Raw genomic sequence first — 288,358 nt, 5'->3', positions numbered from 1 at the left:
TGTCTGTTGACTCGGCTGGAGGAAAATCACACACTTCTCCATCCCTAATCAAGCCTCCCAGATACTAGAATCTTTTCCTTTTTTTTTATTTTTTAAGTTTATTTATTTATTTTGAGAGAGAGATTAAGAGTTCAAGCAGGGAAGGGGCAGAGAGAGATAGAGGGAGAGAGAGAATCCCAGGAAGTCTCTGGACTGTCAGCAAGGAGCCCAGCACCGGGCTTGATCCCATGAACCTGAGCTGAAATCAAGAGTCAGATGCTTAACGTACTGAGCCACACAGGCACCCCTATAATCTTCTCCTTCTTCCTCACAAGGCTCTGTATGCTTTTCAAGACACCTCAGGTCTCACGGACCTACCTCTTCAGGATTGGGACCCCGATGCTCTGCCCTTCAGCTGTTTTGACTACTGTCCCTCCGACACCACATTCCCTCTCCTGCTTCTGTGTCTTTCCCCGGGCCAAACTCCCACCTACAACACTTTTCCCTAAGTTCTGTTGCTGCTTCCTCCTCATCCATCAGGTCTCTTTTTCCACATTCTCCCAGGAGCCAATTAGAAGCCTCTCCTATGTCCACCAAACTTGCCCTTAATAAACTATTTACTGTATTAAACAAAATAACTGCATTAGTGTACTACCAGCAGTTACAAACCAAGTGTTCCCTGGTTCTCCTTCTTACCTCCCCAACTGCCGTTCTCCTCTCTACCCTTTTGTGTCAATACCGCCCTCTATTTCAAATATTCTTTTATACATGTCTGTCCACTAGATCATGAGCTGTTGGAATGATGCCGAAATCTGAAGCTATCAATACATCCTTGTCAAATCGCACTGACCTGAAATAATGGCTCCAAAACAGTACATTATTTACATGGCTATTTTTTACTATCATTTACTTAGCCATTCTCTTACTTTTAGACATTTGGGGTTTTATTGTTGTCTACTGTTTGCATTACTGAATAATGCTGCGATGACAATCATTGTTATTAAAGCTTACTTCTGTTGTTTCAGACTATTTACACAGGTTTGAGTTCTAAGAGTAGAGTTATTCAGGCCCAAGGTATGATAATTTTAAAGACATCAACATGCATCTTCAAGTTGTTTTCCAAAATTGCTGATTAGAATCCCCATTTTTGTGACTGTTTTACAGATTGTATTTTAAACCTTTCTGTAGCATGAATACACATCTAAAAACATCACCGCATTGGAAAATTGCTAGTTCTAGCTGCACCAATATTTACCTTCTCTAAGAACATGGCCTAAGTGTGGAGGTCTTGAGGAGCTGGGATCTTGCAGGCCTTAAAAAGAAAATAAAAGAAAGGACATGTTCAAAAGGCCCCGTACAGATAGTGCAATCTACCAGGTAGGCAGTTTAAAAGGGCCAGGTACAAGGGCTAGGGATTTTTGAATTTTAGTCTCTCATCATTTCCTTCTCAGCTAGCTCAACATGTAATAGTGATTGCTAATAATGGATGTTAAAGGCTATGATGCAATGTATAGACAAAGCAGAAAGACTTCTTTTGTCACTAGAGTGACAGTGTTCTCAGACCAATTATAAAAAGCCAATATCTCTTTGTTGAGTCATTTGTTATGAGTTACAATAGCCCTTGTCACTTGTAGTGTTAGAATGTTGAGAGACATAAAGGCATAATATTGATGTGGAGAGAAATACACGGGTCCCCCAAGTTTGTGACTATTGATTTGGTTCTCCTTTTTCAATTGGGATGTCTCTTCTGAGTAACGATTCAGCTGATCCAACAGCTAGTTATTTTCCCTGCATGCCCTGACTCAGCTAGGCCCCACAGGCCCTTCTGCAGACTAAATGTCTCATTGGCTTGTTTCTGGGTTCCAGCCTCATAGTCTGTAGGAAGAGAGGAGGATGGAGATGGTCAAATAGACAGGATGGAGGCTGGTGGGGAGGGGACAGTAGGTAGAAGGGGTTATTTAAACAGAAATAATAACTAGAGAGTAGAAAATGGAGATGGTCAAGATGAGTGTCATTCTCCTCTGGCTCTGAACTCTGTCAGTGACAACAAGGTTAGAAAGAGAAGGTCTGTCATGGAACCATCTGAACATGGTTTACGTCTGCACCAGGCCAATTGTTTTGAAATAAAATCAATTCAGTTCAATAAATATTTTTTCTTTAAAAATTTTTTTTTAACATTTATTTATTATTGAGAGACAGAGAGAGACAGAGCATGAGTGTGGGAGGGGCAGAGAGAAGAGGAGACACAGAATTTGAAGCAGGCTCCAGGCTCTGAACTGTTAGCACAGAGCCCGAAGCGGGGCTCGAACTCACAAACCATGAGATCATGACCCGAGTCAAGGTCAGACGCTCAACTGAGTAAGCCACCCAAGCGCCCCTCAATAAACGTTTTTTCTGAGTGTCAAGACTGTGCTAAGAGTATGATGGGAATGCAACCCTGCTTTCAGAGAGCTCACAGTTTCCTAAGGGAGATAGGTTATAAGCCAATCTAAATAGAAAGCATTAACAACATAAGCAATGCATTAATGACATAGGTAACCCGAAGGGGGGAATGTTCACCTGTCACTGAGGGTCAGAGAAGCCAAGTTTTCTCAATAGTTATTTTCTAGGTCATCAAATAAAGAAGTGGGGAAAAGGAGCTTTTGCAAAGACATAGTGGAATGATACACCAAGAGGTATTAGGGAACTACAGCAGTATGACATTACTGAGGAGGAAAATGCACTGTGGATTATTAAGATATGAGTAGGGTAGGAGGCTGGGGAAGTTTCCCCAGATGGGATGATAAAGGGCCTTGTAAGCCTTACAGAAAGACACTTTTACCTGCAGGAAATAAGGAACTGGAGAAGGGCCGTAAGCAATGGAAATGCAGCTGGCAGTAGCTGGGAGTGCAGGCCCTGATCAAACAGATGGCACTGATATCCTGGGACTGTCAGGTATCCTCTTGGAGTTTTGGGCAAATTCCTTAGCCTGTCAAATGCTGTTTTCTCAGTTTTATAGAACAATGTAATAAGTGTATCTGCTTCATCAATTCATTATGAGAATTAAATGAGAAAATGCCTAAAAAATACTGTGTATCATCATCACCATCATCTTCATCATCACCATCACCATCATCACCATCACTGTCATCACCATCACCATCATCATCACCATCACCATCACCACCATTATCATCATCATTACCATCATCACCATCACCATCATCACCATCACCATCACCATCAGCATCACCATCACCATCACCATCACCAGCATCACCATCACCATCATCACCATTATCATTATCATCATCATCATCATCATCATCATCATCACCATTATCATTATCATCATCATCATCATCACCATCATCCTTACTATCATCAACATCATCATAATTTTTCTATTACCACTTTGGTTTCAAGACAGAGAATGATTTTTAAAGGGAGAAGGGAAAATAAGAAAGATAACCAGTTGTGAATCTATTGCAATGTTCCAGATGCGAAGTGATAAAACCCTGAACAGAGAGCATGGTAGGAGCAGGCTGATCTGAGAAATGTGTAGGAAGTCAAATCAACTGTTGTTAATGAATATAAAGAGAGGAGTAGAGGGTGGCCTATACATTTCTGGTTTAGAAGACCAGGGAAGAGCAACATCACCATGGTTAAGTAAAGCAGAATGAAGAAAAATTAAATGTGTTTTTAAATCCCTTGTCTAAATTGATGATAACAATAACAATAGCTAACATTTTACATAGACTTTACCATGTGCCATATACTGTGCTAAGTACTTCACATATAAGTAATTTATTGTACCTCACAACCAATCAGAATAGGTAATAACATTATTATTATTCCAATTTCCCAGATGGGGAAACTGAGGCCCAGAGAGGTTAAATAATTTGCCTAATGTTCCACAGCCAGGCACCCAGCAAAGTGACATTTGGAACACAGGCCTAATCCCTGCTCTTTATCTCTTCACCACACAGCCTCCTGGGGGGTGCTCCAGGAGGAGATTTCCAGCTCTTGGCTATGTGGGTTGCAGCAGAAAAGCGTGGCCTCATTATATATCTATCTCCATATGCTGTCAGTCAGCACACTGATTGGAGCAAAACTATGGAAGTAGATGGAGGTACTGACTAGGAAGACCAAGGAACTAAGAAGGATCAGCACAGAGGGATGGGCAAAAGGAGTAGATTCAAGGACAAGATTGCTGCAGGAGAGGTGGAAGTGAGACAGGAAATGTGGGACAGAATGAATGTGTTAAGGATACCAGCCTAGGGGACAATTTCAAGATGAAGCATCTTGTCAGCATGTCCCTACACCACAGATGCCAGAATGGATTATTTCAGAGAGAGGGAGGGAGACAGGAAGAGAGGGAGAGGAGGAGGGAGAGGAGGGAAGGACGGGGAGAGAGAGAAAGAGGGAGAGAGAGAGAGGCTCAGAAACACGTCTTGTTGAAAGTTTAATGGTGCGATGACTTTGGCCAAAAAACTCTTCAGTCTGGTGGTGGTGCGAGCCAGACTCTAGAGGGCTAGAGGTCCCTAGTGGGGCGGGAATAAGTGCTATCTCACAAATAGACATTTGTGAGAAATTACTGATGAGCCGAATAGAGTATGGGGAGTTAGCTCATCATTATTGTCTCTGATACTGTCTCTAACAAGCAGGTTTTGGGAATTATGCTTGTATTTTTTTTTAATTTTTTTTAATGTTTTATTTATTTTTGACAGAGAGAGCGCGCGCGCGCATGAGTGGGGGAGGGGCAGAGAGAGAGGGAGACACAGAATCTGAAGCAGGCTCCAGGCTCTGAGCTGTCAGCACAAAGCCCGACGTGGGGCTCGAACACACAGACCACGAGATCATGACCTGAGCTGAATTCAGATGCTCAACCGACTGAGCCACCCAGGTGCCCCGAATTATGCTTGTATTAAATAGTTTTATTATTTATCATTTAAGTTTGCTAAATCCATTTATTAGTCCCCTATCAGAGATATATTGAAGATATAAACTATTAAGATAGCATAGTCTCCTTGTTTTATTTCTGCTTCACTTAGGGGTCATGAAAGGCAATGAGGAAATATTGTGGGTTTTTATGGGTCTTGATATATAATAGTTTATATAATAAGATATATAATATTTAATATAACAAAATATATAATAATATAATAAGATATATATATATACGTTTATATAATAAGAAAATCCTAGAGGTATGATTGACATGAAGTAGCATGTCTAGCATCTAGTGCCTTCCACATTTGTTTGTTGAATGAAAGCAGGAACCTAGTCCAACCATCTGTTTTCCAACAGGAAGGCACAAAGAACACGGGAATAAAATTCTAAATCCAGGCCTGTGGATTTGAAAGCCTATTTTAATGCTTAATATCCTGAACCAATAGGAAGTTCCTCTGTAAATTTCACTTCTCATTGGGTTTACAAACTATTTTCTCTAGACCGGCCTTCAGGAGAGGGCCAGACGTGAGTCTTGTGCCTGGGGAATAGGTGCCAAGCCATTCCTGATCACTGTTTCTGGATTCCCAGATTTCAACCCACCCCGGCACCTGCCCAGTCTCTCCTCCAGGCCTCACTTGTGCAGAGTGAATGGGCTCTCCTCTCTGCAGTAGCCACTTTTATGAGGATAGCCTCCTCTCCTTTGCTAAATCAGTCTCCAAGTCTTCATTTTTCGTCTGCATTTCCAAAAACCATTTTACCCCCTTGATGTTATCTGTCCTATTCTTTGCTTTTGCTGGCTAGATTTCTGCAGTTTTCCCCTTTAATTGTAGTAGGTTCTTGGGAGGGAAAGATGAACACCTTCAACCTGCCATTTTGTCTCTCAACTCCTTATAAACAAAATTTGCTTCCGGTCTTTGGGGGTCACGGAAAGGTTATAAATGATCCTAAGTTCTACAGAGTCTTCATAGCTTTGGATATACTTAGCCTTGGGGATCTTCCTGTACCAGTTGGCTGGGCAGAGGGTATCTTTCCAAAGGGGACCACACCAGCAGATCTGGTGGAGGTGGACGGGGGAAGAAAGACCAGAGTGAAGCCTACCCTTCCCTCTGTGCCTGGGGGGTGTCTTCAGACTAGGAGGGTTTTACCTCTCAGCCCTCAGGTCCCATCCCTGTGCACTTATTCACTAGTGACCTACTCAAGGAGTAAAAAGCACGCACACCTTCCACTGCCTGTCAGTTTTCCACCACCCCAGATACCCAGCAGCTGGCTTTGCATCTTTTTTGCTGAAGAAACCCACACTCACTGACTTGAGTAGGAAAAGAAAAGGACAAATCATCTCCACGGACATAACAGCTTGAACAACTCGATGACACAGATCCTATTGAGGCAGAATTAATGGAAAAACAGACCAGAGAGTTAACAAAAATGTAATGAGAAGTCGTAAGGAGATAAGAGAATGTAAAAGATTTCTGGAAACTTTTTAATTAATTAATTAATTAATTAAAATTTTAAATGTCTTTTATTTATTTTTGAGACAGAGAGAGACAGAGCATGAGTAGGGGAGGGGCAGAGAGAGAGGGAGACACAGAATCTGAAGCAGGCTCCATGCTGAGCTGTCAGCACAGAGCCTGATGCGGGGCTCGAGCTCACAGACTATGAGATCATGACCTGAGCTGAAGTCAGACACTTAACCAACTGAGCCACCCAGGTGCCCCTGGAAACTTTTTAAAAAGCTCCCCACCAATGTCCACATTGAAAGTTAGGAGGTGAATATCATCACAATCAAATTGATCACCTCACCTAAAATATGGAGTGCAGGAACAGTCGGCAATACAGATCAAAAATACAAAGAAATGAAAAGCATAGGTGAAAAGGGTGAAAAGACAAAAGACACAGAAGATGCAGATAATCTGAGTTATAGGGAAAGGGAAGAGGAATATATAAAAGATAAATACAGATTAAATAACAATAGATAAACCTCCCTGTGCCAAACAAAATCTTGCTTTTTCAGATTGAAAGGGGTTCGATTAACACCAGGAAGTATTTCTAATAATGACATATTAGATCTATCCAACTGAATCTTCTGAAATCCAAAAAGAAAAAGAAGGCTGCTGTTGCATCAAGAGAATTAGACTATCATCCAGACTTGTTATTCATAGCATAGGAAGTTAGAAAACAGTAAAGATCACTTACAGGAGTTTGAAGGAAATGGAGACACAGTATTATATTTGTTTTGATCCTACATGTGAAAATTCCAAATATTTAAATTGGATTCTGCTTACTGTATATGTTACTAAATTTTCCTAGACTTACTCTTCTACTGAAAACAGAGTCTTCTCTCTCTCTCTCTCTCTCTCTCTATATATATATATATATATATATATATATGTGTGTGTGTGTGTGTGTGTGTGTGTGTATTATATACATATGTACATATATATGACAGTAACAAAAGAAGTCCTATCCCTGTTATGGACTAAATGTGTTCTCCCTGAAATTCCTATATTGAAGCTCTAAGCCCCCTTGTGAGGGTGTTTAGAGAAGAGGACTTAAGGAGGCAACTAAAGCTACATTAGAACGTAAGAATGGGACTGTCATGATGGAATGAGTGGCCTTACAAGAAGAGGAAGAGAGAGATGTCTCTGTCCTCATGCAGCCAAGCTGAGGAAAGGCCATGTGATGACAAAGTGAGAAACAGGCTATCTGCAACTTAGGAGGAGAGCTCTTACTAGGAACTACATTGGTTGGCACCTTGGTCTTGGATTTTCCAGCCTCCAGAGCTGTGAGAAAATAGATTTCTGTTGTTGAAACCACTCAGTCTATAGTTTTTGTATGGTGGCCTGGGCCAACAATGACAGTACCTGATACACGATGATAGTAATAAGGGGTGAATGCCCAATGTATGTTGGGCTAATTACGACCTTCATAATATCCTCCTAAGTGGGGTGGAAAAACTAGAACAATAAATACTAGGGTCATAGAAGTTAAATGATTTGCCTGAAATCAATAGGAAAAGGCAATTTAGAATGCCTTTATTTCCAGTGAATTTCTCACAGTGTACCTTATTTGCTTATTTGATATGTGAAGAAATAATATATTTCTTTTTTATTTAAAAGTATCTATTAAAATATCTCAAACACCTAGACAGAAGGTTGAATGGTTTGCCCGAGTTCTCTCACTGGATTCGGGAACCAGGGTATTGCCAGCGCCCAAATCTAATTATTAATCATCGAATTGAAAGGGTCAGTAGGATTGGTCTCCTAGAAGTCCCACATGACAGGTTTTAATTCGGAGGGAAATTTCAGTGGTAAGGAGAATTGAGATTACTCAATTAATCAGGAAGCATTTAATTAATCAGATTAGAAGAGCTTGCAAAGGGTTTGCTGTGCTCTGTTATGTTTAGTTTGCACAACAGTGGATATGGTAATGATGATCTCCATATCACAGAAGAGGAAACTGAGGTTCAAAGAAGTTAAGTGATTTTTTCAAGCTCACCTAGCTGCTCTATGACAGAATCCAAACATCATTCCAAAGCCTTTCATGATAAAACTCATGATCTTTCTGCAGAGCTTAGGAACAACAGGAAGAGATGGGCTCCCTCATAGGTACAGTTGTCTGTCATGGCTGATCTCATTATTTCCTGACCCTTGACTCAATGCCAGACCACTGATAGTGACTGAGAACCAAGACTCTCTGATTCATGAACACCATGCTCATATAGTCACTGAGTGCTTAATAAGCCTGAGTTGATAATGACGGCCACACCAATAAGACAGCTACATGCATAACACACAGTTGGAAAAGGCTTAGAATGGGGCCACCAACCTCAGGACATATAGGATATAAAAATCAGAGAGAAGAACCTGTTATCTGATCAAACGATTGACTGCCATTGACCTTTGAGGAACTGGAGTAAAACGAAAAGAGTAAGAAACTCAAATAGACTAATCCAAGCTGCAACAGAAAAATGAGGTGAGCTTAATGAGAAATGCAATGTCAAGCTCAGCTGACTTAAAGGAACCAGGGTTGCAGGAGAATAGTTTGTGCCAAAAAAATGAAAGCTGTAATTGAAGCCATAGTTGTCATTTAAAATACCATGAAGCCATTAGAAGTGAATCAAAAATTAATTGATTTCACCTGAAAATTTGTTGAACCCTAATGAGAGGGTTGGTCCATGAGTGAATGCCATGAATCCACACAATAAAGATTCGATTAAAGGGTAAATCCGTAGAACATAAGCCAAAGTTGTAGAAATCAAGGCAAGGCAGGGGTGGTGCTGTTAAAATAACTCAGGTAAGGAAATAGAATAAAAAGATGATACTTTGGGGGCACCTGGATGGCTCAGTCAGTTGAGTGTCTGTCTCTTGATTTCGGCTCAGGTCATGATCCCAGAGTTGAGGTTGAGCCCTGTGTTGGACTTCAGCACTGAGTGTGGATCCTGCTTGGGATTCCCTCTCTCTTCCTCTCTCTTTTTCTCTCCCTCTACTCCTGTTTCCCTTAGGCTCTCAAGCAGCCTCCAAGCTCTCAACTCCAAATCCAACTCATGGCTTAAACTCAGGAACTATGAGATTGTGACCTGAGCCAAGATCAAGAGTCAGATGCTTAATCGACTGAGCCACCCAGGGGCTTTGTAGGGGCTACATTGTATGTATCTGTTGTTTTCAAGTTCCTGTGGTTGTCATCAAGCTGTGGGCTAAGCACTACTTCTTGGAAGCCTGTGTCTTCTTGGTATAGAGGCTTTTAGCATCTTCTCATGGTTATTCAGTCTTCATTTTGCTCTCCAGAGTGGATTCCTTTATGTTCATCCCGCTTCCTATTTATAGTTGGATGGATGTGCTCGGCTATCTCTCTCTTCAAATATCGTTTCTACCTGATTGTTTCTCTCTCTCCTTCTGGCACCTCAGACCTGTGTTAGTCTTTCTCGTTCTGTCTACCATGACCCTCTCTTTCATGTTTCCCACTTCTTTACTTCTCTACGTTTCATTCGGTGCACTGTGTTGGCTCTACCTTCCAATTTGCAATTGTCCCTTAGGCCATATTTTACCTTCTGTTTCTGGGAATGAAGGTAGTTCTTTCAGACCAGAACTATATTTGGTTCTACCAGGGAAGTGGCACTGCTGCCATTCTGGAATCACTTTAAACTACATTTTTGACTTGATATATTTTGGACAACATCAGGTTGTGTGAATTAGGGTTCCAAACTAGCATGTGCTCACAAACTTTTAGGGGAGATTTTTCCCTTCTACTGAGTGACAAGGCTCCAGACAGTGCACATCCTCACTGTCTGGGGAGAGGGGTGGAGTGAGTTTATGTCCAGAGAAAACCTTTAGAGATGGCCTTTGGGGTCCCGAGTTGACGAAGGGGTTTCCTGCTAAATCACATCTTGAAAAGACCCTGGTCCTTACCTTCTCTTTTCTAAACCTTTCAAGACCTTGAACCCCAAGGCTTAAGTTCATGGGAAATATGCTCAACACAAAAGTTGACTGCTTTTGTTTCTGGCTGCTTGTCATTGTTAATTTTTTAAATCTGAGGATTCCTTAAGTTTTTTGCCAGTTTGTAGATGTAGTTAAGATAATTTTCCGCTTGTTTTTATTTTATCCATCATTTCTAGTTTTAAATGGAAACTAGTTACGCTGGATATCTAAATCTATTGTTATTTCTTCAAATCCACAGGACATGGGGCTGCTGCTGTGGGGAATTCTAGAAATCCACAAGAGTAGGCAATGGATGGGACTAAGGCACAGCCAACCTGTCTCTCAGGATGACAGCTGTTGCTAGGGAACCACAATTACCAAACAAAGGCCCTGGGGGGAATCCATCAACAGGTTATGAAAAAATGAGCACTTCCTTTATGATTGACAGGTGTTTATAATATCTGCTTCTAAGTGACTAGTTCATTATTTTGTTCAGCAATCATTTAGCAAGTATCCACAGCATTTCCAGCTTTGGACACTTAGTGAATATTCAATGAATTTTCTGAATTAGCAGAACTATGGGAAAAAACAGCCAATACACAGCCTTGGTTAATTACCCATGTCATGGATTCCAAGTTTTTTTAAATGCAATAAAATTTGACACAATTTAAATCACTTCTCGATATGTAAGAGAGACTAAATTTGTTACAAGACTTCATGTATTCTCTTGATTTCTTTTTCCAAAATATGGGATATTTTCACCATCCCTACAACTGAGAGATAATACTGATCCCATTTCCTCTCTGCTTTAGACATAAGCAATATTACAAACTCCCCCCACCCCGTGGATGTCACTCTATTATTTTTAGCAATGTTAATTGAATATTTTTGCCCAGATTCAATGTGTTCTTGTGTCCAGATGATCACAGAAGTGAAACTCCTAGTTTTGATGGTGAGCTCAGGAAATACTGCGAATCATCTGTATGCTGTTGAGAGTTTCTCAACTGAATGTTGGATCCTAAATTCAGTTATAGAGTGACTCAGACTTTGGTGATTTCTAGGTGAAACTTGGCTGGCCTGTGGGCACTGACATCTTTCTGTTCTGATATCTCCATATGTGACATTTCCTCATGCCGTCTATCTTGGGATTTTCTTTTCAAAAGCAATCACAGTGGTTGAACTCTTAAGGCCCTCCCAAATGCTTCCTCCAAATTCCAGCAGCTTTTGAATTTATACCAGGGTTTGTGTGTGTGTATGTGTTCCTTCTTTTGCTTCTCTCTCTCCCACTCTTTCCTGCTCTCTTTTCCACCCTTTCTTCTCCCTTTCTTCTTGCTCCCCTTTCCTTCTTCTTTCTTGTCCTTTGTTTCTTGTTACTATTTAAAAGCTAATGACTTGGGGACACCTGGGTGGCTCAGTCAGTTGAGCATTTGACTTCGGCTCAGGTCATGATTTCATGGTTCGTGAGTTCGAGCCCCATGTCAGGCTCTGTGCTGACAACTCGGAGCCTGGAGCCTGCTTCGGACTCTGTGTCTCCCTCTCTCTGCCTCTCCACCACTTGTGCTCACTCTCTCTCTCTCAAAAATAAATAAAACATTAAAAAAATTAAAAAATAATAAAGCTAATGACTTCTTTGGGTTATTCTTAGAGACTTCTATCTTCTTCTTTTCCTCTGCTGAATTTTTATCTTATGCCCTCACCTCTTTAAATCCTTTATTTTTTGTACATGAGAAGGATTCTTTCTATCTAAGTTTCTCTTTTAATCCAGTAAGCCTGCAGCCATTGAGTTTCCAAGATCAACTGTTTGGGCTCATTTGATTAGTGATTATAGACAGTCAGTCTTTTTAAAATTATTATTCACTTAGCTCAGTTGGCTAGTTCCTTTATACTGGGTACACATGATCATAGAGAGAGTGGAAAGATAATTATCATCAACTTTGTTGCTTAGTCTACCCAAACCATTGTTTTCTGTTAATTTTTACTAGATTTGATTTGAATACATTTTTGCTTTGTTTCATTTTGAGTCCTTCCCCCTTCTAGTCTCTCTTTACCATGCTATTTAGACTCTAGATCTGTGCTAATTTAAATTGAATTTAAATTGGGGCATCTGGGTGGCTCCATCAGTTAAGCATCTGACTTCAGCCCAGGTCATGATCTCCCAGTTTGTGAGTTGGAGCCCCGTGTCAGGCTCTCTGCTGACAGCTCAAAGCCTGGAACCTGCTTCGGATTCCTTGTCTCCCTCTCTCTCTGCCCCTCCTCTGCTCATACTCTTTCTCCTTTAAAAATAAACATTAGGGGCGCCTGGGTGGCGCAGTCGGTTGGGCGTCCGACTTCAGCCAGGTCACGATCTTGCGGTCCGTGAGTTCGAGCCCCGCGTCGGGCTCTGGGCTGATGGCTCGGAGCCTGGAGCCTGTTTCCAATTCTGTGTCTCCCTCTCTCTCTGCCCCTCCCCCGTTCATGCTCTGTCTCTCTCTGTCCCAAAAATAAATAAACGTTGAAAAAAAAAAAAAATTAAAAAAAAAAAAATAAAAAAAAATAAAAAAAAATAAACATTAAAAAAATAAAATCATAATAATAAATTGAGTTTAAATTAATTACATTTGAAATTCAGGTTATGGGTCACACCAGCCACATTTCATGTGCTCAGTAGCTACTTGTGGCTCATGGCTCTCATACTGGATGGAGCAGATTATTGATGCAGAAAATCCTAGTGAAAAGCCCAGTTCTGTATTCTTCTAGGTTCTTCCTTGAACCACTCGTGAGGAGTAAACCTTTCCTGTGTGTCCACTCTATATTTTCTTCTCAGATCCCAGGTGTAATGTTCCATCCTGTTTCAGTCTGTCTCAGCTTCATGGCAGCCTGCTGAACTTGTGACACACATAGTACCCCACACACTGTATTTCCGTGCAAAAAAAGCAAGGAGTCACAACATGACTTAGAAGGTCTAAGAAAGAATTTCCATTTGCAAATCAGATCACTGGTGAGCAGAGAACTGATTAAGTAGTCACAATACGAAGCCTCACTGTGAGGAGTGTTGTGAAAGGTGCTGTATTCCTTGCTGCCCACAGGCTCAACACCTTCCATATGATCTGTGCTTTTTGCCTACAGACCCTGGTGGAATTTCAAGTATGGGGACTGTTCCGCAAAGGTGTTTTTCCGGAAGCCTCTCCTGTCGTCAGATTTATCATTCTGGAGCTTATCCCTATGAATTATGAGTTCATTTTCCCATAAAAGAAATCTATTGGAAGTGTGTTCCCGTAGATAAAGAATCTCTTGGTTAGTCAAAACAGCATTCAAGTCCTTTAATATTAATAGATTAGAAATAGAAGGGGAAATGTAAAGAGAAAAGAAATCAACCATGTGTACTTCTTTTTGCAATGTCATGGCTAATGGCCATCTTAAAAAAAAAAAAAAAAGCTCTCAACTGTTGGGCTAGTTTTCTTTAAAGGGAGTTGACACTCATAGACCAGAATAGACTTGTTTACAATAGGTACTCCACATCTCTTCCCACATTCCACTCTGGGTTAAGAGGATCCTGTAGAAGGTGATAAGCAGCCTGATTGGATTTCTCCTGAATGAAACAGAAACACCACAGCTGTTGTCTTATTCAAAGTCACAGTCAACCTTTAAAAGCTGAGCTGATCAGAACTTGACCCCAGTGAAGGAGAATTTATAATTTTAATATTCCCCTTCAGTAAGATTTGCTTTGAATTGATCTCTGGCTTGACAGGAGCACCTTCTACTAACATGTCAGCCTTGGGTAAACCCTAGTTTAGATGGTCAGGGCAGGTCTGAGCTATGGTAAAAGCATGAGAATCTTGGTCTCCATGGAACCCAGGAGATTAAAGGGAATTGCCCTCTGAGGCCTGTGTTATGGTGGGAGTCATGGAGGTAAAGCAGAACCTCTCAGGGAGGGATCATCCACAGGACACAGAGTCAGGCTACACATCCTGTCCTCTCTCCCCACTCAGAGATTTTATCACCAGAGTCAAAATTGGCTTTCCCAAAGGCATGCTTGACATCCTGATGGATAAGCCTTTGAGAGAAAGTTTTTAGTGGGCAAGTGGGATTGAAAGTCACAAACTTTGTGGTATGAGAAGTGAAAGAATGAGAAGTCAATTTGTTTGGGAAGGAAGAAAAATAGTTACTAAAAACCTGGGTTTCAGATTAAATGAATCACCTTCATGCTCTGGCTCTATCTGTGATGGGGCATTTTGTGTCAAATGGTGAAATGATAGCATCTACTTAGTTAAAAAGCATTCAGGCAATTGGGTTATGAGCTTGTGTCAAAATTTTATGAAAACCTTGCAACAAGTGGGGGGGGGGGATCCTCTTACAGGCCAAGGAGGATTCACTTTTGGTAAAGATATTTTACAGGAAAAGACAATAAGTAGATTATCCTTGTTTGGCTGATTATTGAAAGAAAAAGAAGCTATTAGAAATGGCCACCAGACTCTGTCTGATTAGTCAGCTGTGTGGTGGGTGAGGATTTCCCCAAGCAAGGCTTAATCCCATTAAAGTGAATCAGAAAACTGTTCAAACATTTGATCAATATAATCCCAATATCTTTTTGGAAGGAGGCTATGAATTACATCACACAGACCAGGTTGGGGACAATTTTTTGCTATTATAACCTCATAGAGTTGTTGTGGAGACCAAACGAGATATTACAGGAAAGATGCCTTAGTCCAGTGCCCAATCCATAGGAAGCTCTTGATTCACATTCATTGTCAGGTTGTTGTTTCCAGAACAACACTCCTCTCCACTCCCAACTTTGAATGGGCCCTGATGGGTCTGGTCAGGAGCACTGCCTAAGAATCTGATGCTCATTCACTTGATTATTTGTTGGTTGCTACAGAAAGAAATCCTAGAAACAAGGTCCTTTGTGAAGCAGGGTCTCCTCAATACAATTGTTGACATTTTTTGGATGTTTAAAGGTAAGTCTAAAGCCTAATTTGAGGGGTTAGAAAATTTAACATAACAAAGGAATTGGAATTGGATGATTGAAGATTGGTAGTTGGAAAATGGAAGAGGAGGTGATGAAAGAACAAGAGAGGCAGGCAGATGACAGTGGGCTCAGACCTAAGGGTTTATGTGGCCAGTTTCCTATTTGGGGAAATGGCTACTTAATTCTTAGTACAACGATGTCAAATATTGCATTTAAGACTTTTGCTGGTCCTATGATTTTCTTGGGCAACAATCCCTTTTGGTAACTACAAAACTTACTTAACCAGCTTCCTCATTTACCCCAAAGGATGACTACATTGGGCTGTGGAGTGTAGCTTCCTGAACTCGTTAATTTGGTTGTGTTTGGCTTCAGAGAGGCCACCCTGTGGAATGAAGAGTACTCACTAATGGAAGCACTAAGAAACATGCTTGTAGGCACGTCTAATTTGGGAAGTGGGTGTTGTGGGCTCCTGGAACATACTCCCTTTAGTGCTGAGCTTGAATGAACCACAATTTTCCAAGATCCAGTATGGGAGAATTATGGATCCTTTTTGTTTTTGAAATAAAAGAATTCTTTTTAGAATAAAGTCAAGCAGAGAAGAAATAACTACATGTTATTCTGAAAATCCCTAATCTTCTCATTATCCCCAATTCTATTTCCTAGGGGAAATTGATGGGCATCCCTTCAAATATTTTTTAAGCCTCTACAAACATATTCCTATTATACATAATTCATGTATACTTTTATATACAAATGAAAGGATTTTCATACTCTTGTAGTGAGTTTTTTGGCATTATCTCATTGACACAAATGCAGCATATTATCAGCATACAATCTGGACATTTATTTTCCTTTGCTTTACTGGTTAATACAAGAACATGCATTTTTGTGCTTACCTTTCTTGGTTAACTCTAAGAGTGAAAAACAAACTTACATTGGTAGGCAACCAAACTCAATACAATGGAAATAAAAGCATGAACTGAGCATTTAAAACTTCCTAGAGAGTGGGCCCAGGGTCAGGGCTCAAGGATGAGTTAGCATTCCTCAAGCAGCATAAAACTGGAAGGGAGAGACTTCTAGAAAAGAAAGCAGTGGGAACAAAGCCTTGGAGGCACACGGATATGGATCCGAACCTGGAAATGAAATCATGGAGGTTCTACAACCTGCATCATTCTGAATAGAATTCACAGCATTCATTCTCGGGAGATATTTCCTAGGTGATCTAATGACATCCTCATGCAATGGAAGGCTTATTTAAGGTTTTGCTGAACAGAGTTACATTTTCTTGTTAAATTTTCTCTATTCCTCAACTCTGTCTTCAGTATGTATTATGGCGAAGGGACCACGCTTAGAAAAAATGGACTCAGGGAAAATGTCAGGGAAGATATTTTTAATTTTTGTCAAGAACTCTAGGACAAATTTTCTGATAAGGAAAACCCTAAAGGGATACGTATAGGAAGTTGTAAATTGAATTAAGTTGCAATGCCCTCCTTTACTTCCAAAACAGGTGTTGGGCTTCCACTGACCCAACCACTTTTCTCTGGAATCTTGCCTTAGGCTGAAAAGTCACAGGAGATTCTACACCAGGCAATCTCCTGTAAGAACTGTATCTGCTCTTTAAAACATGCCCTCACCTGTCCCACTGCTAAACAAATCACTTCCCACTTGCTTGTATTCATGGTTAATTTTTCTTTCTTTCAGTGTTACTTTATTTGGGGCTATACTTCTTCTACAGTGAGATACTTAAGGGTACCTATTGTGAAATATGTTGGAATTTCATGTGACTACTGATAATCAACCATTTTTTTTTTACCTACAAAAATGGTAGTTTCACATTATGTAATCCAAATCTTTAACTATATTATTTCTTGTTATTAAGACTGGGATTCTTCAGTACTTTCTTTCTTACTGATTTTCTCACTTTTAACTCTAGGGTTAGTCAAAATGAATTTTTATAAACTTCCAAATATCTTCATTGCCATTCTTTCATTTGACTGTTACTATATAAGTTAGAACCCCCATCCATTACCTTGACTATTTGAAGTGTCTTCCTACCAGGCTTCCAGTCTCCTGAAAAATTTGCCAGTTTTTGCCAGTTTCTTGTTGTCAGCGTTACCTTCCATAAGCACGGTTCTTGATGGCCTATCAGGTTAAGACCAGAAACGGGAGGTTCACAAGACAAGCCAGCTACCTCTTCTCCCTTCTCTCCCTTTTCCTTTGACCACGGCTTGTATCTTGAGTTACCTCTGAGTTCATTTTTTGGTTACTTACTTCCATTTTGCTACTGAGCTCACTTTCCTGGGTATCATAGTTGCTTCTGTAGCAATCTTTTCCTGCCCCGGACCACAAGCTCTTTGAAGGCAGCCAGAGCCCTTCTCGGACTTTGAAACACCTGCAGCGTCTGCCATGATGGTCACGTGTATGGCCATGCAAGCTTTGGACAGCACGGTGCGGGGGTGGCTGTTCTGAGAGACCGTGGTGAATGGCTCCCCAGGAGTCACGTAAAGAGACGGCCATGTGTAGCACAGTCACACACAGAGCCCATTCTCCATCGGTAACTCACAGAGTTCAATTGAGTCTAAATTGAGATTCAGCCGTGAAAAGGGCTGCAGAAGCATTAAAGTCTCCCACCTTCTAGCCTGGAGTTACACTCTGATCTTAAACTGAAGCAGACAACCCTGGGGATCAGATGCTGAGGACAGCATCTCCACATAGTTCAGCAAGCCCTGGAGCTGCAGCAGGGTCTGTTGACAGTCTCTCCAAGGTTTGAAAATATTCCCAGCCTTTGGCCCCTCCTAGCAAAGGGCTTCCCTGCTGCTGTAGGGTGTACTGGCTCTCTGTTCTGCAGATATTCGGCACCATTTTCTGACTCGCAGGACGGCTTATGATGACGAAGTGAAGCTAAGAATTTCAGCAGAGAGTTTTCACGGGCTTATTCTGATGGCAGACAGGCAAGATATGAACTAGTTGGTTATACTTTCTGACTGGTGCACTCTCCCTTCAAAATGAAGAGTCACCTCTGTGAAATGACCCCCTGGAATGTTCTAACTGGAACCTTGTTCTGTCGGCATCAACCACTTCTGGTTTATCTTCATTGAGTCCCCACTTCCTGTTGCTGTGGTGCCTCATGTGTAACTAGAAGACAAAATCTGGTGCACAGTTACTGGCTTGGAGAGTTGGTGGGGCTTGTGTTACATGGCCAGCCCCATGAGGAGCCCTTAACACTGCAGTGAAGAGAAAATGATGAGTTTGAACCTAGGAAAGATGAAAAAATAATGGGTTCCAATTGGCTTTTGGAGATGCGTCCTATGTATGAAGAGGAGTCCTGAACAAGGCAATAGCGAAGATTTACCAAGCAAATAAGAAAACTGGTCTTACACTGGTCTCACACTGCTATGAGGTGTCAGATTAGGAGAAATGTCCCTAATGAGCAGCCCAGGGATTTCCTAAAGAGGGAAACGTGGGGGGCAAATGATCAATTTAGGAATGCACACTAACTGTAAAGTTTCCTGTGGGAAAAATAAGCAAATATTTAAAACATCAGAAAGAAAATGCCCTGGGGAATTTCAGCCTCTCTTAAATGCAGTATGTCTTGGCGTAGATACAAGAAGAGGGTTGGGGTTACTACTCTCCGGAACAGGGCAAATGCAGCCCAAATGGTCAACTCAGGCAGAGGGTGGCATCCAAACTCTTTCATGAGGAGAATTAAAAAGGTGATTTTGTTGCTTTATATCTTTAAAAAAAAATCTTAAGGGCAATTTTAGTTAGCTGGAATTCAAATGTGGAGTGAGGATAAGGAGATGTGGTGAAGGCACAAGGCTGGAGATAAAAAGATTCTTTTTCTGCCTCCAGCGTGGGAAAGGGCAACAATCCATAGGAAAACAATTGGGCCCACAATGCATATTTGGAGGGCTCTGAAGGGTGCTCTGTGGGACCAGCTGAGCTGAAGGAACCCCGAGTGCAGAGGCTGCAGGAAATCCTGAACTTTATTCGTGTTAACTCTGGACTGTGTCCCAGGCCTGGGAAACCCTAGTTCCCACCCCATGCTGCAGAGACTTGCTGGCTCCCAGGCAAATGGGGGAGGGGTAGAAGAGGCCTATCCACTTAAGGCTCTAGGAACCAAATCTTCAACCAGTCCCCTACAGAGCTGTGGTAGCCAGTTATCCTCAGTCCTGCTGAGAAGTTGCCCCTCTGGACCATCATGGGAGCTTTGTAGACCTTCTCTAATCTTACCTCCACCCTGCGGTTCACAGACCCCTGGGGTTCTTGGATTGGAGGGTGGGTCACACAGCTGCTTTGCACACTCTGAGATGTGTGAAGGCTTTGTTTCAACCAGCACTGAAGGCCCTCTCATTGATCAGGGCAAGAGAGATAGTGGCTAGATGTTCATGCTAAGCTCTCATCTCGGTACAATGCTCCTGGAGTGGTTTTGTGAATGATTCAAGCTGGTTGGCCAAACCAGTGAAGTTTTCCAGGAGGTCATTTGCCATGGTTTTCAGTGTGTTCAGGGCATGCTTCAGATCAAGCCCTGCCCCCAGGGCCTGCTTTCTTACAGAGCATAGCACTGCTGGGTAGGCCTTGGCAAGTGCAAAGGAGGATTTTCATAGGTGACCACTGAGCCCTCTGATCAGAATTTCTGAAGCACTGCGTCCTTCCATCCATTTGGAAAATGCCCAGGAAGTGAAGGGAGTATGAGAGAATAGTTCCCTGGCTCACCCACATGTCCGGGCCCTATGAGTAAATGTCTACATCAGTTTGGAAAGCCTGTTGCCAAGTTGCCTGCATCAATCAACCTTTGTGTTCTGTTTCTGGACTTTCTGGGTGGACCAAGGTACCACCTCACTTGGCCCTATGGGTTACAGCAAAGGTGCAGACAAGAAGCTCAAGGCAGGGGATGAATTGCCACTGTTCCAGTGCTAAGAGTTTCAAGCCTCAGCACAGGTGAATTTTCCATAAATGACTTCTTTTCCTTTCATCCCTGAGGTGAGGATCAGATAGCCAACGACCTTTCTAGTACAATGATGGTGGTGTTTCTTCTGATAATGCTGAATGTTAAGGAAAGAGCTCATTAACCTACCACCATGACGTGAATAGGGAGACTGTATTCCAGATTATCAATAGATATTTCAAATACATCAAGGGATATGCTACTTGAAGTTTCCCCCCTTCTCAGCCTAGCGCTCTCTCTCATCCTTTCTTGCTTTATTTTTCTCTGTAAAACTTATCACTATCTGGCATACTCTATGTTTACTCAATGTAACCAAAAACTTTTTAAAAGATATTTAGTTATTTTTGAGAGAGAGAAGAGTGGGAGCAAGTGAGTGGCAGGAAGAGAGGGAGAAAGAGAGAATCCTAAGCAGGCTCCTCACTGTCAGCACAGAGCCCAACACGGGGCTCGAACTCATGAACTGTGAGATCATGACCTGAGCCAAAATCAAGAGTTGCATGCTTAACTGACGGAGCCACTCAGGCACCCGGAAATAAATTTGCCTCTCTTCCTCTCTTACACACACACACACACACACACACACACGCACGTGCACACACACACACACACACATACATGTACACACACATAACCAGAATGTTTATGAGGGCAAGAATTTTATTTTATTTTTGCCTGTTTTGTTTGCTGCCACATCTCCTATACCTAAATGAATGCTCAGCATCGAATAGCCACTTAATAAACAATTGTTGAATGAATGAATGCCTTGGAAGATACCATTTTCTCTGAAGTGAATATTTTTACTTTCGTTCTCAGCCCACACACTTGGAAGTCAGGTCACTTGACTTGCATGAAGTCTCACCCTTCACACAGCAAAGTCTGAGAAAAACCTGGCAATAGCTCAGGGACACAGTGAAGCTTGAGGGTTAGAAGCACTCAGAGACCTTTGGGCAAGTCTGGGGTCAGTCTTCATCTACCAAATCAATATTCCAGACACGATTCAGGAAACAGATGCAGAGAAGACTGATGTGAAATTCCATGTAGTCCAGGTACAATTGCCAAGTGCCTCTTTCCTTCTTTTCCTCAACCAGCTCAAATCAGGATTTTTCAAATAGCATGAAGAAGAAAGATAACAAAATCCCAAACAAAGCCAGTTATGGACAAATGCTACACAATTCCATAGCAAGTAAATGCTTTGTGTCTCTTTAAGGGGAAATTTCTTTGGAGGATGAGGGCTTTGCATCTAAGTCCTTCCCTAAGCGCATATATGCTCAGCAGACATTCACTGGGCACCCATTCTGTCCTAAGCCCTGTGTTGTGAAGCAGATGCAGCTGTGAACAAGAGAACGTGACAGATGTATTTGCTGCCTTTTCCAAGTTTGAGTCAGGTAGTAGATACCAATTGACAATCACAGTCATGAGGTTACCATATATCACATTCCACTGTAAAAACCAAATCTAATTAAGGTGCCAGCCAACTTTATTGTAAAGGGACAGATAGTGAGTAGACATTTTGGCTTTGTCAGCAATATGGTACCTGTCTCAACTACTCAACTCTGCTGTTGTAGCATGAAAGCAGACAGTCCGTTAATGAATGACCATGGCAGCATCCCAATAAATCTTTATTTACAAATAAAGATGCAGGCTGGATGTGACCCTTCAGCTGTTGTTGGCTGGGTTCTGCTCATTGCCTTGTTGCATTATAGTCAGATTCTAGAGATGTGATTCTGATAAAACTACTGTTTTGGTTTCAAATTCCCGTCTAATTTATATCCAAAGATTTAGGAAAGTACTAAATGGATGGATAGGATAGGATAAGATGGATAAGTTTTGGGGATCTACTGTACCGCATGGTGATTATAGTTAATAACACTGCAGTATGTACTTGGAAGTTGCTAGGAGAATAGGTCTAAAAAGTGTCCTCACCACAAAAGATAAATGGTAGCTATGTGAGTTGTCAGAGGTGTTAGCTAAGGCTATGGTGGTAATCGTTTTGCAATATGTAAATATATCAAATCAACTTGTTGCACACCTTAAACTCACACGATGTTATATGTCAATTATATTGCAATGAAGCTGAAATAAAATAATTTGTTTTCAGGATTCATGGTTGTTGTCTGTGAGAAGGTTAGTCTAAATAAAAGTTACTAAAATATTTTTTTAAAAAAAGAAAAGTACAGGTTTACAAAAGTACTTACTATTCATTTACAGCTTTTCAGCAAGCATTTCTATCAGGCTGAAGGATACAGGTTATACCACAACTTTGCCTCTGTGATTGTAATTGTCAAATCTGTGTGGTTTTCCCTGGGTCCCAGTGGACGTGGCTTTGTTCTGTCCCCAGATATTTCCTACACATCATTTAGTGCAATAACTAGGGAACAAAATGACCCAGTGACCCCAGCCAAAGGTTTTATTGATACCTTGAGATTGCATGGCTATTGTACCACTCTCAGCTTGCTGTGATTATGGCTGTGATTATGGAACAAGGCTAATTTGTCATGGCTCTTTGTTCATGGGTTGTTGTGCTGATGTCCCCATCTCCCATGCTGAATCTCTTTCCCACTGGTGTGAGCTCTACCTCAGCTTTGGTCTAATAGTAGTCTAGTTGACCCCTGTGTTGGATATTTGTCTCCAAATACCCCTCTCCAAATCCACTCTCCCTCTTCTCCCACTGTTCTCTGCCCTGAAAACCTGACTTTTATGGACTACATCAAAGGAATCTTAACATTTCTTGCTCCCTTTTGGCAGCCAAAAAGGATTCCTAACAAGAGATCTAGGATAATAAAAAGAGTGAGGATGGAGCATTATTCCCCAATTCTCTTCCTGGAAGGTCACCTTGGGAAGGTCCCACTTCTTGATTGAAGATGGGTGCTCCTCTCAAAGCAATCCAGAGCCTTGAGTCTTCTTGATGCTGTGGTCATTCCTTCTTCCCTCCGTCCCAGGTCTTGGGGTCTGCTAGGGCTACTGCTGCTAGCTCAGGTGTCTGAGCTTCCCCTACACCTCACCCACACCTTTGTACCTTTGTCACTTTATAAATAAATTTTCCTGGGTCATCCTCATTTGGTGGTACCATCGGTTCCTGTGTAGACACTGATCGTTGAAACCGATGTAGACTGTTGGCTGTGCCATTACTGTGCCCTCTCACAGAGAGCCCAATGGCTATGGAGAGACTTCAAAAAGCTTCCTAAAAAGGCTCCCTCCAATACAGCATTTCTAATTGTTAAGTCATCCAAACCTTGAGTCCTCCTGAATACAGTGTTCTCCCGCCAAGAGTAGGCAAGCACAAGCCTCAAACTACATGTCATGTTGATCTGCAGGGTGTGACACTCAGTAGCCAGTCTACAGGTCCATGAGTATGACCAGAAACCAAAAGTTCCAGGAGCTCCTACTCATGAGACAGAGATCAGGTGCCTTAGCAACTCAGCACCACTGACTCTCAAGCCAAACACAGTTCTCAAGCCTCTTTGTAGACCCCAAAGGAGAAGGTAGACCCTAGAACACTTTCTAGAAACAACTTGCAGAGTTTAGCTGAAAGATGTTATCATCAGGGCCCCTTAAAGAGGTTGGTTGTGTGGTGATTCAGGACAGATTCTGGATCCAGGTGTGTGCCATCCCAGCATTGTGTGATGTGACCTTCAGAACGCACCAGTGATATGACCTTAAGCAAAATGGCTTAACCATTGTCAGTCTGTTTCCTCATTTCTAAAATAATATTGGTAAAATATTTAGAACAGTACCTGATACATAGGAAGTACTGTAGGCATTAACAATTACTATTATTTAAGGAGAAACTTTCCTTACCATCTTTTGTGTTGAAATCTGCTTGTTTATGCTTGGAAGACCTCTCATTCCCAGATGCACCCCTTTTTAAAAAAATCTTTAATGTTTATTTATTTTGAGAGAGCACAAATGGGGGAGGGGCAGAGAGAGAGACACACACAGAAGCCCAAGCAGACTCCAGGCTCTGAGCTGTCAGCACAGAGCCCGACATGGGGCTGGAACTCAGGAACCACAAGATCATGGCCTGAGCTGATGTCGGATGCTCAACTGACTGAGCCACTCAGGTGCCCCAGCACCCCCCCTTTTTTTTTTTAAATTAAAGGACCCATTATAAGGCACAATGACATGGTCTGCTCTTCAGAAGTTTTTATATTGGGCCACAATTTCCTGGTTTAGTTCAACTCTCAGTCCGCGAGGGAAGAATGTGCCCATCCTATGTGTCTCATCACACTAGAGAAGGCAGCTGTGAATAAGAAAAGCCCAGTGCCAACCTTTAAGAAAGTGGAAAAACACAACTCAGGCTGGGAGTCAAATGTCTTCACAACTACATTTAATTTAAAATCAAGCCACTTGAGAAAATTCAGCTGGTAAGCTTGGCCTTCTGTCATCTCCCTAACACAGGGCAGCTAGCTGCAATCAAGCTGCGACTTACTCAGACTTTTCCCATCAAGACCCTTATGTTCTTTCTGTAGATTCCCTTGATATGAGAGTAAATAGAAGATCACAGGTCCTTAGCACCTCTACTTGGGAGTCTTCTAGCAGCATGAATGGATTTTCAGTTTTAAGTACTTAGAATCAGGAGAAAAAGGCTTTTGATTACTTTTTCTATAATGAACATGTACTGTTTTCCTTTTGAGAACTAAAGATTTTTCAATTAAAAAAAGATCGCCTTGCAATATCCTTCTTAAAGTCTCATGAAGCACATTATAAGTAAGACACACCACAAGTTGACACTAATCGCACTCAAATGATGTGTCTAAGACCAAGTGGGAAAATTCTTAAGTGTGCATGATTTCTTTTTCAACTTTGAGAACTGAGAGCCCCAGGATGAAGGGTAGACTGTTGAAGGTCATTCAGGCAGGTACACGTAAGAAGTAAGAACATCTACAAGGAAGATGACGACGTCAACAAAAATACTTTTGTCCATAAATCAAACCATAAGATCTGCAGAAAATGCAGTTAAAACTGTACAACAGTTTTTCATTGGCTTGGTTTGGGAACAGCTTGTAGAATGTTGAAGTCAACACTTAAAATCTAAATATCTTGATCCATTCCATTTCCACCCTCGTTCTCTAACAGAAGAAAAAGTTCCTGCTTCTAGCAAAAGGATCACTGGACGGTAATGCCTGATTTACCTGGATCTCCTGGATCAGCCTTTTTTCTCTTGTCCAAGGTTTGGAAAGCAGAGTCTGTATTCTACTTAATCTTTATGTCCAGAGAGCCAATCATAGTGTCTTTACATAGTCAATGCCGAGTAAACTGTAATGGACAAATGGGTAGGTGGATGGATGGATGGATGGATGAATGAAGATGATAAAGGCTGGGATGAAGAAGACACAAACTTCCAGTTACAAAACAAAGAAGTCACAGAGGTGAAAAGTACAGCATAGAGAATATAGTCACTAATATTATAATAATGTTGTGAGGTGACTACACTTACCACGGTGAGCACTGAGTAAAGTAGAGAATTGTCAAATCACCGTATCGAGCATCTGAAACTAATATAACATTGTATGTCAACTATACTTCAATAATTAAAAAAAAATCTGGAAGCCAAGAATGTATGCGAAGTGTTACATGAATTCAGAGAGAAATCTCAAAATGTCTTTCAATCTTCTCTTAAAAAGTTTGGGATTAAGGAAAGGAGTTAAGATAACTAAGAGAATGCTTCTACTATTATTTGCAATAAAAGGTGTAAGAAAAGGCACACATTTTCTGTACTAAAGTGAGTTCTATTTGGGACATGAAACATTTGTGGTTCTGTGGCATGTCTATGAGTCTAAAGCAATTATACAATTCTGGGCTCATGGATAAACCGAGGGTTTGGACAAGGTGATCTCCAGGTTACTTTCCAGTTCTATGATACTAATTATAATGATTAAAGATGAAGCAGACTAGAATTTACCAAGGTCTAATAATGGTTTAAAATGTGAGAATGCTCAGTCATCGGCGAGAAGGCAACTGGGCGTTGACATATTAAAATATTTGGTTTTCTGATGCCTTCTTCCACTCTACAAAACAATGTGTACCATTTGTGCTTAAATTAAAGTGAATTCAAATTAATTTATCTTTAGCAGACAGTTCCTGAGATACTTGTCCAACATGTTGCAAAACTTAGCTGGACATTATTCTTTTAATATCTGTAGCCGGATTCTAAGAGAGGTTGGGAATGGTTTCCAACACATTTTTCAACTAGGGCAGGCCTGGTGGGTTGATTACCCCGTTTACCGCTAACAGATAAACAAGATCTCTCAAATCTCTTTCAGCTCTTGGATTCTTTGGTTTTAGTCTCCACCTTCTACCTTTGAGCCAATGTTTCCATTGTCCAGGCCCAACACTTTGCAAACTCTACAGCTCTCTCTGCCAAAACCAAACGCTATCTTTTTCCTCCCCCTGGACGATTAACTCGCACAATCTTGGACCAAAATATACATCTACATGCCAGCAGTCAATGTTTTAGCTCCTCTTCTATCAATATTGTCCCTCTGCCCAGGGCTAAGAAAAGTCAGAAAGATCAGTGCCAAATAATACTGTGTTTTTCATATTGATCCCCCTTCTTAATATTAATTTCTTTACAGACTTCTGAATATTTTATTTGTATTGTCTTTTTCTTCTTCTTCTTCTTGAGTTCTCTAACTACTTTCTACTTTTCCAGCACGTTGTAAAGACAACGGGTGTGGATTTAAGATTTGGTCTGCTCTTGTCCTACTTATTTGCCCAAGCCTTGGAGATTTCTGACTTTTCTAAAGGTCAGTGTGTAGATTTACAACACAAATAACCCAAATAAAAATGCCACAGTATTTGATTTTTATTCAGTTTTTAAGGTAACTGTCTAAAACAGAGTCATTTAAAATATCTGAGTCCTCTATGTATATCTACATGGTCACTAAGCTCAGGAAAATCTGCTTCAGTTTATTTCTGATCCAATACAGGAGATTCCCAAAGTATTGTAATGTATTGCTATTTTTTCAATAGCTGTAATTATAACATTTGTTGTCACAAACTCTTATTCACAAAGGACACAGAAAGCCATAAAATGAAAACAACCGGGCTTTCATTTACCGTTTAATGTCAGTGATGTTTAATGGACAACCTGAGGCACCGTGAGTGTAAGATCTTGAGCTAACATTTGAGTCTATAGAGATTCAGATACAATCTGTGATTCACAATCTAAGATTATGTTCAGAGCATTTTCAGATGAGGTATATTTTATTAAAAGATGTTAGTTATTTGGGGATGTATAAGCTGTCTTTGGTATTTGTGGTCATGTTGGTGAATCAGAATATTCAATTTACCAGAAAATTTGATTTCTGACTCTCCCTGGTAGGAAGGAGGAATGTGGTGTGGTAGGGTGGGGCAGGAAAACCCCAAGGAAGCCAAACTAGTAAGTCTAGCTTCAAACACACCCTCTGGTCTGTTATTCCAATTTTCGCTGTCATAAATGCAGTTTGTTTTTTTTCCTGTGCTGCTGTAAGAGTGTATTTTATCTTCTGAATACAACACATCTTTAAATTGCACATTGTTTTCTATCTTTCTATTTCAAATTTTGTCTCCTAAATTTAGTTCTTTGGGGGTGCAAAACCTGGATTTTCTAGTCCTAGCCACAGGTATGTCAGGAATTATTCAAAACAAGTCTTACAATTGTCCTCATTGTTTAGTTGAGATAACTGAGGTTGGTAGAGGCGAAATGATTTGAGTAAAGTCAAGATATACAGTGAGCAAGTGAGTAAACTGGAATTTTCGCCCCGATTTGGCATATCTCAAGGGCCAGGCTGGGTTCCTCAATGGTATAGGAAATTATTGTATGCAGGTACTGTCTAATTTTCATTTTATAGAATTTTCATTAACAAGAGCCCAGATAACTGTGACTCACAACATTTTTTTAATTGAATTTCTTTTCTAAGAGAAAAAGAAAACTTTTAGGAATGGTAACTTTATTAGTAGCAATTAAAACAAACATGTATATATATACAATTTCAGGGAATAGTCTGTCATTAACCTAAAACATATTAAGTCTAACATCCTATTCTTTAATATTATAAATATAATAGAATGATTAATATTTTCAGAGATAACCTCAAGGCTTTTAAATAACTCAAATCAATTGAGTTAATCAATGAACTCAACATTAATTACACTGGTTAAACAATACTAACATAGAGAAGTAGTCTTATATATTTTATTTCATTTAAAAATGTTTAGATCTTATACTTTTCTTTAAATTCTTGATTTACAGCAGCCTAATTGTTTTCAGATATGTTACTTAAAGTAACATGTATTTTCAGGGTGCCCAGGTGGCTCAGTCGGTTAGGCGTCCAGCTCTTGATTTCAGTTCAGGTCATGATCTCATCATTCGTGAGTTTGAGCCCCGCACATCAGGCTCTGTGCCTATGACGCAGAGCCTGCTTGGGATTCTCTCTCTGCTCCTTCCCTGATCACATGTGCACTCTCTCTCAAAATAAATAAATAAACTTAAAAAAAATAAATGGCATAACTTCTATTGTAAACAATAATCACTTACTGTAGAATATTAAGAAAACAGCAAAAGAGAAATTCAACAAGCCAGAGATACTATATTATCTGGCTTATTGTATTATTTCTTCCTGTCATAAACAGATACAGGTATCTACATGATTTTAATTTATAAAATTGAGATTATGCCCTATATACATTCTTTATTTTACTGTGATCATTGTACTGTGTCATTTATCATTCTTATTTGCATAAATATAGATAGCCTAAAAATTCTCATATGGGTCTATTTTACTTAACAGTTTCTTTTTTGAACATCTGAGTTTTGTAAATTACACAGCAATGAATATATTTACTCCTATCTATTTTTTTTTCTGGGTTAGATTCCTAGAAACAGAATTATTGAATCAAAGGTAAAAATTTTTTTTGTTTTTAATTTTAGAGAGAGAAAGAGAGCAAGGGGGGAGAGAGGCAGAAGGAGAGAGAGAGAGAGAGAGAGAGAGAGAGAGAGAGAGAGAGAATCCCAGCAGACCCCAGGTTCAGTGAGGAGCCCCACGTGGGGCTCAATCCCACAACCCTGGGATCATGACCCGAGCCAAAATCAAGAGTCAGATGCTCTGAGCCACCCAGGTACCCCTAAAAGTAGAAATATTTTTGAGGATCCTTATAGATATTTTTAAATTAGTCTCCAGGGGCGCCTGGGTGGCGCAGTCGGTTAAGCGTCCGACTTTAGCCAGGTCAGGATCTCGCGGTCCGTGAGTTCGAGCCCCGTGTCAGGCTCTGGGCTGATGGCTTGGAGCCTGGAGCCTGTTTCCGATTCTGTGTCTCCCTCTCTCTCTGCCCCTCCCCCGTTCATGCTCTGTCTCTCTCTGTCCCAAAAAATTAAAAACAAAAAACAAAAAACAAAAAAACGTTTAAAATAAATAAATAAATAAATAAATTAGTCTCCAGTAATTTTGCACCATTTTTCCCTCTAGGATCTACCTCACCACCCCATTACCCGCCATGGGTATTATTGTAACCTGTAAAGATTCACAGTGTGGCTTCAATGTCAATTATTACCAGGTTTGAAAAGTGATTCTCTTTTGGTTTATGAAATGGGTTTCCCTAAAGGTTCTGTTGTCTAATGTAATCACAGTGAAAATGTGGCAGTGATTGTACTAAGAGAGAAAATAATCTCTTAATTCTAACCAGCCATTACACACACACACACACACACACACACACACACACACGTATATATTCCAAAATGGAAACAAAATTGTCTCAGAAAAGCTTAGTCACTTGCCCAAAGATAACCCAGCTAGGAGCTGGTATAATTTCAACCAGGTCTGACTTCAAAATATATAAAATGTGATTTATTTATCATCAAACACTTTAAGATCAGGCACCCAAGATTTGTTCCCCCTCGACATTTCTCTACGTTATTAAAAGGTTTTGATCTCTTCCTTTCCCTTTATTTTCCAGATGAACTATGGAATCATTTTATCATTCCCCCAATTGGCATTTTGACCGATGTTGCATTATGAGTGTACATTAAATGTAAGAAAAATGAAATCTTAACAGTGTTGGATTTTTCAGCAACATCATGTCAAGACGTCTCTCAGGAACCTCATTTCATTTTATGGTTTCCTTCTTGCGTGGCTTTGTGTCTCCTGTTTAGGTGTTTTAGTTTGCTTGCTTTTTTCCCCTGCAATGATGAGTGGGATCTTTTCTTTATTATATTTTGATTGACGATAGTTAACACTGAATTGTGTGTATTTATTTGTGTTCCTTTTTATTAGCTACAATCGCTTTCTGATTGATTTTCTAAGGTTTTCCAAATAGACGATGGTGTACCTCTGATATTGTTGTCTCCTAATTTCTTCTATTTCTTATCTATCTTTTTCTTGTTTCATTGAATTGGGTAAAACTTGTAGAACAGTGTTAAATATTGACGATATGGTAATTATAAGAAATTGCTCTCTTCTTTTTTTCCTTTACTGTACTGGGATTACTTCTGGTATTTTGCCTTTAAGTTAACGAGGGTGTGTGTGTGTGTGTGTGTGTGTGTGTGTGTGTGTGTTAAACCGTGGTAAAATATAGAAATATAGGGATAATGCAGTTAGTAGAAATCCCACCTTGATTTTGGCACTTTTGTTTTGTTTTTGTTTGTTTTTTTAAAATTTTATTTATTTATTTATTTTGACGTTGGCGCTTTATCAGTTTTTAGTTTTCAGTATTTTCATGGGCAATTTAATGAGGAATTAGAAAAAGCGATATGGACCCAAAACCTTGCTACTATTATAACTCTGAAATTGAACACATAAATTTTAGAAAGATTTTCAACAAATGGTGCAATATATTATTGCCTAATTAACTTTAAAATTCAATTCACTTCCCTAAGCATCTCAGTCTTCTGAGGTAAAATTATAATTGGCTTTTCCTAATTAAATTTATACCACACTCCATTATTTTTCATTATACATGCTATTTCCACCTCCCACTAGGATGTATAGTTTTGCAGACTGGGAGTAGAGAAAGTCAAACTTGGAGTTAATCAGGAAAAAGCTCTTGAACTGAAAGCCCACCATTCACCTCATTCTAGTGCCCTAGAACCCATGGATTTCTGCTGTAGAAATGGAGGACTTGGCTCTGGCTGTTCTCAAATCCTGAGCTCTTGATGACATCATGGTCAAGTCTGGCCATAGGACTATAAGGAACTGTGATTTTCTGAAGTTAAAAATATATAGATAGCCTTGTCCATCAATGGGATGAATGGATAAAGAAAATGTGATGTATATAGGGGCAGCTGGGTGGCTCAGTCAGTCGAGCGTCCAACTCTTGATTTTGGCTCAGGTCATAATCTCATGGTTGTGAGATCAAGCCTTGTGATGGGCTCTGCGCTGAGTGTGGAGACTGCGTGGGATTCTCTCGGTCTCCCTCTCTTTCTCTGCCCCTCCCCCGCTCATTCTCTCTTTCTTTCTCTCTCAAAATAAATAAATAAACATTAAAAAAATGTGATATATGTATATGTGTGTGTGTATATATAATAAAATTTTATTCAGCCATAAAAAGAATGAAATCTTGCCTTTTGTGACAACATGGATGGACCTTGAAAGTTGCTAAGAGAGGAGATTTTAAATTCATAAGAAAGATTCATAAGAAGATTCATAAGAAAAAATTTTGTAGCTATGTTTGGTGATGAATGTTAATTATTGTGATGGTCATTTTGCAATATATGCAAATATTAGATTATTATATTACACATCTGAAACTAACATAATGTTATATGTCAATTATACTTCAATTTAAAACAAATATAGTCTTATAGTGTTGGATACACGGCATTATACATTTGCCAAAACCCACGGAATGTACAAGATCAAGGGTGAACCCTATTATAAACTATGGACCCTAGGTGATAACGACGTGTGAACACAGGTTCACTGATTGTAACAAATATACCGCTCTGCTGTGGGAAGCTAATAGTGGGGGGTGTGCATGTGGGGCAGTGGGGAGTATATGGGACATTTCTATAGCTCTATCCACTTTTTCTGTGAACCTAAAACTGCTTTAAAAAATTAAGTCTCTTAAAAAATGTATGAAACATACAATGTTATAGGTCAGTTATACCTAATTAATAAAAAGAGAAAAGAGAACACACACACATAGTCCATATGCGCTTACTACCCCCCAAACATTACCCCGATGCCGTGCCCAGAGAGCCCACAGACTCCAGCACTGCTTCCGTTGAATGTCTAGCATCTTCTCAAAGGACATCCTCTGGGTCATGGTGGAGGACTCTGAATCCAACAGGGCTAACTTCTCAGGACAGCTCTCTGCTCCGTTTCTGTCTTGCTGCCTCTCTCTCCCTCTGTTTCTTCTATTCCTGCACTTTCCGTGCACACCATTCTCATAATGAAGGATCTGAGGAGGGTCTTTCTGTCAAATAATCTGACCCCTAAATTCTGAGCTACCTCACGAAGGTCCTTTCCTCATTCCCTTCAAAAAGTTCACTTACCACTGATTAGTTATCGCGTGGTGCCTGAAAGTAACAAAAGTCCTCATCTTCCTGGAATACTCTAAATAGGACATTTCAAAACTCACCCCTTTGCTGAAAATCCAGAAAATCATTGTATAAACATTAAGCACTGAAAAGGATAGATGAGTGGCGGGAATCACTAGACTAACAACAGAACAGGCCCCACTATGTAGTTGATGGTACCATTTGCTACATCATACAGCGTGCCCTTTATGGGGATCCACAGAAATATCTAAAACAAATCTCCAGCATTGGTTATTTTTAACCCAAGGACATTTCAGATCCCATAGTTTTGTTTTCCTCTTGACTTTGGCTGCCAGGGAACTCAGAATCAAGTATGAAGGGCTCAGCTTTCAGAAATATAGGACCATCCAGCATGCATTGTGGATAACTGTACCCCTGGGGTTTTTTTCCCCCAAGTTTTTTTCTTTATATTCCCTTTGCTCTTATTTCCTAGTCAATTTATATGGTATGAATTCTTGCAAGTCCCCCCAAGATATTGAAAGGAAAGAATAATACTTTTTAAAATGACAGCTCAATGTCTCTGCCTTCGCAAATTTGTTTGGCCAGTTATATACTGTCTTCCCTCTGTTGTTTGGTACATACCTGCATCATATATGCTCACAGAATGCAACACCATTGCAATGTTAGTTTAACTCAAACGTAATTAGGAGTCAAAGTTTTCAGAAAAGCATGTCACACAGTGAATTCCAGAAGCAAGTGAAAATGACTTTGGTATTTACTGTGTTGTTACTTAACACTATTATTACCCGTGCTGTTTTTTCTTTTTCTGAGTGGTACATACTTTCTGGAAGAGAACTTCGTAACACAGTACATGAATCAGTCATATTGTTGCTACATTCATCCTGTTTTTATTGTTTTTGTTTCAATGTGACCATGGAAACGTGGAGAGCAGCTAATAAATCCTTGATGATACTCGAAATGTGTTTGATTTTACTGTCCTCCCATATCTGCTGTTAATGTTGGGTTAATTGCAGCACATAATTTACCAGATGGCAACAGTAGGTCCGTGTCATATCATTTTTTATTCCTATCTGCAGCAGTGTCTCGTATATACTAGATACTTCAGATTTGTTGAATGAATGATTCGGAGAATAAAGGAATGAATAACTGATGAGTGGAAGTAACGAGGCTGAAGCTTAAACACAAGCGTTGGCAAGGCTGTTGAAGGGAAGGGGATTCCACTGTGGGCAACTCAGAATCCATGTTGGAAAACACCTGTTCAAAAGAGAATCCAACTTTCTCTTAATGTTGGAGGTGTTGGGACACAGTTTGGGCTTCAAGCATTCCTGTGAACAGATGTACTCAAAACTGAATCCCTGATGAGGGTCTCTGAGGAGACAGCCTAAAGGTTTGCAGGCACCTGAATTTTACTTTGTGTGCCAACTTCTCTCCCTCACTCTCTAAGGACTATAGGAGAGGAGGCTGGAAATGAACCAATCGCAAGGGAACGGAAATAACCCAATATCCAAGCTCCATCTCCTATATGCAGGACTGGCTACATATTTGAGAAGCCTAATGCATAAGTGGGGAGTCCCTTGTTCAAAAGTATTAAGAATTGCAAGATTGTGGCAACAGAGCATTAAACCCAGCCCAGGGTCCTGAGGTCCTACTTAAGTGCAAGTCCCTTTATGACTACTCAGATTGCAAGCTCACGAAACTACCCTCGCATATGTGTTCGTGGTCTCTTACTGTTTCTGAGCAAAGAAAACTGAATAGGGCTGATACAAATGATGGTTACTGTAATGTAGGGTCGTTGGATAGAACTTCCTGCTATGATGGAAGTGGTCTGTAACTATACTGTCTAGAACACAGCCATTAACTACCTATGACTATTGAGCACTTAAAATGTGTCCAGCGTGGCTTGAAATTCAAGTAGTTCTACCGAAGATTTGTACTGTATTTAATTTTAATTAACATAGATGTAAATAGCTACATGAGGATGTGGTTAATGGCTGCCATATTGGACATAGAAGTTGAAGGAATCAACCCACCTATTCACCATAAAGAAACTAGTTCCATATAGGAAGAATTTGTAACCATGAAATTTGTAACAATGAAAAGCTAACAATGCCTTTTATAATTAACTGTTTTGTGCAACTAACAACAGCTAAGTTTGCATGTTATCCCAGTGGAAATTTGCAGCATAGCTTTGAAACTTCTAAATAGAACAAAAAATTTCTTTAAGATACACAACTGTGAAACTTGGAGCAGATCCCTGCCTCCAAAATTTCCCAAGGAGAGAGTTTCCATGGCAACGGAGGATCTATCCAAATGTAATTAAAAGTGAGTGACTAGGGTATCTATATTGTTCAGTTCTAGTACATTTTACCTTTAATTATATTTTTCTAAGCCACTGATGTGCTAAAATGTCAGATGGTATTTGTTCAGGACTGAGGCTTGATAAGTCATTGTAGGAAGAAAGAAAAGAGGACACAATCATTTTGAAGGCACATTAGGAATTCTGCAGGGACAATTAAACAAAAAGAAAAGATGTATTCTTTTCCTACTCTTTGGAACTCCTTCAAGTAGTGATGAGAAGGCTGGCCATTACTTTAGGGTTTTCCGTTTCTTAGTATCACATTTCTCTGTCGAGAACTCCTGCCAGGCCTTAGCCTCCAAAGACCATCCCTTGAGTCCCTAGAAAGACCTGCTTGTGCTTGGCAAGTTCCAGCATCCCAGCCAAACCTGCCTGTGGGCCGTGGGCTTCTTTCTGCCCTCCCACACTCCCCCCCCCCCACCGCCCGCTGCAGACCATGGCAGCTTTGCAAGACTCTGACAGAGTCCCCACAGACACTAGGACAAACATTAACCATCACTGTCATCCGGTTTAAAGTTAATGCCGAGAAATCCTTTTGGTTGTCTATGATATTTGCAACAACAACCAAAAAAACTTTGTCATTTAAAAAAATTATACAAGGAAATACTTGTACGAGTGAATGAAAAGAGTGTAGAAAAATTTTAGTGTGTTTTGCTATAGTTGTAAATCACATGTCCCTGAGTGGTGAATGAAAATGCCAGGAGTTGCTAAAGTGAACTAATTTATTACTAGAGAAAACAACCAGAGTGGCTACTAGACCAAAATCCTTCTCAAAAGGAAATACTGTTAATGACTTAAATAGCAATTGTCTGGATTTAGGATGTGGAGCTAATCCAGCTCTGCGGGTCCATAGACAATATTGGTGGTAAATGAGATGGAAAGAAGGAAGGAAGGAAGGAAGGAAGGAAGGAGGGAAGGAAGGAAGGAAGGAAGGAAGGAAAGAAGGAAGGAAGGAAGGAAGGAAGGAAAGAAGGAAGGAAGGAAGGAAGGAAGGAAGGAAGGAAGGAAAAAGAGGGAGGGAGGGAGGGAGGAAGGAAGGAAGGAAGGAAAAAAGGGAGGGAGGGAGGGAGGGAGAAAGGAAGGAAGGGAGGGAGGGAGGCAGGAAGGGAGGGAGGCAGGAAGGGAGAAAGGGAGGAAGGAAGGGAGAGAGCGGGAAGGAAGGAAGGAAGGAAAGGAGGGAGGGAGGAAAGAAGGGAGGGAGGAAGGAAGGAAGGAAAGGAGGGAGGGAGGAAAGAAGGGAGGGAGGAAAGAAGGGAGGGAGGAAGGAAGGAAGGAAGGAAGGAAGGGAGGAAAGGAGGGAGGGAGAAAGGAAGGAAGGAAGGGAGAAAGGGAAGAAGGAAGGGAAGGAGGGAGAGAGGGAGGAAAGAAAGAAGGGAGGAAGGAAGGGAGGAAGAAAGGGAGGGAGGAAGGGATGGGATAATGAAACTTTGAGTTGGTTTAAGGGAATAATTGATGTCTATCTTAAGTCTTTCATTAGGGTTCACAGGGTAGATTCCAAAATTACTTAGTTGCTTTCTTACTTACCACAGGGCAGCAGTACCCTGGGCCATCTTTAGTTTGTATTATTCAGCCATAAGGGTGGCAAAAGTTGGACCATTTGGATACTGAGTTGGGGCACCTGGGTGGCTAAGTTGGTTAAGTGCCAACTTCGGCTCAGGTCATGATCTCACGGTTCGTGGGTTTGAGCCCCACGTAGGGCTCTGTGCTGACAGCTCAGCCTGGAGCCTGCTTCAGATTCTGTGTCTCCCTCTCTTTCTGTCCATCCCCCGCTCATGCTCTGTCTCTCTCTGTCCCTCAAAAATAAATAAATGTTTAAAAAAATTTTTTTTTAATTTGGGTAGCGAGTGTTATGGGCATCATGTATGTTAAAGGAAAAGTCCTGACTTATTTTGGTGATTCTCAGCAAGAAAGGGGTGGAGTACAAAGTTCAGGGGAAGGAGGTTTCTGAATTTCCACATCAGGAGAAATACTGGCTTTTTCTATGCGTATCCACATGCAGATTTTGATGCATTCCCTTGGGGGTGGAGACCCATATTCCTTTTCTTTGAGACTTTGTATGTGCAGTAAATTTTTGCTAATGGAACCACATTGTACCTGCAAAGGACAGGAGGCAGGGGAAATGTTGAGGCATTGTTTCCATTCTTTTCTTCTTAAACATCTACCTTAAATATAGAGCAGCATCCCATCCCCACTCCACTATTTTTGTCTTTTGAGACAAATGTTTTTGAAGCATCCAAACCTATTCTTGTGGAATGCCTCACAATGAGGATTTGTCTGATTGCTTTCCTATGCTTAGGGTCAGAACGTTTCTGGCAAGAACACCACATAAGTGACATGGGCCGCTTCCTATCACATCACAGCAGGGACTATAATGGGTTTCATCCCATTGTGGGTGGTGCTAAGTTGGATCCTCTGGTTTAGTTAGTGTCAACCAGGTCTTTCCACCGAAAAGCTAACTGTTTCTCTTCACAATGAAGAAGTATTTTGTGTAATGATATATTGAGACCATGTGAAGGTCCCATTTCCTCATAACAATTTGACCCAATGTTCTTAGCATTCATTGTTGATCCTTGCCTGATTCTACTTTTATGTGAAAAATTGCAAAATGATGATTTCCTGGTTCTATCAGTCTTTCTATATTTATTAACTAGTATCCTCCTATTTAAAAAAAAATGGCTGGGGCACCTTGGCGGCTCAGTTCATTGAGTGTCTGACTCTTGATTTTGGCTCAGGTCACAATCCCAGGATTGTGGGATCGAGCCCTGTGTCAGGCTCCATGCTGACAGTGCAGAGCCTGCCTGGGATTCTCTTTCTCCCTCTACCCCTCTCCTCCCCTGCTTGTGCATACACTCTCTCTTAAAAAAAAAAAAAAAAGACTAACCCCTTCTTATTCTTAGTGAAATTTTAATATATCACTATGGATTCTTGGATTTAGTTTTGTTTTTTTTTTTACCTCTTTTTTTTTGTCAGATATCATACCCCTTGCCTTATATTTACTAAACTCGTGACCTGTGAAACACTAGTCCTATGAAATGTTCTGAGAAAAAAAAAAGGTTTCTATGGTCAAATAATTTAGAGACAGGATGCATCTATCATGTCTCTTGAAGTTGCATAATGTAGATTAAAATGTTGAAGATTCCAAGGAGTTCTACAGTAGAAAACATGCTTAATTTTGTTTAACCAGGTGTTTTTCAAATTTATTTGATCATGAAATTCTTTTTCCTATTTAACACAGACTTAGTACTTGGTAAAATGCATTTGGGGATCCACTGACCAAGAGCCAAACTTCCCAGTTAAATGTTTCAATAAATCATCAATAATATGAAACAAAGACTAATTAATGATGGCAGTTTCATGTTTATTTGTGCAACAAACTCTATGATTAAAGGAATTATTCTACAGTTATTCTATGCATAAGGCCAACTCAGCAACCTATTGAGGAAAAAGAGGTCAAGAACATCCCTGAAGTAAGAAAGATTTCTTTAAAAGAATAAAAATAACTATAAAAGAAAAGATTGGCACATTGACTACTTTCCTTGTGTCAAGAGACTCGAACAAGCGTGTGAAAAGGCAAGTGTCAGACTAGGATGGTATATCTACAAATACATATCCAGAAAATATAAAGAACTTCAAATATAAAGGAAAAGACAAACAACACATTTAAACAATGGGCAAAAGACCTGAACAGGTACTTCACAAAAAAGGATCACCAATGGCCAATAAGCATGTGACTGTTATCGGCCTTAGAGAAAAGCAAGGTAGAACGCACAATGACATACAACTACACACCCACCACAAGGACTCAGATGAAAAACACTGACGGCGTTAGGTATGTGTGTGGGTGCGTGGAGCTGATAGACACCGTGAGGCACTGCCTGGATCTCGTTTCAATACAGTGATTGTTGCCCCAGCTGCTGGCAGTGCTGACAACCTCCTTCTCCAATCCTTTAGAGACTGTCTGGGCTGCATCTCATCCAAGGTCACAGTGACTGATGGCTGGAGGGCGTAAAGGATTAGCCAACTTGACCCAACTGGGGACAATTCTGAGGGGCCATTCTAATTCCCCACCCCTCTCCCAGATTGCTGTCAGCCCCACACTGTATCTCACCTTCTCCCTCTGTCCAATCTTACTTTATCCCCCAGAAGTTGGTCCCAGTGGCACTTCATTACAAAAATCCTGCACACTAAGCTCTGTCGCAGAACCTGCGTCCCAGGGAGCCCGGTGTATGACATGTGCAATCGAAGTTGTCGCACATTGCTTGTTATTGTATAAACTGGTCCAACCACTTGAGAAAATAAATGGTCTACCGAAGGCAAACAGCAAGCACACCTGTGATTCAGAGGCTCCACTCCTGGATATCTATCTGGGAGAAATGAGCACGGTGCCCGTCCACGGAAGTTATGTATGAGAATGTTCACAGCAGCTTTATTCACAACGGACCCCAACTGGGAAAAACACAAACGTCCTTTAACCGTAGATTGTATAAACAAAGTTATGTTCGTAAGCAAGAACACTATATACAATGATAAGAAAGAACAAACTACAGCCATAGGAGCAGCAAGAGTGGATCTCACAGACATAGTGCTGAGCAGAAGATTCTAGACACACAAGAGTACACACTATACGATTTAATTTATGTGGAGTTCAAGAAGGCAAAAATAATGTATGGTGAAAGAAGTCAGAACAGTAGTTACCGCTGGGGTGCAGGTAATGACTGAGAAGGAGCCCTCTGGAGTGACAGGGATGTTCTGTGTCTTGATGTGGCTGGTGGTTACATCCGTAAAAGTCCATTGAGGTATGCAGACAAATTTGGGGCATTTTACTGTAGGTATGTTTATGGGTCTGTAAAAAAAAACAAACAGACCTCAAACTACAGTAAATTCTTTATTAGCTCGTTGCAGAAACTGTTTTATAGACTATTTGTTTTGGTTAAGGTACTACAGTGACCTATGATATTGTCATCGCCTGGGAATAGTGGGGTTGGGAGTAGGGTTGGTAATTAGTACTGATTACTGCAGTGACTAGCTTCTCTGTAGCAGAGAAAAAAAAAAAAAAAACAGAACAAACTTTGGGGCCCGTGGTCTAGTGGGGAAAGAGAGGGACCCTCCATGTTTCATGCTCCTAATTTAATCAGAACAGCTCCTCCCACTCAGAGATCTACCCACCAGATCTCATCAGCTCCTCCTTAATTACCAAGGCCCTCTGAGAGACAATCTCTGTGGGGAGGAAGATCCTCTCATTTCATGGGCCTGCTAGAATAGTCCATAAACCAAGCCAGTTAATTCGCAACCAGGTAAATGCAGTAAACTGATAGTAAATCAACTGTCACCAGAGGCTCAACCTGCTTTGTTACTGACAATTATGAAAAAACTTCACAAAGAAAAAAGAAACCAAATCAGATATTCACTATTTTTTAAATTAATTTATTAATTTGTTGTAATCAGCCTTGACTAAGAGAAGTTAAAGAGGTAGCAAGACTCAACCGTCCCATCCCCTGACTGCAGATGGCAGAATAGCTTCTAGAATCTACCCATGGAAGAATACTCTGTCAGATTGCTGGTTTTTCATTTAATGAAGGCCAATCAATTTCCTCTGAAAACTGTACTGGTATGGCACATTTGGGAAATGTATTTGGGAATTGATTTGGGAATACAGTTTGGGAAATATTCCGTCTGGGTATTTGGGAAATTATTTTGGTTTAATCAGAAAAACTAAATTTAACTTATGCCTATGTAATATTCAATACTGAAACATAATTAGTTCCTGCCCTTCCAGTTAGTATCATAGTAGGTAAGGACTTCTGGCCTGTCTGTGGTGCCCTGGACATTTTTTCTAGATATAGTGGTACACATGATGGTAGGGGAGGAATTAAAATCAAGATAAATGGGAAAAAAATGGCATACACTGAAATCCTTAGATTGGGATCATAATTCTCTAAGTAGGGAGATAGTATGGGATAAAATTTATAATAACATGTGGTAGGCAGCTTTCTAAGGTGGCACCCGATGATCTTTGCCTCCTGGCATTCTCACCTCTATTAGCTGAATCTTTCCAAAGAAATAGACCAACAGGATGTATGTGTGTATGTTTGTATGCATGTATCGTCTATTTATATAGAGAGAGATTTGTTACGTGGAATTGGCTCATGAGATTACAGAGGCTGGCAAGTCCCGAGACTTGCGGGTGAGTCAGCAAGCTGAAGACCCAGAAAAGTCAATAATGCAGTGCCAGTCTGAGCCGGAGGGCTGAGAACCAGGAGAGCCAATGGTATGATCCCAGTCTGAAGGCTGGCAGACTAAAGGCCTAGGAAGAGCCAATGTTTCAGTTTGAGTTTGAGTGCAGGGAAAAGCCAATATTCTAGTTCAAAGTGCTGTTAGGCAGGAAGAATTCACTGTTATTTGGAGAAAGGTCAGCCTATTTGTATTATTTAAGTCTTCGATGGATTGGAAGGAGACCACCCCCAACAGGGAGGGCAATCTTGCTTTACTCAGTCTGCCAATTTAATCTCCTCCAAAGATGCCCTCACAGAAACACCCAGAATCATGTTTGACCAAATATCTAGGCACCCCATGGCCCTGTCACATTGACACATAAAATGAACCATCCGGAGACTCTGGTGTGATCTCTGGAGTGTGGGCTGAACCCAGTGTCTTGTTTTTAACGAAGCAAACAGGGAAAAATGGTGAGGTTTCACTTCTGAGATAAAAACAGAAGACTGTGACTCAATTTTGCTGGTACTCCTCTCTTGCTCTCACTTGCCAGCTAGGATGAAGCCAGCTGCCACATTGCGAGCTGCCCTGTGGTGAAGCCCATATGGTCAGGCCTCCGGCTGACAGCCAACAAGGGAGTAAGGGCCTCACTGCAACAGCCCTAGAGAAACCGAATCCTGCCAACAACCACTGAAGGAGCTTAGCGGTAGATGGACCTCGAGTGAAGCCTTCAGATGACTGAAAGCCCAGCCCACAGCTTGACTGCAGACTTGGGAGTGACCAGAGCCATGGCTAGACTCTTGCCCCACAGAAACTGTGAGGTAATAAATGTTTGTTGTTTTAAGCTTCTAAGCTTTGGGGTCATTTGTTACACAGCAATAGATAATGAATACAGACTGTGTAAATGAACCAAAACATAGTGAATAGTGAAGCAAACAAAATAAATCAAGGGAAAACATTCAAACTTTGCTTCCAAGAAAGGTGTTTTCGGCTCTGGTGGAGAAAAAGCCACCCTCTAACCTGTACTGGTTTTCACTTTCGTCTCTGTTTCGCTCCCAAAAGGAGGAGGGCTGCTGGACAGCAGTTGGATTAAAGGCCCCTTCAGCCACGTGCAGGCTGCCCAGGTGGCCCTTCCAGGATGAAGGCCAGGGCCTCTTGATCCTTCCCTCTCCTCCCTTGTGAAGTGAGAGGAGAAGTCTGGAGGCAGCTCCCCCAGGAGCGTCCTCCTCCTGAGAGCCTCCTCCTCCTCCCCGCAGTCAGGCCCTGGGAGTACGGCCCAGGGGAACGCTGTGATGGGCACTAGATCAAACTCACTTCTCCTCTTTCGGTTCTTCTTGCTAGCGGAGGCAACCTTCAGGATTCGGATTCAGGCTTCAGGCTAGATGTAGACAGAGGACTTTGGTTCGCTTCTCCTTCTAGCTCCTCGAGCAGACCTCAATCTGTTGGGGTTCAGGCAGTGCACCAGAGCTCTGTACTGCCGCTTGAAAATGAAAGCTCCTGGGGGGCCTGGGTGGCTCAGTCAGCTAAGCATCTGACTTCAGCTCAGGTCATGATCTCAAGGTTCAAGTTCAAGCATTGCCTCGGGCTCTGGGCTGACAGCTCAGAGCCCGGAGCCTGCTTTGGATTTTGTCTCCCTTTCTCTACCCTCCCTCACTTGCACTCTGTCTCTCTCTCTCTCTCTCTCAAAAGTAAATAAACGTTAAAAAAATTAAAAATTAAAAAAAAAATAAATTGGAACTCCAGGGGTGCTTGGGTGGCTCAGTCGGTTGAGGGTCTGAGCTGTCAGCACAGAGCCCAATGCAGGGCTTGAAGTCACAAACTGTGAGATCGTGACCGGAGCCGATGTCAGACGCTTGACCGCTGAGCCAGCCAGGTGCCTCGAGTGTCTGACTCTTGATTTCGGCTCAGGCCATGATCCCAGGGTTGTGGGATTAAGCCCTGAGTTTGGCTCCAGGCTGAGCCTGCTTAAGATATTCTCTCTCTCTCTCTCTCTCTCTCTCTCTCTCTGCCCTGCCCCACTCATGCTCTAAAATAAAAATAAATTAAAAAATAAAAATAAAATCTCCAGCAAGTAATTGCCATTCCCTTACCCCGGTGTTTTAGGGTGTGTGTGTGTGTGCATATGTGTGTGCATTTGTGCACATATCATTGTGTGAGGCTGCTTTCACAACGAGCTTACACCTCCCTCAAGGATAGGATCCAGGGATTCCTGGATATTTTGGACAATGTTCTCTCAGTGCCACTGCTAACTCACCATTTCCTGATATGGGCCGAGGTCAAGGATACTGGGGAGTCAGAGTTTATTGTTCAAGGGAGTATCTGCAATACAGCTCCCTGCCCCTCTCAGCTTTGCTGGTGTCCCCAAACTAGCACAGTGCCTCCAATGCCTACCCCCCAGGCCAGCCCCTGGCAGATTCTATTGTTAGCCTGAGTGTTTCCTGAGGAAGCAGACACACCCTGTAAATAGCACAGCCCTGGAGCCCTGCTGTACTGTCATCCACTCCCATCCATCACAGACTCCTCAAAGTCCCCAGCATGGACTCATTCGGGCTGGTCACACCTGCCTTGGGAAGAAAGGAGTCAGCGACAGCCCTATGGGCTGCGCCCAGGACTTTGGCTTGGCCCGGGTTACTGGGATTCTGGTATGTACAAGTAGGGAAAAAATTATGTTATTACCAGGGGGCTAATTTGTATTTGCCTTGACTTAAAGGAAAAGGCGAGATGAAAGACTGGTACTATAGACTGAATGTGTGCATCCCTTCAAAATTCAGATGTTGAAACTAAACCCCAGGAGGCCCCTAGGAGGGGATGAGGTCATGGGTTAGTGCCCTCACGGAAGACACCTGAGCGCCGCCTTCTCCCTTCTGCCATGGGAGGGCACAGTGGACAGTCAGCGCAGCTGGAAGTGGACCCTTGTTAGGCACCAAATCTGCCGGTCTTGATCCTGATCTCCGAGCCACCAGAACCGTAAGGAATACACATTTGTTCGTTAGCTACCCGGTTTATGCTTGCGTTAGAGCAGCCTGAATGGGGTAAGACAGCAAAGAGGTCTTTGGGATCGGGGATTATGTGTGGATGCCTGTTTGTTGCCACACCAGGCCTGATGTGACAGTCACCTTCCCATGAGCGATAGCTGACCAGAGGTCACCATTCAGTGGTGGACACCATTCAGGAAGAATTAACAGGGTGCCCGGGTGGCGCAGTCAAACGTCCCACTTCGGCTCAGGTCATGATCTCACGGTTCGGGAGTTCGAGCCCTGTGTCTGGCTCTGTGCTGACAGCTCGGAGCCTGGAACCTGCTTTGGATTCTGTGTTTCCTCCTCTCTCTGCCCCTCTCATGCTCTGTCTCTCAATAATAAATAAACGTTTAAAAAAAATTAAAAGAAAATTTTTTTTTTATTTTTGAGAAAGTGCAGGGACAGAATGCAAGTGGAGGAGGGGCAGAGAGAGGAGGAGACACAGAATCCAAAGCAGGCTCCAGGCTCTGAGCCGTCAGTGCAGAGCCAACGTGGGGCTTGAACTCACGAACCGTGAGATCATGACCTGAGCCGAAGTGGGACGCTTGACCGACTGAGCCACCCAGGTGCCCTGATACCTGATATTTTAAAAGATAAAAATGTAAATCATACCCCAAATACTGTCAATGTAAAATTGTAATCATATGATAAAACAATGAAATCTTTGATACTTCTGAGTCTTTGAAATGGGAAGATTTTGTAAAAAATTCCCATAAACTAAACCAAGTATCATTCCTACAGTTTCTTTTTTCCTAGTTCGTGTGTACTAAATAGGTCTTTGTATTTAATCTTCCAAGTTGATAGTCAGTCTTCTTTTTCTTCACTAATAGATCTTAGAGAAATCCTAGAAGGTAACATGAAGACTACTGTTCTAAGAAAGTATCAAAAGATATACTACATCATCTTACCTGGAAAAGCAGCAGATCTTTTAAAAAATCTAATACCTTGGGGCGCCTGGGTGGCTCAGTCGGTTAAGCATCTGACTTTGGCTCAGGTCATGATCTCGCAGTTTGTGAGCTCGTGTCCTACATCGGGTGAACCCTGCTTCTCTCCCTCTCCCTCTCTCTCTCCCCCTCGTTCACTGTGCCCTCTCTCTCTCTGAACCCCCCCACCCCCCAAAAAACCCCCAATACCTCAAAGAGAAAACAAAACCAGAGAAGCTAATACTAAAAAATGTGAAACCAGTTTATCCATTTGACAAATGAGTGCTACTATGGTTTATTAGTACTTACATGTAACATATATTTTGAAAATTAAGAAACAAATAGGTGAGCAGCTTTTTTAGGGAACTTGTGACCATTTTGTCTGCTTCACAGGTTCCAGGGGTCAGATGGGTTCCAAACTGGGCGGCACTTTACTCCTCCAGCTCCCGAGATTTCCATTCACGGCCCTCCAGCAATCAGTAAATAGTACAACTTGGGAGAATTTCAAAATACTGCTCTTTGGCCATAAAGAAATTCTCCCAATTGAAATTATAATTTGATAGGTTTAATTACTTTATAAAAGCTTCAAGTGAGACCATGAGGCTAACTCATATCAGATACTGATTTATTATACTAAAATATAGGCACGTTTTCCTTTAAATATTTGAGATCCTATCTACAGTGCCTCCGTTATATTCATTCAGATTATTCTTATATTCTAAAACAATGAAGCCTCTAAACTGGTGGAATGTTGCCAGAGGATTTCAACAGAGTCTGAAGGCAACATAACCAAAAGGCATAGTTTAAATTGGCTTAGGGAATGAATGGGCTCCTTATCAGGGCAGCTGAAGGCTGTACATAATTAACAGCCTCTGTCAACATTCACTGGGCCCCATATAGAACAGGCAGGCCCTACGGCCCTACCGAGCAGCAACCTCCAGCTTCTGGCACCTTAAAATCCACAAGACCTCAACAAAAAGACAGCCCCAACCCCTCACTAGAAGGATACATTTTTGTTACACTAGCAGGACCACAGAGCAACTGCTAATTAATGTTAATTACCTGGAATGATTGTGTTCACACTAGCATTGAGACTTCCAATTAGCTAGCTGTCCTCAAAAATATAAAACACTATTTATGGAGACAAGTTTGTATTTGTAATTACTGATTTTATTTTATTTTTTAAAATTTTATTTATTTTGAGAGAGAGAGAGAGAGAGAGTGCACGGAAGGGGCAGAGAGACAGAGAGAGAATCCCAAGCAGGCTCTGCACTGTCAGCACAGAGCCCGACTCGGGGCTCGAACACACAAACCATGAGATCATGACCCGAGCCGAAATCAAGAGTCAGTCACTTAACCGACTGTGCCACCCAGTAAAATCAGTAATTACCCCTGTAATTACTAATTTTAAAGTCTTTCTTGTGTTATTATTTATGAAGGGTATGAAAATGATCTATTAACCTTCCTTTTTTTATGACGCATTGTCCATTTAATTCAGCTTGGATATTTCTGTATCAAGAGTATTAAATTCATTCTACGGCAATTCTTAGTTGTTTTCGTATATATTGAACCCGTTTCCCTCACGAACATGTACAAAAACCGAACCAAACCAATCCAGAGGAAGTTTCATTAAATAAATTTATTTGTTAAAATAATTTAACTCCAAATACAACTGTTGAATTTGCATTGAGTTATAACTACAATCCATGTTTTAATCGAAATGTCAAGGTTTAACAACTGACATTGTTACAAAACAATAAACTGTTGTTCAATTTTAAATGGTCAGTTGTATTAGAGCTCAACAATGAACTGTGAACTATATCTCTGGGAAACCCCAAATCAATAATGATAAGTCTGTTTCCAAAACCCACTGCGGTCATTCTTGAAACCCTGATCAAGATTTAATAGATGCACAATGACACGTTAATTAAAAAAAAAAAAAAAAAAAAAAAAGACCCCCATAGTCTCAAACGTTTGATTGGCCAAGGAGACAGGTAAAGCTTACCAGCGTGAACACAAGGCTAGTGAGAAGAACAACTAAAAACCAAAACAAACCAGCGGAAAACCAACAGCAACAAACAAAATAAGCACTTTCACATTCAGACATACACGGACAACATTCCCATCGGAAAACTCCTGAAAATACACAGCAGACATCCTTAGGCAACATTTCTTCACAAAGAAAAGCATAAAATATCAGTAGTTTTTCCACAGAAGAGTGACGGCAATTCTAGCACTTAGTCAAAAATTCAGTTCTAGTTCTACGAACCAAAGAAAAAGATCACGGAGCACCTTTCGATAGTTTAAGGAAGATTTTACGTAACGCTTTTGATCCGATGCTGGCGTGTATGTTGTAAATTGAACAAAATGAAAGGCATCCGTTACCATCACTATCACAGCTTGAAAAAGAACCCCCCCCCAAAAAGCTACAACATAAAAGGGGGAAAAAAAAAGAACTTAAAAAACGCTGCCTGTGTTGAAAGTAAAACAACACAAAAGGAAAACAAAGGAAAAAGCTTATCACAAATAGCTAAAGAAAAAGTGGGTCTTTGGATCAAACCATAACATTTTTAAGGCATGTTAGAAAAACTTTCACTTATCTAGGTGCTAGTCTGATCAGGGCATAAAATAAATAGCGACACAAGGTCACCAACTTTTCTCTGTAGCCACGATGATTTGTGTGCCAACAAATTTAATCCTCCCGTTCTTAAGCTTGTTATTAACATCTCAACAAACACATTCATTCAAACCGAGTTATATTCATACCAGATGAAATACCAACAGTTAAGAGCACAAGAGGGTTCCCATGTTTCTGGATATCTTTGATGCTTTGTCACTAAATATGAAGGGCTGTGTGCAGAACGCTGATCAGGCAGCCAAATCAGTTCTTATCAACATCTTTACAGTGAAAACCCACCTTACTGTCTGACGCAAACACGGGGGACGAAAATCCGGATTTTTAGTTAATCTTTCCACCTTACATTTTGCCATACTTTTCATATTTGACTTCTTTTTCTTGTCTGCATGGCAATCCATAGTGTAAAACTGTAGAGTCTTTACAGATGTTTTTAATATGTGCTCTTAGTTGTCTGTTAAATATGGAATTCTAAAAAAACAATCATTCTGAGAAGTTAGACGCTTCAAGTCTCAACCGATTCACTAACAAATATTTCTATTTTTCAGTAGATAAATCGTACTTCTTGAATCTCTGGTTTCTCTAAAGGTTTGAGTCAAATCAACTGTTACATACTGAAATCTGTTTCAGTAAAATGGGTTAGAACTTTCCATCCTGTAAACAAGGTGCTTCACAATTGGGGGTTATAAAAGAAACAAAAGCAAAAACAAAAACCGATATTGAAGAATGCAAATATTCACAATTCAAAGATTTTTAACAATCACAGCCTGGTTGGATCCACATATCTCTGTTTTCTCACCTATGAAAAGTACTATCCACCTTTCTGCTATCCGCTAAGCTTAATGCCAGCTCACTAAACACTTGGGGGTTACCAAGGATTTCAGAAAGTGTCAAAAACACGCAAATAATTTAAAAAATGTTTTTGATACACTATATTCTGCAGTCGGGATGCTCAGTGTAGGCAATGATCTCTGACTTGTGCCAAATTCTCAGGAACAATAAACACACATGCACACGCAAACACACACTCCTCTCTCAGGTACCCACAGAAGACCAGCGGTTACTTGCCCAAGTGTGTGAAAGCAACAGAGTGTGGGGCAGGATGCAGATCGCAGGCTCAGCGCTATTGCAGTTCTGAAGGCCAAATCTATCTCCAGAGGATTCGCTCAGGATACTCTCTTCAGCATTTACAGCTCTGAAGTTTGCTCAAAACCCTTCTGCACTTGATTGTAAAACCTACGAATAGGTTTTTCCTGTGCCACTAGTCATGCAAATGATAAATACTTCACGGCTATGAAAACCCAAAATGTCAGAGCTTGAGCACCTTTTCAAAAGAAAATATTCTCTCTAGCTTTATTTGCCACTTCAGTAATCAGGGCAAAATTGTTATAAGGAAATCTTTATATAATTCCCCAGGAAAATTAAAGATAAAAGGGTTGGTGTTTTTTTGGTTTTGGTTTTTTTTTTGTCCCTTACCTTCCACTCTATAATTTATGTTCTACTTTTAAGCCCAAATTATTTCACATGGTTATTCAATTTTTAGATGCCTGCAATAAAGCTCTGCTATAGCCAACGTGATTTCGAAAGCAGGTTAGCCAAGAATCACACCACAACCAGAGCCCTTAAAGGCAAGAAGGTCTGCTGCTTTAACGAACGTAAAAAATGCAAGATGTGTGTACTGTCCTGTGAGGTTTCTGCAAACGGGAACACGTGGATGCAACATGGCTTCATTTTCCTTACACGATGGTACTAGTTAATCTACCAGAACGCTTCTTGTGAGTAAGGCGAGGCAATCTTCCCATCACATCGCTTTCTTCTTGTCAATTAAGACCATGCCCGCTTTGTTAACAGAGGGTGGGCTTGGGGGTTGAATTCGGATCAAACCCTTGTGAGAGCCTCCATTTTGGGTGGCAAAGCAGGTGATTTAACACATTCGAAAGCCAGATCGTATTCGTACACAACCTGTTCTGATTTTTTTTGCTTTAGCAAGGATCGATGCACGAGTTAGTTCTGCGTCACACGTTAGGATAACATCTACAGTTAAGCATCAATTTTGAGGAACAGAAATGCGTCAGCTGAGGAAAGAATCTCTCCCTGTAATGCCGTTGGCAGGTCAGCTGTTACTGACTTGACAGAATACATTGGTTAGAAGCACTATCTCAAGTCCTGAAATTTCAGTACTCTCCGTAGGAAAATATTTCTCCTTTACTTATTTTTTTTTTTTTCAAAGAAGACAAAATATCTTAACCGCAAGTGGTCATAGGGATTCTTCCGGTTTCTCTCTCATGATTATTTTGAATTTATACAATAGTTGCTTCTGTCAACTCGGTGACAATGCCACCACAGCTTCCGAAGGAGATCACCCTGTAGACTGGCTATGCCTTCAAGTTGCAGGTGAGTCCAGGAGGCCGAGGACAACGGTGAAGACTGTAGCTACTGACCCCAAGTGGTACTCAGGGACCTCAACTGACAATCACTGCTCGACGCCGAACGAGGGCGGCCGTTGCACTGCAGAGTCACCCCCCACACCCTGCGGACTCCGCAGTCGCGCGGACGAGGTGCGCCCTCGCCTGCGGTAGCGGGCAAGGCCCGACCGGGGCGGCCGCATCGGACGCTATTGGATGTTACAGGCGGAACAGCACGGGTCGTCTTTGTCAGGCTGCGCGGCGTAGTTCATCTGCCTCACGATTTCGGCAAAGAGTTCGTCCACCATCGTTTTGCTCTTCGCAGAAGTCTCCATAAAGGGGCAGCCCCACTCTTCGGCGAGGGCCCTGCCTTCATTGGATGACACCTCCCTCTCACTTTCCAGGTCCACTTTGTTCCCAACCAAGATGACTGGCACTTTCTCATACCTACAAGAGAGCAAACGAGACCCAGACGTTATAAAAGTTGGCACTCAGAGGCTAAAACGTATCTTCTCTCTTTTCATTCTATTCTACCACAAACATTCTCTTTAGTTGCCCGAAACATCATTTGCCTCACTTGGCTTGCCATCTCCCTGAGGGCATTCAGGTGCTGCCCTCACAGTGGATAGTAAATGGGGTTTTGGAAACGAGGCTTTACATGAATCAATTATACAGCTTCGAAAATCAATTTACCTTTCCAGATATATTTGGAAAATTATTCTCAGAATCTCAGAATAAATCCTGTTAGGTGGCTTAATTTAAACTTTTTCCATTCTAAGAGATGCTTACTCAAAATTTCGGTTGATGAAGTAATAGCTCTACTGAGCAAGCAAACGATTTATAATTGTCAGCATTTTACTCCGCTCCATAAATATACAAAACTGGTCATGTTGGAATAGTTCCTAAGACAAAAGACAGTAGAAATCATTAGGATGGAAACTATCAAATATGACTACATTCTATCCCTTTGATAAAACTGTTCCAGATTAGCCAGTTGAAAGACATCATGGTTCTTTTCAGCCTGCAAGGAGGAAACATTTCAGTCATTAGCTTTATTTGATGCCGTCCCTTCCTTCCTAACCAGCACAAGTGTGCCATAGACCGAATGTTTGTGCCCCTTCTTCCCAGTATTGAAGCCTAAGCCCCACTGTGATTGTATTTAAGAGTTTGGGGCTTTGAGGCAGTGACTTCATCATGGATGGGATTGGTGCCCTTTTATATGGAAAAGAGATAGGGGAGTGCTCCCTTGCCCCAACCCTATGTGAGGACTCAGCAAAAAGATGAGTCCAAGAACGAGGGAAGCAGGCCCTCACCACACACAGAAGCTGGCAGAGGCTTGATCTTGGACTTCCTGCCCCCAAACTGTTGTTTAAGCCCCACATTCTGAGGTTTTTTGTTATAGCAGCCAGAAAAAGATAAGGCGTCTGTGAGTTATGACATCTGGAAAAAAGCTAGACTAATAAGGATAACAAAACAGTATGAAAAGAACAAAGTAAAAAGGCCCTAAATCATTTTGATACCTAAAGCTGATCGATTCTCTTTATGATTGTTACTCACAGTGTAAAAATACATGGTGCTACTCTGCATAGTTATTTACTAATATTGTTTATGTTTGTTCTAAGAAATGTTGCTAATATATTTTCCTAAGGCTATCATTTTTACTTTAAACATCATTTATTTATTTTCTAATTTTTTTAAGTTTATGTATTTTTTAGAGAGAGAGCAAGAGAGCACGAGCAGGGAAGAGGCAGAGAGCCAGGAAGAGAGAGAATCCCAAGCAGACTCCACGCTGTTAGTGCACAGCCAGACAGGGGCTTGATCTCATGAACCATGAGATCACGACCTGAGCCAAAATCAAGAGTCAGATGCTTAATCACATGAGCTACCCAAGTGCCCCAAATATCATTTTAAAAGCTTCTCGTGATTTTAGTATAAATCAGTGTGTCTGTGTGTGTGTACCTTCCTCTAAGCAGAATGCATCTCTAATCTATAAAGGAAGTAAACCACACCATTGCACATAAGGATAACAAATATGACAGGACGCGGCCACTCCATCAGAAGAGAAAACTACCACATAGGACTTCACTGAGGCGGGGTTCGTACAGAGTTTTTATCATTCAGGAAACTGAGTGCTGGGCAGGTGGTTAATATGAGTGAGAATCCTTCCACGGTCTCCTCACTCGGTGAAATTGGTTCTCTCCCCTCACTCACGCTTGTAAAGCAAACTATATTCCCACCAGAGTCTCACTTCTGTCTCTGGCACTCAGTCAAACTGAGAACTGTTTCAACAAGAGGGCTCCCAGCAGTGCGCCACTTAGCAATCTGGAACATAAAAACAACTTAAAAATGTGTGGGGACAACCGTATCAAGGGTAAATCTAGAACTTGGGTATTCTTTTGCAGGAAATGGATTTGGACAAACTCCAATGTGTATCAGTGGCTTTATCTGAATTTACTGTGGCCCAGCTGGGCCTTGTGCTTTGTGGCCTCAGATCCTACTGCGAGCTCTGGCCGTACGACACACGGGTTTTTCACACCTTCTAGGACTCTTCCCTACAAACAATTACGTGTGCCCGGTGGCCTCTGCAAGGACAAGTGGCAGCAAGGTGAAGCTGCATTACAAACGCTGCGGACCAGCTGCTTTGCATATGAGCCCTCTCAGCCTTCCGAACTTATTTTACTCGCAAGCTTTTAACTGCATTTTGGTTTTCCTTATGAGAGTATATACACCGCAGCGTTACTTTAAATCACCTTGTTTGGCAGGGAAAGAACATAAACATGAATACAATCCCGAAAGATGTATTGGTTGAATTTAATCGGGTTAAAAATTAATTTCAATCTCTGTGGACCATCCTTAACAGGGAAAGTGATGACATCACTTTCTCTTATTAGTTAAGCAGTAAGTGTTTTAGAGACTATGTTTTTAGTTTAAATAAAGTATGAAATCATGTTTTATAGGTAAAGAAATAGTTCTTACACTTCTAACTAAACGCTACAGCTGTGTGGATTTTCAAAACTTGCAAACGTATCAAATCATTAGCAGTTGTATCACGCACCGTTTGAATCAAGAATCTGAATAAATGTTGCCAACGGATTCTCAAAAGGGCAACAAGAACACTGCAAACATAAGTCCGTATGTAACAGCATTTAGTTAACTGTCCAGTGAAGGTGACAGTTTAGTAGCAGAGAGCCTGGCCATTATATCACTATCTGAATGGTCAGTGGTCTTCTCTAAGACCCAGATGCTAAAACGGCTGGAGCAATTCAGACTGATGTCCTCAGAAGACTTTCAAAGCTCTTCGGGAAAAAGAAGTATTCTCTACATCTCGGAATAGCAGACGGTGAGAAGTTGTGTCTCTTGCTGTTAACATTAATACATGACACCGCAGAAAAGATTCGAAACTGGGATTTAGAGGCTCGGCTTCCAGCCTGGCCACTGAGGCTGCAAGACTGAGCAAACCTTGCACCGTATTCACCTGTAGTCACTGCCTTGTTGGTAAAAAGGGAGTCAGGGGATCTGTTCCCACTGAACGCACAGGTTGCTGTAAAGCTCACAGGATGCCCTAGAAAGCCCCGAGTGCTGGGGAAACGCGGGGCGGTGCTTCTTTCCTGTCCCGCCTGCCCGCTGCTGCGAGGACACAGCTTCTCGAAGTGTCAGAAGGGAGGTGAGGAGCTCCTGAGGACCGACAGGCAGGAGAGACTGACCCCGAGTCAAGGAACGAAGCAGCCACCTGCCGCCAGCCTTCGCCTTCTCCAGTCCCCTGGGCTGAGCAGGAGGGGAAGAGGAGCAAGCAGAACAGGAAAGCCTTCTTTCTCCAGATACAGCTACCTGTGCGGAAGGGGAGGCGAGGCTTTGGGTTGGGCTGACGGAACGGGTCCTGTGTGGAGGGGGTAAGATTTGGAGAAACCAGGATCCTCTTCAAGGCGGGCGGGTGAGACGGCAAAGGGAAAAAAGCAAAAAATCCCTGTGTTGACGCAACAGAGGGGGAGCGTGGGGAAGCCCTGCTCCCTGCTCCAGCAAGGGTGTGCTGAAAAACCAACAAAGCCAGACCAGGACTCCGGTCCCTGAACTGCCTCTAGCTAGTTCTGTGAATTTAGCAAATTAACTTCACCTCTTGGTTCCCAGTTTCTTGAACTATAAAGTGAGCTGGACTAGGTTTCCAAGGCGCGCTTCAGCTTCGAAGCTAAAAATCAGGACCTAGTGGGCCATTCCCACAATCAGTACGTATCATTGACCAAGTGATGGCTGACAGCTTAGCACTCTTCTTGGCACAACACCCAACAGGATGATCTTTTTTTTTTTTTAGTGTTTATTTTTGAGAGAGAGAGAGAGAGAGAGAGAGGAGACAGAGAATGGGGGAGGTGCAGAGAGAGGGAGACACAGCATCCGAAGCAGGCTCCAGGCTCTGAGCTGTTAGCACAGAGCCCGATGTGGGACTCGAACCCACGAACCGTGAGATCATGACCTGAGCTGAAATCAAGAGTCAGACACTTAACCGACTCAGCCACCCAGGCGCCCCTCCTTGGTATTTCTTTTAAGAACGTGAGCAGGTTTATGGTCATGCAGCTCAAATAATCTTATATTTGTTTATAGTCTGCAAACAGTTGTTTTATCGACATGATTTTTACAGTGTTTATTGTATTCATGAGCATGATTACATGACATATTGATGAATAAAACTAGCTCTGCCTAATGCACTGAATGGATCATCAGACACTCAGGCTTGAGTATCACTCGGCTGTAGAATGCCGACAGGCTTCTCAGTGAGGTAGCTTCACAGAGTTCACAACATTTGATGCTTGCCAATGGATTCCAGTGGTTTTTTAATGGCTTTCCAATAGTCTCATGTTGTTTTCTCTTTTTTGGTAACTGTCCTGATATGTGTGTATGCATATGTATGTGTGTATGTATGTTTTACTTCTGGTTGTGCCTAAACTTGGCCAATTGTCAAAATAACTGGGGAATTAAAAAAAGTACTGATCCCCAGGCCCTACTCCAGACCTATTGGATCTGAACTTATGGGACCAGAGACGCACAAAGAGGCTATTAAAAAAATATATATCTACATGTGTAAGCTCTGAAGACTACTCGTGCGGGTCAGCAGGGTTTTGAAGACACTGGCCCAATCTGTTGCTTCGTGACCTCAAACCATACTGTGTTGACATAGTTCATAGTTTTCCACTGCGGCAAATCCAGAATCAATTCCTTCTTCCCTTCATTTATTCACCAGTGATAAGGTGTAGACAGAAACCACTACGGTCAGCGCCTTTAACTTCCTTTGGAGGGAAGCGTATGAAAAGAAGGCCGTGCTGAGGAGCCTGGGTGGCTCAGTCGGTTAAGCGGTTAGGCTCTTACCACTCTTGAATTCAGCTCAGGTCACGATCTCACGGTCTGTGTCATGCTGCATTCTTCTAAGTCACTTTTGCACAAGCAGGTTGAAGTACAATTGTCTCTGAATTCAGGAATGAAAATCAGGAAGATTTTTTTTTTTTAATTTTTTTTAACGTTTATTCATTTTTGAGACAGAGAGAGACAGAGCATGAACGGGGGAAGGTCAGAGAGAGAGGGAGACACAGAATCTGAAACAGGCTCCAGGCTCTGAGCTGTCAGCACAGAGCCCGACGCGGGGCTCGAACTCACGGACCGCGAGATCATGACCTGAGCCAAAGTTGGACGCCCAACCGACTGAGCCACCCAGGCGCCCCAAAATCAGGAAGATTTTTATAGGTCCCCTTAGTCAACCTTCCCCTCATGTTAAAAATCACATCTACCAAGAGAGTCTCAAGGCAAAATGTCAAACCACTCGAGGCTCCAACCACTTCCATGACAACCTCACCAAATGGCTATATTTGAACATCATTAGTGATGCGGAACTCATATCTCAAACAACCCATTCTGTCCTTTCTGTCAGTTCTGTTAAACATTAGTGTTAAAAAGCCAGTGTTAAAAGGTTTATCCCTGTCTCGTGAGCTGTCATTTGTAACATCTTGGCCCTTCCCATAGGTCCTAGTTCTTGTACCCTTTAGAATATAGAAATCTGTTTCTCCAGAATGCAAATAGGTTTTCTTTCTCCTCTCCCTGCTCAAATTAAGTAAGTACAGTCGACCCTGAACAATGTGGGAATTGGGGCGCTGACAGCATATAGACTCCCCCAAAACTTAACTGCTAGTAGCCTACTGTTGACTGGAAGCCTTACTGATAACAAAAGCAGTCATTTAACACATACTTTGTTACATGTATTACATACTTTATTCTTATAATAAAGTAAGCTAAAAAAAGAAAATGTTAAGAAAATCCTAAGAAAGAGGGGCACCTGGGTGGCTCAGTCGGTTAAGCGTCAGATTTCGGCTCAGTGGTTTTTTAATGGCTTTCGGTTTTTTAATCGGCTCAGGTCATGATCTTGCGGTCCGTGGGTTCAAGCCCCACGTCGGGCTCTGTGCAGACAGCTCAGAGCCTGGAGCCTGTTTCAGATTCTGTGTCTCCCTCTCTCTCTGCCCCTCCCCTGCTCATGCTCTGTCTCTCTCTGTTTCAGAAATAAATAAATGTTAAAAAAATTAAAAAAAAAATCCTAAGAAAGAGGAAACACGTTTACAGTACTGTACTCTATTTATTGAAAAAAATCTGCATATAAGTGGATCTGCACTGTTCAAACCCATGCTGTTCAAGGGTCAGCCATAATAATGATAAAAATCCCAGCGATATTTAAATAGGTAAGGAGGAAAATGAAAGTCATTTTTAATCCCATTTCCATGAGAATAATCTAACTTTCTGGTATATATCCTTCCAGACTATTTTCCTATATGAATCTACATAAACATAGATATTAGTTTTTGTAAAAGGAGACTGTACCAATTATATTTGAAATTTCCATTTCAATAAATGATGTAAGTTTTATTAATGGCTAAGTAGTATTACATTTTATAGACTCTATACTCTAACTGTACCATAATTTAATTACTTCTTCCCCATTAATGCATTTTTTTACTGATTCTTTTTTTTTTTACTAACATAAACAGCAGTCTGATGAGCTACACTTAGACGTGTGATTTCTGTCTCAAAGGTATATGTAATATGTGTGTAGGTGGGCCAGAAAAATCACATTTCTAAGTTCATCAGATTGTTGTGCACACACACAGAGTCTTAACTGGCATCCCAAAAGTTGTATTACAACCAGTAGTGTGTAAGTTAAGAGTGCCTGTTTCTGCAACCGTGGGACTGATATTTTTAATCTTTCAGTAAAGTATTGTGGCAGTCCTGAAGAAAAAGGATTGTTTTTGGCTAGGAGGTGACAGCTTCTACCACAGCTTGCTAGCACGAAATATCAATACTTCTTGTAAGGATGGAAACCATGAGCTAAGTAAGGCTGCTCTCTTCCTCTAGACTGACTTGTTTTGAAGTGACAAATATTTCATCTTAAAAGGGCACTTCTGGTAATTTAGCTTGAATAATGAAACCACAGTCCTCTGCTCTGACTTTCTGCTGGTTTCAGAATGCATCCTGAGGAAGAGAGAGAAATCTGTAAATGTAATACAAAAATTAAGCGTGGAGAATAATGACACTAAAAAGACATTCAAAGCTATCAGGGATACTCCATACCAAGGTTAATAAACATAATCTGCCTTCCTAGAAATTAAGAGCTGGCACTGTATCAGAAGAATCGATTCCTCGTAGTTTGTGAGGGACCAATTGATCATGACAATGCAACTGAGACATTTTAAATGTCGTATTAAAAACCAACTGAGGGAGAAAATATTTATACATCTGATAAAGGATTTATTATCCAAAACACACAAAGGAGTCTTGAAACTCAACAATAAGAAAACCATCAACCCAATAAAAAATCAGTCGAAGACCTTAACAGACACCTCATCAAAGAAGATATACAGGTGGCAAATAAACATATGAAAAGATGCTCTACCATCATATGTCATCAGGGAAATGCAAATTAAAGCAATGAGATACTGCTACACTCCTACTAGAGTGGCCAAAATCCAGAACACTAACACCACCAAATGCTGAAGGATGTGAAGCTATAGGAACTCTCATTCACTTCTGGTGGGAATGCAAAATGTTTAGCCACTTGGGTGGTTTCCTACAAAACTACACATACTCTTACCACGCAGTCTAGCAATCCCAAGTATTTACCCAAAGGAGCTGAAAACTTGTGTCCACATAAAAACCTGCACATGGATGTTTATAGCAACCTCACACATAATTGCCAAGATTTGGAATCAACCACGATATCCTTCAGTAGGTGAATGGATAAATAAACTGTGGTCCATCCAGACAATGGGATTACATTCAGCAGTAAAAAGGAGTCAGCTATCAAGCCATGAAAAGACAGGGAGGAACCCTAAATGTACATTACTAAGTGAAAGAAACCAATCTGGAAAGACTACATACTGTACGATTTCAGCTATATGATATTCTGCAAAACACAAAACTATGGAGACAAGTTAACAGATCAAAGGTTGCCAGGAGTTGGGGTGGGAGATGGGAAGGGATGAACAGGTGCAACACAGTATTTTTAGGGCAGTGAAAATACTCTGTAGGATACCATAATGATGGATGCATGTTATTAAACATTCGTCCAAATCCACAGAATGTACAACACCAAGAGTAAACTCTAAGGTAAACTGTGGACTTTGGGTGATTACGATGTGTCAATGCAGGTTCATCAATTGTCACAAATGTACTACTGTGGTGGGAGATGTTGATAATGGGGGAGGCTATGCATGTGTAGGCAGGGATTATATGGGAAATCTCTGTATGTTCCTCTCTTTTTCTTTTCTCCTTTCTATCTTCTGCCCACTTTGCTGGGAAGATGAACACAACTGTAGAAACTGTGTAGCAGTGCAAAAGGCTATTAAACAATTTATCTAACATTTATAAAGCACTCCATGCAACAAAGCAGAATATATTCTTCCCAAGTGCTCCTGGAACATTCACTAGGATAGACCATATTTGGGCTATAAAAACTGTAACAAATGTCAAAGAATTGAAATGATACAAAATATGTTCTCAGACCATAATGGAATTAAATGAAAAATTAGTAACAGGAAGATATGAGAAAATTTACAAATGTTTGGAAACTGAACCATATACTTCTAAATAACCCATGGCTTAAAGAAGACATCACAAGGAAAACTAGGAAAGATTTAATGGAAAGAAAATTAAAAAATACCCAAATTTGTGGGACACAGTTAAAGCAGGTCACAGAGAACTATCATAGCATTAAATGTCTATATTTGAAAAGAAGAAATGTCTCAAGCCAGTGATCTATGCTTCTACATTAAGAAACTAGAAAAAGCACAAAATCCAAATTAAGCAGAAAGTAAAAATAATAGGAAAAATCAAATAAATCAAAGACAGAAAAACAATATAGTAAATCTAAATAGAAATAGACCTAAATAGAAAACTAAAAAAACTAGTTCCACATCAGTAGAATTGACAAACCTCTAGCCACACTAAGAAAACAAGGACACAAATTAATGATATCAGAATGAAATAGGAAAAATCACTACAGACCCTACAGACCTTGGAAGAATATGCTCCTGAAAGAGAAACTTAGGTGAAATGCATCAATTCCTTGCAATGATTAACTTACATGATGTCATCCATGCTCCCCTACTCAGGGGCTGACAACAGCTTTCCACTGTTAACCATGTCATATATAAACTTTTCCGTTTAGTTCTTCAGCTATCCAAACTCTTGCCCTTCATATCTAATTCGACCTTATTTCCTACAACTTTCCAAAGAGAATCTTCTGCTCTTAATTCTGTCTCTTTTGTTCATGGTGGTCGTCTAACTATAGTGGTCCTCACCAATCAAGTTATTTTCAAGGTTTTATTTATTTTTTTTAAAAATTTTTTTTTCAACGTTTATTTATTTTTGGGACAGAGAGAGACAGAGTATGAACGGGAGAGGGGCAGAGAGAGAGGGAGACACAGAATCGGAAACAGGCTCCAGGCTCCGAGCCATCAGCCCAGAGCCCGATGCAGGGCTCGAACTCACGGACCGCGAGATCGTGACCTGGCTGAAGTCGGACGCTTAACCGACTGCGCCACCCAGGCGCCCCTTCAAGGTTTTATTTAAATTCCAATTAGTTAACATACAGTGTAATATGAGTTTCAGGTGTAGAATTTAGTGATTCATTACTTCCTACCAGTCAAATTCTAACTGCCATTCAAAGCTCAGGTCAAATTTCATCTCTTTTAAAATCTTCCCTTACTTTTGTAACAAATTAGTTCGGTTGTCTGAACTCTTATTTTCATTTTATATTGAGCATAGGAGTGCTGGGTGGTCTCTCTTTGTTGAGCATCTGACTTTAGCTCAGGTCATGATTTCACAGTTGGTGAGTTTGAGCCCCACAATGGGCTCACTGCTGTCAGCATGGAGTCTGCTTTGGATCCTCTGTCCCCTTCTCTCTGCCCCTCCCATGCTTAAGCTCTCTCTCTCAAAAATGAATAAAACATTAAAAAAAAGAACTTGGGGTGCATAGGGTTTCATGAATACATCTCTTGAGTACCCACTAGGCATTGTGTGAAGCACTGGAGATATACGACAAATGAAGTCCCTGAAGTTTACATTCAAAAATTGCAGGGAACACTATACACAAACAGACAATATAACGAAAGACTGTGATGGCTGTTACAAAGAAAATCGATATTACTATGTAATAACCTGCGTAGGCCAATATTAATTACACTGGGTGATCAAAGAAGGCATTTCCAGGAGATGAAATCTAAGCACAAGCTTGAGGATTGAGAGTTGAATGAGCCATGGGAAAAACCAGGAATGAAACCTTTTAGGCAGAAGAAGATTTTAAAGATAGGCAGTAGGAAAGTAGTAGGCTTATTCAAGGAACAAAAAGGAGACTAGCATGGTTACATCATAAAGAGCAAGGGGAGAGAAGAGCATGAGGGATGAAGAAGACCAATGGCTACTATTCTAAGGACAGGAGAAAGAGGAGAAAGCTACTGAAGGACTTTCAGCAGGGAAGTTACATGGCGTATGTGTTAAGAGATCAGTGTGGCTAACATACAGAAAATGGATTTTAGGGTCACAAAAGTAGCAGGAAGATAAAAGACACCTGAAGTGGTCTAGGCAGGAGACAGCAAGGACTTGAACTGGGATGATGGCAATGGCAGTAGAAAAAAAAAAAAAAAAAGACATAAAATATATTTGGAAATTGCACCAACAAGACATACTAAGGGCTGGTTGAAAGACACAGAGCAGGTAGTGGTTTTGACAAAAAAAGAGAAATCAGAAATGACTCATAGGTAAACTATTGTTTTTATAAGTATAGTTTTATCGTATGACTAAGAATATAAGACCACAAAGGGAACTACCATATGCCTTCTATTACCCTGTTTCTAATACACTTTCACTGTGACCGTGTTTAAAATGATCCTGGCTATCCAAATCACTACTTCTTACAAAGAAGATTCTGGTATATCATGGAGTTCTTAATGAGCATTAAAGACCACCTCCTCTTAGTGTAGAGTTTACAAAATGATGATTTTCCCATAGAACTGGCTACTTCCTTTTCCTACAAAATTTTTATTTTTAAAATATCCTACTCAGGTTATTCACTTCATGTTTCTATTAATATTACTTTAGATTTCCACCCATCCTTCACTGATTATACCTGGGAGTCTCTTTAAAGGCCTATATGTTTTTTCCATATGTGACATGTTATCTTACTGGGTAAGGTAACAATCATTTGCCACTCAAATTTTACCTTACTGAAGGTCTTCCCATATATTCTCAACTTACTATTAATAAAAAGAGAATGATATTTTAGCCTTCAACTCTTACCAGTTGGACATTTTGTTTACTTCTGAAAATCTGTGAATGATAATCATGCAACACTGTAATTGTACTATTTTTAAAGCTCCTTCTAAATTATTGCTTTAATGAAGTCTTAAAAGTCTTAAAAATATATTAAATAGGATACGAAAAAAGAACTAACCAAAAAAGGAAAGGTTAATAAACTGGGCTTAAGAATTTAAAAAAAAATTTTTTTTTAACGTTTATTTATTTTTGAGACAGAGACAGAGCATGAACAGGGGAGGGGCAGAGAGAGAGGGAGACACAGAATCGGAAGCAGGCTCCAGGCTCTGAGCCATCAACCCAGAGCCCGACGCGGGGCTCGAACCCACGGACAGCGAGATCGTGACCTGAGCTGAAGTCGGACGCTTAACCAACTGAGCCACCCAGACGCCCCTAAAATTAAGATTATGTTCATGTAAAGAAACTATTAAGCAAGTGAAAAGGTAAGCCAAAAATTGGGAAAAGGTATTTGCAATACATGTATCTAACACAGGACTTCTATCCAGAATGTATAAAGGACTTCTACAAAAGAGAAGAAAACAACAATACAATTTTTAAATGGACAAAGCACTGGAGTAGGTATTTCTTAGGAGAAGACACCCAAATCATCATGAAGCAAATGAAAAGGTGCTCAACACCATTACACACCAGGGAAACAAAAACTAAACTCACAACGCGGCACCATGGGAATCTTCCCAGGTTAGCTAAGATTAAGACAACTGACAATGTGAGCGCAAGATTAAGTTGGTACAAATACTTTGGAAAATCATTTGGCAGTATTTACTCATGCTGCAAATACGCATTCGTACCCAGTAATCCCATTCCGAGGTATACCCCCAAGAGAAAGTGTACATGAATGCAACCCCAGATACGTACTAGAATGTTCACAGTAGCGTTAATGGTAACGGCCCCAACCCACCCCCAGAAGAGATGACGGAATCGTGGTACGTCCATTCGAGGGGAACTACTGCGGCTTAGGAAAGAATTAGCTCCTGCTACCAGCAGCATAGATGAATCTCACGAAGGGTACCTGGAACAACAGAAGCCAGGAGCCCAGGAACAGACGTGACTGATTGTGCTGGTCTTTGGGCCTGCAGTGACAGGGTGGGACACAAGGGAAACCGCTGTGCTGCTCGAAATTTGTGTCCCGGACATTCATCTGGGATTTGACTATACAGGAGAGGCATCCAGCTGGACATCTAAGATGTATGCACTTTACTGCACAGAAGTGATACTTCAATAAAAAATAATAATAAGTTGAAACAAAAAAAATCAATAAAGAAGATAATTATCTAAATGATTTCCTCATTAAAATTGGAACAGAAAATAACCTTCAGGACAAATTGAGCGAGCATGCATGTTGGCTACAGGGTTTTTCAGTCACAGAAAGTGCAGGATTCAGTCGATCAGTTAGTTTATTACTCAGCTGAACACTGCTAATCAATTTTACATTTCTGTCCAAGTTCTGTGCTGTTTAATTTATATTCAAAATTGCCTGAGGACTGAAAGCGTAAGGAATGCTAATACTAAAGAGCACGTCACTGGAAATAAAAATAATTTTGAACATTTTCTTCACTCTCGGATTTATAAATTGGATCCATCTAACCTTAGTTCTTTTTGGGCATATCAAGATACCACAGTACTTCAAATACCTATGTTAGAAAGAAAAAAAAATCTTGATGACTACATTTAACCTGGCTTTTTATATATTAGAAGTGGGCATCTTCTACCCCAGGAATGTGTGTAAGTAAGTGTTCACAACTAGAAGCCTAAAACCTTGTCACTTAAAAACCAAATGCAAAAAATTAACCAGTTGATTCTCTTATTTTTTTTTTTTTAATTTTATGTTTATTTATATTTGAGAGAGACAGAGACAGAGACAGACAGACAGAGCACAAGCAGGGGAGGGGCAAAAAGAGAGGGAGACACACAATCTGAGGCAGGCTCCAGGCTCCGAGCTGCCAGCACAGAGCCCAATGCAGGGCTCGAACCCATTAACCGTGAGATCATGACCTGAGTCAAAGTCAGTCACTTAACTGACTGAGCCACCCAGGCGCCTTATTTTTTTTTTTTAAAGTGTAATATCCAAGATACCCAAAATAAGGTATTAGAAAGCAGTTGTTGCTCTGTATTTGATACTTTAATATGTAGCTAAATTTTAGTGTGTGTTTTAATGTATATTTGGTCTACCAAATCAAAATCTATCGTTTTAAAAATCTGTCAACAAAGTATGGGTCTTCCTACATAATTTAAATAGCAGGGAAAGTTCACGTTGAGACACATAAATGAAGAACACACAGCTTTCATCTATCAAAGGAACAAATGTGTCCAGACATAAAATGTGCGTTTTACCTTTAGTGAGAGTTGAAATCCGAAACCTGTGCATCACAAAACAGGTCCCGCTCTTGTTCTTGAGAAGACTACACTGAGTCAGCTGCTCAGGCACATGCAGGTTGTCTGAACGGTTACCTAACTCTCTGTTTATTAACTTATGGAATACGTCTTCTCGACACTTCATTTTAGAATTTCTGATGAAAATGTTTATGAATGAGAATTCCTCTGTAGCTGGTACACAGTTAAAGTTCAATTACAAATACTTTTCAGAAGCCATCTCTCCGAATGGAGACGATTTAAAGATGCAGCAAAGCTATGAAGAGCTAAAACTTTTTAGGAACTTTTAAATTATGAATAAAAGAATATTTGCCTTGGGAGACTGTTCCACTATTGTAGTAAGATACTAAAATATTTCTTACTTTCCAAATTACAATACAAACAGCACCAGAAACACCTGGGTGGCTCAGTCAGTTAAGCGTCCAACTCTTGATTTCTTTCAGGTCACAATCCCATGGTTCGTGGGATCGAGCCCCGCACTGTGCTCTGGGCTGACAACCAGGAGCCTGAGGCCTGCTTCGCACTGTACCTCTCCCTCTCCGTCTCTCTCTGCCCTTCCCCTGCTCGTGCTCTGTCTCCTCAAAAATAAATAAACATTAAAAAATTGCACAATGAAGGAGCTGGAAACTATCACCATTGGTGGAGATTATGGTGCCCGACAGCAACCATTGGAAATGAAGAGCTACAGATACTGTGACAGAATTCAAACCAACCCTGAAGTAAAAGTTATAAACCGTTCTAAGAAGTCTCTGTGGGAACCAGCAAGGGAGAATGGCTGGTAAGCAAAAACGTCTTCAACAGTCTTTAATAGTCATCAGGTTTGGGATGAGGGGCTGTAGTAGGTCTAGTGTGGTGATTACAGAGGATGAGGAGAGCAAGGATTATTGGACGTGAGACAATCTGTCCCTTCATTTACATTCCTGCTATAGAAACCCTTCCATTTCCAAAATAACTCATTCCTGAGCTAAGTAACCGCTTCCTAACTGGTCCCACCTCCAATTCTTCACCTCTGTACTCTATCCTATATGCCACTCCCACAACTATTATCTTAAAACATTGCACAGTTTTCTCTCCATCCCCCCAAGCCACTTGACTAGACAAAGCTTATCCCTAGGCTAAGAGTCAAGGTCAACTGCAATTTGGTCAACGGCTAAAATCCTCATGGAGTGCATTATAAGGGAGAGAGAACTGGATTTGGGTTTCAGGTTAACTAGAAAAAGCTGAGCTCTGCTCCCTTGGATGTCATGTGACCTTTCTGAGCTGCAGGTTCCTTATTTGTGGCAGAAATTTTAACGATACTTAGGAATTATGTTGAGGAACACGATGGTGATGACTTTACTAATAATAGCTAGCATCTGTAGATGGCTTAGTAGGGGCCAGGCACTGCACTAAGCATTTTACATGAATTAGCCATTAAAGTATTATGGATACTGTAAAATACTACAGAAATGCTAATTACTCTTTTCTAAGTTCTCTCAAACCATCTGCCAGTAAGTCAGTTCTAGAATCTTAATTGTGGTGATATATCTGTAAAAATGTACAAAAAATGTCAGACATAGTATCTTACCTCCTCTGTGTCTGGCTCCCATTCGCCTGGCAAGGACGGCCAAATCTAACCGTCTACTGAAGACCATTTGGTTTTCGAAAAAAACAGGATAAATACTACTCCTTCTAATATCAAAGGCTGACAATCTTCTCCAAACCGAAGTTTCTTTTCTTACTCCGGTCACCTTCTCACCCCAAACACTGCTAAGTCGTTAGTATGAACCATGGCTCTGAAGCCCTAGTAAGTTAATGAAAGAAAATTGAAAACAAAACAAAACTTTAGGCCGAGTGAGGAGTTCTGAGATAAAGTCTTGTTTCTGCTTTACACCAGCTGTGCTACCTTTGCAGTTACATCAGGGGCCTCAGAAGGACGAGGGCTATGAACGTCCTACATATAGCTCTACCTCCAGTGCTGGAATCAATCCTCTTATAGACACACAAAATAAAGTGAGTTAGGGGCACCCGAGTGGCTCAGCTGGTTGAACATCTGGCTTTGGCTCAGGGCATGATCTCATGGTTCATGGGTTCGAGCCCCATGCCAGGCTCTGTGCTGACAGCTCGGAGCCTGGAGCCTGCTTCAGATTCTGTGTCTCCCTCTCTCTCTGCCCCTCCCCTGCTTGTGCTCTCTCTCTAAAAATAAAAAGCAAAAAAATAAAAATAAAAAATAAATGGAATGAATTAATGAAATGACGATCTTCCAAGATGACAGCTTTTGCATGTAGACTACGGTGGAAATGTCACAGAAACAACGCAAGCATATCCAGGATCACCAGGCTGAAAAAAGCATTTTTGGATGTATACTACTGAGAATAGTTTCTTTTATGTTCTTTATCATGCCTTGCATTAGCTACTGAAATGCTTAACATGATTCATGGTGGCATGGGGGGGGGGGGGGTCTCCAGATATTTGGGAGCAAGAGGGCCAAAATCCAGAAATGTAATGACCTGAAGGGACCTTTACTAATTCGGCAAACTTTCTAAGTGTCAGGTGCTGGATATCAAAATGGAAGCAGTTTAGCACCAAATAAATACATGAAAGAAACTTGTCTTGTTAACATAGATGGTAGTTTATGTCAAAGGGTATAAACCTATGCTTAGATTTTTCTGCGGAAACTAAACTTTAATATATTATGTTCTTAATACAATCAAATCTGCTCTTCAAAGTTAATTGTATGTAGGTGGGAACAGTAAAATGACACGGGGCAGGTACTCTGTGAGGACATGTACGCTGTGAGGGCAGGTGGTAGGTGCTCGCATCAACCTGCCATCTTTTAAGAGTTAAGATACAACATCAACTCATTCACTTATTGTTTACCTTTAATAATATTTTAAGACCTTCACAGAGAAAGATAGTGCTCTTCTATCAAAGTAACTTCTAAAATAACATGTTTACCTAAACATGTTTTGTTGTTTCAGATAATTATTGCTGCATTTAAAAACCAAACAAAAAACCTGCTCCAAAACTTAATGGCTTGACATAACTATTTTCCTATTATTTCAGGAATTTAGGCAGAGCTCAGCTGGGCAGTTCTTCTGGCAGGGCTCACTCAGTGGTGCTCGGTTAGGGTTGGGCTGAGCGGAAGGTCAAAGATGGCCTCACCGCCGGCCTGGAATGTTGGTGGGCATGGCTAGTCTCCACTGTAGTCTCAGCCCTCTTCCATGCATTCTCTGGCACGGCAGCTCAGGGCTTCCAATGACCATGGTGGAAGGTGCTTAGTCTTGTTAGTGACTAGGCCCAAGACTTGCTTAGCATCACTTTGGCCACACTCTGTTGGTCAAAGTAGTCGCAGGCCAGCCCAGATTCAAGGGGAACGGAAACGGATCCTCCTCTCAATGGGAGTTGTGTCAAAGAATGTGCAGCCATCTTTAATCCAGCATGCTTAGAGAAAATGATGTCATCTTTAAAAACCGAATAAAACGTCATCAGTATTTGTTGATCCAAATTAACAAATGCAGTACAAAAGGATGTTTGCCAGGTCAAAGGAAGAGACTCTATACATAGACTAGACATCATGAACATCTATTTAAATTGTGATGATACTAAAAACAGGGAATTTGAGGTAAGAGTGTAGAATGGGCATATAATTTATTGCCCAGAGACACTTCTGAGATAGAAATGGGTACTGTAAATAATGTGCCATGGACACAGGCAGACACCTGAACTGTCCAGGTAGTCCCCTTTGGAGAAAGGGGACCAGATCAAAGCAGTGATACTTAATTAAAGGAAAAGATATAAGGGATTGTGAGAAGCCAATCAGTATGGTCTACAAAGAAAAGCTTCCAGACTCATTATTTAAACAGGATGTGCTGATGAGAGCCATGGACCCAATCTCCTTTCCCCAAACAGTCCCTTCTTCCATAAACGTCCAAGCGTTTCTTTCAACGAAACCAGATGACGTGCTCAGGGTGGTCTTAGGAGTAAGCGTTTTCTGTCATCAAGGGTAGCCTTTCAAAGGTACGTACCTCTGGGACTGGGGTGCTGACTTGTTAGGCCTGGGTGTAAACGTGCCATGAGGGCTGCTTTCCTCTGGGCAACTGCTGCTGGTGGCCACGGCATGGTCCCTGCTGAGCCCGAACGCAGCCAGAGGATCCTTCCCACCCAGCGCCCCACGCAGCAGCTCAGGTCCTTCCTCACTGAAGGCCGCAGCACGCCGAACCCGGTTAATGGCCATTTGAGAGCAAGGAAAGAGTTTATGCAAACGTTACTGTTCCTCGGCGTGAGACCACCTAAAAAGAAGTTGTGTGTCCTTACAATTGTGCACAAACTGAATTAACCATGAAGAAGTTCTTTCCTCATCTCCTGCTCTTCAAAAGTATGCTAATAAAGTTGTCTCAATTTCCAGTTAGCTCTGAAGCATGTGCGCATACATGTATTTAACTATCTGTCTGAGCCATGGCATCCAGCCCTCCACGGTACCAACAGTACTGATGGCCGGTGTTTGTTTGGAGTGTTGGTTCAAAAGCAGATAAAGAACAGTCTTGAGTGTATGTGGGTCATTTGAGTGGAGGTGGGGGTGACATTCTGGATAGTATAATTTTACATATACCGTATTTGGATATTTCAGTTTTGCTAAATGCAAAGACAAAAAATATACAAAGGTAAAGCTTATTCATTTCTTTTTTTTTAATGGCTATTTATTTTTAAGAGAGAGCGAGTATGAGCGGGGGAGGGGCAGAGAGAGGGGACAGAAGATCCCAAGCAGGCTCTGCACTGACAGCAGTGAGCCCGATGTGGGGCTTGAAACCACGATCCCTGAGATTACGACCCGAGCAGAAGCCAGACACTCCACCCACTGAGTTACTCAGGTGCCCCTACTCTTCATTTCTTAATCTATGTTCGACTATCCTTGATAATCAACTAGTATCTTTAACTAGTCCCCAGCTATCTTCCCGGAGGACTAGCTAATCTACTGTTCTTAATTTTCCACAAATTAGTTTACTTTTCTAATGCTTTCTAAAATAACAATTCTGCGTGCTCGCTTCGGCAGCACATATACTAACATAACAATTCTGCTCAAACCATTTTACAACCAAACATAAACAGAAAATAAGATTTCATTTCCAAGGAGGATCAAAATATACTAAACATAATGAAGTAAATATATAATCGTTGGCATTACTCTTACAGGCAAAGTTTTCATTTCTACAATGAGTTACAACACATGAAAAAAGTCCTTAGAAAAGGAGGCCCTGGGGCGCCTGGGTGGCGCAGTCGGTTAAGCATCCGACTTCAGCCAGGTCACGATCTCGCACTCCGTGAGTTCGAGCCCCGCGTCGGGCTCTGGGCTGGTGGCTCAGAGCCTGGAGCCTGTTTCCGATTCTGTGTCTCCCTCTCTCTCTGCCCCTCCCCCGTTCATGCTCTGTCTCTCTCTGTCCCAAAAATAAATAAACGTTGAAAAAAAAAAAAAAGAAAAGAAAAGGAGGCCCTGGTAAAAGCAATGTTTTTTGGTGGAAAAATGTTTTGGAACTTAGAAATCAAATTGTTTTAAAAAGCATTTTGTCCCTCTCTATATATATGTAATTAGCTCAACACTGTCAAATATATACTCACTTACAGTACATGCTGGCATACCAGAAGGCTAGATACTATCTTGTACTGATTTTGCTTAATGCCCAGGGCAATGTTATGCAAATGAAGTGGGTTAAAGCATAGTATTTAATGTTGACAGTGATGACTTTTTTTTTTTTAATGTTTTTTAATGTTTATTTATTTTTGAGAGAGAGAGAGAGGGAGGGCCAGAGAGAGAGGGAGACACAGAATCCGAAGCAGGCTCCAGGCTCCGAGCCATCAGCACAGAGCCCGATGCGGGGCTCGAACTCACGAACCGCGAGATCATGACCTGAGTCGAAGTCGGACACTTAACCGACTGAGCCACCCCAGGCGCCCCGACAGTGATGACTTTTTTTTAAAAAAAAATTTTTTTTTTTCAACGTTTATTTATTTTTGGGACAGAGAGAGACAGAGCATGAACGGGGGAGGGGCAGAGAGAGAGGGAGACACAGAATCGGAAACAGGCTCCAGGCTCCGAGCCATCAGCCCAGAGCCTGACATGGGGCTCGAACTCACGGAGTGCGAGATCGTGACCTGGCTGAAGTCGGATGCTTAACCGACTGCGCCACCCAGGCGCCCTGACAGTGATGACTTTTATACAAAGACAAATAAAACTTCTGGAATCAATTTATTAAAAAGCTCGGTCAACATTTCTCGGTCTCTAAACTATCTATCCCTACCTACCTACCTACCTACCTACCTATCTAAACTGGCCATTGAAGAGTATTAAAATGATCTTTAACCCCATGAATAGTTTCTGGTATTCATAAAAAGGTCTATTACCATTACCAACATTTTCAAGAAGAAGTGTTATTTAACAAATACTTACTATATGCCTCATCACTTTTTGTAATGTGTTCTTTGTACTTAAAATATATGTACTGAAAATCATCACAATTCTTCGTGAGTCACAAAAACATACTGTCACCAATTATAGCCAACACAGTCTCTACTGGAAGGCAAAGACAAAACCCCCAGAGTCTATGCTATAATTTCTATAACATACTGTACTAGGACTTCACACCCAGACGAGAAAGCAGTGGGAAAAAAATGGAAATGCAATACTAAATTAGCTATATAGCTATCTAGATACGGTAAGGCAAGTCTAACTCTGAAGAAAACGTGGGGCAGTATACTGTTTTATAAAGTCAGATGAATACTTAGACTTCATTCCTATTTGTGTGATTTTCGGCGAAACTTTACTACTGGTATTTTAGGGTTACTACATTCATTACCTCATCAGTATTATACCCATATTACAGACAAGGCCGTTGAGATGCAGATAATGTTAACTTGCCTCTAATTACATGACTAAGTACTGCAACTCAGCTTTAACCAGTTAACACTTACCATATTTATAAATAAGATCAGTTTGCATAAGAAAATAAAATGCCAAATTAGAGCAATTATCATATATACGGTAGTTGTTACATTCCCTGGAAATCTAAGGATGGATGTATTTAGAGTTTAGAACAAAACAACAAAATTCTCCATCCCGGGGCAGAGAAAAACACCTGAGATTTCATTTACAGAAAGCTGTAAAGATCCCTAATAGAAAAGAAAATACGAAAATGTAATGAATTATTAACATGATGAGGTATTTCCACATTTGAATTATTAATTTGCAAGGGTTGCTCCTTAGAAAAGCATGAGAGATAACACTCCTAAATGTTTTAAGTAAGGGTTTATGATGTTTCTCTTGGGCATTTCTCCTAAGTGATATCAAGATATATATATATAATTATGGTCATCTTCATCTATTTTTACTGTCACAGGGAGAGCTGAATCAATATCATCCTGGACAGAGGCAGCAAACGTCTTATAAAGATCACTTTCCAAAGCTTCTTCGGCAGCCTGTGGCAAAGCTGGACCATCCTGCAATCACACGTTCCAGTCTGAGTGTCACTACAGCATCTCTTTCTGTCTTAAGTCTTCATGAGGCAGGAGCTATCCTGCCTTACCAGAATGAATAAAATTACACAAGAAATGAGAAAAATGTCATGTTTTTAACACGCACAAACACATGCTTCTTCAAAAGGCAGACTTTATGTATCTTTTTGTTTAGTGTCTGAACTTCATCTTTCTCTGTAACAGAGGTTAGCATGTTACTAACTCAGGTTAGGAAGTGTTTCATTTTTGTAGCATTTATGTAGGGCTGCTGGAAACTGGGAAAGCAGGAAGAAAAGATAAATGTTGCTAACTATTACTGAGATCGTTGTATTTATTTTTTCTTGGAGGACAGACATTCTAGGACAGCCCTTTTCAAACTGTGTGATGAGATCAATTGAGTTGATCAAGAAGAACATTTAAAAACAATGAAATAGGGGCGCCTGGGTGGTGCAGTCGGTTAAGCGTCCGACTTCAGCCAGGTCACGATCTTGCGGTCCGTGAGTTCGAGCCCCGCGTCGGGCTCTGGGCTGATGGCTCAGAGCCTGGAGCCTGTTTCCGATTCTGTGTCTCCCTCTCTCTCTGTCCTTCCCCCGTTCATGCTCTGTCTCTCTCTGTCCCAAAAATAAATAAACGTTGAAAAAAAAATGAAATAAAGAAGAATAAAGTAGAAAAATATTACAAACAACATAGGAAATTTAACTATTATTTCATGAAACTCTGGTTTTAGTTAGACATATTTATGCTGTGCATGTGCATGTGTGCTGTGTCACAATGTAAAATGTATCTCTTAACTTAGGGCCACGATTAAGAAAATGTGACAGCCACTGCTGAGTGCATGCATGGAAGCAGATACAGAGATGTGTTATTTTTTCAATACTTTGGTTTTTTTGATAGATTATAACAATTAAAAAACAAAACATAAGCTACTGACGAAAGAAACTAAAGACACAAATAAACGGGGAAAACACTCCATGCTTGTGAATTGAAACAATACTGTTAAGATATCCGTACTGCTCACAGCAATCTACAGATTCGGTGCAATCCCTATCAAATCCAATGCCATTTTTCACAGAAATAGAACAAATCTAAAATTTGTGTGGAAGCACAGGAGACCCTGAACAGCCAAAGCAATCTTGAGAAAGAGCCAAACTGGAGGTGTCACACTTCCTGATTTCAAACTAAATTCCAAAGCTACAGTAACCAAAACTGTATGGCACTGACATAAAAAATAGACACAGAGATCAATGGAACAGACTAGAAAACCCAGAAATAAACATATGCATACATGGTCAACTAATTCACAACAAAAAAAGCCACAACTATACAATGGGGAAAGGATAGCCTCTTCAGTAAATAGTGTTGGAAAAACTGGACAGCCACATGCAGAAGAATGACACTGGATCAGTATCTCTACCATACACAAAAATCAACTCAAATAGATTAAAGACTTGAACAGAAGACCTGAAACCATAAAATTCTTTGAAGGAAATATAGAGAGTAAACTCCCTGAGACTGGTTTTGGCAAGGATTTTTGGGATTTCACACCAAAGGTTAACAGAAGAAAAATAAATAAATGGGACCACATCAAACTAAAAAGCTTCTGCGTAGCAAAGAAAACCATCAACAAGATGAAAAGGCAATCTATGAAATGGGAGAAAGTATTTTCAAACATAAATCTGGTAAGAGGTTAATGTCTAAAATATACAAAGAACTCATACAACTTGATAGAAACAAAACAACTCAATTAAAAAAAAAAATGGGTAAAGGATCTGAATGGACATTTTCCCAAAGAGGATGTACAGATGGCCAACAAACATATGAAATGGTGCTTTAATCATCAAGGAAATACAGATCAAAACCACCATGAGATATCACCTTGCACCTGTTAGAATGGCAATTATCAAAACGGCAAGAGATAACAAATGTTGGCAAGGATGTGGAGAAAAAGCATCCTTGTGCACTGTTGGTGGGAATGCAAACTGATACAGCCACCATGCAAAACAGTATGGAGGTTCCTCAAAAAGTTAGAAGTAGAACTACATGTGATCTAGCAATTCTACTTCTGGGTATTTATACAAAGAAAACGAAATCACCGTCTTGAAGAGGTATCTGCACTTCCACGGTCACTGAGGCATAATAGCCAAGACGTGGAGAAACCCAAGTGTCCACCGATGAATGCATGGACAGGGAAAACGTAGTATGTATGTATGTATGTATGTATGTATGTATGTACACACACACACACACACACACACACACACACACACACACACAGAATATTATTCAGCCACAAAAAAAGAAGGAAATCCTGACATTTGAAACAACATGGACAGACCTTGAGGACATTATGCTAAGTGAAGTATGTCAGAGTAAGACAAATACTGTATGATTTCACTTACATGTGGAATCTTAAAACAAAAACCTGAACTCATAGATACATAGAACAGATTGATGGTTGGCAGAATGTGTGTGTGTGTGTGTGTATGTGTGTGCGTATGTGTATGAGAAAAAGAGAAGAGAGAGGTAGTCAAAACGTACAGATTTCCAGTTATAACAGCATGGTGACTACAGTTAGAATAACTATATTTGAAAGCTGGTAAGAGAAAATTGTAAAAATTGTCATCACACACACAAAAATTACAGCTATATGTGGTGATGGATGTTAATTAAACTTACTGTAGTGATTGTTTTGCAATATATACACATATCAAATCATCATGTTTAAGGGGTAACAAACACTTCTAAATGTTTTAAATAACAGTTTACAATGTTTTTCTTGTGTAATTTCACTAAGTGAAAAAAATTGTCAGTTATAACTCATTTTTTATTTTATGTATATATATTATATAAATATATTATAAAATTATATATTATAGTCATATTACATTATATATGTTATATTATATATATTATATTATAAAAAATTTTTAAGAAACAGAAAAATTATAAATCACTGTATTTTCCCTTAAGAAATCAATTTTAGTATGTTTTCAAGCCTTAAACATATTAAGATATTAGAGAAACTAAAAAACAGAACAAAGCAAAAACAACAAACTATCCAATTCTGACAGTGAATATCTTTCAGCATTTTGAGTAAAAAGAATGCATAATTTCAAAGTGTACTTAATTTACACACTGTAATCTATTTAAAATAGCTTATTCAGATACAGTTTTTAGCAATGTGTAATATTTTCAACATCAGGTCAAAATGCATCAGATTCCAAAGACTTCCAATGTTGCTTTGTTACTGGACTTACCAAACCAAGACTTCAATACAATGTGCTGTTGATATTTGATTCAGAAACTCAATAATCTTCTTTTGATTCACAGGCCTAAATAAATTTTATTTCACAGCTGTGACCATTAATTTAAACTGAAATATATTAAAAATCAGGCTAATGTAGGTGTTTTGTTTTTGTTTTTTTTAGGGTTTTCCTACAAGAATAAAAGGTGAAATAGTTGGAATATTAGGTCCCATATTTCCAAAGAGATTTCAATCTTTTTTTTTAATTTTAACGTTTTTATTCATTTTTGAGACAGAGACCGACTGCAAGCAGGGGAGGGGCAGAGAGAGAGGGAGACACAGAATCTGAAGCAGGCTCCAGGCTCTGAGCTGTCAGCACAGAGCCCAATGCGGGGCTTGAACCCATGAACCGCAAGATCATGACCTGAGCTGAAGTTAGACGCTTAACTGACTGAGCCACCCCAGGCGCCCCGAGATTTCAATCTTTTGGAGGTTTACAGTTAAATCTATTCAAAGAGTATTTAGTACATACCATGTTAAAATCTTCGCGACTAGAGATATGTTATTTTTAGGCATTTTGATAATCTTAAAACTTTACCCATATGTTTATACCTAACTTATATACTTTATTGAAATGCAGTCATCTAAAGTCATAGCATTACCATTATTGGTATTATTCCCCCAAAAGGCACAATTTGATCTGGTAAAGCATAAAGGTATGTTTTAACTTCTCTGTCAGGCTGACAATAATTTTTTTAAGTGTATTTATTTTTGGGGGGAAAGAGCAAGCATGTGTGAGCATGCCCGAACAGGGGAGGGACAGAGAGGGAGGGAGAGAGAGAATCCCAAGCAGGCTCTGTACTGAAAGCTCAGAGCCATATGCAGGGTCTCTATCCCATGACCATGAGATCATGACCAGAGCTGAAATCAAGAGTCGGTTCTCAACCAACTGGGCCACCCAGGTGCCCCTGAGAATAATTTTTAATATAATAAGCACAGCTGTCAAAGTAACAAAAAGGCAAATATATATGGTGTATTTCTGCACGCTATTAAAATTTCATGATGCATTTCTTACAGAAATATCTCTACATTTATACTTTTGTAACTATTCTGTCTCTATCATTTGTATCTCGTTAGAATCTACTCATATCCAAACTGAAATATTTTTCCAAAAAAAAAAATGTAGCATACTTAGAATTCTTTTTATTCTCTAGGCCAGAAAAATATAAGTATATATGAAAATAGTAGGTAAGAACAGATGGAGAGAAACAGATAACAAGGAAAAGTCAAAACAGAAGCAAAAAAACTCCCTTAAGAGTGGAATCACACATCCTTCCCCAGGGGCTTAGGTTTGAAGACAATGGCTAAGAAAAAAAACTGTGTAACATAAAAATTATCCTTGAAAAAAAATCTCTTAAGTATGATATACATGCCTTTATGTCAAGTTCATTGCTTAGAAATATGTGTAAATGTATAATCTATGCATTGTAGTGTGCCACATATAATTTCCTGGAAGAGGACACAGAGAAAACACTCAAGTGTATTACTAACTGAAAAACTTTAACAAATAAAAAGATTCCAGCCTCGTTGGCTCTGCCTATTGGTTGAGTCATCTAGAACTATCTTATCAGTTCCTCCACCTCCTCCTTAGTGACCCTATTCATTACCTGATCTTTTCCTAAAGGAACACTAGAAAGTCAACATCATCCACTTGCCTGGTGACCAGAGTATTTCTCATTCACTGGTCGGTGGTCAAATCATCCGTTTGTTCTTGTCAGAGGACTTACCAATATGCAGGGACAGTGGTATCTTTTGTCTGTGTGCAGTAGAATGGTTGGCTGGCTACTTAAATTACTTTTGACCCCTCTCCCTTAAAAAAAAAATTATAATAATGATCTCTCTGATTACAGATTTCATTGACACAACTGTCACCAAATCTTAACCAGACAAGACTTGCAGGTTATGGGCTGCTGATTCTTTAAGGTTCATATTAAACTGTGCCTCTTCCCTCACCACGTCCACTAGAGAGAAGAACCAACAGAATGTTAGAGCCAAAGGGAGATCATCTGCTCCATCTGCAAAGTGAACTTAAAAAATTCCAGTCTTGGGATGGCAAGGAGAAAACTACAATACTGTAATGTTCTAATTTTACAATGCAGCAAAAACAAGTTTCGCTTCCAGGAAAACAACACTTGGGGCTATAAAAAGTGATGCATGGCTTCTAGGCTCTGTACCTTGGAGGCCAAACTTTCAATTATAATTTTGGTTACTGGAGGTATCAAACTGGGGAAGGATGTGTTTGTACAGTAAAGAATGGTAGCAGACTCTAGAAATTTCACTTACTTGGGACAAACAAGTCCCAAGTCCCTGGTTTCGGCTCTACAACACCAACCTGTCATGGGTCAAGATCTATGTGTAGAAACTGACAACCAGCTTCTGCTTTAGAGAAGGTTTTTATAGCTACTTATTGTGAAGAGGAAGAGTGCAAACTATCAGCTGGGTCACTTAAAAACGATCACTTAAATGATATAAAAATATTAGTAAATATTAGAAATAATAGTAAAATAATAAAAAGTAGTAAAATAGTAAAAATATAGAAAAAAAATTTTGCTTTGGGTAGTACAAATCAACCGCCTTTCCCCGTTCTTCTTCCCAATCATAAAACGCCCCACACCTTCTAGCCTCTAGTAATGTGCAGTCTCCTCTGTATATCTTACAAGTTTCAAGTTCTATCCTTGGCCATATTCACTTACAATTTCTATTCCTGGCCATATCCATTCATTTCTCTCTCTTTATGTATACTCTACCCAGGAGGTTTCATCTACTCTCCACATCTGAACCACAGGGATGACCCTGAGTCTTTATATTCATAGATAACGGGAACAGATCTTTCAGGCTTTATCCAAATATTCTAATTACTTATTAGGTGCATCTATATGGATGACTGCCATGTCCAATGTTGAAATCATCTCCCCCAGCTATCCCTCCATGAAAGAAAGACAGAATCTTTCTACTTGGCACAGAAACTAGATTATCACAATATTGCACGACTATTCCTTCTGACTCTGGTCTATTGCCACGAAGCGGTCAATCACATCACCTCCGTGTTACCATTTTTTATACCAATTTTGATCATGGTCCTTCACTACAAGATCAAGTCCAAAGTCTTCAATCTTCTGTAACTTAGCTTTACATTTTTTTAGCCTTACCTCCTTTCACACTTCTATATGAATTCCTAGTTTAGCCAATTTAGCCTATTTAACAGCCAGTAAACATATTCTATGCATTTCACATGCCACTTCCGGAAGACTTTGTCCTCCTGATTCTTCAAGGTTCTTATTAAACTTCACCCTTTCCGTGTCACCCTAACTAGATACAAGTGCCGTCACAGAATATTAGAGCTGAAGGGAGATCATCTACTTCATCTGCAAAATGGACTTCGAAGAATCGTCTCCTCCATCTATAAAAGCAAAATGTTTGGGGAGGGGCGCCTGGGTGGCTCAATTGGTTAAGCGTCCGACTCTTGATTTCAGCTCAGGTCATGATCTCACAGTTTGTGTTAGGCTCTCTGCTCACAGTGTGGGAGCCCTCTCTCTCCCTTGGGATTTTCTCCCTCTCTCTGCCCCTCCCCTGTATGCCCTCTTTCTCTCTCTCAAAATAAAAATAAACAAAACAAAACAAAACAAAACAAACTGTCTAGAGAAACTGAGGCCAAAGGACAATAAAAACACTTTTATTTCCAAATACTGTTTTTTTCCAATACATTTTTCCTGAGTGTTTCCTCTGTGCCAGGAGCTGCACTGGCCACACAGAATGAGAGTTTAATGAGAAAGACTGATTGCAAGTCTATTATCACACAAATAGCTAGACTTCGGTGAGTGCTATGAGAAGAGGGAGTACAGCATGCCACTTATGTCTGAAGTATGACGGCTCAGGGAAGGAGTGAGGCATGAGGTTAACCTTGTGTGTGAAGGAGTTAACTCAGTTTGGGAAGACGAAGAAGGCTTCCCTGAGGAGGAAGAAATCTTTTAAGTAAGGGTGAAAGTGAGTAGGAATTAACTGCACAAGGTACATGATTGCTACATGTAGAAGGGAAGCCCAGGCAAGCACTTCCAAGGAACTAAAAGAAGGTGTGGGTGCTGAGAGCTAAGGGACAAGGAAGACTGCACAAGGTGAGGCCGGAAAGGCAGGGATGGGCAGGAGCACACTGCACCTGGGAAGATCATGTGAGGATTCCTGGGCTTTATTCTAAGAACAACAGGCCTGGGACAGCATGTTCCAAGATACTTCAAGTCAGGACGATGGCTTACCCTAGGAGGCATGGGAAAAGCAACTTGAAATCAGAAAAAATTCTACTAGTTTTATTTCAATTGAAACATCTTCTGTATCCCTATCACACTTTCTGGAGTGTGTGTTCTCATCTGAAGTCATGTCAAAAAAGGGAACTCAGGTCAAAAAAGGAAAGCACGTGAATTTATAAATACGGCCATTTTTTAGTTGGTCCCCTTGGCTCGGACAGGAGGTAGTGTATGGATATGAATGTCTGCACCTGTCAACACTGAAGGCAGTACAGGCTTGTTTGACATTTTCTAAAAGCCCAATACTCCATACAAGGACAGTCCAATAAAAAGCTCTATTTCACTATCTGGCCATGAATTGGTGCTACACTTGAAGTTAAATCTTCATTCTCTTCCCCTTTCCCATAAAACCATTAATAAGGGAAAATATTTTGAGAATATACCAACAAAATTTTTTCAAGGTGGTGTTTTAATCCCCATTGCTTTTTGTTCTCATCTTGTCTACACCAGGTAACGAATTTCAAAATGCACTCACAATTTATTTCCTCTAAAATTACATTTATATCAAGGATAAAATTTAAAGAAGGTTGGGTGACAACGTTATTCATAAAAGAACAGGTGGAATTTTGGAGTGATTTCTCTGTTCAAGGTATTGTGCTAGACACCTGAAAATGGGTTATCTCATTTAATCCTAATAAAGACTTTGAAAGGCGTATCTATCTCACAGATAAGAAAACCGAGGCTTATTGTTTCCCTACAATATATACACCTTACACCTGTGTTGTCAGTATGGTAGTCTGCAGCCACATGTGGCTACTAAGCACCTGAAATATGGCTAGTCTGAATTAAGATGTGCTGTGAGTGTAAATTACACACCAGATTTTGAAAATTTAGCATAAAAAGTAAGATTTCTCAATTTTTGAATATTGATTACATGTTAAAATGGCAATATTCTACATAGTGTGTTAAATAAAACGCATTATTAAGATTAATTTTATCTGCTGTACTTTAAAAAAAATAAGCTACTAGAAATTTTTAAATTACATGTGTGGCTCACATTATACTTGTATTGAACGGCGCCAGCCTGGACCAAAAGCTGGATACTGAATTTGTCAGTAAACAACAAGTTCAAAGGCAGCCTGGTATAGAAGAAAAGAGTATATGGATTCTAACAGAACTCGGTTTAAATCCCTCCATCAATGACTAGTCTTGGGTAAAAGACCCAACATCTCTGCACTTCACCTTTGTCACTGGCATTATGGTGGTATTAAATATCCCCAAACAACTGTTGTATGTAATTATGTAAAGCAGCTAGTGGGCAGAAGGGAGGGAACACTTACTGAATACTTCCTATAACAACTAGTTAATTTAAAAATGGATTTCCCAAAAGAGTAGAAAGCTCACTTATTTGAAAATCATATTTTATTCTCTTTAAGTGGGAAGAGTTAAATAACTAGCACATTTAATGCCTGCTTTAGCATAATATATGCATTATACACTGTACTGAAATATAGATAATATACACAGATTCTTTCTTTCTATGTAAGTTATTTAGAATATGTTCTAGGCTGGGGGGCCAGATGATAAAGTTAGGATGAGGTATAAAATGTGAGGACACAGAAGGGTCCACGGGACCCTCACAGATACAATGGACGAATTCCAGTGAAAAGAGTTTATGAACTCTACTTCAGCTGATCCCTGGTCTTTTTACATCAAGAACTGAGACTAGTGAGTAAAAAGACATCTGGGCAAGTAGAATTTTCCTCTTTTCATAGGCAAACAAATAAATTGTTCAGTATACCAAATTTAGACTAGCCTGCTATTAGTAATCTCCACTAAATCATAAGAAACTACAAAATTATGTGGACTAAACTAAGGATATTTTACCATATTCTGTCTCCTAGGCTTTTGTCAAGAAGTTTGTCCTTTGTATGTGACTTTATCAATGTCTGAGTTATATGTATACGTTTAAATGTATACAGTAGTATACATTTAAATATGGAGCAGTTGGGGCATTTACTTTACTATTTGACATATGTTTATGGCTTAAGATCGCCATGTGACAATGTATCAGACTGCCCTGTTCTGTATTGTTGTTGTTGTTTTTAGTAGTATGGGGAAGTATTAATTCAGGATTTGAGTCACTTCAACATAGCCCCTTAAGAGTCAGACACCTATTAAATTTAGCACCAAAACTGTTCATTTGTTTCCTATAGCAATTAACTCTAAGAAAATGAGACTGGAGAAGTAAAAAGCTATCAGATTTGAAGATCTTAGAATAGCAAGAGGAGCCATGAAAATATTCACTTTATTCAAAAGTTTGAAATTTAACAGAAGAAACTAATATACAAAATTTTAGTTTAGCTATTAAAGTGCATGTGCAATGAGTTAACAGGGGGATGGGGACATATGTTGCATTAAAAATCCCCTGTGATTTCATATGTTGCATTAAAAATCCATGTCTTGTAATGAATTTTTGAGTACCCACTGAACACACGTGACTTGGGCTTTGCTCTTTCAGACTGACTTGAAATGTGATTATATCTACAGTATACTTACAACTACCTTTCAGTAAGTGTCTTCAAATGTGCAGCTAAAGCTAGAATTAGGTAGGGAAAAAAATTACACTAAATCAAAATTATTAGCAATTATTAATAAGAATCAGACAAAATAATAATGTGTAACTAGTAATTAGAAAAATTTGCTAAAACCTTGAACTAAGATATTATTATCTTTCTGATGCTGGAAATTCTAGGAAAATATATAGTCAGTTAACATAAGAGAAAACAAATACTCGAAACCATTTAAGCTACCAACCGTATTTTCAAAATGCATGCTTAAAAAAAGAGTTCATATCAGGAAAAAGCTTACTTGCATTAACTTTAAATTAGCTAATACTTGAGTTACACCTTTGAAGAAACTTCTGTTTTGTTTCTAGGAATGCTTTTTTCACTTCCTTTTCTTTCTTTCTTCCTTTCTTTTCCTTTCTTAGGGGGGTAAGGCAGTTGGATTAAAAAAAAAAAGTTAAGCCACATTCTTTAATGTGAATGGCATATTTGTGCTCCTATATGCTAATAACTCTCAATCTCACTGAGCTGTTACGATGTCTTCAAATAATTTAATAACGTCTTCAAAGTTTCATCTTAATTGCAGAGTTCATTTTTGTAAAACGCCTTGGCACCACTCGATCTTTTAAGAGACGAGAAAGGTCTCTGTCCTCTGGACTTGACATTTTTTGCCGTATATGCGTGAGCAATTTTTGCTGTCAAATATTGCAAAGGTAGATTTTTTGTTGTTGCTCAATCTGAAAATGTCTCCATTATGCTTGCACAGCTCACCTCTTCCCAGTACAGACCTGCCCAACCCTTTTCTCCCCCTGCAAGTTTTAAACTTTGTTTCCTTTGGGTTTCTGTACAAGTGCTACTAACAATATCCAAGAGACAAAGAGCTGGGCTGTGGGTTCACGGGATGCCAAATTTGAGTTGTGAAACAAAGCACTCAAATTTAAGATTCAAGATGATGGTGGTGGTGATGCTGGCAAAACCCCCACATATTATTATAGAGCATGAGACCCCAGAGCCATCTCCCTAGACAGCTCCCCCTGCTCACAGCCACCCAGAGCACTGGGGAGTGCTGGCCCCGGGACGTCGGCTGCCGGCCGCATCGCGAAGCCCCCTGCCCGCCCCCGGCCCTCTCACCGCTTCACTCGGATGATCTGGTCCCGCATGGGCTTGATATCCTGGAAGCTCTGCTGGTTGACGAGGCTGTAGACGAGGATGAAGCCCTGGCCGTTCTTGATGTACAGGTCCCGCATGGACGCGAACTGCTCGGTGCCCGCCGTGTCCAGGATCTCCAGCACCGACGGCGACGAGTCCACCTCGATCTCCTTGCGGTAGAAGTCCTCGATGGTGGGGTCGTATTTCTCGATGAAGGTGCCGGTCACGAACTGCACGGTCAGGGCGGATTTGCCGACCCCGCCCGAGCCCAGCACCACCACTTTGTACTCGCGCATCGTCCCTCCGCGGCCGCCGCCGCCGCCGCCGCCCGCGACATAGACCTACGCCCGCCGCGCTGCGCCCCCGGACCCTGCGCCGGCGGCCGGCCCCGCCGCCTCCCGCGGCCGCCCCCACCTCACGGCCGCCGCGGCCCCCCGGGCGCCGGCGGAGGGAGCAGTAGCCCTGGGCATGGGCCGAGCAGGGCGGCAATCCGGCCCGCGGGCGCCAGCAGGCACTGAGCACGAGCTGCGAGCGGGAGCCGCCGGAGCCACCGGAGCCGCCCGAGCCGCGGGCCCGCAGTGCCACCCGCCCGCCCCGCCCCTCGCGCCTCCACGCCCAGCTCCCCGCCCGCCGCCGCCGCCGCTTCCTCGGGCGCCGGAGCGCGCGCCCGAGCGGGAGCCGCAGCGCTGCCGGGGGCGGGGCCCGGCAGCAGGAGGCGGGGCTCCGCGGCGCAGCCCCGCCCCCGCTCCCCGTCGCCTAGGCGACCGGCCGCGCGCGCTCCCGGGAGACTGCGCGGTGCGGAAGCCTCGGCTCGCGCTTAGATAAACAACCTCCTCTGCCACCCAACACCTTACCCCGCACGCCCCGTCGAACCCCAGGGCCTGCGTACTGAGCATGCGTAGTTCGTCTGCCTGAGCCGGGAACCTGGTCAACTTGAGAATCCCACGCTCGGCATTGGGGCGGAGGCAAGATGTTAGCGGGGCCAGAGCAGTCTGCAGGCTTTAACCTGAGGCTGAGAGTGAAAAGAAGAAACGGGCAAGGACCAAAAGGAGGTATTAGGGATTTTGCTTGACACCACCCAGTCTCTCTGTACCCCTGAGGGCTTCGGTGTTTTCTTGTATAAACATAAAAAGAAGCTTTTTTAAGAGGGCGCAGATAAATACAACGGAGTGAGCCTTTTTTTAAGCATCAGAACACTGAAGGAGAGGACATAAGGCCCCCAAAGCCACTGCCCGAGGCGGCAAAGGCGACTCCGCGGAAGTCAGGCCCACGCCCGGTTACGTCGCCGGAGTCCCGCCCACCGCCCCCAGCCCCGCCCTTCTCCAGCGCCGGACTGGTGTCGAGCTCTTCCCACGCCCTCTCAGCTACGGGCGCCTGGAAAACCGGGAGAACAGAGCTCCAAGCCGCAAAAGAAGGCCCAGGGCCACCTCATAGCAACAGCTAGCTGGGGCACCTAGTAGGAAGCTGGGATTCATTCCAACCAACCAGATCACGTTTCTGTACCCCATGGTACCATTCTCGGCCAATAGAGAGCCGCTTCATACCACGTGATGCCCACCCGTCAGCCAATGAGGAAAACTCTAGTCGCAGGATCAACCAACTCACCTCCCCTCGCCTGGCCAAGCTGGGCGTTTGTTCCTGAGCACTCTCTGCCAACCAATCGTAGGTGAGCTGACGAATGACGGAGGCTCGATCTGAGCCAACCAGGATTCGCGATTCCCTTGCCACCTAGAGCCGGTGGTATGGAGACGGGGCCACTGGTGGGATCCGGGAGGGGTCGGACGATGAGGGACCGGTCGCTGTGCCCTGTGCTGGCAAGGAGCAAGGTGTGTTGCAGGCGAGAGTGATGAATTCAGACGTTTAACGTCGTCTGCTTGGCATTCTGCCTAAGTGATGGGCTCGGAAATGGTGCTGAGCGATGTGGGCTGAATCGTGGGATGAATAGAGAAAACAGGGACTTTTGTCTTTAGGGTGAGAAATTTTCTGGTACTTAAGGAGACGTACTGCAGCAGTTGGCACGGATCTTCCATGCGTGCCTCCTGAAACATTTTTTTTTTTAACTACTTAGTTTTAAAACTTACCGTTAGGTCTTTGTAGCCTTGTATGTTAGTGTCTCACGCCCATAATGTTAAATTTAGGAGAAGTTATATTCCCAAGTACTCCTGGATTGTATTTTGTAATAATGGGTTATTGGATTTACTTGATTTAAACTATGTCCTTCTCAGACTAGTCTACGTCCATAAGTTGCTAAATCACATTTCTCGGGAATAATAAATTTCTGCAGTTCTTACGTTTAGTCGTGGCATACCTCTTCGCCCTTTCCCTTCCCTACAAGGTCATCATGTAGAAAGGATTTTGGTCTGAGTTTCTCGAAAAACCAGGTGTTTCTTTACCGTCTTTTCTGCCAATTATCAAACTACTACAAAAGTGTACTCAGATTTAACAGTGTTCTATTGCCCTGTCCGTCCATTATATTAGAATGAAGAACTTAAGTTTGCATTATCTTGCTATAGTATAACATATACCAAGTTTTGGCTTAAAATAATTGAGGGCAAGTGTCCTGTCAAAAAGTGTAGTAAATATAACTCAGCCTTTATTTCTTGATTAAATATCGTCAAAGTATGAGAGGTAATATCCGAGCCTATGGAATCTGCAGATAAAGCAAACTGCAAAAGAACTAAGAATCAGAGGAACGTTTTAAGAGCATCGAAACTAAAGAGAATTCTAAACTAGTAGTGTGGAAAAGTGAATTAAAATGAAAGGAGCTCACATGGATGCATTATATCTGAGCTTTTTGGCAGGGATATTTCAAGAAGATGTTTATAAATGCGGTGTGCACCTACCTTTTTACAAGTCTCATGTTTTGTGTGAAACTTGTATGCTTATTTGAGATTACTTTAGCTTAGTAACAGCCACACTTATTTTAAGAGCAAAGACAGACTGTCTCTTTAAGATCCAAATCGTGCATCATGGTGATAAGTTCCTAGGCTTTTTGAGGGTTAAATGGAGCCAAGAAGCATCAAACTTTCTTTGTATAGAGCATTACAACTCGTATAGTACCTTAATTACAGTGGAACTGAAAAATCATTTACTTTGCAAGCAAAAAAAGATCCAGTGGCAGTTCGTTCTTTCTTTTCTTTCTTTCTTTCTTTCTTTCTTTCTTTCTTTCTTTCTTTCTTTCTTTCCTTTCTTTCTTTTTCTCTTTCTTTCTTTCTTTCTCTCTCTCCCTCTCTCTCTCTCTCTGTCTCCTTCCTTCCTTCCTTCCTTCCTTCCTACCTTCCTTCCTTCCTTCCTTCCTTTGTATTATTTATTTAGAAATTTCCATTGGGATTGTGGATCAAGAATGTAATCTTAAGCAGTTTTTTCACTTCCCAGGTCGCGAGAAGTTGAGAAGCTCTGGACTGTTGTGCATCTGATAGAAGTTGTCACACACAATAAATAGTGAGTGGGCTCTCTAGCCACTCCACTTAGCATAATAAAGAATAGGAGAGCTTTTTGACATTTTTCAGGCTGTTTTCCCTGACCTTTCATTACTGCTGACTTTTCTTGATAAGGAGAGGTATACAGAATGCAGCCTCATTTATATTTCTCACGTTGATGTTCGATATTCATTCTTGATGAATTCATATTCATTTGATATTCATTCTCGATATTTATTCTCAATGTTGCCTTAAAGGCGGGTTTTTGATCACTAAGAGGCAAAAGAAACATGATAAGTAGGGCATATTTCCTTTTCTATTCTGCCTTATATGTGGTGGTACTTACCTAATTTGAGGCCGTATGTGAAATACTGGCTGAAGGATTAGCTGCCATAGGAAAGGACGTCAGAACGTGTAGAGAATTTTGAAGATCTGGTTTGGAGATGGGTATTTGTCTCCTGATTCCTTAATCGTGTTCATTTTTATGCCAGCATGAACTATCTATTCTGACAGTGATTTTGGAAATAAAAACTTATGTCTCCATTCATTTGTTTGTGGGAAAGACAAAATAGAAATGAGATACAATGAAATTGAATTTTCTCCAAGAGCTATAAATCTGTATGATAGTGAAAACACTGTATACTGACACTTTAGGGTCTCTTTAGCTTCAGAAGGACATTGCTGGGAGAGAAAAAAAAAAAAAGGAAGACTTCATTTCTCCCCACTAAATCTGAGAGTTATCTCACCTATGCCCAGATAGCCTCAACTGTCACACTTGTGTTACCATGGAAACCTAGCTCCTTCCTTGGCTTCTGTGAAAGATGTTGGAAAAGGTGGGATGAGGTGGGAAATGCACCGTGTTCTGGGACTTTCTAACTAGAGCAAGAAGAAAGTATGCAAAGAATTTAATGTAAACAAGTTGGAAGAGGACGTTTGCAATAATAGCAGTGCTTCTTGTCTGTAAAACCCCGATGCTTATTGCTTCCTATTAAAGCCTGCATATATGTGATTAACCATAAAGGGGAAGGACAAGTGAAGTCTGTTTTGCACCTATGAAATTCAGGCTGGCAGTTATAAAGAGAGCAGAAGACATTTTCATGGCCTCTGAGGCTCCTAATACACTTGAGAAACAGAAATATATATATAAACAGTGGAAAGGAAGGAGCAAAAAAAAATGTTTCTTTTTTTAAAATGTGATGTGTTTTAGTGGTTTTGAAAAGAAAGAACTGAAGGCAGAAATTAAATGAGGATGTAAACAAGTCAATGAAAAAACCTTCTGGTCGAGATAGTGTTGCTGAAGGAAATGGCTTAATGATTAAGATATAGGAAATAAAAAGAAAAAGCTCGGAGAATCCTAAAAGCTTGAATGTTTGGAGGAAAATAGAGCTTCAGTGTGGTTTACTTAACACGGCCAAAGAGGAAACATGGTGTTGCTTGCATCCCCAGCAGTTTCCCTTTCTTTTGGCTGAAAAACATGGGATGAAACAGGATTGATCGTTAATGGCAGTCCTTTCCTCTCTGCCCCATAGTTAGTCCACAAGTAGGCACATGACTTGGTTCTCATTAGAACGGGAAGAAGTCATTAGAATGGGAAGAGCTGGGGGATTCCTGGGATTCTGACAAGAATGAGTAGACATCCCCATTGTTTTGATGTCACTCCCCCTTGCTTCCTGCCTTGTACGTTGAAATAAGAGACTGTGGCCGCTGTCCTTGGGCAATGATGCCTTATGGCTGAGGTTGAAACCCAGCAAGCTTTGGATGGTGAGGAAGGTGGGGAAGAATCCAGGCCCTGGAAGACAACACTGAACTGTCATACCAATGCTGGAAATGCCCACCTTTGAACTTGTTAACTAAGTACACAGCCAGCATCCTTGGGTTTAAGTCTGTGTTAAAGTCTGTTATGTTTTCTCCATCTTGGAGTCAAATATGTCCCAACTCTTATAGAAAGTGTGAGAGTTTCGAGACAAAATGTATTTAAAAAAATCAGCAAGCACTTGTGAGCACTTTCATTCTATGTATATCCTGAATGGTATTTCAAAGACATTAGGGCATTAATTGAGCGCTTACTATGTATATTTTGTAGGTTCTGGGGATACAAAAATAGACAATTATCCAAAAGAGCTCATAGTTACAGACATCATAAACAGAAGAGACTGATGTTGAATAACTGATCGCACACTTACATTACATAATAAGAGCTTACAGTTCATGCTAATAAGAAAAAATTAGAGATTGCAAGGATGCAATAATAATATAAATAATAAGATATCACAAAATATATAACCACATAACTGAATAAAATTATAAAAACATACACTTTTCAAGGACATGATATTATGTGTAGTTTATATATATGAATTCTTAGAGGCCAAGAGAAAGAGGAATAAACTGAAGTGGGTTTTAATTATGGACATCTGTCTGAAGGAAATGAATTTGGAGCCAGGCTTTGATGGAACTAGCCACAGAATAGACAAGATTTGGCAGAAGGGAGCACTCTAGGTGCAAGGAGCCGTGAGCAAAGGAAGAAAGCAGAATGATGTAGGAGCAAAATAAGTTAAATACAGAATCACTGGATTCTTTAATTCTCTATAGCAATGCCATTCTAGGGACAAACTATCAGGGGGGAAGAATCAGAAGCTAGAAGTCTCAAGGCAAGATTACAAAAGGTATAAAAATAATGCAGGAAAAAATAATACAGAAGAAAAAGTAGAAAGTACAGGGGTAGGTTTCAAGAAGTTAAGGCATTATTCAAAATGATGAATAATTTATACTGTGGGCATCATGAAATAAATGTCATAAGAGTAATTACAGACTTGAGGGCATCAAGAAGGTGGAATTCAAACTTTCACAAATAGAAGTAGAAGGAAAAATGAGGAGTAGCAAAAAATGAAGACAGCAACACAGTTTTTGCTTATGGGTATTTTTTCATGTAGCTGTTACTGGCGTGCTTTATGTAAAAATGAATGGAGTTTGATTGAAAAGAAAATTTTCAATGGGCCAGTAATATATAAAGATAGTCTTTTAGGTAAATAATGTAATTTAAAATGTTTTTCCTAGAGTGCCTTTTTGTACCTTACCATAGAAAAGTCTTTTCACTAAAGAAGCTGTAAGGAATAGGGGCGCCTGTGTGGCTCAGTCGGTTAACTGAGCCAACTTCAGCTCAGGTCATGATCTTGCCATCCGTGAGTTCGAGCCCCGTGTCGGGCTCTGTGCTGACAGCTCGGAGCCTGGAGCCTGCTCCAGATTCCGTGTCTTGCTCTCTCTGCCCTTCCCCTTCTCGTTCTCTCTCTCTCTCTCTCTCTCTCTCTCTCTCTCTCTCAAAAATAAACATCAAAAGAAGAAAGAAGCTGTAAGGAATAATAAGTTACAGATTAGTGATGCATTTTGGAAATTAAAAAAAAAACCACATTGATGTGCCAAATATAATAGTATAGCAACAATAATAAATACTTGTAACAAAAATCAGAAGCTTGCCAGATTTTCTGTGGTGTCTGGTCAATATGGTTGTCGCAATTTTTCTAATGCTATTTTCTGTACAAATATAAGAATATTTCTTAAAAATTAGGCTACAATAGGCGTATGAACATTTCTCGATATTGTTTATAATAATGCAGTGAACAATTATTGTGCTTTGCCATTGCCAGAGCATGTCCTACATGTCCAAGAAGCTTTTCATTTTTTAATAAAGAGTGTAAAAATGATTAGGAGCCATCATACAAATTATGTGACTCCAAGATGCTGAACTAACATAACATTATTACTGCTCCTTCCTGCAAAGTCATGGAAGCTCTTCTTCAAGTGAAGAAAACGAAGAGGTGATGAGAGGATTTGAGGGAGCTGTTTGGTCAGGGGACTGGGAGAAGAGGGTGGTGGTTCAGGCCCCAGTAATGAGCAGCCAGCCACCCCACGCGAGAATCAAATAGGAAAAGAACCATTACACATGTGCTTGTGCTTCTCACTCACTGGGAAAATCAGTGCCTGCCCCAGCACATGTGGTGACCCAGAGCTCTGGCCCAAATGGACTCAAGGGGAAAATCAGGGCCACACAGAAGCCCTCTGCTTGTCAGGAGCCAAGAAACTCTTAGGTCCTAACCAACTTGGAGCATTTGCCGGCCCACACCTTGTGCTCTTCCTTCTCGGGACTTGTGAACTGCACCCTCAGGACTGTTCCCTCTCTCCTCTCAGGGGAAGCAGAAGATGATCTCTAGACCTAAAGAGCGATCGGCTGTGATTTGCTTGGACTTGGGGTTCTCTGCTCTAGAGTTCATTTATTAAGTGACTCAGAATGGATCAACCATTTGGTTTACCTGGGATGGTCCTAGTTTTAGTCCAGCAGCCTGCAAAGCCTCCCTGAACCCTAGTGGGTCACCCTATGTCCTCATATGCTTTTGCAGAGGGAAGTGAATGCCCATGACAAGGTATTTTGAGAAGTACAACTATTTCAAAGGAGAAAAAGATTATAGATGCCATCAGAAGCACAAACATTAAAATGGACCGAGCATTTAAAATTAATCCAATAAACATGCTAAAAAAGATAAGGGATAATGGGAGACTTATGAAAACAAAGACACATAAAAGGAACCAAGTGGACATACTGCAAATGGAATATATAATCGTTGAAATAAAGAGCAAGAGAGAGAGGATAAGATGGCAGAAGGGACACATTAAGGAACACAGGAATGAACTGGAAAACCAGATTGAGGTCATCTCACAGAAGGAGAAACAGAGGTTCAAAGAAATAGAAAAAAGAATAATCGAGAGATGGAAAACAGAAGTGGCAGCATACAGATAATAAGAATTCTCCCAAAAAAATGACTTCTTAGAGAAATGATAATGGGAAATTTCCCACGAATGAATGGATGGATAAACAGATAAAACACCTCAGGTTGAAGTTTCAACCTGGAGTTTCAAAGGAAAGTGATCTGGAAAACCTACACCTACACATATTATAGTGAAATTTGGGATATCCAAGACAGAAAATGTTTAGAATTTTAACAGTATGAAAGATTAACATCAGAGTAAACATCAGACTTCTGAATAGCAGCATTAGAAGCAAGAAGAACAGTGGAGTAAGGTTTTTAAAATATTGAACAGAGAAGAGATTTAGAAACCAAAGTGTAATATTCAGCCAAAGTGACATTCAGGTGTGAGAATAAGGTACAATTATAATAGGCATAGAAGGCCTCAGAATCTCAGAATATTGCCACACAGAGGCCCATGTTGAAAACAGTGGATAAACCCCTCTTACAGTGCATCTTTCTCTCTCAATTACTGATAACTCAAGCAGACAAAAACTACAGGGATACCAAAGGTTTGAATTAATAAAATTGAACTAGCAGACATATACAGAAAAATGTAACCTATGATTAGAGCATACATATTTGTTTCTGAGCACCTACAGAACATTTGCAAAAATTGATCATATGCTGGATCATAAGAAAATCTTAATATATTTATAAGAATAGATATCATTCAGGGGTGCCTGAGTGGCACAGTCGGTTAAGCATCCGACTTTGGTGCAGGTCATGATCTCTCAGTTCGTGAGTTTGAGCCCCGCGTCGGGCTCTGTGCTGACAGCTCAGAGCCTGAAGCCTGCCTCAAATTCTCTCTGTCCCTCCCCCTGCTCTCACTCTCTCTCTCTCTCTCTCAAAAATAAATAAACGTTAAAAAAGATATATTTAAAAAAAGGTATCATTCAGTCTCTGAATTCATAATTACATTAGAACTTTAAAAATAAGACAGACGAAGAACCATATATTCAGAAATTTAAAAACTCATAATCCTAAGTAACTCATGGGTTAAAAAGAAATTTAAAAACACTTGGAACCTAGTGATAATGAAAATACCATCTATCAGAACTTGTGAGATACAACAAAGTGGTTCTTTGATGGAAATTTAGAGCTTTAATGTGTATACTAGAAAAGAAGATATAGGAAATTCCTGAACTTAACCTTCTCTCATGGACATGCTGGGTCTATAGCGACATGCAGAAAAATCCTCTCTTAAAAAAACCTAAAGGCTGGCTGAGTGACGACTACAAATTGGGCAAATGAGAAGAAAACCACACTGAAATGAGTAGGAGAGGCTGGAACACAATCTCTCTAATAAGCCCCGTACCTGGCACAGTGTCCCACAAGTAGGAGGGAACTCAAAATCCAGAGCTTTTTCCTAAGTGGTGAAGGGTTCAAACCCCACAGCAGAAAATTAAAACACTAACTCAAAAAGATATCTGAATTCCCATGTTCATTGTAGCATTATTTATAGTAGCCAAGACATGGATACAAGTGTCTGTCAATGGATGAATGGATTAAAAAAAATGTAGCACATATCTGCAGTGGAATATTATCCACCCATTAAAAAGGATAAAATCTGGCCTTTGTGACAACATGGATAGACTTTGAGGGTATTATGATAAGTGAAATAAGTCCAAGAAAGACAAATACCATAGGATCTCTCCTATATGTGGAATTAAAACAAAACTTAAAAAAAAAAAAAAAAAAGCTCACAGATGCAAAGAACAGATTGGTGGGTGCCAGAAGTGGTGAGTCGGGAGGTAGGAGAACTGGGTGAACTGTTTTTGTTTTAGTTTAAATAAATTGAATTTTTTATTTCATTTATTTTATTATTTAAGTTTACTTATTTTGGGGGAGAGAGAGAGAGAGAGAGAGGGAGAGAGCGAGCAAGTGAGCATGTGCAAGTGGCAGGGAGAAGAAAGAGAGCATCCCAAGCAGGTTCCACACCCCCAGCACAAGCCAGATGCAGGGCTCAAGCTAACAAACCATGACCTGATCTGAAATCAAGAGTTGAATGCCCAACTCACTGAGCCACCCAGATGCCCTGAAATAAACGGAATTTTTTTAAAAAGAGAGGCATCCTACAATTTAACTGACCAGTGCTTCTTAAAAATAAGAAAAGCCTGAAAAACTCTCACAGCCAAGATGAACCTAAAGAGACATGAAAACTAAATGTAACATAACATCCTGGATTGGGATTCTGGAACAAAACAAGGACTTTAGGTAAAAACTAAGGTAATCTAAATAAACTATGGACTTTAATTATTGACATTGTATGACAAAAAAGAAAACCCTTGGGTTTTTAAAAGTTAAATTCCAAAATAAAATACAACGGATAGCAAAAAAGTCAAACATAAAATTAATATTTAAAGTGTATTTTGCTTAATCCGATATATTATTATTTCAATGTATAATCAGGACAAAATTATTAAGATACTTTACCTTTTTTTCATACAAAACCTTTAAAATCTGGTGTGTGTTTTAGGCCTACAGCATCCTTACTGGACACATTTCAGATGATCAATAGTCCTATGTTGCTACTACATTGGTGATAGATGGTGAATTGTTCAGGGCAGCAATGGAGATAAGATTTGAGAATCTGTTTTCTAGATATTGACAGGACTAGATGATGGTTTGGATGAAGAGGTAATGGGAAAGAAGAGAACTCAAGGAAAACTTTCAGGTCTTTGGCCTGAACATACTAGTCTGTGTGTGGTCTCTGTGGTTGGGTCAGATTTTTAGAGTGGCTTTGCTTGGGATTCTCTAGACTTTTATTTCACTGGTTCCTTCCTATTTCCCAGGTTTCTCTTCAGATATCATCTCTTTGGAAAGACCTTTCTGAATCACACAATCTGGAGTAATCCCTATTTCAGGACACTGTGTTATATTACTGCTTTTTATACATCCATCATCACTCTCTGAAATTACCATTTAGATTATTTCTTCATTGTCTGTATACCCCACTAGAATGTAAGGTGTTGGTCTCTCTTGTTCCTTTTAATCCTCAGTACCTAGGTCAGTGCCTTGTACAAAGCAAATGCTTAATACATATCTCTTGAATGACTGAAAGGAATTTAGGTAAACAAATTACAATTCTTGCCAAAAACTTAGAAGATCAAATATTTGAATATCAATACTTCAAAAGTCAAAAGAGAATTAAAAAGATACCTGTGTTGGGGCACCTGGGTGGCTCAGTCAGTTAAGCATTGAACTCTTGATTTCAGCTCAGGTCATGATCTCATGGTCATGATCTCACAGTCGTGATATTGCACCCTGAGTCTGGCTCCATACTGGGTGTGAAACCTGCTTAATATTCCCTTTACCCCTCCCCTTGTGCATCCGCGTTCTCTCTCTCTCTCTCTCTCTCTCAAAAAAAAAAAAAGATACTTGTTACAAAAATGTAAATTCTTACAACTCACATTATGCTATTTAGTTTCTAACATTAGCATTCAAGGGGTAATTCTAGACGACTAACTATGTGTAAGGTACTATGCTAGGAATAAAAGGTGATTTTCTCCTATCAGATAGATAGATGGATGGATGGATGGATGGATGGACGGATGGATGGGTGGATGGATAGATAGGTAGGTAGATAGATAGATAAATAACCAAGCATAATGTTAAAGACTAGATTTCACTTTGAAAAAGTGGCTTACAGAAGTGTAGGTGCAACATTATTTAGGATACATCTCCATGTATGTATGGCCTATTCTCTAATTTTTTTTTTCTGGTTTATGTTTAGGTTGTAAGTTTCACAATCCTTAGCATACTTTTGTGGTTAACCTAACAACTTTGATTGAGAACATAATTTTCCAAAATTACTTTTCCCATTTGAAGTAAGGGCAAGTGCTAATTTCTTGCGGGGTTTATACTCTTCTTTTTTACACAGTGGAAGTAATGTCTTCTTTTTAGCTCGTATAGTTGTGTACACTGGAGATAGAATTTACTGCTTATTTCTTGTGACCCCTGCTGTAACCCTGAGCCGACTTCTGTCTTAACATCAATGGCACATTGCCATGCTGTCTTCTCTACTCACTGAAGATAGGAACAGTGTTCTGTTCATTTGGGTTTTAGCAGCACCTGGCACATTGTGTAAAACATTGTGGGAACTCATAAAATGTCTGTAAATAAATGAACGATTGAATGGACTTATAACTTTGCTTCTAAAGATCCTGTAACATCGAGGAGATGAAAACAAGGGAAGAGAATGGGGAGTTTCTCAATATCAAGGAGAAAGAGATATAAATATTTCTCTAAAACTGGCTTTATGTCCCCCAAAGAAACTTCTAGCTCAGAAATAGGTCTGCAGTAGGCAAGGTAGGTGGCCGTCTTTGGGCTTTAGAAGTGCCAGGAATGATTTGGAAACTCAGCTTTTCTATTAACTGACTGCTGCCTGAAATTTTATACCTATGGTTTTAGTTTTTCGATGTGAAAGCTTTTTTTTTTTTTTTCCAGTTAAAATGTAAGTGGGAGCTAGGCAGTTAAATTGTACTATCTTTCTATAAACTCTGGGGGCATTCAGCTGTGCTTAACGGTCAGGAAGAGAAAACAAGGAAAATAAAATAGAAGAAAAGTAGTTAAATGGCACAAGTGTGTGTCGAAAGTGACCATGAGCAGGTCGTGGGGACCCATTATATTTTGTGCCATATAGTAATTTTTTTTAATAAGATTAATCTCCTCGCACGGTGTAACATGACTAGTAACAACCTTCTCAGTTACTGGATTCTTAGATGTGATTCAAATAGTATCTTTTTTCTAGTGATTACAAGAATTTTCCAGGCCTTGGAACTGTATCCCTCATCTGTTTCCATCCATTTCTTCTGCTTCTCACACTATTACATTCAACAGTGATTTGGGGAGCCCTGGGGAAGACAGAGCAGTCACAGCTGAAGGCCTATCTGATTGTTATTCTCAGCAGCCAGCCAGCTATTTTGTCAAGGAGAGTTATCCATCCTTCTTTCCAGGGTGATCTCCTCAAAACTCAGCTTCTGGCTCTTAACAGAACAGTACCTCCTCTTTTATTATTGTCTAGTTAATGCTTCTCACCCAGCTTCACAAAATATTAGCACTTAATGAGTAATTAACCACATGGAAATGGCTGCACTAGCGGAGAAGGAGAAATCTTGTTTACTTAATCAAAGCACTACCTCTGTGCAAATGGCACTGATGGCAAAATTGATTCCAGTTTACATCTGAATGAGAGAAGCTGAGGGAGACATTTCAGGGATACTTAGCCTTTTTATTTTCCTTGGCATGCCAGGTAGTTGAACAGGGTTAAACTATCCCATCATGCAAGTTGCCTTGACTTCATTCTGTGGGGGACTGGTCTCTGGGATTTTTTTTTTTTTTTTTAAATGAAGACTTTGGTTATTTCCCATGCAAACTACTGTTGTTTCCAATGAAAAGATGCCACAACATATGTAAATTATCTAAAAAAATATTAATCTGTCAACATAATTAAGTTATATGAACAGCAGTCAGCTCCAAGACTAAAACCGAACATGTCCGTTTTGCACCAGATACTGACAAAGTCAAAGTAGCGAAAATAGGCAGCTTGCGGTGTGCTAAGGTTATGATCATGGCACTCAAAAGAAAGCAATCCAAGTAGAATTATTGAGAAAGGAGATCAATCAACAGCATATGTTACTGAGGTTTTACACGGAAAATGCAAAGCTCGAGGGGCTCAATGCTGCCTGTATTAGGGCTGTACATTGTCTGAAGCTGGAGCTGTTCTACCTGGATCTGTGACTAACGGAGTCAGGGAAGGGGCTGAGACTCAGTAAGATGTTTAACTATGGCTGGGTGAATTACCTGTGCATAGGATTGGGCCTGTTTTCAGTATTCCTCAAATCCTGGCTCTCCAAAAGCAGAAATAAAGAGCACTAATTCATTCAGGTCACTATCCATCCAGATATCTATCATCAACTTATTTTTATTTATTTATGTATTTTTGCTCTACAAGTTTCCAGGAAGGACTAAAGTACATTTCATAAATACATCTAAGATAACCTTGAATAAAAATTAACTATAATGATACAATTTTATAATTTTAAGAGTTAAATCAGATCTTTCCAAGAAACTCGAATAGTTATCTGTCCAAAAAAAAGTATTTATAGAAACTATTTCACATTGAAGTTCATGTTAAAGCTTTCACCATGGCATTCACACTTTGTCTCACTTTGTGTGTGTGTGTGTGTGTGTGTGTGTGTGTGTGTGTGTGTGAGTCCCACTAGTTAAGAATATGGGGGACACAGGAGTGGGCTTATGTTTTTTGAGAATTGCATATTTGACAAAATATTCTAGATGATTCTGACACACCTCTGTGTTGAATATCAATGTGCCATACTAATTTTGTATTTTCTGAGGTAAAAATCATGCTTAGAGTAAGTGATGATCTTGAAAATTACTACTGAGGATACTGAATAACCAGATTACATACCTCAAGTCCAGAACCTAGTTAAAATTCCCTTTCCTCGTGTGTCCCTCCAATTAGAATTAATCTCTCTCTCTCTCTTCGCATTCCCCAAATACTTCATACTTCTCATATTTACTGCATTTTCTCTTGTATTTTGTTTATTTTAGCTCCATCTGTTATGTGGACTCATGGATTTTTGGGCCAGTGGGGGAGAAGGATGGAGAAGGTACATCCCCCACCCCCACCCCATCTCTTAATCTCTGTAATGCTTTGGCTAGTCAATAGTATGTATTCAATATATGGTGACTGGATTAAACATGAAATGATATTAAAATTATGATCAAGTCCCAAATTACTGAATTATTGTATTTCCCTCTCTATTAAAAGGTGTTATTTCTACTTTCATAGTACTTAAAATCAGTGATGTTTTAAAAATGAGTGAAGCCAACTAAAATTATAACAGAATATGTCTTCAAAAAGAGTAACTTTGGCTTAATTCACAAGAACGACAACTAAGTCACATCCTTTAGGTAATTATTTGTTAATTTTCAAGCCAAATCTTACATTAAAACACAAACAAACTCTGGATTTGACAAAATAGTGGAAAATACAGAAAAGCGCCCATTTGCTATCTCCCTGTATATACATTCATTCTTAAAAGGAATCAATCACATCATGTTCTACTTCAGTAAAAATCACCAATAAGACAATTATAATCAGGTAAAAACACAATTATAAAACAAGTCACAAAGGCAAATGAGCTTTAAATGATATGATTTTTCAAGTTTAAAAAATTAGGTAAATTTATAAAAACTCAAGCCTTTGGTATACTTTTGTCTGTGTCCCCTTAAAATTTCAGGAGCTTTTCATGTTGGTTGGAAATCGAGGATTTCTGAATGGCAAGACTAGAAAAGCTGCCTAACAATATATCTATTATGTCTTAAACCCTTTGTCAAAAAGACCCTATCTTCCCTTCCAGCCTAAGGTCTGAGGTAAACAGGATAGGAAAACTTGGAGATGGTGGGAGGCCCAGGAGTTTCATGGGGGTTCAGGCAAGAATAGCCAGATGACGACAGAGTAAGGAGTAATGAACACCACTGGCTTCCTCACTGTGAGTCCACAATGGGTGCCTTGGATGGCGCTCCTTGTATTGACTCTCACGAATTACATGATCTGATCTTCTGTATGGACGTTTCAGAGCGTAGTTGAGTGTGCTAAAATGGCATTACTTTCTACTCAGAACCTGATGTTTTTCTGTGCCTGTTTATGGCTAACTTATTTCCAAATGCATTTTGGAAAAATAAAAAATAGGCTTCCTTGGGACTAGAGAAGTACAGTTAAAATGCACACAACCATTTTATACCCATTTGTAGGTTCCTTTGGGAATGTTTGCTCAAATCAGGCTCCTGAGGACCCATATTTGTATTTATTTATATAAGTTCTCTTTGGTCGTAGCTCACTGGTACATCATGCCCAGCTCATGGGCCAGTCAGATTTGCTTCCTCCTGGGAATTTAGAATTGTAATCTAAAGGCTGGGTGTTTGAACAAGGAAATGACAGAAAGCTACAATGAGGATGCCTTTTGGGGGGCTCTGTATACAAAGAAATCAGCAGAGAATGCTAATATACAGAGGAAAGCCATAGAATGAAGCAGATTTATGTAGAAAGGTAGAGAAAAGCAGTGGTGACCCACTTTATTCCAGAGGTCATAGCTCACTTAGTTACTGAGAGCTTTCTGCCTCATGAGGAGATCTGATCACATTTTCCACCATTGATGTGTCTGATGCCTCTCCCACTCCAACCTTATACTAAATTTTTCTTTAAGCTAACATCAGTGGATTTTTATTACAACCGGAATATTCCTGACAAAGACAAGCTTATTCCATTAGGATGTGTTCCGCTAAACCTCTGGTAGGCTTATGCTGGAAATGAACAGCATTCTGCTGTCAGTGTGTCAGCATGAATTATATGTAATAGCCCAAGCGTTGTTCAGAACCTAACTATGTTCATGACAGTGACTTTAGGAGCTGCCGCCTGATGGTTAGTTAGAGGGTCCTGCTATATTCTCTGGAGGATATCCTGCATCCTTTCTGTAATGATGGAAATATTGTCCCTCATGTGTGTTACTATTTGCATTAATAACAGAATGCACCACAGAAGCTCCAGGCAAAAGCCAAGTCGTGCATTGTGAGGCCTGGGATGCGGCTTATCTCACAGACCCAGGCAGATGGACCTCCAAGAGTGGACAGTCCAGGAGGGTTTGAATGTTTCCTGCAGCTATTCATGTAGAAGGAGGTGTTTTGCTTCAACTTAGCATGTCTGTTGTCATGTAAGTAGTGTCGTTGTGTTCTGGAAAGACTAAAAGTTCATCTGAAATCTTCTAGTTCCTCTGTAAGACAGCACATGGCTTACCCGGAACACAATTGGAGTTTTCTCCTGTGAACACAGGGAGCGCCTGCTGTCCTATCTGCAGGGCATGGAGGCTTCTAGATTGTAGCCTATATCGCATGTGTAAATTTGCCATCATCTCTAAAATAGCTTTATATTTAAATTTTTAATCAATTTGAAAATGAACTGCTTAGACCATACGTTCATCCATCCAAATTGGGACACTTTCGAGAGTAAAATGGATGGTATTGATAATAAAGCTACGTCACCAAGCACAAATTGGGGCCGCCCCAGGCAAACTGGATAGTATTGTCACCCTACCCTAGGGTTTTTTATTCACTTTCTGAGTACTCATGTATTGTGAAGCCCATGAAACATTTCAATTATATGTTCATTCGAAACCAGACAAGAACTTATACAGTAGGTGAATACATGTGATTGTGACTAGATAAATCATGTAGCGAGTGAAGAATGCTGTTGTTGTGCAGTGAACACAAAGACCACATGTGTATGGATATAAGGTTGACCAATGTGGTGGGGCCATTAGATTCAGTCCCCTAATTTTAATATAGTCATGTTGTTAACAATGATAATAATAACCTAGCTAACATTATGCTACACATAGTGCTATTTGTTTTGTTTATTTTATCTTCACAATTGGTATGGCTTTTCACCAAATCACATTTTAGCTGTCATTTGGAAAACTGTTCACGATCTCACCACTAGTCAGTGGCCATATAAATTGGAACTTCTCTGGGGTATCAGTTTCCTCATCATTAAGATTAGGTGGGTTGTGGGGCACCTGGGTGGCTCAGTTGGTTAAGCGTCCGACTTGGGCTCAGGTCATCATCTCACAGTTTGTGAGTTCCAGCCCCATTTTGGGCTCTGTGCTGACAGCTCAGAGCCTAGAACCTGCTTTGGGTTCTGTGTCTCCCTCTCTCTCTGCCCCTATTCTGCTTGTGCTCTGTTTCTCTCTCTCAAAAATAAACATTAAAAAAATTTTTTAAAAAGATTAAGTGGGTTGTACTCCATAAGCCCTAACGTCCCTTTCAGCTTTTAACTGTCTATATTCAGACAGATAAAATTCAAGATTTTATTTTTTTGCGGGGGGTGGGGGGGGAGTTTTGATTATTTTGATTCTTGTCCTTAATACAAAATAGAGAATATACATGTTGATGAAAGAATATATTATAAATATGTTTTGTACACAAATACTTAGTATGAAAGCAACCTTAATGATGCATTTATAAAGTCACACTGGCGGTATGGTGTAGCATCAAGCACCTGGACTAGAATTCAACTACGTACTTTCTCTGTGAATTTGCTAAAGTTACCCAGCCATCCTAAGCCTGAATGACTTCAACTGTAAAATGAGAATAAGAATAGAATCTTCTCAGTGATATTATGTGGATTAAGCAGTATGTAGTATGTGAAGTGTCTGCTATATACCAGATAAATAGATGTATCCAATCAAGAAATACTTTTTTCCTATCGGAATGATAGCATCATTACTGAATATTTATGTCATAAATGTATACCACATCTTCTTATAATTAAACTAAATATTGCCAATGGGCATCTCTATTGTCAATATTGACTTTTACTGTTAGAGGCAGTAATTACACTGCATAAAAGCACATCCATGATAATATACATTATCAGGGTCCAACATACCTGGACCCAAATGCTTTTCTCACCTTCCCAAAATGACCTTGGGAAGGTTGCATAGTCTGTTTCCTCATTTGAAAGCAATGAGTGAGTACTGTATATAAATTACATGTCGCAAGTCCTTGTTTACAGTCAATAATATGCACTATCATTACAGGTAAGATAAAATTGGGGGTGCCTGGGCAGCGCAGTTGGTTAAGCATCTGATTCTTGATTTCAGCTCGGGTCATGATCTCATGGTTTGTGAGTTTGAGCCCTGTGTCGGTCTCTGCACTGACAGAGGGGAGCCTGCTTGGGATCCACTCTCTTCCTCTCTCTGCCCCTTCCCTGCTCTCTCTCTCTCTTTCAAAATAAGTAAATAAACATTAAAAAAAATAACAGAGAACAAAAGTCAAGCTAAACAGAGATGTTTCCCTAAGAAGAGCTTTATATGGTGCATGTACACTACCAAAGTGTCTGTAAGTGAAGAATGGTGTTTGAGAGAAGGAACCCACGGGCACTCCCTCAGCACTGTGTTGTTCCCACAGAGCAGAATCTCATTCCCGGTCGTTGTTGAACCATCTGTCATGGACGGGCCGTGATGCTGCGACTCCAAAGAATCCCAACCGCTTGAGATTTACAGTAGGGTTGAAGTTACGTTTCTCCACACAGGGCACCTGACAGTGAAATCAAAGGCCTGATCAATGAACTCTGTAAACAGTGCTAAGCTGCCCTTAATAATTTTATTGATGAAGCAGAACAATTTGATTAATAATAAGCCAATCTTGCCTGAGCCCTACTTGCTTCTCTTGTGAATGTACTTTTGGGGGAATTCATTTCTATGGCTTGTTAATAAGAAATCTCTGTGCAGTTTTGATGATCATGTTTAGAGAATTATAACAGACATTAATTAGGACAGATAATGTGGATGATGATGGTGATTCATTTCATGTGCATAAGAAACAGAATTAACAAGGGTGCCTGGGTGGCTCAGTCGGTTAAGCATCTGACTCTTGATCTCAGCTCAGGTCATGATCTCACGGTTTGTGAGTTCGAGCCCCACGTCAGGCTCTGTGCTGACAGCTCAGAGCCTGGAGCCTGCTTTGGATTCTTTGTCTCCGTTTCTCTCTGCCCCTTTTCTGTGCATGGTCTCTCATTCTCTCCCTCAAAAATAAATAAGCATTTTTTAAAAATAAAAAAAAAAACAGAATTAACAACTTGCGTTTACCTGCACTGTCTCAGTTAGTACTTATTTTTAAAAAAATGACTTCAACAAGGGTCAAATGTATCACTGTTTCATAAGGATTTTGAATTTTCTGGCCTTTTCCCCAGGCCTTTTCAACCGAGTCTTAAGTTTGCTGTCCAATTCTTCTTGAGGAGGAGGATCTAGACTTAGTATATTTTTGGTCAACTTCTGGTACCTACCTCATGAATTTGGCAGATGCCTTTGGGTTCTTTGCTGAGGTGGAAACTATGGAAACCAGATGGATGCTAAAAGCCCAACCTGGGGGCTCCTGGGTGGCTCAATCGGTTAATCGTCCAACTCTTGATTTTGGCTCACACAGTTCAAGGGTCGAGCCTTGTGTCAGGCTGTGCACCCTGACAGCAGGGAACCTGCATGGGATTCTCGCCATCCTTTTCTCTCTGTCCCTCCCCCCCTCACACACTTGGTCTCTCCCTCTCAAAATAAGTAAATAAACTTTAAAACCCCAATCTGCTGGGGCACCTGGGTGGCTCAGTCAGTTAAGCATCCGACTTCAGCTCAGGTCATGATCACACAGCTCACGGGTTCAAGCCCCACACCGGGCTCTGTGCTGACAGCTCAGAGCCTGGAACCTGCTTCAGATTCTGTGTCTCCTTCTCTGCCCCTCCCTTGCTCATGCTCTGTCTCTCTCTCTTTCAAAAATAAATAAACATTAAAAAAATCTCAAACAAACAAACAAAAGCTCAACCTGCCCTCCATTCTCCAGGAGAACTTGTGTCAGGCTGCCTGGTGGACAGGCTAAGCCTCAATTCCTCCTTTCCATGCTAGGTTTGAATTTCTTCTCTGTTTCTGTATCCAGTGGTTTCCTATTCCATTTTCTAGTTTGGGCATTGACATAATTATATTTTATGTATTTTATACAACGTATATATGTTTGTAATGGGACCAGAGGCCCATCAGTTCCGTATTCAGTTTCAGCATAAATGAGGATTTGACTTCTCCTCATCTTCACATCTCCTGGAATACTGTGTCTACCTTGTTGCCATGAACAGAATTGGCACAAAGAAACCAGAGCCAATACCTAAAATCACAGAGTCCATCACCACATGATAGGTTGTTTGGGAAGACAAAAGAAAGAAAACAGTCTTCTTTCTACCCTAGAATCTTTAATATCTGAAATAAAAGTCATAAACTTTAAACTTTGATGGCAGTGAGACTGCAAATTAACTGGGATTATTTGCTCTACTAGAGATAAGCACAAAAGGTCAGATAGTATTTGTGGAGTGTTCACTTTTGAGTAGGAGTCTCGCGGTCACCCCAGGAAGATACGCCAAAATCAATGCAGCGCTCTTGGGATGCAGAGTGCATTTGGGATAGAGATGTATGCCTACCCTTGTAGCGTCAGGGTTCGTCAGGGTTCCTACCCACCGTCACACTGTTCTCCATTTCTCAAGTTCTGCAATCTTTACCCCTTTTTTGTTTGGTACCCTTAATTATACTACTTAGTACCTTAACTGCCTTCTAGAGAAATGTAAATCTCTGCAGAAGCCTCTTGTTTTCCTTAAACACTAGTGTTCACATGTACACAGGGTTTTCCTTGTGTGTGTTTTCCCTGCAGGTTGAGCTGGCCGGCTTTTCTAGGCTCGGTGACAGTACTGGGCAGTCTGAGCAGGGCTGAGCTCTGACAGGGACAGATGAGACCTGGAGCAACAGAGATGTGCACAGACTAACAATATTCCGTTCTTTTTTTCCTTTCTGGTGTTTAAAAAGCGTCAGATTGCGTCGTGAGTAAATCCATAGTGGAAGGTTGTTAAAGTGAGTGGGCACCGCTTTGCCAACTACGTAAATTCACAGGCTTCCCAGAGGAAAGCTGGCTGAAGGTCGTTTCGGGATGCCGGCACCTGCCTTCCCAGAGTCGGGTCTGTCTGTGTTCTGATGCCTCTGATAGAACTGAGAGAAGGACTAAGTGAGGTTTTCCTGCACTTCCACTGCCCCCTCTCCTCTCCAGCCTCAGCACTCCCTTGTGAAAAAGGCAAGTTAGAAAACAACGGAAGTGTCCTTCAACAGACAGCAGATGTGGCCTAGCCATACACTGGAATATTCCACAGCCATGAAAAGGAAGGAAATCCTGACATATGCTACAACATGGACAAGCCTTGAGAAGATCATGCTCAGTAAAGTAAACCAGACACAGAAGAAATGTTGTGATGCCACTTACACGAAATATCTAGAATTGGAAAATTCATAGACGTAGAAAGTAGACCAGAGGTTCCACGGGCAGGGACCGAGGGAAGGAGGGGCTGGGGAGTCATTGAGGTTCTGTTTGAGGCATGAAAACAGTTTGGAGACGGATACTGGTGGTGATCATACACATTGTGAGTATCATCAGTGCCCCTGAGGTGTCACGTAGAAGTGATTAACCTGGCAAGTGTGATATACATTTTACATTTTAACACACACACACACACACACACACACACACACACACACACACCACACACACACACACACGGGCAAGTTAAGGGGACTATAACCTCTGGAAAGATGGAGTAGAATGCTTTTTCTATTTCTCCCACCAAGTACAGTAAAAACTCTAGGTAGGACATATCAAACTAAGAAGACTGAAAGGTAGAGAGAAGGCCAACCTGCCAGGGGCCTTGAGACCCAAGGAATGACCCAGTTGTGAGTTCCTTGGGTTTTCTTTCTGCTTCCGTATACCCCACAATGGATTCTGGAGAAGTCAGCAGCCTGTGAACACCAACAGTTGTGGGCAAAAATATTCTTTTTAAGCCCTAAGAAAAGTCAGGTTGGGTTTTCTTTCTGCTTCCGTATACCCCACAATGGATTCTGGAGAAGTCAGCAGCCTGTGAACACCAACAGTTGTGGGCAAAAATATTCTTTTTAAGCCCTAAGAAAAGTCAGGTTGGCTTTGAAGGTGCCAAATTTGATGGGGGCAGGGCAGGGCTGGAGCTGACAACAGGGTGACTGTCTGTAGGCCTAGAGAGCAGCCCCCTGGGTTGTTGTGGCTACAAAACCTGCCAAAAGAGTCTTCAGAGACACCTATTCACTCCCCCAACACCCCCTTTGACTCAGACAGTGCAAACCCTGTGCTTTTTAAAAAATTTTTTTTTTCTTAATGTTTTTATTTATTTTGAGACAGAGAGAGACAGAGCATGAACAGGGGAGGGGCAGAGAGAGAGAGGGAGACACAGAATCCGAAGCAGGCTCCAGGCTCTGAGCCATCAGCACAGAGCCTGATGCAGGGCTTGAACCCACAGACCGTGAGATCATGACCTGAGCCGACGTTGGAAGCTCAACCGAATGAGCCACCCAGGCGCCCCTGTGCTTTCATGTAAATTCTCACTCTTTTCTAATTGTCCCAGAAAATTTTCAAAGACCAGTTTAGTGCTATATGCAGTGAGGGACTTCTTGGTTATTATAGCTGAATACAATGCCTGTAGAGACCGAGCAATCTGCTATGTCCGAAGTAAATAGAGTAAATGTGGTTACTGGGGAGAATTTATACCCAGAGACATCAGTATTGTGGCGCTTTTAAACAAGAACCCAGGAATTCCTAAAATTCAAGCCATCATCTCTGGTAAAGATTAGTTAACTTTTAATCCTATGAGAAGAACAAAGTTTAACAACTTAAAGGACCCCCAGATGTAGTCTCTGCTTCTCCATAAAGAAATAGAATAGAGACTGAGGTAAAGGCTAGAGGTTGAATTTCATTGTCCCTCACCGTCTTTGCTGCATTGGACAAATCACTAAACTCTCCTCTCTGTGCTTTTGTTTTCTAATCTATAAAATGGGAATGATAGTCACAGTAAAGATTCTTCTAAAGGTGAAAAAAAGATAGGATTAGTTGCTTACAAGTCCATTATAAACAATTCTTCTAAATGCTTGGAAAGTAGAGACTCTCTTCATTTTTAGAATATTCCAGAAAAACCTAATCTTCTGCCTTGTAGACACTCAGGGAGGACTTCACCAACCCAGAGTCCAATGTTGTGCATTGAGTACCACCACTCAAGCACTCTCTGAACTGCTAAGGACCTCCCAGGACTCATCTGTTCATCCCTGGGGCCCAGAGATCCACACTGCCTGGTCACAGATCCTGCTCTTGTTGTTTTAGCGGCCTAACCATTCTTTAATTTCAGGCTGGAATATTCCCGTGGCAGGGCCAATGGGCACAGTTCTTCACTAAAGGCCCTAGAAAACAATCACATCATCCTTTATTTATATATCTCCCTGGGAGGATCTCAGGATTATCCTGACTTCCTCAAATCCAAATAAACCATGAAACCACCCTATGGAATGGACTTCTTATCCCTATCTTGCAAATAATGAAAGCTGAGGGGTTAAGTGATTATGCTGATGAATTTTAAGCATGGGAGGGTATAAACCAAGTTCATCACTTTACTCCCTATTTTATTCACTGGGTCCTACTCTCCTGGTTCCGAAGGAGAAGAATTCTTTTTTTTTTTAATTTTTTTTTACATGTATTTATTTTTGAGAAACAGAGTGAGACAAAGTGTGAGCGTGGGAGGGGCAGAAAGAGAAGGAGACACAGAATCCGACTTTTAATTCCTGAAATCACAAGGTAGTAGTTCGACTCCAGTGTAAAAACAACCGTAATCACAGTGATTCCTTTCTGAGGGGTCTAGATACCAAGAAAACCTCTAGATAAGGACAGATAACAGAATTTCCTTGATCTCTACACCAGTTTCTATTAGACAGTGGTTCGTTAAAATGTATTTATAGGACATCCTGAGTCAAGAGTTAATGAAATTTGTCATTTATTTCATCTGCTGTTGAAGGATAACCACACAACTTTATTCTTGGGTATCTTCTCTTGGTTATTTGCATGAATTATTTATCTTACGTCTGGAAATTTAATACATGTCATAGAGCTGCAAATTACACAATCCATCTTAGGTTTTGTCGTTTGTTGTCTAAATGGGTCATCCATCTCCGCTATTAGTTTTATTTATTAAACCCAGCTCAAGAAGTAGAGGTCTGACCCCATTTTGCATTATGCTAAAAACATAGATACGGTTAGTCCGAGATGTTGGCTGCAGTGAAGGTAAGAAAGCAAACCAATTTAAGTGAGAGGTGAATTAGTGCTGTGCCAATCCTGCACAGCAGGACTCAATATTTGTTGCAGGGCTGTGGGAAGAGATTAATGTTATTGCGGGTGCCAGGGCACGAATCAAAACACGCTGGCCAGTAGGTACAAACATTGGACGAAATAACAGTTTCAAAAGTCATTCTGCATCAGTGAAACAAACTGGAAACGTCAAGAAATGTGCAGAATGGACCCACTATTTTTATCTGATTTTTTTTTTTTTATCTGCTCTTTTCCATCACGGGATCTCCAGCAGAATGTACCAGAATACTACATTAGCCTCGCTGGTAGGTCCAGTGACAGACTGCCCAGAGAAACGAGTCATGAAATCCTTTCTGAGTTGGTTTGTGCATGGCTGCCTTTCATTTGAAAGAAAAAGTACAGAATAAAGGAAAGGAAGATTTTGACCCTGTGACTGTGCATCTGAGCTCAGGGAGGAAGTGGAGGAAGTGGGGAGGAGTTTCAGAAACAGAAACAGAATTTAAAAAATTCAGGACACACTCAGGTGTTGACATCTCTTTTTTTCCCTCCCTCCCTCCTTCCCTCCCTCCCTCATATTAGGACTTAGGTTTATCACCCAACTTCTCCAAACAGTCTGCAGTTTTAAGCTCTCCAAACTGCTAAGTAATTGATTTTTATTAAATAGAATAGTATGAAGGATCCCAGGAACTTGGCCGCTGAAGATCTTGCAGACAGAGAAAGGAGAGGGTTCTGTGGTCACAATCATTGGCTTTTAAAGCTGTTTTTTCCTCAGTGTTCATAAATAGCTTTTCTCAAGGAGCGGAGCCTTTGTGTACGCTACTTTCTCGAACATCCCTCTCCTCACCCTCCCTGCAGTCTGCCAGTTTAACTTGGAATCAACCTTCAAATGTCAGAGGGTGTGTCTTTTCTCGGAAGGATTTCTAGTTATCCAGACTAACTCAAATTCCTTTGTTGCAGAGTCTCCTATACTTTCTTTCCATAAGACCTTCTTTCATAACCGTTATATTTATGTGTGTCCAGGATTTTTTTTTTTTTTTTTTTTGGTACCTGCCTCTCCCAATGTCAAGTAAACTCTATGCAGTCAGGGGCCACGCCTGCTTTTTCTCATCATTTTGTCTCCAGCTCTTAGCACCGTGCTTATAGGGTAACAAGAACTCAATATTTGTTAAATAAATGGCTGAAAAGCAAGAGCAATGTTGCTTTTGAATTTGGTGGGAAGAGGAATGTAAAGCACAAACTTTTGTGCCTTTCATTACAGAAGCAGTGTTCTCGTGACCAACACAAGAGTTCTCCATAGTGTTTCAGCTCTGGGATGACCATGTAAATGAGCAGCACCTTCATGATAAGAATATCTGGCTAGTTTGGAAATAACTAAGAAAGGTGTTTACATGGTTGTTTCATTATTGTGCAACAAATACATAACTGGCTTTAAAACTCTTGGCAATTTTCTATCATTTGGTGGAAAGAAGAGGCAGGAGAAAATTGAAATGGACCCATTGGGCACCTTGGTTACTTATAATTGTATCATTCCTGCTTTTTCCACCATCATAACATCTGCTGACCTCCTATGACATATTTTATTGCCCTACTAAACAGAAGAGGTCAGCAACTGGACCGTCTTGTGGAGATTACAGTATGAGACTTCCTTTGTTCCATGACCTCCCGCTCCATCCCCCCTGTGAATCCTAATTCCTCTTTCCTTTGTCAGGGAAGGTGTCGTCTATGCGTTTCTTCTTCCAAACTGCAAAGGAACTTCATAATTTTGTTCTTTTCCAGCTTGCTGCTTGGCTTAGTGACAAAACCCAGCTATTATTTTAAAGATAAATATAAAGTCAAGTGGTAAAAGTTGAGAGGAGTAAGAGGCTCTTTATGGTTCCTTTTCATCTTCAATTAAGTCAATACATGTTTGTTGCATGTCTTTGATACAGAAGGCACTATGGTATGTGTTGGCTAATAAAAAAGACTCAGATGCTAATGGAGACATACAGGTGTATCAATATAAGGTAGATGGTGATAAGTATTAAAATAGACAAAATATTATAGGAGCACAGGGGAAGGGAAGATTAATTCCAATTTAAGGATTTTGAAAGACTTTGTGAGGGGTTTGGACCTTGAATGTGGGTTTTTAATAATGGGGAAGATTTCAGTGAGCTTAAAAAGGAAGAGAGCCTTCTTGGCAGAAGGAACAAGAGAAACTTGGACAAGAAGGTAGGAGAACACAGGAAATACTTTAGAGATATATATAACAATACAGTGTAACCGGAGTTCCCAATGTTTGGAGATAAAATGAGAGATGAGAGGGGTGCCTGGATGGCTCAGTCGGTAAAGATCTAACTCCTGATTTGAGCTCAGGTCATGATCCCATGGTTTGTGACATCAAGCACCACATTGGGCTCTGTGCTGACAGTGTGGAGCCTACTTGGGATTCTGTCTCTCCCTCTCTCTCTGCCCCTCTCCCACCCTCTAAATAAATAAATATTAAAAAATTAAAAAATTGAAAAAACTTCTAAGATAAAGCAGAAACAATAAAAAAGCTATAAGAGGCAAGACACAGTATGTATAAAGGAACAAATCAAATCAGCAGTTGACTTCTCATGTGTGATCTCTGAGTTCATAGATAACAGAAGACAGTGAAATATCTTTAAAATGCTGTAGGACAATTATGCTGTGTATCCACGCATAGGTCATTCAAGAAAAAGCAAATATTCTCATACATTTCTAAGGAAGATTACCACTCACTGACTCTTCTAGTGGCTGCTAAGGGATTCACCTCAACTGAAAGGAAGCTGAAACTGAACCCAGAAGGATGGGTTAGGAAGCCAATATGTGTAGAAAATTGTTGATGTCTGAGCGGACCCTGCAGACCAGTGGGTAAAAGATACATGGCTCACGAAATAGTGTGGAGCAGTCCATTATTCTCAAGGGAAAAACAAAATGAAATTGGGTACCTGCTTTACTCTAAATACAAAAACCAGTTCTCAGTGGAATAGTTTGAAAGGCAAAATTATTACCGATGAAAATGTAGGAAGATATCTTTATGACCTTAGAGTAAGGAAGAATTTATTAAACTGTAAAGAAAAGGCTTGATAAATCTGACGATGTTAAAAACTCCCCCCTGAAAAAAAAAAGATTAGCATGTAGAATAATTTTCAGAAAACTCAAATGGCCAGGAACTTATAGGAAAGAGGCTTAATGGTACTAGTAATTGGAGAAATGCAAATTAAATCGCAATGGGATAGACTGGCAAAACATATACATTGGCAATATCAAAAGTTGGAGAGGATTTAGTTCAAAAACTGGAAACTAATGCCCATTCATGGTAGTAAATGAATATTTATGGTATTTACTAATCAGGACATAAGTTATAATATATTCACACAGTGGAATGCTATACAGTAGTGAAAGCTAATGAACATCAACTATATGTGCATGGGTAATTCTCATACATAATGCTGAGTGAGTAAAGAAAGGCGGGAGAATACATATTGTATGACATTTACATGAAGTTAAAAATTCAAAACAGTGTTGCTTGTGGTTTGAGGATACGTACATGATAAAATTATGATGAGGTGCATGGGGTTGGTGTAGTTCAAATTTGGGAGGAAGAGGTATGCAATCTACCAGTGTTCACAGGAGTTTCCCCTGCCTGTACATATGTACATATGTTCCCCTGCCTGTACATATGTTATTTATTAGGCTGAGAGGTAGGTACATGGACATTTGTTGCTTTATTCTGTATACCTTTTTAAGTCTTCAATATCGCATAATGCTTTTCTAAAACAAAAAGTAAATCAGACATGAGGGAATGGAGGTGGCAAGTGAGGACTGTTTGTTCCACCGTTTTTTATACTGAGAAGGGAAGAAGAGAAGAGAATGTGTTTCTGTTTTTTGACATGAAATGATTTGGAAGGATTTGAAACTTTGTGCAGTTGTGTAGATAAATGACACATGACGCTGCAAAATTATGAGCTCATACCCGATCTATTCAACTTTGTGAAGTACTTTTTGTTATTTGGATAGTGCTAGGTACAAGGTCTGAATTGTGAGACACACAACTTGGAATTGTGTTGAGTTGTTAGGAAACAGAGTTGTACATGATTTATTCCTTTTTATTCCTTCTTAATCTCTAAGTAACCTAGCTTTTTGAGAAGAACCAATAGGACACATATAGAAAGAGGACCAAAATTCAACATACTGAAAAAAAAATTCAACATATTGAATCATTGAAGATGTTTATAAAATATATTCTTCCAAAGAAGCTGAAATTTGATGATAGGAAGGTCTTAAAATCTGTCATCCAAATGTAGATTGTTTGTGGTTGAATTATTTTGTTTATTGTTTTCAATTCCATACACTGAACTGGGTATCTTTATACATTTTGTTTCATTTACTGGCCACAAAACTTTCAAAAATGAAAGAACTCACCAACAGCATCCATATCTCTTTGGTAGGTTTGGGGTAGATATTTTTAAATGTGTGTTGAAAATTATATGCTTTAATTGCCTCCCCTTTAAAACTAAATCATTTTCTGAGTAGGGTACAGTGTGTTCTGTACCAAAGGAAAACCCCTGCTTGGAACAAAGGTGTTGCTGAATAGCTCTGCCAGAGACCTCTATTTCAAAGGCAGAATTTTATTTCACAGGAAATGTGAATCTGAAAGTATTTTACTAGTAATTAGCTTTTAAAATAGCAGAGACTTCATATTCTTCATTTATGCTTGGAAGCTGCACATGGAAAATGTGGGGATTTTTCCTGACTTGCATAAAATTGTTAGGAACATGCTCTATTCTAGCTTGGAAACCAAAATATACCACACTTGGCCTTCACTTGAGACAACAAATTGAGGGTGGTCTTGGGGAGGCAGCAAACCCAGAAGATGAGTAAGCTCTGGGTGTCCTCAGCAGGTGCTGTCCCAATCTGGGCCACCCCAAACCCCTTACACTTTCATCCTCATCTCCAGTGAAATTTTAAAAGAATTAGTAATCATAATAGCATTTATTAAATGTTCAGTCTTACTGTCCCCTTTTAGAGATGGTAAAACTCAGGCACAGAGAAGCTAAGGGTCTTGCAAAGGCCCACAGCTAGTAAGTGGCCAGAGTCAGGTTTAAACTCAGGCAATATGATTTCAAAACCACTCACTTAACCACCAGGCTATGCCTCTTGCCATATTTGAAGACATTAAACCACAGCACTGGTGTGAGTTACTGGTATAAGTAAGTTCTATCACAGTTTCGTTATCACTCCTGGCTGCTGTTATCACAGGTAAACTGGGGCTTTGATCTTCACTCCCAGCCCTTGACCCAAGCGATATGCTACTAGGTAGTAATGCTAAATAGTTTTGTAGAACAATGATACCAGTTTAAAGTCTGAACAACACTGTACGAGAGTATGCCTTGTTCCACATTTAAAGTTTTTACTGATCTGATGGGTGTGAAATGTTATCTCATTGTGGTTTTAAATTGCATTTCCTTGATTACTGATGCAGTGGAAAATTTTTCACATGTTTTTGGCCCATGCATACTTCCTCTTCTGTGAAATATCTGATCATGTCTTTTGCCCATTTTTACACTGAGTTGTTTTGTCTTTTTTCATATTGATGTGTAGGAGATTTTTACATATGCCAGATGCTAATCTTTTATCTTTACATATGTATCAAATATCTTTTCTTATTTGGGTCTTCTTGTCTTCCTTTAGATCGTCTTGATAAATAGAAGTTCTTAATTTTAAAGGCTTTAAATGTATCAGTCTTTTTCCTTTATGATTTAGAGCTTGAAAAAAAAATTTAATGTATCTTACCCTCCCCCCAAGATGGTGAAGATATTCTTACGTATTATCTTTTCAAAAATTTATGGTTCTGACCTCCCTCATTTAAGCCTTGAATCTAATTGGCACTGATGATTCTCATGTATGGTGAGGGGTAGGGATCCAATAAAAAAAATTTTTTTTTATCCCTCATGGAGCCAAATATCCAAGTACCATTTATTACATCGTTTCCCTGTTTCCACTGATTTTCAGGGTCTCTCTGTCACTCCGGCATGAGTGAATCTTTCTGATAAGGACAGATTATTTTTGGCCTTTTGTTCCATAGGTCTGCCTGTCTAACACCTTATCAGTTCCACATTGTCTTACTTACTATAGTTTTATAATTAGTTCAGCTGTGGGCTAGGGAAGTCCTTTACCATATTCTCCTGTGGGGGTTTTGGCATTCTTAATGTTTTGCTTTTCCATATACATTTTGGAATTAGTTTGTCAGGTACCATAAACAACTTTGTTAGTATTTTTATTTGATTGCACGAAAGTTATCAGTTAATATGGGAAGAGGTGATATCTCAATGACACTGTTTTATGTCTCATTTGTGCACATGGGATATCCCTCTGTTTATTAAGGTTTTTTTCAAAAAGTTGGAAACCTTTCTCAAAAAGGTCTTGTACATCTTTTGTTAGAGAAATTCCTAGGTACTTTATACTTTTGTTGCTATTATCACTGATAATCTTGTTGAAAAATTAATTTTTAAACTGCCTTTGGGTACAGTTCTACAATTTTTATTTATTATGTGGCAGAAACAACCTTGCTTTTCACCCGAAGTGTTTCCCTTTCTTCAAGGACACACATTTTTTTCTCCCTGGCCATCCTTTCAATCAGGTTTGGTGTGGCCATATGACCTTGGCTGACCAATGGAATGTGGGCAGCTGTGATGTATACTTAGTTGAGGTCTGAGCCATGAAAACCTTCTCTACAGGGGCTCCTGAGTGGCTCAGTTGGTTGAGCATCTGACTTGGGCTCAGGTCATGATCTTGCGGTTCGTGAGTTCGAACTTCGCATTGGGTTTGCTGCTGTCAGCGAGAGCCTGCTTCTGATCTTCTGTCCCCCACTTGCTCTCTGCCCCTCCCCCGTTCTCTCTCTCTCTCTCTCTCTCTCTCTGTATCGCTCTCAAAATTGAATAAACATTTAAAAAAATCTCTATAGCTCCCACTCCTTTTTGTATGTTGTTGGATGTTAATGCCAGGAAGGCTTCGGAAGCCACATATTGAATAGGGTGGCATCTCTATCAGCTGGGTCCCTAAGAGACTGGGTGGAGCAGAACACTATTTCTCATCTGCTCCCACCGAATTAGCTTTACATGATGAGAAATGCATTGTTATTTTGTGAAGCTGCTGAGGTATATCTATTACAACAGCAAGATTATCTTAATTAATGCATATTAATTTTAATCCCAACAATTCTATAAGCACACCTATTAATCTACATATCTGTTGATTCTTTGGTGTTTTCTGCAAAAAAAAAAAACACGCCATCTGTAAATAAGGAGTTTTGTTTGTTTTCTTTCTTAGTTTTTCAGGCTTTATTTTTTTTCTTGTGCTACAGTACTAGCTAAGACCTCCTGTACAATGTTGGACAAAAGCAACAATGGTTTGCAAGTTACCTTGTTCCTGGTAGTAAAGGGCAACTTTGAACATTTTATCATTAATTGTTATTTCAGGTGTAATTTTATGTCCTTTATCAAGGTATTGAAATTCCCCCTTTTATTTTTAAGTTTATTTATTTTGAGGGAGAAGAAGAGAGAGAGAGAGAGAGAGAGAGAGAGAGAGAGCCCGCACGTGCACATATGAATAACTGGGGGAGGGGCAGAGAGAGAGGGAGAGAGAGAAACCCAAGCAGGCTCTTTACTGTGAGTGCAGAGCCCCTTGTGGGGATTGAACTCACGAACAGTAAGATCATGACCTAAGCTGAAATCAAGAGTCAGATATTTAACTGATTGAGCCACCCAGGTGCACCTAGAATCCCCTTTTTATTACTAATTTGTCAAGTGATTTTTCATCACAAATGGATGTTATCTTATTTAATGATACATTTGCATCTTTCGGAAAATCATGATTTTTTTTCTCCATGAAACTGATAATGTGCTGATAGATCTGTTTTCAGGGGTGACATTCCCCATAATTTGAGCTGTCTTTTACCGTCCTTTCCTGATTTTGTCATTGTTTTGGTATTAACATGAATTGGGGCATGCTTCTATTTTTCTCTCATTACAAAAAAATTTGTTTAACATTGGATCTTCGGTTTCCTGAATATTTGGTAAAAATTACATATAAAGTTGGCTGTGCCTAATGATGTGTGTGCATGGGTGTGTATGAGTAATTGGCTTTTTTTTTTAACACTGATTCAATTATTTTGATTGACCAGTAGATTATAGAATCTGCTTTTATTTTCCATTTCTTTTTGGAGGAATTTTGGTAATATGTGCTTTCCAGGGATTGTATTGGCATAAACTGTGTGTGTGATCTGTTTACTATCCTGTTAGTCTGCACTGTGATTTCATTTATGCCATTTCACCTTCATTATATTCTTTATTTATGCCTTCTCTCTCTGTTTGCTTGACTAATAATTTCAAAGGTTTGTCTGTTGAATTATTCTTTTCTGGTAGCTGCATATTTGATTTCCTGATTCTCTTTATTATAGCTTTTTTTTCTATTTTAGGGAAAATTTGTCTTATATTTATTATTCTCTTCTTTATGTGTTTTAGGGATTTTCATTGCTTTTTTTTTCTAACTGCTTAATTTGGATGTTGATTTACAAACTTGGGGCCTTTCTTTCATAACATAACTATTTAAGGGTATACATTTTCCTTTATCATTTTATTTGTAACTTTAAAGTGTGTGTTTATTTCATTATTGTTCTGCTCAGTGTTTTCTAATTTCCATTTATGCTTTCGCTCAGAGGACTATTTTTATATTTCTAAGCAAATAGAATTTCTCATTATTTTATCATTAATTTCTAACAGCTGCATTTTTTTTTATCAGAAAAAATGTGATTGGATGCGCAACACTTGTGATTTATTACTGAGACCTGCATTAATAGCCTGGCACAGAGTGAGTTTCTGTAAATATTTCCTATGTGCAAGAAGATAATTCATATTACTTAATTTTTGAGTTCTGTGTTTATTAGAACAAGCATATTGATAGTGTTATTTAGATATTTCAGATATTTCCTCATGTACTTGATCTTGCTTGATCAGTTAATTACTAAGCAGATATATTAAATTTCCTACCATGATGAGATCTTTCATAGTTCTATCAATTTTTGCTTATATAGTTTGCATTCATGTTTTTATGTGCATACCGGTATAGAACTGATTTTTCTGGTGAATTGACCCTTTGATCATTAGAAAGTGACCTTTTAAAATCTCTAGTATTGCTTTGGCTTTAAATTTTATTTTATCTGATATCGATGTAGTTATACCAGTGTTCTTTTGGTTCCTTTTTCCTAATACCCGCTCTTTCATTTTTTGATTTTCCAACTTTCTGTGTGTTTATGTTTTTGATATGCTTATTGTAAACATCATACCTAGATTTAAAAATAATCCAGTCTGGCAATAATAATATATACTAATAACATATTAATAAGTTATATTTATTGTCATTAATGACATATTTATTTCTATTATCATATTTTGTGACTTCTATGTATTTTCTTTTTATAGTTTCTCTCTTTTTATTTCTTTCTCACCTTCTTATGGATTGCTTAATTTTATTTTTCTCAACTTTTGTTTCCATTTGAAAGTTATACTTGCCATGGTTACTCTTAGTAGTTACCCTAGAATACTGTCTTTCAAACTGTGGGTGGTAAAATCAATTCCCACAGGTATTGATCAGGACTTTCAAAAAATTCTATAGAAGAAAATAGTAAACAGAGAACAGTAAATAGAATAGTAAATGTATAATAGGGAAAATCTTGTTTTCATGGCAATGTTCCTTCTCTCTGTATCTTAGAACAGAACTTACTGCCTCCTAAGTCCATTGATTTTATTTTCAATCATTCAAACAATCACTCAAACACAGCCAGATTGCAGTTCCCTATAGAGCCCTCTTGGAGCCTGAAGCAAAAGGAAGAATGTGTGCAATTTTCAAGATATCCTCTCATATTCTATATATATGCAATATATTATATATATATATATATATATATATATATATATATATATATATATATATGTATGTATATTAAAATAGCCTCTCACATTGTGGACCAAGGGAAAAAAGTTAATGAAAGTTCAGCAATCGAAAAACATGACTACATATAGAGCCCCATGTGGCCCAATCTGATGTCAGGCCAGCGACTACCTTCACAAACCCTCTTTGGGGTTGGGGGATAGGGGACCGGCACCTGGATTAGAAAGGGCAGTTTCCCCTGCACAGTGACATTGGGCGGCAAGTCAAACAAATAGCAACTGTCTTTGTTAACGGTTTTGCTATTTTGTTCATCGTAGGCTTTTTCCATTGTTTGGATTTTTAAAGATATTACATTAACAATTTTATTTAAAACATTTTTTAATGTTTTATTTATTTTTGAGAGAGAGAGAGGGAGAGAGAGAGAGAGAGAGAGAGAGAGAGAGAGAGAGAACACATACTGGCGGGGGAGGGGCAGAGAGAGGAAAGGAAACAGAATTGGAAGCAGGTTCCAGGTTCTGAGCTGTCAGCACAGATCCCAACGTGGGGCTCAAACCCATGAACTGAGAGATCATGACCTGAGCCGAAGTCAGATACTTCGCATACTGAGCTACTCGGCGCCCCTACATTAACAATATTCTTTATCTTGCTTACTGGTTTCTCTGGTGCCCGAGGCAGGCGAGAGAACATTACTCCAGCCCCAAAGGTAGGCCCTGGGGCTCTGGCTTCTGCCCACTCTCTGGCAGGACAGGTCCAGCCTTGCTTTTGGTCTCCTGGGCCACGTGGAGATGCCAGTTCACTGGAGTTTGGGCACGTGCCACCAGGCAAAGGGTAGATTTGGTGCTAGCTCACAGGAAAGTCGTCCCTTTTTTTTTTGCCTTTCAGCATTTCTTACTTTCTTGATAGCTCCATAGTGCAAAGAGATGTTTTTAATATTTTATTCCTCTGTCTTTGTTATTTTCCACCAGGGACTCATTCATTGTATTTATTCTGTTGTGCCCCCAGAAATGCAAGTCTCTGGAAGCTTCATTACTGTGGGATATAAAATAAGAGGAGCTGTCCACTGAGCTCAGCCAGTGTCCGATGACCGGCCACGCTGGTTTACCTCATTCCGCTGGGAGGCAACCACGCTCTCCCAGTCAGTTTGCCAGGAGCCCCAGGGAGAGGCTGTCTTGCTGGAGAAATGCTACACATAGAGAGAGGCTCCTTTCACTTGGCTGACTTTTTCAAGTTTGATTTGGTTTTCAAAGCTAACTAGTGCTTTTAGGTTCCAGGCGCACCTCTAGGAGTTTTGTGTATATTAACTCACCTGCTTCTCATTGTCCCCTTATGTGCTCGATACTCCTGTTATCAGCTCCTTTTCACGGAATGAGGAGTTCACACCCTCACTGAGGGTCACACAGACGGAAAGTGGAGAGCCAGGATTTGAACACAGCCTGCTGGGCTACCAACGCCACGCTCTTAACCACAGTGCTATGCTGCCTTTTAATGTCACAGGATGGAGTGTGGTTAGTGTTAGTCCCGACCAATGCTCAGCAAAGGGCTACCACACTGACCCAGTTTCCTATCTCCCGCCATGGCTCCTGTGAGTAGAATATATGAAAGTTATAGTCCCCATGTTTTTAGCTAGTCAGGCACTAAATATATCAACTGATCTCTGTAAAGATATTTGCCAGAGCAAACCCACCAAATATGTGGTTTTTATTTGAAACGTGTTGATGACTCTTGGAGGAGTTGGGATAATCTCAATATTGATTATGTGTATATGCTTTCTTAATTACTCCTTGCTGTCTCAATGGAGATTTTCATCATCAATAGTGCATATCAACTATTAATTCCCAAGTGTGACCCACTTCAACTTGCAAATGCTATGAATGATATAGAAGAATCGCTTCCATTAGCTTTGAAATGGCTTTGATGTGTTGAGCAGGCCACATTCTGGAGTTGTATGTTCTTTACGTTCTATAGCTGAATCTGGCTCTAGGATTGTAGTTGTCAAATGCAAACTTAGTGCGCTTTGTTTTAACCTTATATGAAGATGCTTGGCTTTCATAAGAACCAATTGGATCATTTTTCTGGTTTCTTTTCAAACAAGAATTGACATATAAAAGGAATATAAAAGATTAAGAGTAAAAATTTGGACCAAGTTAAACCTGACTTTCACTGGTGTCTTTTTAATATAAAAGCTGTATTTCCCCTTACAGTATGTGAAACTTTATCGTGTTTTGGAATGCATACTAGAAAATACTTCAGTTTTGACTTCTTTCTTATCATTCTCCTTTTTTTCTATGATTAATTTGGTACTCTCTCAGGCAAGACACTTTTATAAGCAAATAATTTGTCAAAAATAATCAAATCGTGACTTTAGATGTATTTCTGGCCTCAGTTTAAAAGGAAATCAAATGCTTGCATAATGGAACTAATCAATGGTAGATTTGTTTCGGTATCAAAGTTTGGGTTCCCTGAGAAGCAGACTCTGATGTGGAGAGTCCAACCCCATGTGGAGGGGAAGGGAGCAGGATTGAGCAGAGGAAGAAGCTGGGCTGTGAGACAGTCTCAACAAAGGCCTCAGCCCGCCCCATGGGCAGCAGGGGGTGAGCCTTCACTGCTGACTCAGTTGGGCAAAGTTGGGCCTGTGAACTCCATCAATCAACTGGACAAAGGCCATGCTGGGGAAGGGGGCAGATATTGGCCAAGGCAGCTCTCGTTAGTTTGTGAAATTCCAGTTGGTCAATGATTCTGCCATGTCCAGAGGGAGAAGACAAACATTTCTGGCAAAGGAGCAGGGATTCAGGAGGCAGAAAGCTTCCAGAACTGGGAGAGAACACATTTCTGTTGTACGTGGCTCTCTGTGGTGTTTGTTTTGTTAGCCCTGGGAAACTAATCCAGTGTGCTGCATCCTTCCTCTGCTGCTCACAGGTTTATTTTTCCTCTTCCGCCACACGGGAAGCTTCTTGAGGGTAGGGATGGGACTTTGCTTATGTTCACATCCCTTGAACAGCCTAACAGTGCTTAGTCAGGGCTCAGTGAGCATTTGTTGAATGGAAGTAATTGTAGGCTTCCACAGAAGTAATGCGGTTCATTATTTGTTATTATAAATTCTCTATAATTTGCCTGTCAGCTCTTGACATTAATTGTCATCGACAAAATAGCAGAGGTGCCTCTTAGTTGCCAAGAGTTGTTTGGATAGGGCGAGGAAATAAATATTTACAGGGAAACACAAGAGCCTATTTTAATATTATTTTAAGAACAGTCACTAACATTCACTGAAGAGTCCGCTACGTGACAGGCTCTGTTCTGCGGTCAGTGTATATTCTTTTATTTAATCCTTACAATGTCCTGGTGAGGTAGACCCTATTGTCAGCCCCAGTGTACTGATGAAAAACACTGAAGCTTAGAGGATGTAAGGAAGCAGAGTTAAGAGTCCACCTTGGGCAACATGACTGGAAACTTTGCTCTTAACCTAAGAGTCTTAACTTCGACTCTTAGGAAGCACAGAGCCTGATCTTCCCTTTGTGCAGAACTGAAACATCCTCAACTTTGTGTTTATGGATGACAAGTGTTTAATTTGTTCTCCATATAAATGTGTGTGTGTGTGTGTGTGTGTGTGTGAGAGAGAGAGAGAGAGAGAGAGAGAGAGAGAGAGTTGAATGTATATCTAATCTGTAGCGTGTTTGTTCTTTCTGTATATATCCTATCAGTTTGCTCAGACATCTTTAGAGCCTGGGAAGCAGGTCTCCTAAGCTGTCGTGCTGATGTACTTCTCTCCCTGTCTAAAACGACAGGTTTTCTAGTTAAGTGAGTGGGTCTCCAGCTCTGCACTGCCAAGTTGACCAGAAGCCGCAGCTCAGCAGGGGAGAGCCCCTCGCAATTAGAGCACGTCGCTCCTGTCTTGCCCGAGAACTTCTGTGGGGGAACGTTTTGTTTGAAGGAAGGCTTCTCTAGCAAAGGAAGAGTTAGACTTCCCTAATTTAGATCATCTTAGTTTATACATGAGGCCTGGTAAATAAACTTCTTCCTCTGTTTATATAAACCAAAGTCCTGGGAAAACCCTAGTAAAGTTACCAGAGAGAGGAACACCACCAAAACCTAACTCCTCAGACTGTCTGGACTCAGGTTGGATTTTAGGGCTATGTGACCTCTGTGTCACCTTTGTCCAGAAATTCGTTCTTTCCAGGGGCTGCCCCATCATGATTTAATGACGTGTCTTTATTGAGAAAATGAGCAATGGCTTTCATTATTTTTGATTTCAAGAGAACGGTATGGAAGCTTGATGAGAAAAGGGGGGTGGGTAGTGGGGAATAACACTGGAGAGGTGGTACAATGTAACATTCCTCCCAGGAGCCTCTGTTCCTAACATCGCCTTTTTTATGTTTATTTATTTTTGAGAGAGAGAGAGACAGAGCATGAGCGGGGGAGGGGCAGAGAGAAAGGGAGACACAGAAGCCCAAGCAGGCTCCAGGCTCCAGGCTCCAGGCTCCAAGCTGTCAGCACAGAGCCCAACATGGGGCTGGAACTCACGAACCATGAGATCATGACCTGAGCCGAAGTTGGATGCTTAATCGACTGAGCCACCCAGGCACCTCTGTTCTTTTCTTTATTTATGTCTCTTAAAACAAAAAGGGGAAGAACGAAAAAAAAGAAAACCCCATAACCTTCTATGCTTTTGCTGTTGTTTTTTAAAAAATTTTTTAAACATTTATTTATTATTGAGAGAGAGAGAGAGACAGAGTGTGAGCAGGGGAGGGGCAGAGAGAGAGGGAGACACAGAATCAGAAGCAGGCTCCAGACTCTGAGCTGTCAGCACAGAGCCCAACGTGGGGCTCGAACCCACGGACCACGAGATCATGACCTGAGCCAAAGTCGGATGCTCAACCGACTGATCCACCCAGGCGCCCCACCTCTGGTCCTAATCAAGAAAACGAGGCTCCATCCCAAATCTACAATAGTACTGTGCAGCCATCGCTTCAAACTATTTCATAAATCATATTCTTGTGACAGGAAAGAAAACTAGTTTATATAACCTAGTAAAGGGTTCTTATTATAGTTTTACCTTAAGCCTGGACGGAGGCTTTAGTCTGATTCTTTTATGAAATTTTGACCAGAAGGGTGCTCCAAATAAACCTCATGTCAACCTGACCGTGGAGTATATAATAGCTCCTTCCTAATGCTAAGGAGTGTGTAAAGCATATGTGAACAAGGCAGAGTTACTGCCTGGTTATACCTTATTTCATGAAAACGGTTAGATGGGTTTTCACCAAATGTGGAGGAGATACCTGAATGGTTTGATTAAAATACAGGCCCAGTAGCACATGTGACATTTACACTGGGGGAGGGGGTGGATAGCGGGGCACCTCAAAGGGGGGGGGGCAGTTACTTTTCAAAATAGCTGAATGAGAGGGAGACACCGAGGCCACATGCCATTGAAATGACCCAAGCCGAAGTTTTCGGCCGAGCTGTAGATCTAGTCAAACTGCGGACAGACGCCAAAAAGCAGTGTTGATCCAGAGTGAAGCTACTCTCACAGCAGAATCTTCTGTACACCTTGAGTAGGAATCTTTGTAAGTAGTCGGAATTTACATATCAGTTATTAGTAGTTCCGTTCAATGACATGGGGTGGGCTTGTTAGAAACCTATATAGACTGCTTAGCTTAGGACTTAGCACATAAATGCGTCCCTAGTGAACGTTCTCAATTCCACCCATTCTCCATTCCTGCCACCCACCTCCTCCACCAGGAGCATGTAGGGAAGCTTTAATCATGTTCCGTTTTGTATAAATCGTACTTAGTCATAGTGACTCAGTCATTTCTGTGGAGACAGACTGGTCCAACAACAATAATAGCCTAATATGGCAGACACACTAGGATGTTTTGGGGGAAGAAGAAGCAAGCTAGTGTCTTTATTCCCACAAATATTAGAATATTGAACTACATTTTGGTTTGCCCGGCTGCCCCTAAAGTGTTGAAAGTGCTGTGAAAGAACTTGAATTAATAACAAAAGAGCCGGGGCACCTGGGTGGCTCAGTCGGTTGAGTGTCCGACTTTGGCTCAGGTCATGAGCTCTTGGCTTGTTCGAGCCCCGCATCGGGCTCTGTGCTGACAGCTCAGATCCTGGAGCCTGCTTCGGATTCTGTCTTCTTATCTCTCTGCCCCTCTGCCGCTCACACTTTGTCTCTCCCTCAAGAATAAATAAACATTAAAAAAAAAAGACTTAAAAAAAATAAGAGAGTATATTTTTGTGTTTGAAGCATTATTTTTCATTTGACCCCACCCCAAACTGAAATGATGCTTTTTCTATTGGCAGATAAGTATAGAATAACAGATATTTTTATATTGAAATATTTTCTATGCGGAGGAGATGAACTAGCCTTGCTCTCTCCCATTTAAGTTTCACTTTTGATTTTGATGCGGTACCATAAAAAGTCAGTCTACTGATGGAAATGACACTTTATAAACCCAGGTGTGAAAATTTTAAGTGCAATTTGTCTTAGATCTTTCCTTTAAAATAACAACTTGTTCTCTAAAGTCGATACCTCGAACTTAACTATTAACCGAGAATGTTTTCTTGTAATGCGTGACTGATATGATAGCAGCTTTTTTCTGCATTACAGTGAAAACATTGCTCGTCCAGACAGGTAGCCAGTTTTTCCAACATCCACAAAGGTGTGAAAGTATTTTTTACCCATGGAAATCCCGATGGCACAGTTTAAAAATACAGGTGACTTTATTTTGCATCTGCCTGATGTGCTGCTGATTGTTTCCTACTCTTCCCTGTGAGGGCTTTCGTAACCACTCAGAGGGCTGAAGCTTCAAACCTGCTGTGGAGCAAACGTTCTTGTCTTCCCCCCGTTCCTGCCCTGGCACACAGAGGAGGTGATTTCTGCCAAACTCAGCGTGACAAGGACCGTTTAAACCCCACAGCTAACACCCCCCTCCTTGAGAAATACTGTGGGCCCCAAAGGGCTGAGGAAGGAGAAATGGGAGAAGGTACCCACCACCTCTTGGGGGAACTCTCTTTGTTGAACACCTGCCCTCAGGTGTCATGCTAAGTTTCTGTCCTCTCCTTAGCCCACCTGGCCAGGATGTCCATATGGAACAGGACTCACCATTGTGCCTCTGCAGCCACGGGGCTGAGCCTGTTGTCCAGTCAGGCTCTCACCAGAAGCCTGTCTTGTGGATTAATGGGCACTTCCTTGTCTTAATGAAACTAATATTTTGTTCCCATTTGGTGGCTGCGGTTCTCTTCATTATCAGGCAGAATCCTGAAGAAGAGGGCTGAGTGGTGGGATTTATTGTTTATTATTTTTTAATTTGTTTAAATATGAAATTTATTGTCAAATTTGTTTCCACACAACACCCAGTGCTCCTCCCAACAGGTGCCCTCCTCAATGCCCATCATCCACCCTCCCCACTCTCCCACCCCCCATCAGCCCTCAGTTTGTTCTCAGTTTTAAAGAGTCTTTTATGGTTTGGCTCCCTCCCTCTCTCACTTTTTTCCCCCTTCCCCTCCCCCATGGTCTTCTGTTAAGTTTCTCAGGATCCACATAGGAGTGAAAACATACGGTATCTGTCTTTCTCTGTATGACTTATTTCACTTAGCATCACACTCTCCAGTTCCATCCACGTTGCTACAAAAGGCCAGATTTCATTCTTTCTCATTGGCAAGTAGTATTCCATTGTGTATATAAACCACAACTTCTTTATCCATTCGTCAGTTCATGGACAGTTAGGCTCTTTCCATAATTTGGCTATTGTTGAAAGTGCTGCTCTAAACATTGGGGTACAGGTGCCTGTACGCATCAGCACTCCTGTATCCCTTGGGTAAAATAAACAATAAACAGCACTGCTGGGAATTTACTGTTTATTTTAGTTTCAAGGAATACTAAAAGAACTTCCAAAGTGATCCCTTTAAATTGCTTTCCTTACGGTTAAAAAACCAAAGTTAAAAGCAAAACCTGTCAGTCTCCCATCTGAAGACCAGAGCTTGCTCTTCTTTGAAGTCCCCAAATGTTTTCTGTGCGATTGTGGAGACTGTTTTGTTTGGCTAATTACCAGTCTGTCTCCACACAAAAAGGAACAAGACTAGAAATGCTTTTAAATGCTTCTTTTATTTCATTGGTTGTACATTGGGTGAGTGAACTGAATATTACAACCAAAACATAGAGTTGATACAAATTAGACTCCTGTTTACACTGTAAGGTAATGAATGAGGGAATTCTTTAAGTGGTACAGAAAGATTTAGTAGAAATGTTACCAGTGGTATGGCTGAAAGAATATTTCGGTGAAGTGCTGTTATATCCTGAAAACCAAGAGTGAAATGTAGTTCCCATACAAGTGGTGAGTTCGTCTCTTAACTACAGTATTTGTTGAGTTGCTATCTTCGTGTCTTGGACATTGGTGATTTTATTTTTGTAATTAAACAAAGCATTTAAGATTTATTCATCATAGTCAGACTTCTGAATATAAACAAACTTTTGGCAAATAATATTTATACAGAAAAATAGTTTTAGATCCTCTCAAATCCCGGAATTATTCTATAAAATTACATTATAAATAAATAAAAAGCAAAATCTGTTGTACATATATTTGTACATCTATGCATTTGCCTTGCCTCCTCCTTATTGTAAATGGCATATTTATGACTCTTTGCATATTATAATCACAATTCTGGAAAATGGATATCATAGTAAAAATACAGTCTTCTATATTCATTTGGGGATACAGGTGATGTTTTTGATGCTGCATTATTAAAGGGCTGAAAATAGCTGTGTGCTAATAATTTTAAAAATCAAAATCATGAAACAAAAGAAAGAAAGACAATGTTACAACAATTAGTCTACAAAAATATTTCAGTGATTCCTGTAATTGACCTTTTAGTAACGCATACTATGTTTTCAATGAGTTTAAGTGAAATAACAAAGAAAAAAAAAGAAAAGAAAAATGGAACAAGTTTGAATGTTTCAGGCAAGTTGTAGCATAACTACATTGTTATAGTTGAGAAAATTACAAATATCGATAATACATAAAGATGAAACTACCAAAGAAATACAAGTTAGATACGATACTTTCCCACAAATTAAAACAAATGCAACGATACAAGCACTATGTAAGATTACACTTAGAATGTGATTTTCTTTTGATGGGGTTATCAAATCTACAATAGAAAGAGAGTCATTAGACTTTGACCAACGTTAAGTAAAATGGTGGATTTCTTTTTGCTCAAACGAAAATGATATGGTTGGTGCATCCAGTTCTCAGAACAGGCAGTGATGCCAAAATTTAAAATATTTTACATTCAATCTCAAAAGTCAAAATACTTCAATCACTAATATGTTCACAAAGAAAATGGATGTTTTAAACAATTACACATAATATTCATTTATAACAGCTGTTTTGTTTTTTAAACAATAATTTAAAAACTATGTAGGTACTGTATAGGCTATGTGCAACATATAAAATGTGAAATATGAAATATTTGGTACGATAGTGCTTAAAATAAACTTTAAAACAAACTTTCTGAACAAAATTTAATTGTATCGCTATTACCTTGAAGATCAACCAAGTATTTAAAAAAGTAAACAACATTAAAATATGTTTCATCCATATATAGTATATATATGTATGTGTATATATAATATGTATGTACTTGTATTAAAGTTTTTTATACTTTTGAGACATAAAATATGCTTTAAGGTGAAAGAATTAAAAGAACTATTTTTTTTCCATGCTGTAGTCAGTTACAACCCTTTAATCCAACTTTTGAAATGCAAAACAGTAATGGATTTTTTAAAAAGTGAAGCTATCTACTTTTTGTTTACATAGTAATTTAGATTAAAGTCACAGTCAAATTTTCAGTGACTAAACTCAAACTTACTTAAATTAGAATATTATACAGATCTCCTCACCTACAGCTTCGTTGTTTGACTAGGTGTTTAGTTTAGAAGTTATTCTGTAACAGGCAACTGGATGGTGAGTTTGAAAAACTAATCCCTCCGATTAGACTGTTGGCATGGGCCTCTCATTCTGGTCAAGCTGGATGAAGTCTGGCAAAATCTAGGCACTTCTACAAAGTCTCTCTTATAAAACAACTTTAAAAATATACTTGTAAAATAATACCTTCAAGACTTTGTTTGGTGGGGTATGAAGCTCATACCGTGCAAAGTTTCTTTTTTCAATCTAGTTAATGTTATTCTAGAATCACATGATTCAATGCGGCATCTCCAGGCAAACCAAACAACCACACTTTGATGTGTCCCCCGTACTTGTGCTTGAACTTCCATTCAAATTTTAGACCTGCGGGACAGGCGTCCGTTTTACTTCACTTCCCACCTTTGCTGCAGCATTCATGTTGTGAAGAAGCGAAACATACTCTTTGATCCAGCGGGTAAATGAAATGACAGTAATTGGCGTTAGAACCTGCCCTCGGAATAGATTTTTTTTTTTTTTTAACTAATGCTAATCGCTTATTGCTAACTTGAAAGTATTCTCAATCGAAATGAGTACATTGGTTGGACTTTCTGCATCAGCTATAGTTATGGAGATAAGACAATATTCCTAGGACAGAAACTATGTTTAGAAACCCTTGAAAAGTAAACTTTATTCTTTATGTCTTTAAACGTCACAGCTGGTCTCAGGTAGTTAACTATCTTAGGTTGGAATATACTAAGCATACCATATTTAATACTCATATATGATATAGCAGCACTAGCTTCTTACAGTTGTGGTCTGTCCAGAAGAACTAAATCTTTATTTAGCATGCAGTTTGTGGCAATTCTATTGAGGAGGAAACAGGATAGTATGTACAGTAACAATGTTTAGTTATTCTCAATGCGGATTCTTGGCATTCCATTCCGTTTCTGCTGATTATTTCAGAATTATCTGTTAAAGAAAAAGACAAGCATGCTTTAGACATCCTGCTGGGAGGGAACATAATGAGTTTCAGTTTTTTACTCTTTGAAAATAGGAATTTTCTTCAATTTCTCATTTTGATATATTGTGATCTTTTGATGCAATCGTCATCTTCAACACTCCCCACCCTCCATGCTGAAAATTTTTATACTCAGGCGCTGATGCTATGTGGCCGCTGTAAACAGCAGTGAGGCAAATGCACAGAATTTTATTTTCTGTAAAACTCTGATAGTGGATATGTGGGCATGCAGTGTGTTTAGACCCCGATCTCCTTTTTAGTCTTTGCCTCATATCTCTTTCTTGTATGTTCACATATTCATTCAATTAGTATTTGCTAAGGTGATCAGGGAGTCTAATCAGAGAATTCATTTGTATATGAAAAGTTGTGGGAAAAGTTTAAATATAAATATTTTTAAATGTATAACAAATTAAGTATTATCTATTATTTACGCGCATGTAAAATTCAGAGGTGTTTTCCCATCCAAAGTAATTTTGTTCCCAAGATATAATAACCAGTAGAGAATGTACGAACGTCCCAAATGAAAGAGAAAAAGGGACAATGTTCTAATAAAGCAGTTAAAGCATTCTTAATAAATCCAAAAGCACAGATAAAGCTAAACTATCAGATGCAAATCTTGGTCCCAGGAGTCTGATTTCCAAGCTCATTTCCAACTTCATACCTTTGCAAAAGACAGGGAGTTTGCCTTGGGTGACCCAGTCCTCTAAAGGTCAAGCATTTAAAAAGCCAAGCTTTTAACACGTTCTAACAAAAGTATTTATTCTTTGTGCAATACTTCAACCAAACTTTGTGCAATGGATGAAATATTTATTTATCAAAGTGGTAAGAGTGTTTAGGAAAAAGCCAGTAAAAATTCTGTATGGCCAAGCTAATATTCCTGCACACTGGGATGCAACTCCCAATTAAAGCCTTATTTCTACAAGCATAATTTCTTATCCTATTATGTTAGAATTCACACGTGGATATTTTTTCCTTTTAAGTGGGTGCTCCTGCAGTTTACATAAAACAGTTTTAGTATATGCGCAAATAGTACAAACTCAAATTAATTCCTCCCATGAAATAAACCATATCCTTTAATTTATTGGAACATACAGATGTGTATGGAATTGATAAAAATAGAGGAAGAACTCATTTATATTAAATATTTATACTAAATATAAACTCAAAACTTCTCAGATACGTTCATTCTTTGTTTTTTTTTTTTTTAAGTTCCTAGAAATTTAAAATTAACTGGGAAAAATAGCATTCCTTGTCTTGTATACTTATATACTGATGTCCTGGCACACTGATACACAAATAAAAATGAGATGTAATGATTTTATATGTAAATATTATCACAGTATCCTTGAAGAGCCCGTTGCAAGTTGCTAATACCAAATTCAGCTGGTCGTATTGTAACTTCACTTTTGGATTTAGAGACTTGACTATTAAATAGAAATTATTCTATTTAATCCCTCAGCTTCAGTGCTGTCTATAAGGCTTCCAAATAAGAATGTGCCCCAGGACATCAAATCATGTCCTTTTTCTCTTTATTCTTTTACTTCAGCAAGTCTCCCTAAAATATTTATGGGACAAAATTTTGCAATTTCTTAAACTGATACATAAATAATACATATTTTAGAATATATTTACATTCTTGCTTACTAAGTGACACTATATTGCCACATAGAGTGATATTCTGAACTGCCTGGAAAGGAAGGTATCCTACAGAAAGCCTAGCAAAGGGGAAATTTGTGTGACAGAAATTAGTCGCAGCAACGCTTTGGACTTACATTTGACAAAGAGACATGTACAACCACTCGGGTTTAAAGGAATTGCAAATTAACCTTGAAGTTAACTGAGAGAGTTAACTGGACTCACCCAGCTTGCCTGGACCCTCCGCCTCAGTTTACACAGGATTCGTTATATGGATAAAGACATAAACAAGAATGGCCGATGCTACTATCTGTCAGCTGTTACTGCCACCTGGCCTCTACACCGGGAAACTCTGGCCATGTCTTTGGCTAACTTGTGGACTATGGTATGTGGTATAAAAAAATGAATAACTCTCCTGGCAGCCATGAGCTTCAAGAAGTCCAAGAGATTTGATTTTAAAAGAAAGCTTTGAGTGTTTCATTTTTTTGGATGGTAGCATTTTTCTTGAAAATGTAATTTGATTATTACTTTTTCTCCCCCCTGAGAAATACAGCTTGCTGGTACAATCTGAATTAAGTGTACTCTGGGGTGAAATACAGTCTGGAGATGCAGACAGGAGTCCAGATGAGGAACAGTTACCAACTGAGTGCCTCTGATACAGCTACCGCCCATTTGACTGCTGCTTCTGATGGTATAGGATGTGGGACACGACAGGCCATGGGGCCCACGGAGGGGACAGAACAAGTTCCAGCTGGAGGGAGACCCCTGGAGGGAAGAGAAGAGCCAAGTGTGTGTGTGGGGGGGGGGGGGGGGGAGGGAGTATAGAGGGTAGGGTGTAGGGAAGCCATTTGGAAGTAAAGAGGGCTCTTCTGTCTAGTTTGAAATCTGGTTTTTCTTTAGTCAGATTATATTTTTAATTCACAGCAAAGAAACATAATTTTAAAATAAAGACAAACAGGTACATTTTGTATGCTTCCCTGCTGCCTCTTCTCAGAGATTTTCTTTCTTACTAATTCTATATGGACATATAAAATTTGTTCTACACATAAAGATTTCTTCAATCTCCATTGTAATTTTAATGGCCAGCAGGATCAAAACCTTCCGTGGGTGTCTGAATATTTCAATTTAGGTACAAAATGTGCATTCTTAAAAGAACAGATTTATACGTGGCCCTGAAACATGGGCTATGAATCGGATTTTGACAAGTCCTAATCCTCAGCCTGTCCATTTTAAAGAGCAGTTAATTAAATCACAGTCCACCAAAGTGACCTCGATAGACTGGCTGTCAGTGGCACCCTTCTTGTCCTGCACTTGCCCAAACTGAGACTGATCTCCAAAGTTCCTTCCTCAACCTCCTGTGTTTTCTTGGAAGGGGCAATCGAACATTCCCCTGGCCCCTGGGTCTGCCAGAATATATATATATATATATATATATATATATATATATATATATATACACACACACACATATATGTCAGAGAGCTGGCTACCACACTGGATTCCCCAGAAATCTCCTCTCTGAAACATCATTGTTGTTTTGGTGTAATTTGAATAGATGCCTCCTTGATTTTCTGGGAGGCTCTGAGCGATTTTTACCAGAGCCCTAAGAGCTAGGTCAGTATTGCCAGTCGTATTTTGCAGACACACAGGAAAAGCAGCACAAACGGTTTTAACCGGCTTGCACGACGTACAAAGTGCTTGTGCAAACCAGCATGAGTTAGAGTTGTTGGCTCATTCTGTCTGCTGGCACGGGAGTCCCCTCCAGGTATAGTGACAGTCTGTGATGACCGGGGAAAACAGTGATTCCAAAGGACATGTCTATACCTCTCATGGGGCCGGTGGAGATCAGTGCTCAGAAGAAGCCCTGTGGGAGCCTGGGAACCAGGGAAAGGCGGGGCCGTGGGCTAGAGTCTAGAGCAAACAGCATGGAGCCCTGTGTTGGAGGCAGCAGTGACTGTCCGCAGGAGCCATGTGGGGAGAAATTGCTGAGGGACCCTGGGGCTGCTTGGTCCTTGCCGGGGGGTGGGGGGTGGGGCAACCACATCCTACCCAGGGCTCCTCCCGGTGGCTGCTGCACATGTGTCTGCTCACAGCAGTGGAAGCCCCTCCTCCCAGTCACAGGTCCACTGCTTCAGCCTCAGGGGACCCCAGTATGGTATGTGATGGGAAAGAAATCAAATACACTGAACAGGATGTACTTCTGTTCATCTCTCTGATAGACCAGTCTCTCAAATTTAAGTCTTTTCTCATAGAAGGAGAACCATGATGAAGAAAGGTCTAAAATAAGATTTTAGCCAATCTTGTATGGTAAATCAATATTTTGAACTTTTAAAAGTATTATTTTTAATTCCTTTTTCCACTAAAGGAGAACCCACAAAAATGAGACTAGCTGATGTCCACAATATTGGGCAATTTAAAACATTTTAAAACTATTTTTAAAATAAAGACCCACTCGATCTCAAATTATGAGGTCAGGGATAACTCTTTGGTGGACCCTCTAGTTGTAACAAGAGTATCGGTGATGCAAAAAATATTACTTGGCTGCAGTGGAGTCTACTTTTTAATTAGCATTTCCTTCAGGTGGTCAGATTTGAGAATCTGATGATTCTGCTTAATCCATATCCTTAAATTATTCCCATATGAACCCAGTATACAATTAGTCTAATACATATTTGCTGAAGACAAAGCATGAATGGCCCCAAAGAATATCAAATGGGTTGTTTTCCCCTCAAATGTGTTATGAGCAGCCATTTAATAATCTCTGCATCCTCCGGGAAGTGCGTATACAATTTGCTTCATAGTGCAACAGCAGTCAAATTTATTAAAAAGAAGACAGGGTCCCTGCATATTAAGCTGACTGACTGAGGGGCCCAGGCAGGAAATGCACATGAGTGAGTGGGTCAGGTAGGGAGTGTGGCAGATGGGAGGGCCCGTGCCTGGAAGGAATGGCGGAGCAGCTAGTCAGCTCCAGCCAATGGCTACCTGCAGAAACCTGGGCTCCACATTGCTTGGCCTTTCTGTTTTCCAAAAGAGGATGGGAATTCAGCAACTACTTGACATTATAGAAAACAACTCTGTGGGTCAAATATATCTTTGGGCTGAATGCTGGTTTGTGCCTTATTTACTGGGAGGAGAGATCCATTAAGCCTGGATTGCTAGCTTCCTGAGCCAGGTAACAGTCAATGCTGTAGGCAACACTGGGGAGTTAATCCTGCAACTTGCAGACATTTGACTTTCACCCAAAGGAATAGGGTACTTGACCAACAGGCACCCTCTAAGAAAAAAATACTGTCCCTCCCTTTACTGATTCACCAGATAGGAAATATCCACATTGCCTTCTCTCTTCCAAGATGATGTTAGATTTTGGCTGAGCCAACCATATGCTCTTACCCTTGGTGGACACTTGAAAAACAGCTGGCCAGAGTAAGAAATGCACTTGGTTGAAAGCAAAATAGTCCATGCAGAGGCTGAAACACTGAACTTGAGTGCATCGGCATCATCCACTCAACCGCTGAACTAACTAGCCCTGGTTAGCTAGTTAGCCAAAGAAGAGAGATCAGCATAGGATTTCTCTAGGCCTCAGAGGCACCAACTACTAACACTTTCTGAGTTTTCTGCCTCGTGGTGGATAGCCAGGAACTGAACATATGAATACCCTAGGTTATGGTGAGCTTCCAGATGACTTCCAGAAATATTCATACTTGTTATATAAATGTGTTCATGACAAAGATTCACGGGATGCCAGATGAATTATCTTTCAAAATGTTAGCTCAATATTAAAGTCAGTAAGGACTCTTACTGCTTGGCTTAATTGATATGAAAAACATTTCAATGAAAAGACCAACTGTTCCTACGGATCCAAACCACAAAATAATTAGAAGAGAAGAACAATGTTTTACTTAAATCTTCCTGTGAATAGCCATCCAACAGTGTCTTTGGAGTGTTGAGTTTGATGATGTAGATAAAATATGCCTCATACTATGTTTGTATGGTTTTGCTGAAATCTGAAGGAATCTCAGTGGATCTGAATACTAGCATGGGATCTCTAATGCACATTTCTGAGCAAGGCTGTTGCATTAACCGGGTCCACAGCAAAGTTTTTAAGAATGAGGCCATGTTTCATTCATCTTTATATCTCTAGTGTCTAGGGAGGCACGTATTAACTGTTGGGTGCACGGAGCGCATAAAAAGTATTTACTGAGGACACGATCCCACAAAGCTGCCATCAGTAGCATACCAACAGACCACTCACAAGTGCGATATAGTAATGGGGGCAGGAAAAGAACCCTTTGTGCAACATATATCTCTGCAGTCTTTCAGGGAAATTCAGGATTAGGGAATATTCGAGAAAAATAAACCATTCCCCTACTGCCTGTTATATATCGATAAGGGAAAAATATTCCAGGCTGGGGAAGAATCACTCACAAAGACGGAAACAAGGCGGATAAAAAAAAGAGCCACTTGAAGAAAACTTCTAGACTTGGTTGATTCCTTAGACAATCTGTTTCATGGTTACAAGGCCCTGTTTCCTTGGAAGGTAATTTTTAAAAGGATGTTTCGCTATCTTTTTAAACAGAACTTATTATTAATTAAAAAATTGAAAACCGAATGGCATTTCCTACAACTATGGCCAAGCTAGGGAAGCTTGCTTGTTGCTCACCAGGCTAATATTTTTTTTCTTTATTTACAGGGTTTTTTTTTTTCTTTCTATTCTGTCGTGCATGTTTCTCTTCACTACTATCTACTGGCATCCCTCCCTCCTTCAGTCTGTCTACTGTTTAATATTCTCTCCGTCTTTTCTCTAGTACTTCTCATGTCAGTCACAACTGTCTGAAATTCCCTAATTTTGTCTGAGAGGCCAAACTTGTGAAGTATTTTGGTTGAGGTGAAATGTACAAAGGCAGAGGCCCATGGGTCCATTTTTGGCTGCAAACTCATTCCATACTTAATCACAGAATGGATTACTAAAGTCAAAAGCAAATGTCTTTGGTCTCAGTGACCATAACCTTATCAGAGCAGTTCTAATGATACGGGTTAATAAATGAACATTTGTAAGCACTCTGGCCTATTTCAAGACTATTTGTAAACTTGAACCACACAGACAATTCAAAGATAATTAGTGGTATATGAAAACACACTTTGGAAAATAGTCCCAGTCATCATTTGGGGGAATAGTATTCTGAGAGAAGGCAACATCTTGTGCCACATTTGACTTGATTTCAAAATGGGCTTGCATGTATGTAGGAAGGCTAGGCACACGTGCGGGTTGCGGAAGAAAGTTCTCAAATATGGCAATGAGTTTCACACTCAAAAAGAACAACCCAAGGCAGCCGGAATGCCCACAGTATTTAGCAGACCGTAAAGAGTAGTTTAGTCAGATGATTGTTTTGTCCTCTGTTCTTCACAGAAAGTTTACATTCAAAGTTCTAATTCCTTTGTTTTCAATGACATATCATTTTGCTGAGGACTCATTTCTAAAATTTTCTATCCTATAGTTGAACAGAAAGATTCTTCAGATATACTTTCTAATACATAAAAATTAATCATTTAAAAATACTAATAATTGAGGTTTTGCATGAAAGTCAATAACCCTGGTCTCACTGAAGATTACTGACCAGGGTCCACACTGACAATTTGTATTATCTGGATTTATCTGGATAAAATACATACATGGAAGTTCTTGATTTGAGTAAGACTGCACTTCTCACATGATTCCATGTCACATGTGGAAAAATCTAGATTCTTGTAAGTATGGGGTGAGGCTCTGCTCATGATCCCCTTATCTATCCCACACCTAGCCTCAACCAATCCAAGTCCCTTGAGGGGATTCTGAGGATCATTTCTGTTGGTTTTACAGTAAGACAGGAATCTAGCCCTCATGTCGCCTAAAAATCCATAGATCATCCAAGGATGACTCTTTCTCCTGTAGGATGTAAATGAGAAAGAAGGAAAAGGCCTATGAGAGACTTTCGTTCCTCATGCTTCCTGTAATGCTACAGAAGTGTTCAGGGGTGTCGGGTGCTCGTTCTGGAAGAGAGGAGCTGTAGCACCATGTTTGCTCTGCAAATGCCAGAGGAAGTCAAGACAAAACGAAAACGAAACCAGACCCTAGACTGGAGGGGCCACACGACAGCCAGGAAAAAAAAAGAAGTGGGTGGATTAGGCCGTGGCAACCAAGGAAAATGGGAAGGAGGGTGGATGCGTGCATCTGGTGGTCAGGTAGGGACAAGTCCCAGGTTTTCTCTTCCTATTCATGCCTGACACTTCTGTCTTCCACACCGTGCATTGCATCCCTACCCTACCGACCTTCCCCAGCAAACATCCTAGTCAAGGAATTCACCGTGGGTGATGGTTCCTCTACTCCCAGCGGATAGAGAAAGTGAAGGACTTTTCTATCACACAGCTGTCTGGGGCTTTGAGTTAGGCATATGCTTTTGGCATCTCTCTTGAGTCTCAAAGATACAGAAACGTCCATGCACATGGTATTTGGCCTGTCCCATGCTGTTAGTACAGTATTATCCTTGAGCAATGTCATGAGCTAAGTAAACTATGATAGGCCAACCTGGAGACCTTACCATCAAGTTCCTCGCTGTCTCTATGGGAAAATTATTTGAGTTTCAAACCAAGTGACAAAGGGAATTTTGAACAAACACTTTTAAAATTAAGGACTTTTTATATATGAAAGAAGGCTAAATTCCTCTACTATATCAGACACAGTATACAAGATTTGTACCACACTATTTGAGAAAATATTCTGGGGTGCCTGGGTGGCTCAGTTGGTTAAGCTTCCAACTCTTGATTTCGGCTCAGCTCATGATCTCACAGTTCGTGGGTTTGAGCCCCACGTCAGGCTCTGCCCTGACAGTGCAGAGCCTGCTTGGTATTCTCTCTCTCTCTCTCTCTCTCTCTCTCCCTCCCTCTCTCTCTCTCTGCCCCTCCCCCACTTGCACATGTGCGTGCTCTCTCTCTCTCAAAATAAATGAACTTAAAAAAATATTCTAAAACATTATAGGAAAAAATTAGAAAATATTTTTCTAAATATGACATTTCATATTTAGAATATTTTCAGTGAGATGTATAGCAAGTGAGGCTACCGGGGATGAAATAGGCTGCCCACCTCGGAGGCTATTTCACGGAAGGTGACCCCTGGACATGAAGGTGGAATCCAAGAAAACTTCTTTTATGCCTTTAAAAATCAGTTTATGCAGCAATGGAAAAGAGATTTCCAGAGCAGTCATTTATACCTGCTCTTTTCAATATGGGGTTTTGCTTCCAGTAATAAATTGAAGATTTGGGCCAAGAAAAAAATCACAGAAACAAGATCCTGTTGGATTCCACATAAAGTCCTCAATCCTGCTCAATACCCTGCTTTTATATCCACCTCCATTATGTTGGACTTAGAATCCTGAGCACATTTTGGCTGTGGTGTTCATTTTAACAGTGGAGCAGAATGTATAATCCAGCCTGCTAAGAACTGGCTCTTAGGACACTTAAAGGCGGAAAAGTAACCAAATGCTAAGATTCGGTAAAAAGAATGGAAAGATTAATGTTGCACGCAAGCCATGAAATGTGTCTCGTACTCATCTTGCACATTTCTGGAATTGGTGGGATGACCCTGCCATCTAACAAAATTTCCAGCAAAATTAGTATTTTTTTTTCCTATTTTAGTTCTTTGCCTGTGTGTCTGCATATGTGAGTCGGGAGAGAGAGAGAGAGAGAGAGAGAGAGAGAGAAGGTGGTGAACAAAGCTACTTAATTGTGTGTAAAATCATGGCGCAAAGGAAAAATCAGAGTCCTGGACTGGAATTTCAGGAGGTTTATCTGTGCCATCAGCAAGCTTCGTGACCTTCTGAGCTTGGCTTTCTCACTCTGCTTGCACAATGTTGGTACCTCTGCAGGCTTGTGGGTAGCTAAACCAGGTTACCATCTGTCTTCCCTAATAACTCCCAGGGGGAGTCAAAATACCAAAAATGGAGACCGAAAAAAGAAAATATATAAAGAAAGCTCCTATATATTCTCCTTTATTTCTTTGTGGCTGTCCTCTGTCAAAACTCAGTGGCTAGGACCATTCTTTGAGCATTTCTACTTTTTGAGATGATCCTTATTATATGAGAAGTGCTTGGACTGTCACTGTTTGCATGTGGGTTTACTGCCTGGCACCCTCATTAGGTAAGATTCATGAGAACAGGGACTGTTTTGTTCAATACTGTATTCCCAGGAGTGCCTGGATGGCTCTGTCGGTTAAGCGGCTGACTCTTGATTTTGGCTCGGGGCCTGGTCTGATGGTTCGTGAGTCTGAGCCCCACATCGGGCTCTGCACTGACAGTGTGGAGCCTGCTTGGATTCTCTCTCTGCTCCTCCCTGCCTCTCTCTCTTTCAAAATAAATAAATGAACTTTGAAAATTTTTTGTAAATGCTGTATTCCCAGAAATGTCAATTTTACATGAAACATACTAGGTTCTTAGTAAATGTCTGTTGAGAAAAGGTATGAAGGTGCATTGCCACCGAGTGAACACTGGGCTGTTGTTACGGCCTCACATCTCAGCATAGACCCCGCTTCCAGCGAGGATGGCTCACTGAGGACAAATCTGCTTGTGTACGCAGCTGCCTGCTTTACGAAAACAGAACTCTTAAAAGACAACACAGCCACAAAAAATAATTTGTCAGGTAAAAATAACTTTATGCGATGGACCTAATAAAAGTACAATCACATGTCTTCTTTCCAATCCTAATCCCTGCTTGGTTGGAGAAATGTCTATTCAGATCCTTTTTCCAATTCAGAAAATTGTGGCAAATAGGCATAGCTTAAAATTTGCCATGTTGACCATTTTTAAATGTACAGTTCAATGGTGTAAGGACACTCACTGCTGAGTAACCATCAGCACCATCCATCTTCAGGCCTCTTCATCATTCCAAAATGGAACTCTATGCCCATTAAAGAATAACTCCTTACACCCCTTTTCCCCCCAATACTTATTTCCTTCTTCCTTTTTCCTTCTCTTCTCCCCATTTTTGGCTTTAAAATGGGACCCCTGGCTCTCTGTTTCATACCTGAATTGTCATCAGCTTCCTAGACTCACTTTCTAATTCAGCTCCCCGGCTTGATTACAACCAGACATCCTCCTAGTGGCTCCTTTGAGTTGCCTCCTCCAAGCCACCCCAAACGTTTATTCCCAAGTAGTGATGTTCAGTTCACCTGAGACAGGTGTGAAGGTAAGGTTCTATGGAGACTGGGAAGAAAAACAGTGTCTCTCCTTTTAAATTATCGTTGTTTAGGAGTGCCCGGGGGTTAAGCGTCCAACTCTTGATTTGGGCTCAGGTCATGATCTCACGGTTTGTGGGTTTCAGCTCCACGTTGGGCTCTGTGCTGATGGTGCCGAGCCTGCTTGGGATTCTCAACCCTGTCCCTCTCTCTCTCTCTGCCCCTCCCCTGCTTGTGCTCTTTCTCTTGCTCTCAAAATAAATAAACTTAAAAAAATCTTAAAGTTATCATTGTTTGAAAAATTAAAAAAATGAAAAGCCCTGGATGAGAGGACTCCTCTTGGTAGACTCTTTCCAGCCAGAAGTTATTTGCCAGTTTACCATCCTGGTAAGGGTGAAATGGTGACCTTGTCCATCTGCTTTCTAGCTGTTGTTTTCTGGACTAAAATTTGAATTTCCTTATGGTTTCATCAACCAACAGTATTTTCAGACTATTTCTGATACTGAGCTTGGATTTCAAGAGGTTTGTTTCTATTAGAACTTCCTTCTTAGATGGTTACAACTTTAAAAACTAATAGTTAAACTCAATAGTTAGACGTTTTAAAGGGAACCATATAAAGAGATTTATCCCAATCCTACATTGACCATAAACTCCAATCTCATTCTATGGTGGAGACCCAAGAGAACAGGATTTGGAGGCCGGTAAACCTGAATTCTAAAACTGTCCAGCCACTTCCTACCTGCTTGAATCTTAAACAATTTATTCTTTAATGTTTGCTCTCCTCTGGAAAATGGATAAGACACTTCACAGAGTTCTGTTGAATAGTAAATAAAACAATGTATAGTAAGTATCTGGTTTTGTTAAGTGTTGGTTCCCTTTTCTTAAAAGGGAAGGGAATAAATAAAATTTCGTTTCAGCTTCCATTTAAAATGGACATTCAAATAATAATATTGTGCATTTAAGTATTATATGATCTGTATTGCACTCCATCTATGTTGTTAATAAACCTGATTTTTAAAAAAAATTTTTTTTTCTACGTTTTTTATTTATTTTTGGGACAGAGCGAGACAGAGCATGAACGGGGGAGGGGCAGAGAGAGAGGGAGACACAGAATCGGAAACAGGCTCCAGGCTCTGAGCCATCAGCCCAGAGCCCGACGCGGGGCTCGAACTCACGGACCGCGAGATTGTGACCTGGCTGAAGTCGGACGCTTAACCAACTGCGCCACCCAGGCACCCCAAACCTGATTTGGATGATTTTAAGATACTAAAAATGTCAAATATAGTTACTCTCCTTTCTATATTTGTGTATCCTGACCTGTCACTGACAACTAAATAAATATAAGCTGGATTTCTCTGTTTATTCATTAAAGTCTTGACTGTCACTCATATTGATCATTTTTCAAACTAAAATCTTTGATTATAAAAGCATCAAGAGTCATCAGTGTATGATGATCAGCGTCCACTGTAGTAGAAAGTTAACATCCAATGACAGGCAGGATTCTTTTGAGTTAGATCCCGTCCAAGCGCGCTCTAGGCCCGTTCGATGTGTTATACGGGCAAGTGATTCAACACTTATCATTCTTAATGTTCCTCATTTCTACAGTGTGGATCAAACATTGTCCCTAACTCATGAGTTGTGTGGATCAGATCATGTATTTAATGAGTGCCTAGTGGTAGGAAGCACGTGCGACCACTGTTATTTGGTAATATTTCACCTAAGTTAGCTTCCTAGGCCAGGCCACAAAACATGGATACTTTGACAAGGTATAGACAGCATTTACTAATAATTTGTGTATCGCTCTGCTTAAAGCAAACCACGATTTATGGACACTTCTGCACACCAGTCTCGTCTAACACACATCCTTGCTTCTGTCTTCAAATCTTCACCTGTCCTGTCCTGGGGTCCCCTATATACCTGTCCTGTCCTGAGCCCCACATACACCTGTCTTTTCCTGGGCCTCACATACACCACAGACAGGGGACTTATGTTATGACCTTATGTTAAAAAAAAAAAAAAAAAAAGCAACACTTAAACACCTTTTTTTTTTCCAAGGCAAAGGCGTACAATGGGGTTTTCTTCTCGTTCTTGACATATTCCTTAGCTTTCCCTTTTTAAACTTCTCTCCTTGTTCAAGGCCATCCTTCACATTGCAAGGGCCAGAGAAGAGCAAAGAAAAGGTGAACAATAGGAATAGATTCAAGCAATTCCTTTTCTCCCGAATTCTCATAACTAAGGTGGTTCTCTGGCCCTTTCAAACATTTCAGTGTAACAATGACAAATATTGAAAGAATAACTCATGCAAGAGCTATGAAATTATTATTGGAAAATATATTTGGAGAAAAAGAAGGAATCCAGTTTAACATCCCTGGGTATTTTTTGATTCCTCAAAAACTTTTCTAAGTTCTAAGAAGGAAGCAAAGCTATTGATTGTTCAAAAACAAATGTGTAGCTCACATATTCTTGCTGCGTTGTGGTTTGACAGTGGGGTAAGTGCGGTGTTAGGAGGCAAGTTTTGAACCCTCATGTAACCTTGAGCAAGTCACTTAACCATTCTAGGTCTTTCTCACTGTGCAATGGAAAGTTAGGGGCTTGGAAAAGTTCTGAATCTGGTTTTGCCACTTGACCGATGATCTCGGACAAGCCTCTCGGCTTCTTGAAACTAGTTTCCTCATTTGCATACTGGGGATAAGACTAGTCCCTTACAGGGCCATTTTGGGTTTTAATAATTCATATAAAAGGCTTATTAGCACAACGTCTGGCTCTTGGAAAGTCCTCCATAAAGGAGAGCGGTTGAGTTGTCTGTGTGTTTTCTCTGCGCTCTCTACTTTGTGGCCACGGGAATGATCAGTTAAAGCACGTTCTCAGGAAGGCAGTGTGGTGAAAGAGAAAAAGCAGTACTCTCAGAAGGACACAGATAATTGGGTGCCAGCCCTGGCTCTGTCAATATCTGTGTGACTTGGATAAGTTGTCCTGCTCACCTGGGCTCCTGTTCCAATTTGTAACTTGCATTTTAGTTTCCTTTTTTATATTACTGTGGGAGTATGGCAGGACTGCAGTAAATTTCTCTTACGGTGTACTGTCTTTCATGACTGTGAAGAGTTGATGCAGGTCTGCAGTCAGACCTGCAATGCCTGATGTAACCATGACTATGGAAAAATGGGTGACATTTACAACGACCAGCTTAATGACGCTGCTTCCAGACTGTGGTGAACAGTGAAGACTGTATTTGATGACAGGAAGCTCATCGACATAAACTCTGAGGATCTTTGAAAACGCCAGAGCGAAGGCAATGATAGAAAGAATAATATGATTTGATCACTGAAAGTGAAACAGACCAAAAGCTCCAGCAGATTAGATTCTAAATGCTACACTTTTTCATGAACCAATGTCAGAGAATAGTGGTCAACAAACTGGTCCTTCATAGTACAAATACAAGTGAAGATGTGTCAACAAGAACTGGTCTTATGTGAGTCATTGGAGAGATGTCTTAGAGAAGGCTGGTGTGGCAGGGAGGAGGAAGTTGGTGAAATCCAGACACTATAGAAGCGGGAGAAGACCCTTGGGAGGCCAAAGGATCAAAACGCGCCTTTGAACTTTCCTGATTCTTAATTATCCCTCCCCATATTTCCTCTTTTCTCTCCATCCCAAGTCCATCTTTTCATTGATGAGGTAGCTTCCTCCCCAGTGAACATGCCCTCAGCCTGTCCCAGCTAGTTCCCACCCACTCACTTGTGGTAGATTAGCGTTTCCTAGTCTCTGATTTAACACATCACTCCCCTGCTCCCATCCTGCCCTCCTAAGCCCTCAGTAACTAATCCCTTCTCACCTCCACAACTGAACTTTCCGGCCCTGCCCAAATGCACCCTCTCCTCTTTCTCCCACTCACTATGGCCTAGAGCTCTTCATTTTGCCCATGTGAGCCAGGGTCCACCCGCCTCCTTTAGATCTGATAAAGTAATAGCTGTTCCATCAGCCTCTGTTGTGGGATAAAGTCCAGGACTGATTCTAAAACTCTTGTGTGAACCACATAGGCTACTGAGGAAGAATGCGGGGCAAGGGGGAGTCATAGACTTCAGGGTCAGATGGACTTGGGGTCAAATGCAGGCTCTACTACTGATGGCACATGTGGCCAATCTAAGCCTTGATTTCACCACATGTAAAAGAAGAATAGGACCCATCTGACAGGGTTAAATATGAGGACACACGTAAAGCAGAATGGTGGTACATTCATATGGGTTGTCCCCTTTCCCCCTCACCCCATGCCCATCTCTGCCCCTTATGCTTCACAGTGGTCGTTATCTGTCAAATTCCTACACACCCCTCAAGACCTACTCCCCAGCCCCTTTAGGGATGAGGCCCTGCCACGGAGCTTACCTCCCATATAGTAACGTTTGAGTATCCGACTATTTCGTTTGCTGGCATTCTCCCATTGCTCCGTGTTTCTCTGACTGGGCAGTAAACTCCTGGTATCTAGCCCCTGTCCACAGTGGCAGCCTCCAGAATGATCAGCAGACTCAGCCAGGTCTGACCTTGGAGTCGTCACCCCCAGCGATGTGGCCCAGAGGGAATGCTAGCAGGGGCTGAGAGGCCAGATCAACTGGCAACTGTCTGTGACACGTGGTGGCGTCAGATCCAGTAAGTGAAGGAACAGTCTGGTCAGCTGGCTGTCCCTCCCCCCCTCATCAGGAAGCGGTGGGGATGTCTCCTCTCCATCTGCCCACACAGAAAGGCTGCCAACGCCCCAAACATGCTGGTAAGAAGTGCAGGAAGGCGGGCGGCAGCGGTAGAACTTGGGGAGCTAAATGCCTATAAATCAAAATTGTACTCTGTTCCTAACAACTTTTATTAAGAATGAGACCCCATTCATCTTTCAGCCCTTGAAAATGGATTTGAATTCCTGCGTGGTAGCTAGTCTCTTTCCGTGCAGGTCTACAGCTGAAATAAACACACATACAGGATGAACAGTATATTCACTCTGCTCAAAAGCGGAAACCTCAAATTAGGAAAGTTGAGCATGATTTTATTACCATCAACAGAAGCCAAAATACTACTGGGAAAAGAACTTCTCAATCTAAAAAGATTCCCCCCAAATTCCATCAAAATGCAAAAGAGGATGGGATTTGAGTCATAATAAGTAGGACAATCCACCAGGCAGTAAAGTCCCACATAAGGACCCTTGACATTTTCTCTTCAGCTGCACAAAATTGGAGCTGATATGTCTTTAGGTGCTCCATAGAAAAGAATTCTACCCAAGTTTCTCACCATGAGGTGTAAATTATTCATGAAAAATGAAAATGCACTAGATTACGACACTTACATAACTTAGCCTTTCCTTTGAGAATCTGCAGACACATTTATGAACTGAACCTCAGGGTCGTTTGGCCTGCAAAGCAGCTGCCTCTGAGGCAGAAAGCTAAAAGATCTATTGTCTTCTTATTTTCTGATTTCTTGAAGAGCAAAAACAATCTGCTTCTGTACGGTTCTCCTAGATCCAAGACCCACCCCTCCTCCAAAAGTGTTCTGACCCGGATCGTTCCCTCTGGATCCTGATGCCTGAGCTGCACTGCGCCATGGAATTTACACTTAAATTGCCAAGCAGCTTTAGCCAACAGCGTTAACTGAATGCAAGTCCTGCAGTTTCAAACATTTAGCTTTTTTTTTTTTTTACTTAGAGCTATAGCAGGCTCCAATCTCCCCCCCCCCCCAAACGCTTACTCACTGCTACCTCTTTCCACAAAATATTTAATATGGCAGTTCTGCCTCATTTGAAGCAACCTGATCCATTACTGAAACGGAACCCCCTTCTATTGTTAGGACATGAGCAAAATGTACAAGGTGGCTAAGGAGCTTTAGCGGTGGGAAGTCAAATGCTGAGATGGATGTTCTCCACCTGAGTACTATTCACAAGGGCTTGATTTTGACACTTGCCCTCTGGGCCTCTCTGGAGCACAACATAGTTGGGTCCCAGCTGCTTTCTACAGTCTGTTCCCAGGAATGAGCAAATGGTGAGAAAGGAATTCGAGCATCCATACTTGGAGGCCAGTTACCACCGTGTGTTTTGGCAGAGGGTCTCCCAGGAACCCACTTCCCCCACACCAATGCTTTACAGAACCAAGATTTTTCTTGTGGGGGAAAAAAAACAGGCTCCAAATGGGTCAAATGGTGAATAGTGGGGAGTGTTTAATGCCTCCTACGTTTATCTGAATATAGTCCTGGCAGATGGCTTTGCATAATAGATGTTTTATAAAACTCTTTGAGATGAGAGTTTAAGTAAAACATGACCTTACCTTTCTAGATTTCTTCATTAGTACAGGCTAACTTACATATCCAAAAATCTTTATACAAATAGCTTTGAGGTTGTGTTCACATTTATTTGTGAGAAGTAAAATTTGATGCTTTTAATCTTTATTCTTCCCTCTCAAGTAATTTGTAGCAGGCCAGATAAAGCATACTATTATGAATCTGGTTGCATGTAATTTTTTTTTTGGTATGATATTATTGAAGTTGATTATCAGATACAGTAAATTTATAACTGGCATGTATAGAAAATGGGATTTTTCTGATTTAGATATGTTCTCATAAATAGAGAATTATATGTGTATATTACTAATTTTCAATAAACTCTTCCTAAGGTCAACTTTTTGTTAAATGGATTTAATCTTTGGAGGAGTGTTTAGAAGATGTGACAAGACTTTGAGGTCATAATTTTAAACCTGAATCATCACTTTTTGTAGATATGATTGAGAGATTTTTAACATATTGCCAGAAATATAATTTGTTTTCCCTAGCTTTAAAGGTACTGGTTGGGGGGTGGGCACCTGGGTGGCTCAGTCATGATCTCGCTCTTGATTTTGGCTCAGGTCATGATCTCACAGTTCAGTGGGTTTGAGCCCTGCATCGGGCTCTGTGCTGAAAGTGCAGACCCTGCTTGGGATTCTCTCTCTCCCTCTCTCTGCCCTTTCCCCCTCTCTGAAAATAAGTAAATAAACTTAAAAAAAAAAAAGTTAACTGGTGGGGTGCTCTATAAAAAGCTTCCTAATACCCAAGTTCAAGAACTTTTTCTTCCTAGCACAGGCTCATTTCCCAGAATGAATTAGATGGATAATCGCCCTCACTGCCCATGTAGCTCTCACTGTGGAAACATGGGCAGTGTGTATTCACTCCAAATCTGGAGGGGCTCTTTCTTTGGAGCAAAGGCTTGGGAGGTCTTTGAGCTTCTGTGGCTCTGAAGTCTCATTTAGGAAGAAGTGGAAAGGCACATGTTAGGAGTAAGCATGCTGGAGACATGGGACCTGTGAGTTCACTCAACTGCTGTCCCTGAAGGGACTGAATTCAGGTCCTACGGGAGCGACTTCCTGTGGCTAATCTTTCATCTCAGCCCGAATTTCTTTTTGTGCCATAGGATGTTAATATTTGGCTGCGTTTGCCATGGGATGAGTTTTTATGTTTCCCTTTGGTTAAAAGTAACTCTTCCCATGTATGTGGCAAAGGCAAGACAAAGTATGCCACTTGCCAGTGGCCACCGTCTCAGTTAAAACCTTTCAATGGTCTCCATAGATTCTCCAGCCTCAAATCTATCTGTTCACTCTCCCCAGACTTCTGTTCTGTCAACTATCCTGTTTAAAGACCTCTATTGGCCAAATCAGGCAAAACCCTTTGCCTTGGTCCTGTACGGTCAGAATCAAACCCAACTGCAGTTACCACCACCCCTCCCACCGGAAACTAAGGCTCTGACCAATCAGATTGCCTCCTCCCCGGAAACTGAGGCTCTGGCCAATCAGATTGTTAGCTCTTGGCCTCACCTTTTACACGCCCCTGCCTGCCTGTGCGCGTGTGCGCTTGCCTTCCTTCTCTCCATCGATGCTCGGAGGAGCGTGCAGGTAGAGTCCTTTCAGAACTCAGAGGCTAGAAAAAGCACTTCTAGCTGCCGGGATGAAGGGAAAGACTGTCAGTATAAACTGTATTTTAACTGGGTCTTCAAGGATGTTATTAGGTAAACTGAATGAACTCTGTATATAAATGAAGAACTAAAACTTGAAGTGTATTTGTTCGGAAACTGTTTTCTCCCCTCTTGAAACAGAATGTAGGTTTGAAATAAAACATAGCAAAGCAATGACAGCATAGAGTCCTATAATAATTCAAGTTATAAGAATTTCAATCTGTACTCTTGTTAAATGAAATTTCTTGCAATATGAAAAAAACTAGGCAATCCATATACTAAGCTGTATACCTCTACGTCTTTTTTTTTTTTTTTAATTTTTTTTTCGACGTTTTTATTTATTTTTGGGACAGAGAGAGACAGAGCATGAACGGGGGAGGGGCAGAGAGAGAGAGAGAGACACAGAATCGGAAACAGGCTCCAGGCTCCGAGCCATCAGCCCAGAGCCTGACGCGGGGCTCGAACTCACGGACCGCGCGAGATCGTGACCTGGCTGAAGTCGGACGCTTAACCGACTGCGCCACCCAGGCGCCCCACCTCTACGTCTTTTAATGTGTACTCTGAGATCAAATATTTCCCAGTATAGTCATCTATAGATTGATACATTCTATCTGTTGGGCTGAAACAGACCGCTTTATATGGTATTTTCATTTTCATGTCTGACCTTCCTTGTTACCAGGCACTTTGTTAGTTGATGGGCAGAAGTAAGAGTCAAGTCTGGGCAAGGGTTTCACCCAAAAGAAGCCCGTGAGCCTGCTTCACTAGGACTAAGGACGAATTCTTTTTGACTTTTTATCTTCTTGCTTCTTATCTTACTTGTATAAATCCTGTTTGTAATTTTCACTTGACTCACTGTTATAATATTATGCAGAATATTCATATGTGGTTATATATATTGTAATAGTGTATATCAGCTATATGGTTTCCAAACACGACCTGGCAATTACATAACTAGCTCAAAGCTCAAGTTCAGGCCATCTCCCACCCCCCACTCCCACCCCCCTTAGGATTCACCATAGTTTGAGCTGCACAAGCAAGGCTTCTTCATTTCCTCCTATAGCAACAGAGTGTGTTGCTATTGGGTCTCACTTGAAAGATAGTTTTATTTGGGGAGGGAACTGACTTTTGTGTAGTTATAATTATGAGAAAGGTGGTGTAGCACGGTGGTTAAGAGCAAGGCTTCTAGAGTCAGATTGCCCGGGATTCAGTTCCAGCAAGACCCTTCATTCGCTGTTGAACTTTGGCTAAGGTAGTTAGTTAACCTCTGTTTCAGTCTTACCATCTGTGAAACAGAGATGCCCAAAGCTGTGCTCATAAGACTGTGATTAAGGCTTACACGAGTATATCTATACATACGTTCCCTCTCTCATATAATATAAAATATATGGCATGATATATAATGTAACATATATGAGAGAGAAACCATTTAGAATAGTATCTTGTGCAAAATAAGTAGTTGGTAAATAATAATCTTATTAGGTAATGATTATGTAATGTAATTTCTATAGTAAGGCCCAAAGACCTTAGCTGAAAGAGGAAATAGCTGCTAATAAATTTGTTCATTGCATCTTTGTTTATAAAGCTATGCCCAGAGTCAAACAACCAAAAGGATTATTTTATATTTCCCCCCAAATATTTGGATTTTGTCTTCACTGCATTTCAAACTACAAGTCTAAGTTCATTGAAAACTTTCATTGCTGGCCCCTTGATTCAGCCCTGAGAACCTAATTTCGAGGTTTGTACCTGTTCGTCTTGGCTCACCACGGGCTCACGTGTAAAGGAAGCCTGGACCAGAGGGTCTGTCGTGGGATGTTTTGGTCTATCTTTCTTCTATGAATGACTTGTCTCTAATTACAAATGCCTGTGAGGTTTGAACTGTTTGAACTGCAGGTATAAATTGATCAAATGCACTGAAAGACTGTCAAAACCCTAGCGCATTTTTTGTTAAAGACAGATCACTCCAAGAAGGAAAAAGAAGGCAAGATGCTTATTATGCCCTGAACTCTGAAATCGTTAGCACTACTTGCCATTCCGCAAGTGTCTAGCTTCATACATCCGATACTTTGGGTCCAGCATAGCAGCGAAGCGACCACAGGTTTTCTGGATCTTAGGGCTGGAAGGGACTTTGGGGTGATCTAATGCTGTATTCCCTCTCCCAAATGAGGAAACTGAGACTTACTTTGTTTAAAGGACACATCATTCACATGGATATGATTCTATTTGAGTTTAAAGGGTGAGATTAACAAGACAATGACTTGTCATTTAACGGCCATCAGCATCCTCTGAATTCTGAATTGTGGGGCACTGGAAGACATTCCAAGTTCTTGTTTGGCTGCTTCGCTCTTTGAAACTTGTTGAAAATACGTAAAAAATATTCTATCTGAAAAATTTATATTTACGACTATTTCTTTTTCTGTAGTTTTCTTGAGCAAGCTGACCTTCCTGAAGAGCTGCTAAAGGATTTCTCTTCTTCATCACTGAAGTGGAGCCCAGCAACTAGTATATCTGATAAACTGCAAGACACAGATTTAGGATTCTCGAAGCTACTGTCAGGTACTCCTTTAATAATATCTCTTTAAATGTAGCTGGAGTTAAACTTGTCAGTTCCCTTGCCAATCACAGTCTGCTGTAAAATGATATATCTTAGCCTTTGCATATCCCATGCTTCCTACCCCTGCCACCCTCCCACGTACAGAAACCCACACACGTGTGTGCAATCTCTCAAAGTTTTTCCCAGAAAAGGGAGCCAAAAAAAAAAAATCACCAGGCTGGAAAAAACATTTATGATATGTGATTAAGTATTTACCATATGAATGGAATTTATGCCCAAACTCCACAGTGTTTCTTTATCTTGACTTCCTTTCCATTCTTAGGAAAGATCTCTCAGCATTAGAAGCACTTAGCTTGGGGTGCCCGAGTGGCTCAGTCGGTTGGTTAAGCGTCCGACTTCAGGTCATGATCTCACTGTTTGTGGGTTCAAGCCCTGCGTCTGGCTCTGTGCTGACAGCTCCGACAGAGCCTGGATCCTGCTTCAGATTCTGTGTCTCCCTCTGTCTCTGCCCCTCCCCAACTTGCTCTACGTCTCTCAAAAATAAGTAAAATGTTAAAAAAAAATAAAAACCCAAGTGCTTAACTTGCCATAAAGTATAGTAAAATTCCATCATAATGAATGCCAGTATATGATACTTCAAACTTGTTTTTTTAGGAGAGGACTTTCTCACAAAAATTCTGTCAACAACCACAAAAACATGGTTCAAGAAGGCAGGACTCAGACCTAAATATCCAAACATCCAGCTTCCTTATTACGAACGAGCAAATGAAAGGGAACCTAGTTATAGCTGTGAACCTAGTTATAGCAGGGATGAAAATTGTCTCTCCCTCTTCCAGCCCATCCTATCTTCTGAATCTTCTTCCCAGCTAAGAAACTTACTTGCTATTCTTTACCATATCTGTCTGGAAGCTGACTTGGCTTTCCTTAGAGGTAATGTGGCACTTTTGAGGTGGTGAGGGAGAGCTGAAGCGTTATCACTAGTTTATATCTGCCTCTGAGAGCACGTGTGGGCGCCCCCCCCATCCCTGTCCCGCTTCATCACATTTCAGAGGACACAGTCGGACCTATCACGGGATTTTACTTTTATTCCTTCATTCAAGTACACTCACACTTGTCGCTTCCGTGATGGGACGCATAGCACTGGGATCACTTATGCACTTGAACATAGAAAGAAAGTGTGAATCGGCCCTTCTCACTTGCAAAATGCAGTCTGGAATCTGCATTTATGACCTGACGTGATTTCTCCCAGTTTCTCCCATTAGCTCAGACCTTCCCTCCAGCCTACTCCTATATCTATTTTTATCTTTTATCAGTACGGTCGATTTTACTTTAAAAAAAAAAATTAAGCTAAAAAGCAGAACCAAAACCATTGCTCTTCTATGAAGGGAGGGCATGCGCAGTAATGTGTTTTTCTAGGCGAGGTTAAGAGTTTACGCTCACCAGTCCTCATGTGCCTCTCCCGTGCGGGAGCACATGTTTGCAAGTTGGTTGGCTGGGGTTAGGGTGACGGTCAGCCTGTGATTACAGAGTGGGAAACAGCCAACTGGTTCTCACTGAGAAATAGGACATCCATGGTCTTTCCGGCACATGCGTTAAACCAACAGAGTTAAACACCCCTAATTAGTTATATCCAGCCTTTGTGAACTCAGTGCCTAGTATTTCTCTTCCAGTACGCTCTGGTTCTTAGGCCAATATCTCTACACAAATTGTGAAGTGGGGACCAGTGAGTTTGGGAGCACATATGACCAAGGCGAGATGTGGACAAGAATCATTCAGACCTCAAATTTGACATGAAGGAAAAAGGGGAGACTTTTCTCAGAGGAGAACTTTTTTCCTCCCCAGTGGGTGATAGGGTCTGAATGAACCGAATCGAAATATAGCCAGTTTTCCGGCTCAGCTTTTACAGTTTCTCTGTGGCAATTCACAAACCACTGGATACGTAATGCTGTACTAAAAGGAATTTAAGCCTGTCAGGTTAATTACACAATATTAGGTACGAAAACAAACAGTGCAACACAAAACATAGCTACATCATTATTTGCAGTAAATGTTAACTCTAAATAAGTGCAACCTGTCCATAAATGCTGGCTATAAACTAATTAAAAAAATAAAATTTGATGGATAAACATGAAAAAAAAATTCTCACCGAGAATTTTTTTTTTAAATATCAGCACTCATTTAGAGTTTGGGATTTGTGAAAGAAAGCTTTAAAAGGAGCAAACCTGATTGGCTGTGGCTGTTGCTGCGAAGGGGACACTTGTTGCAGGAGTTGTTGCTGCAGAGACAGTGGCTGACGTAGCGCTGTGCATCATGGGTACTTTCAGGAGGGGTACCATGGGAGCAATGAACAGGAGGGTGTAGCATTATGGTAATAGAAGTGGTATTTTGGCATGGTGAATATCAGAGCAGCAAGCCATCATGGGTTAAACCAGCAGATGGCATGCAATCACAATGCAAAGCAAGGAAGCATGGGAGAGAAATAAAAAAGGGAAAATAGCTTATTACAAGTACAATTAAAGGAAGTTTTAAAACATAATCAGTGATTCCCAGAAAGGCCAAAGCGGATCACTTTGGTTGATGTATTCATAAACATTTTACTTCTAACAATAGATCATTCCCAATCCGGCGTCTGTGGTTGTTACGTACTAATGGTCTCCTCTAAAAAAGCGACATGTAATGTCCAATGAAGTAAGGGTATACGATATTCATTTTTGTCATTCTAAAACATCCAAGGCTCAACGTGTAGGCCCAGTTTGGGGTAGGACATCCTTTGGAGTTCATTGTGGTGGGACGGAAAATTTTTGTCAATTTGGGGCTGCTTTTTTGCACTGAAATTGCTGGAGGTTGTGGGGTTTTGGGGGTTAATAAATGGTAGAGCAAAAACTCGAGGCCTTGGTGTTAATTCTAACACAGTTACTGTGAAACAGCCCAGGAAAGTTGGCCAATGTTTATTTCTCTTTATTCTAAATGGGACGAATCCGCGTGTCCTAAAGACGGACTTTTGTACCAAGGCACTGGATGTGTAGGGATAACGATGGATTATTAAAATTTAACATCTAAGGGAGTGCTAAGGTACAAATCATCATCACAAATAAGTCAACACTTAAAAAAGCGATAATAAAGCAAAGCAGTTCAGACATTGGTTTTCAAAATACATCCATTCATAATTTTAAAAAATAAATACTTCTGGGAAACTCTGATAACTCTAACACACAGCAAAGAGGAGATAAAGGCACACCACTATGAAACTTTAAAACACTGATGAAATTAGCCTGCCTTTCTGATAAAGTAAGCTTTTCTTTTTCTTATGCTAAACCATATAAACTATAAAGAGAAACAGAATACAGATCATTAAAAAAGCAATACTTGTGGTTTTATGTTTTGTAGTGGTTGCTCTGCTGTTCTGGTCACATTGAAATGGTCATTTTCTTCAAGTTACAAGTACATTAAAAAAAAAAAACCTATACATTAACTCTAAAGCCAAATAAGCCTTCAGATCTACCATTTCCTCAAGCATTTCTACCATCTTGGAAATAAATTTCAAGCAAGTGAAGGTACTGTACACAATATAAAAGACACATAAAAAAAGGTTGAAACCTACCAATACTGGTAGCGGGTGTCATGCACAAAACTGACCCTGCATGTCATGCAATGGCAGGTGGAAAAAGTGAATAAAGGGAAAGAAACAGGTTAGCGGTTTAGAGTTAACATTCAAAGTGAGATTGAAGCACAACCAGAAATCAGTAGGGTTAGTTAACACAGTCTCTTAGAGTTACTCACATTTTTAGTACAGACACAAATATATCTGACTTATTGGAAGCCAATATTACTCAAAGCTCACTCTTTACTTTTCACACTTCTTATTCACATCCATCGAAATGATTCTTATAAGAATGACATGTGACAATGCTACAGTGTCCTTCCTCTAAGACCTCAAGGTATTTTACAGACAATATCAAGGTCATCCTCTAAGGTAGGAAGTAGGTATTTTACAGATGAAAAATCTGAGGCATAGTAACTACTCCAAGGTCATGCATAGTGTGAGTCAAGGGTAAGGCTCAAAATAGAATTCTATTCCTAAATCCAGGTCAGGTTTTGTATTTACTAGATTACGCTGACCTTATGGCATTAAAACTGTGTTTGTTTCGTGTCAAAAACAATGTGAAAATAAAAGCAGTAATTAAGATTCCATATCCTCCAAATCAAATGCTCGCAGGTCATGTGAATTTGGGATTATTGCTCCTAAGCCCTACAGTTTAGGAAGACTGACATTCTGGTGACAGAATGACCTCGATGTGTATGTGATCTGTTTTCTGCTACGAGATTCATCATTATAAAGAAGTGGTGCTGGCAACAAAGCTTGAATATCGTAGAGGCAAAATAGTGCAGAACTGGGGCTGAGTTAGGACCAGGGCTAGCGATTTTGTCATGGCTACTAGTAGGTGATCTCTGAGGGAGACCTTTGGCAAAACTAGGAAATCAGGTTGGCCTCCAGGTGGAGGGAGGGAGGGAAGATTTCATTCCTTCCAGGGGAATAGCTGCCTTCTCTGGGGGTGGTCTTATTAATGTGCTTGAATCAGAAAACTCTGACCATGAAGAGAAATGTGTGTTGTAGAGTACCAAAAAAAAATGAATGACCTACTTCCGGTTGAGTTCCTTAGACTAAAAATCAAGGTAATATAAGATACCTGAAGGTTGGGGTCATGTAGGTGACAGAACATTCGTTTGTAATGAATAAAGGAAAACTCTTTTTAACGAATGGATGTACACACTTAGAGTTTTAGAACTGTCTTCTGAGATACTAAAGAATCTGAGATGTGAAGGCCTTTATTCTCTCTGCCAAACTGTTCACACCTGACGGGTACTTTCTGCCTGATGTACATTTTGGTCAGGCTAACATTAACTAGTCAGGAAAAGAAGCTATTTAACTGGGCTTTTAATGGATTCTTCAGCAAACACGTGCTAATATGTCTGATTTAGCACACACACATACACACACACGCACATCTCAAAATCCTGTTGACGACAGGATTCTTTCTCCTTCTCTTTCTCTCACCCTATCTCTCTAATCTTCATAACCGAACTTCTGAAAAGTTACCTGCACAATAATTTTCACTTCCTCGACCCCACATATTCTTCAATCTTTTCCACTTTGGCTTTCATTTTCATGTCTTCCCTCCCAACTGCTAATGTCACCAAGAACTCTGTATTTGTGCAATCAGTAGGAACTCTTCCACTTTCATCTAACTTCCTGAGTCTTGGTAACATTTGGCACTCAGCCCCTCCCTCCATAATAAACTAGTCTTTTCCCTTGGATTTTCTGATAACCCAGACACACACGTGCACGCACACACACACTCATACTCTATATCTCTATATGCTGGAGTTTTTCAGGACTCACTTCTGGCTCCTTTTCACCTACTCTATGCTTTTTCCAGGCATCATTCAATTCATGATACCATTCAACCCGGGATTTAAATACTATCTATGAGCTCAAGGCTTCCACATTTATGCATCTGCCTTCCCTCTTGAAATTCCCTGCTCCGGCTCACCCAAAAGCCAAAGCAATCCTGCTTCTAAAATGCATCTTGCATTTGTCCTTCTGTGCGTTCCTACTGCCACTTCTCCGGTCCTGATCGCCATTGTCTCCAGGCTTGGCCCTGTAATGATGTCCTAACTGGTCTTCTGCTTGCCTTCCTGTCCCCTGCCTAATCCAGTCTCCACTCTGCTGTCAGAGTAAACCTTTCTAAATACAGGTCTGTTCGCTTCTCCGCTGGAAACAATTCACTGCCTTCTCATTGCTTTTAGGATAAAGGTACCCTAGGGTCCAGTGTCTATCTCCCTGGCTTGTTCTATACCCCTCTCTGGAGGCTGGCACTGTGACCCGGGCAGATTAGTCTATCATTTCTTTGAACCGAACACATCGCACTTTTGTCCTACTTTTGGGCTTCCCACAAGCTGTCCCCTCTGCCTAGAATTATCTTCGCCCTACTCTTTTCATCTTCAGGTCTCAAGGCACATGTCACTTCTTTAGAAAACTGTTCAATTGCTCCTTTACCTACCTCCACATGCCATTTAAATCAGTTTTCTATTTTCAAGCGTATTGAACTCTACTTTTTCATTCATAGGATTTATAAAACATTTAAGTTACATATTTATATGGGCATTTCTTGAACATCCATCTCTCCTCCTCTGCTGTTAACTCTGGGAGGGCAGCGTTCATTGTCTGTCTAGGTCTTTGGGGCACACGGTAGGTGGACGGTCGGTTGAATGGGTGTTCTCTGCCATTAGTGAGTGCAGTGGGATCAATCTTTTCCTAAAATGTATGTACCCACTTTGTAAATTATTTCATTTCAGGGTGAACCATGGCTGGATTCAAAGTTAGGCCCATAAAAATTCTGTTGCATTCCCATGTGGAGGAGTTTTCTTGGAGGGCTTTCTTGTGTCACGGATGCGAATGTCACTGGGCTGAAAACCATCTACAGCAGCTCCAGCAGCCACACTGAGCCGGGATCGAATGTGTCACTTCAGCTTCAGTTCAGGATGTGGTTGAAATGCTCAACCAAATTAATTTCATGAGCCTCTCTTTCTCTCTGTGTGCTCTGCAAACGATATGAATATTGGAAACAAATAGCTTTTGCTCTGCGTGGCTGTCTTACTCAGTGCCAGATTCTGGTTCTCATCTTCTTTTCCGCTCTTGCACCCTCCTCCTGCCCCTCAAATACTTTATGCTGCAGCTAAAACGGATAACTTGCTCTTCCTCGAATATGCTCTCCCCAACCTAGGCTGTCTCCCCTGCCTGGGATGCTCTTCCTCCGCTGGGAAAACGTTCCTTTCAAAGTCCTAAGCAAATTTCTTCACCTTTGGAGAATTCTTTCCTTCTCAGGATCCTTTGTAACCACCACCCACTGCACATGCTGATGGCCCTAATGCATTGCCTCTTGCTGCCCTCTCAAATAGCTTTGCTCATGCCCCAAGGGGCCCTTAACGCTCTGCATTGTATTGATTTTTGCCTCTTCGTTGTATTCTCATTACTGGATCTGGAACCCAGAACTTACTATGTGTTCAAGAACTGAATTAAGTAGGACAAATAGATTCTGCTGTGGTGGTACAGATACAGTTTCCACTGAATGCTGACAATCTTTCACCAAGGTGTGTGATAACCTTACATAACATTATGGTTTCTGATCATTAGGCAATATTTGTGCTAACAGTTTTCCTTGTTCTGGTTATTCTGTACATCCAGTACAATGAAATACATCAAGGAAAGAGTCGGTGGGTCATTTTGTTCTGACCGGCTGAGGCATTTCACTAAGGCACTAACTCTCTCAACAAAGACTTCTCAACTATTCTCTGCTTTGGTTGCAGAAATATTCCAACTCTAGAATCTGTGAGTTAGGGTTCTCTGGATATTTCCATTAATTATATTTTCCACTTTGCAGCATAGACACAGCCTCGGTTTTTCCATCTGCAAAATGCCAATAATTACGCCTGCTGCTGCCAGAATGATCTTGAAGAATAATGAGAAAATGCCTATAAGAACACTTAGAGTAACTCAGAATAAACCTGTCAGAGAAATGCCAAGAATTATTACCCTGCTATTTTTGTAAGTGTGTGTGGTTTTTGCTGCTTTCCTAACATAGCAAAGAAAAAGTATAACTCCTAGATTAAAATAATCCCTATCAAAAAAAAAAAAGGGAGAAAAGGAAAAGTCCTACCCACCACAAACGTGCTAGGGCACCAACCAAGGTGATAATTATGTTAGCATGGTTTGGGAGAGGAATCCCATATTTTGCATGATATTTTACATTACTATCTCCACAGTATGGAGGAAGAATTCCTAAAATCCAAATTCATACTGTGTCATTGGGAGAGTTCTAGTAACATATCAAAAACTTCACTATGGGTGACAGATGGTAGGTAGACATACTGTGGTGATCATTTCACAGTGTATACAAATATCAGATCATTATGTTGTACACCTGAAACTGATAGAGTGTTCCATGTCAATGATACCTCAGTGGGGAAAAAAAAAAGAAATAAAAGTTAGGGATCTTAAAAAAAAACAACCCCCCAAATTCCACTATGAATGACTTTTCGGTAAAGGGTGGCCTCCAGGAGAACACGAAATGCTTTTTGTTTCATATAGGATCGATATTAATATAAAGTATTTATAGAAAAATCAAAATCTGTCATGTTAAAAATAATGGGCCCACCCATCTGCCAAGTTACAAAACTTATTTTTGAACATCATCACTTAATTTGCAGACGTTTAAGACAACAGTGATTAACAATGATCATTATCATTACCATTTTAAAATTAAGTTGAAAATGTGGTTTATGAGAAAGAAAGCCTGAAATAAAAGCTAGAGCCAAGATAAACACTAAAATTTCTGTTCTGGGTTTAAGTGGGGGAAAGATTACACTAACTGCCTTTTGAGAAAATTATTTTCTCTTTCATCATTTAAGAAAAACATGTGAAAACTTCTTAGAAGTTGATATACCATTTCAGAGCACGAGAGCCACATGGTTGTTCACTATGATATTGATATCATGTTACAGATGGAAACACTTGTAATTCACAGAATTAAGTGGGCTAGGACCCACTTTTCGGCTCCCAAAGTGCACACAATTGAGGGTTGCCGGACACACGGACAATTTTTAAACAATCCAGCAGGGGGCAGAAGTACTCAAGCACAGCAACCAGTACGGCCTATCGCTCCTCGATACAATCATTTCATCAGCAATAATCAGGTCACTGCATAAAGGATGTTATCCATTCTTGCTTTGGAAGTCTTTAAATGGTTTCCAGGTGAAACATTTTTAAGTGAGGGTTCTTTCAGTGATTTAATAGAGCAGTCATTATTGGATTGAAGTGTTAAATACGAGTTAAGAGGCCTTCACATTTTTACACGACTAAGTTCCAGGGTTTCAAAGGCATTCTCAGGAAATTGTTCTGAAATTATTACCCAGTCTCCAGAAACAGACTTGTCCTTTTATGTTTTACCCCTCTGTACATTCTTCCCTGATTTTTTTCTCTTCAAATATCTAGTGACGAGGTCTATAAAATAAGATGCTTCTAGAAATCCTACGAGACCTCGAGGTAAGTTTACCTACTAGTTATTATTTTACAAACATGTTATATCTAGTGGATTACAATGACAAGTCCTGCTGTGCTATCCCTGCACTGAAATGTCACTAGTTAAGGTTGTGATAGAACCTTAAGTACAATAAGTCCCAATAAGTACTGATATAGAAACTCACTCCACAGGTCTATGAATCTACTTAAGAGAAAAGCGGAAGTAAAATAGGAAAACTAAACACTAAGAACCATTTTCCTCACATAACTTATATCTTTACTGTAATAAATATTGTTAAAAGGTTGACAATTCATTTCAAAGTGTAACTTTTACACAAAGAATACCACAGAAATAGTGATTCTACTCCCTTCCACGTTAATTCCTGATATGTGACAGGATTTAAAGAAATGGAAAATAAACCCAAAAAGTCCAACCATGTGGATTAGGACCAACAAGCTCTTTTGGATAAAACTATTGTTGGGGCGCCTGGGTGGCGCAGTCGGTTAAGCGTCCGACTTCAGCCAGGTCAGGATCTCGCGGTCCGTGAGTTCGAGCCCTGCGTCAGGCTCTGGGCTGATGGCTCGGAGCCTGGAGCCTGTTTCCGATTCTGTGTCTCCCTCTCTCTCTGCCCCTCCCCCTGTCATGCTCTGTCTCTCTCTGTCCCAAAAATAAACGTTGAAAAAAAAATTAAAAAAAAAAAACTGTTGTTCATCTATATTTACCTTCCAGTCACTATCATGGGATGAAAAGTTTTGACTTCCGAACTAAGAACTCAGTGGACCATCTTCTCACAAAAGCCTAAGTTACTCTCTGATTCTTCTTCTTCGCTTTTTTTTTTTTTAAACAGTAGGAGGAAACTTTATTTATCTTGAGGACATTATCCCCGCTTCTAACACAGACTAAAAAGTCAATACCATGGTCAATATATGATGACTTTGTGTTCGTATATGGTGTGTGTGGGTCTGGGGTCAGGGAGGTGGGTACAAAAGGGAGGAGGGTTGACATGCTTTGCACTTCTGCTTCTTCACTTTTATCTGATGTTTTATGTCTGCTGAACTGTAAGGGAGAACTCTGTGACTCCACATACAGAAGCCGGGTGGTGTCATGTCCCGGTACGTCGGACCGGTCACGGGGAAACTAGGTGCTGGGTCCTTGTCTCATTAGCTGTGCCACCTTGGGAAGTCACCTCACATTTAGGGGGCCTCAGTTTTCTCATCTGTAAAACGATCGACTGGATGAGGAGATCACTAAGAATCCTTTTAACTTCGAGATTTGTGATTAATAGAATTCATCTTTTAGTGGAATGATACAGTTAATGGACCTGAGCAGCTAAGACTATCAGGCATTGGCTCAGAAACTGCGAGTAAGAGCCCTATCTATTTGTGCACTTGGTGAAGCTGAGAGCGATGGAGAAAGAGAGAGAATGGATGTAAAATATGAGAAAAGATCGCTTTAATTTGAACAGCCTTGGTTTTTTGTTTAGTGCTCTGAATAGGAATAGGGAAAAAAAAAGGTTAGTATTTACTGGAATTGCTATTTTTAGGTCATTCAGGGTTAATGACAAATCTGAACTGTCACACAAAAAAAGGCCCTACTGACATAAACAATTTTACACAGCATGTGCAGATACAAGAAACCAAGAGGCCTAACTGACCACTCTTTGCGTCTCATGGGTTCAGTCTGTCACTCAACTCTCTAAAATATTTGGCTTTAGAAACCTGACAGTCTTTTGCTATCATCCAAGCAAAGTAAACGTATCTAGCTAGCTAGGACAATGATGAGCTTAAGGCTGTACTGACTGTACCTTTACAAGCAAACTAGATGCCACCGAACAGCTTTGAGGGATGAGGAGAAAGCACATGACCGGAAGGGCACACGGACACGGGACTTGGAGCTGTCAGGGCACGTACCTGTTGGAATAAACGCCGTGTGTTGCTGCAGCTGGGCGCTGGTGAGAGCCTGCTGGTAGTGCAGCACGCTGGGATTGAACACCGTGCTGGCACCGTTGTTTTTTTCAAGTGCTTGTCTCTTTGGTAAAGGATGAAGAGCACCGGGGGGAAAGGCCTATGAGGAAAGAATCGGATAGGACATGTATAACTCAAAGTAACCACACCTTCCGTGTCCACAGAGATCATCAAGTCCAACATTCTCTTTCAAAATGACAGCTAAGGAGATGCCTCTGCCATGCACCTTAATTTAAACAGCGGCAATGTCGAATGGAGTGAGAATTTGTTATTGAGAGCGGAAGCATGATTTCTGTAACCCAAAACGGTAGCATCTCAACTAAGGAAAAGAAAAACTATCAAGCAACACCAAAATAAATAAATAAATAAATAAATAAATAATAATAATAAAAAAATAAAAAATGACTTCAGCTTTTAAAACGAGTTAAACTATTCTAAGGGGGGAAAGAAGCATTTGTGTTATTATTAATACCTATTCTCTTCATTAACTAAACGGCAATTTCTTGGATTTAAAGGTTAATAAGAATTATAATGCGCATTTTTCCGAGGCAAGTAATTTAAATTTGCTTCACTCTTTTGGAAAAGGTATTAAAATTTGTTAGGATTAATTTATTTCACATATTACGTATGAAAATGAGATGGCTAAACACCTTATTTTTTTTCCATTAATTAATAATAATGATCATTTGCAACCAATTTTTACAAGTAATACAAATCTCAGATGGTTCTCTGAAAAGCTACATGCAAAGCGAAAGGTGAAAGGTCAAAGTACCAGGTCTACAGATGCTTCGAGAGGTCGCTTCATTGCTTTGGCAGTCGACTGAGTCTTTTAATAACAGGCAGCGAGCACATGATGGCAGTGGGCCAATGGGATTCAAGCGAATTAACATACAGGTAAACAGCAAGCAGAGGTGCATCATGGGAACGGCATTGCATTGTGGATAGGTGAGAAGGAAAAAAATATTCTGAATGCAATATACAACGTACAAAACACTAGGCATGCACAACAACAAAAATGTTCTCTAAAGAAATGAATATTACACCTTAAATTAGTATTGAAGCAAAAATGCATCTACTATACCTTAGTTAAAAGCATATAAGAGAGTAAAATATAGATGTTTGAAATTCAGGAAAGTTAATTAAAACAGCAGCTTGCATACACACCATAAGCATTTTTTATATTGCTTCAGAAAAAAAATGCAAAACTTTCAAGGGCCATAGGATTGATGAACTTCTGATAAGTTAGTTTTCAAACGTAAAATAACCAATGTACTAAGTGGAAGATCCAAGTGAAAAAAAGATATTGTCTTTAACGTTCAGAAAAATAATTGTTAATGAAGATCTAGCCTAACAAAATGAAGTGGCAAACTGAGACAAAAAATTCAGGCAAAAAAATATTCAAACACAAGATTATTTGGGCAAAACTGTTTGGGTTTGGATCTTAATTTTTTGTCTGAATCATGTGGATAATTGTCTCAATTCTTCTCTTCACTCTGCTAGCATGGATCTGGCAACACGAAAAAAGGTTCCAAACTTAACAAGTTTTGAATTTGAATAGTAAGTTTCTCAAATTTCCCACTCTCATCCCATTGTACTGTTTCTAATGACTAACTTATCATCCATTCTGTGTTTTCCACTACATTTGAAATTATAATTCAATTTATCTCAAACAACTTACCGGATTATGCTAAGAAAATACCCTTTAAAAAGGTATTTAGTGTTCTCAGGTATCAGAATAATCTCTATTTAATAATTCTATTTGTAATTTCAGCTATAATCAGTGACCAACCCAGTTAATTAGAAGTGGAACTCGTGGCTAGAACAAGTTACAACAGCTAAAAAGAGCAAACAGCTAAAAAAAAAAAATAGCCAAGGACTGCTTGAAATATTAGATGTAAAATTATATTTTTAACTTATAACCATATTTGGGGGCAGACTGTCTCATTTAAGCAGCTGAAATAATAACAAATATTGATCGATTTAGACCACGGTGAAAAAATGTTCCTATTCCTGGATCATTGCTGTAAAAAATGGAAAATTCTATGATGGAATTCTGTGAAAATAAAAATAAAATAAAAGGAGTAGCTCCAATGCAAATAAAAAATGAAATACCCCTTTTTCAATGGGTAGCACAATAGGTAAATCCCTAAGGTTTGTGTAATCAATACAAAACGTGATATTCTAAAGTTCTGAGCTGGAACCATGGCATTTGCAATAATATGAGGTACTACTAAACTCTCAAAATGGGAAACAGTTAATGACATTTTCCTCTGCAGATAGAGGTCTTTTCATCATCATTTGATGATTCGAGATCAAAAGTATAGAGGTGCCAGGAGGTAAAGACGGGCAAGGTAGACAGAAAGTGGGTGAGGAAAGGATTGAAGGCAGAGAAGAGATTCAGAATGTCCAACAGAGAAATGTTTGGGAAGGCAGTCTTAATAGAGGCCATCAAATAATATAAAATGAGTGTTCTGGAAGTAGAATTACAACATTTTTAAAACCCAGAGAGCCTCACAATGAGAAACCTTCTTTGTACTGGATATTCTTTCTTCAGACGGAAGTTCCCCATTATGTAACTTCCATGACACCACATTATTTAAGATCTTCGGTTGCTGCAGAGTCTTGACACTGCTTGATAATGCATTTCTTTAAGCTTAAATTCGTCTGTGCTAACTGTATAAGGCTGCACAGCCCGTTCTCACAACGTGCACCGAGAACACAAACTCAGAATCAGTTTGGTCTCAACGTTCTGGACTCAGTTCTTCTCTTCCCTTTTCCAGTCCTTGGGAGTTCCAAAGCAGGTCTACTGTTGGGTTGATTTTGTCTGCTATGCTAACTGGAAGAGTGATCATGTCTCCAAAGGATGGCATTTATGAATGAAATTTTGATTGAACAAAGCATCATTCAATGACGTCTCCAAGTAGAAGAAGAAATAGTAAACATGTCTCCCTAGGATCCTCACCTGGAAGGTTAATGCTCTTTTTTTTCTGATCTTAGACTGATGAAAGTTCATGTCCACAGAAATCAGAAGAACCTAGGAATGTGAGGACACTGAGAGCTCTAAACTGAGCTGGCCAGCATCTCCTTTTCTCCCACTGCATACTGTGAGTTATCTTTCCTAGACACAAATATTGTGTCTTTTCCTTTTTTTTAAAGTTTATATTTATTTATAAATAAATAAAACATCTCCCAGACAGGCTCTGCACTGTCAGCGCAGAGCCCGATGTGGGGTTCCAACTCACGAACCGTGAGACCGTGACCTGAGCCAAAGTCAAAAGTCAGACGCTTAACCGACTGAGCCACCCAGGTGCCCCATATCATGTCTTGCCAAGGAAACAGTAAGTTTTCAAAGGTTGGGCATACATATTAGTATCTTGCATACCTCATGCTTTGAAGCACATGCGTAGAATAAAGCTTAAAAAAATCCGTATGGATTAATAACCACGTTATAGTATGGCTTTGTAACACAGAGATACTCTGCGGTAGAAGAATGACTTGACTGCTGTCATATGTTTACCTACATTGAAAGGTCTTCAGGCTTAGACTAGACTTTAGAGATCACCAAACATGGCTGGTCTTAGAAGCTTCCTTAGGTACCTAAGCAGAGAAAGAAGTTCTTTATTTGGGCCTCTACTATGTGCCGGACACTTGGCATCCATTCCTGCTGGCCTCAACAACGTTTTGGACCCTCTGCCCTTTCTGGACCACCTGCAGGTTTGTGTACATCCAGCCAGATATTTCCTTCTCTGGATCAAAGAACAACTCAACCGCGAGTCAAGGCATGCAAACCAAGGGCCCGTGCCAGGCATTGTGGGTGAAGACCAACTCTGAGGAGTCAGAAAACCCCAGTGACAATAATCAGAGCTGCTGCCTTCTTGTGGAAGAAAGGGATGTAGACAAATAGGATGGAATTCAAAGTGCCTATACATGTTTTCTTGGACGGTTGAAGCTTATCTAGCTGACGGCAGCTGGCCCCGTTTCCTTTCACAAAACAGGACTCTCCCATGTAGCCCCATGTTGTTGGATTGTGAAGAAAGACGGCTTGCTTAAAGATCACATACCCTTTGTGTGAAAATTACCAGAGAGACGCTCTGTCTGCCTTGTTTTCACATTTAAAAAAATTCTGGTGAGGATGAGGCCCACGTTTTAAGACGTATTATGAAAGAATAAGGCTCTAAAGGAAATAAATGTCTCCTTTTCTGGAATCAAAGCTTTAAATGTGTTTCAGGGTCCAATTAATCAAAAGAAGGGGAAATCCCTGGACAATAATACAAATTGCATTACAGAAATTCTTTGTGTTCAGATATGGAGCCCAGGTGAATGGAATATTAAGATCTTCTGACTGCAGTCATCACTCTCATTTGTTCTTTTAAGTAAGGAAATAAAATAAGAGGGTTTTTTTTCCCGTGTGTTGGGCAATCTTGTTCCTAGAGTAAGAATACTTTGACTTTACCCAACTGCATCTCAGTGGGTTCACATGAGCCTCTCACTTCAACTAAAAAGACATGACAGACTCAATAATTTTCATGTCATTGTCAGAAAGAAGCTGGCTTTTCTTCTGAAACTACATTCCTTTGGCTTGTCTTTGACGATGTTGCAAGATCCCCTGAAATATCAGAACTCCAAATTTGGGTACAGTATAACTATCTGGGAAAATACGGTAACTACATATACTGACATCCACTGCAATACCTCTATGCATCTTGGTAAGTGTGATGTGAAAATGCGCAGAAGGGCACGCGGAAGTGCACACAGAGAAGGAGTCTTGACTTTAAAATATCAAGCTGAGGAAGGACGTGTTTGTGTAAATGCCTATTTCTTCTCTTATCCCCACCAACCCAAGTCACCTACCATTGACATAGAGTGGCTGCATTGTTCCCTCAGTGACTGAAGTATAGATAGATAGATAGATAGATAGAGGACATTACAATTGCTGCTTCTAATAAACAGCCAGATACAATCAAGGCTCAGATAAATTCAGGGCTTAGCCCTAAGGTCACTATTACTACCAGTGGCTTGTTGTATCAACAGGTATTTGAGATAGAGGGACTAATTTTTTCATATTCCCAGAACCTCGTCGCCTACCCCAGTGGCCAGAGATGGCTGTTGTGACCCAGGCTGAGCCAATCATAGCACACGCGTACTCTAACCATGAAGACAGCCCCCAAAATGACCTTTCATTGCTTTTTTAGTTTTTCTAATTAGAACTGCTGTAGTAGATACTGTTTTCTCTCTTGTCGAAAGACATAAGAATGTATCCCTATAGGTGTCTGGCCGTGGTCAATGTTGCATTGGAGAACTTGGTCTTAGAAAACAGAGTTGATACACCAAGAGAGGCAGAAAAGAGAAAAAAAGAGAGACCTACTGTTTTTCTAGTTTCTGGATGCAGGCATCCTGATCTTTGTTTTACTTCTACTCCCTTTGGAGGGCACCGCACACAGTCCAAAGTTTTTATTTCAGCTACTTCGGTTGGCTTTTTGTCTCCTGCAACTGCAGTCCTCAGAGGAAAAAATGTGTTCTTTGGGCCTAACTGTCAATACACCGGTTAGGATAAATTGGGGCCGGCCTAAAACAATGATTGCAACGAAAACAGTTTTACTTCTTTTTTTTTTTTTTTTAAGTTTTTTATTTATTTTTGAGAGACAGGAGGGGGCAGAAAGAGAGAGATTGGGAGAGAGAGAATCCCAGGCAGGCTTCGCACTGCCATCCCAAGCCCTAAGTGGGGCTCGATCCCACAAACCATGAGGTCATGACCTGAGCTGAAATCAAGAGTCGGATGCTTAACTGTCTGAGCCACCCAGGCTTTCACTTCTTATAGGATGAGATCTTCACTAAGAGGATGGGAAGACAGATTCCACATAGGAGAAAGGTAGAAAAGACCTCACTTGCTCACTAGAAGAGTTCCTTTTCCATCAGCATTAAGTAACCAGTTTACTCTCCTCCCCACGCCCACCCCCATTCGGTTCCCAATTACAATCAGTTTTGCAAACTGCTCTTTTACTAGAACAAAAGAGAGGGAGAATTTCTCTATATTGTACGACAGACTCTCTCTCTTGTGGTTGCATACACCTGTGCATATATATATAGAAACTCACACATTCAGAAAAATCACTGTTCTGTCCGGGGACATAAGACTAAGAAGATGTGAGGCAAAAGCACCAAAGCCTCAGAGACTCTGAGGAGAAACCGTGGGAGACGGAGGACCAGTGCTCAAGCCTCTTGGGAACAGGATCCGATCGGAAGGGTCTCTGTGACCACGCACCGCGCCCTACGCGGTCATCACGTGAGGGCAGGCTCTGTGCTCTTCTCTCTGTATCCCCGGCACTCACAGGGCCAGGCCTTTAAAAACATTTGTGGGAAGAATGTTGAATAATAGGAGCTTTTTACGTGTAACAGCTACGCTTGCATTTTGATCAGTTATCCAAGTGTGAGGTGGCAGTCGCTAGTTAGAATACTGTTTTATTAAAGTATACCTTTCATCTCTGAAGCCCCGTCTGTCTCTTCCGAGAGAGCACTGGCCACCGAGTCTTTCGTTCCCTGCTGGGACCCATTATGCATTTCCATCATCACGGAAAGGAATGCTGCTCTCACTAAACTCCAAGCTCCTTGAGGGTAAGGAAGCCCGCTTAATGTGTGTATGCTCCCAGCAAGTGTCTGCTGCATGGCAGGTCTCAATAAATGTTTTGGGGGCGCCTGGGTGGCTCAGTTGGTTAAGCGTCGGACTTCGGCTCAGGTCACGATATCGCGGTTCGTGGACCTCGGGCTCTGTCTGTGCTGACAGCTCAGAGCCTGGAGCCTGCTTCTGTGTCTCCCTCTCTCTTTCTCTGTCCCTCCTCTGCCTGTGCTCTGTCTCTCTCTCTCAAAAATAAATAAACGTTAAAAAAAACTTAAATGTTCTCAATGAATGAGTGAATGCGCAGTGTCTATCATATATTAAAGTGAGCTTCTGATAAGCCGGAGACCTCATGTTAAAACAAATTAACTAGAAATTTCTACAGCCTAGTGTGATGGTTCTCATGCTGCACAGGAGAATCCCATGAGAGTTTCAAAAAAAAAAAAAAAAAAAAAAAAAAAAAAAAAAAAAAAAACGGCTACCGCCCAGGCCACACCCAGACAAATTAAATAAGAAACTTTGGGGGAAAGGACCAGTGTTGAAATCTTTTAAGACCCCTCAGGTAATTCCAAAACATAGCCACGTTTGAGAACCAGTGTTCCAGGCAGGTGCTTGCCAACTGTTAATGTGGATACAACCCCTCCTGAGCATATTTTAGAATTAGAATTCTGATCCCAAAGGTCTGGGGTGGGGCCTGAGAGTCTGGAGCTGTAACAGCTCCCCAGCCATGATGATGATGATGATGATGATGGTGAGGAGGAAGAGTGGAGAGGAGGAGCAGGAGGAGGTGGCAGAGACAGCTGGTCTCTAAGGGACAGTACAGTGACTCAGGGACTCCAGGCTGTGTTACCCGCCCCCACCCCCCCCCCCCACCCCCTTTTAAAGCACCAGTCAGTGCAGCTCCATTTTCATCTGTTTCGTGACTGGATGCTCTGCAGACAATTGCATTTACGGGGGAGGGGGGTGGGATAGTTTGAAGGACGGGGTGGGGCGGGGGGAACAGGAGTAGGAAGAGCCCGTCACCGGTCACCTGTTGCTAGCCTCCCCGCCCCCAGGGCCGCGCAGCGCTCAGCCGCATTTCCCACCGCTAAGCTCTGGAGCCCACCTTCCCGCCGGCGCCGGCCACGGAGCCCGCTCCCAGGAGGAGTCCAGGCCAGCGCAGGCCGGACTCACAGCAGGACGGGCCCCGGGGCGGGGCGCTGACGCCTCGCCGGGGTTCCCTGCGCCCGAGGGATTTACTTATTGTGCTGAAGGAGGGAAGGAGGGGGAAACAAAACAAAACAAAACAAAACGGGGGGGAAACAACAACAGAACTTAGGCAGCGGAGCAGCAGGAATAGCAGCCTTCCCTAGGTCCCGATCGTTTGGGAGAGCGTCTGAATCCCGCGGGGAAAGCGCCGCCCGGCGCCCAGGGCTCCGGGGCGGAGGAAGGTGCGCGGCGGGCGCGCCCCACTTACCATGACTGTGGCCGCGGCCGCGGCTGCCTGGGCGGCCACCGCCGCTTGGTTGGCTTGGTGCTGCGCAGCTTTGATTTTGGCCTGCAAGTGTGCAGGAGGGTGAAAATATTTGCATTTCTCCCTCATGCAACGCCCCTTTATGTAATCCATACAAACGGTTACGGTGTTGTCGTTTGTGTCGATCATGGTGCTGTCTGCGGGGTGTGCAAAGCGGCAGTCGGTCTCTCCCCGGGCACAGTTTCCTCGCTGGAACTCCCTGCATACCTAGGACACAGGGGGGAGAAGCAGACGATGCAGAAGAGAGGCTGATGGCCGCCGGGAACTACCTCTGCGAGCGCAGCCATTTAGGTTGAAAAAAACAAAAAAGGAATAAATGCTTTTCCTTTCTTTTAATGGGGGCTTTCGTGCCATTTCACTAGAAATTTGTTGTGCAGAGCTCAAGTAACCAGAGTCCCTGACAAACTAATTTGAGTTTTGCTTCGCCCTCTTTGCTGGGGTGGGACTCTGTTGAGAAAATAAGTCAAAATGCGCAGTTTTCGCTAAAATAACAAAAATCAACAAAGCCTCCATTTGTCCCTGGGCTAGTGTATATACATCTCTAATAATTAGGACATAATATATGTATTTAATGACATATAGTATATTAATTTGGACATCTGTAAGCACATCCAAATCTTTTCCTACTCTGACAACCCTGGGATGCCATAGTTTTTTGGTTGTTTTTTTGTTTTTTGGTTTTTTTGTTTTTGCTCGGAGGGATAGTTCCCTCACAGGTCAAGCCACCAAGTCACAGCTGTACAACTCCAGAAGGGATTGGGGGAAACAAGCTTGTTCCTTCTCCGAGGATGGCAAGTGGGTGGGGTGAATCTGAATACTCCTGTTTTCCCCTAGGACGCCCGGGCTCTAAAAAGATAACTTACGCTTATAATCATAAGTCAGAACAATCGAGGCTGAGATGTTGAAACTTGCATTTAAGATCACTCTATTATTATTTTTGATGGCACCGGAAGAAGATAAAAAACAAAGAAAAGACAAAAAGGAGAGAAATATGGGAAGAAGGGGGAAGAAATAAGTGGAGGGAAGGAGGAAGAGAGTTCCAAGTACTCATGTGTTGTTGCTATTGCTTTTTTGGTCCTTAATCCTTAGTTACCCTAAATGCTCCATCACCTAAGAATTCTGATGCATCAAGAGTTTATTGTATAAAGAAAATTTTCTTTAGAATTTAAAGCGCATTCTTGATTCTGCCCTGAATATTGATAATATAAGATGACATGACTGACCTATAGACATAACACTTAGGTTTATAAATATCATCAGCAGGACAGAACTACGAGTAAAACTGTAAGTTATTTTCCTTTTAGGCTCTAATTCCAAAGCCAGTAAGCGGTGGTTGGCATCTCGGCCATCAGTGACGTTATATGAAGGGTCACTGATGTGACAGTCAAGCTTTGTGACAGTCAAACTTACTTGGGAAATACAGTTTCACCGACCAGTGGCCAAGAGGGTGTGAAGGGTAAACAGAGAAGTCGCAAGATTGCTCATCATTTCCTCCTGCTTTGGATATAAGCCAATATTCTGATCTTTAGTTCATAAAATGTACAAATAAAAACTACTAAGATGTTCCCATCAATTCTGAGTAAGCCTTCCTCTCTAAATGGAATCCTCCAGTCTGAGACCACATCAGAGGTACAGACCAGCCGTCAAGCATTTACCAAGGGTCGCCGTGTGCAGGACAAGCCGGCTTCATTCCTGGCTTGAAATGAACTGCATGAAGACCTGCTAAAGTCATTGTAAATTATTTTTCTATGTCTTTGTCTACCAGTCCTGTTGGGGAGGACAATTTGTTCCCAACTCGGCTGATTTAATTTGTTTTCTAAACCACACAGTCACGAACTGAACACTCCATGGGTCCAGCAGGTGGAGCCCCAAACACTTTTCTAGACCATGAAAGGTCTGTTCTATATTCACAGGGGCAGGCTAGATCAAAACAGCAGTGTTAGGGTCTTTAGTCTTTTCGTTTTGGGATTCATATGCTCCAGAGTGAAGCTGATACCAGGCAGCAACATTGTATTGCCCTCAAGATTGATTGGGTAAATATTTAAGCAAATGCACATTGAAAGAACATCTTCCAATGATCCAACGTAAAGCACCGTGTACATCCTAACCATACATGTATCACCTAACAACTTAAATAGGTAATGGAATTAAAGGAGCTCTTTAAAAAATCTATCAGAATCTTTACACTACTGCATAAAGTGCTCTATTAAATATCACAGGATATAGTAGCTAAGATAAATCCTCTTACTCTGATTAAGGAGAAATTTTACCCAGTAAGGGTTGGCTTGACTCAAGACTTAAGAATCATCTTCTATAATTATATGAACGTGTTTTCTTGACTTTTACCGAACACTTGAACTTAAGTTAAAGAAAATATCTCAATCAATACTTAATACACCCAGCTTCCAGTTCCCCTGTTTACCAACAGTACAACCAGGGCTGATATTCTGGAACGTTCCAATATAACCATATTAGCTCTTAAAATATTGAAATGTGATCATACCAAATGGTCAATAGTCATAGTTCCACTTACCCCTACCCCTGTCCCCAGGTGTTTCAAATTCTTCTGATTTGGCCATTCTCAGACCTTTCCAGGAGCCATGAAAGGTTAATGCCAGCACAGCTGGAGGCCTTCAGGAGCCATCTCTATGGCCTACACAGTGATTGATTCAGTGTTCCACTGGTTGTTAAATATTTTGCCCCTGAACACACATTCCAAACAGCTGAATTTTGTTTGTGCTAAACTAATTCTTTCCCTACAGACTAATTTCCTTTATAACTCTGCTTTAAATTGAAACCACAGAATTAACGAATGCATGGCTTTTAGATGAATGTGTGTGTGTGTGCGTGCGCATGGCTGTTTTGCAAGACTGAATTAATATCTTATAAGCATTCACTTACACAGAAGTACACTTGTACCCCAGATGCATCTCAAACCACAAATATAATGAAGTACCTCCAGTTTGTCAGTCCTGAGAAGTTTCTGAGTTGCAGTTGAGCCCGGGACAGTGACGGGTGGACTTCCGGGAACAATAACGGGTGTGGTGGGTAGAATTTCCGTTGGGACTAACCCAACTCCAGGGGTTACAGGTGCTAAGTAAGGAGCAAAGCTAATCGCCGTATTTGTCCCTATTGCGGGACCTACAGGAAAAGTGGGCTGTTAAAGGAAGACAACACAGGACAAAGATTTCTTTAGAATAAAACTTTAAAAAATCACCAGTAAGTGTCATTTGAGCAAAACTTACCATACACAAGACCCTTTGTGTTACTTGCGTAAATCGATGCTGGCCTGTGAAAGTTCATTAGATTGCCTGTTTTGTTTTGCTTAAAAAAAATAATATCCATGTGTATCCTCTCTTCCTAAAACCATACAAAAACATGCGAGCACATTATAGAAACCTAATTACAGGGAACGGATTAAATTTTTATTCCTATGAAAGTTTTCTCAAGAAAAAACAATAATTCTCACTGTCATTGCTCATCATTCCAAACAGTGAATGTTATAACAGGAAGGGGGTAAACCTATGGAAAACTGACTCCTAATCTTTGATTTCTCCTCCTTGCATCTGAAAAAAGGACAGGAGGAAAGAAAAACCTTGATTAGAGCCTGACTTTCAAGTTGATCGAGTACATACATTCTCAAAAACTGGGGATTATCTGGGACTGTATTTGCTCTGATTCAACATCATGTTCCCACATTCCGTCACTAGCCTGTATGTAGTGTTCATATGGACCTGCTGTTTCTCGGTCCAGTTCAACTGTGTCTAGATCTAACCTTCCCTGCCTAAAAGGTTGGATGAGAGAACATGAACTTTTTAATTGGCCAATTTTTCAACTGGCCACTAAAAGTTGGTTTGGTTTCCTAGGTTAAAATCAATGCAGCAGTGATAAAGGCATACCGTACTTCATTTAAACTTCTCCATCGCTACACTCCTTGTCCAGAGATAAGAAAGAACTGTGCTAGGGGGTTGATGGGATAATAATTTTTTTTTTAATTTTTTTTTTAACGTTTATTTATTTTTGGGACAGAGCGAGACAGAGCATGAACGGGGGAGGGGCAGAGAGAGAGGGAGACACAGAATCGGAAACAGGCTCCAGGCTCTGAGCCATCAGCCCAGAGCCTGACGCGAGGCTCGAACTCACAGACCGCGAGATCGTGACCTGGCTGAAGTCGGACGCTTAACCGACTGCGCCACCCAGGCGCCCCTATGGGATAATAATTTTTAAAAGCCCCACCTAGAAATATGCTTTCCAGAAAGGAAATAATGTAAGAGAACAATAAAGTTTGCTTCACTTTTCTAGAACCAATGTTAAAAGTGTAAGACGCTAAAGATTTTTGTTAGGATGAATTTTACACTAAATTGTCCCTGAACGGTTTTATTGGTTGGTTGGCTTTTTAGCTAGTTGGTGACTTTTACCCTCTTTATTTTTAGGAGCAGTTTGCAGATATTTGCAATCACGTGTTAATGCAGTTTTCTAATAACCAAACTGTGCTCTCGGCCATGTCACGCTACCCCTCTATTTATATATTGTGAGTAACATTCTTGTTTTCTATTTACGGCTCTGAATGAGTTGTTGAACATATGGGAAAAATAACAATCTATGTTTATTATTAAACAAATTTTTTGTTGACAGCAATAACGGAAAAATACCTCTTATGGATGCTCATGTTAGAAAACAGTGGATTACTGATAGTTTGTTCAAGGAGTTCTCAGAGGTTCTGGAGGTCTTTAGCGAAGTGGCTGGGGGCTGTGAGAGGTGATTCTAATGGCCTGCGAGGGCTGTTATAGCCCTCCCACGAGGAGCTCTTAGATCTTTACGGCTCAGACATCAAATTCACTTTGGGACAGGGTTGCAACATGAGGTCTCAACATGGGAAATAGATGGCAGTTAGGATTTTTTTTTCTCCCAAATTTTATATGTGTATGTTTTCCATTTTCAACCCATTGAGCCATAATTACAGAAAGTTGCGGTTTTCAGTAACTATAGTTTTTATGAGTTAGCGCCATTGAAAAAAAGCCAAGTGATTTAAATGGTATGACTATCTAATGTTAGAATTAAAAAAAAAAATCAACTCTGAAAGGTCATAAATCACAACAGATCAGGGATTCAAAGAACCAGCTAAATCAGAAATGCCTGAGGGGAATTTCATAAATAGAAATATCGCCAGACTCGATAGGTCTAGGCAGGGACCCTGAAATTTGCATTTAAAAAAACTTTCTATGTGATCTGATGTGTGGCCCAGTTTGGGGACCACTGTCATAGATGGAGAGTGAAAATAGGTATTAAAACACTTGTACTGAATGTGTAATTTAACACAGAGACCATTATCAAAGTAAACATTTAAAGAAAACAGCCCTCCCCCACAAGCCCGTTTTTGATTTTCTGCAGCAGCGAATTCCCAACCCTCCCTCTTGTGGATCATTTGAAGCCATGGTCAGTGTGGTGACATAAATACAGGTTGTACCTTGACTGTCGGTGGGATGTCAGAACCTCAAAAGTCATTTCCTGAAAACTTTTTGGATATCAATAAATCTATTAAAATCAGAAAAATTTTGCTTTCCAAAATGTAAATTACTTGTTCATCTAATTTAATGATCTAAAATGAATGTTGCAGGGGCACCTGGGTGGCAGTTGGTTAAGCGTCCAACTTCGGCTCAGGTCGTGATCTCACAGTTTGTGGGTTCAGGCCCTGCGTCGGGCTCTGTGCTAACAGCTCAGGCCTGGAGGCTGCTTCAGATTCTGTGTCTCCCTCTCTCTCTGCCCCTCCCCTGCTCATGCTCTGTCTCTCTCTCTCTCTCTCTCTCTGTCTCAAAAGTAAACATTAAAAAAAAAAACACCTTAAAATGAATGTTGCAGTTTACTGATGATAGCTGTCACATAGCTCAGAGAGAGTATTATTTCAAAAGAAAAACACAAATTTTAGACTGAGAGTGATCTGGATTCAAATCCCGAGCTCTGCCAGTGAACTGTTATCCTAGGCAGTGAATTAACCTCTCTGAGCTTTAGTTCTCTCAAGGAAGTAAAACCAGTTGACTTGAAAAGTTGGGCTGAACAAAGTGCTACCTCTTCTCCACTTCCCATGGTCAGAACTCAGCAAATAGCAGGTGTCACGGGTAGAGTAAAAATTGGTATTAATAAAGTTTTCCCCCCAAAATCATCCACTGATTCTATAACAGGCATATAATCAGTATGGCGATATAATAATAGAGGTATAAACTCTTATTTAATGATAGCAAATGTTTTCTCCTTTTTGAAATATGGGCTGGGGAAAATACCTATTTTCTTTCATGTGAAGCTGACAGTTAAAAGTTGATAGGACAGATTCAATGAGATATTTTCTCTTTTTTTAATACAGTGTTTTTGATTGAAGGTGATTAGTAAAAAAAAAATAGTTATAGTCATTCTCAGAGACGGGCACTCCATTATTATTGTTGACAGTGCTGCCTTACGCGTACATAGGAGCCGCTGTTTCCAAAGCACTGTCACACACAGTCTTCTTTAACCTTCTCGTTATCCGTGAGGAGCAAGTGTGGCATCACAGTAGGTGGAAGCAGGTCGGACTATAGACTCAATAGATCACCCAAGGTCAATGCTGCTGAGGCAAAGCACTCAGGACTCCTGACTCCCAGGCTGGGGCTATTTCCATTCTTCTGCACTCCCTAGATTTTTTTTTTTTTTTTTTTTTTGTAATTTCTTAAAACAGAAAAGGAGAGAAAAAAAAACCCAGCTGCCCTGATGTGTTTGAGTGTAAAGCCAGAGCCTTGGCGGGGAGCCCTGTCCCACAGTCAGCCGGTGCCTTCTCCAGACGGGAGGGTGAGGCTGCTCTGAACAGCAGTGCCGCTGCCCTGGAAGAGTGGATCTCAGATCCTGGATTCAAATGAAAACTCCCCAGGTAGAGTCCGGGCTGACACCGCGTCCTCGCGTCTGAATTCAGTGCTTTGCTGCAGCTGAGAAAAGAGAGAGGTGGCATCTCCAGATGATTCCGTTCTGCACACCACCAGCTAGAGCCCCGGGGGAGTCGGCCCCGTGCTCTGTGCAGAACGGCTGCTGCCAGCTTGTCTGAGATGGGATCCATTTGGTCCCCGGCATCGCTCAGAACGAGCGGCCGCCAGAGAGGCCAGAAGACCAGAGCTACAGAGTCTCGTGGAAGAAAATGGCTTCTGAAATGCTGGCTTTGCTGTTTCTAACCTGTGTTCTTTACTTCACGCTCCTGTGTTTTTCTCTCCTTAGCGTTTCACACGCTGGTCTTCTTGTTCAGTGCACTATACCAGTAGATCCAGGTTCCAAGATCCTCTCTCTCTCTCTCTCTCTCTCTCTCTCTCTCACACACACACACACACACACATTCAGCACTCGTTCTTTGATATTTTGTAGTGGCAAGGAAGGATCAGTGCTGAGCAGTAATGACTAAGTGGCCTGGGGTGTTTTATGGTTCTAAAATTTAGTCAATTGACTTTTTAAAACAGGAGCGTGAGAGTTCATACATTTAGAAAGCTTTCACTTCAAAGGGTAGGTATTTGGCACTCAAACTGAAAGGCTTAAAACATGGCATCCCTTAAGCCTCCTCTCTTTACTTCCAGAAGCATCTCTGGAGGGCAGAATACTCAATGCAAGACCTTGTCCCCAAGGACTGGGTTGTATAGGCTTTTAAATCTCTATCTTCCCCCACCCCCACTTCTTTTTCTTTTCTTTTTTTTTTAAATTGAGGTAATACCGACATACAACATTCTATTAGTTTAGGGTATACAACACAATGATTTGATATTTGTATATATTGTGAAATGATCGCCACAGTAAGTCATTAACATCCATCGCCATATGTAGCTGCAGAATTTTTTTCTTGTGATGAGAATGTTTAAGATTTGTTCTCTTAGCAACTTTCAACTATGTAATACAGTATTCTTAGCTGTAGTCCCCGTGCTGAATAGTACATCCTCACGAATTTCTTTCTTTTCTAATAACTGGAAGTTTGTACTTTTGACCCCCTTTACCCATTTTGCCAGTTCCTCTCCTCTGCCTCTGGCAACCAGCAATCTATCTGTATCTATGAGCTTGTTTTTTGTTTTGTTTTGTTTTGTTTTTTAGATTCTATGTACAAGTGAAGTCATATAGTATTTCTTCTCTGTCTGACTTATTTTGCTTAACATAATATAATGCCCTCGTGGTCCACTCATGTTGTTGCAAATGGCAAGATTTCATTCTTTTTTATGCCTGAATAATATTTCATTGTTTATATATATCACATTTTCATTATCCATTCATCTGTTGATGGACACTTGAGTTGCTTCCATATCTTGGCCTCAATGAACATAGGCGTGCAGATATCTTTCCAAGTTAGTGTTTTCATTTTCTCTGGATAAATACCCAGAAGTGGAAATGATGGACCATGTGGTAATTCTATTTTTTAAATTTATGAGGAACCTCCATACTGTTTTCCATAGTGACTGTGCCATTTCACATTCCCAATGCAATGGATTTCCTTTTCTCCACATCCTGGCCAAACTTGGTACCTCTTATCTTTTTGATAATACCAGTTTAATAGATGTGAGGTAATATAGTGTTTTTTATTTGTAAGTCTCTGATGATTAGTGATATTGAGCACCTTTTCATGGACCTGTTGGCCACCTGCATATCTTCTTTGGAAAAATGTCTATTCAGATCTTCTGCCCATTTCTTAAATGGGCATAGGATTTTGTGTGCTTGTTTGATATTGTGTTGTATGAGTTCTTTATATAGTTTGGATATTAACCCTTTATTGGATCTATGATTTGCAAATTGTTTTTCCAATTCCATTGATGCCTTTTCATTCTGTGGCTGGTTTCTTTTACAGTGCAGAAGCTTTTTAGTTTGAAGTAGTCCCACTTGTTTATTTTTGCTTTTGTTGTCTTTGCTTTTGTTATCAAGTCCAGAAAATCATCACCAAGACTGATGTCACCACTTATATTTTCTTTTAGGAAAGGAGCTTAATGGCTTCAGACTTTACACTCAGGTCTTTAATCCATTTTCAGTTAATTTTTGTGTGTGGTGTAAGAAAGCAGTCCAGTTTCATTCTTTTCCATGTGGCTGTCCAGTTTTCCCAACACCATTTATTGAAGAGACTTTTCCCATTGTATATTCTTGGCTCCTTTATTGCAAATTAGTTGACCCTATGTGAGTGAGTTTGTTTCTGGGCTCTCTATTCTGTTATATTGATCTATGTATCTGTTTTTATGCCAATACTACACAGTTTTGATTACTATAGCTTTGTGACATAGTTTGAAGTCAGAGAGCATGATACCTCCAGCTTTGTTCTTCTTTCCCAAGATGTCTTTGGCTATTCAGTCTCTTTGACTCTATATAAATTTTAGGAATATTTGTTCTAGTTCTGTGAAAAATGCCATTGGAATTTTGATAGGGATTATTTGAATTGGTAGATCCCTTTGGGTAGAATGGACATTTTAACAATATCAATTCTTCCAATCCATGAGCATGGGCTATCTTCCTACTTATTTGTGCCTTCTTCCATTTCTTTCATCAATCCTGCGTTGGTGGTATAGTGGTTAGCATAGCTGCCTTCCAATTTCTTTCGTCAATCTCATATAGTTTTCAGTGTACAGGTCTCTTATCTTCTGGGTTATATTTATTCCTAGGTATCTTATTCTTTTTGATGCAGTTGGAAAGGAGACATTTTTCTTATTTTTTCTTTCTGAGAGTTCATTATTAGTGTATAGAAAGATGACAGATTTCTGTGTATTGATTTTGTATCCTACAATATTAGTGAACTCATTTTTTAGTTCCAACCACCAACTTCTTTATCTTGAGTGTACATATGAAGGTTGTGTGTTGGGGGAGGTGCAGCGTGTGAGGAAGGAAAGGAAAAGAATTACTCCCATTAGGAACTGGGGAGAGAAAAACTGCCAGGAGGAAAAATTTAAGGGGACTTTCAAAATACAGTCAACTGGAGACATAAAAGGAAAGAATGGTTTGTGTTTTCATTCGGTAAGTATTCAATGGTTTAAACATTGTACAAGGACACTGTGTGCACATTTACTGAACTTAAACCCTAATGGGAAAGAACAAACAAATAAAATTACAATTTATATTTATGGATAAGCAGAAATGAGAAGGCCGTACTCATAGTGATGGAGATTGGTGGTAGGTCACAGGGGATAGATTTGGAGTCCTTATGCATAAGATGAAGTTAACATGTGAAGAGCAGTAGGATAGATACTTCCAGCAAGATCAAAGGCCATGAGGCAAGCAAGAGCTTTGCCTATGTGTGGAACTGAAAGTTCAGTTTTAGTGAACACAGAAAGAGTGGCCCATGATGAGTTGGTGAGCTGATGGGACCAGACCACAGATGACATTATAGATCATAGTCATGGTTACATATTTGGCTTCGTCTCTAATGAAATGGGAAGGCACTGCAGGGTTTTAAGTAAGGGAGTGGTATGATGCATTTATGTGTTAAAAATATCCCTCTGGTTGCCGTATGCAGAATACACTGGAATAAAGCAAGAATGGAAATTGAGAGATTAGAAAGGAAATGCTTCCAAGGTATTTTGAATGAAAGATTGATGGTGGCTCAGATGGGAGTTTGGGGAGTTCGAGAAGGGAATAGACTTGAAAGCAGATATGACAGGACTTGCTGATGAACTGGATGTGAGAGAATCTGCTTAATTTTCGTTTTGAAGCTGCCAGTTGCATTTACTGAAATGGGAACTTAGTCAGATAAAGAATTTGGAATTAACCATGTCAAGTTCCAGGGAGAAATTTAAAGGTGAGTCCAGTAGGAAGTTAGATATGCGAGCCTGGGGCTCAGAGGAGAGGTCTGGAAACATATTTGGGAGTTCTCAGCCTGCAGATGATTTACAGCCATAGGAATGGATGCAACCATGAAGGAGAGGGTCAATAAAAGAAATGTCCAGTGCTGGGAACCTCAATGTAGAGCAGCTTCAACATACAGCAAAGGAACATAATGGGCAACATCTCCAGCCTTTTCCAGAAGAGGAATACAGATTAAAGAAGAAGGAGCATTCCACAAAGGAGAGGCTGATTACATATGTTGCATATGGCTAAGCGGTCAAATGAACACAATGAAGGCAAAAGTGACCACTGGTTTAGTAATATGGCGGGCGGTGGTGAGATAGTCAATGGATTAGGTCTAGGGTGGATGGAAGTCAGAGGGAGTGGAAAAAATATCCACTGTTTGGTTTTTTTTTTTAGAGAAATTTAGCTTAGAAGGAAACCTAAAAATGGCGTGGTTCTTCTACTCCCATGTTTATCAGTTTATTTGTCTTAAGCAATTCCTGCATGTATTAGTTTCTTGTAGCTAGTCTGAGAAATTTCCACAAACTTGGCAACTTAAAACAACACAAAATTATCCTTTGATTGTTCTGAGGGCCAGAAGTCTGAAGTCAGTTTCACTGGGCCCAAATCAAGGTATTGGCATTTCGTGCTCCCTCTGGAGACTCCAGGGAAGAATCTATTCCTTGTCTCTTCTATCTTCAGGTGGCAGCTGGCATTCTTTGGTTTGTGGCCTCGTCACTTGTCTCTGCCTCTATGGGCACATTGCTGTTCTCCTCTTCTGTATGTGTCAACTCTCCTTCTGCCTCTTTCTCATAAGGATACTTGTGACTGCATTTATTTCAAGAGGATTGCCCCATCTCAAGATGCCTAACTTAATCATATCTGCAAAGACGACTTGGTTTCCTTAGAGGTGACATGTACAGGTTCCACGTACCTTTCAGGGCCATTGTTTGGCTTACTATACTGTACGACGTCACTAACGCATTCCTGAGATTCTGAAGTTATTTGTAGAGTTGATGATTTTTAAGTTTATCACAATTTTTATTCTGAGATTTCTTGTGATTTAGAAGCCTCTACTAAAATATTTAAATGTAATATGAAATGTAATATAAATATTAAATGTAATATTAAATGTCTTTTTCATAGACAAATCATGATTATTAACTTCTAATTAATATTTGAGACAATATATAAACATAACTTTCAAAAATGATTTCAACTAACAGCTAACAATGGGAATGGGCTTTTCTTATTAACATTGCCACTTTTGGGGGGGTCAATCTTTATGAATTCTAAATAAATAAGAAGTGAATGATTAAAGTGAGTGAGACAGACACACAATACCGTGTGACTGTGTTGATCTCGGTGGTTCCAAATTTATTCCTACAGACATTATTCAAGACGAAAAACTAAATTATTTTAGCCTTAGGTAATTTAATAAAATAATTTATGTGCGAATATCAATAGAGAACCATAAATTATACATGTGTGTGTGGTTTTAAACAGATCCACTTAAATGCCTATATTTGGTGTTAAATGTATGCAGAACTCTGTCTATGTTGTCCTTACATTTAGGCTCCCAACTACTCATCCTTTGGGATATAGTTATTTGGGATTTTCTCCAAGTAGCATTTCTTGCCTCATTCAAAATCATAATTCCCTGTGCCTGAATCTTACCTCGCCCTTCTCGTGACTCTGTCTACCCCGCAAAGACTGTATCTTATTATTGCTGGATCCCCATGCACCTGGATTTTGTTTTTCCCCCCCCTCTGGGCAGAGCTGGGTCCTGGCTACTTTGTCCTGTCCACCATTCTTGAGCAGAAGCACCAGCAGAGCTAAGGATCTGCCCAGATTCTCCCTTCACCAGGGCCTTCCCACCCTCCCCACCTCATCCCGCAGACACTCAAGAAAATACATCTCAGCTGCAGCGTCCTTTTTAATTTAGCAGCCTTCAATCACAAGGACTTTTCACACAATAAAGACTAATTTTTAAACAATAGTCTTTTGTGTATGTACTGCTTTAAAAAAGCAAGCATCTCTCACTTTACTGGCTTTGTTGTGTGTGTGTTTTTTTTAAATTAGCTTGTTTTTGACAAATAATTCACAGATGTAAATGAATTCCACTGAAGCCCAATGCGCTCCTTTCCCCCAGGGCCTCATTCCTAAAACAATTTCCAGACCTTTAAGGAAATACTTTCAAACACTGAAATCAGGGAGAAAATATGACACAATACATATTCAAAGCCTGAACTCCCTTGAGCATTTACTCTTGGGGCCCTGGCCACAGCGCCACACCCTTCCCAGGCCTCTGAGGGGCAGCGGAGTGTGGGTGGCTAAGGCAGCCTCCTCTCTGGCTGCTGTGGGGCTTCAGGCCCAGCACACTGCAGACAGCGCCCTGCTCCCAATGTCTGAGCCCCAGTGCCCGAAACACAGCGTATTAGCTGCAAGACATCAGGTAAATGGTTCAGCCTCTCGGGTTTCTCCCTTCGCTCATCCTTAAAACGACACCATTGAACAGAAGAGTCCACCTACTAGATTGCTAACAACGTGCTAGGCATCGAAACCTGCTCTTCACATAGATCATCACTTCGTACTCTAAATGAAAACGTCGAACTCTTTCTGTTCTAAGATGGTTCAAAGGTGGAGTTTACCGGTGAGCCCGAGTTGGGAGGGACACAGATTTCCCAGACACTGCTTAGAAACTGTCTTTGCCTACTGTTTCCACACACACTTTTTCCATTTAAATAATTTCAAAAACCCTATTTTCAGAAACCATTTAGCTTCAAAGCTATTTGCTTTAATTGTAGCCAGAGACAAAGTAGAGCGAGGCCGTTTTAGGTCAATGTGGCGCTGCCCGTACCAACACCTTAATCATCAAGCCCATCATTAGATGCGATGTACTCACCACTGGATGGAGTGGGGTTCCTGGAAACATAAATTGCATCTGCTGGGCAAGCATCGCTGCAGCAGTTTTTTGCTGGATCAAATTGTTCCTCCCATTAATTTCTAGTTGAGTTTTTAAATGTGTTGGAGGATGAAGATACTTGCAGTTTTCTCGTGAACAACGGCCCTGTAAAACGAATGTTTTGGTTTTAGGACTGTTAGGAGTAGTTTTCATCTACTGTCAACCATTTCACAATCGCTCCATGTATACAAAGGCAAGGAACCCGTGTGTGAGTGTGGGCGTGTGCGCGTGTGCACGTGCACGCACCCTCCCGTTGGAACATACAACAGACTTGGAACATACAAGGAGTGAATCAGGCATTAGGTGATTATCAATCTTGCTGAAACCTGTTCAGCAGAGAAGCTTCTTGAGATTTTTTTTTCTGTTGTTCTTTCTAGCGGATTCCCACTCTGACAACAGACTCTAAAGGAATGTGAGGGCTAGGAGGAAAGGCAGACCCTTAGCCTAGGCAGTGTGGAAGGCAAGCAGAGGAACGTATTTATCGGGACTTATCAAAAGGAGTCTTTGAACTTGCTCTGCATTGGTTTGTGCATGACCAAATATGAATAATCATGGACTGAGTGTGTGCAGTGGGGACAGTAATACTAATTCCTTGAAATGTGTGTTCCACATTGGCTGAAGATATCCCTAATTCAAATCATTAAAGGAGACGCAATGGAAGTATAGGAGTGGACATTTCTTAGTAATCGATGCATTAATGAAATCTCCAGGCATAAACTCAGATCATTACCTGCGGCTAATTTGTTTGGTACACAAAAGTGGTTACCCCATGGCCCTGCCCTGTTCCCATGACGACTGTATCAAATGTTGTATCCGAAGAGTGCTTATGGCTAAAGTAACATTTGGATGTTAAAGTTGGCCCAACAACCACAACAAAAAATAATAATTGGGTGGCAGGTGTGCATAAAACCCGTCTTGGAGAGTAATCGCTGATGCAGGGTTCATACTGAGTTCCCAAGTTTCCAGAAGTACCGATCGAGACAATCATGTTAACGTGTGACTCATGCAATTTCTGGAGAAAGAAGGGCAAATACTCTTTTCTTCTTTACAAGAGCCAACTGGTATGAGTATTATCATTCCCTAAAGAATTAGTCTATTTGCAACCAAGAGAATATGGCTTTGTTTACCAGATATAAAAATAATTTTAAACAGCAAGCTTGGTGGATCTGGAGAAACAAATTTGTTTATAGTCATCCTAATTCTAAACATCTGGAGTTCTCACTCTGTCTCCCACTAATTCCGGCTGCACTTTTGGCTGTGTTGGCTCCCTCTCCAGTCTGAACCTTTCCCCACCGCAGTGGAGAGGGGGCAGATGTCGGTCGTGGGCTCAGTCCTAGTGGTCTGTGGTCATCAACCAATGCTGTCCTCAGGCTCTACTATTAGCAGCATTAAAGGTTGTGTCACCCACTGAGTGTAGGACATAGTCAGGTACTGGGGACATCAGAGGGAATTGGTCACATTTCTGCTAATAAAATTCTATAACAATGGTTATATGTCAGTGTGTCCTCTTGGTCTCAGGCTCATATTGTGAAGGTGTCATGCAGCTTCCTATGTGTGAAATTGCCATCCCCGGTCAACTCTTGGAAGGTCTATTGTGAAGACAGATAGACTGAAACCACAATGAAAGAGAATGTAAATCAAAGTGGTCTAGGAATCCTTTTCTTTCTCTCTCCATCTCCTTTTGTTTGCAATTTTGGGGGATAGTTTTTATCCTCACTTCACTTCGCTCTTTGTTTTGTGATGTCCCAGGGTCCCTCCAGCCCTACCAACTCGCTTTAGGTTTCTCTTTGTTTATTTCCCTTTCTGTCCTCCTTGACAATTGCCTGCAAGTTTCTGTTTGCTAAAATCCAGTCCCGAAGAGGCATTCGTATCGGGCCAGCTCCTACAACACAGACGTGTGGCCAGTCTCTGGATTGGCTGCCTCTCTGCCAAGTGCCCACATACACTCCTATCATCTGTGATGGGAGGTGGTTCATGGGATACAGGACGTAGCTGCTGCCCATCGGCAGGGGTGGAGGCGGATTAAACAGAACGATATTTCTCGTACAGAAGAGAACGCACCTCAGGCTCCTCTGTGACAACCTCAATCCACCCTCTTTCAGCACAATCATTTGACCTGGAGGCTGACCCCAGCAAGGCTCAGGTATACAGAGTACCTTTACAGGCCTGTGTGCACAGACATACGGCTGGGCCCAATGCGGGGGATTCGGGAAAGTAGAGTTCCATGGAATGGTGAAAGAATTTGTGACATGTCTACACTTCTACCAATTTGGCTCTTCGGTGTTGCTCATTCATCTAATTGTCCATTTGACCCACTGGTCTTCTAATGTAATCCTTTGTAGCTACATGTAAAAATTTCGATTAGGCTAGAAGAATATGGTTTTCTTGTAAATGCTATTATCTTTTGATAACAGCCGGGACACTTAAGGAATGGTATAAACCATTTTCAGCCAAGAGAACATGATTTACAACATCAAATTAGTAATTTATTGATGGGACCTTCTTTTTCATGAGAATTAATGTAATTTCCTAGTGTTCTCATTTACACATTCGGAATAAGGCGTATTATTGATCACCCACGTGCCAGGCAATTTATACACGGTTATCTCATTTTCCCCTTACAACAGCTATCATGATCCCCATCTTACAAAATAACAAAGGGGTTCACAAATAATTAAGGAACTTTCCCAAGGTCAGCTAATGGGTAAGTGGTAGAGCTGGATTCTAAATTCAGGTCTTCCTGACTCAATTACATCACTATACCAAGCTAGTTCTTGGCAATAGTTAAAATCTAGGAAAGATTAAAATCTAGTGTTATCCTTGATAAAATAACATGGGCACATATATATAATATAATAGTTAGAATGCATAACACAATTTAACATATAGTAAAATATATATGAGAATTTGGGAATAGAAAAGATTATTTGCCTCGGTCTATTCCTTGGTAGTGGTCTGTCCTTCGGTGGGGGGATAAAGAAATGGTTAAGCTCACAGGCTCTGGAGGCAGACTCCTAGGCACATAACTTGGTTCTGTCCCTCCTCACTGCATAACTTTGAGCAAATTACTTGAATTTTTTGTGCATCAGTTTTTTTAAATCTGTACAATAAAAACAATTGTGTTTTCCTCTAAGGGCTGTTGTGGGATTAAATACATTAATATATGCACAAGGTTTAGAGGTACATCTTCCTGGTACATGGTAAGTGTTGAGTAAATGTTGTTAATATTACCAAAAAAGAGAAAATATTTACACATGGCCATTTTATTTACAATAAGTATGGATCACATTTAATTGCACTGGCTTTTTGGTTCTTCTGTGGAATAGAGTTTTACTTAAAAACTTGATGAAAGCTACTTAATTATGCTTATTCAAGTATTTTATATTTAAAATTATTTTCAGTTCTACAGGGTATTTCTGCAAGTACCCATACTTAAAGACACACCCCTGCACCGTAGTTCAATCTAGCGTAAATATTTTGAAGCGTGTTGCACCATGAATGTTTGGGGCATACTAACTCAAGAACTGGGAAAATCCAGGCAGAATCTTAGTAAAGGATCCTACAGGACTCTAAAATCCTAAAGGAAAAGCTACTGTCAAAACATAATGAGCTATTTGACACAGTAAACAATTTGTAAGGAAGTTTTTGTTAAGGCATACGATTCGTGGGATACGCATCATCGCACAAAAACTGTTGATTATCATAGCAAGTTGTCATAACCGAATGGGAGAGGGCAGCGTGCAGAAATGTAAAGTGTCTTTGTTTGTCATTGTGAAACACAACAGAAGTGTCAAAAGTAATGTCTCCTGATTTTAGTCCAAGAAATAAAGATAAAAATGTCTTGGAAAAGTCTTCCTGTGGCCGCTAGGATGTTTTTTTGTTTTGTTTTGTTTTATTTCAACTCTTCCTCCTTTTTAGTTCTTGGTTAAACACTGTTTCTGGGGAAATGAGAGAGGTAGGGTGCAGCCTCTAGAGAAGGGGACCGTTCGGCTTCTGTGGGATGGAGATCCGAGGATGCCATTGCAGAATCTGTGTGAAGAGTCTTAGGGAAATAAACCTCAGGAGCCCAGGCAAGGGCAGGCAGGTGGGCCCATAGAAGGGGCCGATGTGGGGATCAAAGCTCCTGAGACCTTAGCTTCAGGTCGTATGAAAACCATAAGTGGTCTGGATCACATTCACCATTGTTCTTCGTGTACTTTCAAGCTTGGGTCTCATTCATTCATTCAACAAATATTTATTGAGATCCTACTATGTGTGTGTCAGACATTGTGGTAAGCGCAACACCCTGCCTACCTTCCTAACGCCTGCAGTCTAGGGGTGAACAGGGGTACTAACCAAATAATGACACCCATGAATGTATAATTACAGATTGTGATACGTGTTCTGAGGAGAACGCTGAGACAGGAGAGTGGGAGAGGGTCAAAATTGAGACAGGTGGGTCAGGGAAGGACGCTATAGAAGTACATTTACACTGAGACCCAAAGGATTTGAGAAGGAATGAGGCAAAGGAGTGAGTGGTGCCTAGTGTGTGTGTGTGTGTGTGTGTGTGTGTGTGTGTGTGTGTGTTGAGGGGAGAGAATACAAAAGGAGAACCAGAGGAAGAGAATGTGCAAGATGAATGCACATGGGGTGGGGGGGGGGGGGGGAGGGGCTTGCGTGGTTTCCCGAGGCTGGAGTACAGGAGCGGGTGTGGGTTGGAGCAGGAGTGAGAACCTTTACAAAACAGGCAGCAAATGGAGCCACGTTAAGGGGTTTGAACTTCATTGCCCCAGAGTTTTTAAGCAGGAGAGTAGCACCGTTTTATACTAGCTACATGCAGAATCTCACCGTGATTATTGCATTTTATACTTTTTGTTTACTACTTTAATTTTATTATAGTTTGCATTGTCTGGAGACAGCTTAGTTTAAAAGAATAGCGGATTCTGACAGAGTCTACGTAGGGTTTGTGCAGTTTACCTTCACAATAATCTCTATTCCAGGAATATTTAGATTAGGGAGTAGCGAATAAAAATTTCAAGCCAAATTAAGTTTATTAAAGTAAGTGACCGTGGAAGATTCTAATACAGAGTATCTGTGTTGATCCTCAGCAGAATGGGGAAAGATGCTAAATGACTATAATCTGTAATTTGGCAGAACAACAGATTGGAGCCATCAGAATTACACGGCCCTTACATTACATGGCGTGGGATCGAATAAACGCAGCCTTGGCTAAGAAAAGATTTCAGAATCAGGTCGGTGTGAGGGGGGGAAAAAAGTGTAACTGGAAAATGAGATTTTCTAAATGCTTATTTTAAAACAAGTAATTTTTAGAATCTTTTTCTAATATGCTCCTAATTGAAAAAGTCAATTAAAATATGGAAGCCAAAAAGAAAACAGATTAATTAGGAGATTGTTAAAGGGATTAACAATAGGAGTTTTTGCCCACAGGAATAGCTCACAGAACACGTCCCATTAGTTTTCCATGGGAAAGCTATAGATTTTATATATAACAATTCAAACAGTTACGAGGTTCCCTACGGTACATATCACTTGGGAATAATTGGAATCGTGTCTTGGTGTGGGCTGAGCCACGGATCCGCAGACTCTAAAAAGATCCTTTTCGGGGGGAATCATTCCAGGGGAGGTTCGGGAAACACAGTCTGACCTATTGAATTCTGCCTCTTCCAGTTGGGTCCTGGCCACGCCCTGCTTTCAGCACATGGTGGTATTTTCCAGCCAGTGGCCAGCTGTAGAATGGCAAAGGCTGACTAACCATCGAGGGGAGACGGCATGTGCTCTGAGACTGGCCTGCGGGGATACTCTGAGTCCAGGGGTCTGCCGTGGACCCCAAGGCTGGCCGTGAGAGAGGCTCTCGGATTCCCTTGCATTCCACACGCGTGAGGCTAGCTTAACGGAACCCTGATGTGACGACAGATTCTCGTCCTGGAGTGACACTCCTGAGACCTGTTCTGTCTCGGAAACCCTTTTGGAGGAGCCATTTGAACTAGTGGTAAAGGGAACAGACTCTTTCCTGAACTACTTTGGCCCCGAATCCAGCGTTGCTCTTCTTGCCACGGGGCTTGGTGGCCTCCAGTCGCCACATCCACAAAACAGACATAACAATAGTTCCTACCTCTAGACTTTCAGTAAAGATTATGAGTTGATGCCTGTAAAGCGTTTGAACAGTTTCTGGCACCTAGTAAGCCCTCCGTAAGTTTTTGTTATGTTTACTCTTATTATTTTCAGCCTCATCTTCACCCTTATCATTACTATTACTGTTAACACTGTCATTGCACAGTAGATAAAGATAAATGGAATTAAAAACAACTTCGCTAATCCTACTTTCGGCTCTCCATCCCTTGCTTCTCTCTGGCCTGTCTCCCAAGCTCTTTAACCCTTTGTTATTGTTGTTGTCACAGAATAATGGCCAACACAGGCCATTTCTGTCTTCAGAAGAGCCTCCGATCTGTTTTTCTTTGGTATTTTTCCTGCTGAAACTTGCCAGAGCTGATTGACATGGCATGACTAATCTAGAATCAAAAGCAAATATGCATTATAGTGGGAAAATCCTGACATTCTGGTTGTGGCTTCATCCCCAAATGGCTATACTAACTTTTACAAATCATCATAATGGTCTGTGTCTCCATTTTTTCATCTGTTCAAATGGGGGCCATCGTATTCCCGTATCTCAACCCCTTCTGATGGTTGTGACAGCTGGACAGATAGCAGAAGTTGCTCTGGAAACATCGTAATTTTCTATGCATTGTCTATTCCACATCTATTTCCTCTCGAATGTCCCTAATCTAGTGAAAGGGGACAACTACGTACAGCAACAGTTACAGTAAAGAGTGACACCAGGGACTTCTGTTGGCAACAGCTCCAACGTGTTCGAAAATAGTTGAGAAGTCTATGTGACAGACAAGGCATGAGATGCGCCAACAGAAGTGGCAAATTAAGTCAAGCTGATTAAGTCTAGGAGGATTTATTAAGTACCTACAGTGGTACACAGCTTGAAAGTGAGAAATTCAGTCAGACCACCGTTTGGTTCTTGTGCATAGATGTCCAGCAGACGTTTCCAAGTGACTGAACTGGCCTGACGACCCACCCGCCGCCTCCGTTTCCCTACAATTTCAGACCCTCTCCAGGTTTTTTTCAAAGTGGGGAAAAATAAAGGTCTTCATTGATATTTATATTGGGCCATCATTTTTATGGGTCGCTGTCAGGTGGCAAGAGGCTGAGTTTAACATTTGGCCTAAACCCCTTTCTTCCTTCTGCAGCACATTTCCGGAAGGATATGGGCAAGTAAAAGTGTAGGGGAATAAAACGGTTATTCACATCAGGGCCTAATTTATAACGTTAACTATGCGGCTGAAATAGCTGTACTCTAAGGCAAGTGACAGATTAGGCTTTTAAGCTTCTTTTGAATTTAAATAAACTAATTGAACCACATGAGCTCCTTGTATTATTAGTTCCAACTACATAATAGAGCAAATAAAATACAACCACATAAGGACTTTGGAATTAGAGGAAACTGAATTCAGGGAATCGCTACAAGCAAATGATAACCAGAACTTTCATCAAAATGAGCAGTTGCCCAGATCATCAATATTATGAATGAATTTAAAATAAGTACTTTCTGTTCATTAGTGATTTAGTTCAATTTGTATTACAATCTACCTTTTGTGGTCCATATATGCACTTCTCTTTTGGTAAAGAGCATAAAACATTGCCCTTATTAAAGACAGATTAAAAAGGGAATATTTATGATCTGATCTTCTCTTTTCTAGGGAGTGTTCCTTTATCTCTCGCTCCCACAGTATGGAGGAAACGTGTGGGAAGATAGAAGGAAGGCTGGAGAAAGTAGCCAGATGGGGAAACGAGGGAAAATCACAAATGCTGATAGGCAGCTACCAACACCTCCAATTTTACCCGCCTTTGCACAGCTACGAGCTGGGAGGAGCTGGGAGGAGGAGGGGGAATGAGGAAGCCTGAATCTCACTGGGTAGATGGCTGGCCCAAGTAAAGGTGGTAATGGTAGCATTTTCTTTCCAGAAACTGGCATTGCCTGTCATTCCACTGCTGCGGCTCTCCCCCAGTGCTAATGCTTTTTACCTTCCTTAGAGAGTGCTTCAAATGCTTCTGAGTCTTCCCATCTTTAGATATGCATTGAGGACCTTTTATTATGAATAGAGGGCTGGGAAGACCTTAGGGCCATCCCCAGTGTCTCGTCAATAGACTTGTGACTCAGGCTCCATTATGCCAGTGCAACTGCCCTGTTCTTTGTTTGTATTTTTAATTTTTCAATGGAAGTATAATTAACATACAGTGTTATATTAGTTTCAGGTGGACAGTGTAGTGATTCAACAATTTGATACATACTTAGTGCTCTTAATCCCCCTTATCTATTTCACCCATCACCCCACTCACCTCCCCTCTGGCAATCACCAGTCTGTTCTCTGTATTCAAGAATCTGTTTCTTGTTTGTCGCTTTTTTTCTTTCTGCCTTTGTTTTGTTTCTTGACTTCCACATATCGGTGAAATCATACCCTATTTGTTTTCCTCTGACTTACTTTACATGGCATTTTCCCCTCTCAGTACATCCATGTTGTTGCAAATGGCGAGGTGTCATTCTTTTTTTACGGCTCAGTAATATTCCATTACACATAGACACATCTTCTTCACCCATTCATCTATGGATGGACACTTGGGCTGCTTCCATATCTTGGCTACTATAAATAATGCTGCAACGAACACAGGGGTGCATTTATCTTTTTGAATTCATGTATTTGCTTTCTTTGGGCAAAAACCCAGTAGTAGAATTATTGGATCATATGGTAATTCTATTTTTAATTTTGGGGGGAACCTCCGTACAGTTTTCCACAGTGGCTGTTCCAGTTTGCATTCTCACCAACAGTATAAGAGGGTTCCTTTTCTCCACGTCCTAACCAACACCTGTTGTTTCTTGTGCTTTTGATTTTAGCTATTCTGACAGGTGTGAGGTGACAGTTCATTGTTTTGATTTGCACTTCCCTGATGATGACTGATGTTGAGCATCTTTTCGTGTGTCTGTTGGCCATCTGGATGTCTTCTATAGAAAAAATACCTATTCAGGTCCTCTGCTCATTTCTTAAATTGGATGATGATGATGATGATAACGATTATTATTATTTTGGTGTTGAGTTCTGTAAGTTCCTTATATATTTTGGATATTAACTCCTTATTGGATGCATCATTATTTACAAATATCTTGTCCCATTCAGTAGGTTGCTTTTTTTGTTTTATTGATGGTTTCCTTCATTGTGACAACTGCCTTATTCCTTCAAGCACTATTGTTAAGTGCCATTAAGACCTAATTTTGTGGGACACCTGGGTGGCTCAGTCAGTTAAGCATCCGACTTCAGCTCAGGTCATGATCTCATGGCCTATGAGTTCCAGCCCTGCTTTGGGCTCTGTGCTGACAGCTCAAAGCCTGGAGCCTACTTCGGATTCTATGTCTCTGTCTTTCTCTGCCCTTCCCCTGCTTGCTCTCTCTCTCTCTCTCTCTCTCTCTCAGATAAACAAACATTAAAGAAAAAGTCAGAAAAAGACCTAATTTTGTAACCATTTTAAGTAGGCAAAACATAAAAAGTGATGAACGAGGAAGAGAGACAAAGAGGGTTATTTGTTTGTAGCTTGCCATTTCAAAGCACGTTGAAATTTTTATTTTCTTAAATGGATTTTGGTTGCCTGTGCAGTTTTAGTTTTCTGGTACCATTTTTGTCATGTATTTGGAAAGAGCTGTTTGTCAGTTTTAATTAAGGAGCCACACCCTGTTTTTACTGGTCTTTTCAGTTCATATGCTAACTGAAAATGTGCCAATTAAGAGACATCAATGAGACTAAAAACTGCCCCCGTGTTCTCGAGAGATTTAAGGAAACTAATATCTGGGCATCAGATGCCTTATTTGAAAATTATTTTGTTTAATTGGAAGATAACTGTCTTTTGTCACAGAGGTACATTGGTTAGTGTGAACTGTGATAAAATATCAACATAACACAAAACCAGTCTAGTGGTTGTTTAATTCCATGGTGTTTAGATAGGCTAACGTGTATTACCATGGCCATGGGTGAAACAGAAGCTGTATGAAATATTAATATCACAGCAGTAGCATTTTTCCTGTGGGGAAGGGCACACCTTTCTAGTCTATTTATTATACCTCTCCTGCAAATATCTGCAGTACAGGGACTCTTAGAGAGAGTGCACGTTATCCAATGATTGCCCTTTTTTCTTTTTGATAAATCTTCTCGAGCCCCTTCTATGTGCCAAGCCCTGTGATATGAAATGGGCGACTAACACGAGTGACCCATGCCCTGACAGGAGGAATTCAGGGGTGCTGTGTGGACATACTGTAGGGAGCCCCAACCAGTTTAGGGCCCAGGGATCGCTCTAAAGGAAGGGACATTTCACATCTAAACTAAGATCTTTATCAGATTCTCTAGTTGGATGTATGTGGAAGGGGCAAATTAAAACAAGCCAGACTAATTCACAACCACTCTGTGGGAGTTACATTCCTGAGGCCTTAGAAAGGCCTTCGAGCAGCACCTGGAGCAAAGTAAATGCTCAGTAAACACTGGCTGCCATTTTTATCAGCAATTCCAGAAGCTGGCCATTTTTTAAAAATAAGTGACATCTATCCAAAGGCATAAAACGTTATTATACATCTTCATTTTCCTACAGACTTTTCCAGTCTGATTTGTAAAGTGAGTAGTGAATCACCTACCCCCTCGGAGGCCTTCCTGGAATTCAGACACAAAGAGACCATCAGCCCTAATGGCTGATGTTTAGGGGGTATGCTCCTGTATAGCTGTGCTATTTATCAAAATACTGGAAGTCCTTCTGTCCCAGTTTAAAAAGCAGCTGCTGTCCCACCGCTGTTCACTACTCTGGTCACTCCAGCCACCCCCCCAATCCTAGCACCTCCCCCCACCACCCCTGTCCCCCCCCCCCCCCATCCCAGCAATGGAAGTGTTAAATCCTGCACAGCAGGGGGCCTCCCTGAGCCAGCTCTGGGGCCACTGACTGGTGGCTACCCACCTGGGAGGTATTTATTTTAAAATATCTCGCATATCACACCTGATTATAAATATACTTGTGACAAAGCTGGAGTGCCCTGGTTGCTGGTATTCTGGCTGGGAGGGCTGCCAGGAGGAGGTGGGGGCGGGGTGTGTGAGGAATGGTCTGAGCCTAGGGAAGCGGTGGGCAGCAAGGGAAGATGAGAAAAGACAGCAGGGGAAAGAGGAAGATTGGGGGAAGAAGCCGTGGAAGAAGATGGGAAAGCTAGGGGGCCCTTTCAAGAGTGCGTTCGTTTTTAGCAACACAAGCAGAGAACACTTCTCTCGGGCTGGTCTGCGTTACTTGGTGGCGGGGGACTGGCCTGCGAGCCAAACTGCAGCAGAAGGAAGCGGCACTTTGTTCAGAAAAAAAAAACAAAACCGCCTGGGCAGGTGTAGGCATAGCGGCTTGTCCACAGGTGTGGGGCTTCTCCAGGCTGTGCCCTGCGGGCAGAGCCACATGCCTCCGTTCCTTTATTCACTCGACAAACATTTTGTAGAGCATCTGCTCTATGCCAGAAGCTGGGCTGGAATTACACACAGGGTACTAAGACGTGGTCCCACCCTCCATAAAAATAGCTGAGGCTTATATAACAGCGTGCGCGCGTATCATGCACCAGGCAGCTTTTCGTAGATTACATTCTAATCTTCAATACAAGATCTGAACAGAGGTGCTGTTCATGTTCTCATCTTCTGGGATGAAACGGAGGCCCAGAGGGGTAAATAACTTCCCAAGGTCACACAGGGAGTAATGGCAGAGCTGGGCGACCAAGGCCATTCTCTGCAGAGCCACTATTAGGAAACTTGAAGTCCAATAGAAACATTTGTATCACACCTTCAAAAGCATTCTTGAGACCCAGTAGCTTCTTACAGCTTCATAACATTCTTGTGATCTGGCCCCCTAATTTAAAGGTAAGGAAAATAAAGGAGGTTTGAAGGTACTATCCAACGCCGGGTCAGAGTCAGCCAGGACTAAATTCTGGTCCCAAGTTACTAAAAAGTGTGCCCTCTCCACTGTCCCTGGAGGTCAGTGGAAGAACTACGGTTAACAGTTTTTTGGCCCAACATACGAGAGCTGTGTTTAGGACAGAATTAGCAGCCTCGTGTGGCAATGGACATCAGGGAGGTGACACTGGATGGTCAATGTTACAGGGTGCATTGTGTCATCCCAGAAGGGTACATTGATGTCTTAAGCCCCTGTACCTAGAATGTGACTTTATTTGGAGATAGGGTCTTTACAGAGGTAATTAGGTTACGATGAGGTCATCAGGGTGGGCTGTACCCCACTTAGACTAGCATCCTTATGAAAAGGAGAAATTCAGACACAGAGAGACACATGCACAGGGGGAAGATGATGCAGACACAGGGAGAAGTCGGCCATCTCTAAGCCAAGGAGCATCTGAAATGACCAGAAGCTGGGAGAGAGACCTGGAATAGATCCTTCCCTAGTTCTTCAGAGGAAGCATGGCCCTGCCACGCATCAAGGACATGCTCCTCAATTTCAGACTTGTAGCCTCCAAAACTGTGACAGAATACATCTCTGTTATTCTAAGCCACCTATTTGGGGTACTTGGTTGAGCGGTCTGAGCAAACTAATACGGTCACCCCTAAGAAATGCTAGATTATGTAGTGTGTCATGAGACCTGAGCCTTTACCAGCAAAACACCCTGCTATCTCCTAACACAAAGATTCGGGTCTGTGAATGTGTCTTCTAACTTTTTTTCATGAACTCGGCTAACAAGATCCCCTTGCCTGATCAAAAATGAACTGTAACAACTCCTAAATCCTTCCCAAGCACAATGATTTTCTACAAGTCAACCTAGCCAGCTTAAATGCTATCAGATTTTTCACATGGAAGATTTAATAGGAGAGATTTATTTTAGTAAAAGACAAAATGTTTCACTAAAGAACTCATTAGTAATGCATAAAGGCCTACTGAGTCTCTGAAGATCCATTTTCAAAGAGAAATGTTGGGATAATTTTTATATCCTGATTACAGAGAAAGACTTGATAAAAATTGTCCTTGATATTAAAATTGCATGGAGTTGGGGTGGTGGGGGGAGAGTCATTCAGTGAAGCAGGAGGGAAGTCAAAGAAAATGTGTAAATTTGGCCGGCATTTTGAAGTTGCTTTTACAAAGGTCGATATGCATTTCTGTGGTCTCAGGAGGTGAGGCCACCTTCACAGGCAGTTTGATGCACCTCCGAGGATAGATGGTAGAGAAGAGGGTACAGAGGAGAGGCCTGCTGTGTTCAGCTCAGGTTTCCTGTTATTCCCGCCCTTCTGAGCTCCTGACCTGTTCATTCTTTCCCAGGTTCCTAAGACAAATCCTGAACTGAGACTAGGTCTTTGCCCTGGCTGATAACGACTCAGGCTCCCCAGTTTTGATGGCTGCATGGCTGTTCTGGCCCAACCTCCAACTTTCTGCCTTCCTTTTGACCTTGTTCACTCACTGGGCGACCTCGCTCTCTCATGCTAGATAGGGTAACACAGGCTTTCTCCCTTCACGTCCCGGTTCTAGGCCTGCGAACCTGCCTCCATTCAGGCTCCTTCCCTGACCGGAGCTTTGCTTGGCCTCTGCATCTGGAAAACTCTGCTCCCAGTTTGGGGCCTGTGGTCCACTAGGGACAGTGGCTCCCCATCCACAGACCCACACAAGGATCATTTTCCTGATTTACCCTCACTGTAACCCAGCCTCAGTAGACAGATACCCTGCTAATTTTTCTCAAGCTCCCTGCCGCTCAATGTTTCTCCAAAATGTACGCAGGAGGGTAGAATCTTTGAGACAGAACTCTTGGGTTCATGGGAAGCATCTCTTCGATCCAATGGGCAGAACTGTCTTCAGAGCCTGGGGTCCCTTCCTGTCAGATCTAGCCAAACATTGAGATATGACATTACTCCCTCTCCCTCCTGGGTCCTCCCCATACCCAGTTTATGGAAGAAGTATTTTCTCTCAGCAAACCCCAAATGTTCCCCGTCTTTTGCTACTGGTTGGATACTTAAGCTTCTGATAGTCCAGAAACTGCTGGTCAGATTTATGTATAAACTGAATCAATTTATTATTTGAGAGCCTAATGTTTTTTTTTTAAAGATAAATACTTTCATGATAATAATACTTGGAAACATTTAGTGAATGTAGATATATACTATTATTATCATTACTATTATTACTATAATAGTTATCATAATATAAATGTACATAATAAAGTTATTATATCCATGCTAGGCACTGTGCTAAGTGCTCACACGCATTGTCTCAGACAGATCTATGAGACACAGAAGTACTGGTAATACCTCCTTGTGACAGATGGGACAACTGAGTCCTGGGGAGATTAATGACCTTGTCATAGGCCATCTAAGTAGCATGAGATAGAACCAGGAGTTCAACCCAGGCAGTGTGACCCTTGAGCCACTGCTCTCAATCACTGTGCTAATCTCACATGTTCATATAATCATGAAAATTATGTCTAGTGGATGCTTATGACCTGCCAAGCATGGTGTTAAGCGCTCTGTATGAATGATCTTGTTCATGCTCATAGTAAGCCTCTGCAGTAGGTCTCATTTTTATCCCCATTTTGCAAGTGCGGAAACTAAGGCTCAGAAAGGTTAAGTTACTTGCCCCAGGTCACACAGCTGGGGAAGATCCAAGATTTGCATCTACTTAGCCTGATGCCAAAACTGCCACGCCCTAGGAATATAAATTATTGATTTCTACCATATGCCTGGTATGATGATGCTAGGCCCAAGTGAATACAAAGATGAAAAATAAATTGTTCCTATCTTTGAGAAACTCTAGACACAGAGATTTGCAATGCATATACATATGAAGCGAAGAAAGGAAAGAAATCACAGTAATAAGTAATAGTTAAGCCCAGTATTAGCCGGAAGGATCTATGTAATGTTTCATAAATCATACATTCTCACAAATCCAATTAAAGTGACTGAGTACATTTTATAAATATGGTTGAATTTTAATACATCAAACTAATAATTGAAGGGAATAACCAAAGTAGGCCACTCTCAGCACCTCTCCATGTATTACAACAGCATGATGACCACTCCCAGCCCCAGGAGCTATCCTGTTGGGAGGACATTGCAAGCTTTCAAAATCAGTAGGTGAGGCCCTTGGATTTCAGGGAGATAAATGGATTATACATGTATCAAGCTATAGTTTAAGGATTATGGAAGGGGGCACCTGGGTGGCTCAGTTGGTTGGGCATCCGACTCTTTATTTCGGCTCAGTTCGTGATCTCCTGGTTCGTGACTTCGAGTCCTGCAGGGACTCCTGCCTAAAGCTCGGTTCCTGCTTGGGATTCTCTCTCTCTGCCCATGCCCTGCTGGTGGTCTCTCTCAAAATAAATAAATAAACTTAAAAAAAAGAATTATGCACGTATGTTTTAGGCACATATCTATGCTTTGCTTATAGGAAAGGCCGAAAGCCCCAGGGGAGGGCAGTTTCCCCAGGAAGTTTCTACCTCCCTTGGATGACCCCAGTACGATACTTCTGCCAGTACAGGGCACAGAGCTGTTTTTATAGGGCCAGTATTTTCTTCATTTTCATCTACTCAGTTTCACCTAGTTGCTTCCGTGATCAATAAGTAAGGACAGTTTCTGGCTCTAGAGCACAGTGAAATTTACGGGACCGTGTGGCATGGATCCTGTGACTGGTGCTTCATCTACTACAAAGCCCCACGTCTCCCTCATGGGGTTATCTGGCCCTGGATACATGGCCACTAGGTCTCCTGCATCATGGCTCACTTTTCATTCCCACTGTCACCTTCAGGCTGGTGCAAGCCATTGAACGTGGCCCGATGCTGACAACAGACCTTCATCCACCTCCCCTCCAGCAGCGCTCTTTCACCCAAAACTCACAAATACCCCGTCTTCATGGAACTTGGCTTCTATTTGGGACAGACAGGCAATAAGCAGTGAGTATTAGAAGTAAGTACATTATAGAGTAGACTATGCCAAGTTCTGAGGTTGGGGGGGCGGGGAAGTGAGGTCAGCGGTGGGCATGCTGTAGTGGGGTGGGAAGCCTTTTTTAAATTCAGTAGTCTTTTTAAATGAGGAAGTAATTTTGCAGCAAATACCCAAAGGGAGTGGACAGCTGGGCATGGCCTGTGTCTGGGAGAGGCACGTTCTAGGCAGAGAACAACCAGTACCAATGCCCCAAGGAGGAAGCATGTTTGGCATGTCTATGGCCAGGGAACCTGGAAGTGTACCAGTACCTGGAGTACGCTGAACCAGAGCACAGCCAAAAAAGACGTCGGAGAAGTAACAGAGGTTTGGTCATGGAGGGCCTTGTAGGCCACTGGAAAGACTTTGCTGACTTTGAAGGGATGGAGATTTTGAGCAGAGGAGTGACATGATCTAACTGACATTTTTGGGAATAGACAGGGGAGCCAGAGTAGTCACGGGGACCAGCTATGCTGTGGCAGTCATCCTGGAGAGGGACCATGATGGTCTAGACCAGGCTGGTGGCAGTGGTGTGAGAAGTGGTGGGTTTCGGTGATGTCTCGAAGGAAGACCCAACAGGATTTCCCAACACGCTGGATACGGAGCGTGAAAGAGATCAGTGAGAGGACAGTGAGGGTTTGGTCCTGAGCCACTGGAAGGGTAGAACTGACATCGACTGAGATGCAGAAGGCATTGTTCAAGCAGGTTTGGAGAAACTGCAGGAGTCGTGTTTTGGAGATGTTGAGGTTGGGATGCCTGTAGCTTACTGAAGTCAGGGGTTTCAAGCAAGCAGGAATCTCAAGTTCAAGAGAGAGGTGTGGTCTGGAGATGCACGTTTGGAAGGCCAGGGCATGTGAAAGGTACTGACCGGCATGAATGAACCTCCTGAGTTATGACTCTGGGTGCATTTTCCTCCCCCTCAGAACCTCACAGAAACTCCATTCTTTCCTGAATCATGTCCAGATGTCCTTATCTGTGGTCAAGGCCTCCACACTGTCAGACAGCAAGCTTCCTTTCCAGGCTCACATCTGCTAGATCCACATATCCTAGACCCAACCCCAGTTGAAGCTGGGAAACCCAAGGCCTGATGACTTCCTGCCTCCTCTATGGCCATGTTCAAGCTGTTTCCATTCCTAAGTCTCCTTTCCCATGTCAAACTGTCCAATTCTACTTCCCTTGCAAGGCCCAGTCTAACCGGCCTTCCTCCATGTGAACCATTCTCCAACCTCTCCCCAGCCACCCTTGAGAAAGTATTTTTGCCTTCCCGGCACTTCTGGAACAATCTGCACTTCTTGGGCAGCACCTAACACCCAATGCCTGCTCTTATCATTAGGACTCAGTCTCAGGGCTTTATTGCTAGTTGTTCCTGAGGGGAAGCTCTCCCACTTGCCTCAGAAAAGTCAGTCACGGAGAGCACAGTGCCTGGTGGAGAACGTGTATGCCATCAATGTTTGTTTAACAAATGAATCTTTGGAACACACGGATTTTGCAAGGCCAGACCCTCATAAACCTTGTGAGATGACATTTGGAGGTGGGGGAACTGATATAACTGGAAGATGATCTTCACTGCCTAAGGGACCATTTCTTCCTATTTAAGGATCCTTTAGTAGTACCAATCCACACTGGAATGAAATACAAGTGTATATAGGAGACTCTTTTTTTCCTATAAGGACAAAAATACTGTTGCAAGGAGTTTTAAAATAGACTCAATGTATTCCCTAAAATGAAAACGCCAACAAGCATGTGAATTTCTACTTTTACCAATAATGCAAACAGCTACAAATTAATACAAATGATGAACATGTATGAGAATAGCTTTCACTTTCATGAAGGCTTGCTATACACCTGCTGTTTTATGGACATTGGCCCTGATTCTCACAACAACCCTGGACTTTTGTATCATCATCTTTCTTTCACATATTGATTAAATTGAGAGAAACCAGTCACCTATGTCAAACAGCTTGTCAGTGGTCACAGAGCTAGTGGGAGGTAGAGTTAGGATTCTAACAAGTCTCTTGAGAGCCAAGGGCAAAGCTTCTTGCACCTTGCCCCCTGGCCTCCCCCCCTCCACTTGGAAGCCTCCAGACCTAGTGTTGTTGACCTCGGTGCCTAAGCTGCTGATTTTCTCAGTAGAGGAGAGCTGTCATAGCAAGATGCTTCCAATCGTTATGTCCCCGGACTACCATCTCCAGTCATTCATTCACTCAGTGCACATTTCAAACTTCCTTTGTAGCAGGCAAGCCTCTCAGCATTTGAGAAAGAGTGATGAGCAAAAGAAGCAAAAGTCCTTAAACTCAGGGAGCTTCCATTTTAATGGGGCAGGACAGACCTTGAACAAAGTCAGCAAGTGAATTACAGAGTGGGTATGATGCTGATAAGTGCTAGGGAAAAAAATATATCTAAGGGGGAGAGGAAGTGGGTGGGTGGGTAACTTTGCAGTTTTTGTTAGGCTGTCTGAAGGAGGTCTTGAGGAGGACTTTTCAGGTAAGGGAATAAGCCTGGTAAGAGGAGACAGGAAGTACAATGATCCTGAGGCAGGACTTTGCCTAGAGTATTCTAGAATGGCAACCAGGACAGTGTGGCTGGAGCAGAGCAAGGACAAGAGTGGTAACCAAGACTGGAGAGGTGAGGGGAGGGAGGTGCAGACAGGGCGGGGGGGTGGGGGATTGGGGGGAGAACCTCACGGGTCATCAGAAGTACTTTGGCTTTTACTCTGATTGAGATGCAAAATCAATGGAGGGTTAATGCACTGGACGATATTACCCCGAGGTTTCCATGTTCTTCACAGATTTTTCAAATGTATTGCAACTTTAATAAATTATGAGAAAGTGCATTATGTCAGCCTCCCAGTCACTAAATATTGCTGATCTCATACAGATCTCCATTTAGCACCGCTCTTGTGATCAGGCAGCAGGCTGGAGGCCAGGAGAGCACGAAAAGCTTAAATACCAGAAACGGGGGCCACCATATGCCCGGCCAGCCCCCAGACCCTTCCCGCTCTCCTCCTTGAAAGGACGTGGGTGGCTCTTCTGCAGCCTCCACCTGGGCCTTAAGACCCAAACAGCCGATCAGGCCATCGGCACCATCCATCAAGGGCTGCTTAAGCAACAGGCTGCAGGCACTCCTCTAACAACAGCAAGAGGAGAAAAGATCTTTTCAACAGAGCACGGAAAAGTCCCGGTCAAACTCTGCCAACCCCATTTACACCTTACAATGTAAAAGAATCCTCAAACCTCATTGCCCCCAGTTTTTCCTTCTGTTCAAGAAGATCCTTCTCTTTTGGAATTTGATGAGTATCCCACAAAGAGAACATTGACTATTTAGAACATGGGTTTCTCCGTTTGTGCAGGGGCCTGACACGGTGTGGTGAGAGGGCAGGCATGGAGCTGGATGTGTGGAAAAGAAGGAAAAAGCAGAGAAAAGCACCAAAAATTTGCCTCAGAATAATCAACTTGACAGCTCAGTTTCCATTTTCAGGATTTAAAGTGAACACGTTGGACCTACCTTTAGCCTGGCAAATGTTAGGATGCTGAGAGACATTAGACCTTTAGAACTTAAGGTGTACCACTGAGAGCCTCCACTTTCAAGTTCATAGTCCTGAGGTAGTGGGTCATTGACTTCCTTTCAATATAGGTACATGCAATTCCTTCTAAGAATTTTTTGGAACTCACTTGACTTTGAAATGATCAGTGGAGGGGAGTTTTTGTCAGGGGAACATGGATGCATGTATCACCAAACACTGCTGGAGAGTGAATAAAGAGTGTCCTGCGAATACTATGTATTAACAGCCTCGGAGGTTATAAAATGCTATTGTTGGGAATAAAATGAAGATTCAAACACACAATAGTTCATTGAATTCACAGCAACCTTCGTAAGGTGTGTTCTCAACATACAGATAATAAAAACATAATTGGGAGTATAGGGGCTCTGGGAAAAATGTTCAGTGTTAGAAAAGGAATTTGATTCTTCAAAAATGTGTACATCATAAGTGATAAATAATAAGTGAATGTAAGTTGGGGCTACTGACATTTCAATTCTAAACTCAGTGGCTGTTGCTGGAGTAAACTAGGAGTTAGTAAGACAATGGAAAGAAGCAACATTCTGCTTTCCTGGGTCTGAGCCTTACCATGATAGACTCATTTCTGGGGATATCTCCCACTCTTTTTGGTCCAGGCCTTTTAATGAAAATGACACTGAAACTATTAAAACTTCAGTGTGAAGTAATTTCATAATCACTTTGCTCAGGTAAAGGAGAATAATAGACATTGTGGAAAAAAAACCATGAAATTGGGAAAAGAATCTAGAAAAGAGAGGTGAGGAGGGAAAAATACTACTCACAGAAGAGGAGCTTACCTCTTTGTATCACGAGAGGTGCTGAATTTTTTCAAGTGCTTTTTCTGCATCAATTGAAATAATGTAGATCCCCCCTCCTTCATTCTATTCATGTGGTTTATTACATCGATTGCTTTTTGTGTGTTTGAAGGCGCTTTGCCAGAGGCCTGGCGGGTCTGTGATACATGCACCTATACTCTTCTTCTAACCAACATTCCCAAGTTATCGCCTAGGCTGGCTCATTTCTAGACTGTTCTCACACGCCACGGGGATTTGAAAATTAAAACATTTTCAATGTTTCAACTCAACGTGAAGAAATAGTCCTTGGTCATAATTAGTTGGTTTCAGTCAGACGAATACCAGGGGTAGAAGCTCTTTTCCTTTCTTCAAAGAAATAACAAGAGGGAGAGGAGGGGTACAGAGGATTAGTATCTGTCATGAGCAATGGAGCAGGCTAAGCAGAAGGAGGAATAATGGCGGTTGGGTCACTAGAAGTGATTTAACCAAGGGGTGGAGGCCTGGAGGGTGCCGCGCACAGATGACCAATAGACCTAACCCATCACCAGCCCCTGACTAGGGGACATGAGCTTCGTTCAGCCGGCTGCAGTCACCTGGAAGCAAACAAGGAAGGCTTCTGCATGACTGTCAGGGCCCACTCACGTTTTAAAAAAAATCATTTCTGAAAACCAAAAGCTAGTTCAAGAAATTAACAACTTTTTCCAAATAATACAATTTCAGTTTGTTGTGTTCGCATTTTTGAAATCTTTTCCTTTCCTTTTAGCTGAGCAACAACAACAAATGTAATCCCATAAAGCACAACATATGTGAGTGGCTCATTCTTTTCAATTGTAAACATTATTAAAAATTTGGGATATATGAAGGGGTGATCACTCTTCAGAGTTAGTATTATTGCTGTGTTTGAGGACTCCCTTTGATGTTTTCCATATCTTTATGTAGTTATAATCTTGGTGAAGAAATCATTTTATCTCTTGATTATTCTCATGGAGGCTATCATCAGCCAGTTCCACTCAACAGCTGGGGAGTCTTGTTTACGATGCCTATATTATACCGCCTGCTTGGATGCATCACAATTAAGTTAAACTATTTCTCCCGTTTTGGTGTTTTACAGTTTTACACATTCACAAATAATTTTGTGACAAGCGTTTTCTCCCACATGGCCCCTCCCTCCTTTTATTTCCTCAGTGTAAGTGGAATTATTGGATTAAGAAGTATAGATTTTTTTTTTCCGTGATGCTTAATGTATCTTGAATCGGTGTATTTTTAAATGTAATCTTATCTGAGCACTCAGCATATCTAGATGTTTTTCTCAAGAACTAATCAAATTACATGGATTTTTATCAGACAATGAGCACATGCTTTTTCTTTGCCTTCACTGCCAGGAAACTCAGAGTTAAAGTTCAAATACAATACTGTAGTGAGTTCACCTTAGATGACCGTAATAAGTTTCTCATTTCCTTCGGATTGATTTTCTACTTTGTTGTCCGTTTTAAAAAAACAATGATGCTGAATTCTGAAAGTTCCCTCAAATTGCTCCTAGAAACAGGTTGGAGCTCACTCTCTCTCACACACACTCACACTCATACACACACACACACACACACACACGCACGCGTATTTATCGTATCTAACATAAAACTCATGTAATTAGCATTGTAAAATCAAGACGTTCTTGGATGTGGAGTTTAAGATGATCTGGTGCAATCCCCTCCCTCTACGATGGGCACACTGGGCCAGAGAGAGGGTGGGACCAGCTTGGGATCAGAGCCTGGACCAACTAGGACCCTGGCCTTTTCATGCCTAGTCTGAATGGTGAACAAAGAACCAGGAGCCCATTATTTGCTGTACCTGACACCTTGACATTTCTGCCAGCAGCCTGATCAGGAAGCGCCTCTCTCTGCGACACTGTCATGGCTCTTTCGCCTCTGATTTCCCATCACCACCATCCTGTGAGGCCACATCTTTCATTCCTGGAGCACACATTCTCTAGCCCACGTCACAGACAGTCACTGCATGAGTCTGCTGGGGCTGCCTAACACAGTACCCCAGCCTGGGTGGCTTTAACAACAGAATGTGTTATCCCACAGTTTGGGAGGCTTGAAGTTCAAGACCAAGGTGTTGGCAGGACCACCCTCCCTCTGAAGGCTCTGGGGAAGTGTCTGTTCCAGGCCTGTCTCTGGCTTGTAGACGGCCGTCTTCTTCTTGTGTCTCTTTGCATTGTCTTCTCTCTGTCCGTATCTCTGTGTCCACATTTCCCTTTTTAGGGAGAACACCAGTCCCACTGGATCAGGGCCCACCCTAATGACTTTGCTTTAACGTGATCACCTCTGTGAGGGCCTATCTCCAAATAAGGCCATTTTCTGAGATATCCAGGGTTTGGACTTCAACATAAGAATCTGGTGAGGTGATGGAATTCAACCTCTAACAGTCACGAAGGTCATTTCTCTAAGTTTTCATCTCCCTGTTCAAAATCTTTCATTGTCCTATCTTACCAGCTTAAGTCCAAATTCCTCACTTTGGTGTTCAGGCTCTCCCACAACCCTGTTTCAACATATCATTATTATTTTATCTCCCTACATGCCCTATATTCTTCTATGCTGCAGTCCACCTGGACTGCTCTCAAATTCCAAACATCCCACACTTTCCTGTCTCTACCCCCATGCTCATGAGGCCCTTTCTGCCTAAAATGCCCTCTTCCTCCTCATCTACTGGCCCATCTCAGGCACCCTCTCCTCCACTACACCTTCCTTGTCCCACTCAGGCATGTCGTCCCCTCCCACAGGGCATTTTCTTGTGTACCTGGCTGACAGGGAAGGAATTGATCAGTGTATTACAACCAGTTTGTGTCCCCTCCAGCTGGCCTCTATCCTCCGTAAGAGTCAGGACTTACCCACCATCTCATCCCTCCCAGTACCTTTTCTTTTCTAACTTAGTTAGAAAACATACAACATAGTTGCTGCTGCCTTTCATGAACACACGGGAAGTAAGAGATATTCTGCTATAGAGATCAAGAATATCACATAAAGGGTCATCAGAGGCAACTCTCGTCATAGTAGTATGCCGATTAAGCATCATGTATGTTAATAGTGGAATAAATAAGGATTGGATGTATCATTTAAGATTGTTGGTTTGTGGGCATGGCCAGTGTTGAATGGGTGACAGATATTTTTACTAAGAGATTCCCTTTGTCCTCACCATTTTCCCCTCTTGACAGAAAATTCCATGAAGTTCATTTCTAAAGAAAAGTAAATATCCAGATGGCCAGATGAATGACCTTTCTCTAATGGAGGGGATGAATTTGTTATCCAGCCAAATGTTTGAAATTCTTCTACCAGCATGCATAATTGAGAGAGATGTGTTAATTACCCTTAAGTGACAGCTGGTAGGACTTCCTAGACAACTCGGAGAGGTATTGATCTGGAATCATTGTAAGTGACTGTCCTGTGGTGATATACAGGTAAGGCCCTCACAACAATTTTTGCATGGGCAGGTCAATGCACAGTTCTCTAAGAACCGGGGCCTGCAGGCACTATGGCAGCTGGCCAATGCTGGTCCGGCAACAAAAGCACCAGTGTAGCTCTTTGTATGACATTTTGATGAGTGACATAGGGAAAACCCCAAAGATGTAATCCCTATTGTTATAATAGCTCTTCTATGGGTCAAAATGGGCTGTTACCAAAGAGAAAGGCAATTCCAGAAAGTGAGGCTGAAATCTTCTTTCTGCCCCCCTATAGCCGTGACTCTGTAGCAATGATCCACATCATTGATTATTACTTAAAGGAACTGAGTGCACATCTCTTGACTCAGCACTGTGGACATTTTGAAGAGGAAGCAAAAAATACAATCCTTGCCCTAAAGGAGTCACCATCTTGGCATTGGGTGGAAAATAATTTAGCTCTCTAAGGTCTTTTCCAGATCCAACATTCATGACTCTATGATCATGACAGGGGAACTGTTTTGTCTTTCAACAGCAAAAATGTCACGATTATTCTTTTGTCTTAAAAGTAACATACCCCTTGACTAATATAATTTGCCATATTGCTTCTACATTAAATTGTTCAGTTTTTATATCACAAATCTGAACAAGAGAGCTTGTGGATTTACTTTTCCTTTTCCTGTTGCTGACTAAATATCTTTTCTTTCAACGTTTATTTATTTTTTGGGGGACAGAGAGAGACAGAGCATGAACGGGGGAGGGGCAGAGAGAGAGGGAGACACAGAATCGGAAACAGGCTCCAGGCTCTGAGCCATCAGCCCAGAGCCCGACGCGGGGCTCGAACTCACGGACCGCGAGATCGCGACCTGGCTGAAGCCGGACGCTTAACCGACTGCGCCACCCAGGCGCCCCAAATATCTTTTCTTTCACCTGGAGTCATATGAAATATGAAAGTACCTGACCTCTCTGAAATCCAATATAATGGCATGTCAGCTGCTAAAGTAACCACTTTGTTGTTTATTCATACATTTCTGGAGAAACTATCTGGTTTTGGTTTAGTCTAGGGAAAACACATTCAAGTTTTTCCCCCTTAAAAAGTGTAGAAGAAAAATATACATCTCTCTTAAACAACTGGAATCAATTTAAGGCTTTGGCACGCACAATGGAAAAATCAATGGAAGTTAAAAGTTGAAAGGTAAAGCTTGCTTCTGCAAGTGTCACTAAATTTGGGCCCACTAAGAAATATAAAAGGAAGGTCTTTGACAACAAAGTAGAAAGGTAGATCAGATAATCAATCAATTAATATGGTTTTATTGACGATATGCTGAATGCTGGGAGGTAGGACTCAGAAGATTTAGGCATCCTTTCTGTCCCTCAAAAGAGTTTTCAATTAGGGAGAGAACAGGAACATGCACAAAACAATTCTGAATAAGACGCTATGTCGACAACAAGAATCAAGATTCTGAAGGGCTAGGCATGCTAGAGGACTCATGAACACTGAGTGATCTAAATCAAGGTTGAGCCTCCCTTATAAATTTCAGAAATCTCGTTTGAGAACCCATCCAAATATGCTTCCCAGCTAGAAGGGAACTTAAAGTCCTTGAGCCTTGTTCTTGTTGCTTGGCAACCAACATCAGTCTATACTGAGTCCCAGGAGACCAATGTCCAAAGGCTCTCTACTTCCCATGAATGTTTTTTCCATATGGAAAATGAACTAATAAGTAGGACACCTATTTTTCTCCCTCCCTTTCTGGTATTGGGAATCCCTTCAGGTTTTTCTAAAAGCATTTGCTGCTTTGTCCCTTGCTCAGAGGGGGCAAGGTAAATGAGGATCACCACAGGGTGAGCTTTCCATTTATGTCCCAGGCATTTACACTGGTGGCCCAAGGCCAGCTTCCCAATAGTGCCAACAAATCATTGCAGTACCGTGTAATATGTGTCATATAAGTTACAGTGATGGCAAGAAGAAGCCATCACCAGTTTGGTCTCAGATGGTAATTAAAGGCTCCACAAATAGAATTCTTGAAGGAAAGGAAAACAAAGAGAGGGTAAGGCGTGGACAAACTGGTACCGGGTAAGAAAGTGAAAGTGCCCAACACTGTCAAATACTGCTGAGAGGTCAAGTAAAATTAAAAGTTGCAAAAGTGATCACCGGATATGGCATTTAAAAAGTTGTTGGTGATCTCATCCAGGTTAATTCTGGTGGAACGCTGGGAACAAAAATCAGGTTGCGGTGCAGTAAAGAAGGGTTGGGGAGTGGTTATAGAAATGTTCTCAGTTATTCTCCCTTCCTCTGTGTAAGGAGACAAATGGAATATGTGCACACCAGCAGCGGGAGCCGCTCAGCCGGCTGCCCCCACGCTTGAGGCAGAGAGAGCCCCACTGGAATTCTGCTCTGTTGTGTTTTCCCTTAAGCAGTGTATGTGTGCATGCGTGTGTGGGTGCACGCATGCCTGAGAGCATGCGCGCGTGTGTGCGTGTGTGTGTATGTGTGTGAGAGAGAAAGCGGGAATGAATGTATTCATTCTGTTCCTTTCCTGTGCCTTCTTCACCTCCTCCTCTGCTTAGTCCCTCTTAGGAATGTTAATGACTGATGGAGGAACTTTGTGTCAAATGTCTTGAACTCTTCATGAGAAACCTACTATAAGAATCTGAGAAAAAATAAAGATAGCTTGCAGATACATGATTTGAAATTTTTAAGTAACAATTTAGGCTTTTAAGCAGTTAATCTAAGATCATATCAACCCAATATTAGCTGAGCACTGGGGACTGATCAGTTTCATGATTTGCTCATTTTGTCTGATACATGTGTAAGTCTAAGATTTCGCTCTTATTTCCAAGTAATAGATTGTAATTAGCTACAAAGGAATTCTCTTATTATAATAATTTCTTAATTATGCATAGGGATCAAAAGAAAATTAGAGAATAATAGTAATTCATCTAAAAACACACTTTAACCATTAGTTTTAAATTCACCCCAGGAATTTAACTAGAATTCCTGATAAGAAGTCAAGGAAGGAAACTAACTGGAATTTTACCTTTTTAGAATTTCTATAAAGGTGATAATGAGCAGTTACTTGTTTAAGGTTGGGCTGGCAATTAAAGAAAGAAGAATGTGGGCAGCAAGCCAAATAGAACACAGAAGAGTGATTTTCAACCTCTTTTCTCTCCTCTTCTTTTCTTTTCTTCTTTTCTTTCCTTTCCTTTTCTTTTCTTTCACTTTTTTTTTTTTAGCAGCAACTTTCCAATGAAGCCTTAAGCAGAAAACCAACATATAAATCATATAGAAAGTAGAAAAGTCAAACAGAGCTTTGTCTACATTAAGCAGTTAGAATCCCTCTCACTTCTCCCCTTGGGGACTGTTCTAGAGGAAACAACATAGAGCTTCTTATTTTAATTCTATATGTAATGCATTTATTTGTAAGCACTTAATAGTTCTCAAAGCACTATCATTTTCAACACATCATTTGATGCTTCTGAAATTTCTATGAGCTAACAAGCAGACTAGATATTAGCATTGTTATCATTTGTTTGCAAATAACCTGCTTAACATCAGCTATCTTATTAATGATAGATATGGGATCCAAACAAAGCCAGGTCTTCAAAGATCTTATATTTTTAATACTATAAAATCCTTCATTTGTCTTATCATTACACTCCCGGTCCAGGATACATGAGAGAATTTGGACAACATACCAATAGCAACATACCAATAGCAAATATCATTACATTAAAAATTAAAAGTAAATAAATCTGTGTTTATATGTTTGCCCAATGTAAAAAGGTACACAAAAATTTTAATATAAAATTTTAACTTATCATTGGTATAAGCAATGATCAAATAAACACCTCTCTACTTAGCCCAACTAGGTCAATCCCTGCGAAGTTGAGGTAGATAAAATATGTGACAAAGCTTTCCTCTCTGAAAAACATAGAACAGTGTTTTCTAAATTTGACTTTCCAAGAGAATTAATCGGAGAACCTTTTAAAAATGCAAATCCTTGCCCCCACAGTTGAAAATATAAATCAATAGGTCTAAATTGGAGCCATTTTTCAGATGGAGGGATTAGGATGGCAAAACACATATAAAATCATAGCGTAGACTCAATTTCCCCAGTTACTGGCAGAGAGTGAGCTAGAAGTTTTGGGAGAGAGCTTTTCAGGCCACAACAGTATCATTTATTCAATTATAGCATTAAATTTATCCCAGTGACCCGAAAGAATCGGTGCATATCCAATTATGCCTAATTTATACCCTGGGATGTGCTGGTCTGGCTCAATGTAAAATCCTGGTAGAATCGCAATTTAACAAGCTTGACAGGACATCAAATTGCTATGTTGTTTCCAAACCTCATTCAACGGGAGCCTACACTTTCCTATAATGTTCAGAGGGAATATACACTATTATTATTTTTCTATTTGTTTATGTAAGGCAAATGTTCAGCAAATACTTTATCGGAAAACCAGTTAGAGGCGTATTTTCTGAAAACGGCATTTACCACCCAAAGTAGTGGGTGCCCAATAAAGTAAATACTTCATTGTCCTTTGTGATTACAGCGTGTAACGGAATGTAATATATTCTTTATGAATTTGACATGATTCAAAACATCACAGTAGCAGCCTGGGCTGGCTGGAGTGAACTGACAGCTGGCTGGCTGAGACACGCTTGGATTCAGAACTTTTTGGACATAGCCTCCGTGTTGGGAGTCTCTGATCATGGCACCCTCGTATTTTCCCCTCTGGTGCTATCTCCATCTCTTTTGCTGGTGCCTATGGGTTTTCCTGGCCTCTACTTGTGGGCAACCTTGCTGCCCACCCCCAAGTGCCCTCCTCTTCTGACTCTACTTGTTTTTCCCTGAGGGGCTGGTGTCGACTTCATGACTTCTGCTGTCAAATTGCAACTCCAGTCCCCAGATACCGAAGACATTTCTACCCAAACAGACTCCTGCCACCTCACCCTCAAAAACGTTATCGTGCCCATGCCTACTCACATGTTTTTCTCCCTGAGGATTTCCCCACTTCTGGGAATAGTATTGTGATTCCCAGTCCCCCCCACCCCCCATCCCCAGGGCTCAAGCTGGAAGCCATATTGGAAGCAGCGCAGTAAGGCGCCACAGACACCAGATTGGGAGGCACACAGGGCACAATTCAAGTCCCTGCTCTGCTACTCGGGAGACGTAGAGTTATCTCAAAACTCTAAACCCATCTCTTCAACCACAAAATGGGCAAATAAGATCTTTTCCACAAAGTTATTGTGGAGATTGAGGACATGACCATGACCTGTGTCTGGGTGCTCACTAAGTGTCTTCTCCCTCTGTTCCTTGTCTTCCTTTTTGCTCTCAGTCTGCCAGTCTTTCCTGTGAATTCTCCCTCCCTTCCTTTCTGTTCTATTCCTGGAGCCAACAGAATCTGGAGTCTCATACGTATGGACTTCACACCAGTCTCCTGGGAGTTTCTGTGTCTTCACTCTATGGACATATTTGTGCCTGTTGCATTTGTATTGAAATCCTTGTGTGGGTCTGCCATAGGAAAATCGAAGTTCTCTAAGCTTCAGTTGCTATAGGCACAAAATGGGCACAAACTTCATAAGGTTGGTGGTGAGGATTCGGTGAAATAATGTTTTTCAAGAGCCTGGCATAGTGCTGGGCATATATTAATACTCAGTAATCGTGGTGAGACACAGTCTCTTTTTCACTTGAAATTAATCCTACATGCTGTTACCAGCCTGCACATTGTAAACTTCAATTTTATCCTTTTGTTGTCCTTCTCAGGGACCCCTAAGGTTTCCCCAAGACCCCGGTAACACCCCAAACTAAAATAGCTTTAGGAAAAAGTGTGAACTATGCTATTTGACATTCTGGTCTTCCGTAATACAGGATACTCCTGCCATGTCTTTCTAATTTTTTAAATAATTTTTTAAAAGTTGATTTAATTTTGAGAGAGACAGAGACAGTGTGAGTGGGGGCGGGACAGAGAGGAGGAGAGAGGGAATCCCAAGCAAGCTCTGCGCTGTCAGCACAGAGCCCGATGCAGGGCTTGAACTTACAAACCCATGAGATCATGAGTTGAGCCAAAACCAGGAGTTGGATGCCACCCTGGCACCCCCATATCTTCCTAATTGATTGAGATTCTTTTCTCCCATTTGACCATCAGAATAGTGAGACTAGTTCTAGAGAAAAGCTCTTCAAACAGCATTTGGGACTTGTTTATGTACGGTGTGGGTCAGAGAATGAAAGAAAGGGACATAGCGAAGGAAGAGAACTTTTGCTTAGGCTTTCCGGATGAGAGGGGCTTCATGACGAAGAGGCAAGTGAAGATGTCTGCAGTACCAGGGAGAGACAGACGAGCAATCTCCAAGGCCGAGGATGTGCTAAAGAATGACTACAGAAATCCGGAGGTGTTTCAGAGGGGATATTCTCTGGGAAGACACTGCAATACTGTCACCGTATGAAGAACTGAGAAAGAGTCCAACTAGAAGAAATGGGACAGGAGTAGGTGGAGCTTGCTCTCGATCCCACATAGGTCTGGGACACGAAGACTCTGCCTGCTCTCGTTTCTGGTGACCACAAGTAACCTGGTGCAATGCAGGGCTCTCATCACTGTTTGCTATTGGTGAGCTAATATAGGGGGTGTTTTATGTAAACTAAACCCCTTTTCTAAACTGATTAAACTGTTCAATTGGGCCAGTGGAGCCGGACTGACTCGTAGAGCTTCTTCTTCCCAGGGCTGGGGGAGAACTCAATGGCAAGCAAAGGATGAGACAGCATTTCCTTCAAGTAACTCAATCTTCTTGTCCCTGAGCATTCAGACAGCAGGGTGACCTCAGCCCCAAAGCATATGTAATGACATTCTGCTGCTCAGCGAGGTCTCTTCCCTGTGCCTCAACAGACCAGGCTCAGCTCCTTCCCATCACATTGCCCCAGCTTTTCCTCATGCCTGAAAGGCTCTGAGACACAAAGAAGTCATCAGAAAAAAGACAAGTCTAGATCTATCCAGAAAATATTACTGTATCATGTATGGTATAGCATGTTATATAATATATAATATTTACATGTGATTTATTTTACATAATCATATATAATGTTGATAAATAATATATTATTTAAATATATAACATATTTATATGTTATATATATGTTATATATATGTATTGCATATATAATATATGATATATATTACATGATATATATAACATATATATTACATATAATATATATTACATATATAAATTACATATAATATATATTACATATATAATATATATTACATATATAATAGGTACATTATATATGTACCTATAGAAATCTATCTTTTGGAATGTAAAGTTTTTAAATGTTTTATTTTTGAGAGAACACAAGTGGGAAAGGGGCAGAGAGGGGGGGACAGGGGATCTAAAGCGGGCACTGACAGCAGTGAGCTGGATGCAGGGCTCACGCAAACCTCAGTATCACGACCTGAGCCGAAGTGAGACGCTCAACTGACTGAGCCACCCAGGTGCCCCTGGAATGTATTTTAAATGCAAACAGCTAATAGTGTACAGAACACCGCAACTAGCTCTTTTTTCCTACTAAATAATATGCTTTGGAGATTTTGCCAAGTCAGATGTGGATGTGTTTGATATAGATGTTAGAGTAATTCCCCTCAGTTTTTAAGTGTCACGTGTATTTCAGAGTATCAGTTATCCAAAGCTTATTTAACCCGTCCTGGATGACCTCAGTGATTAGTTTTGTGATTGTTTTTCACTCTTATTAATACTGCTGACATGAACACGTACATGCCTTTTTATATGCATATGTAAGTATTTCTTTAGCATAAATATCTAGAAATGGAATTGCTGACTTGAATGCTATCAACATTTAAGAATATAATTTATATTTCCACATTGTCCTCCAACAAGTCTAAGCCGTTTTAGACTTCCATAGCATATGAGAGTGCATAATGCTCTATAACACTGTCAGTATTAGGGACCTTTAATTTTGTCCAACTAATGGGGAAAAATAGAAAAGAATATTAGAGAAAGAACCAGAAAAATCTAGATCTAGAGAGATGAAGGTAGCTGCAATCTAGTTTGATAAACTCCCCAAAGCCTCAGTGATCACACTTTGTAAAACTGAGTCACTTAGACTCTTCTGATGATCACAGCAGACTGCTGCCTTTCTCCCAAAGCAGCCAGGCTCATGACAAGTTAGGCACCTCGTTTCGCTCTTGTGCTCGAAGATTAGTCTGCCCACACGTGCCAGGTCACCATAATGATCTTAATGATGAGGATGAGTCGTGACACACCAGTGAGTCTGTCTTTACATTTTAATAATGCAAATAAGTCCTGATGAGGAGACTAAGCTGCATTGTCCCAATAGTCCAAGGCTCGCTGTGGCTGTAGGGGATAGGCAGCCCATTCTGTGTATTCCCCCGTTCTTCCGGCACAAGCAGGAGGAATAAAACTTTCCCATTTCTGGGGCGCTTGGGTGGCTCAGTCGGTTAGGTGTCCAACTTCAGCTCAGGTCATGATCTTGTGGTCCATGAGTTCGAGGCTCCCTGTCGGGTTCTGTGCTGACAGCTCGGAGCCTGGAGCCTACTTGGATCCTGTGTCTCCCTCTCTCTCTACCCCTCCCCCACTCATACTCTGTCTCTCTCTCTCAAAAGTAAATAAACATTAAAAAATAAAAAAAAATTAAAAAAAAAACCCTTTCCCATTCCTGTTCCCCTCACCCCCCATATTATTTTTTGGGAAAGTTGATAATTGCCATTACTAATAGGTATGTGCTAAATATTCACCAGTATATGCTATTGTGCTAAGTCTTTTCAACAAAACTATCCTAGTGAATTATAGACAGCCGAGTATCTCTGAAACTTGAGCAGGCCTGAGATAATGAGAGAAGTACAGAAGGAAAGTCTTGACTGGTGTGATGTAAAGGGAGGAAGAACACAGGTTGACCTGGGATCAAGTCCTACATGGTCTCGGTTTATGTGTGATTTTGCATAAAATACTGAATTGTGCTGAGTCTCTGTTTCCTTGTCTTTTAGAGGCGGCACAGCATTGAGTGCCTGCCATGTGCCAGCCTCATTCTACATGCTTGGCATATGGAAGAAAGCAAAATGAAGTGCTTGCCCTCAAGGAATTTTATTTTCTAGGGGGTGAAGGAGGTGAGAGACAGCCACCAAGCACACAGAAGCATTTATACCTTCATTCATTCAGGAAATAGTTACTGAGCTCATAGTTTGTGCCCAAGACCGTTCGAGGACTTGTTTTAAGAATCCTGTGGGGCGCCTGGGTGGCTCAGTCGGTTGGGCGTCTGACTTCGGCTCAGGTCACAATCTCGCGGTCCGTGGGTTCGAGCCCTGTGTCGGGCTCTGGGCTGATGGCTCAGAGCCTGGAGCCTGCTTCTGATTCTGTGTCTCCCTCTCTCTCTGCCCCTCCCCCATTCATGCTCTGTCTCTCTCTGTCCCAAAAATAAAATAAACGTTAAAAAAATAAATAAATAAATAAAAAAGAATCCTGCCTTCCAGGATTGTTTTCAGAATCACATGCAATACCCGAACAATGGCTGGTACAGTTGACAATGTGTAGATATGCTTACTAAATGGCGGCCATGATGGTGATGATTATTTTCTTTCATTTCTCTCTTCTCCTTTCAAGAAACATTTTGTTTATCCATTTTAAAAAACTTCTTGAATGTGTGCATGTATTTATTGCTGCTCTCTCTATAGGTTAGCCTTTTGTCTTTAATTCTTGTTTTAGGCAGTTATTTCTTCTTTGGAGAGGCGAGCGGAGCCACAGTTAGGATTTCACATGTACTTGTGTACAGACCTCTTGGAATCACTGTGGGAGAAGGAAGAGTCAGACTCCTTTCTCAACCTGCAGCCTCCTTCCACCTGCAGCAAGGCCTTTACACAGAGCTGATTCGTCATTGTCCTGTAATAGTTTGACGGATGGCCCTCACAGGGGCTGCTCTAAAGCAAATAATGGTCCAGTAGGGAGACACGGAAGATGGGAGTCGTGTGAAACCAGGCAAAAGGACAGAGATGGGGTGACTAAGAACACAGGTGGCCTCATGGAGTCAGAGAAGGAAGACAGAGACGGCGTGTTCTACCCTCTTACCCACTAATGCCACCTCCATTTTCCTACTTAAGTCCGATGAGAAGTTTCCCTCACCTCCTTAAGCCCCAGTCTGAATTGGCTAGCCCCTAGTATGCTTCCAGAGTATATACCCCGGAACTTCCCATGCTCTAGGGCACACAGATACCCTTCCTAGTACTTATTATACCGCATTCTAGATGCCCGATACTCATTTTTGACCCCACCTCACCCCAACCCCCAACCATTAAACTATCATTGATTTGAAGTCACGATGATGTCTTCACTGCTGTATTCTCTGTACCAAAGACAAAACCTGGGATATATCAGGCTTCGGTAAATTTTCTGATGAATGAATTAGGCAAAGACAGAGAGAGAAAGTAGAAAAGTTAACAGGTCCGTGGGGCCTGGGTGCAGGGCACCTGGATGGCTTGGTCAGTTAAGAATCCGACTTCAGCTCAGGTCATGGTCTCGCGGTTTGTGAGTTCGAACCCCGCATCGGGCTCTGTGGTGACAGCTCAAAGCCTGGAGACTGCTTCGGATTCTGTCTCCCTCACTCTTTTCCCCTCCCCCGCTCATGCTCTGTCTCTCTCTCTCTCAAAAATAAACATGAAAAAAAAAAAAAACAATTAAAAACAAGAAAAGTTCACAGGTCAAAGGCTTAGAGGGAAGGCCCAGGTACCAAATGAATCCTCACAACGAGTAAAAAGTAACATAGGCCTTCAAATAGTGACTCTTATCCCACAGTTCTGGATAGACAGAAAACGCCGAGAGAAACTCAGAAAAAGGGCTACAGAGAAGACCTCCAGGGTGGGAAGACTTCCCATCAGAGAAGGTGAAATTGGACTCTTGCTTTCTGAAATCCACTTATTTGTGTTTGCATCCAGTCTGTGTTCAGCCACTTAAATGGCCCTGCTGTTTAAATGGCAGTGACGAAGGTTCACACCATGCTTTATGTTTAAAGCCTTTTTGAGTTACATGGAGTCAGACTGGATACTTGGGGCCAAAGATCTAGAGATCTTCTGCGGGTCGGGCCTTCTTCATTTTCTTGTATGTATAGTGAGATAAATAGACCTTCTCACCTAATAATAGCCTTTTTTCCTCTTTTCAGTACTGTTTGCAACTACCTGCAAATTTAAGTGCTAAAGAAAAATGGACAGCATCCTCTTTGCTATCTTATTAAACCATACTTCTATGTTCACTAAGGTGACAAGAATAGATACATGAAAACTTCTATAGCATATTAATGTGTGAAGCATCATACCATACTTAGTTCCTGATATAATTTTGAGTTTCCTCTGGGGGAAAAAACAGTTCCTCTGGATTCTTTTTATAAAAAAAAAAAAAACCACCTTGAAAAAGCTTTCAGATACTCAAAGACATGAATCTTGCTCTAGTCCCTTGTGTATATCTGATTTAAAGGTTAATAAGTAATTAGGAAGAACACTCATCCAAAAATTACCAATTAATATACCATCATTTTCATTAAAAATGCTATTAATTATATTGTTGTACAAATGTCCTAGACTGGCTAATAAAAAGTTACCTAAAGCAATTCTAAGCCTTTTGGGGGGGGGGAAGAGAAATGAATCAAAATCAATCACTTTTTAAAATTATGATTTGGGTTTAAGAGGTCAAACAAAAGAGGGTGTTAAAATAAAAAAATCAGAGGCCAGCCTTGAAAATTTCCTGAGCATACACAACCAGTTTAGCCATACAAACAAAGCTTAATTTATCTTATTTTGCAAGGTTAACTTGACCTGGATCACTTCTGGCTTATGACTCTGAACATCGTAAGCAAAACTGGGAACTATTTCCCGAGGTTGATATGAGGTCACCACTGACCAGTTCCCTATCATTTGAGAAAATTCTAGTATTGTGTCCAGTCACTGTGAAGAATAAACTTTCTCACTATATAAGCTGCTTTACAACAATGCACCCTGGAGCCTCATTCCCTGTTTTGGACTGAGTGCTCCCAGTTTGCAAACTGTCTTCTTGGTTGTGCGCACAGTAAACTTATACTGATTACTCCTTCAGCGATTGGCTGGTTTTACTTCTGTTATTTATGATCTTTTGACAAGGGGAAGCGAATGTCTCCGGTATTTAGTATGGAGAGAATCTGATGGGGTTCCATGATTTATTTTATGTACCCAGTCATTATCACTAAGAAAACCTGCCTAAGAAGATATCCTGGCAGATGTTTAATGTGGAAGCTTGACAAACAGCTGTTCTTTGGTTCTTATAATGTAAAGCAGTCCTTTATAAATGAGACCAAACTTTTAACCCATCCACATATGTTTTTGTCAGTTTTCTAGGAGACTGTGATTAGAAAGTTATGATTGCAGTATCTTACACATTTTGTTCTACACCTTAAACTTTGCTCTATACCATAAATGCTATTAGTCATTTATTAGAAATGCACACAAGTCCGAGGTTGGAGAGTTCATGATTAAACCTGTACCCTGACACTTAGGGTTCCACCAGATTTCATTTGAACCATTGTACATATCTCCAAAAGTATTGTGCTCTCACCGTCTTATCCTGTTGCCTCCTGTATGGACCAAACATCTATTACTATTGTGTGCCTTTGGGCTCGGCGAGGCAGCTGGCTAGTGTTCAGCAAAGATCGAAACTGTGTAAAGCTGCAGCTCAGCACCATTTTGATATGTAACAGACTATAACAGGAATACTTATCATCAATGAAATGAACCAAGTGTGGTATTAGGAACTATACAATCAACCCAGACGCAAACTAAGGATTTTCCATTGCATCATAGATATTTACGGGTTGCTAGGCAACTAAATATTCCACCACTGACACTAGGGAAAATTTCTCTTGCTAAGCTAGGATTGGCCGTTTTAGTAATTAGTTCTGCATGAGACTGCCTCTTAATATCCCCGGCGTAGAACATTTTAAAGGACACAATACAAATCCCAAGCTTGCATTATTTGAGCAGTTCCCTAGATGGAAACTCTTATCCCTCCGGGCATGTTCAGATATTTTTTTACTCATATTGAACAAATACCTGTCTTCATCCTTTCCACAGAGCAACTTTACCTCTTCTTCACCATTCTAACTCTGAGTATTTGGCAATAGCTACCATGTTTTCTCTGAATCTGTCTTTCTTCAGAGTAAACATACCCAGATCATTTGCTGATTCATTCCCATTGCTTCCCATCCTGGTTGCTCTCCCCTCCCGGTGGCACCAATGGCAATGACTGGGATTGGCGGCTGTTGTTTTACGGTGCACGGTTACGGGTAATGACTTGTAGTCTGTTGTGTTGTTGGACATTTCAACTAAAGTGGGCACAGGAACAAGAAGTCAAAGGCTATGGAACAGGGGGCTGACCTTTTTTATCCTGACTTGGAAAATGCTACCTGTGAGACACCATACTTTTGTGCCGTCTTGGAACCTGGGGAGACAAGCGGAAACTTTAAGTAAGACTTTCAGGGATGCTTACTAGGTTCATGCGGTGTTGAGAACAAGCAGTTTCAGTGCGTGATGAGATCATTTGGAGGAATACTTTCGAAAATGGGCATATGAATCACTGGACAGCTTCTAAAAATACAGATTCCTGGCATCCATGTACTCAGTCTTACTGAATAGGTGCCTCCAGAAGTCCCCAAGGGAAAAACGGGTAGAAGCCACAGTTACAGGGTATCCAACGTGAAGGTCAGCCATTTCCTTCAGCTGACGTCTACATAGCCTGTGAGGCTCTTTTCCATGAAATGCTCTGGCTCCCTTTTGCAGTCCATCCTTCTCTTTTCTCAAAAGGTCTTTTTCCAATAATTAGTACCAAACAGTTTAGTATTTAGTTGTTAATTCTGCATGGCTCTTTGTCTCCTCGGCTATTTTAGAAACCCCGTCAGAGCACGAACTCCGTCTGACACGTCCATGTCTCTCAAGGAATATGGCACAATATTGAACAGCCATTGATGGATGGCGAGGGGTTTTGGAGGCTGTGGAAAAAGAAGTTAAAAGACAAAAGGGAGCAAGATGCAGGAGGCCAGCTAGAAAAGTTTAAGATTACAGAGATTAAAGAAGTCTTTCTTGTGAAAGAAGTTTCTTTTTTTTGTAATTTTGTTTTAATGTTTATTTATTTTTGAGAAAGAGAGAGAAAGATAGCATGAGAGGGAAAGGGGCAGAGAGAGAGGGAGACACAGAATCTGAAACAGACTTCAGGCTCCAAGCTGTTAGCACAGAGCCCGACTTGGGGATCAAACTCATGAAATGTGAGATCATGACCTGAGCCAAAGTGGGACCCTCAGCCAACTGAGCCACCCAGGTGCCCCTGAAAGAAGTTTCTTCTGAATTGCACTTGTGGCCTGCTATTAAGTGATAGGGTTCATGCAGGGTATTGGTCTCTCCCCATCAAACCTGATCTTTGGAGACATCAGGCAGTAAGTAATTCACAAGACTATGTCATATAAATATGGCCAGGAGATCTAGAATTTCCTGCATTCCTTGCCCATCTGAAACACCGGAGGTAAATGAATTATCTCTCTTCTGGTGCAATTCCATCATCTGACAAAGCCTACAGCAAGGATACCGTGGGCCACTGATAAAAGTTCCAAAATAAGCATAAAGGGGTCCCTTAGACAGTTACGTAGGCTTTTTAAAAAATATCAAAGACACCTAAGATTTCAAAATTGCTTCAGTCTGGACGATGGAAAGACTCTCCAATGATGTCATGGCCTGGCCTCCTTCTGCAATTCCTTCTCCAGGCAGAGTGGCCTTCTCCTGAGGCAAATGGGAACGTGTCAACCTCTTGTGGAAATCTTAGTATTGAGCATAAAACTCAGACTCTTACATGGTTTCTCTCTTATTCATGGTCTCAGGCTTCTGTCCACCTGACCAATGGATTGTGCTGTAGTTGCCCTGCCTCGTTTCTAGAAAGAGGGAAGTACTTTTATCCCAAGGCTTTGGAGCTCCCTTTCCCCCACGCCTGGGGAAGGTCTTCTCTCCATCTGGCTGCCTCCTCCGTGTCCTTCAGATCTCTGCTCAGAAAGTAACTCCTTGAAGACAGCATCCCAGGTCACGTTTTCTATTTAAATTCTTCCTCGATCACATTGGCTTCTATCCAAGTTTATTTCCTATTTAGCATTTCTCACAACTTGAAAATAACTAATTTTTTTAGGATGGGGGGTGCTGTTTCTAGCCATTTGATTTCTGTCTACTCTCATTAGAACAAAAGCCCCATGAGGTCGAGAAACCGGGCTGCTTTTAGAACAGGCTGTATTGCCCGTGCCTAGCCCGGTGCCTGTCATTCTGTGGGCGCTCGGTATTTCCTGAATGAAGAGCAGTCTTGATAAGTTGTGATTATTTGATTAGTTTGTTTACTTTTCTCTTGTTTCCTTCACTCGACTGCGAGTTCCATGGGAACAAGGTGTCTGTCTTTTTAGGCATCAAACATAGTGCTCAGCACTTGGTGGTGGCCCAATGACTGTCGAAGAAGTAAATGAGCAAAGACATTGAAATTCTCTAGGAAACGAAACTTCTTCCTCTGCGGCTTTATATACCACTCAGAACATCTGGAGCTACTAGAATTCTTCATTAAGAATTCTGCTATCCCAATATTTTCCCGCGATCACAGTTCCTGTTAACAACCAAGTGCCCGACGGGAGCAGAAGGGAAGCGATATGAATTAAATTTCGCAAATGAGGTTGCTGATGATTAATTTTACATCCTGAGCATCTGGGTCAGGGCTTCGTTTCATGGCAGGTGTGGAAATAATATCTTTGGTGTCATTATTCATGATTTTACTAAGGGCTGGGAGCACTTGAAATGTTCTTCTGAATGAGATTTGAGATGTGGACCAGATGTGTAATTTTAAGTTTTTTTTTTTAATGTTTTTTATTTATTTTGAGAGAGAGAGAGAGGAGAGGGAGAGAGAATCCCAAGCAGGCTCTGCGTTGTCAGGACAGAGCCTGACAAGGGGCTCGATCTCACAAACCGTGAAATCATGACATGAGCCTGAAATCAAGAGTAGGATGCTTAACTCACTGAGCCACCCAGGCACCCCAACCAGATGCTTATTTTTAAAAAACCTGTATGTACTGTATTCTCCTTTTCGAGAAACAAATTTTCATATTAAGATGGCTCATTAATGTACTTTGGTGTCCATGGCACTTACTCAGTTGAAAACTACAAGTGATTAATTTTTTAAAAATACAAAGTGTCACTTAGATGACAGCAGACTGAGTGAAATGTAAACATGCCTAAAATTGAAGCCAATCATTTCGTTTTGCTTGAACTGGGTAAAAACCTCTGAGTCATTTTCCCTTCCTCCTTCTCCTGGCATCATCTCATTTTCCAAGGGACCTGCCATTCATTGTGGACACACGAACTCAGTCCTAAGAAAATGGTCTCATCAGACATATCCCCCTAATGCTGGTTGGTCAGGCAGGAGAGCCAGGTACGGCTGATCACAAATAAATATGTCAACATCCACTCACTTCCTGAATCCCAAAAGTGGTGCTCTGGGGGCGGATTCGTCCTCTTATCAGTTTTATTCTTCTTGGTCTTGACAGTGCTGAGAAAGGGTAATAGAAACTAGGCTATAATCTTTGAGCCAGAGGAAATTGAACCAAACCAAGTGGAAAGAATATGCTACTTAGCATTAGCAGGTCAATTCACGAGGAAATTGTGAAACAGGTGCAGCCTGTCACTGGTAAAGCTCTGCCAGAAGAGGCCTGGTCTCCGTAGCCCCAGAGGAGAGCCCCCTGCTGTAGTTTAGACCTTAGTATTGGATGCCTGCTACCCTGGGCTTCTGGGGGACCCGCTCTCATACACTGAAATGGGTATGTTCTAGGTCTGTTCTATGTCTCTGTCTCTGCTCGGGCTCATTTCCCACCCCCAACCCCCGCCAGTGAAAATCCACTCATTTGATGGATCAAGCTGTCCTTGTTTGCTAAGAGAAAAAGGCTTGCCGAACTTCTATGCTTCTTTCAGGGAATGTGTGGACTTATCAGTGACTTTGTGATGACAAAGCCTTCTCTGTGTGCAGGGTCCAAACGAGTGAAATGGGGATTTCAGGCCAGATAGTATGAGCCGGCATGTCCCTACCTTTCAAGTTTATGGAGTTAATATTTCCAAGAAGAATGGGAAACTGACATAGAATTGCTCGCTTTTTCTTTTGCTGAGTAAGGCCATTAAGGGAAAAAGAACAAAACTCATCTGCTAAGAAAACCTCTTTTAGAGACAAAAGGAACATTATGATAATCAATTAAAAAAAAAAAAAGAAGGTACAGAGACGCCTGTGCAGTCAGTTAAGTGTCCGACTGCAGCTCAGTTCATGATCTCGCCGCTCGTGGGTTCTAGCCCCGTGTTAGACCCTGTGCTGACAGCTCAGAGCTTGGAGCTTGCTTTAGATTCTGTGTCTCCCTGTCTCCCTGCCCCTTCCCTGCTTGTGCTCTCTCTCTCTCTCTCTCTTTCAAAAACAAATAAACATTTAAAAAAAATTAAAAAGAAGGTATAATCTCTGAATAAAAAAGAAACTTTGAATTGAAAGAATTCAGCTTTATTTAAAAAAAACATTTTGTACAGTTTCAGTTGTTTAAGACGGATACATCCTAGAGTATTACAATAGACCACTATGCCTGTAGATAACAATACGGTGTCGTGCCTTTAAAAATTTGTTACATGGGTGAGGTCATAGCTGGTGTTATGTGTCCTTACCACCATAAAAATGAAACAAAACTAAGAAAGAAAGTATTTCAGTGTCCTTATTTTATAGACTAGTGAAAATGTCGTCCAATGCCAGCGTAAGTCTATAGCCAGGCTTTCGGGATCTGCTGAGTTGCCCAGGGTGGTCCAACAAGCCACTCCATGAATTTTAACAGCTATTCGCTGACACTTGTGGGCAAATCTCCATGTGATCTGTCATTCCAGAAACATGAGCATGACCCAGAAACACCTTTTGGGTTGTAAAGCAAAGAGCTTATTTGTACAGAACCTTTAACTTTGAGGTTTTATCTGTCTGTGGGTTGACAGAAAAAAATTAAGCAGTGGGTAGCCAGAAAAGTGATTTGAATTTTGTTGGAACAGTGGCATTTAAAAGTGTAAGAATTAAGGATACATTTATGCATTTGCAAATCTGATTGAGCACCCTGCACGTGCTGGCTGCAGGGACAGAGCAACGAGATCCCTGCCTTACAGCCTCACCGTCTCGTGGTAGAGACAGACGCAGAGGAGACACAGAGATAGATCACATCCCTTAAGGATAATTTCTGAGGTTGCTTTTGCGGGTAGATGTGGGCCATGTAAATAAAGTCCGGATGAAAGTGGAGAACTGAGGCTTGCAGCTACATGGGGGAAGAGCATTCCACGTAGAGGGAACAGCTGGTGCAGAGGCCCTGAGGAACAAAGAGGCCACTGTGATAGGAACACAGTCGTGAGGGGGAGCGTGGTCGACTTATGGGGCCAGAAGTGCAGCAGGGAGCCAGAGCACAGGGGGCCTTAAGGGCTGTGATTGCATAAGTGACACGGACAGCTACTGGAAGGTTCTGAGCTAGAGGATGACGTGACCTGACTTCCAGGTCACGCTGTTCAAGGAGGGAGTCGCAAAAGTGTGAGCTACCGTAGGCTGTTGCAATAGTCCATAGGAGACACATGGTGGCTTGGGCCAGGGTGGTCATGACAGAAGTGCCAGAAAGTGCTTGGATTTAGGATGTCTTCAGAAGGTGGAGAAAGCCGGGCTTCCTGACGGACTGGATATGGTGGTGATGGTAAGAGAAGACTGAAGCTGGGTTTTAAGATGTTTTACTTGATCAAGCAAATAAACAGCACCATCTGCTGAGAACAGGGACAATGGGAACAGGAGGTTGTAGGGGAAACCAAAAACTTAGCGGTCCTATTAAATGTGAGACGTCACTTAAATATCCAGGTAAAAGTGTCAGGTGGGCAACTGAATACATGAGTCTAGAGCTTAGGGGAGAAATCGGGGCCAGAGACAGAAATTACGAGACGTTCAGCATACGAAAGATGTCTACAGCCACTGGGTTGGATGAGGTCATCTAGGGAGTCCAGCTCTCTGGAATATGGGCCAGAAAGTACAAAGGTTCTGAGGCAAGATCACGCTTGGTGAGTTATAAGGGTAAGGGGGGTCACTGTAGGTGTGAGGAAACGTAGAGACGTTCAAAGTCTGGAATGATGCCAGTGTTCAGAAGGAGGAGGATTCAGGAAGGCAGACAGAGCAGGAGTGGCCAGTGAGGTAAGGGGAAACCAGAGAGTGAATCACCCACACTACACACGTAGGGTCTTTCAAGCTTAGGTCCTTCAGAGCAGTTTATAATTTTGCTCTGCCCTCTGTGATCTCCGCTGATGGAAGAAGGGGTGTCTGCTGTTCCACTCCCAGTGTTCACCAGCACCTGTCCCATGATCAATTATTGTTCGTTTTGAGCAGAGGTTGAATGTGGCAGTCTACAGATGGAATCCAGCCTGTAGATGTGTTTTGCTTGACCTTCGGGGTCTAAAAAATATTTTCGTTGGTTGCCAAGGTTTAGGGATTGGGAAACTTCACACCAAAATATGTACCTCTGGTTCTTTTTTAAAAAATCCCCAGGAGTCTCAGAAGGCAGACAACAGCTGTTTGCGGCTGAGTGGTGGCCGCCACGGTCGGGGGGTCACATGCTTTTCAGTTACTTTCCTGCAGTCTGTAGTCCTCCTTGCATTCCCCCCACAGCCAGCGCTGAGTGCCTCACTCCCATTTCTTGCTGAGTCCTGCGGATTTTGGTTTGGACCTCTTGTTCAGTGAAAGAGGGAATGAATGAATGAATGAATGAGCGGACTAAATGAATGAGTATTTACCAATGAGGCACCTGGAGCCCGCTCAGAGAGGTGAAATGAAATAAGATTATGTGCAGGAAAGCCAGGGCGCAGATATAGACTCCCAGGCCAGGGCTTTTTAAATCTTTGCTTCCTAGTTTGCATTGTATTAAAAACATTCTGGGGCGCCTGGATGGCTCAGTCAGTTAAGCATCAGACTCTTGATTTCGGCTCAGGTCATGATCTCGTGGTTCGTGAGTTTGAGCCCTGTGTGGGCTCTGCGCTGACAGCGGGGAGACTGCTTCAGGTTCTCTCTCTCCCTCTTCCTCTGCCCCTTCCTTGTGCTCCCTCTCTAAATACATACATACATACATACATAAAACAAAACCACATTCTAAAATAAAAGCAAAAGTTTGAACGAAGGAAGGAGGGTGCTGACAAGATGCTATTTCCATTTTCAGAAAAAAAAACTAGAATCTTAAACAAATCATGATAAATGTTTCTTTCTCCTTAAGCTTTGGTGAGAAATGGTTTCATAAGAAACTGCTACACAGACTAGCAAAAGTTAGCATCCCTGCCCAAGGCTAAGTGAATAATAAACAAATGTAATTATTCAAGAACGTAATTAAGGTTAAAAGAGATATTTTGCTCCGTTTGATTTTTGGAGAAAATAAGTTTTGCCAGTTTGCTCTGCGAATTATTTTAATCTATTTTTACATGTTTCAAACACAGATTATTGTAATCACAGAATGTCAGCTTATCATCTTTCTTTCGTCTACCCAGTACCCAACACTGGAGTTTTTCAAGCCTCATCTCTCTTGCCAACTCCAATGATGGCTAGTGGCTGTTCTGAGCAGTGTGCACAGGTAGACTTTGAAAGTAGTCTGGGCTCAGGAGTTAGACTACAGTGTTTGGTTTCTGACATTTTCTAGGTTTGGATACGATTCTTACGGTTGAACGGTGTCCCCCTCCACCCAAAAGATGAATTAAAGAATTAACCTCTGTCCTCCAGACTGTGACTTGATTTGGAAGTAGGGTCGTTGCAGATATCACTAGTTAAGATGAGGTCATACCAGAAAAGGTGGGCCCCTAACCTAATGTAACTGGCATCCTTGTGAGATGGGGAAATTTAGACGCAGACTCAAAGGGAAGACCATGAGAAGAAACACATGCAGGAAGACAGACATCAGAAGCTGGATCCAGAGAAGACACTGAGTCACCAGAAAAGAGAAGAGGCAGGGAAGCGTTCTCCCACGGAAGCTTCAGAGGGAGCATGGTCGTACCAATGCTTGTCTGGACTTGCAGCTGCCCTGAACTGGGGGACAATACATTTCTGTTGTTTTAAGCTGCCCAGTCTTTGGTAGTTTGTTATGACCGCCACAGGAAACTAACATAGAGATTATTTTGTCTACCTCTTAATTTTAGACTGGGTTAGAATGCAGGTGTCTTGAGGGTAGAAGCCATGTCCCTAGGAAGGTGGCATCACCCATAAACGCCATAGATGTGCTATCCCTGATAGGACGTTTAGGGAGATGCCACCTTGAGAATCCTCATTCCTTTGCTCACTAAAGGCACCGAAACTGATTCCACCTGCACTGTCCTCCTCTTGGCCCTCCTCTTGTCCTGGAAGCTACAAGTATATTCTTTCTTTGCATAGAAATATCTTGAGTATCAGGAAGAATCTGGTGCTAATTTTGACCCTAGGCAAATTTGAGAAACAGCCAAAAAGTATCTTTAATGACCCTCTGGTCATCTTGTGCCCACGTTAATGTGTCAGACTTCTCTGTAGATGAGAGTTTCTTAACTTGCAGTCCATAGATAGTTTTTAGAGGCCAACATGAAACCCTTGAGATCTTAAGATTGTTGTAATAGTCTGTATCTGGGTAAACATTTCACAGTTTAATAATTTATGGATTCTTAAAGTTTATATATTTCCCTACAACCAGAACAAGAAAGAAAAAGAAAGACTAAGGATCCTCGGCATGATGGTCAGTATCAAGCTAAGGTTTTGTGCCTGGGGAACAAGGCACATGGAGTGGGATGATGACTGGGGGTGGATGAAGAGTTTGGATCCAGGAATGTTCAACTACAGGTGAGTATGGAGCCTGCCTACAGGGTGTTTGGTGGGCATTTTGGCCACGGACTTGGCCAGGAAAGGGCACGCACCCAGAACCTGGATTGATCGACACAGACGTGGGAATTGAATGCTGAGCGCAGACACCCTTTCAGAACTCGTCACCGACCTGATCTAGGAAAGACCAATGCTGAGTCTTGGCAAGTATCCACAGTGAGGAGCAAGGAGAGGAGAGGTGGCATTAGAGGCGAGACAGGAAGGAAGGTTGCAGTGGTAGAAGAAGTAGGAGTGGGGGGAAAGAGGAGGAAAGAAGTCCAAGGAGGGGCTGGCCAGGCTTGCAGAACAAAACGGAGAAATTAAAGAAAATGGTGAACAGCCATGCAGAGCAGTTTGGTGTCTGAGGTTCACTGGCAATCATCAATAAGTTCGTTTTGAAAAGTCGTGGGGATTCCTTTGTTAATTTATGCACTCTTGGAATGGTTATTGTTGCACGTCCTCCATGCATCAGTGCCACGCTAGGTGCTTGGGCACAGAGATGACTAAAACATCATCCTGTCCTTGGGAAGCTTACGGGCTTGTACGGGGACACATACTTAGAGGAGTGAACTGTTACATGGAGGTCTTCATACTATCACGAAGGGGCAAGTGGTTGATTTGCCCCGGAGGGCAGCAGTCAGATGATGGATACACGGATCTCTTACACAAGGAGTAGAATTGGTGGTCCGGGCACCGTTAAAGTAGAACATGTCCTTCACTTTATCGTGATATCTGGAATCCTATGTGTCAGAATCGCACGGGCACACACACACACACCAACACCTTGGACCAAAACTACTTTTGCTACTGAGGCCTAGTAAGTGATGTATAACATCTCTAGACAAATACAGACAAAAAGAAATACATGTGCCTCACTGTCTCTCCTTTTCAAATATGTAACTTTTTAGTACCTAGATCAGTTTATTCCTGGGGGCTTCTATTTTAGAATGTTTTTGACACTTCCATATGCTACATTTGTGAAACATGGATATTGTTAAGATATTAGGAGCTTTAGAATTCATTAGACCGATGAGTTATTCCATAAGAGGAATTAGGAGGAGGGAAGGGATGGGGCGGCTTTGGAGTGACACTTACCTTGGATCATGTCTCTTCCCCACTATTTGTAAGTTATTTGTTGTTTCCAACCTGTATCCCACAACTGTAATGGTTGACTGAATATTTACCTTACAGAGTCGTTGGAAGGAACTGATAATTCATGAAAAATACCTGGCAGAAAGTAGCCTCTATGTGACTACAGAGATTTCTATAGATAACAAAATAATTGTCTGAGATTATATCTTCAAATCAGGCCAGAATTGAGGACATAACTTAAAAAATCCTCAAGCAATTTCTGCAAAGAATTAGCTTCTATTTGAAAGCAATTCAAGAACATGAAGTTAAGGCCAAGGCCAATGACATACATTTTTTAGTATGTTTTGAAGAACTGTCCCAAACGATCACGTATCTACTACCATATTCGATTTTAAAATTTTCACCCATACACATGAAGACTAAAATTTTATTTGTCATCAGCCAACTTATAGCCAGCATCCCACAAATAAGTGAGTAGGATCTATTTTTATACATTTTCAAACTTAGAAAGAATGGGAGAGTAATAGTAAGTAGTTTCTGCAACACTTCAGAGAAACTGAAGTAATTTACTTGTCAATTACTTGTCAGTTTTCTTTTCAATTTTCTCAAGTTGTATTACACTTCCATGCTGTATTATACTGGGGCCTCTAATTCCTGCAAAGAGCCCCCTGATTTTGAAATCTATTGGACTATTGAGAAAAGGGCCATAGCACATTGCCGTACAGGTTGTGCACTGCACAACTCCAGGGGGTGCCGGTCACGCAGACCATATTGAGAAATGCACCCACACAAGCCGTATGCAGCAGCCCTACCTGAGAGGCTTGAATCCTTTCCTAAGGAACATGCTCTACCGTGCAACAAATACTTATTGAGCATCTAATACGTAGGAGACACTGTTCTAGGCTCTGAGGACACGACAGTGATCAGAAAAGATACCATCCCCATCTACATGGACCTTCCATTCTAGCAGAAGGGAGGGGGACAGATAATGAACCCAAACCAAGTATGTGTTCAGTTTACCAGAAGGCGGTGTTAGGGAGAAGAAGAAAGCAAGATGGTGAGCAAATGGAATCACAGCCACGGGGAAATTACTATTTGAAATAAGGTTGGCAGAAAGGCTTCACTGTTGGCAGTTTGGATCAGAATCCAGAAGGGAATGAGGGATAAGCTGTTCATACAATTGAGGCAGGAATATTCCAGGCAGAGCAAAGAGCAAGTGTAAACACTCTAAGGAGGAAGCCTACTTGGCACACCCAGGGGCCAGGATAGAGGTGGGGTGGCTACAGGGGACTGGATGGGGGGACAGTGGTAGGACAGAAGTCAGGGGGTTGGGGTGAGAGTCAGATCTCCAGGGCCCAAACAGTTTTGTAAGGATCGGTCTTTACCCATGTACCCAGGCGAGCTGGGAAGCCACTGGGAGGCTTCCAATGGAAGAGTGACATCATCTCACTCAGGTGCTCAAAGAATCACAGGGTCTTTGAACTAATTTTTATTATGTAAAGCCAAAACAATTTCCCCAAAGACTCTAGGAGTGCTTTTTGTTTTTCTTTGGCCAAAATTAGCAACATGATTTTTTAAAAAATTATTTCCTATTTTAATATCAGTTTGAATTAAAACGTTTAAGCAAAGACATTAAATACTTGATGAAAGTGGTAAATGCCAAAACCTTTAGTCCCAATAAGCATGAAAGCTAATTCATTTATTCCCTTCCGGATGTTTCTGTCTGCAAAATAATCCAGACTAGTTCCTATTGGTTACAGGGAAAAGAACCTGAAGAGAAAAAATCTCAAACATCTCAACTGTGAGGGAGACTGTTTTATGGATTATAAAGGAACAGAGATAGGGCCAACATGGTCAAGGATACGAGGAGGTTAGCTGCTCACGAAGCAATTTGCATTTTGTCAAGTTAACCTATCTTGTGGAACACCATGTTCCAGGCCTTCCAGAAAAATTAAAGCAACTGCACTGTTAAAAAAAATATCACAAATGCCTTTTCTGCCCAGTGGTTTCATTTAAAATGCAACAAGGTAACAGTTGTGAATAAAGTACAGTTGTCATTGTAAGAACTGTGCTCTATTTTCTGAAACATTTCTACAAAAGTATTTATAGATGTACAACTCTCTTTCCAAAGACCTCAGCAAATCTCCTTTTTAACCACCCACTAATTTGTTTAGTATGTTTTTATGGATGTTTCCTCATGGATGCAAATAGTCCATAACAAAAACTGAAAAACAAAAAGGAATATGTCAGGCTTATAGTCGACTGGTCTCTATATTGGTATGCCAACACAGATTCCTCTTCCCTATTTTTCTGAACAAAAATAGTCCACAGTCCTTGAGAAAATACCTTGTAAGAAATACTAACCACAAACATAATGTCGGCGTCAAACTTGACTTGCTTTAATGTCATGACTAATTTGTATCACTGAGCTGTTATCACTCACACAGTAGATTCTTAAGAGTTTGGACACATTAAGAGTTGAACGCTTTATGAGTTGGACACATCCTGTCTATAAAGCCAGTCATCAAAATCAGTGTCTATGCTGTAATACTTTATTATGAAGGGAAAATAACAGGAGCTGGCTCTACTATGTCCCACCCTCTGCTAGGCATCTGGCATATCTTAGGCCAGGTAGTCTTTGCAGTAACCTTATGAAGTTGGAATTATAATATGAATATTGAATAAGAGGAAACTGAAGTCAAGGAGGTAAAATAATTTGTCTCAAATGCTATAGCTCACTTCTAACCAGCCAGAACTCATTCAAGCCCTGGCCTGACAGCCAAGCCCTTGCATTTCTGTCTGTCGTAGGCTGGTTCCACGGAGCAACACTGTCTTATTTATTATATTAAATGAAATTAAAATTAAATAGCTTAATTATTGTTGTCATCATAATTTTTCTATTTAGCTACCACTGTTGAGTGCCTTTTTTTTGAGAGAGAGAGAAAGAGACAGAGACAATGTGAGTGGAGGAGGGGCACAAAGAGAAGGAGACAGAGTCCCAAGCAGCCTCCACACTGTCAGCACTGAGCCTGATGTGGGGTTCGAACTCACAAAACCATGAGATCATGACCTGAGCCGAAACCAAGAGAGCGTGACGCTTAACCAACTGAGCCACCCAGGTGCCCCTGAGTGCCTTTTTAATTTACTCGTCCTTATTGTAGGAACTCGTCATTCTTACATCCACCTTGCAAGGTGAATATGCCCGCATGGTGCCGGGCAGTGTGCATACATTAGCCAATGTCACTGGCAAATGTTCTCATTTCACTGATGAGACAACAAAGCTAAGAAGTGACAAGGGACCCACCCAAGTCGGGGAAGTGGTTGAGCAGGTATTTATAGACTCGGGTATGTCTTACTCCTATGCTATGGGCTCTTTTCACATTCTTCACAGTTTGACAACTTTAAAAATAAGTGACACCACGCTCAAATTAAATAATCTGAAAATGTACAATTCTAAAAGGGAACTGATAACTTAAGACAATCTGTAACCATGCTTCAACACTGCAAATGATTCCACTAGACACTTCTGAAAATGGTCCTTAAAACTCAAATCTTCATGCTTGGTTCATGCTTTTATGTTAAACTTAACTGTTCTTCACCCTTTCTCCATGGGTTGGAATTCCTCCAACAACTGTGGTCCCGGAGAATCCACATCGAGGTAATAAATTGTAAGGACCTGGAAGTTGCTGTCCTCTTGATATTCAAGAAGTACTTAGCCTTAATGTGTTGTATATATCTCCCTCATATTTCCTTAACTAGCTGAAAGAATTAAGTTTTAAGACACTTCCTAAGACGTTGGTTTCCTAGTCAATATCCAACCAGTGAAGGCTTGGATCAATAAAACAAAGGAAGTAGGATGACCTGGGAAATGAATTTCTTACCTCTGACCTGTTTCCATATCTTGAAGCTCTTAAAATCTAGTTTTTAATCTAAACTGCTTTTTATAGTGAATGTTTCCATGGGTGATGACCGTAGAAGCAAATATGTACTTAGGTTACTTGTTTGACTAAAAGCAAAATAAATACTATTATAAAAATATGCTTATAATGTTATACTTTATATAACTGTGATTTATCCATCTGTTTATTTCTGTGTAGACAAAACAATTCATATTTTTAAAGTCTAATCTAATAAACTTTTCATGATAAAGAGGAACAAAATAGGGAAAGTTATGGGGATAAATGGCATATCTAATTTTTCAAACTTTAACCCTTAAAAGACTTCTCTTGGGCTACAAATGTATCCTTCTGCTTTTTAGTGTGTAGGCAAATTTTCCCTTTAAGATATACTTAAATATACAAAGTCTTATATTTTGACTTTGACTAATAAATATCATAAGACATAACTTTTCACTTTAAGATGAAATTCTCCCTCAAAACATACCCAATCCTTCAATATCCAAGAATAGGCTAAGGTCACTATTTTGTAAACTCACAGAACTAAGATTTCCCAAGAGCACGGACCACCTTTTTTTTTTTTTTTTAACTCTTTGGTAAGCTTATTTATACAAAGTTTTGCAGAGATGTAAACATTAAGCTCTTATCTCCATTGAAAACTATATCATGATGATGTTAGGACTGTCCTAGACAGTCTGGGATTCATAGAATCCATATTTTAGGGCAAAATAAGCCTCAAAGAATTATGGGCTAAGTCACACCTACTTCCTTCAATTAGATATTTCATCATAATTCCCCCAATTTCTGCAAGTCCAAACCCCACCTGACTTAGTATACACCTCGGGTTGCAACAACCTTCTAGAACATGTCTTGAAACAGTCAGCTGGAAGCCAGCTCTCCCTTCTATGGACCCACATAGAAGCCTGTTTCTCTCTTAAGGCATATGTCCCTTTCTGTCTTGCATTATAGTTACTTGCTGACATGCTGTATTTTCCCTCCTAGACAGTGAGCTCAAGGATACCATCTTGAATCACATTCAATTCTTCCGTGATGCTGTTAACTAACACATAGTGGGTTCTCAAGGAGCACTAAGTATGTACTCAATGATTTCTGTTAGCCATGGCAAATCGTCAGAAAGAATGAAAAACCTATTAAGAAGTATTTTAGGAAGCCCTTGGTCAAGAAAGAAAAGCATAAGAGTAGAAAATTCTTCGAGAGGCGAATCAGAATAACTGGCACATAAAAGTGACACATTCAATTTCTTCACCTTTATATAACCTCCAGAAGATCAAACGTTAATAAAATATTTATCTTCAGTTGTCACAAGCCAGACTTTGATTTAAAACTCTTGGGTACATGAATGTCATGCCAGACCCAAAATATACCGTCATGTATTTTTAATTTAAACATGGCTCTGTAAAAAATTTATGTATGCCTGATATGAAAAAACGTGGGTGAAGATCTCCCAACAGTCACCGCAAACAAGAAAACAGAACCTAAAAATGACTGTTGAACTTCTGTGAAGCTACATGGGAAAGCATTTCATACGAGAGTCCACTGTGCCATCAACACGACACAGGAAACGCATCCCCTTACCTTCAGGGAGTCAAAGCAGGCGATCACTCTTCCGTTCTCCACCTGGCAGCTCTTGGGGGGGTGAGCAAATTTGCACTCCTCGTCGGAGCGCGAGCACGTGCCCCTCTGGAACTGCCTGCAGACCTCCAACGTCAGCCATTTTGTGTCTCTGACGGGGGCCACGTTCAAAGCCATGATGCTCGAGCTACCGGGATTCTGTTTGTTTGTGTCAAATGATGAAACCGATCCAGGTCCCAGTGATTCCGAGACTACTGTTGTGAAAAACCCCACATGTGAGTCTGAAGGTAAGTGATCAATTGCTTAGGGAGGCCCAATCCAGGAAGCAGTGAGGAGAGAATTTATCGGCAAGCAGTCACTCATCAATCAGTATGCCCCACTTGAAGACAGTGGGCCGCAACAGAAGCACACTCAGTGTCATCTCTGGTGGTAAACGTCTGAGTCTCTCGACCGATCTGCAGACACAACTGTTTTTAATAAAGTGACTTCAATATCATGGCACTCCTTGGGAGGATATTCAGTTCTGACACGCGCAGCTATTGACGGTGCTGGAGAATAAGCCACCTAGACGTTCAGGTCTTGGCAAGATTTCTCTTTCTTTCCACCCTTCTAAATCCTGAAATCGAGCAATTGGCAAAGTCAGACAGTTGAGGTATCTTCATCCACCGTAAGGTCAGGGCTACGTGCATTTGACGGAAGAACAATTTGAACACAACAAGAGCTCAGGCTGCAGTTTCCAGCGAAAGTGACTTCACACAGGCACTTTGAAATCATGAACCTGCAGAACACAAAGAAAACATCAACTTACACCCAAACTCAATGGAATCAACACTTTGATAAACTGTTTTAGGTCTCATATAGAATTTGCAAAAGTGCAGTTCAGAACTTTGAGGTTTAAGGCTAGTGAGGAAAGTTATGCATTAAAGAGGGAGAGAGAGAGAGAGAGAGAACAAAACTGCAGCCGTATTGCAGAAATCTAGGCAGCAGTCCAGAAGTTAGGAATGACTCAAACACATGAGTGTGGCAGACACAATAATTAAGCATTCTGAAACAATCCCATCTAATGTGCTTCATCGCCAAAACAGTGTATTAGAACCGTAGCTTCAGATTAATTTCACATTTAGGCCATTGATCTTATTGTTGGAAATGCTATAAACAATTATTCGGGATGTGTCTTCCCAGGTAATAAGGGTACTGTCATTTTGGGTGCAGTGTGGGCTCCTTATTCTTTATATTTTTTCTAGTTTACAGAGATCTGAACTTAGAAATGGATAGGGAGAAGCTTCCCAATATTTTTTAGGTCTCTTATACTTTCTCTCTACTGTTATTACTTGCTTAATGTTAGTATTCCCCTCTCTGCAGTAAGCACTCAGATGGTAAGGACTATTTATATTTGTCATTTCTGTGTCCCTAGTGCCTTAGTTCATGGCTATTAGTTCCTGAAAAAATATTTACTGACCGATTTAACTGGTGTCTGGCTCACTGACCAGAGGAATGAATGCAAGTTCGTTTTAGTTTTAGTTCAGTTTAGTTTTTAATGGACTCACAATCTCCATTCTGTGGAATGCTGGAGTTAAATCATACACCTACAACAAAAATATAACTAGAAAATTCATATTTCTAAAATTATATTTCATTTATTTTAATGTTTTCAAGGATTATGAAGTAGTTAAAATGTTAAAAATTTAACATTGTTGGGTCCAGGAGGAATAAAGGACTATATATTAGAAGCTGATCGTTTTCAGATATTGTATATGTTGCCAGCTACCTTAGACACATGGCCTTGATGTCCTTTTAAAAATTTCTTTAAGTAAGAACTTAATGGAAACCGGACGTAGAGCATTTAAAATCAGCATGTATAAGTTCAGACAGCAGTAACTTTTGAGTGATTCACAAATGTCCCCTGAGGAAAGTAGGTCCCATGATAATTAAGTTTAGTTAACTCCAGGTAAACCAGGCTGAACACGCTTCCTTGCAATAGGGCTTTTTTCCGTCTTGAACGAGTCTCCAATAGAGTAAGAGAAACAATGGTGTCTCTCAAGCTTATCCGATCGTGGAAGGTTTATTTAGCAGGACGTCTCTTGGGATGGTAGGCAATGCTGCTTCATCCCAGGACTTCATTTACTTGCTAGCAGAAGTGTGTAAATCGGTAATAACTGTATGTGCATGTAAGGAAATTGGCCACCTTGACGGCCATGACACATGCCTGACTCCAGCTGTAAAATACTTGAGGGGTCAGGCAGGCTACTGCTTGTCTGTTTGGCAGCATTGTGTTCCCAGCAGCTAACATCAACTTGCTTAACTAGGCAGTTTAAGAAGATGAGTTTAATAACCAAATTTACTCTGGGTCAGGTTTCACAGACCAGCCTGAACCTGCACCTCCATTGCCTCAACCCCCGTCTCTAACCCCCATGGAGAACAAAGGATGAGGGCAGCAGGGGACAAGAAAACATTCCTGCCTGTGTATTCAGTGGAGCCGAGGCACTAATAATGAGGTTTAAAATGATAGGTTGGACACATCTAGTTTATATTTGTACGATATTTTATAGAGTCCCTGAGTCCTACGGACCAGGGTCTGATGGGATTACAGGATGACAAAGATCCAGGAGAAGCTCAGCCCTAAAGACAGCATGGCTTTGGTCACGGCTTTTCACGTGTAGGAAAAGAAACGGGTAAACTTGTATTTAGGCACAGATGGCAAAAGAATAATTACTCAGGTATTCCTAAAAAACCACACAGAAACAATGCCCTCAACCCAGTCCAGTGAATGGGGTAGACTTTCGCGTGTATTTTCAGGTAAGAAATCATTGTTTTCCTGGGAGAAACAGATTGCCATTTGTAGTTACTATGAAAATCCAACCAGAATTTAGACAGTCAGACTCGAAGGAGATGAACTTGCTTTATTTTTATTTTTATTTTTATTTTTTTTTATGTTTATTTATTTTTGAAGGAGAGACAGAGCACGAGCCGGGGAGGGGCAGATAGAGAGGGAGCGACAGAATCCAAAGCAGCCTCCAGGCTCTGAGCTGTTAGCACAGAGCCCAACGTGGGGCTCCAACTCATGAGCCATGAGATCACGACCTGAGCCGAAGTTGGATGTTCAACCGACTGAACTACCCCAGGTGCCCCTGAACTTGCTTTTAAAAGCAGAGGAGCCACACTTTCTGCTGGCCAGAGTCCTGTGTACGTCAATGATGTTCCAGAAGGAAAAGAAGGCACATCATACTATACATAAGTATATTGCTATCCTCTCACAAATCCCCTCTTCCTTCCTGCTTGTTCTTGGTTTCTATCCTAAAAGTTACAGAGCTAATGTTATCAAAGACACTGCCTCCCTTGGCCCATCACAACCTCCATCTTCTGAGATGGATATAAGCAGGCAGTTGTGGGAACAAGGAAGAGAGCACAGACTTGAATTAGGTTAAGGAAGGCCACCAAAGAAGATGGCTGATGAGGGGTAAGGATGGAGAAAACCAACTTTTGACACGGTTATCAAGGGACAAGACTAACCTCTGCTAACACACAGACCAAAGCACATATTGGATCTGCCAGACTAGATTTCTTGGGAGGAAGGGTTGTGTTAGGGCTTCATTCTCCTGTATCGGAGCCGCTAGCTTCATGTGCCTACTGACCACTTGAAATGTAGCTAGTGCCACTGAGGAACTAAATTTGAAATTTGTATTTCTTCTTAATTAATGTAAATTTAACTAAAACGTTGATCCTCACTTTAGTTCCTGGAAACCTTTCAAGTGGGCTTGGACTGACCTGAGTACATAAATCTACTTTTCAGTTGTAAATTCTATGAAATCTAAATACAGATCAAGAATGTCCAATGGGTTCAGCTCCTAATTGAGTTGTGCTTTGAGTATAAAATACATACCGATTTCAAATGCTTCGTATGAAAAAAGAATGTGAAAGTATCTCATGAATATTGTTTCACATGTACTACATGGTGAGTTGATAATATTTTAAGTAACTGGTTTAAATATTATTTAGCTTATATTAAAATTAAGCTCACTTGCTTCTTTTTAGCCCCTCCAAAATTCAGAGCTACATGTACCTCTCATTATATTTCTACTGATGGCAATGTCTTACTGGCTTTTGCATTTTGTTTTCTTTCAGCCAACACAGAACATTCTGGAATGGTGGAAAGTACCTTGTCCTAAGAGCCAGCGTCAAGCCTTTGTTTTGCCAAGGTTCCTTCATGTGACCTTGAGTAAGTCAATTTCTCTAAAATGTTGATAATAGTTCCTACCTACATTACATGATTGATGCCATGAAGGACAGATTATAGAGAGAACAAAGAATACTTTGTAAGCAGTAAAGTGCTGTCCCAATGCAAGGCAATGAAAGGAGGAGCTACTCTATAAATATTTATTGAATAAATCCACTTTCAGGCTTCCTCTCTCTCTTCAGTCATTCTACATCAATGGCCAGGCTTATGCCTTGTGCGGATCTGCTCCAGCTACAGAAGCTGAGAGCAGGGCGGTGCCTTAGAGATCAAAGGGACCGACAGAACTGTGTACTCAGGCCACTTATCCGGAGCATCCCTCGGTTCTCAAACTGATTTATTTCGCAGCCGGAAGGAACCCACAGAGAAGCTGCCCCAAGTACAAATCCCACAGTGTTCTTCTTACAAAGGCCTGATGCTTGCTTTCTTCCCTCAGTTGCTACTAAACCCAGAAGTGAATCAAACACTTTTAGGGCCCAGGCATTGACCCTGGGTGTGATGCCTAGTCCAAATATGCGGGGAGCACTGCTGGGGTGCCTACTACGTTTGAGGGCTTGCTGGAAATGCAGCGACAGATGCCATCCTCCAGTGCTCTGGGTGAGCGGGGAGGAACCTGTGGCATTTTCTAGTTCATCTACCCAGAGGGGCCCCTGGGAAAATGTGTCTGAGTGGAGAGGGCACCCTTTTCTCATTCTCAGAAAGGTCCCATATATGCTGCCATTGGCCCTGCTTATATGCAAGACGTTTCTGGGTTGCCCTAAGAAGCTGGGGCTCCTGCCTACAATATTTTCCGGTTTCTCCCAATGCTTCGCTTATGCTTCTATTTTTCCACCTTTTTTTTTTTTTTTTTTTTTGACTTGTGCTTCAGTTTTATTTCCAACATCACAATCAATGCCATCCCAGTTAGCTCCTTCCGGTGCAGAACCCAGGCAGAATTCAAAAGTAATTGTTCCCAGTTCTTTCTCTGGCCTTGTTCCTTCTTTGGCGTTCCTTTCCTTGTCCTCCTCAGGCATTCAGCGGCCTCGTGTTCTCTCCCCCTTCTGGCTTTCTAAGCCCCTCACGGAGGAGGAGACGCCCTTGCCCTTGAAGGCTCAGCTGAACACTGATCTGGCAGGCCCTCACTGCCCTGTACCCTGAAGTGCTGTTCCTGCTGACCTGCTTCACCCCCTCTGGTGACCTCTGGGTAGCCCACTTTCTGATAGTGCCTGGTGATGATTGTTAAGTATTACCTCCTAATTCTCCAGAACTTACACATTGACTTCTCCACCTGCCTGCCCCCAGCTCAAGGTTTCGCCCTATGTATGTAATAGACTCTGCCTATTATTTTCAAATCCTCAGTGCTCAGTTACGTGCCTGGTGTCAAGAATACACTCAACAAATGTTTGTCAAACAAACTCCTGATCCTCCTCCAAGGAACTTTTGCGTTTTAATGTGGACCGAAGGCTAACCTAAAGGAATAAGGCTCTGATTAGGGAATTTCAGTATTATCCTGGAGGAAAATTCCAGCAGGTGCCACTGGCTTACCTCATTGCGGCCAAGAAGGCCCTGGTGACAGGGAGGATCTGCCCCCAGGACAAATTATTTGATCTTCGAACCCCAGCATCCTTAGCCCAGCGATTTGCAGATTTGCAAAGTGTAATACCTGGGCCAGCATGGCAGCAGCCTCTGGGAGCTTGTTTGGATGCAGATTCTCAGGCCCCGCCCAGAGGCACTGAATCAGAAAGTCCGGGGGTGGGGCCCAGCAAGCTGTGTTTGAATAAACTCTCGGGGTAACTCTGGGGCATGCTCAAGTTTGGGAACTGCCGTAGTATGCATTTCTTGTTGCCCCCCCCCCCACCCCATGTGCTGGGGGAACAAAGATGTCTGCCCTGAGTTGATCACAGGGTCTCGGGGTCACTGATTCCCCCAGAAATAATTGCAGGAGGGCTGGCTGGGGGCTTCTTCCAGTGGCTGTTTCTGATCGATGAAAACAAAACACAACTACACAGAAAACATCTGAGAGATCTGTTCTCGACAAGACTTCATTCTTTGAGAATTACAAGAATAAATGAACTCGTAGCCTGTAGGTTTGGTTCAGGATGAAGCAGGCCTTTGGTCCAGGTGAGTGGGGCTTTGTTGCTAGGATCCTTGCCTGAGGGAGGACTGCCTCAGAGGGCTGGTGGCCCTCGGTGACCAGCAGCTCAGTCCTTTGCCCCTTCCTGCTAGAGCTCTTTACAGAAGGGCTGATGTGTAGCACCCGGGTATAACGAGGGTGGAGGTTCACCACTGGACGCATCTTCAAAGGAAAAGCAAGATTGAAGTTCAAGGGTAAAGAAACGCTGTAGTATTTCCTGAAACACCAAAGGACTCGCTGTGCAACTCTACAAAACAATCTCAGTCTATTTTTAGGGGTTTCACTTACATGACACTTCATTTTTCAAAATATATTTAAAACCCTCCTAGGTGTTGGATTTTCAGAAAGCTGTGACTTCTGACTATAGAACACTGAGCCGCGCAAGTTCCCTTGCAGCTGTTCAACGATGCGGCAGGCCAGTCTGGAAAGCGCGGCCTCCAAGCCAGGCCACCTCCCTTCGTTCCACACCTCTCAGCAGCCAGACAAGCCCGGGCCGGGGACCCCAGGTGTCCTCGCCCTGCTGACGCTTTGTAGCCAGTTTGTACATTTCTGAAGGGAAAAACATCAGTCATGTCGGATCGTGAGGCTGAGACTAATCAAAATGTAAGACCGCCTCAAGGAAAATAGTTGTGCGGTACGCGGCTCCCTCGCTCACTTTTTGGTCAGCTGTGGCATTTAGCTGTCTGCCAGACACCGGCCTCCTAGCGAGCTGATCAAAGGGTCCTTGCAAAACAAACCGATTTCTGAGTCAGACAGCCAAGGACTCATTATCCATTAAGTAATTTATGGGATGCCTTTAATTTTATTTTCCATAAATCTAATTACAATAAAGAAACGATGCTTCCTTGAGTTTCCTAATTTCTCATTTTGAGATTCCCTGGGTTTCCTCTTTTCAATTTTTAAATTCTCCAAATATATTTTTAAAGAATGATTTCTCCTCCCTGTGAGTCGCTTGATGTCTGAGCATCCCTACTTCTATTTCTGGAGCCTGATTTAAAATAGCTCTCAGTGTGCTCTCGCCCCTGATCAATGGCTGGCCTCAGCCCACACCTATCAGATGCAGATGCCTGGGCAGGAGAGGAATCTCGAGATGCTGCTGGCTGGCGTGCTGGGCTGAGAGCCACTTGACCTCCGGGAGAGGGTGTAATCCTGCCCTGTAATCACAGCCACTGAGAAGAGGTCCCTCACTGGGGCCTTCCCACAGGAAGCCCTATGCACCAATAAAAATACAGAAACTAGAGAGGCCCCACTGCAAAACGAATAAAGGACCTAGCTGACTTTTTGAAGAAAAGGTTTGTAAAGGGAGCAGCAGAAGTGACAGTCCTTAAGAACATGTTTCTTTATAGAACCTTGAAACTGGTTTCTTTATAATTTACTGGACACGTAAGTTAAATGGCATTTTGAGACTTCTGCGTGGTTTTGAATGGAGAATCAGTTTTTCTACACGGGGTTCTAGTTGCTCCTCTCTCCTGAATAGCTGCGTAACGTCTTGAGTTACGCTCTCTGAGTGTCAGTTTCCTGTTTGGAATCAAGGGGTTGAAAATACCAAAGCCATAAATATATGTCCTGCAACCAATGTAGACGTAGTAGTATAAGTCCTCTCTATACAGTATTATCAACATTAGATACAACATCTATATGCTTTACATCTATGTGCATGTACACACACACACACACACACACACACACGACAGGTGGAGATAAACTTCCACTCAGTAAAAGTTATAAATTTCTGTAAAGTAAATGAAGTTTGAGTCACAGAAACTAGAAAAGTCCTTTCTATGAAGTTGGTACACACTATGAAATCCTTCCCAGAAATTAGTGAGACAAACTTTTGATGGATGCTCTTCTAAGACGAATTCCAAACACACATTCATTCTAAGCAGAGAAAGAACCGAGGCTAACAATGATGCCTCCATTTTATATGGTACTTTGTTCTTTTGAACACACTTTTAAATACACTTCAATGAGAAAAACAAAACACTGGCCACCCAAGGTCACAAGGGCGGGTCTGCTGAGCCAGTGTTCATGACAACAGTAATAAAAGAAATTCCCAGCTACAATTTTTCTCTTGTATCTTAAAATACAAGCGAAAGATTCATAAAATCCAGGTCTCATTTTAACACATGAAAATTTCCAGTCCATTTTCACTGCAGTTTCCAGGAATGGGCAGAGAAAGAAATCTCATCTTTAATTAGAAGAGGAGAAATTTCTAAATATAATCCTGAAACTACAGTCAGATATAATATATTCAACACACATTTGTATTCAAATTATGTTTTTTTCACTGTGTCTGTGTTTTCTATCTAAACATTTATAATTCAGTTAGGAGACGCTCTTATTAGAATAAACGCAATTGTATTAGATACCATTTAAGGCTGACCGCACTTACCGGTTTCCTGGTCCCAGTGGCTGCTGTCAGAAAAAAATGATTACTGAGCGGCAGGCTGCAATCTAGCCCCTGAATTCCCAGAGAAGTCTTTGCCAGAACCTTCCATTTCCTTCCCTGGCCACCGCCCCTGGTGGACAGGACTGCTTTTCAGCTGACCTTTTTCCTTTTCTGTCTCTCTCTCCCTCCATTATCACCAGCCAACTGGCTATTTCATCTGCCCGCACGCTTACAAATGCCTAGACCCCCTTTTGCGACAGAAGTTTTGTAGCATAACTTTCATTATCACTGAACAAAAATAATCAATAGTGCGGCCAACAAGCATATATTACCATACTGGAGTAGAAGCTTTCAAAGGAAGTAATTGTTAATAAAATGAATAATGTGTGTTTTGAAATTTCAGTGCTTAGGTACATACATACATGCTACCAAATAGAATGAGGCAGTCAGAGGCTCACACCTGTATGCATGTAGCATTATTTTCAGTGTGACAGGCACAAATGCAGACTGACAGAGGTATGACAAGTGATGTGTCTTTTCAAAATGTCAAAAAATTCCCGTTACAGCTCCTAACAAGTTAAAGAACAATGGTGCCTCAATTTACACAGGTGTTATGTTCTTAACAAATTCAGCTGTATTAAGATGGTCTAAAAGTAAAAAATAAATCAATTAAAAACACACTTTGTACAAAAAAATACACTTAAGATCTTGACCAAGATCACTATGAACAGGATTTTTATCTATGTGAATGTCCAGCAGGACACTCAAAGGTCATGAGCTACAGGCCGGTTCTTCGCTCTGAGGGAGTCACAGATAGACATCACAAGATGGCAAAATCCTTCACTCCTGCCCACTACATTTTTAAAAATATTTTTTTAATATTTATTTATTGTGGGGAGAGTGCAAGCAGGGGAGGGGCAGAAGAGGGAGACAGAGGACCCGAAGCCAGCTCTATGCTGACAGCAGCGAGCCCAATGTGGGGCTCAAACCCACAAACTGTGAGATCATGACCTGAGCCAAAATCGGACGCTCAACCGACTGGGCCACCCAGGTGCCCCAGATTTTAAAGATGCTCCCTAGTCCTTTGGACAATGGGAAAAAATGTTCCCTTAAATCTCCAAAGAAATGTTTCCTTTCTTCACAGGGCGGTCCTATCCGCACTGAGAATGGTGTTGTAGGGTCTTAAGCTGTATAAATCTGACTAAGGTGACTCAGGTATAAAATATGAGGGTCACCAGTATGGTGCATTTGGGGGGGGGCACTGGAGGAACCCAGCTAAGACCCCAGCTAGAGGAAGCTCTCTCTGATAGCATCACCCAGGATGCATTAGAATGAGAAGGTCTCACAGGTGGTAACACTGGATATTGATTATAGCAATGGTCCAGAGAAAAGGGATAATTGAGGCCCCAAATTACATTGCAGTAGTGAGAAGGAAGAGGAGGAGGGTGTGGCTGGGGTGAATTCACTAGAAGTGGATCAGCTTTGGGAATATAGACAGCAAGGGAGAGATCAAAGAGGACTTCAAAAGTTGGATCCTGTGTGGACACTGACACTCTGCCCAGGAGGAAAGATGTCGGGAAGTGGAAGCCAATTGGAAATAGGGGCATTGAAGTTGAAGAGAGGGGACAGAGAGAGAGAGCGAGTGAGTGAGAGAGAGAGAGAGATTTATATCTGTATCTACATCTGTGTCTACATCCAGGGGAGAAATGAGAAAGCCTTGAACAGAGTCAAGGACAGTCTGTTCAGTTACTTAGAGGTGATGGAAAGAAGAGGAACAAGCGAAACCATAGACCAAGAATGACGAGAGACATGAGATCCTCTGAATAGTGCAGGGTCAAGGGTGTGTGGGGAGAGTTTCAGAGCTCCAAGATGGAGGGAGTAGCCAGAAGAGTCCACTGCCTCCAGGAGACCATGGGCATGTGGATGGTTTGGGGTGGCCAGACATCCTAACGAGGCTGCCACTGCTGACTTTCCAGATGGCAGTTTCCCTGGCTCACAGCTGTGGGGGGAGGGGTCAGGACAGCTGGAAAATGAAGCCCTCGGTGCCTGGAGCTCTTGGGAGTATTTGGTGCTGCAAGAACACCATGTAGCAACAGGGGAGGCTTTGAACTGTCTTTGCTTTGCAGTCAGATGGGCGCTGATTACCTGCGTGCTCCCAGGGCGGGTGACCCTTTGTGAGCCTGGAATGTGTTCGCAGAAGTGGAAGGAGGGACCAAGTGAAGCACCCAGGAGAGGAGAAGAGAGCCTGCTTCTCCTGTCTCACTTCCAGCCTCTCGTTTCTTTCCTGAGTGGAAGGAGGGAAACAACAGCAGCTTGGGAAAAGATGGCAAACTGAGGTGCGGGCTCGAGAGCCGGAACTGTGGCCCAAAGGAGGGGGAGGGATGAGGCCACCAGCTCCAGTGGAGGCCCAGCCTTGGCGAGAGAGAAGATGCTCCTTTCTCAGACGCAGGGCTGAAAGAAGGTGGGGAGTGAAAAGAGCCGGGTTTTCGGTTGGAGAGCAGGAAAGTGACATGGGGCAGCTTCTGTGTTGTGGCCCCTGCCCTCTGGGTCAGTAAGAGATGTTCGACCTGCTGGGACAGGCAGGTGTGGGGCTGGGCCCCCACCAAGAGCTCCTGAAGCTTCCGATGGCCCTTGCGGGCAGCTGCAGCAGGGACAAGAGATAAAGCCAGAGAATGTCAAGTGGCCCAGAAGGCACAACCTCCACGCGATAGCATGAGCTTGCTCTGAGATGAAAGTTTGGTTTCGTCGCTTTCTCCATCTGCCCTTGGCATTTGAGAGCAGGGGCGGCGAAGGGATGCTGTCAATTTCAAAAGTCAAGGCCTCAGAGACGGGGCAGTTTAAAGCAACAAAAAGACCTGGGTTATAACAAGAGCACACACGAACGTGATGGGAGTTGAGGACGTGGGGGACCAGGCTGTTCTCTCCCTGCGGAAACTGGATACGCCATCAGGAGAGCATATCATAAAGCATCTCGGTGTGTGTGCGTGTGCGGGGTGGGTGTGAGTGATGTCAGAAGCCGGCGTGGCCGTACCCCCACCAAGAGGGGCTGGATCAGATCACATGTGCTCTGGAAATGAAGAGCCAGTGGCTTCCCTTAGATCAGCACAGAAGGGGCCATGAGCAGCACGTGTCTCAAAGAGAAGAAAAAGGCAGGGGCTGGAGCCAGTCTGCGTGCAGGGCAGACAGATAAATTCCTGGGACATCTTTAGTGGCGAGATAAGACCCAGGTACTGGCTTAAAACAAACATTTGTTGAGAACCTTTTGCCAGCATGTTTTTGAGGTGAAAGGTTAATAAAGAGGAGGGAGATCAAAGCGTTTATGCCTGGTGGCCAATGTTAGCTGGAGGAGGAGGGGGGAGGAGGAGGAGGGGAGGAGGGGAGAGGCTAGCATACCTGCAGCTGGTGAATGTGGAGGGGGTGGGGAACAGACTAGAACTGCAATGCAGGCAAAATCCACCAGGCCTCTGTTTGGCCGTTCTCTCCACCGGGTGACAGGTGACGGCTCGAAGCCCACCAGACAGGGACGACTCCCCAGAGTTGTACCCTTTCTCTGTCTCTGCCACCGCTTCCTCCCCCCTCCTCCCTCTCTCTGAAGCCAGCCCACATCTGACCCATTAAGAAGTTCCCCTGGCTCCGCCTTTCCAACAGATCCCAAATCCAGCCCTTTCTCACCACCCACGTGGTTGCCATCATCTGGATTAATGTCACAGGTCCAACCAGTGTCCTCTGCGGCTCCCCATGCCCCGCTGCAGCCCCTCCAACACATAATTCTGGGAAAGCCTTTGAAAATGGAACCAGATCATGTCATTTCTCTGCTCAGGAACTTCCAGTGGCTCCCCACCTCCAGTGTCAAAGCCAAGAGACTTATAATAGCCCGTCATGACCAGCCCCACACCTTCCCTGACCTTCCCTTCGCTCCCCCTCAGCCACCCTTGCCTTTGGCCGGTCCTTGAGCTGTCAACTGTCGGCCTGCCTCGGGACTCTGGCCTCGCTGTTCCTTCTGCTGAGAATGCGCCTCTCCCAGAGAGTCATACGGCCCAGGTGTCAGCCTATGGGGAGGGGAGGTCTTTCCTGATGTAATATTGTATCAGTCCTCCTTCCCCACGCGGGGTCACCCTGCTTTATTTCCCTCCAAAGTCCTCATCATGATTGGAAACTCACACACGTAGTTACTGATGTTTTCGTTTTTCTCCGCCAACCAGAATATAACATCTGTAAGGGCAGGGTCTGTCTTATCCCTGACAGCTAACGTGACACGGAAACTTTTAAGACATAGTAAGCACTCAGTGGATGTTTGCTGAATGAGTGTGCGGATGAATGGACACATAAATCAATGAATACACTACAAAGCTCATAGCTTGTGCCTTAAGGCTTGTTTGGTTCCATCCTCATGATGTGATTTGAAATCTTTCTCGTCCATTGTTGTTCTTGCCACTATGTCGGTTCTCTGGGGCTCCAACTTCTTTCTTAGCATCAAACTGGAGAGGGTGAAACAATATTTTAAGGCCACTTCTGCCCTGAAAGTTCTGTGATTGTACAGTGATTGGCAAGGCTGAGTTAAGGAGAAATGTATTTTTAGGAACTCTTCTGGAAATCTTATCAGCTCGGCTGGGTTTGGCCTAGATTTGTTAGCAGGCTGTTTGAGCTGTGAGATCTAACAGGAGCAACTGTACCGGGGAGGGGGGAGCATTTGGGGAGTCCATTGTGTTCCTGCTCCAGAGTCCAGATCCAAGGGGGCACCCAGGGAGGGTGCAGAGGTGACAGTGTTTTGCATTCAGCATGAGGACAGAGCAGGTGTTGAATACTTAGGCTCCAGTCTGCAAAAAGGACACAGATCTAGGGGTGCCTGGGTGCTTCAGTAGGTTGAGCGTCCGACTTCAGCTCAGGTCATGATCTCGCAGTTTGTGAGTTGGAGCCCTGGGTCAGCCTTGCTGCTGTCAGTGCAGAGCCCACGTCAGATCCTCTGTCCTCCTCTCTCTCTGCCCCTCCCCTGCTCTCTCTCTCTCTCAAAAACAAATAAACACTAAAAGAAAAAAAGAACACATATCTAGGGGCTGTTCCCTCTGCAGAGAATGCGCCTCTCCCAGAGAGTCATAAGGCCCAGGTGTCAGCCTATGGGGAGGGGAGGTCTTTCCTGATGTAATATTGTATCAGTCCTCCCGGGGGGGCGGGGGGGTTGTTAATACTCCTTTACATTTTCTCTTCTACTAGAACAGCACATAAAATGCTACTGTACACCAAGAACTCACCAACACCCCCAGCCGTCACAGTATGGTGGTCTCGGACTTTCCGGATGGGAGCAAAACTGGCTCCTGAAGGCTGTCAGCAGAAAAGTTTGCTGAAACTGGCTGTGAGTAAGTTCTTTGATAAGACTGGGCCCCAAGTGGCCCCATCCCTGGCCCTGGTATTCTTAGCAAGTGAATGCCCAAGTTTTGAGCCACATGGACCCTCAACACAGTGGACTGGGGGGTTGACATATCTCTGGAGGCAGACCAGAGAAACCAAGTCTTCCTCTGCCCTTGTCCCCTGAGGCCATAGCCAGGTCCCCTTCTTCTGGAGGTTTGTAATCCAGCTGTTAAATACACCCCAGAGAGGTTCTGATAGGAAGAACCTTCTAGTTCTGCAACCTCTGTTGATGTCCAACCCCACTCCACTGACTTCGTAGAATACGATCATTCTGGCACGGAACCAGATATGGGGGATGTGGATTGAACAGCCCAAAGGTTCAGAAGACCCCAGAAGGATGCAAAATGCTACTGGTTTCTTTGAACACTGAAAAAGATACCCCGAGGGTATCACATCCAGGTGATGGTATTTCATTAATATTTAACAAAATAAAAATTTCTCTACAGAGCACCATTTGACTTAAGCAGAAAAGTACAGAACCCAGAAATGCAGCATCAGGAAGAAGTCAATCTATGAAAGGAGGATTTTTATTTTGATGTCATTTCACTCACCCTAGAAGTTAAAAAAAAAATCAATTTCCTGCCATAGTTTTTAGAATGGCTGTGGACAAGGAGTGACTCAAGCCCCAAGTATAAAGCAGGCTACACAAATGAGTCTGAGTCAAAGATTCCTCTTATCTTTCAGGAAATTGAACTAACTGCTAGAATTGAAATCAACAACAAATATTTACTGCACTTGAAACCCGGAGCTCTAATAAAAAAAAAAAAAAAAAAAAAGGACAAACCTGGCAACAAAGTGCACATTCTATCAAAACTTAGCACGCTCTGATGTAACCCAGGCGGGCATTATTAGGTCACACGATGCTAATCGCTGGAGGCTGGCAGCACCACAGGACCTGTCAGACCCAGGTCCCCTCCTCCACAACCCCCTCCCCAAGCAGCGTCTTTTGTGGCCTCTCCGCCTAGATGGGGCACTCCTCCCAGGCTAATCACCGCTGGCTCAGCCTCCCCGCTGCCACCGGTTGTGGTTATTTCTAAGCGACGTCACCCGGTGCTGTGTCACTATGGCAACAGCGGGCCACCGCTCTGAGAAGTGCAACAGGGAAACTGGGGGAAAGGAAAAATAAGTCACAGGGCTGCACTGCCCCTGGTCACGGGCAACTTCTGAAGTGGCGAACGTGCTTCCCATTTTATGGAAGGGGAAACTGAGGCGCCAGTGCTCTCCCCAATTTCCTGTGAAAGGAGGGGCAAAATGTAAAGCCTGATGATCACTGCCTACCCATGGGGCTCTGCTCCCTTGTGACTTGGAGTTCACTGGGTCATTTCAACAAGCATCAAATGTGAAGGAAACAAACGAACGGGGGTGGGGGTGCTTTGGGATTATGTAGATGAATCATGAAATCTTCAGGCATCTATTTTAATGTACTAAACACGGCTCTCTCAACTACATATTCTGCGTATTTTTCCAAATACACAATTCTTATTTAAATGTACGTAGCTTTGCTTTCCCGGGTGACTGACCCGTGGACTTCAGTCAGTTCCTTAATCTCCTCCAACAACTGCATTTCTTTCACAAACGTATCCCTTTTCCTTTAAGTGTTTTTTAAGAGGCATACTGCTGAGCTGGAAAATTAATAACCTGGCATAACCTGTGATACCACCCTCACGACAAGCTCTCAAGTTACCTGTTCATTATTTTCCAAAATGATTTTATCACCTGCGTTCCCATGTGCATACTTCGATTGCTCGTCTAATGCTGCTTTTTTTCTCAAACTGGTCTGACCTCCTTCTCTAAGAGAACCAATAGCTTTGAGTCAAACCAAATCTGACAAGATAAAATGAGAGAGAGAGAGAGGCAAAAAGAGAGAGTCTGAACAATACCTTTTCTGGCATGCGGATCATCACATGGCTACCTCCTTATGCTCTGTATACACCCCCCCCCCCCCGCCAAAGTTTTGTCATTAACGGTATGCTATGATCAGGCAACTCCCCTATACAGCACTGCTTCTACATTTAAAGCATTATTTTGCTCATGAAGTCTCTTTTAAACTTGGGGTAAAATGCGAAATAATTTTTATGATTACAATAAAGCCTTGTGTGCAGATGTAAATGATGTTTTGCTCATTGAAATAGAATCAAAATGACTTCTTAGGGTTTAACAAAAGTGTGTGTCTGGATGAGAAACGTATGACTCACATCCGCAACTGCTAAGAGTCAAGAGATACGGTTTGTACAACCACATGCCATTGAGCCGACCACTGAACTTGAAACTTCATCGCCCCAGCTACACTGTTGTTGCCGAGCCTCAAGCGGTGGACTGTGCAGGAGTCTGGACGACTGGAAGCAGAGCACCACTACAAGGCATCTCATCCCTGGGTTCTTCATGGAGCCGGGGTAGGGAGGTTGCAACATCGCTGGTGGAAATTTTGGTTAAGGCCACACAGATAACCCCGGCAGCACTTGGCAGAGATGATCCTGTCTGCACTACTTTTTCCAGTAAGAATGACTCAGCAGCAGAAAATATTTATTATGCCTGGTTACGACTTCTGCACGGTGCAAGGCGCTTTCTCTAACTCCCTGTCAGCTCTGCGAACAGGCCTCCCGAGGTTCATCCAGCTTCTCAAATGGTACCTGCAATATTTTCAGAGAGCCGCTAAGGATGGAGATCCTGTCTCTAAGCCAGCAGTTTTAAAGGTTCCCACTTATCTGCCTTAGGCCAATGCTTTAGGCTTTCCCAAGGTTTCCTTAGAAGGAGAAGCACTTTGGTTTTCAAGAGTCAGGAAGACGATGGAGAGCTTGAAAACACATAGGTAACTGGCTCCCTCACCACACCTCCTACTAAAAAACGCACTTAGCTCACTAGATCCCAGGAAGTTTCTAGAAAGAAAGGGCCATCTGCACTTCTTTTCCCAAAGTGGGAAAGTGTAAAAAGGAAAGGCCCTCCATCTGAAATACACTTTCCTACCCTTGGGGAGTAGCCCAATTGCCTAACTATCACCAAACGGGCAGGGCTGGCAGTTAGGAAAGCTGAGTTAGTTTTCACACGGTCACAAGGTAGGCAGGAGACTTGGGGTGAGTCACAGCCCCTCTCCAGGCCTTGGCTTACCCAGCCATGAAAAGGAGACGCTGGGCCAAGCAGTGGTTGTGAGACCCGGGGGTGAGTAGCTACATAGCCACAGGTAAACATATACTGTAGCGTATGGAAGGATCAGTTTTACTAAAATAAAAAAAATAAATAAAAATTTAAAAAGTTGGGACAGAAAGGAAAGTCAAATAACTTCAGGGGTAAGTAATTTTAAATTTTTTGTATTAGAGCAGACATACATAATGGAGTAGAAGATACCATTTAGAGACTTCAGATAAATAAGAAGCCTTCTTCTGTCAGTCCTCCTAAACCTCAGGAGACCATCTCGTCTCTCCTCTGTTTTGAGGAGGTCTCAGTGGAAACACTTGAGGGTCTCCAGGGCCCCTTTGGCCTTGGACACGCTAGGAGTCATGTTTCTTGCCTAGTAGTGACAGGGATCTTTAGGGAGACACCTGTGGTCCGGTGGGGTTTGCCTGGTTCCCCTGCAGCAGAAACACAAAGTTCATTTAAGCTAAAGATTTCATCTGAATCACTAACCCTCCTCGGGGAAGAAAAGAGTGCTTCTCCAGATCATTCACATGCCTGAAATGATCATGGGGGTACATGGATTTAGTATCACCTTTGGGGCTGGGAAATCTAATGTTCTCACTTCTTCACGACATCAGAGACAGCCAAGGGCACCTGGGATGTTCATGCCACTGAAAAGTACATCCATTTGGTTTCAATTGTGTTTGCTCTCACTTATTAAGATCAATCTTGATTTAGGAAATCCATCAAATTAACTAGTTTTCCTAGGAGTTTGCACTATGACTGAGGATAATATGTATTTGGAATTGTAGATCATTTTATGTTCCTACAAGTATGAGAATTAAATATTAAAGGGGGGACTAGATTTAGGGTCAAAAGAAGTTAAAACGCAAGTTCAATTCAAATAGATTGAAAATTAATTTTTTTAACGTTTATTTATTTTGAGAGAGAGGGTGTGCATGCATGCACGTGAGCTGAGGAGGGGCAGAGAGAGAGAGAGAGAGAGAGAGAATCCCAAGCAGGCTTCATGCTGTCAGCACAGAATCCAACAGTGGGGCTCAAACTCACGAACCATGGGATCATGACCTAAGCTGAAATCAAGAGTCGGATGCTTAACTGACCGAGCCATTCAGGTGCCCCAAATATATTTTCAAAATAGAGACAAACGCTTTGCAGAAAGCATTTTAGAGATGAATTAGAGTAAATGCATTAGGGTAAGTTAATGACATTGGTTTTTGCTTTAAACTTTTACAACCAAAATTGTCATGAGCCCTTCCTAGAACATTGCTTACTGCCTTCCTCTTTATCATAGTGTAACAAAATCTTCCATCATGCTTCAGAAATCAGTATATGTTATATTTTACTTTATTTTTAGGTGTGGATCACAGTTTGTTTTTCAAAAATAAATCATATATATTAACAAACTTGAAGATTCAGTGTTATAATATGTTAATATAAGTATCTAAATGCTTCTTACTCAACATTTGTCCATCAAAATTTTATTTGCTTGAAAAATTTTATTGGAAAACATTTCAAGAATGTAAGCTTCCAAAAAAAAACTATATGATAATTTCTATAGCATTAAAATCAGTATGGTGGTGGGGCACCTGGGTGGCTCAGTTAGTTAAGCATCTGACTTCGGCTCAGGTCATGATCTCGCAGTTTGTGAGTTCGAGCCTGCCGTTGGGCTCTGTGCTGACAACTCAGAGCCCGGAGCCTGCTTCGGATTCTGTGTCTCCCTCTCTCTCTGCCCTTCCCCTGCTCATGCTCTGTCTCTGTCTCTGTCTCTCTCAAAAATAAATAAACACTTAACAAATTTTTAAAAATAAAATGAAATCAGTATGGTGTTATTATAAAAAGAAAATTTTGTGCATCACTATTTTACAAAGGGAGGATTATTAATGATTTTTTATTGTGTTTTTTTTGTTTTGTTTTTGTTTTTGTTTTGTTTTTTAATGACATAGAATCCGAAGCGGGCTCCAGGTTCTGAGCTGTCAGCACAGAGCCCAACACGGGGCTCGAACCCACAAACTGTGTGATCGTGACCTGAGCTGAAGTCAGACACTTAACAAACTGAGCCACTCAGGTGCCCCTCAAAGATTTTTTTTTTTTTTTGATGCATGTGCAAACCAGTAAACTCGAAACACGTTTACTTTTCCCACATTCCCCTGTAGAGCTGCAGACTTTCCTCAAGTGAGAAAATAAAAGAACTGGACAGACAGGCAAAAAGAGAAGCCTTCTGATAATGAATGAACAGGATCCACAAGTGATATTTGGTTTTACTCACGTGTCACAAGTGTTTGTTTTTCAGAGAATCAAGTTTTAACTCCGAAGCATATAATTAGTGTAATAAGAACTTAAGTATATAAGTATTCACTCAATATCATTTAATCAAGCCATGAACATTTTGGGGTGCAGTTATGTGAGCAGAACTATGCATCCCTAGTAAGTGTCAGCTGAGAGTCTGTAGGGTTGGGACTAGACTTTTTCATTCTTTTGCTTTGAGCACAAGGTTCAATAAATATTTGTTGAGTAGATAAATGGATGAATGGATGGATGGATGGATGGATGAGACAAAGCAAAAGAAAATAGCTGGCTCTCTTTATTTTACATTTATATACCAGAGTGATATTTTCTATGAGGCAGGAAACTTATGTGCAATCAGTCTAAATGGACTACCCTGCATTTTTTAATATCGTAAAACTAATATTTATGAGATACTTAAGTGTCTTAGATTTCAGTTAGCAAGATGAAATATCTAGTGCTGGTTGCTATAATTAGTTTAAAATTCCCTAGGGAACTTGCATTCATAGCAGGATATAAAATATAGAGAAACCTCTGTCACTAACCATTTATTTTTGAAAATTTTCAGAAAATCAGCTCTTCAAAAAAAAATTTTTTTTAAGTCAAGACATGGTGCAGGTTAATACATTAATATGTAACAGAAATATATGGTATAGCTGTTAAGAAAGAGGAGAAAATGTTGTCATTACCTTGATTTGATATGATTATATACCCAGAAAATTCAAGAGAATTAAATGTGAGTCACACAAGGAAAAAGCGAACTCCGTAAGCTGCCAGAAATGAGGAAAATAAATAAAATTAAATGGAACCAAGTTTTCTTGCTTTCTAGCAATAATCAGGTAGAATACATAGTAGGAAATGTATCATTCATAATAGCTACATAAAGCAATTGGGAATAATGCTAACTGAAAATGTTTTGGACAGACAAAAAATTAACAAATTTTACTTGGAGACACAAAGTATTATTTTTTTAATTGAGAGATATTTCTGGATTAGCATTCTTACCATTTAAAGATTTTAGTTCTTACCAAATTAATTTATAGATTCAAGACAGTTTTTTTTAATGTTTATTTATTATTGAGAGAAACAGAGAGAGAGCACAAGTGGGGGGAAGGGCAGAGAAAGAGGGAGACACAGAATCCGAAGCAGGCTCCAGGCTCTGAGTTGTCAGCACAGAGCCCGATACGGGGCTCGAATCCACGGGCCATGAGATCATGACCTGAACCTAAGTTGGACGCTCAACTGACTAAGCCGACCAGGGGCCCCAGGTTCAAGACAGTTCTACTAAAGTCTCAAAAAGAATTTTTTTTTGTTCTTGTTGGAGAAGGTTTTCGTAAATATGGAAAGAACTTAATGATTTTGAGATTTTTCTAGAAAAAGAAATAGATGAAGACAGAATCATAATATATGGGATCAGCCTTAGTAGATGGATGCATATAGTGTCAATAAAAAACAATTAAAACAGTTTGTTACTGCTGAAGAATAGATAGCCGAATCAATGCAATTGACTAAATGCATCTTGAAAGGGATGTTAGTGTACCCAAGAATTCAGGATCCAAGATAATAAGTACCACAGGTGGAGAAAGCATGTCTCATTCAGGAGGTACTATTTAGGAAAATTGGGGAAAAAAGAGAGGATAGATTGAGTTTATTAACTCAACTTGTACTATTCACCAAAATAAATTGCATGTTGATTTGATTAAAAAGATAATCCACAAAAGGGCAAAAGAATATATAGGTCAATCTTTGATAACAGGCATCTAAGTCTTTCTGAGAATAAAAAACAATGCAAACAACAAAAGGTCAATCTATTTTTAATGGCTTTGATACATCTTAACTAAAAACTTCTGACTTCTTGGTACACTGTCAACTTGAGCACATGTAGCTATTTAATTACCCCCCTGCCAAATCCCCAGTGCAATAACTAAAGGTTGATCAACATACAGAAAAAGGAAACTTGAAGAGTGTTAGAAATAGGGAAATGGTATCACTTACATGGTTTGAAGTCTCTACTGCTCCTAGTTTACAGAAAAATCCAACATTTTGCTGAGTAGCCACACTAACTTGAAATCCAGCAGCTCAGTGGGTTTGTCTCCCTTGTACCATGGGAATAACAACAGTAAGGAGGCTTGGCTGAGTCGGAAACTTGGCATGAAGGCCAAGCAGAGGAAGAGTGGGTAGAGAGTAGTAATCCCTAGGGCAAGAAACCGAAGCCAAGATGACACATCCCTGCTGGGTACCCCACGGCCCGAACTCCCTCCTCGCTACACCCCTGTATACCATACTGCTGAACTCAATCTACACCCAAGAACCCTCTGCCTGCCATCTGAGAAGACGGTTCTACTGACAGTCAGGTGGCAAGTGGGGAGCTATAAAAAGGTTTCTGTTCCCTGTCTTGAATAAAAAGAACCAGGCCTGGACAGACCTCTTTCCATTCAAGATGGATGAATGAGTAAAAAGACCAACAAAAACTTAAATATGCAACAAAGATCCAATATGACACCAGTCATACTACAGAAAGATTTTGCAAATTAAAAAAAAAAAAAAAAGTCAAGATGGAGAGCTTAAGATCTATCATAAAAGAAAAAGAAGAAAATGTTAAGATAGCATCTTGCTTTGTGTTTTCAATAAAACCCAGGGAAGCCCATCCTTTCTTCATAAACTGAAACAGGGAAGGAAAAAATGGTAACTGAACTGAAACGGGACTGAAACAGCCACAGATAAAAATGGCGGTTGGATGGCACAAGAAAGGAATGTGAGGAAACCAACATTTCAGTAGCAAAATTAAAACCTTAATGTTATACAATAAAGAGCACTGTCAGTGTACAAAAATGGAATCAGTGAGGTGAAGAATACACTTGAGACATATTTCTAAAACGAAGAGAAAAAGGAAAAAGATAGAAATGATCAGAGAGCTGCTTACAGATCTGGAGGCCAGAAAACAAAAATCTAAACTAAGAATGATTCATGTCACTGGAGAGATAAAAATAAAGGAACAAATGAAACAGCATAATTAAAAAATATGGACTAGAAAATTTTTGGAGTTCAAAGGGAGCCAAGAAAGAAGAGATTTCCATGTCCTAGGCAAAGCCAATGAAAAGCTCTGTGAACTTAGAATATTCTAGTAATCACCAAGACAAGGGGAAGTTTCTAAAATGATTTAGCCCCTCTGTCCCAAAAAGAGTTAGCTACAAATAAATCGATCAGCTTCTCTTCTGCAGTACAAAACATTACAAGCCAATAGAAAAATGTCTATAGAATTTTGAGGGAAATTATTACTCTAAATAATATACTCTATCATATATTTCCTACGTGAAAGTGAAAAGTATTCTCCAACATTCAAAGGGTGAAAACATATATAGTTCATAGAGATCCCATTTTGAGGGATTTATCCTAAAGGAATCAGTCATGGGATTAAATATTTACATATCAGGATGTTAACCGCAGTATAATTTATAAAAATAAAAAATTAGAACCAATGTAAAGTGACAGGAAATGCTAAAACAAATTATTGTACGTTCATATTATTAGATATTAAGCAGCTCTTCTAACAATGTAGAATGTCAGAACCAAATGCTTACCATGTGATATGGAATATTGTATATCTTCTCTTCAGGAAGCAACTATCATCAGAAAATAAAACAAAAAAATTGCAAAAAATTCTAAAAATGCCTTGTGGGCTTTTATGCTTGCAAACATGTCATTGTCTCGTTTAAAACTGAACCATAGGTCAAATGCTATGAAGATCAAGAGACATTTATAAAGTGGATATAATTTCCAGACTGAACATCCTAGAAAGCAAGCGAGTAACCAACTAGGGAAATCACATTATTTTGCTGAGTCTGGACACACTTTCATTGACAGGACCCTTGCCCACTTAGTTGATACAATAAGCAGATTGCGTATCATAGTCTGTTGTCCAAACTGCTCAGCAGAAATTATAATAATGTTGCTGAAAAGTAAGTCACAAGTAAAATGCAGTTTAATATTTAAACAACTTGATGTTAATTTGAATAATTCAAGCTCACAGTGAGTAGGTTGTGGTAGGGGGCTGGCCAACTTTTAAGGAAAGAGATTAAATAAAAGAATGAACAGAGTGACAATGGCTTGCAAATTGTAGCTTCCTAATATAGTAAAATTTGCATAACACTTTTCATAGAACTTGGCATAAAAATGTTAAATTATAACTCCTTATTATTACATCTAATAATAAAACATAACTAGTGTAAAATTAACCACTAAGGCACCAAATGAGACAGTTTTAACATTACATTTCGGATACAACTCCACCTTCTCTTCCCCTCCTTTGATTTTGTAGGGTTTCAGAATAAAAGGGGAGATTCTCAGGAAAAAAAATCCACTATCTGGATTTTATTATTCTTAACAGCAACAGTGAACATGGAATTTCTTTTTGTACGTTACGTGGTTGAAGATATCATGGTATGGTTTGACCCCCTTGGGGACTCAGAGCACATATTTCTAGAAGGGTTGGCTAAGGTCTGGAATGGAGCATAAGTCCATGGTATCAGCAACCCATAATCATCGTCTCTTGCTTTAATCAACTAAGCTATTCAACCATGTAGAAGAGCTTCAAACATGTCTGTGAAATACTACGAAAAGTAAATTGTTATGCAATATGAAAATAATTACATGTTAAATCCACGACTACTAATAAATGGCGGGGAGGATATTTGCCAAGAAACACCGTTTCCAGTGCAACTATCAAACACTGAACTAGAATGAGATTGTCTGATGACAAATCATTTTAGGCTTAAAAAGTATAATGAAGGTGGGGCGCCTGAAGGTAGGTCAGTTGGTTAAGTGTCTGACTCCTGATTTTGGCCCTGGTCACGATCTCATGGCTGTGAGATTGAGCCCCGTCCATCTCTGCACTGAGTGTGGAGCCTGCTTAAGACTCTCTCTCTCTCCCTCTGCCCCTCCCCAACTAGTGCGTGCGTGAGCTCTCTCTCTCTCTCTCTCTCAAATAAATAAATAAATAAATAAATATTAAAATTTAAATTTAAAAAGTAAAAATTAAAAAAAAAACTTTTAAAAAGTATAATGAAGGATTTGCCTTATCTGCTTTGATGCAGACTAAATGTTTTCAAAATTTGGGCACATGTATGTTTTGGGGTAAAAATCACAGGTAGAGCAATTGGTCTGCAGATTCAAATATTAACTGCTTATGAAGTGTCTAAAATAAAAACAATACCACCGAACCAAAATGTGATTAAAATAGAGTAAGTGACATTATTAATCTTCCAACCACTCTGCTTTTTTTTTTTCAGCTGTCTGACTAATGAATGAACTAAAAGCATCTAGAGTTCTAAACAGTTTTCACGTAACCAAGAATACCACTGCCTCAATAACCTCGACGCTTTACATTTGAATCCACACAGTAGTGTCCCAGATCATATCATTAACTTCAGCCAAGAGGCAAGAGAGACAGGAGAGAAATGATGCTTTCCCAAAGAGCTCTGAGAAGAACTACAGTAACATTCTTCTAGAATTAAAAGCTCTGCTAGACCTTAGGAAATACCTCTTTCGCCTGTCCCTCTTTCAAAGGGAATCAAAAGACAATTCAGAATTTTAAAACTCAGGGTACCATACCATTTTAAAGACAAAAAAGTCTCAGCCTGTTCTCTGATGGCTTTTAGTGATTCACATTACAGCCAGGATTCCGGTGCTGTTCCTCCAAATATTCTGGACCATAAAGAAACAAATAAAGCACACTGCAGTTTTTAATGAATTCTCTTTTTCAAGAAATATGGTGGGCAATCTTAGAGCTCTCTTCATGTCTTAATTAAAATTTTAATACAGTTATTATCATTAATATTATCAGCTGGCATTTATGGAGCATCTTACATAGTGAATAAAGTGCTTCCCGCACGCAGTGTCTCAGTGAATTTCAGAGGAAGACAACAGGCACTCAAAGGATTAGTTTGGAGACTAACAGCCCGCACAATTAGAAAGAATTCCAATTACTAGTTTCATTACTGAGTCTACTTAACACTTCTCCCCAAGATTACCAGTATCTGTCTCATTTTGACCCCATAAGTGATTCAGATTCATGATTGCGCCCGTGCTATTTACAGAACAGCAATAAGTATATTAAGAAAATCTACTGGCTTTGCGATAAAGCTGACTGTAACCAGCTCATAAAGCTGCTATCTGTGTCCTTCAGCAGGAAGGAAAACTCCCTTCTGGGGGAGCCTGTCCTGTTGTGTGGTTTGGTACAATAGCTCTCTTTTTCTTTACAGGGTCAAAAATTCAGGAAAAGAAATTAATAAAAAGCCTTCTCAGAGAAAAAGGAAAAAAAATAAAAGAAGTTTCTCTCTAGCGCCAACCCCATACTGCCCCCTCCCACCAAAAGAGAGATGGAGAATTTTAGAAACAGGGGTTTATTCACAGCGTTTAACTAAAAGCAGACTTCCTCTGGATTAGAACTACAATTTACAAACTGTATGAAATGTCGGATGATATTCTAGTTTCTTACACACACTGCTGATTTTATTGCATACTTTGTAGTCTTTATCCTCCTATTAAAAGTTACCCTTTCTAGGTTTAGATAATTCTCTAACATAAAAAGTAGCCATTCACTTTTTCTTGAAATAAAAAGGCAAAGTGGTTTGCAATAAACATTTGAAGTTCCACAGACATTCACTACACACACACACACACACACACACACACACACACCTATGTATGTATATGCGCACACGAGAGAAGAGGGGGAGAGAGAGAGGAAGAGAAATAGTAGTAGCCAATATTTATTGAGGACTCTCAAAATGCTAAAGTTCTAGAGTTACTTGTCAATATTTAAAGTGTCACCGCAAAAGTCCTGTTTAAAAGTTGGCACAAGTGGCTTATGTTTAAATTCGGAACTTCACACAGACGTTTCAGCCTGCTTTAGAAGCGGGTTCCAATTTAAGCTGCATATTGACCTAACAGCTAACCTGCCTAAACCTCATTTTTCTGATCTCGAAAATGGGACAATATTCTGTATCTCTCAGGGAAGTTGGGAGCATTAAATATATATATTTTTTAACATTTTGAAAACGGTTGTCAAGGTGCCTAGAACACAGTGGGTGCTTTAAGAGAGCTGGTTCCCTTCCTGTGTCCTGTGTGTTATTTGTTATTAAACTTAGAAATGAAAGAAAATCAGCCTGTCCTGTGGACCTGGCCCTGAGTTTCAGATTTGTTTTGATGAAGGGAAATAAGCACCTGTTCACCTTCTTTCCAAAAAATGCAACGACTATGCTTGAAATATCAAAATGCCATTTCGAAGGGCTCATCCCCGTGGAACAGCCCCCCTACTCCCTTCCCCAAATATCACATCCAGAAAGAAGCGTTGTAAATAATTCTGTTCTTCAAACTTAGGAAGAGTAAAAATGCATTTCTATAGCTATACTCGTAAATTCAACTTACTTTTCTTACTCAGGGTTCAGGCGGATTAAGATACTTCAACAGCTACCATTCTTTTTTTTTTTTTAATTTTTTTAATGTTTTATTTATTTTTGAGACAGAGACAGAGCATGAACGGGGGAGGGGCAGAGAGAGGGGGAGACACAGAATGGGAGCAGGCTCCAGGCTCTGAGCCATCAGCCCAGAGCCCGACGCGGGGCTCGAACTCACGGACCGCGAGATCGTGACCTGAGCTGAAGTCGGACGCTCAACCGACTGAGCCACCCAGGCGCCCCTCAACGGCTACCATTCTTGTAGAAAGAACCTTCGACTGTGGATTTTGAAGGTACCTACCAACTGCATTGGTAGTAACTGAAGTTACTACCAGTTTGCAGTGCGTTCTGGAGGTGGCTTTGTGACAATGCCAACTGGGCAGCACTTTTGAAGGCTCCAGCCAAGGGTAGCAAATGGATAGCCCTCAGTTCCCCTCTTCCCACCTTGCCCGTCCACAGCAGGCATGACTAATCAATCCTAGCACTTTCTCCCTATGAATCTAGACTTGGCACTGGAAGATTTCTCAAAACAAGTTTCCAGGCAGGCAGCCACCACCAACTGATCAGAGTTCCCTTGTGAGTTGAAACCACCCCCAGACTAGGCTAAAGGTTACCTTTGAATTACTTACAAAAAAAGGGGGGCAGAAGGGGTGTGCGCTTGCTGAAAAAATTAATAGTCTTAGCGTCATTCTAATGGGATTATTTACCCTACTTATGAGACCAAACTTCCCAGGCATTTCATTACCATTCATTTAGACATAAATACCTGTAAAACTACTTATAAATCACTCTTATCTCTTCATTAATAAGAACTTCTTAAGAGCCATTATGAGAAATACTCTTGGCCGGTACAAATTGCTGTATGTTGGTATAATTAATAAAAGTGTACATCTTTATGCATAGCCTATAATTTGGGCTCTTTAGTAATTACATTGAAATGAAGTTTTATTATATTTCAATTTCATTTTCTATAGTAGTGGATACATGGACGCCCACCCCAGTGCAGACCTGGGGTATCTTTCACGCAGATGAGCCTCTGTTTTTATAGGCAGTGTAAAGATGTACCCAGAACTGATTTCTTCAAAACAAGCACCCGTGAAACAAACGTCTGATTCTTTGGCCAGTGTGCATCAGCAGCAAAACAAACAGGCCATTATATTTGTGGCAAAGAATGAGATCGCAAAGTCAATGAGGAACAAGGCACATTATCAGCTGGTCTACATTGTAAAACAATGGCACAAAAGGGCTGTTAATACACGAAAAAGCCAAAGTTTCATGGTTCTCAGTGAGCTTCAAGGGTTCGTGGGACCATCCTGAATACAAGTTGACTTGTCTCTATTAGTTTCCAGATTTTTCTTAGCTTTCCTGATCATGTTCAGTTTGGCAGTACTATTGGGCACTGGCGCCCTTTTCCCTGTGTATCCCTCAATTTGTTGCTTTCGAAATTACAGCCGTGTTTACTCAGGAGAGCTGAAAAAAAAAGTCACGCAGGCAAACTTCAATTCATTACAAAGATCTTCACAAGTGGGGTTTTCCTTGGGGCGTGTGGTAATATTTGAAACAAACTGAACAGAACTAAATAATCACATTGGAATTTTACAGGCATTTCTATGACCTAATCCTGTAAATCAGCCTTTAAACTATGAGGAATTTTGAAACCGCCATGATCCGATGTCATGTGAGATGAATTGTATTTTTATTTCGTCATTTTAGCCAGCGGGGAGGGCAAAATACTATCCACGCTGTGGCCAAGAGAAGGGTGTGGTTCTCTTTCCTGCCTTTTTGATGCTGTGGGAGAGAGAGATGTAAAGAGAACAGGCAGGGATCTTCAGAGAAGTTTGCACTCTACCCCCTTTTTTTTTTTTTCTTGCTGCTTCTGATGAATGATAACAAAACAAGATCTATGCTGGAGGATAAAAAATCTCCCTAAATATCCAGCCGTAGCCATGCCGAATAACACAGTTTTGCTTCCGTGCGTACATATTATGCTGTTTGCTGGCAAATTAAATCTTAGTTCATGTGTTTTTCCCTTGAAGGGTAGGGAGGAAAAAAGCAAAAAAACCCCAAAAAACAAAAAAACACAAAAAAACCAAGAAAACAAAAAAAGCCCTAACTGCCTATTAGTTTTAGTTTACAGATGAGACTTGATAAGCCTCAGAAGCCGCTAATTTAGAAGGCACATGCTAATTAGAAGGAGATTGTGACACCCTTCGCCCCTTTCTTTGCTTGCTGTTGTCTGGAGCATCTCCACTGCCTTGAGAGCCGCTCACCCTCCCGGCCCATGGTGCCCCCCTCTACTCTAGTCCTTATGTCCTTGGAGTTGATCTTGTTGCTGTTGTGCCTCACCAGAACATGATTTAAGGACCCCAATTTTTCATCCTCCAGAGTCAACTGAAAATCCATCTACCTAAACCGCAGCGGAACCTGAGATGTTCAAGAAGCACAGTGCACTTTCTGGAGGGCTTTCTTTTCTACATTCACCGCGCACGCCCACCACTGGCCACTGCCGCAGACGGTCACCTGGGGGAGGACGGAGGGAGGACGCCTGAAGCATACCATAGCTCTGGGGGTTGAGGCAGAGGCGGGGGAGAGAGCCCGATGGACGCTCCTTCACGGGAGCACATCGCTGGGGCCCATGTCCAGCGTGGAGCCCTACTTGGGCCTGCACTTTGCCTTCTGTGGGCACTGCTTTCAGAGATGACGTCAATAGAAAGGACTCCATGATACATGCCACTTACAGTAGCATCCCCACAAATCCAAGCTCAACTGTACTCAAACTGTCAATCAAGCAACACAAAGGAGGGAAAAAAAAAAAAACCAAACCCACAAGTCCTGATCATTCCAAGCTTTTAAACAATGCATAGGTGCCCCCCTCCCCCGACCCCAGGGGCTCAGTGGTGCCAGGGAAATTTCCATTTCTTATGATGTTTACTGAAATGAATGCTCTTCTTCTAGATCCTAAAGTCTTTGGGGGCTGGGAACGTCATGCCTGTTTCTGTGTTCCCCATGAGGCACCAGGCCGCACCAGGCTGTACCCTAGAGAATCGAAAGCTCATGGTCAGGACTGTATTTTGGATAGAAGCTGGCAGGTAGCAAGACTGTTGATGCCACCATTGTCTAGCTGAGACGCCTGCATGTAAAACCCATCTGAGTCCAGCAAGAAGCCTTGTCCCAGTTGGCCTGGCCCACCCCAGGAAGCCAAAAAGGGCCCAGAGAGGAGTGGGTCTGCCAGGCTGAGCCTCAGCTGCCTGATGGAGCTTGAAGAATGAGCTTTACCCAAAAAAGTACCTGAACATTTGAGCCAAGTGCCCGCTCCCCACCTTCTCCTAGATCCATATACCTTAAAGCACAAACAAGAGCATAAGGAATCACCTTTTGGGTCCCCAAGAACACATCTTGTGATAGAAGTTTCTAGAAGTCTAAGAATGTGAATAGTTTTGCTAAAATCCTACCGGTTTCACTGCAGCCAACCCTGGCTTGAGAAAGACACTCTCCAGGTTGTGGGAACACAGGCCTGGCCTTGCCTTGTAGCTTCAGGAGGCATGGGACGTGTCCCGAATCAGGCAATTTCCTTTCTGTGGAACCCCATGTGTGCACACAATACGAGCTCATTTCCTCCTATTGGCTTTTGTTTGAACAGTTTCCTCTGATACGGGATGTCTTCCGCTCTCCTTGGCTGTTACCTAAATCCAGGCATCCTTCTCAATTCAAGACCCACTCCAATGGGAATTCGGCCCGACCAGCCACATTCTGATGGCCTCTCCCTCCCTCCTGCCTTAGATTAATCGTTAAGTGTCTGGGGCCCCCAACCCAAACAGGGCTAGTCTCAGGGGTCCCCCACTGGCTTTCGCAGTGAGTGCCTGTGTGCGTGCACACGTGTGTCCTAACTCCTCACGGCGATCGCTGGCTACCCATCAACTTTGTTTTGCTTGCTTTACGGAGCATCAGCGCACCAGCAGACGGCTGGATTTTAATCAATGCTTTATGAGCGGAGGGAATGAGCATTTTGAAAATGATTCACAATGGATTTGAAGATTTGCAGATATCCCTTGATTTGGAAGCATTTAGAAATCTTCCCCAACTGCAAGCTGAAAGGGAGACTTTCCATCCCAGAGTACATTTCTCTTTGTACTCCCTCCTCTATTTTTGAATTTCTTTTTCACTCTTCTGTCCTTAGGTTTTCCCGTGGGCCGATCAAATCAACGGACTCCACACCACCCTTCTTTCCTCTGTGTTTGTGTGTGACCCAAATCTCATGACCCGGGGCACCAGCAAGCACCTAACTTGTGAAAGCGTCTCTGCTGTTGAAGGGTTCTCGTGGGGGGGAAACAGGACATGCCACATCGAGTCTTCCAGCACAGGCAACTAGGTCACTAGGGCCAGGAAGGAAGGAACGCATGGTTGCAGGAAACACCTTGCAGCAAATCCTTGCTTATTTGTTCTCTAAGCAACAAAGGGCCAACCTTTCTCCGGGGACCAGAAGGCCAGGACGGACTGGCAGATGTCAGGAGTGTTTCTTGGCCCCCGAGGAAATCCATTCATTTATTCATTCACTTCCAAAAGTTTAAGTTCAGGAGTTTGGTCCCAATGTGAGCCAGTTACCATCTGCTCGAATGACCTAAAAACGGCCCGAGTGGGGACAGAATCAATTTTATCTGCCGAAACAGCTCAAGGCATGGGCTGTCACAGGGCCGGGTCAAGTGCTCCATTTTCACACATGCACTGTATGAAGCTTTCTGAATGTGGCCTGGTCCTCCTGTTGTCAAAAGCAACCGCACTCCTCTGGTTTAGGGAAATATGCCTCACTGTCTTACCATCCCTACCAAACATAAGTGTGCCCAGAAGTCCGGCCTAAAATTATTTTGAGGAACAGCCTTCTTGCACTTTGTGGCAAAACCGGTAATGTCTTTGTGAGCGATGCAAGACTGTAAGAAATTGCAGAAACAGTCACGATGGAGTCACTGCTCCTTCTGGAATTGTCTAGAAGGTCCGCAGCGTTCCTTGGGGACCATTCCCCAGTAGCTTCATGTTGGGTCAAAGAAATACAGCCAAAATTATGTGTTGTTTATTCTGTGCAGGATAGAAAGTTCTTGGCATGGGTGATCCCCTTTAAGTCTAATCGTCACCCAGAGAAGTATTATTAAGTGCATTTTTTAAAAAAGTTGAGATTCAGGGGGCACCTGGGTGGCTCAGTCGGTTGGGTGTCCGACTTCAGCTCAGGTCATGATCTCACAGCTCGTGAGTTCGAGCTCCGCGTCGGGCTCTGTGCCGACAACTCGGAGCCTGGAACCTGCTTCAGATTCTGTGTCTCCCTCTCTCTCTGCCCCTCCCCTGCTCATGCTCTGTCTCTCTCTGTCTCAGAAATAAATAAAAACATCAAAAAAAATTAAAAAAAAAAAAAAGTTGAGATTCAGGTACAAGTTAAACTTTGCCTGAAATGGAGCCTGTAGTCTGTGAAACAGCCGGGATCTGAGTGCAGAGTTTAAATGGTCTCTTTAACCCCTGGGCCCAGAGGTCTATTAGTCATTTGTGTTCACATCACTCTGTTTCTGTAATAAATGTAGATTCCTCCTGGGCCCTGTCCCACACATCTCAAGTGAGCATCTCAGGGGCCACGGCCTAGGAATCTGTCACCTGCTTTTTAAACAAGCTTCCGGAAAATTTGTGTAGCCAATGAAACGGGCGTTTGGAGTAACTCGTAAGGGCTTTGAAATGGGTTGGGAAGGAAACCACATTTGTTTCTTCTCTAGGAGCTGGAGGTGGGTGGGGCAGCGAACGCAGAAGAGAAATAGGACCTTGTCCTATGGCTGTAGGAGCTCATTCTGGCCTCAACTGGGGGCATGCCTGTCCTTCACTTAGTTTTCAGGTGGCCCTCAAGGGTAAATAAATAGGCCAACCCATCCTGTGAGATGTGCTGGATACACTGTGCAACTGAACGTCAGCAGAAGTATGCGTCCTACAGCAATTAAGCAACTAAAACGTCCTGTGAAAGTTAAGGGGCTCCAAATCCCTCCTCCATTTGTGTGTTTTGTTCTAAGTCTCTGACCGCCCATTGCCTTCATCAACTAACTACTCTGAGGCTTAAGTGCAAAAAAACAACCCTTGGCCGAAGGGGCTGGGGCTTAGCTGGCCTCTCTTTCAGTACCAAAGTACAGCTACACAGACATGTGTGCAGTCTCCTGGGGGCAGAACACATACCTTCTTCATCCGGAATAGAAACTTCTGGGTGCATTTGGGTGGAGGATGGACTGTGAGTTTCTGTAAGTATGACTCACAGCTAATAATCATCTATACAAATGCCTGTCTCACTAATAAAACACTTCAATCATTCCACTGCATTCCATGCACATTTAGTGAACATCTACTACCTACCAGGTTCAAGTTGAAAATGCATGAGGGAGTGGGATGATAAGGAAGCTTTACAAGTGGCATCTATATTGGCAGGTTGTTATTTAGGGGAAGAGTGCCAGGCCCGTGATTATCCTTTGGCTGACCCGAAGCAAAATGAGGGGAAAAGCTAAGGAAAATGATAAAAAGACAGAAGAACAACAAAAAGCTTCGACGTAACACTTTGGAAAGAAGCCACAGTCGAGCAGGTGCCATGTCATAGAGAAGCCTGCAATGAGGTAAAGCCCATCTCTCACTAATAACTGGGGATCGATGCCGTATGTCGGTAACCCCACTACAGTTACTTTGAATAGAGCAGGATACATTTCAAGGCAAAGGCTTCTGGACTCTCCCTGGAGAAGCATTTGGTCCTCAATTTACTCCTTCCTTCCAATTTATCGGATGCTTTTCACCTTTCCTGTTAGAGCAGAATCAGACCTGTTCCCACAAATTTTCAAAAACCGGATGGTTTCATCCTATCCATCACTCTGCCAGCCTAGTCAACCTCCCTTCAGTCCCACACGGTCTCACCTTAGCCCTGATTCCTCTCCGGCTTCCCTCCGTCATCCCTTCGACTGCTTTAAATATCTCACTCCCTCTGAATGATTTCACCTCCACTGTCCTGGCACCTTGCCTTTCAGCCTCCCAGTCACCACCCTCCAGCTGTCTCCCAAAGGTCAGGGTGCCGTCTTAACTTCCGCACGTCAAGGTACCAGACTGAGTCCTCATTGTCACTGAACTTTCTTTCTTTCCCATTAGCACTTGGTTTTAGGAGAACCGAATACTCATCCATATTACATCACCCGCCCACGTTATTTCTAGGACATAGTGAACAGCATGATTGCTTCTCACAGATCCAAGGGCATTGAGAGACGCCCTGAGGCCCACACACCTGTCCCAAGAACACCTGCTGTCTCTGCAAGGCTCTTTGCTTTCAGATTCCCTGCCACCGGGAGTGTGCCTAGGAGATCCCCTCAAATGTAAGTGCTCCCCAAGGCTGTGCCATCAACCATTTTCTAGTTCTCCGAGGGAACCCCTTAGCTATCTCCAACTCCTTTATGATTTCAAATTCCACTCCTCTGTGGATGAGTCCCCAATGGACTCCCAGCTCTGCACTCTACGGAAGCCCAGACCTATACTTCCATGACAACATTCCAACTTCAAACTTCCAGTGACCAGAACCAATCTCATATCTTTCCCCATCCTCCTGCATGTGTCTGTCTCCGGTGTCATGAATGTTTCTGTCACTGAAGTTCATGGTCTCCGGGTCATCCCGGACTTCCCTCCCTTTCCCTTGGCTTCCAAGGGTCCTGCCCCAGCACCTGGGAAGCCACTCCTGTATGAGTGCATGACCCCTGCCAGATCTTTGTCACCTGCTCACTCCTCCATGACTTCCTGGGTGCCCACAGCTCTCAGCTCTAAGCTGTACTCACAGAATTATCTCCCCAAGCAGTGTCTGACGTCTCCCCCCGCTCCCCCACTCACCTGCTCACAAACATTTGGTGGCTCTCCGCCGTACTTGGAATAAAGTTCAAAATACAAAGTTTGGCATTCAGGGTCCTCCACAATTGAGGCATAATCATGCCAAACATTTTAGCTGTGCTCGCATGAATACTCTCTGGATTCTGCCCTACTCTCCAGAGAAACCTGCATGGGTGCTTTCCTTCACAGGCCGCGTCAGAGGCTGCCTCCTCCAAGAAGACTTCCCTGCTTCACCTGCACAGCAGGAGTCTACTGACAAGGAACCTTATACCTCCCTTGTGGCACGAATTACCTTCACCGTTGCGGTTTATTTATACATCTTATCTGTCGCACCAGAGAACAAATTCCATGACAGGAAAGGAAATGAGGAAAATTTAAGACATATTTCCTCAACCTTTCACACGGTACTTTTTTTTTTTTTCTGCAAATTTTTCTTTTGCCAAGAAAACTTCACTAAATAGAATGTGCTTGCCCCGGCAGAAGAAGTAAAGATTAAGTGAATGATGAACAGCCTGTTGACACAGGGCTTTCGCTGTGTGCAGGGCACTTCTGGTATCTTGTGGCCCCAAATCTAAACAAAAATCCTGAAACACGGAATGATCACCTTGATCGACTGGGCCAATCAGGAGATCAAAGTTCCAAGTGACTTGTGACTTTTGTTCATCCTAAGTAGGGGAAGCCAGGATTCAAATCCCTGTGGATGGCCCCCAAGCTTTACATTCTTGCCATCCTTAGTCACTCTTATTTATTTTTTGAGACCTGCACTCCCTTGACTTATACGCACTCCCACAAATCTAGGGTTACACGGGAAGAAAGGGCAAACGGTGCAGCCATCTGTGGTCCTCACACAGTTCCTTCCCTCCACTGGTCTTGTTTGCCAAATAGGATTAAAAAAAAGAACCCCAAAACACTTTAAGCACGACTTGCACGTGTTTGTAAGACATAAAACATAAGCACGGGAGGAGAAAAGGACATGCTTTGGAAACCATACCAAAGTGGCACTATTATTATGGTTATTATTTGATGTGGATGATGATGATCTCCTTTTCAAGTCTGAATGTGAAGCATGAACCTCCCCCTGGCCCGGGGGTAGGATGCGATGGTGCTTCAGGGACCCCACTGGTCGTGGGAACAGAGCTAGAGCCCAGAAAGAGGGGAGAACAGATAAGGAGGGGGCGGGGCCGCAGTGAGAAAAGGATATGGGGTGCCGTCCCACCCACTTCCCTTTATCTTACAATAGACAGTGCCGGGTAGCCAGCTACACTTTTAAACATTTTATTAAAAACAGAAAGATCAACACATCCTAAGTGTCCAGTCACTGGATTTTCACAAAGTGAACACATCTGTGTGACCCACCCCCAGACTGAGGAATAACGTATTAGCAGGACCCTGAGAACCCCTGTTGCCAAAGGGTGACCCCTCTCTTGAACTAGCTACTACATCTCACTAGCTGGCTACATCTTAAATTAACCCTTTGACTGTTGTGGAGAGGACGGCAGTGGGTTCTTGGAGAAGCCCTGTCTGGCAGCAATTGCCATTTCAAAGCAGGGGGTAAAAAAAGTGTGTGTGTGTGTGTGTGTGTGTGTGTGAGAGAGAGAGAGAGAGAGAGAGAGAGAGAGAGAGAAATTTTGCATGTAGGAGAAAAGTGTTTCTAATTTTCAATCCTGAAAATGTGAGGGGAAGAAGGAAGATGGGAAGAAGGGAAATAAGTCAGTAAATGCAGTCTCTTTCTGCGTTTCCCACTAGAAGCTGAAAGGCTCCAGCGACGTGCCATTTTGAGAAAGGAAGCAAACAGAATGGCCCTTCTCTACCTGCCTCAGCCTCCGGCCGGAACAGATCAGCTCCCGTGCCTGTAGCCTTCAAATATGGGGCTAGGTCGGCGGTGATTATTTGATAGCACAGTGTTCACTAGAAGCCTGATATTCTGTGGAACATATGGTTTTGATTTTGGTGGGGTTTTTTTTTTTGTGGTTTTTTTTTTTTTTTTCTGTTTTTAGCCAGTGAGCAAGATGGAGAGTGTCACAAACCTAACTCCAGAAGGTGCTGGGATTTGCCAAACTGTAAAGGGAAACTAACGCCCGAGCCCGTGTCCCTCCCGCTTTCGCAGCTCGGGGGGGCCCTCGGGGGAGACACAGAGGGCCAGGATGGAACTGCACTGACCGGATCTACGACAGAGACTCCCTACCGTTGACAAAGCACAGAGCCCAAGTCGTGGGGCTTCCCACGACTCTCTGCACTAATTGTCAGCCTGGAAGGAAGAGATCAGAACATCAAATAAAAATCCACAGGCACACAGCCATTAACTCAAGACCCAACATGTATCTGGCTAAGAAGACTAATGCTGACTCCGGTTTCCACCATGTTTTAAGCAGCAACATTCTCCAACTTCCCATCTTGGGTTATCGGCTGCCAACATTTCCCAAAATAACCACTCCTCTCAGTTACGTTTTCTGATCAATTATTTAGCACGGTCTGGGCGATACGACATCAATCTTACCCCGAGGGGGAAGAAATTTATGCTCCCTCGTGGTCAGCTAGAAAACTTGTAGTTTTAATTAAAAAGGCACATTTTCAGCATGGAAGAGAGTGCTGGCTGGGTTTATGGACATTAGTAAGACTAGTAGTAAAGAGAGAAAAAAAAAAAAAAAAAGGCAGAGTCCAGGCCTGGGGATCTTTAGGTTAAATATCAACCTGGGAATTTTCCTAAGAGAATCTGGAAGGCTTTTCTCAACTCATGTTTGAGAGCCCTTGAACGGGCTTTTCTCTAGATGAAAACCTGGCCAGCTAGTCGGGAAACAGTTGACCAGCCCTTCCTTTGTTTGCACAGGGTGTCCCTGAGTAGGCCCCGGGCGGAACTGAAGGAGAAAATCCTTCCTGGTTTCTCCCTCTCTGAGGAAGGAGGACAGGTTAGTGCAGCTCGCTGTCGACTGGAGCTGGGATTAATTAGTTCCTTCGGTGACCTTGGCATCTGCTGATGGCGGAATATGTCTCCAAGCTGTGGAGGGGCTGTGCTCAGCCACGGAGGGACTCAGGAGGACCAAGAGCCACGGCGACAACGATCACCATTTTGTTGAGTCCCAAACCAGAAACAACACAACAAAAGAACACCCCGAACAAGTGCTTTAGGTCTAAAAGCCGCCTTAGTGTGGTATTCAAATTGTGTGGATTATCTGTCTGTGTCTGTGTACACACTAATCTAGATCTGTTGTTGTGTGTATACATATCAATGTATATATCTGTGTGCATATATCTATCTGTGTATGTATATTAATCTAAATACATAATATATATTAACCTAAATCTCTACCTAACTTTATCTGTATATACAAATATTTATCTGTAACTATCTACATATATTAATCTAAATCTGGGTCTACGGCTCTATATCTGTTTATGTATATTAATGTCTTTCTCTACCTGTCTCCATACATATATATCCATCTAAATCAATCTGTCTATCCATCATCCTATGGGTGGTTTTGCAAGTCAATGCCCAGCATCTTGCCAGGTATTTCCAAAGGCGTCTATAGCCTCTTGTTGGGATTGACAAAAATTTTTAAGCATCCCACGCCATTGGGGAAGATGTCTGACCTTCCTCACTTCACCTGCACAGAGCTGAGGGAACACGGCGTGCCCCACCCCTTTCTCTAACACAGCTGGTTCAAGGTTCAAGTAGGATAGCGATGTGGGTCAACGTGAGAAACTCAGAGCGACCCAAGAGAAACTCAGAGCGGGCTAAGTTGCATAAATAAACGTATTACATCCTAAATAAGGGAGCTGCCAGCTGCTCCTATGAGAGGCAGCCTGATTGCCATCTTTCAATATATGAAGAGACTCACCCACTGAAGAAGCATCTGGGTCACTCCAAAGGCCCAAACGAGGGCCGGAGAGTGAAGGTCACTGGAGTCACATTCTGTCTCAGCACAAGGCTGAATTTTACAACAGAATGTTGTAGTTCGTAAGCACTCTGGGGCAGTGATTGTCCAGTCAACAGAGGGGAAAGAAGCCATGAGAACCTGGGTAGCAGGGCTGTGGTGGGGGGTAGACATGAGCTGTGCTAGATAATCCCTCCAATTCTTCCCAATTTGGGATTGCCTCTGATCTTCACCTTATGTTTGTGGGTTTTGTAAATCGGGAGGAGGGGCTGTTAAGGTCTCGCGTGTGTGAGGAGCCCCTCCTGAGGCCCCGAGGCGTCTCCCCAAGCTCCCGCAGCCCCAGCACCTGAGCACCAGCGGAACAGAGAGGTGCAGATGAGCAGATCACAGGGAGTAAGGAGTTAAGGAGACCAAAGTTCTTGGTGGGTCCCTGCAGCCCCAGAGGCAGCTAGTTCCCTTTGATCCTGACTCTTAATTGCAGCCTACTAGCAAACAGGGAACTTGAAAGAAAAGAAACAGGGGAACTCTGGAGATAGGGTTTGTTTTGTTTCCTGAGGGGATGGTCTTTGTGGTGGCTGCCAGGAAGCTGATACTGTAGGGTTGGAAGGATGGGCTTCCTAAGGGGGCAAATAAATAGACCTTTCTATCAGCTAAGAGCCAGGTGTGAGCGGAACCCCAGGAGCAGTGGGCAACTACGTGTGCCCCGTTAGCAGGGGTGCCCGGGAGAGCTGCCTCGGCAGAGAGAAGAGCAAGAGAAAAGAGACGATGGGCTGGCTCAGGAGCAGGCCAAGCAAGAAACAGGATGGTGGGTCCACGCACTAGAAACAAGCAGCACGGGCCTCGGCAGAGGATGGGAGACACGCGTGTGAGAGAAGAGGGAAGGCGGGGGACAAGAAAAGCGGTTTCTAAGAACTTCCACAGAGCACAGCAAAGCCACAACACAACACATCTCCCTCTTGTACATGCCCCACAGCCGATAATGGGCTTTTACATATGTTATCTATTTAAGGTATCAATAAGTTGACATCTTTAGGTCTTTAAGCTTCTTACACACACACACACACACACACACACACACACACACACACACGAGATTCAAGAGTAAAGAAAAGGCCAACTAATGACAACAAATAACGGAGAGAAGGCTCTGGCCATCCCTGGCGATTTATCAGGTCCCTTTGGGAAGGGGAGCTCCTGGCTGAAACTGAACTCATGCCCGAACAGTATGCCAGTAATTGCTTGTTTGGGGTCTGTCTTACACACAAGTGTAAGTGGAGTGAATTCGGCTAGCAGTACGTGCAAATGTAAGACAAGTTTTTCTGAAGCAAACCCCCAAGGAAGCACCTTTGGAAAAGGTCGGGGCCTTTGGGGACCACCGACTGGGGTTTCACCGCTTGCTCTGTCACTTGTTAGTGTGTGACCCTCGCAAGTAACTCAGCTCCCGGGACTTCATTTTCTTCATAAAAATTCTTCATGGGTCAATGTCCACAAAGCTCCCAGCAGAGGGCTTGGCATATAGTAGTCACTCAATATACTCAACCGACACTCATTTCCCTTCATTCTTGAAAGGCTACTGGTTAAATTAAAAATGCAACAAAACACCAGCCATCTGTGTGTGAACCGAACCAGCATCTGGGCAGGGAAGACTTCCTCCAAATCAGTTTAGCTAGACTCGGCCCAGGAAAGAGGGGCCACGTGCAGATGGACAGGAAAATGAAGCATTCAAGGGAGGAAAGACAGATGGACACAAAAGAAGGTGTAAGACTTGTGACAAGATACAAAGCTGTCCACAATCAGGCCTGGACATTTCCCTTAAGCCACCACCTTAGACAGCTATCATTTCTAAAACTGTCTTCACTTCTACTGCAAAACATTAAAAGTAGCATTTTTAAACAGATGCGATCTTCATCACCTTTAACATGTCCTATTCTTCATATTCTTTGGAGAGAATAAGGAAAGAATGACATTCTCTGCACCATGAAGGAAGATGATGAGTTGGTCAGAGTTCCACTACGAGCATGGAGAGACATCCACAGACCAGCTGTCTAAAGCACAGAACTCCTGGAAACAGCCCAAGGCCCTGCCTTTCACCCTTGACTACAGAGGCTTTGGGGCAAGGCCCACGGCATAAGTCAGTTCACCCTCGCCCCACTCTGAGCCTGAGCAGTTTGGAAAGGCTTACTGTGTCAGGGAGGTAGGTCCTGGCTCCCAGCCCCAGAGAGCACTCCTTGAAAACCACGCCAGACGCAGTGGTCTGCCGCCATCTATGTTTATGTTAGCAAAACTGCCATTGTGCTCTAGAGCTTTGCTGATGAGCAGCGTGTTCATCGTCCGGGAGCTTGTTAGAAATGCAGACTCTCAGGCCCCACTCCAAATCTGTTGAATCAGAATCTCATTTTTAATAAGATTCCCGGCTGATTCCCTATGCACGTGGAAGTCTGAGAAGTGGTGCTATGGTTTACGTACTGCGGGGGTCTGCTATGAGGACAGCAACCGTTTACCCACTTTGAGTGCTTTTCTCATTTTCTCGAGCTCCTAATGGCTGGGTTCGGCAGAGACCTGCTGGATTCAAGAATAAACAGACCTCTGGGTCTGTGAGAATAGGATGACCGGTGTCCAGAGAAATCTCCAATCGCCCTGGAATTAACATTCTAACCAATGACACCACCCCAAAAGGTGTATTTCAAGATACAGACGCTGAAGTCCTGATAGTTGCTGGTTTTAAGTGTTTTCTTCTGGTTATTACTGAAAATCTATTTTTTTTTAAAAAGGCTACCGTATATATGAAAAATGCAGCAGGAAGATCTCCCTATCCATCCAGTATCCTGCGACTCTCACCATTACAGTGAACCAATATTTGCCTTCAAGAGGGCCATGGCTTGAGCACTCATGCCAAAGAGGGTCAACCATGCGCAGCAGGATAATGCAGTGTGGGAAGCCACACTGTCATCCCGTGGAACCACAGAGACTGCGGTACGGTGCTTAAGAGTCTTGGAACTCACTTTTTGGTTGACAATTTTGCTCTTTTGTGGCTCTTTATTTTCCCGATTCTTTGCTAGCATTTCTGCTCTTCTAGGTCCCTGGTAGTCCTCTCCCAAGGCCCATCCTTGGTCATCTGCCTGTCTCCATTTATGGTCCCTTTGCCTTGGAGGTTGTCAGCATCCTTGGCTTGGATTATGACTGCAACACAGGTATGTCTCCATTGACATTTGAAGCCCTGCATCTAAGCTGTTCTCCGTTCCCACATTGTCAGATGTCTATGGAATAGCCCACTTGGATGACCCACCATTAGCTAAAACACCACGACCAGAACACACCATTCATCATCTTCTTCCGTTCCACCACCCCGCTCCTACTGATTGGTTCCTTTTCCCATAAGCCCCTGTTTTCTGTTAGGGTTCCATTGACATTTTTCCTGATAACTCCAGTGCCATTTTGGCTCTTATAAGCTGTCACTAGTTTCCATTATTTTCTCTTCAAGGACCTTTTGGATTTGCCCTTTCTCTTCTATCCTCACAATGCTATTCTAAGCCCACTTTTTCCCACATCATACCTAGAATATGGCAAAAGATTTTTTTTCCCCCAGTGGCATCATATGTTACAAATTTTCAGATCTCCAGCCCTCTCTTACAAGTTGTAATTGAACACTTTTAAAACACTAGATATGATGTTATAAGTAACAAAATTAAGCTCGACATAGCTCTTCAGGTCTTCCATATTCTGACTTCCCCCATGTTCTATTTCCCCACTACCCCTATTTCCTACTGCTCCCCAGAGACAAGTTTAAGCTTCCGCACTGCCCCCTATATCACATCATGCTGTTTCCTCCTCTGGAGATGACTTTCTTTTCTCTAATTCTGACTCCTGTCCTCTCCGAACTTTGTTGAACAAATACCCCTACCAGAAAAATATCTTCCAGCAGGCACAACTGTCATGAGGTTGTTACTTATTTATAAATGTTACACTTGCATAACAATGCGAATATGTTACATACATTATGCAACATATGTGAAAATCGACATTTTAAAAGGATGAGCTAAATAATGTATAAGACACAAGTTCAGCTATTCCTTACCTAGTGAATCATCTTGCCCTAGGTCGGGTGTAGACCTCCCACTTTAGGACCACTGATCTGGACAAAATATATCCATTCAGAGCTACAGGATAGAGCTTCCCTCTATAAAGTTATCTACTACTCCAGCCCGAACAAAGTTCTGCTTGCTTGAACAACCAGGGCATTTAAAATTACAAGTAGTAAATCACTAGTATAATGTATGCTTCACCAATACTTTTTAGTTGATTAATTGAAGTTTGCATCTAGGATGCCAGAAATTTATAGATTTTTCAAATAATTCAATATCTTAATTAAAAACATTACTGTCTTTCCAAAATTGCTTGGGTTGGGCTCTATCCACTGTGCAACATCCATTACAAGAAAACTCCAAGTCAGACTGCAGTGTGACTTCATTTAAAGACTTTTATCTCGGGGCGCCTGGGGGCTCAGTCGGTTGAGCAGCCGACTTCGGCTCAGGTCATGATCTCGCGGTCTGTGAGTTCGAGCCCCGCGTTGGGCTCTGTGCTGACAGCTCAGAGCCTGGAGCCTGTTTCAGATTCTGTGTCTCCCTCTCTCTGACCCTCCCCCATTCATGCTCTGTCTCTCTCTGTCTCAAAAATAAATAAACGTTTAAAAAATTAAAAAAAAATAAAGACTTTTATCTCATTGAATATCATGTGCACAGATTCCCATAGCTTTGAGGACTAGATTTTCTGCTTTTTTTGGCTACTGAAAAAAAAAATCTTTGAACACATTGGTTAACCTCACTCAAGTTCAGTTTTTGTTTAAATTATAAAACAGGAACAAGAAGGAAATGTTGTGACCATTAAAGAGATGATAAAAACTGAAGGCATATCTGGGATCTCTAAAAACAATTGCCCTCCTACCTCCACCTATTTCTTTCTGAAAATGAATGATTTTTATTTTCTCCTTTTCATTTGCTCAGCTGAAAACACGGTGCTGCCTACCCTGTCAGGGTCTGAGCTTACATACTGGCTCTAGCAAGTATTAGCGATGGGCTCACGGGTGTGTTATTGAACCTTTGGGAACTTCTCTCGTTCTATGGACCATCATTAACTTTGTGGGGAGAGCATTAACGTTGTGATATTCTTCAAAGGCTCAAATTAAATGAGATATGTTGTAAAATATTAATTTCTCCCCCACCCCATTAGCAGGCCTAAGAGGACTCAATGAGACGCTCTCGTGGGCAAAAGGAATACTTCGAATTTTGGTTTTTCCCACGTGTGCGGGCAATTTACAACCATTAATGAACTTTATGTTCTAGAAGCACCTCCCTGCCATCCATAGCCAAACTTACCTGGCTACTATGTGGCTAGGCTGGTGCACGAACCCAGGATAGGTTTTGTCCCCTGGCGCCTTCTGAACAGTCAGAGCTGAGAAAGCAAAGCCAATCAGCCTCTCTTCTTGTTCTGCCTTGGGAACTAGGCTGTCTGCAGTACTGGTTACACGGAATTGTCCAAGAAAGCTTGTGGGGACAGGAGATAGTGACATGTGTACATGCACCAGGGACACTTAGAAGTTTTTCCTGCTTTTCAAAATTCAAGTCACTAACCACGGGCAAAAATAAATGAATAAAAGTTGTTTTTTTTTTTTTTTAATCCAGTTTATAACTCATCTGTTCCAGGAGCTTTACCCAGTGCTCTAATTTTAGGCTCCTGGATTTTTTTTTAAACCCTCTTTTTTGAACTGTTAATTGAGATAAGGTCTGTGAAAGCCCTTTGTAAAGTGTAAGAAACTATACATATGTTAATTATTCTTCTGAAGACATTTGTGTGCTGACCTATTCTTATCTTGTTTGTAAGTATCTTGTTCCCCAGCGATCGTGGATTGCAAATGCTTAAGACCCAGGACCTGCAGTGCTGGGTGTTCCTTGCCTCCTCCCTCTGTCCTCTGAGGGGGGCTCACCCGCCCCCCCCCCACCCCAAGCTCGTACAGCAGCCAGCTGCCTGGATGCTCCTAAACCTTAGAACAGCCCATCTGCCTGCCAAGACTCGTAACTAAAAAGACTTCTTTAGGCTCGTTTACGTCCCTCAGTCTCCCACTCAGTTCTCCACAAAGTGAGTCCTTAACCTTGCAGTTTGTCTGCATCCACAAAATACACAGAGATGTTAGAGTAAAGAAAAAAAAAAGTTAGAGTAAAAAGAAAGAAAGAAAGAAAGAAAGAAAGAAAGAGAAAGAAAACAACAAATAAGCAAAGGAAAGCAAAAACTTTGTGTTTAAAAGGGGAAACCGTTTTTTTTTTTTTTTAGGTAACTGTTTTTAAGGGGAAAAGTGGGGGTAGTTTAATCCTCCAGGGTGGGGAATCAGGTTTCCTTACTGGGACGGGGATGGCGAGATAATTACATCAGGGGCTCCCAGGTACCCCGAGGCTCTGGAGTATGGAAGAGGATCTAGGATTTCCTTTTGGTGACTGGTGTTTAAGGCTTTTAGATGATGCGTCCATATTCCCCAGTCACTTTGGGGCTGAATCTCAGCTTGCTGAGACTGGGTGATTGCTCTCAGTGGCCTCTTATTTGGGACTTTTCAGCACATTCTCATAGGTCTATTGCTCATCTTACATCTTTATATGTTATTTAAACAGCATTTACGCTGAGGAAAGTAACAGAGGTGAGGAAAGTGCATATAGACATTTAAAACTCAAAATCCCTTCCCTTATTCTCCCCCCACCAAACACCAAGAACGATCTGAAACCTACAATTAATGCCTGATAGTCAAGGTGAAATTAACATTAACCAATACATTTATTAAAGTCTTTAAAACTTACAATTTTGCATCATTTCTTTCTGCCGCTGATTTTGCACATATACTAAGTCAGGTATTAGGTAATTGACTCGTTTTAACCGAATAGCAAAAGCCAGAGAACCCAAGAGGTGTTTAATAAACACTTGTTGACTGATTGATGGAATATACTGACCTAGCATCTTCTAGACAATGCGTTCTTTGTCAGAGCGGTAAGGTAAGTCGGTGGGTCCACTTTTATTACCAAGCGTTTCTCCCGCGTCAAGGGGAGCGGGCCAGCTGAAAGTTTGTCCACTGGCCTGTGGCTCAGGTTCACAAAAGAAACCCTGGGGCTTTACCTTTCACACCTGTTTTCACTCTCACAACAGAAGCGGGACTAGCCTCGGCTGCCGAGCCTTCGGAGGCACCGACCTGATGCAGCCTTGACGCCACCCTGGACTGCTTACTATGAATGTTATCACAGCTGCAACCCCCAGTTTGCACACAAAACCTAAGAAACAACTGAGCTGAGTAAAAAAAAACAGGAGAAAAACACTGTATTGTAACTAATTTAAAAGCCCAGCTACGTCTTCCTGCCTCGTTCTTCTGAGAGAAACCAACTCGTGAAATACCAAGTCCCTGGCTCCACGCGGCCAAGCGCAACTCCGCCCATCTGGTTCGGTGGACCATTCCAGAAAGGACGCCTGGGCGCATGACCCCTTTGCTTCTCTCTGCAGCCCCTTCCTCTCTTTCCTTGCCAGGCCTTCGGGCAGACTTTGTGAAAGGAGCGAAGTCCTTTACCCTGTTCCTCTCTGTCCCTGGGGTTCCGTGCTCACCTGGCCTGACTCTGGACCTACAGCTTTGCCTTGACTTTGCTACTGGCTGATGGTTTACACCCCCACCTTTCTCTAATGCCCCTCGCCTCCACTGCCCCCGCTCTCTCGAGCTGCCAGATTTCTCTGCCTGATATGACACAGTAACTGTTTCTGACCCTGTCAGCTCTCAGGTGCAGCTGTACCCAGAGATATTCAAGGCCCCCAAACTATGTTTTCAACAAACATGCCCCACAGTTTTATCACCTTTCATCAGTCAGAATCCTTCACCCATTGCAACGTTACCAACCTGCTTCTAGGCTGACGATACGTTTTGTCATTTTGGAAAATGTAAACAAATCAATATGCCTTCTTCCCCCATCTTCTCTCATTATCAGTAAGAAAGCGCAGGAGGAAAGGGAGAGGAAGGGCATGAGAGACTGAGCCTGGTCAGTCTATCGTCAGGAATTCTCTCAAACTCAAATCTAAATGCTTTTCTCCCAATTCTCGCTCGGAATCTTGAGTGCCTGATCTTGAATTTCGATGGCGCTCCCCGAGCGCGGGACTGGCTGGGGGCCATGTGATATTGATTTGTTTTCGCCATAGCAACAGCAAATTAAAACAACTAGCAGAGAGGAGGCAGGCCGGTAACCAGTAAAGCTACATAACCAGTATATTTTGCAAGCGTATTTTCCTCTTTTCCTCATATTCTCTCTCTTATTCAATCTACTCTTGCAAATTTAATGCAAAGTCAAAGCAAAAATAGCACTAAATGCTTTGGGCACTACAAGGCCTACGTCTGAAATAGTCTGGTTGGCACAGCTTCTGGTATATTGCCTGAGATCGATGGAGAAAATGCAAACAGCAATGCTCTGAATTCCTTGGAAATTTTGTTTGTTGGTTTAAGGATAAATATCCCTAGAAAATTGACCTGAGCACACAGTAGAGTGAAGGGTTCTGGAAATATGACTATTTATCTTAATACCCTAAGGCATTTGCCAACTGTTTCATTAATACGGAGGTTTTATCCCTTTGTACTTTAAATAGCTCATTGTGGCAAGAGACAGATGACTTCTTTTTATTTTGTTTTATTTTATTTTATTTTATTTTATTTTATCTTATCTATTTTTTTGGTACAAGGTCAAGGCCTCTCAAAATGAATGCTGGAATCATGAGAGAAAAGTGTAGCAAGTATTACTCAGTTCTATTAAGAGAGAGGAAAACGAAGGTGGGTGCCTGCTTAGGGCTACACGAGCAGCTGGAAAGGGAATGTAAACTAGAACCGGGAACTCCCCAGAACTCCCGTCTGTTCGTCTGGAAATTCTCCCTTCAGAGGCCCCATATTAAACGCTACCTTCCCCTGATCTCTCCGACCCAGGTTACCACCTGTGACACAGATTAACAGCCTGCGGTACTGGACTTCCCTTCCTCCAGCCCATCTGCACCAGGCATGGTGCTCTCTATGTAAAAGCAGCTGTTCCCACCATCACGGCCAGCCACGAACTTGGTGGCATAACCTTGGTCCTACACAGTGGCTCCGAGGGAACTGGGAATGAGGCCACAGGCACTATCCACCCAGGTGGCAGTACTGGGCTGTGCCAGGCGAAGTTGGGCCAGAAGCAAAGCCCGTGCTCCGCTCCCCACTGCTCTTCGCCAGCACGGCCAGAACCCTGCAGAGAACCTGCTCGGACCCGCCCGACGACGTGAGGCAGGTAGGAGATGCCCTATTTATGCTGGAGATGGGTTTTAGGGTTTAGAAAGGACGGGCTAAAATATGAAGACATAACTCAAGACCTGCCAAGTGAGAGTCAGAATGTTCCTGGCCAGGACGTAAAGCAATATTCCTCTCCACGAGCCTGAATAAAAGAACACCCAGCAGAAATAGTTGGGGGATGACGTCAGAAGTTCTGGGCTAGTGTCCTGCACTTCTCCTTGAAAGTAAAAACAGTGGGTCTGGAAGAATCTACGTGGCATTGCCCTTATTTAAATGAATATTTGAACTGCTCCTCAGAAAACAGGCAGGATAGCTGAAGAAACTTCATCTTATTTAAAGATTATAAGCATGCCCTCCTTTTTTCCCCCCACTTTATTAGCTCCCCAATGCACATATTACCAAATTAACAAACTGTCTTTCCACTTAACCTTTGTCTTTTAAAAGGACAGTAATGTTTCTCGAAGAGCATTCACGGTAGTAGTGGTTAGGCAAGTCAGATTTTTTTCTTCGCTTCAGTGCTTGCTAACTATTCTAAAAATGTTACACATTTATTGTAAACACATGCTTCCGAGGCCTAACAAAAAAGCACAGTTTCCTCATGCCTGGCAGAAATTTAAAACGGAAAAGGGCAGAAAGAATTCTTTAACAAATATATCATTTCCTTCTCTTGGGCCAAGTGTGTTAAAAATAAATCTCCATCATTTCTCCCTGCTGCTTCTCGGCAAGAAAGTTGATATGGTTCGGCATAGTGAAGACACAGCTTTAAAAGCTAGCCTGCCCTCATTAAATTATTCTGCTGGCTGTGTGTTCTCATTAAAAATGCATAAAGATCAGATAATTGCAGTAAGCATTATTAACCCAGCTTTACTTTTGAATATAATGGTTCCACTTTTAAGCTGGAAACAAAGGCTCAGAAAAAGAAATGTAAACATTGAACTACAGTATCGAAAACTTGTCAGAAAGCTACCTCTTGCTGGCTTGTTAAAAAATGTGCTTTTGAAACTCAAAGCCGTGGCATTATAGGGCTAGGTGGGTCCCTAATTTCTAACACATAGACGTATTTTTGGCTAAACATTCAACCGATGGTTATTTACTACGAAGTTTTCCTTTTCTTCTTCATTACGAGTCCGTTTTCAAATAGCAGGATCAACGTAAACTTTATTTATTCGGGAGCGAACTGGGGCAGTAATGAAAATTTTCTAGAACAAGAAAATAAGAACGCTCCCAGGAATTCACAGTTTTTGTTGAGTAATAAAATGGATCTCTTCTTTGAAATAAACACTCGTTTTATGCCTCACCCCAGTCAGGCGGCACAGATTCAAGCTTTTGCCGTTTCTTTCTTTCTTTCTCTCTCTTTTTTTTTTTTCCTCAAATCAAAATGTTACGTAAAACTCCAGGGTCCCCGGCAAGTGTTACATTTGAATTAGTGGAATCCGGTTTCCCTGGCTTCCCTAAGCAACACACATGGAATGCACCATATACTGCAGCAAACTCTTTAAACATTCAAAAAAAAAAAAGGGGGGGGGTGATTCTCTTACCTTGTTTAGCTCTGCCTCTTTTTCCCTTTTACAGTAACCCCGGGAACATCTGGCAGAATCCAGCGGCCGAGGCTTCTCCGCTGCATCATGAGGCAGAAATTTCCATGTAAATAGTCCTCATTCCCTGTGTATTGTACTCTGGGAGCCGTCTGCCGTATCTGGAAAATTTTGCCTTCAGATGATGAAGCAAAGACAGTCTAAACTCTGTTGCTGTAAAGCTGCAGCCCTTCCTCCCCACAAATCCCTCCCAGCCGGGGGCAGCCAATCCCCGGGCAGCTCGTCAGCCCTCCTCGTCTGAAACTGGCTCTTATAGGATGAGTGACACAGCAGCACAGCACTTGCGGTGTGTGAAAACAGTGCGTCCATACTGATGAAAGAGGAATTTCCCTCTCCGAAGAAAGCAATCATAGCACCAAGACAAAGTGGCACATAATTGGCAGAGCCGGGAGAGGGGTAGCTGGAGAAAACACCCTCCAAGACAGCCAGCCCAGAGCCTGGGACTGCGCTGTAAAGACTTTCGACGATACCAACTCCGCAGATTCAAAAAAGAAACCCAGGTTGTGCAGGAGAAGCTGAAGTCCTTCTCCCATCTGACAAAGCATGGGTTTGGTTTTTGGGTTTTGGTTTTTGAAAAGGGAGAAACAATTCAGCGTCTGCCGTGGAAATTAATACCTTACAGGGAGGGCATTTACAGTTGATTCCTATTAGTGAGGGAGAATGTGTGAGCCCAAGTGCATATTCAAAATCAAAACATGCTTAACCCCCTTGCACACAGTTTTCCTGTAGAACATCTGTTACTGCAGCGGTTAATTACTGTGGCTCGTACAGCTTTCATCTAAGTTTTCCAGCCACTGGGGTCTTCAATTAGGGAATTCTGAACAATAAAATTGATATCTACACATTACCCTTTTGTCCTGCTGGCAGGCCGCGGCGAGACGACTAGGTGTGCTTTCACCTAATCCTAAGGTACCTCAGGTACCATTTGATAAATACGGTGCCTTGGCCCATATCGTAATCAGTGAAGCAGTGATTACAGGAGGATATTCACAGCTGAACACACACGGCACATGATCCAAGGGGCACCATCGGGTGCCATCCCCCAAAGGTTGTCTAGACGTGCCGAAGTTCCCTGAGATAAAGCAGGAAAAGAGAAACAGAAAGGTTAGTATGGGTTATTTATTTTTCCCCCCCAGTCAACAGTGCTCCTGCAAGCTCTGAAAAAACTCATATGGCATTTGGAAAACACAAAAAGAAGCATACATTTTCCTTCCACTTAAACACAACATTCTGAATTTAAAAAATGAAGTGTCATGATTCCAAGACCAGACCAAAGCAGGAACAAAGCCCCATTCATCCGGAAGGTTGAACCAACGCACTATTGTTTATAAGCAACTGTTCAGTGCATCTGTAATGAAGTACCAGTTGGGGTGGGATGTAATGGTTTCCCTTGATTTTGCTAACTGCAGTTTAAAAACACAGCATTTCCTGGGATTTCTAGGCTATTTCTTCAATAGAATATCACACGTTATTCCCCTCTGATTTTATACTTACAATAATAATTACAACAGTTTTCATCCCAGTGTAAATCTGTCACGTATAACTTTTAGGTTTCTGTCTACTACCATCTTTTTCTGAAAATTTAAATAATCTCTACGGTCAAACAGGTAGAAAATTATTTTTAGCTAGCGATACACTCAGTATTATACTGCACGCAAATGGACAACCATAGGTTGTCTCCTCTTTCCCATCTCTCTGGTTCTGCCTATGAAATTACCATTCCCTTCATTTCGTTCCTGAAATTCGAGTCATCTTTGACTCGTTCTCCTACTCTCATTCAATGAAATGAGGTCTTGTTGATTTTTCCTCCTGGCTAGTGAAGAACTCTGATCTGATACCTGGATAATATAAATGCCAGTAAGTTGGCCTCTGGGATCAAGCCTCCCCACGTTCAAGAAGATTCCCTGTTGCCAGACAGGTTTTCCCATCATGCAAAGTCATGCTCCTCTCATATTCAATGCCTCCTTTCTTAAAATCCAAATCACAGACTCTCAACGTTCTTCATAACCTGCCCCCCCCCTTTCTAACTCAACTTTTTCTACACTGTTTTCCTAAGTGAACCTCCTGATGGAGGCATGCTCATTTCTCCGGGACCTGGCTCCCACAGTCCATCCCCAGACCTGACTCCCAAGGGCTTCACTTAACAAAATCTTATCCAACCTTTAGACCTCAGCTTGCATCCTCATTTGTCTGTTATGGCTTCTCTGTTCACATTGTCTTCTCTGACGTTCTCCTCCTCTGAAAGCGTTCTGCGCTGTTCGTTTTACCAGGCCATTAAACCCCTAATGGTGAGCTGATCTCCCCACCTCGGAAGGCAAGGTTTGCCTAGTATATCGAGATAATGTACTTAAAACATCTATACAGTGGCTGACACACGACAAATGTTCACTAAACAATGGCCACTCTTACTGTTCTTTCTACATTTTCGTCGTATCTAGTGAGGTGCCATGAGTAAACTTGCTGATTTCATGATTCCTATCTCGAGAATTGCTATCATATCCATCCAATTGCACAAGCCAAAAACCTGGTGGTCATTCTTGATGCTCTCTCCCCAACCGCCATGCGAAAGCCATTATCAAAGCCTGTTAGGTTCAGTACTAAATGTTTAGAAACGTTTCCCTTCGTTCCATCTCTGCCAATGCAGTTTTGTCCAAGATATCTGTGTCTTTCACCACGACTATTGAAACAGGCTCTTAGCTGGCCTCCTGCATATTTTCTTGATCCCTTCAGTCCCTTTTCCACACATCAGTCAAAATAAGAATTCACTTGAAAGTAGAATTCTGATGATTCTACATTCTTCTCTCTGCTCAAAATCTTTGCGATGGACTGAACTGCGTCTCCCCCAAATTCCTGTGTTGAATCCCTCAGCCCCAACGTGATGGTATTTGGAGATGAGGTCTTTGGGAGACAATTAGGTCATGAGGGTGGAACTCTCATGATGGAATTAGTGCCCTTAAAAGAGAAGACATCAGGGAGAGAGATCGTTTCTCTCTCACCCAAGTGACAACACAGCCAGAAGCAGGCCGTCACC

The 288,358-nt window shown here is 41.6% G+C and overlaps 2 protein-coding genes across 5 annotated transcripts; both read right to left on the bottom strand.

Annotated features, from left to right (window-relative positions):
* Nucleotides 1–46,822: 46,822 nt before the first annotated feature.
* Nucleotides 46,823–83,798, bottom strand: RAP2A (RAP2A, member of RAS oncogene family). The gene is made up of 2 exons (XM_047863504.1): nucleotides 83,194–83,798; nucleotides 46,823–50,689 (listed from the first exon to the last, which is right to left on the bottom strand). The coding sequence occupies exons 1-2, from the start codon at nucleotides 83,505–83,507 to the stop codon at nucleotides 50,452–50,454; spliced, it is 552 nt and encodes a 183-aa protein (XP_047719460.1). The 5' UTR covers nucleotides 83,508–83,798; the 3' UTR covers nucleotides 46,823–50,451.
* Nucleotides 83,799–126,220: 42,422 nt separating this feature from the next.
* Nucleotides 126,221–285,500, bottom strand: MBNL2 (muscleblind like splicing regulator 2). Of its 4 annotated transcripts, XM_047871674.1 has the most exons (9): nucleotides 285,271–285,500; nucleotides 235,662–236,436; nucleotides 183,255–183,419; nucleotides 172,515–172,715; nucleotides 169,502–169,765; nucleotides 162,205–162,258; nucleotides 161,379–161,532; nucleotides 152,611–152,705; nucleotides 126,221–129,009 (listed from the first exon to the last, which is right to left on the bottom strand). In XM_047871674.1, the coding sequence occupies exons 2-9, from the start codon at nucleotides 235,833–235,835 to the stop codon at nucleotides 128,995–128,997; spliced, it is 1,122 nt and encodes a 373-aa protein (XP_047727630.1). In that variant the 5' UTR covers nucleotides 235,836–236,436; nucleotides 285,271–285,500; the 3' UTR covers nucleotides 126,221–128,994. The 4 variants fall into 4 exon arrangements, with proteins under 4 accessions (XP_047727630.1, XP_047727623.1, XP_047727647.1 ...); XM_047871667.1 differs by lacking the exon at nucleotides 152,611–152,705 and having other exon boundaries at nucleotides 285,271–285,498; XM_047871691.1 differs by lacking the exon at nucleotides 162,205–162,258 and having other exon boundaries at nucleotides 285,271–285,497.
* Between the last annotated feature and the right edge of the window lie 2,858 nt (nucleotides 285,501–288,358).

This window comes from Prionailurus viverrinus, chromosome A1 (assembly GCF_022837055.1).
Source record: "Prionailurus viverrinus isolate Anna chromosome A1, UM_Priviv_1.0, whole genome shotgun sequence".
Lineage (NCBI taxonomy): Eukaryota > Metazoa > Chordata > Mammalia > Carnivora > Felidae > Prionailurus > Prionailurus viverrinus.
Note: the sequence above shows the minus strand (reverse complement) of the source record. Positions and strands in the feature narration are given on the sequence as shown.

What these genes read in the sequence shown, in the direction of transcription:
- RAP2A (XM_047863504.1), bottom strand. Translation starts at nt 83,507, where the DNA reads ATGCGCGAGTACAAAGTGGTGGTGCTGGGCTCGGGCGGGGTCGGCAAA. An exon ending in CAGATCATCCGAGTGAAGCG is followed by an intron (nt 50,690 to 83,193) that starts GTGAGAGGGCCG and finishes GCTCTCTTGTAG; the next exon opens with GTATGAGAAAGTGCCAGTCA.
- MBNL2 (XM_047871667.1), bottom strand. Translation starts at nt 235,835, where the DNA reads ATGGCTTTGAACGTGGCCCCCGTCAGAGACACAAAATGGCTGACGTTG. An exon ending in GAACCCCACTCCATCCAGTG is followed by an intron (nt 172,716 to 183,254) that starts GTGAGTACATCG and finishes TTCCTTTAACAG; the next exon opens with CCCACTTTTCCTGTAGGTCC. An exon ending in CGGCCGCGGCCACAGTCATG is followed by an intron (nt 162,259 to 169,501) that starts GTAAGTGGGGCG and finishes TGTTATTAAAAG; the next exon opens with ACTCAGTCGACTGCCAAAGC.